Source organism: Sander lucioperca, chromosome 5 (assembly GCF_008315115.2).
Source record: "Sander lucioperca isolate FBNREF2018 chromosome 5, SLUC_FBN_1.2, whole genome shotgun sequence".
NCBI classification, from domain to species: domain Eukaryota; kingdom Metazoa; phylum Chordata; class Actinopteri; order Perciformes; family Percidae; genus Sander; species Sander lucioperca.
Genome location: NC_050177.1, coordinates 17,289,155 through 17,506,155, shown reverse-complemented (window position 1 = coordinate 17,506,155; position 217,001 = coordinate 17,289,155). Strand labels below are relative to the sequence as shown.

At 40.7% G+C, this 217,001-nt stretch overlaps 3 protein-coding genes and 3 long non-coding RNA genes across 12 annotated transcripts; 3 read left to right on the top strand and 3 right to left on the bottom strand.

Annotated features, from left to right (window-relative positions):
• Nucleotides 1-18,866: 18,866 nt before the first annotated feature.
• fasn (fatty acid synthase) lies at nucleotides 18,867-111,395 on the bottom strand. Of its 2 annotated transcripts, XR_004897284.1 has the most exons (43): nucleotides 111,123-111,395; nucleotides 93,090-93,225; nucleotides 87,719-87,871; nucleotides 87,285-87,458; nucleotides 86,079-86,279; nucleotides 85,484-85,606; nucleotides 83,646-83,761; nucleotides 83,334-83,468; nucleotides 82,348-82,810; nucleotides 80,171-80,358; nucleotides 79,592-79,781; nucleotides 76,334-76,428; nucleotides 73,821-73,955; nucleotides 73,091-73,294; nucleotides 70,161-70,276; nucleotides 69,000-69,175; nucleotides 68,659-68,850; nucleotides 68,456-68,536; nucleotides 65,860-66,045; nucleotides 65,559-65,738; nucleotides 63,461-63,664; nucleotides 62,091-62,407; nucleotides 61,553-61,954; nucleotides 61,106-61,270; nucleotides 60,802-60,917; nucleotides 59,449-59,582; nucleotides 58,355-58,558; nucleotides 58,031-58,181; nucleotides 57,469-57,647; nucleotides 57,065-57,184; nucleotides 56,775-56,897; nucleotides 49,194-49,417; nucleotides 48,683-48,884; nucleotides 46,073-46,224; nucleotides 45,335-45,426; nucleotides 44,833-45,227; nucleotides 37,669-37,860; nucleotides 37,280-37,507; nucleotides 36,655-36,866; nucleotides 36,186-36,284; nucleotides 27,056-27,307; nucleotides 20,288-21,855; nucleotides 18,867-20,254 (listed from the first exon to the last, which is right to left on the bottom strand). XR_004897284.1 is itself a non-coding variant. In XM_031323991.2 (42 exons), exons 2-42 carry the CDS (start codon nucleotides 93,214-93,216, stop codon nucleotides 21,718-21,720), a joined length of 7,536 nt encoding a protein of 2,511 aa, XP_031179851.1. In that variant the 5' UTR covers nucleotides 93,217-93,225; nucleotides 111,123-111,395; the 3' UTR covers nucleotides 18,867-21,717. The 2 variants fall into 2 exon arrangements, 1 of the variants encoding a protein (XP_031179851.1); XM_031323991.2 differs by having other exon boundaries at nucleotides 18,867-21,855.
• Nucleotides 111,396-112,904: 1,509 nt separating this feature from the next.
• ccdc57 (coiled-coil domain containing 57) lies at nucleotides 112,905-186,169 on the bottom strand. Of its 5 annotated transcripts, none has more exons than XM_031324005.2 (19): nucleotides 185,910-186,169; nucleotides 182,789-182,908; nucleotides 175,044-175,166; nucleotides 167,006-167,149; nucleotides 166,469-166,577; nucleotides 165,061-165,075; nucleotides 163,983-164,084; nucleotides 163,298-163,455; nucleotides 163,118-163,192; nucleotides 159,866-160,066; nucleotides 159,544-159,706; nucleotides 157,955-158,047; nucleotides 143,582-143,864; nucleotides 142,128-142,222; nucleotides 141,587-141,824; nucleotides 136,484-136,584; nucleotides 130,360-130,497; nucleotides 130,032-130,188; nucleotides 112,905-113,902 (listed from the first exon to the last, which is right to left on the bottom strand). In XM_031324005.2, the coding sequence occupies exons 2-19, from the start codon at nucleotides 182,899-182,901 to the stop codon at nucleotides 113,685-113,687; spliced, it is 2,526 nt and encodes an 841-aa protein (XP_031179865.1). In that variant the 5' UTR covers nucleotides 182,902-182,908; nucleotides 185,910-186,169; the 3' UTR covers nucleotides 112,905-113,684. The 5 variants fall into 5 exon arrangements, with proteins under 5 accessions (XP_031179865.1, XP_031179863.1, XP_031179866.1 ...); XM_031324003.2 differs by lacking the exon at nucleotides 185,910-186,169 and adding an exon at nucleotides 183,207-183,345; XM_031324006.2 differs by lacking the exon at nucleotides 185,910-186,169 and adding an exon at nucleotides 183,207-183,345 and having other exon boundaries at nucleotides 166,469-166,508.
• On the top strand, nucleotides 143,801-155,023 carry LOC116067544. The gene is made up of 3 exons (XR_004897286.1): nucleotides 143,801-143,812; nucleotides 153,771-153,774; nucleotides 154,819-155,023. It is a non-coding gene; the product is annotated as an uncharacterized LOC116067544 (long non-coding RNA).
• On the top strand, nucleotides 170,847-171,859 carry LOC118494997. The gene is made up of 2 exons (XR_004897287.1): nucleotides 170,847-171,111; nucleotides 171,477-171,859. It is a non-coding gene; the product is annotated as an uncharacterized LOC118494997 (long non-coding RNA).
• slc16a3 (solute carrier family 16 member 3) lies at nucleotides 180,810-194,142 on the top strand. Of its 2 annotated transcripts, none has more exons than XM_031324010.2 (6): nucleotides 180,810-180,830; nucleotides 190,431-190,686; nucleotides 190,796-190,939; nucleotides 191,613-192,217; nucleotides 192,666-192,846; nucleotides 193,303-193,625. In XM_031324010.2, exons 2-6 carry the CDS (start codon nucleotides 190,464-190,466, stop codon nucleotides 193,623-193,625), a joined length of 1,476 nt encoding a protein of 491 aa, XP_031179870.1. In that variant the 5' UTR covers nucleotides 180,810-180,830; nucleotides 190,431-190,463. The 2 variants fall into 2 exon arrangements, with proteins under 2 accessions (XP_031179870.1, XP_031179869.1); XM_031324009.2 differs by lacking the exon at nucleotides 180,810-180,830 and adding an exon at nucleotides 186,156-186,267 and having other exon boundaries at nucleotides 193,303-194,142.
• A 6,998-nt stretch (nucleotides 194,143-201,140) lies between these two features.
• On the bottom strand, nucleotides 201,141-205,739 carry LOC116067542. The gene is made up of 3 exons (XR_004109247.2): nucleotides 204,977-205,739; nucleotides 204,114-204,115; nucleotides 201,141-201,150 (listed from the first exon to the last, which is right to left on the bottom strand). It is a non-coding gene; the product is annotated as an uncharacterized LOC116067542 (long non-coding RNA).
• Nucleotides 205,740-217,001: the final 11,262 nt, after the last annotated feature.

Below are 217,001 nucleotides of genomic sequence, written 5' to 3'. Positions count from 1 at the left end.
GAAGTGTGAGCACACGTATTCAATTTTCAATGGCTCATTTTCAAATGGCTAGTAAAATTGGGAAAAGCAACGTGGTTGAAAATATTCCAAATGAGATACTAAATCACTATTTGATATTTTGTGTGAATTGTTTCAAACGTGTTTTGAATACAGCAAAATACCATCTGTGGCTTCAATCAATTACGTAAATCCAATACCAAAATGGCAAAGTAGACACTGAGCACAGTTTATAAACTGTATTCTACTTACTTAATTACTTACTTAATGAGAGGCTCCTGTGGAAGAGCAAAATGTGTTTTGTAAGTCCAGGTTATGGCTTGATTATATTTTTATATCTACAATTATAACTAGAACTGCAAGCAGTTGTGACGGGGTACTAGTCTCCTCGGCGTGGCCGTGATTTAGCTTGATTCAAGGAACGCGTGGATGTAAGGTTTTTAAAGTTGCTATGTGTAATTTGGGAGTTATTGGATATAATGCTTCCACCTAAATTATAGCAAATGTGTAATATTTGGTATGTGAGGTCTATGGCGCATCTACCCTGTAAATTTAAAGTTGCTCACGTTAGTGTAAGAGGTGGATCCAAACGTGGGTCCAATAGGGCATGCCCACTTTGACGAATCAGTACGCCATTGTAGGTGGGGTCTCAGAAGTGGACCTAGATGGTACCCTCCAAATTTCATTAAGATCGGGTGAGCCAATCATGAGATATAAACTTTTCACATTTGTAGCGCTCCCTATTGGTCAAGTTTGTGCCAGAGCCTCAGAGTGTCATGCCAAACAAGGATCTGAAGTTTCACATTAATAGCATTTATTTTGACTTGACATGTTGTCACATTGATTTTATAATTTGGCACCATAAATCATATTTATGTTTAATGTATAAAGAGCAATTACAACATGTTATAAAGCCTTTGTGAACCAGTTATCTGGCCCATCCATATTTCACAACAGCTAGTAAAAGTATTTGACATGATTCCCAGGTTCTCAAATGCTCTGGGAATGGAGTTTTTGGGGTTAGCCCCATACATAAAATACACTAATTCACAATGCTATGCACAACATTTATTATTGATTAACGTGCTTTAATGAGTTATTAGCCTACTCCAACTTAGACAAAAAATACTTCTGATAAAAAACGGCTACTTCACATTAAATTAATGTATATTTGTTTGATGATTTTAGTTTAGTTTATTTCTTCCAGAGCAGGTTGCCATCTTGTTTGGAGGCTAGGCACCCGTGGTGAGGTTCCTTCACTGTTTTTGCATATGAATAATTGCACGATATAGACTGCACAATTTTGCCGTGAGGATTGTTGTGATTTGCTGTGTTGCACTGGTGAGTAGCGGTGGCACACCTGAACACTCCTTATTGTAGTCTGCCTCTCCACAAGTGGCATCTGCTTGGTTTGTTTATAGGTTATTTTGGGCTTAGTTCTTATGTTAAGTATGTTTTTTAAGACTGCTAGATCAGCTGTTATTTTAACATTTTAATAAAGAATAATTTTACCCACCCCACTATTTTAGGAAGTTTGTTTATTAACCCTTTTTCTTTCAGCAGTTAAAACCCCTGTCTATTTTTCAAAGTAATGTTATAAGAAATAAATACTTTGATTAGTAACGGACCTCTTATGCCTTTCTCTCCTATTTCTTCAATTAATCAATGTTCACATATACTTCCTAGGGTGCAATTGCCTAGGTGGTGTTGTCGGTTCTTCCATTCAAATTCTCCCCCTAGATATAGAGATACAGGCGCATCGCCCCATCAGAGTAAGGGCACACATCAGCCAGCTCCTAGAGGCACAGGTTATCAGGGAAAGTAGTAGCCCCTTCCCCCATTGTGCTGGTGAAGAAAAAAGATGGCAGCCTTCGCTTGTGTGGATTTAGACTCCTGAACAGCAAGACCCACAAGGATGCATTTCCCCTGCCACACTGGGTGCAGTGATCTCTCAAGAACAGAATGGTAATGTCAGACCTGTTGCCTTTAGCCCACAGAACGGAACGTGGAAAACTGCAGTTCAATGAAATATGGAGTTCTTGGCCCTCAAGTGGGACATGACTGAAACATTCAGAGACTATCTGCTGGGACAAAAATGTGTTGTGTATACGGACAATAACCCTCTGTCATTTGTCCACAGCCAAGCTGGGAGCAACAGAACGTTGGGCTGCCCACCTATCTGCATTTGATTTTACGTAAAGTAGGCTACAAGCCTGGTCGAACTAATCAGAATGCAGATGCGCTTTCCCAACAGTACCCAGAAGTACAGATGTCACCAGCCATGTAACTCTGGCATTCAAGTCCCAGAATCACTGCAGCAGGTTGTTGATAATCAGGCAACTCCTATTATGGCCACCATCTCAGCTTTCCCTTGTCGCACTCGATCTGAGTGTGGCTTTAAAGTCTTTTTTGTGATACAAACAAGCTTTTCCCATCACAAGAAGATATCTGGGTGCCAATTATTTCCATTATTTCCCTACACAATTCACATATATCTCACATAGAAAAAAGTTTATGACAACTTCTGCTAAGAAGTAGCAGTAAAGCTTTTTTTTTTAACCCCATGGTAAGAACTGGCTTTAAAGTCATTTTAGTGATGAAAACACGCTTTGCCCATCGCAAGAATATATCTGGGGACCAATTTACATCATTCCCACACAGAAAAATGTATGCTGGCAGTGACTCTAAATCTGTTTTAGTGCAGAAAACAAGGTTTCAAAATCACAAAGAGAAGTGTGGAGGCCAATACGCACATTCCCACACAAACGTCATTTTTTAAGTTGTTTTAGTGATGAAGACACGCTTTTCCCATTGCAAGAATATATCTGGGGGCCAATTCACATCATTCCCACACAGAAACACATATGCTGGCAGTGACTCTAAATCTGTTTTAATGCTGGAAACAGGGTTCCAAATCACAGGGAGATGTTTGTTTTACACGCTTTTCCCATAACAAGAATATATCTGGGTGCCAACTGACCTTTCGCTAAGCCCCGCCCTCCTTAGTTACTGTTGCTACGCCTGACAAACTTTCATGCCTGGCACGTCTATTACAGTATGTATGCACGTATGCATGTACTGTATGTCAGACATTCCCAAGGAGATAATTAGTAATTTTCGGCAAACAGGTGAAATATCTGAGAGAGCAAGACAAAAGGGACTGCAGTATGCATTCGAGGGATATATCCACGACATAATATGCAACCGATTAGAGAATAATTTCATCAAAATTGAAGCTAAAGCCTATAGGTCCCAGCGCAAGCAACAGCCGCCTCATACGCTAACCATTCAATTGGTAAACACAGAAATTGAGGAACAGCTATGTTCATGCACAGCAGGGTAAGTGAAATTTAAAAATAATCTAATAATTATAAATCAAACAGCTTACCCATAAGTATTGTGGAATAAACGCAAGACATTAGCCTGACCACTTTGCAATGATAACATTCTCCTGCTTATATTTTTAGCGATTAACAACATGCTGAAATATATTTTAAAGTATGTCAGTGAGCCTCCGTCTTGCCTTTAATCATCTTTTTTTACGTTCTGTTGGGACTGAGGAAAGTAAGAATTGAACTGATCTCAAACAAAGATCTCAAAGGCCAACGTGTGCTCAGATACAAAGAGGTCTGGGCCTACTCGTAAATTCCACAGCCCTCTTCACCAAACTACTAGGAGGAGAAGAGTCACAAAATGGCCGCAGGGAGGGGGCTGTAGATAAGGTTCACACCTTCCTGTAACTTTGATTCTTCCCATTGGTTCAGAGGTTCCTCAAACACAGCATGGGGCCTTAAACTTAAAACCTTCTCACACACAGAAACTCTTGTCTTTGCCCTGTGACTTCGGTCACTACAGATTGACACACAAGCAAACATTTGCTTTGAAATAGCTCCATTTCCCAAGAAAAGTGGATTTATTTTGGTGATTCTGACGAGCATCTTGGACCCTATGGAAACATGTGACCAGTGTTTCAAATCTGCAGAAGAGAGAACCACGCTTTTCTCTATAAGGAAATCGGACAACACATACTGCTTTCCCTTCCGAGTCGACTCTGAACTGCTCCACAAACCCTGCCCGGGTGGAGTTGTTTCGTTAACCCCTGGCCAAGTGGTTAACCCGTTTCTGTTCTACGTGGAAAATCCGCTGGACAAACTTAACGGACTGCACACAGTAAGGAGGCTTAAGTTTCTTGGCAGAGGAATAGTGTGTTTTATTAATGTCAGTAAGGCTAATGCTGTCACTTGTTACATTAGTGTGATTTTAGATTAATACTTGTGCTATTTGCACGCTTGATTTATTAATCTGATCGGACCATCGAGTCCAATCTATTTTCTGTGAATGCACTCTGATCACGGTGCATTGTTGATAGGTTGTGTTGAATATTGCAGCTAGCTTGTTAAAACTGTAATTGCTACCTGCTAACTCCCCTTTCACGGAGTTTTAGTTATTGTACTGAGTGAGATAATCAGGTTTTTCAAAGTGTTTTTCTTTCTCTAAGGGGCTTTCTTTCCTCTTTCACTAACACACATACATGTACGGACATACACACGCCCAAGTGAACAGCTGGCCAACAGCGAGTCAGGTACGTCAAATAGCTACACAGCTAGCACATAGCGAAGTAGCTAGTGTGTCCCTCTTTGTCAGCAACACGTTAGTTTAAGAGCTAACTGACCAGTTTAGTCACGTGGCGTTGCAAAGCAGCCCACTACCGGCCTCTTGAGGCTAAATAGCTTTTGTGCAACTAACACATAGCCTAGCTTCAATGAGCTAACGGCTAATCTGGGTGTGACCGAGCAACCCCCGGGTTGCGTCAACCCCCCTCCTCCTCGCACTCTCTCTCACACACACATACACACACACACATACACACACACACACACACACACACACACACACCCAGATCGCATCATATGCTGGTTTGTTTTTGCTTTGTTTTGTTGTAGTTTAAAAATGGGATATTGGTTGTAATTGATCGAAGAATTATTGATTGGCCATTGATGATTTTGAAGTTAATAAATTCTACTATACTTTAAATAGCAGTTGTCTGTCTGTGATTGTTTTGTGTATTCTGTTGTAATAATTGCTGGTTGAACACAGGTCAGTTGCTTGAATTCACCCTTCCCTTTGTTCCTTAAAGATACATTAATCAAATTAATTCAGATCGGTATTTTAAAGGGAACACCACCTAAATGAGACTGTTTCACAGTTTAATTATTGGTCCCTGATTCCAGGATGGTGCCCAGTTTTGATTGATTGTCGATTTGATAAAGTTATTAATAACCATATTCATAACTTTGTTAATATTGATAAAACATCTTTGCCAATAATTGGATCTGTACACCTACGAATTCCCAAATAATGATGCCCCATGTGAGCCTGTTAGTTAAGGCCAGCATTATTACAATCATTATGCATAATAATTCATAAATGTTAATTTTTAAACTTAATTTTTTTTTGAAAAAGAAATTTTATTTTGGAAAATTGTTTTTTGGCAACAAAATAACGCCCTGTGCGAGCGTTGACTACCAGCTTAATTGCAACATTTATGCATAATTGTCCATAATTTAAATTTTAAATATTTTGAAAAAAAAGATAAATTTTTTTTGGAAAATTTATTTTTCTGCATCCTGCCAAGTATACATTCACACCGGTCACAACCACCTGAGGCCGGGCCCACTCACTGACTGCCACCGTGGACACAGTCAGGCTCAGGTCCACACCCTGAAGCCACTTGATCCTGCAGGCAGTCTGCCAGCCCCAGATGGACAAGTCACCGTCATTCATGAGCAAATGGCCATGATTCTTCCAGAGCCTGATTCTGGCTCTGACTCTTCCTTGCCACCGGCGAGCACAAGGCTACCGCAGTGTGGCAGCCTTGACTCAACCAACACTTACAGGTTTTTCCTTTGCTCGCTGAACACAAGCGATGCACCGCGCCGCACCTGTATGGTTGAAGGTGCACCCTTTGATGGCGCAACACCCACAGACGTGCCCATATCACCTTGGCCAAAGAATCCTGACGTCAGGCCAGACTTGCACCATTACTTGCACCCACCTGATCCGTCTCCAGCTTTTGCACAGCAAAACCACTGCCTTCCTTCATGGTCCCAGCAGACTCTCCTCAAGGTGGCTGGAGCAGGTGCCTTATCTGTATTCCAGGGAAAGGGGGTCATATGCTTATGGCCCCACCTCCAGGTAAACTGGATCGGCCCAGTTACCAGAACTGGGCGAGGTACCCAGTACCTCCTCATCGTCACGGGCAGTCTCACCATGCGGGTTGAATGCCTCTCAGCACCCAACTGCACAGCCGTGACAGCCACGGTTCTGCTCCTGAACTACATGTTCAGCCAGACCACCTCAACATGCGGTACTCACGCCCAGGACAAGGAGCAGCCTTGACACCTGGAAAGGGGGAGGGAGGCTTTCCCCCCAAGAGGATAAAACGCAAACCAGTTGAGTCATAGGGATAGCTGCATGCCTCACCTCACTCCGTTGACATGCATTCCCATCCTAAACTTTTCCAAACAGTAATCAAACTACCTCAAAGCTTCGGTAGTAAAATTCTTTTCAGGATACCATTTCACAAGTTCCATTCTGCTCCTCAAAAACACTGTGCGTGCTTTAGACTGTCAGGTGTCACAGAAACACAACCCAGGTGCGAGTAGCAAAAGATTTAATGTGAAGCATCGGTAGAGAAGGAAGTTCTTCGGTCAACAAGCTCGAGCCTTGAAAGAATGCCAGCTGGCCTGGTTTCCAGGGACCTCGTTGTAGACCCATAACTCTGCTACTAAAATATTGTAAAATCTTCACAGGTACACCTGACATATAGTCTTGGCAGTGCAATTCCAAATTTCTGTAGCTCATAAGAACGAGAGATAGGACTCATTTTTGACCTGCGCATCAGAAGATAGAATGTATGTGAGTGTTACTTCCCATTAGATAGATAGATGGAAGATAGATAATAACAGTTAACTAAAGTGTCTATATTACTATTAGTTAATATAGTAAAAAGCCTGGACAAACTGTTAGTAACAGTTAACTAAGGCGTCTATTTACCATTTGTTAATGCTTTGACTAACTGTTAATAACAGTTAACTAAGGTGTCTATTTTACAATTAGTTAATGCAGTAATAAGCCTTGACTAAATGTTAATAATAGTTAACTAAGGTGTATATTTCACCATTAGTTAATGCAGTAACAAGCCTTAACTATTAATAACAGTTAACTAAGGTGTCTATTTTACCATTACTTAATGCAGTAATAAGCCTTGACTAACTGTTAATAACAGTTAACTAAGGTGTTTATTTTACCATTAGTTAATGCAGTGACAAGCATCACTTAACAGTTAATCATACAATATTAAACATTAGGTAAATGTTAACAAACGTCTCTTGATGACAAGTAAACCCTTAGTTGCTGTTAATTAAGGTATTTCCTAATATTACTAGGTGGTTGATAAAGATGTTTGATAGCATGTATGTCTTAAGGTTCACAGCCAAGCCATCTCATTATGAGAAAATGATTGTTTATTTACGTGTTGTGGTTGTCCACATACCTTTGTCCACTATATTTGTCCATCCTCCAACATATGACTTACTTTTGGTAGAGGGCGATACCAGTGAAAAGACTCCAGAGTCTCCATGCAGAGGTTTGCTTGTTCTTTTGTCTTCATGTAGACATTACCTTAAAGCCCAACCTATATAAATTATTGTGCATGCTATATAATCATTACTTAACCACTTGATTAATGTATAATAATACTGCATAAGCATTACTAAACCATAACTAAACAGTTATTAATGCTCTTTGATAGCCTTATTGTAAAGTTAAGAACATATGCACCTTAACTAACACTTAATTAATGTATAATAATACTGAATAAGCATTACTAAATCATAACTAAACGGTTATTAATGCTCTTTGATAGCCTTATTGTAAAGTTGAGAACATATGCACCTTAACAAACACTTCATTAATGTATAACAATACTGAATAAGCATTACTAAACCATAATTAAACGGTTATTAATGCTCTTTGATAGCCTTATTGTAAAGTTGAGAACATATGCACCTTAACTAACACTTAATTAATGTATAATAATACTGAATATGCATTACTACACCATAACAAAACAGTTGTTAATGCTCTTTGTGAGCCTTATTGTAAAGTTGAGAACATATGCACCTTAACTAACACTTGATAAATGTATAATAATACTGAATAAGCATTACTAAACCATAACAAAACAGTTGTTAATGCTCTTTGTGAACCTTATTGTCAAGTTGAAAACATATACACCTTAACTAACACTTGGTAAATGCATAAGAGTGCTGAATAAGCATTACTAAACAATGATTCATAGTTTATTAATACTCTCTGACTTAAACATTCACACAGCTTTCAAACATTAGTGAAACATTGCCAATGTAAAATCAAACTTCTCTCTTTCCACTGAAGACTCAGAGCTATAACAGTGTGAGTCCTGCATGGAGATTACACTGGACATTTTCCCCCTCTTGTCATCTTCACTGGCATGTCTTCTGGATAGTTTTCCTCTCTTGAAACCTAACAAACCAAGTGGGATTTATCAATTTCTTTTAAATGCATGTAAAAGTACGGATGCAAGGATTGATTGTTCCCTAGATCAACGTCAGATCTTTACACATGTTGAAAGATGGTCTGGCTCTCTTTAAGTAATGGTTCACAAAGACTTCCTTTTTCCTTTGCAGTTTCAAACATGCCTTGAACACACTGCTTCTAACCACTGTAAGAGCTGAGAAAACAGAAAACTAAATACTTTTACTTTAAATGTATCCATAATTTTTTTTATTTTAACCCCTTTTAAACATAGGCTACATTATTGTAAATTTCCCTTTGAGTGCTTAAATTGAGTGTTACTTCCCATTTTTATTCACTTGTTTTACAGAAATCAACCTTAATTATATGAAATATTCAATGAAATATAAAATGATTCTCTTTTGAACCTCCTGTCACATCCAATATGCCGTAGTAATTGCATTTCTATCTGTCAAGTTACACCGTTTCATGTAGCTAAACAGGCTCATTAGCCTGGTAATATTAACTGCAGGCTAATATGTTGGCATGCTAGCTGTACTTGCACAACACTCATCTCCAAGTCCGTAAAACTTTTAAACGGCATATCATAAAGTCAGTCCCTCCAGGATTTCGCGCCCTTTTGTTGAGATTGTTGCGGCCCAAAATGCCTGATTTCGCGGGAGCTTTTGTAAAAAGTTGCGATAAAAGTTGCGATGTCTTTTGTATGTTTGTTGCAATGAAGTTGCGGGAGACAGTGAAAGTTGCAAAAAAGTTGCGATTTTTTTTTGTATAGTTCTTTAAAAATAAAAAGGAAACCTGTTTTAGGGAGAATAAAACTACTCTGGGCTGAGATTTCCTAGAAAACTTACCAAAAAAGCTCAGGATGCTGCAAATGTTGGTATAATATGAAAATGGCTGGTGGATTTAAGACAAAAATTAATAATTTATTGAATTAATCAAATTTGAACATATGTGTCAGTGGCTTGTTGATCTTTACATTGTTAGTTAATTTCCTAACCTGGCCTGTACGTTTTGATGGTAAATGTGAGATGTTCGAGTCACACACACGTCTCGTCTTCACATCACAAAGAAGGAAATGATCAACCCGTTTTCACTCCCGCTTGGTCATTGGCTCTCAGAGTGCACGTGGGACTGCTGTGATTGGTTGAAGTCGCAGGAAACTTCAGGTTATTGGTCAAATTTGTGGAAAAGTTGCGGTGATTGGTAAAAATTGCAAGTCGCACCAAATTCGCGGTGATTGGTTGAATTCGCGTGAATTGGCGCGATTGCGACATCGCTAAATCCTGAAGGGACTGATAAAGTGACTCAAAATACATACAATATTAGAGGAAACAATGACCAACCTTCTGACGTTATCAGCCAAGTGCTAAACGGCATATCATAAAGTCAGTCCCTCCAGGATTTCGCACCCTTTTGTTGAGATTGTTGCGGCCCAAAATGCCTGATTTCGCGGGAGCTTTTGTAAAAAGTTGCAATAAAAGTTGCGATGTCTTTTGTATGTTTGTTGCAATGAAGTTGCGGGAGACAGTGAAAGTTGCAAAGAAGTTGCGATTTTTTTTTTTGTATAGTTCTTTAAAAATAAAAAGGAAACTTGTTTTAGGGAGAATAAAACTACTCTGGGCTGAGATTTCCTAGGAAACTTACCAAAAAAGCTCAGGATGCTGCAAATGTTGGTATAATATGAAAATGGCTGGTGGATTTAAGACAAAAATTCATAATTTATTGAATTAATCAAATTTGAACATATGTGTCAGTGGCTTGTTGATCTTTACATTGTTAGTTAATTTCCTAACCTGGCCTGTACGTTTTGATGGTAAATGTGAGATGTTCGAGTCACACACACGTCTCGTCTTCACATCACAAAGAAGGAAATGATCAACCCGTTTTCACTCCCGCTTGGTCATTGGCTCTCAGAGTGCACGTGGGACTGCTGTGATTGGTTGAAGTCGCAGGAAACTTCAGGTTATTGGTCAAATTTGTGGAAAAGTTGCGGTGATTGGTAAAAATTGCAAGTCGCACCAAATTTGCGGTGATTGGTTGAATTTGCGTGAATTGGCGCGATTGCGACATCGCTAAATCCTGAAGGGACTGATAAAGTGACTCAAAATACATACAATATTAGAGGAAACAATGACCAATCTTATGACGTTATCAGCCAAGTGCTAAACAAGATAAACATAAAACACTGCATGAAAAGTGGGATTTTCGTCCCAGTAAACGCCCAGAAATCCCCCTAATTTTCGGCAGTTAGGGACCGTTCGGTATTTATGGAATGGACCACCGGAGGAAAATAGGGGAGGGTCATGTCTTGTTATTCTTTGTTGAGGGGAAACAGCTAAATTTGAAAGTGCCTTGTTTGGTGCATATTTTTTCATGTAGCTCTTAGTCTCTGCCCTCCTTCGCTACCAGATGGGTCTGACCCATGAGTTTGCTGGGGGGCAGGGGCAGCACTTCCCCCTGGTGGCTGAAACGGGTAATTGCATTGTTTAAAAAATGAGTGGAATAATTATATCTGGCATGACCAGATATTTTATAAATATCTTAAATAACACAAAACAACTAAATTGTGGTAGGTAATACATCAGATTTCATATACAGCTTTAGTAAAAAAAATATTACCTGGCTGATGATGGGAGCAGCAGGACGCAAAAAAACGAAAGTTACTGTTGCACTACTCTGGACATTGCCGTGCCAATGTTGCAATAAAGGTTTCCTAAATGCCATGTATATAAATGTGATGTCAGCTTACTAATTGATTGCGGGTTTTGTGTAGATTGGGATTTTTATATGTTTATTCCACTTTGTTTAAACGGCGAAGTGGAGAGGCCTCGTTCACCTGTTTGGAGCTGGCTGGTGAATGTGACGCGCGTAGGCCTTGCTGGATACACTGTGACCCTTTTTGTGGATGTCGTGATCGCTGTGGATTACTTTTTTTTTCGTGTCATTGGATTACGGCAAAATATGGATCTTTTTTCTCAACGTCTTAACGTTTTATGGTGAGTTTGAAGAGGCATCTCAACAGACTGTAGGTCGAACACTGATTGTTCACCGTTACATTTTAGTTGAATTTAAGCATCTGTCTATTGCGTTCCAAAACTGCCGTGCCGCGATTGGATTTCATAAGGGTGAATTGTTAAATTGTTACAATGTAATTTAAAATCTTCAAATGTGTTTTGGAATATAATGATCAGCTTTGGCACCTTTACCTATGTGCTAAAATATACAATGACGAAGCCTAGTGACAAGTCCATAGCAACCAGTGTTGAATTGTTATTTCCTATTGTCCTTTGCTGAATGGTCTCAATGTTTTATTGTTTTATTTCATGTGAATACTAGTTTACTAGAGGAGTAACTTAGTATTTGAAGTAATGCAGTAATGCATGAAGTGTGCATTTAGTTTCCATGCTTATTGTGTTTCCACAACAAAGTTAGTGAGTAAATCTACTGAAACCACCATAATGTGTGATGTGTAAGATGAGAATGCAGAGGTTAACTCCTGTACATCATGGCTGTAAAAATCAAATGGCATCTGTACTTCTTTGCTAAGTGCAAACTTGCACGCAAGGGGAGGGTCATTCCTCTTTTTCAAATCATTTTGGAGGGTCATAGGAAAATTATTACTGACGAGGGGAGGGTCAAGTCTTTTTAGGTTAGAGGCCACAAAACTCCTCCGGTAAGATTGGTATCTATTAATGTATCTGTCCTTGAATGAAGAATGAATGAAATTCATTTAATGAAAGCATATTCTTTAAATCTTACCCTTGTTCGTAGCGCCTACAATTTGTCTGCTGGTCTGGGTGCGCTGTAAAAAATGTCGCCTATTCATGTTTTTAACACTAGGCTGCCCGCAGATGCGCCTGCCTATTAATCGGCTTGATATACTGAGATATTGGCCGATTATGTAAAAAAATGCCAAAACTCGGCCGATTAATCGGTACAGACCACTCTTTTACCAGTTGGCCTGAAATACTCCCATACTTTGGAAGCTTTTTATTGGACTTGATTCGGAGGACTCATCTGCCTCCGCCATTTTTCAAATCAAAGCAGTGAAGGCGGGGGGAGCAAGCCCCCAGGAAGAGCGCCGAGTCTAAAAGCCACCATGGGCTTAGCGGATAACGGTGGTACTGCACCCCATGGCCCAGAAAGACTTTTCACATAGACTTTGCATGGCGAAAGAAACGTCTATATTTCAGCGGAAGAAATGTCTATATTTCAGCGGAAGAAATGTCTATATTTCAGTGGATAATTTGTTTCTGGGTATATCAATTTACCAGCCCGAACACTGAAAGGGTCCTTGTTTAAAACGTCACGTTTTTAACATTCACTAGAAGCAAATCCAGAATTATTAAATTTGTCATGATGAACGCGCATAGTGGACGCAAGCAGAGCCGCGGGACTGCGCCCGCCCGCTCACATGACTGTTCTCCCGAGCTCATGTAGCTAGCTGTAATAATGGATATAGCTAATGGTTGTAATTCACCATGTGTTCTATTAATACGTCCATGGTATTATCTTATGAAGTTATGATACATCCGAGGGATGTATGTAGCTATGCTGTAAAGCCTGTTAGCTACGTGGATGTAACGTCATTAGCGTTTCCCAAACTGGCGGGCTATCGGCTAGCTAGCTAGTTGCTAACATCAGGGGTAGCTAGCATGGCTGTATTAAGATCTATACATAGCTAGTTATATGCCTACATAACGTTACTATATACATAGTGATTACATCGCCTTGGTTCTCTCTTATGATACATCCGAGGGCTGTATGCTGTAAAGCTTGTAACGTGGATGAGAGCTGAAGCCATGAATGTGCTCTGTTCACGAAACTGCAGGCTAACTGCTAACGCTAGTTATTAGCTAGCTAGTAGCACAACATAATTATTAAATCTCCTTGGTTGTCTAGCTAAATACATCTATCGTTTATTTAGCTAAGCATGTAAACGATCGGGAACAACGAAAACACAATGTTTAACATTAGTGAATATTTTAGACAATGAAAACGGCGAGTTCATGAGTTCGCCACTATGTACGAGACACGAGAGAGGAGCTCATGAACGCGCATGTTGCTACCGGTTGCTACGACAACACAAACAAATTGTTGCTAGTGCGCATGCCCATTGTGAGCCAACCAGCGTTATGGGCCAACAATGAAGAGCCGAGCTCCATGTTTGCTTTATGCGCTTTTGAGCACTCTCATTGGAATGTACGGGGCTTCCCGCCGAACACTGTATCCAGTTCTCTTAATACATCCATGGGGGGGAGGGGGAAGAAAGAGTATTGACCCTTTGCACGTGACATCACGCTCCACCCGCGCGAATTATGAACGCCATGACGGACGGCGGAAGAGCTATGCTGTAGATGGACGGCAAGCTAAATTCGTACGTTTTTGTTTGTGTTTGTGTTCTCACATTCACAAGCATGCAGAGTAATCCTCACCAACACAAGCATGTGTATGTATTGCCTTTCTGTTTCAAATGAGTGATAAATAAAATGATCCTAGAGCTAACAGGTCCAACAAAAAATATCAGTTAAATAAAAGATGACATGGCACGGAAACTAGCTTCAAAAACGAGTTAAATGCGTTTTAACTCGTACCCCGGCTATGCGAGTACTTTCAATAGAAAAACCCCCGACCCGAATCAGTGCAGGTAACACGGAGAAGCTGCAGCTACGTACTACAAACGTCCACTGAGCTAAAACAGCAGTGGTCGGGGCCTTTGTGCCTCTTAACAGACACAAAATGCAATTAATATGTCTGTGCCACATGAACAGGGCCCTTACGTGTCAACAAGATGCGTTTTCAACTCAGACATTGTTTAAATTCACCTACCCTGGTCCCTGTCTCGATCCTGCTGGTAGCTAGCTTGCCCTGCTAGCTGATAGCCGTTAGCTGCTAGCTGCCGTCCGGTGAGTGCCGTCCAGCTACTACCGCACTACTGTTTTTTTTTAGGGGGGAATAAACTTCAAGACGTGGCATGACCTGTCCTCTGGAGGACATAGCCACACCACCGCCGCTCCGCGGATTATTATTGGGATGATTATCACAGAAGCCAGTCTGAATACACTCACAGCTCGGCAGCTAATGGCTATCAGCTAGCAGGGCAAGCTAGCTACCAGCAGGATTGAGACAGGGACCAGGGTAGGTGAATTTAAACAATATCTGAGTTGAAAACGCATCTTGTTGACATGTAAGGGCCCTGTTCATGTGGCACAGACATATTAATTGCATTTTGAGCATAAAGGCACTCTAAAACTTGCCCCGACCACTGCCGTTTTAGCTCAGTGGACGCTTGTAGTACGTAGCTGTAGCTTCTCCGTGTTACCTGCACTGATTCGGGTCGGGGTTTTTTCTATCGAAAGTACTCGCGTAGCTATAGCGATCAAGATTAACGTAAAAATTGCCCGTAATTCTCCTTTAAGTAAGGAATAGATGTTAATACAAAATAAACCCTAGATTGATGTCTTATCTTTGCCATTATGAGGTACCTCCCCCCGCCGTTAGCGTAGCATCACGTACCTCTAACCCAGCCAGCTACAAAGAACTGGTTAGCATCCAGACTTTTAAAAGCTTTGAGATCAGCACCAGTATATGGGGATACCCCGTTTAACACATAGTGGTACAGATCGTGTGGACTGAAGTCGGGCAGACTCTGTGATTTAATGAGGTCCGTGAAAACGGAGGGAGAACGAATTAAGGGTCGGTATCCAACCCTGCTATCTCCAAATTCTCCAAATACTGCTCTCTTTGTGAGCACCTACCAGATGCCCTACCTCGACCGATAACGGCACGACAACTTAAACAATGCAGTTTATTTAGTGTTATGTATTTCAAACTGATTGAAACTATGAAACTTTCCATTCGTCCACTACTGTTTAGCCTGTGCTTCCGCCGTCCGTCATGGCGCCGTCACGTGGTCGTGTGACGTGTTTGCAAAGGGTCAATAGCAGATTAACCAGCAGGGCGCGCACAGTGCACAGACTGGTGTGGAGGTGAATTACAGTGAGCCGTTTGAGACGGGAGACCAAAAATAAATAGAGGGTCAATAGTAAAACGACACGTCGACTACAAAAATTGCCGTCGACTTGGATTACAGACCAGTTTATTCTTTTTGGTGTTTTTCATTTGAGCGTTTTAATGGAATACTGGGAAAGTTTAATAACAACAATAGGACAATTGAAGTCCAGATTGCCAGTATTTTAGGAAGACAAATGGTTGGGACTTTGTCATGCAATGACACAGCTGATATATGCTTTATGTGAAGCACAGTGTTTTGGTGTCAGCAGAAAGACTTCTCTTAGAAAACGGTACAGTGTTGCCTCTGTCTCTATTCCACCGGACAATCTTGGATGAGTCTGACAGACATGCAATGTTGACAATGTATCATCAGGTGTACCCTTGTGTCATTCACATTGACTGTTTTGCCATGACATGCAAATGGGTAACATATCTGAATGTAACTTACTCAATCGATGGATCTAGAGCAGAAAGGTCACATGTAAGTGGTGTGGAAACACTAACAGTTTTCAGGAACCCATCCTTGACCCCTCTAGCAGAACTATGACCAGCCATTATAAAGCAGTTTATAGTTGTTAACAGTGGCGACCCGGGCAGCCGCCCGGGGCGGCATTTTATCATGAGTCATCGGGGGCAAGCACTTGAAAAAAAAAAAATCTTCTGCTCCGCGAAGCAGTTTTCTATCATCTATAATTTCACTGTGTGGGGAATTGGCAGATTGGTGCCCACTGCAGCTGCAGGCGCCCTGCTTGCACCCCCTACTTTCACAATGAAATGGACTAGTCCGTAACGGGGCGGGGCCCGGCGCGAACAGGAGAACTCTGAAGTACACAGTAGGGATGGGCAATACCACCCTTTTAGGATTCGATACGATACCGATACTTTTTCTTGCATTTTCATCGATATCGATACCGATACTGTTAATTTCTTATTGGCAATTTTTGTCAGTAAAAATATTATTACATTTAAGACAAATCACAAGACAAATACAGACCATATAATATAAATATGAATTAAATAAATTAAATATGAACAAAAACATTCCTGTGTCGCTGTCGGCTGTGTCGCACGTTGACGCTCATTCGCTCGTCACGTGACATGGGCCAGCTCAATAAGCTGCCAGGTACAGGGGCGTCCCGGCACATAGTAATTTAAGTAAGTAATCTAAAACAGCTGAAAGTGATGCATACACCCCCAATTATTATTTTTTAGTTTATATCGATATTTTTTTAAGGAAATCAATGCCAAATGAGTAGCGTGAGTATATCAATCTATCGATACCACAGGATCGATACGCCCATCCCTAGTACACAGACAGAGACAGAGCAAGACAAGTCTAAACCTTTCTTTTATTACAATGGTCTAAACGCAAAAATCAAACAAAGTTACCCAAGCGGCTCAAATAAAAGAAAAAAGCGAAAAGACATGTTGTCGGCAGTAGCAGGACCTTCATCAGCTTCCATGGCTGACGTATAAAAGACGTAGGCATGCTTTACTGTATGATTGCATTAGTAGCCTATATAAACGTTGCACATAGAGAGAGAGAGAGAGAGAGAGAGAGAGAGAGAGAGCTTGTTGTACACCGTTTTATTAATTTATTAATCTTGTTAAATTTGTTATTATTGTATATATTGTTTGCACATTTATGTATATAGTGTATATTTATTTTAAGTTCTGATAACCTATACTGTCATATTTTGTGCAGAATTGGGTTCATTGTGGAGACCTTAAAAAGTGTGTTTCCTGTTGTAATTGCAATAGTTAACTGGATTCTGTTAAGTGTGTTTTTCAAATGCTCGAATGAAGGATTTGTGCAGTTGAGAAATACAATTTTCTCTTTCACTTATGTTGTTGGGTGGATGCTATAACAATTTATGTAAAAATACTTAACAGATTTAGCTCAATTACCAATGATATATACATAATTTATGGTTCATATTTACCTTGTGAGATCACATTTATGATCATACGATCATTTTCGTTTTTTGTGAGAAAACAAGGAAATTCAATTATAAAAAAGGTAAAAAAATAGAAATATTGGTGCTTATTTCTTAGAACTTAATCAGAACAGGTGAAAGTGCTTGAAATGTAACAATTTTGTAACTTTGTGTGGGAATAGCAGGTGCAGAAAGACATTCCCATACACAGACACCTACAATCAGACATGCCCACATACAGACGCACAGACACACACAGAGATGTACAGACACATACACACACACACAGCAGGCCCAGTTAGGAGGAGGACACAGTTAAGTTTCATAGCACCTATAATTATTACACTCGGGTCCAGTAGACCCGAACACCTAATATGTAATAGTTATGTGTAGGGGGTTGTACCGTGTGCAGTCATTGAAAATAAGTTATTTGTTATGTTCTTCACAGAAAATGAGCCAAGGCCAATGAGTTTGAGTTAGAAGAAATAATAAATAGCATAATTTTTCTTTTAGCAAACATTGAAAATGGGTCCCACAGACCCGAACACCATACAAGGTTTAAATATATTTATTTGTTGGATATAAATATCCATTTTTATAATTCAAGGATAGACCTAATTGATGGTTACGAAAACTAAATACATATTTAGAGTATGCTCACATGCAGGCTGCGCGCTATGCATCCAGAGTACTTTAGCCATGTGAAATTCGAGTTCCCACGGAGTTCACTAAAACGCAGTCTACAAAACCTTGGGAGCATTACGCACGATCACACGCATGGTCAAAAGGTTGGGGAAAACTGAGCACATTTTTACGCATGGAAATTCTTTAGAAATCCCGACTTTTGCGAGGAATGTTGCGACGGCAAATTTCACCCTGCTTCACGCAACTTTTTCTTCTTCTTGCGTAACAGGTTTTATAAATGAGGCCCCTGGTCAGCCGCTCTCGGTAGCGTACACACTCGTTCATCACGTACTGACGACTACTTCTACTGCTGCCAGTGTCAGCTACTGATGCGCAGTGTATTGTAAAGCCTAGGACTATGTTGAGATTAGCAGGAACAACCTCACCCATTCAAACACATTTACTCAGAATACCCTTTGACCAGACACTGATAAAGATAAGTGATTAAGTAGTTTTATGTTTTGAGTATTTAGCTTCTACTCAGTTAAAAAAAATAAAGGACATACAATATATATATATTCTGCTCTGCCTACTAAGCTGTTTTCACAGTATACATATAGAGCAAGCCCTGTAGATTTCCCAAACAGAAAGCAAGACATTCATACATCATGGGTATTTCTATCTTTCACATGTTGAATTAATGGATAAACACAAAAGTTATAAAGTGACAGGCCTTTATTAGTCATAACAATACATACTGGAAATATTACAATCATAGAAATAACATTATTTCTATTATTACAATATAAGAGATGAGCATGTACTGTAACTTCCTTCTCCATTTTACTGCAATCAATCACATTTGCCTCAAGTCACCAGACCCTTCATAGACCAGATTAGAGGTCTCAGAGATCAGGTTGGCTGTTATATGTTGCTGCTATAGTGGGACTGGACTGCTTGCCTGGGTGGTCATGAAGCTAAGGGAGGGTCATGGGAGTCAGAGACAGCTGTGGGACAATCGAGGCTTTCAGCAAACATCTGTGAAAAGGGGATCCCCCTACTGCTGTTCAGGTCAGTTTTGTCCATATACAATAGATGCCTTAGTAGTCATTCACAACCAAAAGCTGATATGGGAAAGGATGCAACATTTAGTGACATATTTACATATCAAACCTTTTCAGTGCACCACTACTATTAAAATACTGAAACTGTTTTTGCCATCAGAACAACACCTTGTGTTCACACAGAAGTCAATCATTTGTTGCAGAAGTCAATCATTTGTTACAGAGGAACCAATAAACTCAACAATGTTTTGGCATCAAAAAGTTTGTCAGCTGGTAAAATTGGATTGACCCTTTCACCTAATCAGATTGATTTTATTTCAAGAACAGTTTCTTTTGACTGTCTGGTAAATGAAACATCTTTGTTTCTACAAATTGTATTTGAAGTACTGCAGGATAAAACAAAATAACTGTTGGTTACAAACATTCATAATTATGTTTAATTAGTATCAGGACATAAGGGTATTTTATGGGTATGGATAATTCTTGCACTTTGAAATAAAAATAAAAACCTTGTGAATACACTGAATTTGAAAGTATCTGATCTGTCAAAACGGTGTTATAGATTAAGATGGTCTATAGAAGTCGTTCAGTGTGCCCATTCAATTAAATTACTCTTAATTATAAAATATTAGCTGTGCACTACATTAATCACAATAATTTGTTTAGTGCTTTCCATAATTTGAGTGAGTTTTGGTTTTTGGGTGGCTCAATTGACTAGAATAACAGAGTTTCTGCAAAAGGCAAAAGATGATGGAAACAACAACAAAAAACAACACAAAAAGACAAAAAAATAAGAAAAAGATGAAATTATTTTTTTAACAAAATAAACTAATAAAATAGAAGAAAAAAACTCCAAAAAGGTCACATCTAATACTAATAATATCTGGTCAACTTTTGCAACATGTCAGAAGTAATTTTACCATGGCAGTTTAACAGGTTTGTGATACAGTGAGAGAGAAGCTATACATGAGCAGTGCTTCATTCTGGGATTTTACTGGGTAAAGAACATATACATGTAATTTAAAGTAAAAGACACAAGTCCTCATTCACACATGTAAACATGCATTAATGTACAATTATGAACACTAGCCCAGTTTGCCAAAGGCTGAGTAGCATAAACATGACAGAAGCTACAAGGCAGCTGACATCACAAATACTGACCCTAACCCTAAAAATTAAACCTTTTAATATCATCCAGCAATGAACTGCCCAATGAAATGCAAGTGCACATAGATCATTTTGTAGGGTTGGGTATTTGTTCCGTTTACCTGGTAGTTGTTTCGACAGGTTGAGAAAGAATTTCACAACTCCGGAATCCAAATAACTTTCCAGAGTTGTGAAATAGCGACAGTTTTATAACCTGCTGTGCAGTATTTTACCATCTGATAAGCCATGTCTCTATTGTTTAAACTGGACTTTCTTGAGCATATTCTATCTAAACTATACCGGTTTTATTGTATTAGGTTGTACCCACTTGGTGGTGCTCTTTTCGGTTTGAACAGATTGAGTTACGCTTGCCTTTGCGTGCTCACTGCAGCAGTCTCCAGAGCCAAACCGAGTCAACGTTACCTGACAGTCTTAAGGTCTGCTAGCTATCCAGAGGCTCACACTAATGTCAACCTAAAAGCTCCAACAGAGAGCACAGCTGCAGCTACAATGCTAATGTTACTCCTTCTCTGGATGTAAAACCCATGTACCCAAATCAAAGACTTCCTGGGCTGGCAAAGTTGGCTCAACAGTATTCTTACTTCCCTGGGATACTGGTTATACCTGAGCAGATGGTTTAGTAGCTGGAATAGCTGCACAGACTGTGCTCACAACTCACCAGACTACATAGTATGTAGATACAATTGGCTAATTTCCTAAATAAAACCAGTAAGAATTTAGGAGTGTTGTTGACAGATGACAAATGGAGCGGGAGCATGCACAAGCAGCAGTTTTTAATTGATGAGATATTTTGTGTTGTGTAATATAGAGATTTTACTTATATTTATTAATACATTTTCTTAATACCCAATTTTCTTTGATTGTGAAATTGTGAAAATAGCCCATGTAAATACTAAGAATTAATAATGATTAGTCATCGACCACTATATAGCTGACCTTGATTAGCGAAATTGCTTAAAATGGCTATCCCTACTACCTAAAAGGCTGAATGAAACATGGTAACATAGTAAGACATAACTTAGAAAATCTTACTGTATAAACTGAAAGCACTTTTTTTTTTACCAAATAAGAATAAGAAGATACCAGCTAAGAGCTCTGATAGGTTAGGAAGAGTGTCCATTGCTTGAATTGACCAATACTATTTGAAAAGGAGTAGTAAGGTGCATTTAGGATTTTAGGAGCAAAATGGCACAAAACGTAAACATGCTGGGTATTATGCTCACTGGATATAACAAAGTTAAACTTACACATCATGAACTAATTGGAGAAAGAGACCCATTTGGGGAATGTTGTGGAATTAGTGTGAAGGTGGAGGGTGTCGTTTGGGTGGGGCATGTCTAGCCCTCCCTTGCTGTAACTCGTGGCTCAGCCAGTGAGCTATGGATGATGCTGCTGATGGTCTCTACTCCCTCTCCTTCCAGAAAAGTGCGGTGGTCTCCCTCGATGACGTGAACTGACACCTTGCCATCACATACCTGAAGAAAGACACGTCAGTCAGACAGAACTTGAACATGTAAGTAGACAGAGATTCAAAGATTTTATGAGGGTTGCCATAGTAAAGAGGATGTGCTAAAAGGCTAATGTTCAATAACAATAAATAGGAGTAAAATGTAAACAGTGGGGGAAAAAATCAACTATGAAAAATTATAAACGTGTAATATACAGTGGTAACACAACAAATTCATACAAGCATATGGAAACTATGTCCTGGGTTTTAACTTATTGATAATCCAAAGGAAAAATCACAAAAACACTTAAAAGGTCATGAAAATTCATTCAGATTTAGCATTTTGATGATGAATCCACCTTAATTATTAACAAGTATCGGTACTGTATCGGTATCAGCGATACTGGCCTTGTATTTACTTGATATCGGATCGATACCAAATGTTGCAGTATCGCACACCACTAATTTCCAGACTTCTCCAGAGCGACACAGATAAAGCCTCGGCTCTCATGGGACGGACTGGCGCTGGCCTTTTTTCGAGATTGTTGCCCAAAATGCCTGATTTTGCGGGAGCTTTTGTAAAAAATTGCGATAAAAGTTGCTAATGTCTTTTGGTATACTTCTTTAAAAATAAAAGGAAACTTGTTTCAGGGAGAATAAATCGGTTCTTTCTGGAGGCATTTTGCCAGTTCATTACAAAAGAGTAGTTCATCGGGGCCTGCAGCCAGTGGGACATACTGTATGAGAACATTTGCACACATTTGAGAAAACACGTTACAGATAGTTATTTAAAGTTTGAGTAAGTTTGAATTACTTGACACCGATGTGGATAGGCACTTGGGGCCCAGGGCATAATGTGCATTTCACAATTAATGTGCAATCCTTTAATTTCTTGGAGGGAAAAGTAATGGCTATACTTCCACTTAGAGAAGGCTACTTTTGGATTATTTGGGCTCGCCATACCTGTCTCTCGTTCACTGACTCGCTTGTGTTGTTCGTTGTGTGTCCGACTATGCGTGCTTTCAAACACTCGCCCAACTCTACCTCTGTTGGCTTACCGTGAAATTTTACTCAACCTCAGCCAATTGTCAGCATTTATGCGCTTGTCTCGTGCACTGCCCACTAACCAAGGAAAAACAGTAAAACAAGTCTTTGCCTCTCGGCTCAGAGATCTAGTTGGTCTGATGAAAAAAACAGCTTCAATTATAGTAACGCGCCGCATTTTTTGGCAGTAACGGTAACGGCGTTATTAAAATGGGAAGAGTAATCAATTAGATTACTCGTTACTGAAAAAAGTAACGCCGTTAGTAACGCCATTATTTATAACGCCGTTATTCCCATCACTGCTTATTTGTTTGTTTTTTTTTTCCTCGAGACCGCAGAGGGTGGGGGGTGGGAGAGGGTTGTTGTTCTTGTTCAATTGTGTTTGTCTGTTCTGTATGTTTAAAAATATAAAACCAATAAAAAATTGATCTTAAAAAAAAAAAAAAAAAAAAAAAGACCTAACTTAGCTACAGTGCTGCGAGGCCTGTTCAGATGACATGTCGGCTGCATAGACTGTATGTTATGCTCCACTGCTGTGTGCTAAATTAGCTAGATTGCTTGTGAAGGATGAGTCAAACTAACGTAAGTCACACAAGGAGATATGAGTCAAACAAAACAACAGCATTATAGTACACACAAATATTAAGACATTTCTTTGATATAAGTCAATAATACAAAATACTGGCCGAAATTTGTTTTAATCCAGTACCGTTAGTCGAACAGCTCCACTGTAGTCAGTAGTTGCTATACCAGTATTCTGACCAACAGGTGTTGACTGAAAAAGACTGTTCCTCCTAGATTTTGTTTCCTGCTATTTGCAATCTAATTGGAGACAAACAGCCAATCAGAATTGACCTTTAATTCTCCGATTGGTTGGTTTTGTGGCACACTTGTAACGCTGTGAAAATTTGAGCGAGTGTGTCTAGAGTTGAGCACGCACAGAGTGAAGATGTTGAGAGCGAGGGAGACATGACCGGAGCGCAGCAGCGTCTACCTGCGCGCAGAGCGTCTACCTGCGCGCAGAGCGTCTACATGCGCGCAGAGCGTCTACATGCGCGCAGAGTGTCTACATGCGTGCAGAGAAAGAGTTTTTGAGAGGGCACATGAGCAAACAGTGTGAGAGGGGTTATTATTGCACGTTAATATGGATAATAGCAAACATGCAAATACATTTATTGAGCACGGAATAGGTTTTGTTTGCTCAAACAAAATAATTTTTTGCGAGTGATCATTTCTGTTCAAAATGCAATGTAATGTGCTTGCAAAATATAGTTCTCTGTGCTCAAAACATACAATTACTCGCTCAGGAATGAGGCACATATATAACGACATACAATAGCTGCTATTTCCCATGATGCCGAAATGCATTTGATATGGTTGAATGGGGCTATAAGTTCAAAATTTTGAAAATGTATGGGTTTGGCAGCATTTTTATGAAGTGGATTAAGGTGCCGTATGAGCAAGGTTAATTTCTGAATATTTTTCTCTATTTACCTGGGAACAAGTCAGGGCTCATCTCTTTCTCCTTTGTTTTCTTTCTTTCTATCTTCCTTTGTACTTCCCTGGTGTTATGGTAGGAGGTGTAGTGCACAAACTTATGCTTTATGCGGATGATGTATTACCTAGCAAATCAATACCCTGTCTACTCGGAATCATTGACTCTCATTTTACGGTTATAGGGTAAATTGGTCTAATTTAAAGGCATCTGGCCCACTGGTTACTTCCTCCTGAGAAAGCCCCACACTGGTATTGCAATCTGTTCTTGCCCCATTATTGCCCTTACAATGCCTGTCTGTTAAACTGTATGGTGAGGCAAAAACACATCCGATAATCTCCCACTTAAATGTCGTTTGGACCAAAGTGGCCCGACTGCTTGTACTGGATCCATATCTAAATACTAATACAAAGTGTTCATTTGGGGTCCCATTTATTTTAAAATTGACAATAAAGCAGTGGATGCTTTAGAGTGTGGCTACATGCTGACCTGTTAATTGTGGACTGAGGCTTAGCAATGCGTATCCATGGCACTGTGTACATTAAGATAGCCGTGAACTTGTTTTTGGATGTTGTCTGTTTTTGTCTTAAAACTTTGATTTTCTCACTGTGTGTTTTCACTTCATCAAAGTTAATTGGTACATTTTGGTTGCCTTAAAATGTGAGTTTATGGTCTCAATCACTAGTGTTAAGTCTTCTTCAATACCATGTGTGAAAAAAGCTTAAGGCAACAAAAGGTAAACAACTATATTTTCTTATTCATTTGTTCCACTTCCTTGACATTTTATCATCTCCAATATGAATTAAGGTAAGCTTAAAGGAGTGATTGAATGCAAAACCGATTTTACCTTGTCATAGTTGAATAATTACAGTTTAGTGGGTAACTAGGACATACATAGAACCTCAAAATCCCATTGACACCTCTTTCCTCTGCAAATCTCACAATTTGAAACTGCCTCTGAAAACGGGCAAATCTCAACGAGCCGCCTAATTGACGTCAACTCGGCGGCTCCTCCTCATTTGGCTCTAGTCTCTATCTTTGTCACGCCCAAACATTTACATAGGCTACACCACTGATCTGAGGTCAGCTTAGTCTTCTAAATCTAGGTCGCGCAAATCTCAGACACTTTTTACATTGTTCGCCTGCTTGCATTACTAAATTCACTTCTGAGACTTTTTTATGCGAGAAATCAACTATATAGAGGTCAAATATGGGCCGTTTTATGAAAATTGATGGCTAATTGCAAATTTTGTCCGACTGTGTGTTGCAGTTCAGCAGGAGCTCAGCAGGAGCTCAGCAGGCTACGTGACAGCGGCCGGTGCTGCCTCGCCGTCCGGCGTGTCCTACTTCATAGACCCCGGCTTGCTGTGAGCTAGCTGGATCTCCGTCACGAACGGAAGCCCGCGGCACTCCATACTCACGCAAAGTCACCGGTTCTGGGTTACTGGACTACAAAATGCCGAGGCCCTGATGGAGCTCCAGGGCCTGCAGCTAGCCGCGATTCATAGGACTGAAGGGACAGTAGCAGCTAACGAAATCCGTAATGTTCACAAAAATGCATTAAATTGAAATCGGACACCATAGTTAGCTTTATAAGACCTTGGGGTACATGTTCTGTAAGTGGCGTGACGAAATTCAAACTGTAAATATACTTTAATTATGCCGAAAGTGAAGCTAACTAGCCGCGATCTGTAAACATAGGATTTGAGGGACAGTAGCAGCTAACGAAATCCCTAATGTTCACAAAAATGCATTAAATTGAAATCGAACACCATAGTTAGCTTTATAAGACCTTGGGGTACATGTTCTGTAAGTGGCGTGACGAAATTCAAACTGTAAATATACTTTAATTATGCCGAAAGTGAAGCTAACTAGCCGCGATCTGTAAACATAGGATTTGAGGGACAGTAGCAGCTAACGAAATCCCTAATGTTCACAAAAACGCATTAAATTGAAATCGGACACCATAGTTAGCTTTATAAGACCTTGGGGTACATGTTCTGTAAGTGTCGTAACGAAATTCAAACTGTAAATATACGAAAGTTATGCCGAAAGTGTAGCAACGATTATTATTAAATGGGACACATAGCCTAGCTTGCAGCTCCGGAGCTCCGCGGAGCCCCGAGCCCCGGTCGTCCAGTAACCGAGAACCAGTGACTTTCACTGGGTATGGAGCTCCTAAAGTCCGACACGTCTTACTAAATTTGCAATTAGCCATTAATTTTCGTAAAACGGCCCATATTTGAGCTTTATATAGTTGATTTCTCGCTTAAAAAAGTCTCAGAAGTGAATTTAATAACGAAATAGCCCGACAAACAATGTATAACTTTGCAGTGTCTGAAATATGAGACCTGCTGTCTCGTCTCCAATGTGTTTCTATGGGGTTTGCTCAAACCAATCAGTGCGCAGCTCATCTATCTATTCATGAGCATACCATATTTGGAAGAAAAGCTCTTGTTCCAAATAGAGCCATATTCACAGGGTAGTTAAGGGCCTAATAAAATAGCATTTGGGCAATTTTCAGCCCAACCAATGTTACATACCCTATTAGGAGACCTTAAGGAACAGTGTAAAATACCCTATATAATCACTCAATCACCCCTTTAAATAAGTAATCTTAGTAAAGTCCACTTTTAAAAATAATCTTGAAAATGATTTAAATGTGTGTGAGTGTATTTGTGGCTGTTACCTCGCTAAGCTTGTAGTCAGCTCCCAAGTTTTGTTCGTATTCACTGCTGGTTTTGGCACGCAGTAGCATCACATTGCCATGGTATTTTGTCACAGGCACATAGCCATCAGCAGCCTTCAGCTTGTAGTAGAAGGTGGTAGCTGCAAAGTGCAGCAAGTCTCGGCTGATGTTCTTGTGGCTGGAGGTGATTAGGTCCACCGCAATGTTGACACGGGCTCCCAGGTCTGACAGTGGGAGAAGAGTCTCCAGAAGCTGCAGAACAAGAGGGGCAAATTAGAAGAGACTGGGATGGAAACCGCTATAGGAATCAAAGTAGTTGTCAAAGTACTATATATGGCCTTTCCCAATTCCCAGGTTGTGCATAATGTGATAAACATTTTTACTTGAAAAAAAAGTTTTTGGGAAAATATCACCGCTGTGGATAAAGGGACAATGAAAAAGGTATGGATGCACTCTCGACTCTAGACACCAGCTGTGCAGTCTACGTCTGTATTTCTTTATTTTCTTTAACTTTATTACAGTTGTATAACTGCTATAGATCATCTTATGCTTTGTGTGTGGGCTTATTTAATCATGAGAGGCTAAGCTTTCAATTGTTGTGCTGCATGAGCGTATATTTTGAAGACTTAATGCTTTAAAGTTATAAAAACGTTTGAGTGCAGGTAACAGCGACGCCACAGTGAGGAAGTGTGCCGTCCACGGTACAGTGATCCTTGAGAGGTTAAAAGTAGTTGGCAAAATTACAAATGAAAATAAATTATATCATTGTAAGTAAATGACGGTATGTTATCCATATTTAATGACAACCAATTATTAATATCAGACCAAAACACATATGCATACAAGCGTATGAGCATTTTATTAAGCGTATGAACATTTAAAAAAATAAATGGTCAATGGTTTCAGCTTCTCCAATTCTAATTTAAATCTTTTGTGTAGAAAATCACTAACAGGGTATATACTGATGATGTTTTAGATTTTGTTTCTTTGACTTTAGGAACAATAGGCATGATAAATATAGAAAAAGGACTATCTCCTTAGAGGGACCTCTATATTATCCTGTACAGTACCAAGATTTTTTTTTTTTTTAAACTAATTGTTCATGCATATTAATGTAAAAATTTGAATAAAGGAATGGGGATGCATTTTTTTCAAGCCCTTTTCTTGAAACAGTAATGGTATATTTAGTGGTAAAACAGGATAGCATAAACATTAACATAACATATGAAAACCAGGTCTATTCTTTTTTATTCGTCAATCGTTTCATTTGTCACCACGGTAACTTAGTGGAATGCCTGCAGGAGCAAAAAGCAGGGCTCGCTGCCGTTTAACCGAGCACAGAACTCTGCCAACTCTGCTAACATGGCGACGGCTAGCGGGGATTCTGATGCTAACACGGACCTACGCATGGAGCAGGCTATGACCAGGGTCCTGGAAAAGCAACAAAGCGGGCTTCAATCAGCGGTCCGCATCGCAATGAAGGAAGTGTTAGCAGAAATTGACACCTCGCTACAACACATCAGGACAGAGCTTGAGAGGCAGGGAACTACAGTAAAATACCTAATACAGTGACTAGACGAGGCGCAGAAGGACACTTCACGTAAAATAGATGTAATCGTCTACAAAATAAATACTTTACGTAAATAAATAAATACTTTACTTTACGTAAAATAGATGTAATCGTCTACAAAATAAATATTTTAAAGTTGCTGCTTCATCTAGTGACGACACCAAAACCAAGGGCTCCATTGTGTTGCTGTCACGGAAATGCGCACTCACCATAGACAAAAGTAGTAAAGACCTATCAGGCAGGATATCATATATGTACTACAATAAGGAGTAGGAAACACACGGTGAAAACCTGCATTGATGACCAGAGGAAATTTGAGTTGAAGTTGGCTGAACTGGAAGACAGATCGAGAAGAAACAATGTGCGCATCATTGGACTGAAAGAGGGCAGCGAAAAAGATGACCCAGTTGGATTTTTGCAAAACCAGTTGCCAAAATGGATCCCCTCCTTATGGAACAGGGCTACCATTGAAATTGACAGGGCACACAGAATCTACGGCCTGGGTGCAACGACACGCACGCTGATTCTCAGGTGTCTGAGATACCAGGACCGTCAGGCAATTATCCAGGGGGCAAGACAGGCGCAGCAGGAAGGCCCGATTCGTAATTCCAAAGCAATGCTATGCTTTAAGCCTAGACTACAGCGCTTTCACCATCCAACGGCGCCAGGAATTTATAGGAGTGCAGCGCAACCTGCATGCTAAAGGCATCCCAAACTTTCTTATTTATCCCGCAACTCTGAGAGTAAACCACGGAGGGAGAACGCTCACATTCACTACACCTGAGGAAGCGGACAGGTTCTGTCGGGATCTGGATATGGAGGAGGGGAATGTGGCGCCCGCGCGGGGCGCTTTGCAACCGGACTGGGAGTTGTCATCGGGCCCGGAGGGCGGCGTGGGGAACTCTTGTCCAGTGCGGTGAGCCTGAGCGGGCAGACGCGACGACTGTGGATTAGCGTATCTGGAACACTGTGCAAGTTTGACTCGAGGACACTGCATGTAAGTTTGACAACCTGACTTTAAAGGAATGTTTGATGAGGCTGAAAACATGATGGACATGGTCTGCTCACTTTACATAGCCTACTCCAGAAACTTGTAGCTGGTTGGAACGTGGTGGGTGAGTTTGGGAGTCAAGCTGGGGAGAAATATTTGATTAAACTGAATGAACATTATAAACACTTATCTTATAATCTATATTTACTACTCTTGCATGGTTTGTTTCCCACACAGCCTATTTCAGAGCGTAGTAGCGTAGGTCGAAACCATAATGTATGAGCTTGGGAGCCGAGACTGCATTTTATATCTGTGTCTACTACTCCTACATGGCCGATTTGTTTTTCATACATACATTTCAGAACTTAATAGATGGTTGGGACTTAGTTTTAAGGTTGTTTTTTTGTAACATTGTTCATGTTTAACATAGGAAAGCATTAGACCTGTTTCAGTTAACCTGTGACTTTAGACAGGAGGGGCAGTTTTGAGCTGGAGTTTTTGTGTGAGCTGCGTTTGATGCGGACGTATCTGGCAGAGAGGGAAGGGGATCTGCGGTCTCGGAGGGCTAAGGAATTTATTTAATTTTTTATGTTTTCACCACACTGTGCTTAGATCTAACAGCTCACCCCTTGCTACAAATTTATCAGTGAATTCCAGTAGGGTACTCGAGACATGTATACGTGTAAATTTCGAAGATGGCTGAACTTTCAATCCTTTCTGTTAACATCAGGGGGCTAAATGGACCGATCAAACGAGCTACTGTAAATTACTGGACTATTTAAGAAGGAAGAACATAGACGTGGCGCTTATTCAAGAATCACATTTACGTAAAATAGATGTAATCGTCTACAAAATAAATATTTTAAAGTTGCTGCTTCATCTAGTGACGACACCAAAACCAAGGGCTCCATTGTGTTGCTGTCACGGAAATGCGCACTCACCATAGACAAAAGTAGTAAAGACCTATCAGGCAGGATATCATATATGTACTACAACAAGGAGTAGGAAAATAGCCTACGTATACGCACAGGCTACATATGATGAAAGCTTTTTTCCGCGCCTAACCAATGAATTGCTCTCTCTCAATGAATATTCACTAATTATAGGGGGAGACATGAATGCGGTACTAGATTTAAATCAGAATAGATCAGGGGTCAACCACACGAAAGCCCAAAAACACATATCGGACATGTTCAATGCAGTTGTGGAATCCCATCATCTTACAGATATATATGGAGGATGCACAATCCTACTAGCAAGGATTACACCTTTTTTTCCACACGTCACCTCACCTACTCCCGCATTGATTATTTTCTGGGCTGCAGTGAACTTAAGGCAATGTTCCACACGATAGCAATAGAACCAGCAATTCTGTCTGATCACATTGCGCTGATAACCACATTCCATTGTGATATGTTAGGAGAAAGATCTAGAAGGCGGCAATTTAATAATTCCCTTCTCCAAAACACAGATTTTGATACAGAGTTTAGAGCCAAACTGGCGGAGTTTATATCAATCAATACTGACTCAGTTTCAAGCAAGCCACTAAAGGATTTAATAGAGATTTCACATCTTCCTTTGCGGCAAATTTGAAGAAAAAGAGAGAAGCAAGGATTGCGGAGTTGGAAGAACGTTGTAAATCGTTAGAGCAGTCTCTAAAGATGTGCTTTTCTAAATCTACACACTCTTTTAGTCACAAATCGAGCAGAGCTAAATGATTTGCTAAAAAGGAGAGCTGAATTCATAATGCACAGAGTGAGGCAAAATACTATTTTAATGGTTGTAAACCAAGCAAATTGCTAGCTCTGAAATTAAAACAAAGACAGTCCAGAGCTGCTATCAACAGCATCCGCACGGACCAAGGTATCTCAACGAATCCTAAAGATATCACTACCACTTTCCAATCCTTTTATTCAAAGTTGTATGAATCCTCCTGCAATCCGGATCCAACACAGTGCCAAAAGTTCCTGAAACAGCTAAACCTGCCTCTTCTCCACCCAGAGGAGGCAGAATAACTGGGTCAACCTATTACGTTAGAGGAACTCAAATCAGCGTTAAAAACAGCTAAGAAAGGGAAAACACAGGGGTTGGATGGAATTCCATCAGAACTTTTACTACAGTACTTTGACACACTAGGACCTATCATTTTACAAACTTTAACCTAGGCCACAGAGAGGGGCACCTTTCATCAACAAACCAACACTGCACTAATTTCGGTCATACACAAAAAGGGCAAAGATCCTACGGAGTGCTCGAACAACAGGCCCATCAGCCTCATTGGGACTGATATTAAGCTTTATTCCAAAGTCTTGGCACTACGCCTAGAACACTTCATTGAGAAGCTAGTCCACCCCGACCAATCAGGGTTTATACCAAAGCGTCAAGCTGCAGACAATATATGCAGATTACTCCAATGTAATGGAGAGGCTTGGTTTGGAAGCCAAATTCATTGACATGGTACGTACTTTGTATGTGAATCCCACAGCCATAGTCTCAACCAATGGCCTGCATTCACAGCCATTCCCCATCGTGCGGGGATCGAGACAGGGATGCCCGCTATCTCCCATGCTATTTGCAATCAGTCCAGGCCATAAGGCAAAATAAAAATATGTAATGTCCATTAAATCCAATAACAACTCAATATCGTTATTTGCAGATGATATTTTGCTATACATATCTGACCTTGAGGACTCTGTTCCAAAAATTCTTAAGATCTTTAACGAATTAGGCTCAGTCTACGGCTATAAAATCAATTGGAATAAATCTAATCTTCTTCTGACAGAAGAACAGGTGACATCAGCTATTAGTGATACAATACCAACCCAAAGCAAAATTACATATTTGGGCATCACCATTCACGCATCACTACAACGAGTTGTCCAGGACAACTATGAAACTATACTAAGTAGTGTTCAAAGGGATCTGGCCAACTGGTCTGCGCTGCTGGCATTGCTACGGTCCAGGATTGCTGTTGTTAAAATGAACATAGTTCCTTGTGTGAATTTCTTAAGTACAATGATCCCCTTACCCCCACCAATACATTTTTGGAAGAAACTTGATACTGTAATTCGGCAGTATATTTGGAATAATAAACAACCTAGGCTAAAATACTCTACCCTGCAACGTACCACAAACATGGGAGGCCTGGCCCTCCCCAACCTTAAAGTGTACCACAGAGCTTTTCAGCTACGGGCCCTCAGAGTGTGGAAGGACCCCTCATCTACAGTCCCATGGAGAGAAACAGAGCAAAACCTCACTGGAAGTCTAAGACTGCAAGACCTTGCCTTTACAGGTGTGTGTCCAAAAAAGTGTATGCTAGCCTATGGCCCTATTATCACCAACACATTGACCAACTTTAAACAGGTGGAGGAGCAACTACGCTACACCAATAAGTGGCATTCGAACACCCCAATTTGGCACAACATACACTTAATGTCTGGTAACAAACCTTTTGTTTATAACCACTGGAGTGACAGAGGTATTTATACTCTAGACCAGCTATTCGATGATGAAGGTATGTTAAGTTTTGAAGACCTGAGAGCTAGCTTTGAGGTCCCTAGGACATCCTTCTTCCTTTATCTTCGCTTAAGATCAGCCCTAAAATGTTATGGAGTACCATGGGGGAACAGTCTTGAGGCGCACCCAATCATTAAATGGCTTGTTGATTCTCCTGTGAGAGGATTAGTGTCCAGGATTTATGCTAAACTGATGAAGTATCCGTAGGAGAACTCCCAATAGTAAAGAAATGGGAGCGAGAGCTGAGCCCGGAGGCGAACGTAATTAATTGGGAGACAGTTTGGGACAACATTTCCCACTGTTCCAAGAACCCAAATCACCAGCAGATCCACTTCAACATATGCCATAGGACATATTGGACTCCTCAAAGAAGATACGTCTCTAAAGTCAGCCCTACTCCCTATTGAACGTTCTGCCAACCTGAACAAACTGGAACTTTCCTGCACATAGTCTGGGAGTGTGAACAGGTGCATGAGTTTTGGAATAAAACAACATCAATAATATCTGACGTGATAGGATGTCGAATTCCTACTGACCCGATTGTTGTGTTACTTAATGATGACTCTAAATTACAACTACTTGGGAGACAGAAGAAAATTTGGCTAGCCGGATCAACCGCGACCAAGAAAATGATAGCTCAGCGCTGGCTCCCCCCCAACTTGCTTTGTATAAAACAGTGGTTGGCGTATTTTCTAGACATAGTTATGCTTGAGCTCTCTACAGCAAGGGTTAACAAAGCCAAATCATCGACTATAGACCTATGGAAAAATACAGCAGCACAAGTATCAGTCCTAATGACCTCAACATCACAAGAATTAGAGGAGAGCGACTAGGCAAGGTGTGGTGTTTTTTTTTTGTTCAATTGTGTTTGTCTGTTCTGTATGTTTAACAATATAAAACCAATAAAAAATGTATCTTAAAAAAAAAAAAATCTAATCTAGAGCATTGATTCCTCCCTGTGTTGCTACTCTATGTGTTAATATCAACAACATCAAGGGCCCTATTTTAACAATCTGAAACACAAGTATCAAACGCCAAACGCAAGTAGCTTTGTGGGTGGATCTCGCTGTTGCTATTATACCTGAGGGATAAATGACTCTTGCGCCTGACGCCAATCTAAAATGGGTTGGTCAGAAGTAGCTACATTACTCATAGGTGTGGTTTGGGCGTAACGTGCAATAAACCAATCAGAGCGTTATCTCACATTCCCTTTAAAAGCAGGCACACTTGTTCCATGGCGGATTGCTATTATAATGGCGGAGTTGCTAGGCGCACGCTCTTAATACATCCATGGGCACACACCAGGAGCGGTTCACAGCCGAGGAGACCGACGTTTGCTATTGATTTTTTTTTGTTGATAAAATGTAAATAAAGAAATGTCACAAAAACATACTTTCCGATGTTTTGGGCTCACTCTCACTGAATCACGAGGTTATGAATGCATGGTGATACGGGAACTGCTGGGTCCGTGAGATGAGAGAAGCAAAGTGTATGTGCAGTGTGCGCACTCTACATTACGGCCAAGCATGCGCTCTTAAAATAGCATCTGAATAACGCGCCACTGACTTTAGACTAGGTTTTTCCTGGTCTGTGGTGGAACTATTTTCTGAAACTGCAAAATAGCACTAGGGAACGTTTGCGCCGCCGGAACACGCCTCCTCTTTTTGCTGAACTGCCCCCGGGAGCGCAAGTTCATTCACTAATTTACCGACCTGTGGAGGGAGGGAAAAGTCCGCTGTGCATCGGGTGCAAAATAGGAATGATACATGCGTCCGTGTATAAAGTCAATTGCGCTGGGTGCAAGATAGGGCCCCAAGTGTTTTGGAAAAATCTGATGTTAGAGGTTTTAAGTGAGTGAGGGAGTTTTAAACTGGGTAGGAAAAAACAATTTAACCCTTGGTTGCTCCTTGTAAAAAAGAAATATTGCCTTGCGCTTTGTGCTATTCCTTAAACATTGAACATTTAATGATAATAGAGAAAAGACAATACATAACTTGAATGTATTCACTAACTCAACACAGAATTAAAGTAAAGAACCTTCCTGATTTAAGGTATTATCAGCCAACAGGAAACAAGCTAATATATGTGAATCAAAAAAGTCATGTAAGATGCACAATGCCATTCAACTTAAGTCCCCCTTAATAACATGTAGGTCTACGTGAACTGAAACATGTTTTAACAATCTCAGTGAATACCTGTAGCAAATGGTTTTTTTTCAGTTCGTGTAGCATCAACCGACTCTTTGGTCTTGAAGACTGCTTCGGTATTTTCCTTCAATTACCACTCAAAAGATTGCATATGGTCAATTTGGGATTATTATTATTTATTAATATTAATCTTCATCTTTTTCTTTTTTGTAGTTCCATCACGGCCATATCCTCATCACCCATCACACACTTGTTAAAGTGCAGCTTATGAGTGGCCATGCTAGTTTCTAACTCCAGCCATCGTTTGCGCAAGGTAAACAAAAATGAGCTTTAGATGTGATAAAGAAGACTAACTTGATGTATAGGCTTCCTGCACGATGGTAACTAAGTATTCCTATTGTTTGACTAAGTTTTAATGATTTAATTTGATCATAATTTAAATGCTAAATAGAAAATGAGACTTCACATGGGTATTCAAGGGACAAAATCAGAGCTCTCTTCATTTCAGGCGTAAAAAGTAGGTTCACCTTGGCTTTTAAATTATCAATGTTAAGAGCTACACCTGACAAAGGTGTGGTTAGGTGTCATCAGGTGGCACACAAGTCCCCACACAAGGCTGCAACTAGCACATGTGAGCAAGGTTATCCTGACAAATTAGTGATGGTTTACCTTTTTTCATTCTCAAATCATCAATCAAATCATCAGGGTTCATGACTTTAAAACCTTCACAATATTCACAGCCAAATAGTTTGGGAAGTCAGTGTGCTAAAACACAAGTCTGATTGGATGTTCTACATTTTGTGTATTAAATTGCTCAAGCACCCAAGACTCGCTTGAATGTTGTGACTGATGAAAATCTTTGGTGAGTGTCTATGTGTGTGTACACACGTGTTAGAGGCTGTATACCTTGTTGTATGCGATGCCAGTGAACTGCTGGATGAAGGCACACAGGGCTTCAGTTTCAGCCTCAGACTCTTTGCCTGGTGTCAACTTTGCTCTGTAGCTCTGGAAATCAAATACTGAGTTAACTTGACATAACCAACCTACATTTACTGTAAACCTCAAGTTGTCCCCAAACTACATCATTAAATGCACATATTAATCTTTTAATTTCTGCTCTGTATTAAAACATCAAGTCATATTGATCCCACTTTTATGATCCCACTCATGTTAGACAGTCTAAAACTATCTAATGCAATAAAAGTGTGAAATACATGAATGAATAGTTAATATGTTTCCCTGATAATACCAGGCATCTCCACACAAATCAGAAAAATCCCAATCTTTGTAGAATGCACCTTTCAAAAATGTTTGGAACCTTGCACATCATTAAACTTAAAAATTGTTTGTGTGTGTATGAGCTCTTTTCTCTGACCTGCGTGTATGCTGCCACATAGGAGTGTGATCCATCAAACAGAAAGAGGTACTCCACAGGCCAATTCTGGTTCTGAAGCTGAGAGCACATTTCAAATGCCACACAGGCACCAAAGGAGTAGCCAGCGATTCGATAAGGCCCGTCTGGCTGAACCTGTCTGATACAGTTCACATAGTAGGCTGCCAGGGACTGGATGCTGTCCAGAGGAGCAGCTGGGGGAGAGGGGATGTAAACAGTCACAGCTCTAAATCCTCACGCTCGTATATTCATATATAAACATCTAATAATAAACATAACCATTAGGCCAAAAAGGTGGTGGTTGGTTAGAACATCAGTAAACATTCCCAAAGAAATAAGCGGATGATTCTGAGTGGAAAAAAAGAACTGAATAGTTGTTGAGCATTACATAATCTGTAATGACCAGTCAAAGACTTGAGGCAAATCATCTGTTACGCAGTCTCAAATTGTAATATTCTGGACTTATCATTAGCAATTGAAGGACTAAGTTCTGTTCTGACGACAAAGGGTGGCCTAGCCTTATTAGTGCAGTAATATACTGGGTGTTATTTTCTTTTTTCCTAGCCTTGTATGAGCCTAATTGAGTGTGTTTGTTAACAAACAATACCTTTGGTGCACTGCAGGCCATAGCAAGGCATGCTAAGCTTGAAAGCGAGCGTCTTAAAGGCTGCAATGGAGCCCTCAATGGGATGGACCAGAAACAGTGGCCTCTCCTGGCTCTGAACCTTGTTGAGTGGCGTCACAGTGGGGCCGTTGGGGTTGACTAATAGCTGGGTCAGATCAGACTCCAACAAAGAGCGAACGCCATCTCTCTTAGCTGTAGCGTGGTGAGATTCTGGATAGTTGGAAGTAACAAAGACAAGAAAAACTCATTCTTCCTGTTCTGAGTGTATCTGCATGTTTTATGAAGCCACATCTTACAAAGAACTGGATTTAGACTGATCTTTCTCAATAAATCTCTCTTTTTTCTGCTGATTTAAGAGCAGCTCTTAATACCATTTGATCCGCCTGGCTTGCTATTGGCCAGCTCTCGCAGCTTGTTAATGGTGATCTGGCGAATCTCCCTCATGCTCATGACGATGTCGTAGTCGCGCTCCAGAGTTTGGCGAACTTCAACACCCATCAAGGAGTCCAGGCCCAGGTCAGCCAAGGAGGCATTAGAGTTCACGCTGTTCAAATCCCGCACACCTGAGAGTGAAGGGCACAGTGAATGTTCTGTTAGCTTTGCCTGATCAAATTTAGCTCAAGAAATAAAAAGGAAGCAGACAAAAAGAATGCCTCTCTCTATGAGTGATGTAAAATAAATGAATGATCTGGAACCTTTTCTTTTACCATAAGTTATTGTAATTTTCAAAAAACAGTTATAATTTCTACATAAGAACTTTGTAACGTGGTACTAACTATGGAAAAGAGACAGTGTTAAATTGGTACACTGTCAGTGAGTGAGTAGTGAGCAATGTTAGCGTAACTAAAATGGTCTTTTAGTCAGTAAACAGCAGGTCAACTGCAGTTTAAAAATGTAGGATTGGCAGGCAAGCATATAGCTCAACATGCATATGACTACATTTTGCAATACAAATGAGTAGTTAAGAATATTTACTTGCTTTTAAATTGAGCAGTTAATTCCCCTGGAAATCAACAACTGCTTATAACTTGAACTTGACTAACTCAAATAACCGTTTACCCCCTCCCTTTACAATTTAATTAGTACTATATTACAGAGAACTATGGTTCTCTTCCAGAAAATTTTCAATAAAATTAAAATTGAGGTTAACTTGTGGCTTTAGAAAGACATTGTTATAGATACAACTAAGTGGTTTAATATGGATCCCAGAAAGGTAACACTTATATGCGAATAAATAAGTAATTGAAGGATATGAATATCCCTTTACTTTATTTACCCTTGATAACTCAATAGCAAATAAAACAAGGTCTAACACATATTAAAGGTCCTATGACATACTTCTTTTTGGATGCTTTGGGGCCTTAGTGGTCCCCTAATACTGTATCTGAAGTCGCTTTCCTTAAATTCAGCCATGGTTCAGAATTACAGCCACTAGAGCCAGTCCCACAATGAGCTTTCCTTAGGACATGCCATTTCTGTGTCTGTAGCTTTAAATGCTATTGAGGAGTAGAGAGGTGGGGCAAGGTGGAGGGTGGGGGTGTGGTCTTGACCAGCTTGTGGCCACGATTGTAGCTGCATTTCCTCATGGGTGGGCCAAATTCTCTGGGCAGCTGTGGGCAGCGGGCATAGCAGAGAAAGGGGAGGTAACCTTTCCCCTTATGACAACATAAAGGGAAGATTCCAGATTGGCCCATCTGAGCTTTCATTTTCTCAAAGGCGGCGCAGGTTACCCAGGGCTCGGTTTACACCTATCGCCATTTCTAGCCACTGGGGGACCATAGGCGGCTAGGGGAACTCATATTAATGTTAAAAAACCTCAAAGTGAAATTTTCATGCCATGGGACCTTTAAGAGTTCAGCCTTTTGAAGTTGATATGTCATCCTCCGTCCATAGGTGTTGGTAAGCAGGCTAGGTTTTACACCACATAAACGTGTTAAGTATACTGGCAGTATTTGCTGACAGTACTTTAAACACTTGTAATTTGTCAATGGTAATACAAAATATGCTGTGTAACTTGTTGTGTTTTCTACTAAATTACAAGAAAAAAAAACTCTTATAAAGACAAAATTTGCAAGGCAAAACTCAGAAATTCCCTGAAATTTTTTGTCATGGAACCACATTGCTTCACTCTGCAAGGTTTATCTCATCAGACCACAGATGCCTATAATCTATGCAATAGGTTGCAGGTGCTGGGAAGGGTTTTTTTCAACGTGATAATATCACCACTTGTGTTCGTTATTACTATAAGGCCTTTCCTTTACACTAGTGACTCTCTTTACAGTCATCTGAAGGGAGCAGGTATCTGTTCCATCTGCAGTCTCTAACTGGAGAGATGATCACTGTTAACTCAGTGACCGAGCGGTCGCCTATCAATCGGAAGGTTGTTGGTTTGATCCCTGACCCTGCAGTCCCATGTCGAAGTGTCCTTGGGAGAGACACTGAACCCCGAATTGCTGCCGATGCTGTGCCATTGGTATGTCAATGTTTATCTGATGAGCAGGTGGCACCTTTGTATGGCAGCCTCGGCCACAGCGTATGAATGTGTGTGAATGGTAAATGGTTTCTGTACTATGTAAAAGCGCTTTCAGTACTTGTTAAGACTAGAAAAGCGCAAAATAAATACAGTACATTTACAGTCCATTTACTGTCAAGTCACAATTACTCACAGCATCAAGATCCGCAGGTTACAATGTGTGCAACTAGCGTTGGACTGTTTTAAAATAACCACAGAAACCCCTATGATAATGTGCACATCCAACGTGTCATTTTGATTAATAATTCAGCAGTTTCTTCTGCACATCAACAGGCATGTTGGAAACTGACACATTAAAAACTATTTTTTATGTTTAGCAGACAAAGGAATCCTCAGTATTTTACACATTTCAGGTCCCTATAAAAGGCAACAGCACCCATTGTCCTCCGTTTTCTCACCTCCCTGATCCAGGAGGAGTTGCAAATAGCTCTATTTTACCTCTATTTTTTGTCAACATATCTCCAGTCATCAGAGTCTGTGAGTTCCTGGATTTCTGCGATCTGGGTGCTGACAAAGACCTTGTAGTGGCACGACTCAGATTACAACCAGCACCATTGTGGAGTCACTCCAAAGGATGGTCGGGCCAATGACAAAGTAAGTTCAGACCTCAAGGTGGTGGCTAACTGCGCCCCTAATAAGGCAGAACTCAGTTTGAGTCGGGGTATTGACAACTGTCTCTTTGGTGACACTCTGGAGCGGGCCATGATGAAGGCCACATGAATGTGATTTTGGTTGTCATGGACACGCAAGTAAGCCACAGCGCCATAGGCCCGTTCCACGGCATCACAAAAGACACAAAGCTCTCAGTATACACCCAACTGGTCTGCACAATGGGGCACATAACAGCGAGGCAGTCTGATGCTTGGGAGGTCAGACAGTTCATGATCACACTTCAGCCACTGATCAGCCAGTTCGGACGGAGTGATGGGGTCATCCCAGCCTTGTTTGGTTTTCCACAAGTCCTGTACCAGCACTTTGGCCTAGGTGGTTTAAGATAAGATGTACTCTAATGGGTCATATTGACTGGCAAGAGTGCAGTAGATGAGGTGGAGTGTGGGAATCTTGATGGGCGTCACCCGGTGTTTGTATCCCAGGCTATCGGGAAGGCAGCTCCAACGCAAGCCTAAGGTGGATTCTTGGGGATCAACGCCCGCTTGAGACAGCCACCAGTCAGTGCTCACAGATCTAGCCCCAGAGTTTAGGTTTTGCGGTATGCTATCCCACTGCTCAGCGCACCCAACAGTCCAGTTATTCTCCTCAGTCCATACCTTGTTGCCATGGCTCTGGGGAACCGAGCGCAGACTGAAGAAGGACCAAGAGCTAATTGAGATCTACAACCAGGAGATCCAGAAGCTCGTTGGCAAGCAGTAGTGATGGGAATGTTTTTTTTAGTGTACTGAATCACTAGATTAGGTTCACTAAAGATTAATTCAAAAGATTCATCAAATCTAAATCTCGGTTCACCAAATCATTCAGTGCTTGCCCAGAGCTCCTGCTCTCCGAACAGAAACATGTCTGAAAGTTCAGTTCAGCTCACTAGTGAACTCAGACCGGAGAGTTTAGTCCCGTTTGCAAACTGAAATGGTATTCACAATTCTTTTTGACCATATGGCCATTAATATTTCGGAATACTGGCCATACAACTACGTGGCTAGCATCTGATTTAAATTGTCACATCATATTGTAACCATACTTACTGGTATTCATTGTATTGCTGCTGCCCATACTTTGTACAAAAACTTGAAAAATAAAGTATAAAAAAAAAGAATACTGGCCATACAGAACAACTAGGCTACAAGACAACTGTTTTTAATAGCCTTATAATAGCCTACAGTTAAACAGCAATAAAACACAAAGCTATTTACGCTATTTTCAGTAATTAATATACAGAAAAAGCTTATAGATTATGCATTTAAAAGGGCATGAAGAGAAAAAATGAGCACACTGTAAATGAAGTTGCCCTGTGTCTCATAACACACAATGCAGAGATACTTCAAGTGTGGCAAACCGCCACTGCAGAATTATGAGCGCCACATGAATCCTCTTCCCTCGTGTTTCACCGTAAAAGATATAATAAGAAGACTGGCCTATTATTGCGTTTGTAGAGTGGCTTTCTGTGGCGCATAATAGGTCAGTTTGTATGCTTTTTTATATTTTTATGTCACTGTACTCTACCTTGTCAAACTTTAATAATAAAACTTAACATCAGTGTCAGTTACAAACGGGCTTAAAAAAAAGCTACTAATCAGTGTTTTCATCTGTCAAATCTGCCAGCCAAAAAACTGAAAATTGAATTATCGCTTTTATTATTTTTCAAAAATATCCAAAAATGGATTTTAATTACAATGACAACTCAAAAGGGCTAAATGATGCGCTGCAGGACTGTTTTTTGTAAGTCACTACACATACATCCATAAATTCTTAAGCACTCTCTCTTTCTGTCCCTCTCTCTCTCTTGGCCGAGACACACGCGGACTGCAGTGTGCAGTTCACTGTGGTGCTGTTTCGTGCAGACCACTCTCTTTCGCTGTCTATTTTAAAATGAGTCGGGAAGCAGACAGCAAAATCTAACTTTACTTTTAATGATATTAAACAAAGAGAAATGTTCTCCCTTCGTCCTATAATGGTCATGAATCAATGCTAGAGTAGCCTAGTTCCTTGTTTACTGCTGCAATTAATAAAATGCAGAGGAGAAAAGAGCATCTGTCTTCACAAAAATCATCTGTTGAGTGTTTGATGGTAATTTATTTGTGCTTTAGAACGTAATCACTGTGAAACAATTGTAAAATAAGCTTTATTTCTCTCTGTCTACTGTACAATGACAAATTCAAGTACAAAACTGGGCCATGTTCAGCCCCTGAAACGGGGGTGCATTGAACCGCCTGTTTTGGGCGCAAGCGCTCTGCCTTTTTATTACCACGAGTTTACAAACACGTCTCTGCTGATTGGGTATCACCTGTGACACAGCCAATAAACGAGAGATACACCCACCAAACGAGAGAAAACATAACTTTAAAAAGGTACAATATGTAACATTTCTGCATTAAAATGTTAAAGAAAAAATACTGGTAACCGTAATACTGCTTTTTCTGCCACAAGGCATCATTTTGTGATTAATTACATGCCACTTCGCAACAAAGTAATACAGCAGAGATCTTATTTTTTGATACATATCAATATCGATCCAGCTTAACGTTACTACAATGCTTGGTGGATAACATTATAGGGTTACAACATCGTTCAACACGCTCATAAAGTTATTAGTAGTATGATTGTTTTGACCACGGATAAAAGCAGCACTGGGCTAACCCACGAATGAGTTCACCAGTAACGTTAACGCCTATTGAGAGGCAACTAATAGTCACAACAGCGGCCATCCATAATGTTAGCTAGCTATGTCTCCGTTAGCGCTACCGGTGTTCGTGCCGAAAATCTCCTCCCTGCCGAATTTCTCCCCCCTTCGCGTTTAGCTGTCTTTACAGTTAGCTAAATTAACCCGACAAAAGGTGGGTTAAGCACCAAAATGAATAGTTAAGATTACAGCCAAGTGAAGGGGGAGATCCTTCCGGGCAGCTGGGAGATCTTCTGGCCATCGAACATCCTCGCTGTCCCGGAGATTCCCCCAGCAATACCCACCCGCAACCATCTCTCAGCCTCGTTGGGTAGCTAGCTAGCGTTACAACAAAACCCGTCCGCCCCGGTGTTGAAAACATCCAAAAGGTGACATTGACATGTGAAATATATTGTGATAGTGTGGTTTTAGCTGCTGGCTAATATTAGCTTGCTGGCTCACTAGCTAACTGGTCGGCTACCAACACAAATCAAATCAAGAAAAACTTAATTATGTTGGGGAAAATGCAGCTATTTTATTAGAATGACATGAATAAACATTACTAAACGTAACGTGAATAAACTTGAATAGGTACACTCGTCCGTGAACAGATGCATTCTAACTAACTAGCAAAGGTGTTTAACAATAAACTCCCATAAATCCACGCAACTTCCCAACGTCATCAAAAGTCTGTGTTTACAATCCATTGTTTTGGTTGAGAGACCCCTAGCGGCAAAAAGTTACATATTGTACGTTTAAGCCCGTTGCACACCGTTTCACACTGTTCTGAGGTAACATGTCATCTAACCAGAAAACAGTAGCAAAACGGTGCACACCGTTTTGAGATTGAACGTGGCCCTGGTCTCAACTACTGTCAGAAAATGTTGTACGTTGTAACCCTGGTTCTCGGAGTGAAGAGACTATTTTAATTTATTTAAAAAAAAAAATGTTTTAACCTTTATTTATCCAGGTAAGTCGATTGAGAACAGTTTCTCATTTGCAACGACGACCTGTCACATTCACACAGTTCCATATTCATACCTGAAGCTGCCCAGTACAACCACAGTCTGATCTGCAGGCCACTGAGCAGCTCCACTGGAGTGGTTGGGGTTAAGGGCCTTGCTCCATGGCACCTCAGTGGTGGAAATTAATGACTATCTCTCCACCGTACATATGGAATAAGGAACGGTGTAACTGTTAGTTATACAGTCGAGAAGCCAGTCATTTGAGTTTGTGGCAAATCTTTTCAGTGCTCGTTTTTCACTTTGTGACTTTCAATTGAATAAAGGACTATTTTTGCAGTCTTATTTTTTCATTGAAGTCTTTAAAATAGTGTTAAAATCTCGTCTCGATCTTGTGAACCCAATCTTGTGTGTCTCGTGAGCTGGGTGTCTCGTCACACCCCTACCACCTTGTGTAAATTTTGCCAGCAGAATCAAATATTCAGCAGGCTATATTCTGGTGATATTCTCAAACTCAAACATAGCTTAACCATGTCATATGATATGGTACTTCAGTACACTTTAAGAACAAATATTACTGGGACCACTACAGACATTTACAGATTAACATTTAATAATAAGGGATCACATTATAGACCCGACCACTGACCCTACATTTGCCCACAATTTAGGACATAAAACTTTTTTTCTTCTTTATATAGGACCTTACCAAGAATGTGAGCTACAGCGTCCACCAAGTCTCTCTGGCTTCCTGCCTCGCTCTTTACTGCCGTCCTCTCTGCCAGTACAAAGCTAGACATCACTGGCTGCTGCTGGCATAAGAAGAGGTCGAGCACCTCCAGGCAGGATGTGATGCGCTGTGGTAGGGTGCCACCAATCACTGCGTCATTGCCACCCATGGTCTCCAGCACCACGCCCACATCGCCAATGGCACCCCACTGGACTGCCAGTCCAGGTAAGCCATCGTAGCGGCGCTTTTCACACACACGCTCCATGGCTGAGTTGGCATAACCATAGTTACTTTGGCCAGCATTGCCACGGCCGCAGCTGACCGAGGAGAAGGCCACGAAATGCCTGAGGTCTGGACACAACTTTCTTGTCACTCTGGAGAGGGAATGTAAGTGAGTGCATTAAGATCTGGAGAGAAGCGAATAGCAATACTTAATTAAAGTTCCCTGATTTAAACAGATGGATTATTATAGGTGTCTTACTTGTCCAGGTTTATGGTTCCATCATATTTAGGTTTGTTAACATCAAGGAAGAGCTGAGGAGTCAGATTTTCCAACATGCCATCTTTCAACACCTGATGAGATAATGACATACGAAACATGCTTGAAGTTTAGATCAAAGTGGAATTACTGCCAATTTAAATGGAGAAGCAGTTTTGGAGCAATATCATCAGAGAAGTTAGTCTTAACTTTAAGTATGGATTCGACAGTAGAGCATACAATTAATAATAATCACAGTAAAGAACTAAGGTGTCAAAATACTGTACCATATCAGTAGCATAACATACTAATAATTCTGTAAGGTGACATGAATGTGAATAGCAGATATAAAAAAACACATTTACAGAAATATTTTATTTAAACAAAAGTTTATAGCAATGCTAGTGGCTCTGTGAGGCTGTTCATAGGTACAGTGATGGACTCACTACTTTGAGTGAATGAATGTCTGAACCAGTTTTTTTTATTCTAGTTAAGACATTTCACTAAAGGCTTAAAATGGCAATCTCATGTTGGCACTAGAGGTAATACGGTCAGGGGATCACCAAAGTCATTATGTTTCATGAGGTTTCTCTGAAGACCATGAATGAATGCACAAATAATGTCGATCCAATAGTTGAGATATTTCAGTCAGTCACCAAAGTGGTGGGCCAACAGACACTGCCATCAATCCCCAAATTAGGGGGTGAGGGGGACAGATGATGAGGTGGCTTGGTGTGTTACCATGGCCAGGTGGAAGACACCACCCACTGGGCCCAGTGTGCAGGCTTCAGCAAGGAGTCGCTCTGTTCCATTGAGCGTGCTGACATCATTGGTCGACACCAGCACCTCCACATCCTGACTCTGCCATTCACGCACTCGCTTTGCCTGGTAACCTAGCAACAATTACAAAGTAAAACTAGTTAGAGCAGCGCAAACTAAATTACTGTCACATAGTACACAGTTTGTATCATTTATGATCCCAGAGCAAAGCTTCAGATTTGTATTGTGTACAGTACAGCCAATTTTAAGATATTAATGTTTGCATCTGTGGCTGTCCCTATCAAATACAGTATTTTAAGGAAGTTATTACCTATTCTGTGCAGCCCACAGACACAGGACAATTTCATTGGTTAAAAACAGCCAAGTGATCCTTAAACCTTCTGTATGCTATGCCCTCCAGGTTAAGCTCCTTACTGCAGGTGAAAGACACCTTTGTCTCTGTAGTTGGATGGTGGTGTGGTATGCTGGTATGTGCTGGCAGACAAACCAGTAGCAGTATTTGCGAAGCCAATGGTAACAAGACTGAAAAGGTGGAGGTAATTAAAACTAATGAGCTGTGTGAATTGATATCATGAACCACTTTAGGGTTTACCAGAACTCTTCATCGATCAATTACAGTAGCATTAGCACAAACAAATCATACTTTCCTTGTTCTGTCAATCTAAAAAAAGGGAACTTTATCTCCTACACTGTAAAATTAGTGTTTAGTGTGTTTTGGTTGCTTCCATTTTTGTGTGCATACAAAATAACAATTATAACTTTGATTATTGCATCAATCAATTTAATATATGTCCCATGAAATTCTATACAAATACAATTTCAGTAAACTCTGTTATGTCAGTTCATTTACTTTCAATTTAAGCAGAAGCACTGCTTTTTAAGGTCCTCTAAAAATATTCTTACAGGAATTTATCTGATAGGTTAAGTGTGACTTTCCAGATAGCTTAACAACTCTTTTATGTAACTTCTCATTGAATGAATTTGATATTTTCTCATATCGTATCAGTATAATATAGTTACATCAACAATATGGTCAGTTTGTGCATCTTGTCCAGAGCCTTTCCAGAAAATGTGGGCAAGTAGGTTGAATACTCAACACATCAGGATCAACACACCAGTGTTGACCAGCACAAACTGTAGACATAACTATGTTATCAGCTGTTACAGTCAGTAAGGGGGGACTCAGGTCTGATGGGGCTTTTCAGTAACCCTCCAAGATGGCTTCACATCACAACGAAATAAACAAATGTCGCTCCCTGATATTTTGTGATGTAAAACCATTGTGAGCCTCCAGGGACATGTAATTCTTCATTTTGCTCTGCGAGTAGATTCCTGTGTGATATAGCACATCGCTGAATATAGGCTAACGTTAATATCACTAACGTCGCTGCTACAGTCGAAACTTTAACAGTTACGTTACATGGAATTTATTCATTTAACATGCTAAGACATGCTAGTCTTTAATATCATAGCTTTAATGAACGTGGGATAACAATAGACTGTTTGATGACCCTGGTATAACGTTACTGATACTACAGTCAGATTGAATCATCTTTAGCTGTCTCTTACCTAAAGACTCAACCAGTTAACAAAAAAGGTCGGGAAACGACACCTCTGGCCATTCCGTTAGGTCGTTCGTCCAGTTACTTATAATGTACGGACAATCCGACCCAATACTGCTTAGTTTTTTTTATGTATCTTGCTCTGTCAAGCGGCATTGAGTAGGCCATACTGGATTAACGCTATGTTATCCAGTCAGGGGGAAGGAATTGTTTTCCCCCACGGCAACTCCGCCCCAAGCCACGCCCCCAGCTATGACAAGTCATCGACCAAGTGTATAGAGAGGCGAAGTCCCTCTCCTTCTGGTGGACCGCCATGGGAATTTAATTAGGAAAAAATGAACGGTACTGAATGGGGAAAGACAAATTATTCTTTTATCCCGTTTGTATTGAGCCATGATTTACACATAATTTTGCAAGTCAAGAAAGTCTCAGTTTATGTTAAATTGTTGAAGTATAAGGCTGTGAAAATACGTAATTAGAAAGACTACACACTTCAAAGTCGCATGGATGTCGTCTCGCTGAAGCTACGATGTCTGTCTCCATCTTTTAAATTTATCTCCAATATTTACCCGTTTTACCACGTCTCTGGTCATGCAACTGTTAAGAAAGATGTATTTTTATAGGTTGGGAAGAATTAATCTCTCTCTTTTAATCCAGTTTGTTTGGTTGCTGCCATTATCGCTGCAGCCCATTGTTTTTGTGTTTCATGTTTGGCAACTTGGGTGTCAAAATGGGCAGTTGACAGGCCACGCAGGCCAAAATAAAAAAAGACATACTGTCGGAAATGGAAATTACTGGCTTTAGCATCGTTGTCAGAAAAGATAGTATTTCAACTTAGCATGTTTCCTTAATATCTGATGACATATTGTGGTCATTTTTTGATTAAATACAGTAAATATATTACATATTGGACCTTGTCATTATGATAAATAAAAAGTGGTAATCACAAAAAGAATCATTACTTTTAACTGAGTAGCACCTGCTGCAGCTTTGTATCACTGTGGCTTACCGTTCCTAATGCCTGATCTGGAGGTCAGCACCAGTTTGCTGGCACCTCTCTCTGTCAGCCACTGAGCAAGCTCTAGACCAAAGCCCCCCAGTCCACCAGTGATGATGTATGAGTGGGAGGGGAGACAGAAGGTGCGACAGATAGCTGGAAAAGACAAAGGGGAAGCAGTTTGAACTGCCGAACCCCTCTCCTCACAACGGACCTGTATGAAGAGAAGAACCAGTAAGAAGATACATAGTGTAGTGTATTGAAGTATTTTCCAGTTATAGTCACATAATAATTATGTTAACTTAATAAGAAACTGAGGTTGCAGGTATTAACTGAAACATCTTCCAGGATTATTCCGTTTTCATTTTACCATGTTTTAATTCATTTTTTAACAGACACTTGAGTGATTACATCTTTCAGTGTTCTCTTTCTACTACATCATGACAGGTTGGTCTATTATTAACAAGCTATAGTCTCCTTACACTAATAGCAAAGGTTGAGGAAGGTCAGATGTGAAACTGACCTGCAGGAGGACCTTGCCAATGTGCTTGCCCTGAGCCATGTATCTGAATGCTTCTTCCACTTGGTCCCTCTCAAACACTGTGGTCTTTAGAGGCTGAACTACACCTCCCATAATGCCTTCCTTCAGCAGCTTGGACACTTCCTCCCACTCCTGGTTGCCCTCTTCGAAGAGAGCATCCAGCAGAATGCCATGGAATGCCACATTTTTCAGGAACAGAGCCATGCCTGGAGAGATCACAACAACATGATAACATTGTTCAGTGCTGACCATGCTGAAGATGAACCCGACCTGAACGGAAGTTCTCCAGGCCTCTAAGGGGAGCGCTAAGTGGAACAGCTTGATTTTCGACCCCACGGAGAGAGAGAGAGAGAGAGAGAGAGAGAGAGAAAGAGAGCCGGGACACGTTCAATCTCAACGTGTGCACCGTTGTGAAACGGTGTGCAACTGCTTTGAGATCATAGACTGTAAATATTAAGTCTATGTTTGAGATATGTTTTCTCTCGTTTGGTGTGTGTGTGTGTCTCGGCTCAGGTCACAGGTGATACTCATGGTAATAAATCATTTAAAACTGCGTCAGCGTTTAACGTTGACGTTTGTTTAAGCCATATTACATGAGAGGGTTTAATTTCGAGGTCCGAAAGGCGCATCACTGAAGTGTAGGCCTCCTCAAGTGTAATATTATGATTATACAACAACGATTACCAACAAAATAAGTGATCAATTTGTATTCATATTGTGGAGCAATTCGCTCTTGAAATACAAATAAAAAAACAACAGAGAGGATTAGTAAGTTAGTAAGTTTAGTAAGCCAGCCAATTTGAGCTATAGCTTTGTAGAGACTGTGGGATTTATCAAACTGAATAAATCCCGCCCGCACATATAACACAAAACTGCTTTGCTAGCTCCATCTTGTTGTAAGTAAGACATCTGCTGAACAAGTTATTGTATTCATTAGCATGATTGCCGTACTGTTTAGTTCAAAAACATTCAAAACACCAAAGTAGGAAGACATAGTGGACCAGACGCAAGCTTTTATTTTGAAAAGTCGAAGCTCGGGGACCGCACCAGTCGGGAGGGCATGAGACGGGAGCATAGACTGTATATTATTAATATATTATATTATATTTAGGGCTGTCAGCATTAACGCATAATATGTTTTTATCGCATTAATCGCATGCCGCCATTTATTAATTTATTTTACACTTCACTCGGGTTTGCGTCGTGCCTAACAGGCTACTATTTTGACCCTTTGCCACACCTTTACTTATCATCAAGCTGCCATACTTCCTTGTAACGCATCCTGCTGCTGCAGGCTGCAGGCATGATGGAGAAAGACAGCAGCAACACAATTCTGAATGCCGCTTTTTATTTTCCAAAACTCCTGGACAGCTCATTAGACAAGTCGAAAGCCACATGCACATTGTGTAAAGCCGAATTAAAATATCACCGAAGCATGTCAAGCTTGAGCTACCACCTACAAGCTTAACGTGACTCAGGTTGATACTAGCGTGCTCAGGCAAAGCACTATTTTGGAGAGTGCTACTCACCAACCTGTGGATGAAACCAAATCCAAAAAAATTACTACAGCTCTTGCGAAATGGGTGGCAACTAACTGCAGACCTGTCAGCATCGTAGAATGGTTTGAATTGGACTCGGGTCTTAAAGACGGTTGGCGTGTTCCGACCCGTCTTAATACACTGCCGTTGAGGGGGACAGTAGTTTCACGCATACACAGCCTGTATCGACACGGAGAAAGCAGCCCAACTGGAACTGTTGCAAAGTGCAAACTCTGTCTCATTAACCGGTGATCACTGGACGTCAGTGAGTAATCAAAATTATTTAAGTTACTGCACACTATATTGACTCTGGTAAGGATAGGGCTTTTTAGCTTTTTATTAGGTACTTGGAGGAGTTGTGCAATAATGACAGATTCACACATTTTTCTTTTGTTTACAGTAAATAAATAATAAACAAATACAAATCTTAAAGTCAAGTTCATAAATTAACTTTCCTTGCATTCATTTGATTCCCAGTCAAAATACACTGGTAAGAATTGCTTTCCATTGTTAGTATGTACTTAAAAACAGTTCTGAAATGCAAAATAATAGAATTTTAATCATGTGATAAAACATGTGTTATTAGTCATTAGTCGCGATTAGCTATAGAAATTCAGCAATTAAAAAAAATTATTATTATGCCCATTATATTATATAATAATAATAATAATAATAATAATTATTATTATTAAAGCTGCAAGCTGCGATGAATGGGCCCTCGCCTTCTTGCAGTCGGGGGTGCTGGCAGACGCAACATCACATGTAGACCACACATTCTGAGTTTCATGTAAATCAGAATAACTTTTGCCAAGATACAACCGTTCATGTTTTAACAGCCACCTACAGGAAGTTGTTCCTCTATAACTTGCGCATTGTTTTAGCTTTCAAAATTCATTTGATAACTTTTAGTCACGACTGTCCACCGAGTCTATATCCAAGTTTTCGTGCAGGAGGAGTTAGACAAAGTAGGTTTCCCATATATCGCGATGTGAATAATTAATAACCAAAATTCTAACAGTGTCACCTAATGGCCGATTCACTCTAAATTTGGCATGGATGCTCAAGCCCCTATGCTGAACAACTGTGTCATGTTTGGTGTCAATCAGAATAAATCTTGGTAAGATACACAACTTCCTGTTTCGACAGCCCCATACAGGAAGTTGGTCCTCTGTAACTTGCGCATTGTGTTAGCTATCAAAATTCTTTTGATAACTTTTTGTCATGAGGGTCCACCGAGTCTACGTGTACCATTTTTGTGCAGCTGGGACTCACGCTCTAGGAGGAGTTAAAAAAAAAGTAGGTTTCGCTCAAAGCGAATTTGCTAATTAATTAAAAAAATTAAAACAACTCCATCTAAAGGCCGATTGAAGCCATATTTGGCACACAGCCCCATTCGCAAATGAGGAACAAGTGTCTTAAGTTTTGTGTCCATCGGAATAGCCATTTGCAAGATCCAACCGTTCCTGTTTCAACACCCACCTACAGGAAGTTGGTCCTCTGTAACTTGCGCACTGTTTTAGCTATTAAAATTCTTTTGATAACTTTTTGTCACGAGGGTCCTCTGAGTCTATATGTCAGTTTTCGTGCCGATCGGACTCACGCCCCAGAAGTAGTTAGACAGAGTAGGTTTCCCATATATCGATATTTTGCAGATTAATTAAAAAAAAATTAAAACAGCACCATCTAATGGCCCATTGACGCCAAGTTTGGCACAGATGCTAAACCGGCCATGACGAACAACCTTGTCAAGTTTCGGGGCAATCAGAATAATTGTTGCCAAGATAACGCAACTTCCTGTTTAGACAGGAAGTTGCTGTAACTTGCGCATTTTTTCAACTATCAAAATTCTCTGGATAACTTTTCGTCATGAGGGTCAACAGATATTACCTGCAAAGATTCAAGAAGATTGAAATCACGGCCTAGGACGAGTTTGAAAGAATGTAAAACACCTGAAAAATGCATAATTAAAAATGGCCGCCTTCCGGTTGGGCGGAGCTAATGAAGGTAAATGGGAAATATGTCCGCAATGATTAGAGCAATATGGGTATTAAATCTGGTGAAGATTGGAGCAACTATGTCCAAGTTAAGGCCTTCCAGGCATTAGGGGGCGCTATGGAGCCCACTTACAGGTTTGGGCCAAATGGCTGTACAGTCTCGCAAAGCTCCCAGGTGTTTATGTGGGTGCCAATTTTTGTGAGTTTTCGTATATATTGAGGCTGTCAAAAATGTGCCCAAGTGCTAAAACCAATTAAAGCTGCAAGCAGCGATGGACGGGCCCTCGCTCCTCTGCGCGTGTCGGGGTTACCGGCGGTCGTCGCTCCTTGCGACCGTGCATTTGCGCGGCACTCAGACAACGCAAATCGTCACCAATGAAAAGGGAACTCCCTGCTGCGTTCAATGATACCTCACACAAGACTCTACCTTAGATGGGTCAGCATTTATGAAGGGGGGCGTGGCTTAAGCATAGGGGGCGGGCTAAACCATTACCATTAAAGAAGAAAGTCTCTGCTGAGTTCAATGACACCTCACACAAAACTCTACCTTACATGGGTCACCAGTTATGAAAGGGGGCGTGGCAAATCATGACCACTGAAAAAGAAAGTCTCTGCTGAGTTCAACGATACCTCACACAAGGGTCTACCTTAAACGGTTCAAATGTTATGAAAGGGGGCGTGGCTTAAGCATAAGGGGCGGGCCAAACCATCAAAAATGAAGAAGGAACTCTGCTGAGTTCAATGACACCTCACACAAGACTCTACCTTAAATGGGTCACCAGATATGAAAGGGGGCTGGGCTAAAGCTTAGGGGGCAGGCCAAACCATGACCAATGAAGAAGGAACTCTCTGTTGAAGTCAATGATACCTCACACAAGACACTATCTTAAACGGTTCAAATGTTATGAAAGGAGGCGTGGCTTATGCATAGGGGGCGGGCCAAACCATCACCATTAATTAAGGAACTCTGCTGAGTTCAATGACACCTCACACAAGACACAACCTTAAACGGTTCAAATGTTATGAAAGGGGGCGTGGCCTGAGTAAGTGGGCGTGGTTATATTATAGGGTGCGGCTCAGTATCACATGTAGACCACACATTCTAAATTTCATGTAAATCGGATGTTGTTTGCCATATAAGGTAGATTTCCTGTTGCCAGCTATGACCAAAAGTAAATATTGTCCTGTATATGTCCTCCTACGTGGACCCTTGTCAATCCTGAGAAATTTCGGGCAGATACGACAACGTACACTCAAGTTACAACAACTTCTTTGTTCATCGCTAAACACTCAAAATGGCCGCCACGCCAAAGTCTTTCTTTTAATAACTTTTCATCTTTAAAGTGTTGGGATGGTACAGACCAAGTTTGAAGTCCGCTGGATGAAATCTCTAGGAGGAGTTCGTTAAAGTATAGCACCTTGACTTTTAGGCCTACTTCCTGTTGCCACTAGGGGGCGCTATGACTTTAAGTAAATATCGGCCTTTATTTGTCCTCAGGGTTGGACTCTTATAAATCCTGAAAAGTTTCGAGCCAATTGGACGATGTACACTCAAGTTACACCCACTTCCTGTTTTGATGGCGAAACGCACAAAATGGCCGCCACGGCCACACCCTATGACGAAAAGTTTTTCTTTTAACAACTTTTCATCTTTAATGTCTTAAGATGGCACAGACAAAATTTGAAGTTGATCGGATAAAATCTCTAGGAGGAGTTCGTTAAAGTACGACATGTGGAAATGGCCAAAATCGCACTAATTTCGAACTTTGAAATCAAAATGGCGGACTTCCTGTTGGGTTTAGGGTATGGCTCTAATGACGTTTTCTGTACATCTTGACATGATACATATGTGTATCAAGTTTCGTGAGTCTACGTTAAACGCACTGCAGGGGCTCAATTTTTTTAACTTTCTAGGGGGGCTAGCGGGCCGTTTTTGTGCGCCTATTCCCGAAGCCCTTAAAATACGTAAATTTTCACCAGACTTGATGGGACTGCCAAATTTGGTGAGTTTTTGAATATGTTAAGCCCCTCAAAAAGCCAATTTACTTGCAGAAAATAATAATAATTCCTTCAGTTTCAATAGGGCCTTCGCCGCTGTCGGCGCTCGGGCCCTAATTAGGGGGCGCTATAGAGCAACCATACCACTCCCAAGCCTAAATGTGAATTCAGATGAAAGAGTTTACTATTGTGCACATGGCTGCAAAATCTTGAGAGTTTTCGTGCATCCTAAAGTCCTCAAACAAGTGTTTGTAAAATGAAGATTTTTACACGAAAACCAATATTTCGGAAATTATAAAATTTTGTAATTTTTTCTAAAAATATCACCATGGACTTGAAGATGAGACCTATGTTCCCTCAAAAAAAATTAAAGTGCCCATATTATGAAAAAAACACTTTTTCTGGGATTTGGGGTGTTATGTTGTGTCTCTGGTGCTTCCACACACATACACACTTTGAAAAAAATCCATCCATGCTGTTTAGAGTGAGATACAGTTTCTGAATGTGTCCTGCCTTCAGTCTCTGGGTGAGCTGTTCAAAATCGGCACGGCTTGTGACGTCACAAGCCGAAACGAGCAGGCTAACCGCAACCATTAGCTTGTAGCATTAGCGTTAGCATGCTAACGCTAATGCTAACGCTAGCATGCTAACGTTAGCATGCTACCTCGTTCTCAATAGCAAAGCACTGCTACAACACACACAAGTTCACCATAATCTACAAAAGAACTACTTACATGTGCACCCTCATTTAGAAGTCTCCCAGCTAATCCTGCCTTGTAACTAACCAAAGCTGTAGAAACAGCCTCTTTTACTCTCTATGATCTAGCTGACATGATCTACATCTGAGCTACTGCGCATGTGCGAGTGCAATCAAAGATAGTACAGAAGAAGAAGAAAAGAGGTCTCACTCTGTAGCTAAAACAGAGACCAGGTGAAAAGAGGATCTGCAGCAGTGAGAGAGAGCGGTGCAGTACAACAAAAATATGGTGTTTTTTGAAAATTAAACCATGTAAACCTATTCTGGTACAATTATGAACCTGAAAATGAGCATAATATGGCTGCTTTAACTTATTACTTTTGTCCAATTTAAGGCGCACGTTAGGGGGCGCTATGGAGCCCCCTGGCAACGCCCGAGCCCAATCACTACAGAACTTTGCAATTTTCACCAGTTGTGACATGTGTGCAAATTTTTGTGAGTGTTCGTGCATGCTAACCCCCTCAAAAACGCGACGAGGAATTGGTAAAAATAATAATAATCTTATGAAAAACATAGGTTCCTTCGCACTTTCAGTGCAAGGCACCGTTGGGCCTTGCACTTTCGTGCTCGGGGCCTAATAATTTAATATACAGTCTATGGACAGGAGGTCTCCAGGCTGCAGACATACCCGACTAATAAAAAGGCAGAGCGCTCTCTCCCCGTGGGGTCGAAAATCAAGCTGTCCCACTTAATGTTCCCTCTAGGCCTGGAGAACTTCCGTTGTGTAATCTGGATGCAGCGTTTTTTTTGTTGCATTTGTTTTCGGGGTGTGTGCTTTTCTTTTTGGATCGTTTCTATATTTGCAGCGCGTTTATGTATTTGGTTGTGTTGTGTGTATTTGCAGCGCGTTTGCTGAATGCTGCGCATGTGTTGTCAAATTATAAAATAACTAATAACTAATAACACTATAGAAGGGACCAGAATGAATTGATAGAATATGAAAGTGGCTGTACATTTAATGTACTAACTAAAACAAGTCTGTTAAGTTAATTATGTTAAGTTACTCTTTAATATCACCCATTTAAATAACTGTCAATGATCAATGATCATATGAGAAATTGAAATAACAGCAATATTTCATCCAGAAACTTTTCTGCTATTCCTTTTATTAAAAGGAGGTACATGTAGGATTTTTCTTCTGATATTTGGAGGAAGATGTATTTACTTATATTTGTAAGGGTACTTTTATATATTTGTAAGGTTATTTCTAAAATTAAAGGAGTAAGTGACACTTGCACTGTTACTATAAGCCTGAGTGTGTGTGTGACCTACTGACCCAGTGGAGAGTTGTTGGACAGGTCATATTTGCCAATCTCCAGGAATCGTCCATGTCTGGCTAGGCAGCGAATACTAGCCTGCAGTTTTTCCTCAGCCAGAGAATTCAGCACCACATCCACACCTGAAAAAAGACAAAACAACACACACACTTGTTTTTTTACTAAGCTTAAAAACACTGTAAAGCTGTTGTTTGTCAGGGGTGGCTTTCATTTTAGAAATCCTACAGAGACAATTTGTTGACATTGGTATGTCGACTACAATTCCTTAATACAGAAAGAGGTGTCTGACCTTTGCCCTGTGTGTGGAGCAGGATGTGCTGTTCAAAAGAGGTGTCTCTGGAGTTAGCAAAGGACTCTGCTGAGAGCTGAGGGAACCTCTCCTGCAGGTAGGCCCGCTTCTCCGTTGAGCCTAGTGATACCACACACAAAAAGGTTACGGTAAAAAAGAACTAACTCATAATGCACTAATTATCACAATAATTTCTACATGATCATAATATGAGAAGGAAAAAAAACCTTTTCTAATATGAGAAAAAAAAAAAAAAAAAAACTTCCACTGGTGGTGGATTTTGGTGCAATTTTTTCAACTTGCAGAAATGGGCTTTTATATAACAATAACATACAACAGTCAATAAGAAATTATATCAGAGCTCATTTTCTTCACAATGTGTTATGCAAGTGTTAAATACTTACCGACTGTAGTGAAGACTTTACATTTCTTACTGAGCGCTATGGCGATGGCAGCCTGGCCGACACCCCCTGACCCTGAGTGGATGAGAACAGTCTCTCCGGGACGGAGCCTGCCACGCACCACCAGAGAGTAGTAGGCTGTGGCGTAGACCACTGGCACTGATGCTGCTTGCTCCAGTGTCCTGTACACACACAGGTGCAACAGGATAATTATTTGTTATTATATAGTATGATGTAACTATAATTTATGCTGTTGTCAGAGCACCCATGCAGAAACTTAATTTTATAATAAGAGCACATAATGCTCACCATAATGATCATAAATACACTTCAGCTTTCAACAATTATCTAATAGGATTTCAGATGTTAAAGTCCCATATATCTTCTCCTCAGACAGGGTGCTTCTACAGAGCAGCTACTGTAGACAGGTACTGGACAACAATTCCAAATCAGATCTCAGGCTCATACTGCTACTTGCAGTCTGTAGTGTGACTATACTGACTGTACATTTACACTGCTCACTGTTTCATGTTTGTAACACAAACAATTTAAATGTGACACAGACCAGCTGGAGGGAACATCCCAGAGGAACCGTTTGTCAGCATCGACACTTGTTGCCAGGCCTCTGGCAGGCAGCAGCCCCATCACACGCTGACCCCTGGTGTCACGACCAGAAAATTCCATACCCAACATGCACTGCTGAAGAGCTAGGTCACCTACAAGATGTATGATCAACAGGAGAAGTAAGTTGTCTAATTGTGGGTGCTTGATGTACAATTGGTCCGCTGTTGATATTTTATTTAGTTTAACAATAGTAACCTACAAGATGCTTGGGTTACTATTGTTATAAAAACAAAAATTGATATCTTGCGTCTTCTACACACTGTACCTGGAATAGCATCTGGTGGCAATTTTCCAGTGGCCAGCATTATATCTCTGAAGTTGAGTGAACTGTAGTAGACGCGACACAGTTGCACGTTGAGGTTGCTGGTCACAAAGTGGCGGAGTGGGGAGGCAATCCAGCGCAGAGAAGAGAGGTCACCTCGAGTCAACACATTAACGTAGGCCTGCTCTGTCAATTCTTCATTTAGATCTGACAACCACACAACACAGACAAATGTTTCAATGGAACCATAAGCCATGGGCACTTCAAACATTCTGAATGGGAGTTATACGCATTAAACTGATCTGGATGAATTCCATCTGTCAAATCAAACCGTTTTGTTTTGACTAATTATGGTTTAAGTGGCATTGTTAGTACCAACACTTCCTAACATCTCCACCAAATGTCAGGGAGAAACCAGTTAGAGTTTTTGAATTACAGTTAAAATACTGTTATTTTAACATGTGTTTAAGGGATGTCAAAGATCACAACGTCTAACAGAATAAAATCCATCCATGAATCTTTGTCTATAATCAATGAAATGCATTTCTAAACATTTAGATTGTCCATGGCCTGACAACTGCCACTGTTTATTTTACAATGCATTAGGCTACACAGTGGTATATGTGCAGCCAAAGCTGACCAGTACTGCTGCAACAATTACTGTATGTCCCATGTAGCTTGACAATTGTATGTACAACTAGTGTTGAACAGACAAGGACATGACAGGATTGTGACAACCTAAAATGTTAATATGAAGAACCAAATTCCAAAATAAAAACACAGCTGCTATCCCGACACAAACACTCCTACAATAGTAATTGGTTGTCACCAAACACAAAAAAACAGGACATTTTTGTTTTCTGTTGTAGTTTGACAGGTGAACTATGCTGCTTCCCCTCTAAAGTTGAATTATTTTAAAACTTTTTTTCATGTCTTGCTTCATAAAAAATAAAGAGATTTGCCACCACTGTTGTACTGTTACGACAATACATCTGTAACCAAAATAACTCAAATATAATGGTTGTGGTGGACAACAATGCCAGAACCATATCAATCTAACTAGAACCAGAATAAGTGACAATTTAATATTTTGGTACCCTTAGTGATGAGCTGGTGCCTGAAGACACCCCAGTGGCCGTCTCTGAAGACGTTCATAACCAGATCCCCTTCCAGCAACGGCTGGAGGCTCGGTGTTGCTGAAGACTCGTTTAGATTGGACACAAAAGCACAGCTGGTAACATAAAAAGGGAACACAGTAAAAACCATCACAATGACCCAATGCAACATGGAAAAATAGGGTAGACAATACCTACATACAATACAAGAAGCTTACAAAATGAATGGTGGTAAGAATTATGGGATGTCTGTGATGTTTAATACATAAGTATACACTAGCATTTACTTTCTAAACGGTATTCCCAATAATTATCACATGCAAAGTTGGAGCTAAAGTTTTACCAGTTTAACCTTCTCTCTGCCTATTCCTCTGCCTCATAGTTCTAATACAAAGTTAAACGAGATATGAGAAAGAAGAAATACATAAACAAAAAATGTGTTTTTTTAAATAACTTCATATTTTACTAAATTAAATAACAAAAATAGACATGTTTTCTTTGCTCAACAGTACAAATGAAATAAATGGAACAATAAATAAAAATTATGTTTCTTCTATAAAATAATACATTTTGTATGCCCTTATAAACAATGACATTTAAGATGGGTGTAATATAATAACTAAAGATTAAGTTACAAAATATAATTCGTACAATCTCTCCTTAAAGTCTGCATGCTCTGAAACCCTACAATTTGGATACTCAAGTGACCATACACGACACACGCTACTGCCTAAACAGACTGAATGGTCATATCTTTTAGGGACATTGTTACGAGGGTAGCGTTTAATACATCCGTCGGGTAGCGTAATTCAGAGGACAGATTCAACACAGAACCATAAATCAGGCATTAGTGAAAGCGAGAATGGCAGGTGCGTAAGTGAGTTACGTTAGTGTCTAAGCAATCGTGTAGAGCAACCGGTGAATGGTGTCAGACTTAGCATAGCAGCTGTGTGAGGCAAAAGCGAGAGGAAAAAGAGATAGCAAAGACTATGTTAAGTGAGTTAACAACGAACAATAAAAACACCAAGCTTCTTAAGTGTTGGTGGCTTCATCTGTTGTTAATACTATCGGTAAAGTGAAGGGTGTTACAACGTGGAGACTACAGTACACACAGAGACTAAAGTGTCATGCACACATCACACCTTTTTGTTAACTTATATCGCACAATTTGTTTGACATCGCGATTGCGAGGTGATTAGATCAATTGTGCAGCTCTAGTTTTGTGACTGCATGTGTATACAGATTTGATTATACACTTACAGTTTATTGTGTTAAGGGTAAAATTCTGGTACTGTGACAAAACTTGCAGTTTGTATGGTTGACAATAAGTCCTACCGTATTCGGTTGCCACCTGGCTCCTGCCGCAGACAGTTGACCATTCCCACAATGCCACAGTGGGCATGAGACGCAGTTAACCACACTGGAGAGTCTGATGACTCTAACATCATTGCCTGAGCATAGAACACACAGTTATGACTAATGTCACATTTATAAATGATGACCAAAGAGGTCATGGTTTCCATGTATTCATTATGATAAAAATTATTTCCCTTTTAAGTCATTCTGACTTAGTGAATGCAAAATGGTATTTCGGGACACTGTTTGCCAAATGCCAGACACAGACGAATATAGAACCTACCTTGAGTGTTTCCACCCACTTGTAGTTGGTGCTGTCCACAGGTAGAAAAATGGGCTGTTTGCCTGGAGGCCGACAGCGGCACAGAAAAAGGGCTGAGCCATAAAAAGACTTCCTTACAGCCACCAAGCTGAGGGATGCCTCAGAGAACACCCTCTCCCACTCAGCCTAGTAAAAAGAGGGAGATAATATTAGCAAAACATCACCTTCCGCTCAGATATTCAATGTGATTTTAGAATCTCAGCATGGGACTGATTAGCTAAATAAGAAATTATTTCTTTGATCTTCCAGCTTTGGGGGTTTTAAAATCATACAGATTGACAGAATAAATGATTCTATCAAACTGATATTTTTATTGTGGGAGGCCCCATCATTGTGATGTCTATAAGATACACAAAAAGGAAGTGTTTGGCAGGATAAAATCAAGTAGTGGGCACTGTCTCCACTAACCTGTGTGAGCAGTCCTTGCTGGCAGCTGCTCTGAGTAGTGCTAGAGAGGAAGGCAACTGTTTCCCCCAGAGTCTCTCCCTTCAGCAGTGTGTGGAGGAGAACAAACCCCCCTTGTTTGGCTCCAGAAGCCAGATTTGCCAAAAGAAGTCCAGGGTCTGTCGTTAGAGGGCCCCAGGCATGGTTACACACCACAAGGTCTGCCCCTCCTACTACACCTCCAGGAACCGGGCACATCAAGGGGTCCCACTGAGCTGAGGCAACTGCCAGCTCCTCCAGGGTGGCCTGGTGGGGGGTCAGAAGGTCTAGGTTGGTCGCTGTGGCAGTGTAGTCCACACGCAGCATGGGCTGGATGTTAAGGAGCGCTACCACACGAGAAAAGAGCTGACCATCGTTGGAGAGAGCCTGGTAGGGGTAAGAGAGGTGAAGAGGGTTAACAAATGTATATATTCTGAGACAATAGCATAATTTAGCCATTCTGCATTTGAATGAAATTAGCCCAATTTCTTCTATTGGATTTGTACATAGTTTTCAGTCTTACCTCCAGGACTTTGATCTTGCCAGGCATGATGTTTTCTATGGTGATGTCCAGGCAGTGTCTCAGGGCATGGTTGTCTAGCAGGCCCTGCAGCAGGCCATCCTGCAGCAGACATGCCCTCTCCTTCTCCACAGTCTGTTCTAGCTCAGATCGAAGGTTCCCATTAAGCTCCAGGCCGCAGAGCAGGGACAGCAGCCGCACTAGGGAGGGCTCAGAGGGCTCGGGGCTGGGAAGAGGGCCGTCTGACTCCCCTTGTAAGCCGGGGATGGAGAGCTTGACACCATGGAGGGCCAACTTTTGCTGCAGTCTACAGATTAAACCTAGATGGAGAGAGTGGGACAAATACTTTTGAATTGAGTTGAATAATAGTAACAATTTTGTAGATTGTAGGATTTCAATGAATCAGAAATAACTGTAAAAGAAGTTTTTATGTACAAAAAGCTTGCCTTTTAGTGATTTGCTTTACAGGACAACTCAAAAGGTATAGAAAAGTCTAAATATCAAAACGGTAGTCTTTTTTCCACCTATCCATTAATGATAAAAAAGCAGTGTCATTTCAATAGAATGGACACAGGAAATTATGTAATACCGTGCACAAGAACAGAAACAAGTGCTCCAAGTTGTTGGTGCACTGATTTACAGAGATAAAAAGAAAGAAAAAAAAGAAAAGAAGTGTTATGGGGGTGTTGTCGTTGCAATGTGTTCATAAAATTTCCTCTAGGTGCAACAACAATTTTGGTCTGTGTTACAAATGCAACACATACAGTTAAGTCCCTATTGTTACAGTCCACTCCTCTCCCAGGTTTCCGGTCAACCCATGTCTTGCACTTCCATTGGCTGTAGCTCACAGACAGGTCCAGATATTTAGCATGCTAGATATCTGGAATGCATCGGCGGACCTCTCTGCTCACGTCTTTGAACAGTTCACACGAAGCACTCAAGCTGCAATATTTTTCATTTGTATGCAATTCTTGTAATTGAAGTTCAGGTCCCTAGCCTTTATTACTACTTCACACTCTCTTTATCAAGTAGAACATTACAACAAGTAGGAGAAACTGTTGCCTTGTAACACCTAACACCAGAACTATGAGCACTAACGTAGAATGCTAAAAAGGATGCTACACCTAAGCGGAGTTGGAATCTGGAAATAATACAAACTCTCCAGCCAATCAGAATCAAGTCTCCTCAACAGAGTATATACATGTATGTTCATTGTAATACACTCACAGATATGTCTGTGTACTTTTTTTAGTCAGTCAAAGGTGTGCATTAAATATTTATTTTGAACAGCTTTAAAAATGATCCAAAATTATAGCTGTCAACTGAAGTTATGAAAAGTGATACAGCCACAAAGATAGGTTTATCTATTGTACCTTTACAGAGCCTCAGCTGTTGAGCAAGTTTCCCATTGGATGCCAGGCACTCTGTGTCCACATAGGGAACAAACACAAACTCCTCTAGGGTGGGGGGACTCTGCTGCTGCTGTCGACGGGGGGCCACAGTGGCATGCAGACCGCAGATCTGGACTCCACCAGCAACAATGTTGTCTAGGCAGTGATTTACGTGGACATCCATGGCTACGGAAATGAAAGAGAAAAGTTCAATTTGGAGTTCAAGACTTACAGAAGGTTATCAGATCCAACATAAACAATCTGTACACACAAGGATTAAACCGGTGTTTTAAAAATGTTTTGGGGGCTCATGAACCTTTCTGTGTATACAGTACCAATCTGTGTGCTGCTAGAATCTGTCTACATAGAAAAATTCTTTACATAGATATAGTTAACCTGCTTTTACTGTAAAACGCTAGTCATTTTTTTTTTCATCCTTAGACATGTTTCTGTTTATCATCATTTCTAAAACAGCTGATTTAGTGTCAGCATTTATTTTTAAGTGGCCTGTGCTTTAAGGCTGGGTGATTTATATATGGGTGAGGCTATTTGCACCCCTGGTACAATTAGCAGTGTATGCTACTCATACCCTGGTGCAATTAGAAGTGAATGCTATTCGTACCCCGGTAAACACAGCAATGTGTTCTATTAATACCCCGTCTGGTACAAATATCAATGTATGCTATTTGCACCCCTGTGCATTTACCCTGGCATACTGATCACACAATGTAATAAAAAAAAATAAAAAAAACTACTGGGAAAATGTGGAAATCTCTCAACATATTTCCTTATGACATCATAATACTGCGCTAATGTTTTAATCACATATTTGTGACCGTACTCCCAGGGGCCCAGCAGCAGCTGAACACATACTTGTGACCGTACTCCTCAACAGGTTAAAGAAGCATTGTAAAACACACAGAATTTTAAATCTCACACTTGTCCTGTTCTGATGCTTATCAAAGTGCATGGGTTTATTTACCAGCTGTAGAGTAATTTAGTTTTTAACAGTTTAACAGCTGTATCGCCATGTATGGGCTACTATTAGGCTAATGCATGGTCATGTGGTAGCTTGATCAAAGACAGGCTAGTTCCAAGGGTTTTCCAAGGGTTATTGTTGACATTACCTTTTCATGAACTCATAAGTGTTTTTATATGTATGTCACTTTGGATAAAAGCGTCTGTCCGCCAATTTTCTGGGCATGCACAGTTTGTTGTTACATGGTATGATTATCAATGTATGCTATTCGTACCAGTGTATAAATTAAACATGGATAATATTCGTGCCCTGGTGTAGGCTACCCTATATTTACACACAATTATCCATACTACTCATGTATTACACCTTTTTGGAATATTGCTCTGTGGCCTAAATAAAATCGTTGCAGTGTCCAATATTTTACACACTTCAGAGAGACGTCGATACATACACTTGCGTGGTTCTCGACCTGGGGGGCGGGCCCTGACTTGTGCAATGGCATGCAAATTATCCAATCCAAAATGAAAGAAACAAAATCTCTTCACTGGGGAATCAAATTCCAGACTCCTGGGCCATAGCTCACTGTGCTAACCACTCATCTAGCAGTTCTTATGGAATGTAGTACAACCGTTGACCACTTGGTGTCTTTAAGCCTCGGTTGCTAGGTAACCATACTGTATACAAAAAATAGGTACTAACTAACAAACTAACGGTTGTATGCTTTCACTGAAGACAGAAAGCACGTATCCATTTTCTGCTAGATATTCAATTGTTATAAACTTTGTGTTTTTGTTACGTCACAGGGTGTGAATAGCTCAACTGCGTGGCCTAGGCTATTCGTACCGGGGGTGCAAATAGACACTCTGTTTATATATATATGTTTATATATATATATATATATATGATGAAACAGGAACACGTGTCAGGGTAGATTCATGTGCAGATACACATGATGAAAACACACACACACCTTTTACTGGAATTACTGGAATTGTTGGGTCTTTGTAAATTATAGAGTGTGATCTAGACCTACTCTATCTGTAAAGTGTCTTAAGATAACTCTTGTTATGATTTGATACTATAAATAAAATTGAATTGAACCTTGCTTTCCATCAGTGTAGTTGCAGACCTTCTCCAGATGGACAGCTGGATCAACACACACTGAGCGGATCCTAGTGGGCAAACGCAGACTACGACCCAAAAGCCCAGACACAATCATCTGCAGCATGGTGTCCAGAAAGGTCACCCAGTTTCCTGTCCACTCAAGTTTCCCACTGTTTCCTGAAAACAGCCAATAACATGACAGCAGCCAATCAGCAAAAAAAAAAATATTACACCAGAGCATTACTTTTTTATTATTATAGATATTAATACAGTACAGTGATCACACACACACACACACCTGCATTGTTGGACTCCAAGATGCCTTGGAAGGTCTTTCCATAGTCATAGCCACGCAGTCGGAGCTCTTTGTAGATATCATGTGCTGTGAGCTTCATTTTGGGGTCACCATCGTCGTTGGCAGCTTGCTGACTTATCTGACTACGGAATGAATCAAGGGCTGCATCCTCCAGAATGCTCACCTTACCTGAAAATCACATATGGAACAAGAGCAGATGGCAAAGATTTGTGGGAAGACTGGATTTTCACATGTACCAAAGAGCAATTTTCTAGAATGTTTTATTTTCTCTGGTCTATCTAACTGCCTCACACGTTACCATTGTGGAAACTTGAACCTATTTACGTCGGGCTAATGAGTTTAGAACTACAGTTTCCCCCTACTGCCCTTTAAAATGCACTTTGCATTCTGCAGGGCAGACAATTACACCACTTATATAGATCAGAGTAATTGAGGGACAAGTAGGGGCAGATCTACAGGGGGGCAAGGGAGGGTAGCTCACACACACACACACTGACCCCCTAACTTGCTGTTCTTAAAATTGTACTTGTAAAAGCAAACCGCCATTGTGTCCACTAGCTTCTTAAAGCATAATCTTAGGCCCCTGGCCCTCAAATACTTAGCTACGTCGCTGCATCAAATGTGCAGAACGGCGTTCATAGTCTGGTTCACACACAGTGAGTCTGCTGCGGTGGCCCGTCATCCCGACAAAGACTGGAGCGACTGAGCTGCCCCCTAGCCTCTGAAGGTGAAGTCAGTTTCCAAAGGTGAAGTTCAAACACACCAATTCATTAAAAGGTAACTTTAAGTTTAAGTTACATTTGTAGGCTAAAGGCAATTCAGCATCAGCAATAAAAGACAAAAACAAATTATATGATGATAAAACTGTAAAACGGCATTAGATGAGGTGTCACGTGACCTAATGGCGAACTAGTTGGGTGAAGGACGAGCTCCGGATAGTGGACTGCTGTATTTATCCTTTTCAAGATTCTGACAAGAGATATTTGTGCTCCACCGGAACAAGAAACAATCCGGATGCCGAAAATGTCAAAATCTAAAAAGTTAGCGGCCGGTGAAGATATTAAGCAGCATATGCTCCGTGGTGGAGGTGTGGCTGGAAAGGGTCAAAATTGCACCAGTGCTGTGACTGTGGCAGAAAAGGAACAGGCTAACGACATGTTGCCGGCGGATATTGGCAAAATATCCGCAGCACTAGAGAAAATCTCCGCTGAGCAAAAAGGTCTGAAGGAAATTCGAAGCTACATTTTTTTGATGGTAATCGATTCTCTCCGGCCTGGTCACCAGGATGAATCAGGTTGAGAGACACGTGGAGAGTATAGATGCGGCCGAGAGGGAGAGACGGGATGATCCTGCCGCTTGCAAGAGAGAAGTGGATATGCTTTGGGAAAATATTTAAGATTATTAAAAATCGATTTCGATGCAACAATGTCCGTTTTGTGGGCATCCCTGAGGGTAAGAAAGGAGGACAAACAGTGAAGTTTTTGGGGGAGCTGATTCGGGAGTTGCTGGAGACATAGGGAGAAATTGAGATTGAGCGTGCACACAAAACCGCTGTCCAGCAGCCCCAGGCAGGAGGCAGACCCAGGACCTTTCTGATGAGATTCCTAAGATCATCGGACCGGGACCTGGTGTTGCAGGAGGCAAGGGCAAGTTATCCTGGCAGAATAACAACATAATGCTATTTTCAGACTTCTCCAGAGCGACACAGAAGCTTCATGAGTGAGAGTTGAGATTCCCGAATCCTGTATCCTGCCAAACTTAAAATAGAAGCCAAGGCTGGAGTTGAATGCCCACGAAAGGCGATGGCATTCATAGAAAAGAGTGATTTGTCGGCGAGGGATTTATAATGATGTGCAGCCTCTGCTGATGGCTTTGTTGCCTTTTTTTTTCTTTTTTCTCAGCTCTCTCATGGAACGGACTGGTGCCAGTGTGAGACATCGGCTGGGATCCTACTTGGACATATTTCCTTTTGTATTACTCTGGTTGGTTGTTTTTTTTCCGGTAGCAGTGCACGGGGGACGGACCGTGTGAAGTGAGAACGGATTACGGACTCTTAATGGAGTTGAACTGTGCATTGTTCAGGTTCAGGTGCACATTCTGTGAGCATTTGGGATTCAGTTGTGTTAAGTTGGTGAGTTATTATCGTGGTTGGAATACAAGGGCAAGAACTAATTCTGGCTAACATATATGCACCGAATGTAGAAGATCAGGCATTTTTATAGATTTGGAAAATAAATTACAAGCTGCAGGAAACCACAATATTATTCAGTTTGATCCAGAATGGATCCAGTTCTGGACTACAGTGGGGTTGCAGCATGCTCAGCCCCCAGAGCCTCTCTCACATTACAGAGGATGTGTAAGAATTTAGGCTTGAATGATATTTGGAGAATTTTGAATAACTATACATTTTTTTCATCAGTGCACAACACATATTGTAGGAGACTTTTTATGTCCAAATAATAAAAACATCAGTCCTCCCAGGGTTGCCTGTGAATTTCTGGAACTGGGACCACCATGTCCAGAAACTGCCCTGTTTATTTGCGCCGTCAAAAACACTGTATGTACAAAAACTACCTACCACTGACAGCCAGGTTTCCATTCTCTGAAACCTCAAACTTGTTGGTGGCAGGCATGAGATGTACCTTTAACTGGACAGAGCCTGAGTGGAACAGAAAGGGAAGAGAGAAGTCAGACAGAGAGGCAATCAGAGGCTCATCAGTCTATAACAATAAAAGAATTACTCCACATGCTCAAAACCCTGCTGCTCTACTCTGCTCTTACCAGTTTTTGGCAGGATGGTGGCCCTGTGGATTGTGACGTCCTCAAAGATTACAGGTGTGCTTTCCATTACAACCCCCAGACTTCTCACCAAGGTACGCCAGGCCAGCACCAAGTAACCCGTCGCTGGGTATAGGACACGCCCATCAATGCAGTGTCCAATTAGGTAGTAGTCTGTAGACTCTGGGTTTATGTCTGTTGTTGGACAAAGAAGAGTTGGACACAGAGCACACCAAGTGATCAAATACAATAAGAATGCACGGTTTAACTTTTTTTGTTGTTGTAAATATTACACAAAAAGGCAGATGAAGAACTGCCTTTTATTCTGGATGTCCATTTCTTACCAATATTATAGACAAACGCAGAATTGGATCCTCCTGAGCCATAGGAAAAATCTTCTACCTTGGGGACATCCCAGGTCTGGGCATGGTCCCACTGTACCAAGGGGGAGATGAGAGGGGTACCAACAGGCACAGGATACTTCACCACTGGGCAGAGGCTGTTACCATCCACGTTGATGCTAAAGAGGTGCATAAAAAATAATTCTAAAGCCTTGTTTTCACCAAGCAGTCAGGTAATTTCATAACACATAAATTAGTAGGGCTGTATATTGGCAAGAATCTGGCGATACGATACGTATCACGATACATGGGTCACGATTCAATATATTGCAATATATTTCGATACTGTGCGTAAGGCGATATATTGGGATTTTTTTAAAGTATAATTTTAGAAAAACTAATATTTAAAAAAAGACATGATGTTCATAAAAGTCTAAGAAGTTTACTTTAGGTAAACAATTCAGTACACAGAAAATCAAACTGCCAGTTTGGGATTGTGGTTCACAGGTTCTTAGTGAGCTAATTTTGATATGCTAAAGTAGGCCAAAGTTCAGCCATAGCTACATTGTTAGCTTCTAGCAAAAAGTCAGGCACGGCTAGGCACTGTTAGGCAAGGACACTAGTGGTGCGTCTCAGCATAGCCATCTAGCGGTAGGGGATTTAAACACAACATAAACGTAAACCACTGTCTTACATGAATATTTTTTTACGTAAAAAAAAAAAAAAAAAAATAGATATTGCCTTTTTGAAAATCGATACAGTATTGCAAAAATAAAATATTGCGAAACTCAAGTGTATCGATTTTTTCTTACACCCCTATAAATTAGGTTATTCTTGTGTTTCAACTGTCAAAAGTTAGGGATGGTACCAAAAGATCTGTTCCATTCCATCCTGTTTTTTCTTTACACCATTGTTGAGGTACCTAGCTCACTGATCTGATACTAAAAAGTGGAGCTAGAAACACTGCAGTACGCGATTGGTGCAGACATAACACCGGCTACATTTAAGAGTACCTGAAAGTATTTGAAGCTGCTTCCAAGAGTGCTCAGAGGAGAAGCAGGCAGCAGGGTTCACTGCAAAGCCCATTTAGAGCAACAGGTCCCTCCCAACTACACCAATGCACCAAAAGTTACTAAATGCAGAGAGAGTGAGGCATTTACTGACCCGCTCATGTAGATTTTGCCAATGTTTGAGAGGAAGAACTCAAGGTTGTTGGTGTGGCCTCTCTTCATCAAGGGGAGGATGGAACACGTGGACTTCAAACTGCGCTTCAGGATGGCCTGTGCAGAAAACATGTTTGGAAAATGTTTATTTTTCTTTCCCTCCCAGGCAATACAGGATCAGTTTTAATAGCTGTCATTGAGGTTCAGGAGTTTAGAGCGGCAGAGCATTTTTTATCCTACTTTTCGGCCTAGAAATAAAAGTATTTTATCTGCTTTTGTAATAACTCCTATCTCTGGTGATAATTTTGGCTGAAGTCTGCACTATCTTTATTCATTTAATACCTCTCAGCGTGAAGCTATGGGAAAATGCATTTACACAAATAGTGGGTTTATTATTTAATTAATTCATATGTGCATATTGTTACAGTGCATTTTATAACACTGTGTGGCATTACATAAATAAATTATTTTTCCCACCTGTAAGCACACAGAGCTTAACAGGAGGTATAGCTGAAACATGAGTTAAGCAGCGGAAAAGAAGATAAATGCCAGGTTATTCATGGAGAAGTAACTGCCTCTGCAAAATGTTCAATACAAGATGCAGGCAGTGTAAAACAATGTGATTGGACAAGACTGACTAGGCTCAGTCACACAGCTGAATCAAATGATGTACCTTGTTTAAATTATATACCTGTATTGTGTATTTACTGTCACATTTATTGTTTAAGTGACTTACCAGAGTTTGCTTACAGCCTACTGTGATAGGCTTATTGGTAAATATATTCATGATATTTAAGCTACTTAACAATTTTGACATGTTTTTGTAAAACCTAGTATATTTCTTTTGCCTTTACACATGAAGTCTTCACATAAAATAGTGGTGCAATTTGCTGCATTTCAAATGTTACCAATGTTTTAATATTTCAAGCAACGTCACTCTTTTTGGGGTCGTCCTACTTCTAGCTGAGAGTCATTATAGGACGCTTCATGATAACTATCAAGTCCTACTCTGAGGTCTGCGGCACCATTTAACAAACTTAATTTACAGTCAGTAAGATCGTTATATTCTAGTAAATACATAAAATCGGCAAATATTAACTTAGATTTTAGTTTTAAACATTTAAAGTTTTAGTGTGTAACTTTTTAATATTAATGAACGCCCGTTACATTCAAGCCACTGCCAAATGAGTTGCTACAAAGCAAATCAAGACTATCAGCTCCACACAACTCTCTCTGTATTTCTCAGTATGGCTGTGTTCAGAAGATTGTGTCGTCCGGTGACTTGAGTGAAGATAATTACCTCTTCTTCTCTTCATGTTTTTTTTAATCCTCCGTGTCCTCCGTGGCTACCATGGTGGCTACTAGCAACTGCGTGGGGGAGGGGTGGGGGCGTGTGCGCGATCACATAAGGCTTGTATCATGTGGACGCGCCAACAGTGTTGTTGTCATTACTTAGAATTCCTCATGGGGGATACAGAAACTACGCACTATAGCTTTAATGCAAATTTAATGAGTACAATTTTGTTACAGTATGAAATTAAATGAAAAATAATCAACTACCTTTTACTTTACTTTTATTTGCCGAAATGCAACCCAGCCATGCAATACACACAGTTGACCCTCCTCCTTATTCTACCGCCAGCTACCAATTTAAGTAAATTAGTATAAACAGGACAGTTTTCTGCTTCATTAAACTAATATAACAACATGATTAATAAATGACTTCTTGAGCAGCCAGTCAAGGGTTCAAACAATGTTGTTTGCTTCATTGATGATACAGTGTGTATGGGCCTGTTTTGACCTGGCTTAAATTGGGATTGAGGAATTGAGACCACATTCGAAGGTGGTCTGTGCCACATGTGGCAACATTCAGTTGTGTATGGGTATGTCATAGTCCACATTTAAGACCGCCTACTGAAGCGGTAGCAGAACCATGTAATCATTAAAAGTATTTCCTATGTCACAGAAACCACAGAGAGTGAATTGTGTGTTTTGGATGCTATCATACTGTCGCTGATGTGGCGCTATTTTTATTCCCGTGCTGCCTGTTCTCATATCCCCGGCTTTCTGGAGCTCTGTTTTCTGTGGTTTCCTGGATAAGGGTGCCGCTAGTATACAATATCCTTATTTATAGTTTTATTAAACGTCCCTGATTTCACTAATATGCAGGATATTACTACAGACATTCCTGCTCTTACGTAGCAACTTCTCATTTTGTTATTTATTAGTCTTGCATTGCCAGACCTATCTCCACAGAGTAAGCCAGCGAGCCTGAGTGGTCTTTTGAAAAGGCTTCATTTCCTTTAAATTCTCCACAATAAAAGTCCTATTAATTTATTTAACTTTATTACAAAGCAGCAAAATCAGGAAATGTTGGGTCTTCATCAGCAGTAACTTGACAGTATCATGACTCCTATAGGCTAACCGCTAATCAGAGCTAATTGTTGCCAACCGAGCCTTCAGTTCTGCGTGCCTGTATCCATTAACTGTATGTATGGACTTGAGCCTGAATAAAACCCTTAAATTTTATTAAAATGGCTGTAAAAGTTTTAAACTACAACTCAGAGTTGTTTGAATGACAGAAATCAACTCAAGTTACGGCGTAGCGTTAGCATGCCAAGTTAATGCTTGTTCTGCAGAGTGCAGACTGATTTGCTCTCGCGAGTCATGTGACCTTTGCGATTAGGAAATCGCGTTTTAACATATCGCGATATTATTGCTAATGCGATTAATCATTCAGCCCTGGTTAAAACTCTGGCCACTTGTGATCGGATCACCCAGGACAGATGATAAAACCAGGTCAAAACAGGCCCTTTGTGTGTTAAAAGTATTGACACACCATCCATGTTGTGTCAATTGAAGCCTGTAGTTCACATCTGACAGATAGAAGCTGTCAAAATGTGTGGTCTATGAAGAACTTGCTGTGCGTACCTGCAGCAGAGCATGAGGCGCTATCTCCACCACCACAGCGTTTTCAGGCACCAGACTGAGGCCCTCGTGGAACAGCACAGGGCTCACCAGGTTGTTGACATGGTAGTCAGCCGAGCTGTACAGAGCCAGAGGAGAGTCCCACTCAGATTGAGGGATGCTGGTGCTTACCCAGCGGGGGGAACGCTGCCGTGGCTCCTTTATCACCTATAAACAAGGTGACACTTTATATTATTTATTAGTATTCAAATACCCCATTCCTATTCAAGTGAATGAGAAATCATGCAAACTTTTGACATTTTATATTATTTATTTGTATTCAAATACACCATTCCCATTCAAGTGAATGACAAATCATGCAAACTTATGACTTGTACTGTTCTAACATTTACTTAACATGTTCAAGGTGGAGCTTTCCACCCCCCTTATATGAATTATAATGCATCATATTTTAATTGTGACATTTTGTGAGTAAAATCTGAATCTGCAACATAACCAGTAACATTTCCCTATAAGGTAAATGCAGTAGCACAATGTTGTCCTAGTGAAGTAGAAGTATACAGTAAGTCAGTAGTTTACAGTTGGGTTGCATATTAATTTCCCTGAGGGCCTTTTGTAAGTTATTTTGGGGTACAATAGTTCTGGAAAAAGCTGCAACATCGGCCCATTCTGAACAGGCATGTTTTGAACGGGTACTGCACTAGTACTGTTGAAACATAGCAGAGCTACGTACCTTCTTTAGGGCAGCCAGCAGGGTTGGAGCAATGGAGGCCATGTAGTAAGAGTGGAAAGCGACACCAGCGCTGCGCACCTCCTTTGCAAACACTCCCTGCTCTTTTAGCTCGGATACAAATGTACTGATTGCTTCCTGATGAAACACACACACCACACCTGTCAAGACAACACCCTGCACCTGGAAAAACCTAGATTGGCAAAAGTCAATGTCTCAATACTTACATTAGATAATAGAGTTGCTATTATGCTTGTACAACCTGACACTGTTTTTACTTAAAACATCATGGCATCCTTTGTGTTGGTACTGCTATGATAATTAACAACTAGCTGTTGGCCAACTACTATAATCGTCATTCTTCTCTTCCTGTTGTCCTCTCATAGAAAAAAGTTACAGATTGAATCTTCAAGTGAAGGTCTTGTAAGTTTTCTGAACTATTTGCTTATCTATGTGCACAATTTTCCACAAAAGTGTTTCAAACCTGCAGTATTTAGCAAAAGCAATGGTAACATTTAAATCCTGTTCATGAAAAGTTTCATTAAAAACAAAGTGTCTCTAACTTTGCAATTTCTAGGGTACAGGTAAAATTCCTGAAAAATAAGCATACAAAATCATGTAAGTAAACTTTATTTGGTAACGCTTTATTTGAAGGTTTGCTCATAAGACTGACATGATACCGTCATTATTATGAAATGACACCTGTCATGAACATGAAGGAGTCATTTTGATTATTCATGACTGTTGTCATTAAAAGTTCATTCGGTAAATTATGACACTTTTAATGCAAAGTTAGCATTGTCCGAGATGTCTTTGTCATGACAACTTGTCATGACAGGCCCAATTATCAAACCTTAATAAACTATTTAGCTTTATGTGTTAACATTACATTCAACTGTCATTAAGAGGTTGTTTTTTACATTGGCTGTCGTGAGAGCATTATAATTGTGTCATGAATATTTTTCCTTGACCTCAAGTAAAGTGAAACAATTTGGACCTGTCATGAAGCTTGATTTCATCATCAAATGCTTATATGACGGTATCATGAATAACATCCTTGACCTCAAGTGAAGTGGAACCATTTGGACTTGTCATTAAGATGTTTTAAAAGTTATAAGACCAGTTTGACGACAGTGAATGCAGTACCAAGGTGATTTATTGAGTTTTGGACTTGTTGCTAACTATAGTCAGCTGCCGTTAGCTTGGTTAGCTGTAACGTTACAGCTGTCCAATTAACTAGCTGACTCAGCCCTGGGCTGCAAAGACCTAAACCCGGAAAGAAAACCATCTCTGTAACATTAGTGCATTCCCTGTCGTAAACTGGCCTCCTCCATAAATCTCAGAGGCTGTTTTTAGTCCCGGTCTGGCGACACCGACTCAGCTAGCTAAAGCGCTAGCATGGTGGAATGAATTGAATCTGACTGAATCGCTCTGAGACTGTCTGGTGGAAACCCAGCTTAACGCTATTGGCTACTGTAAATGCTAATCAATATCTGCAACACGACAAGTCCTTCCCTACTTGTTGCCTTCGTTGGTTTGATTGGTTAGGTTTAGGAGTGTGATTGGTTAGGGTAAGAATACCAGGGTTGGCCAATCAGAGGCAGAGTAGGGCGGGACATGTCTTCACCATCAAATTTGCTCTGCATTAGCCGTTAACAGAGCTTTTGGTGTCGTTGACCATGGCTAGATGGATGGGACCAAACAAAGTGGAGACCAGTTTTTCAACCGAGAATACACTACACAAGAGGTTTTTTTCCCCTGATAAGCCTAAAGCTAACGTTACCTGTTAAAAATTCATTAAATCACCTCGGTACTGCATTCACTGTTGTCAAACTGGTCTTATAACTTTTAAGAAATCTCAATGACAAGTGCAAATGGTTCCACTTTACTTGAAGTTATGGATATTATTCATGACACCGTCATATAAGCATTCGATAATGAAATCAAACTTCATGACAGGTCCAAATTGTTTCACTTTACTTGAGGTCAAGGAAAAATATTCATGACACAATTATAATGCTCTCATGACAACCAATGTAAAAGACATCCTCTTAATGACAATTTAATGTAATGTTAACACATAAAGCTAAATAGTTTATTAAAGTTTGATAATTGGGCCTATCATGACATATTTATATATGGTTATGTTGTCTAGGTTAATGTCAAGTTGTCATTACACAGAGATTGTTGTCTTCATTAATGTCAAGTTGTCATAACAAAGACATCTCGGACAATGCTAACTTTGCATTCAAAGTGTCATGATTTATCGAATGACACTTAATGACAACAGTCATGAACACTCAAAATGACTCCATGTTCATGACAGATGTCATGTCATAACAATGACAGTGTCATGTCAGTCTTAAACACCCCTTCAAATAAAGGGTTACCCTTTATTTATATACAAAAATGTGAGCAAATGGAAATTAAAACTTTCCAGGCATAAAGCAAGTTAAGTGGTATCAGACTTTGGTTCATGTTCTCTACAAACGACAAAGTCTAATAGAATGTTTGACCTGAGGACCAGAGATGGTAACGGTGTCCTCAGCATTGTGGCAGGCTGGGACCACTCCCTTAGGACATTGAGCCATACACTCCTCCCAGGTTAACCCTGAAACACAGACAGCAAGCACAAAAGTAAAATATATGCAAAATAAATAAATCCATAAAAACAAACAAACAAACCAAAAAACATCTGTTATTATTTTGCACATCTGTAATTTAGGTTTACTTGACCTGTTTAAGGAAAATACACAGAACTGAATGAGAACTTCCATGCCCTGCTCTTTATTGTAGAAGTGATTCTTTTATACTTTTTTTTAAAGCATAAAAATACACCAAAGCATAGAAGAACAAACAGTTGATCACCTATGCATTCATACAAATGGTAAACTGATGGAAATACATGCCAGTTCATACAGTAAGAGATCAGTAATTACTCAAAGTCTCAAACACAATCCATTTTTCCCAGTATTGCAAAAATGTATATAGCCTTAGACTTTTTTTACAACAGACATTTGGACCAACTTACCAATTGCCAAATTGTCCATTTGGCAATTGGTGCAGTGCAGTGTTGTTAGTTTGATACATCAAAATGCTGCTGTGAAAGAGGTATGTTAGACTTTAGTTTTAGTCTCATCAGACCAAAAGTCACTTTTTGTTCACTGCTCCCTATATAAAAGACACTCAGTAGTTTAGTCTACAGTATGCAGTAAATTAAGATTTTGCACATAATTGAAGTGTAAAGTCACATCTATCAAATGCAACACATTAAATTGTGATAGTGTAGTATTAGCAAAACATGGTGCCCTATTGTGCAATTTAAAGTATGCTCATTTTGGCTTATTACTAGTTTCAAGAATGCACGAAGCCACACAAAACTGAGTCCAGTGAGCCTCCTAAATAAATGATGTGTAAAATGTTTTTTTTAAAAGTGACAATATTTGGCCCATTTTGGTTTCTACATACATTCACAGAAAAACACCTTAATATAAAATAAGTACATACAGTATACTAAAACTGATTTTAGGTTTCAATCTAGAGATTGTTTCAAGTGGCAAGACGACATGTGTCATTGCAGTTTATAGTAAGGAAAGTGGAGAAAAAAAGGGGCTGCTGATTATAAAAAGATAAAAAAGCCTTACCGATAACATCAGCCTGGCATATATAACCTTCTTTTTTAGTGATTAAATGTCAGTGTATCACAGTATATCCTAGACACGTTCTTTCTTTTGCTTAACCCTCATGTTGTTCTCGGGTCAAATGTGACCCGTTTTCAAAAGTTTCTATATCAAAAATATGGGTTTCTTTCAACCAAATTGCTAAAAAATAAATTGGATGGTTCCATACATGAATGGAATTATCTGTGATTATCCATCGACATACGTTCCTCGGATCTTAACTATTAGTTAAAATAATTTATCATTTCTGGGGTTTATAACCTTTAGGTCAGCTGTATTACCGGCGATACAAACATGTTTTTCATGTCTTTAATATCTCCAGATCAATACAGTGTAGAGAGTTACTTTTTTTTTTAGTTTAGTAGCAGAAAAGCCTGTCGTTTCAATGAGGTCCTCTGACAATTGTAGCCCATCCACAAGCTTTTTTAATCCATCATGGAATTACTGCGTCTGTAACAAATAAATCCTAATTATGAATCCAAAAATCAAATCACAAATCTCAGCTTTGCTCCACGACCTTTTAACCCAGGCTCACTTCTTGTTTTTAGCTGTGTAGCAGTTGGCTCAAGTTTTACAGCAATATGTTTGGTGTCTTTGTAGCCCTTCCAGAAGCTTAGTAATCTGGCCTGGAAGACAGTAACTTTTCGCAGACGTAAGTATGTGTTTAGCCGAAAATGGTTGACTTTGAGCGGGCTACGGACCTCTGTCACAGCTCTGTCGTATCAGGGGCAGTGTTGGGCAAGTTACTGAAAATTAGTAATTAGTTACAGTTACTAGTTACTTCTTTTAAAAGTAATTGAATTACTTTACCAATTACTGTATATCAAAAGTAATTAGTTACTAGGGAAAGTAACTTTTAAGTTACTTTTATGTCTGCTTTTTAAATGTAAATACGAACATTAGTGAACAGTCACACACAAACATAATTTTTAGACCTATTTATTGTAATCAACAGGGCAACAGGCCTTCAAATCAAGCAGTAGTACAAAAGTCCCTTTTAATACTTGAAACGAAATAACAACTGTCTCAGTCATTCAACAGTGTTTGTTTACCACATTAGGTCCAATGAAATAATAAGTGATTGGCCTACAGTATACCTAGCAATCAATTTATTCAGCTCTGCCTGGCTTATCGGCTGCACTGCAGTCTGTGTAAAATCTAGCTTTGGTTGTTTACATGGAGTGGCGCCTTCAGCATCCGTAGGGCTGGGGTCTTTCGCTACTAGCTTTGTCGAAGCGTGTTGCTTCAACAGGTGCTTCATAAGATTTTTATTTCTACTCTTAGATGTGGATAGGTTCTTTACACCTGCACATAAACAACTCACCACTACATTTTTGTCTTTAATTTCGACGAGCGAAAAGTAATGTCTGTCATATACGGTAGTTAGAATGCGCCTGCGCATATACTGTGATATATACAGTAGCTAAAACGTACCTGTGAATATACTGTGACATATACAGTAACACCCAAAAAGTGTGTGTCACTGCTCACTTGTTACTTGCATCAGGAGTTCAGAGTAAAGACTAAATGATAAACTGTCTCCTTCGTTATCATTTTACAATGTCCATACTTGAAGAGAAAGCTCATTCTATCCGTACTATTGGCCATACAGTGGTTTAATGTTCATTGTTTGATTGGTGTATCATTGCGCCACCATAAGGTCCTGCGAGGTTAGCTCAGAAGCAGCTAAAGTAGGCCTGTCTTCTTGTCTCCAAGCGTTCAGTTATCACAAAAGAGAGTAACGCGAGTAACAAACTCATTTAAATTTCAGTAAATTTAATTGTAAACAGGTAAAAATAAAGTCAACATCATAGAAATGTAAAACTATTGAACCCTTGTTCCCAGGCCATTAAGAACTTCACTATTTTTTTCTTTTATTTCTGAAGATGTATTCAAGCTTAAATATATAATTTTTAAATCCTGACTGGTTCCTCCAAATGGATTGTAGAACTTAAAAAATAAATATAACATACTTACAGACAAACAGTGGACATACAGTACTTAGACTTAGAAGAGGTTTTCAAACCAAACTAGACAGTGTGCATATTTCATGAAACCAGCTGTTGAAATTTGGTACAGAATCACTGCACTTACCGACTGCAGCCATGCCTCCTGGAGGAAGGTTGGCCTCCTTGATGCAGCGGCCTCTCCAGTAAGCAGCCAAGATGGCCTCACTATGGCTGAGGGAGCCGTCAGCGTAGCCACAGGCCAGCTCTCCCACTGAGTGTCCAACAATGCCATCAGGATGCAGACCCAGCTTAGTGAGAAGGTCGATCTCAGCTATCTGTAAGGAGCCACAGAACACACATACATTTTAGCTGGATACAATAAAACTAAAAATGTTGGTTGTTGATGGTGGTGCTCTTGCGGTTGCCGACATTTTAGGGTATTTTCAAATTTGCATGTCTAAAGTTATTCATTAACATCATCAACAACCCCTTGATATATCATCTTTGAGATGTAGCAGGGTATCAGTAAGCTCAGAGGTACCTGTGGTGGTTTTTAGATTCCAAATCTGTAACTTTGGTAAACTACATAAAATAACATATCTAAATACAAATACACATATACAAATATTTATATTAGCACTTTGTGTGAGGAGCTCTACCTGTAGTTCATATCAAAATGACACCAATTTGCCAGGGTTCCCACATCTAACCCTCTCCACACTACCTGTATGGCTGCGAGGCCAACGAAAGCATGAACAGTGTCTTCAAAAGTGGCATCATCTGCGTCCATGAGTAGCCGAGACACAACCAGGCCGGTGTCCTTCAGTGCTGCATCTGATCGCAGGATGGACTCTCTGAAGTCTGGCAGCTGCATGAGACTGCGGCCCATACCTGCCCACTGTGTTCCCATACCTATTAATACAATATACAGTCACACACCAAATCCATTTACTGAAATTAATGTGTCTGAGGAGATTTGAATATATCAACAGTCCCATTGTCCCAGTTATTGTTTGAGCAGGAAATAGTAATAAGATAGTAAATAAAAATTCATATCAATGTTAAATATCTATAACATTGAATATGCCAAACATTCCAGTAGACTAAAAAGGCACATACAATTAATTCTACTCAGTTCTACAGAAATGTTTAATGCTTTCCCCACATACAATGAACGTGAATGGAATTTAATTCGTGTTACACAGTATTGAAAAATTACACAAGAGTAACAACTCTTTCCAAAAAACTGTGTCCGGACAGTAATGATAATCCACAAACTGAACTGTTAACTTTTTTCATTGCGAGTTCTTTCTACTAAAAAGTCATCTTGCTCTATAGATAATAAAAAACAAACTTAAAAAGGTACAATATGTAACATTTCTGCATTAAAATGACTTAAAAACGACCAGACCTATGTTATATATTTTTTTGAGTTGTGTACTTACGCTATCCCAAATGTTTCCACCAAATGTCAAACCCAGAGAAATCTGTTATTTTATTTCTGACACGGGACGTTCCCTTTAGTCGCCTGTCAGTGGCGTCATATAACCTTTCACCCTCTAGTTACTCGGAACTAGACACTGGCACCCAGATGACACGTTCGAGAGTAATTGTAAATCATACAATGTGACAGAAAAACATACTGGTAACCATAATACTGCTTTTTCTGCCAAGGCATCATTTTGTGATTAATTACATGCCACTTTGCAACACAGTAATACAGCAGAGATCTTATTTTTTGATACATATCAATATCGATCCAGCTTAATGTTACTACAATGTGCTGGTTGACAAGTAGCTAACATTAATGCTAATGCTTGATGGATAACATTTATAGGGTTACAACATCGTTCAACACACTCAAAGATATTAGTAGTATGATTGTTTTGACCACGGATAAAAGCAGTACTGGGCTAACCCACGAATGAGTTCACCAGTAACATTAACGTTAGCCTATAGAGAGGCAACTAATCTAATGCTAATTTAGCCAGCTAGCACACCCTGATCTGTCTGCCTCACTCCCCCGGCGCAAAGAGACTTAATTCGGGATGAGAGCTGACAACAGCCCCGGTACATGTAGCAATAGCTAGTTACCGTTAGCCCCCAGCCAGCTAGCAGCCAGCCATTACTATTACAGCAATCTGTACCCGGCCAGGACAACTCCAGTGCCGGGTGCCAACGACGCTAACGGCAGTTTAATGAAGCGTCGGGAAACAGTCACAACAGCGGCCATCCATAGCTACGTGCCGAAAATCTCCTCCCTCCCGAATTTCTCCCCCCTTCGCGTTTAGCTGTCTTAACAGTTAGCTAAATCAACCCGACAAAAAGTGGGTTAAGCACCAAAATGAATAGTTAAGATTACAGAAAAGTGAAGGGGGAGATCATTCCGGGCAGCTTGGAGATGTTCTGCTGCTGCACAACGGCCATCGAACGTCCTGGCCGTCCCAGAGATTCCCCCGGCAATCCCCACCCGTACCTGTCTCTCAGCCTCGTTGAGTAGCTAGCTAACGTTACAACAAACCCCGTCCGCCCGGTGTTGAAACCATCTAAAAGGTGAAATTGACATGTGAAATATATTGTGATAGTGTGGCTCACTAGCTAACTGGTCAGCTACCAATACAGATCAAATCAAGAAAAACGTAATTATGTTGGGGAAAATGCAGCTATTTTATTAGAATGACATGAATAAACGTTACTAAATGCAACGTGAATAAACTTGAATGCATTCTAACCAGCCATGGTGTTTAACAATAAAAACCACAACTCCCATAATTCCACCCAACGTCATCAAAAGTCTGCGTTTACAATCCATTGTTTTGGTTGAGAGAACCCTAGCGGCAGAAAGTTACACATTGTACGTTTAAATCTGTATTTCATCCAACTTCTCTTTTGGTGACTCACCTGAACAGATGTACCAGAGTGGCCTAGCAGCGGCCTGCACCTGCTGCACCTCCATGATGTCACTCTGAGAGCCAATCAAAGCAAAGCCTCGGTAGGGCATGCTGGCAGTAGGAACACCTGACACCTCATTCAGCAAAGACAGGAAGCTGTCATCTGCAGTGTGTTCCTTCCCCTTTTGGAGCATGGCCTTCACAGCGGCCTCTGTACGACCACAGGCTTGAAGCACCCTTGGAACTGTCCTGGGCAGTGCATTCACGTATGCTGGTTTCTCAGCTGGACGAAGGATCACATGAACATTTGAACCTCCAAATCCAAAGGAATTGATGCCTACAATGCCGCCTCGTATGGGAATAGGCCGGTCAACAACTTGAAGCCGACCATCGGTAAGGGCTGGAATGTCAGGGTTAGGAGAGTTGAAGTGCAGGTTGGGAGCCCAAAATCCTCGCTCCAAAGAAAGCAACACCTACGTGTAGGATGGAAAAACAACCAATAAAGTAAAAACAGACAAGATACAGAGTTTTAAGGCTGAAATAACTAAAATAGCTCGTTATCAATCTTTAGTTGATTTGGTGCCAAAGATGCCCAGCTTCCTTTCTTTAGAAAATAAATCAGCTTAATAAACTGAATGTAACATTGCGAATGAGCCAATTTTACATTGTAAAAATTGGTAGATTCCTCTCTTGCTGATCAGTCTAAAACAATATTTCATCAACATTGTCCAACCAGAAAAATAATCAGACCAGCTGTTTCAGTCCTTATATTTTCAACTTTCACTCATTTGGTATGAGTGAAAGTGCATGGATAATTAATTGAACAAAACACTTTTACATAAAGCAGGTGTGCAAATGGGAATTAAATTAGACAACACTTTGATCCAGACGTGGTCTGAACATATCAATAAAAAATTGCAATTGAAATAAAACTAAAATGTAAAAAAGATTTTGAATCTTTTGAGCAGCCAATAACAGGAGTGCTGACACTCTCACCTTAGCCAGGGCAGCCAGACCAGAAGCTGGTTCGGGATGGCCCATGTTGGACTTGGTGGAGCCAATGAGCAGAGGCTCTCGTTTTGACTGACAGAACACGCTGACAATGCCATTTACTTCCTGTGGGTCGCCAACCTGCACATAGAGAGCAGAGATGCTACAAAGGTAAACCCTTCTTGTAAGTAACATTAGAAGTGTGTGTGAGAAGGTAACTTTTTCATTTTCTAATCAATTATCTGTGTTTTTATGCAAAGACCGACACTGAAAACAGGCTAAAAGTGTGATTAAGAAACTAGACTAGACTGCACTGACCTTTGTTCCCGTGCCGTGGGCTTCAATGTATTCCACCTGCTCAGGAGTTATATTTGCCTCCTGGTAAAGAGAACGAACCAGCCTTTGCTGCATCTCACCTGAAGGAAACGTTACACCTGAGGGACCAAGAGGAATGTGTCAGGACAAGTATGCTACACCATACTGTAACTGCTGGGTAACTGCTACTGTTCTCACACATTCACATCACAGACCTTCACAAGTTTGCATTTAATTTTTTGATTGCCGTTTCTGAGCTGTAACCCAATAAACCCCTTACCGTGATGTTAAAAAAATGCGTGCAATTCAAGGTGCTATTGAAATTTTCTTTCAACTGTTGTTGTTCTCTATGCAACAATATTGATTTAAGGAAAACTAGGGTTTATTACAACATTAATTTTATTTTTAAATGTCTGGCCCAGTAAATGCAGTGACATCACTAAAATTAGTTCCAACAAGTCAAGAAACATGAGCAGTCAGGTGAGCCAAAGCTTATCCAATTGATCTAAATCACTTTTGAGGTAGTCTCGCACTGCCAGACAGCACTTATCCATTCTGGGATAAGGGATGGGGTGTTGCTCTGGCTTGTTTGTATTGAAAAAATAAAAAATAAAAATCAGAAAGATAAAAATCATAACCGTACTGTGGCTTAGCCCTGGATGCAGCGACTTCCCTTGCAAAATAGAAAGTGGATATAGCGGAAGGGGGTGGACATCCAGCAAGCGAGAGACCACTGAATATCAGGGTTTATCCCAGCAATGTACATCCATTGAGGCAGACTAATATGGAGGTAAAACCCATAGTGAGTGCACCTGAAATGTTGGTAATAATCCCTTACTGCAAACAGTAGGTCAAAGCAGCTGAGCCACCCCATGGGAATGATTGCACCTGAGGAAACCAAAGAAAACCATAACCATAATAGTTACAGTATGTATTGGTAGATCTCCCATTTTTTGGAGGGATTGGTTGGAAAAGGGAATTGTCACACTGGTGAATCTGTATCTTGGTGGCATATTAAAATACTTTGAGGATGTGGTACAGTAATTTGGAATCCCCATTTGTTGGTGGGAATGGATCCAATCCTTCAGCCCCGAAGGCACCAGAATGTTTAGATAAGGTGTTGAAATGGTGTCAAAAGGTCATGAGGGTTATGGGTATTATTCTATGCTTATGCAGAACCTAGGGGATGGAGCCTGGTCAGCTCTGAAGACGACATGGGAAAGGGATCTGAATTTTACACTGGATGATGAGGAGTGGGACAGAATACACTATGTCACGCGATGGGAGGGTGCGCCTCATTCAGTTCAAGATTATGCATCGCTTCTATTGGACTCCCTCCAGATTGTTTAGAATTGGTCTAAAAGACACCTAATTGTTGGAAATGTAAGACAGAGGAAGGCCAATTACTTCATGTCCTACGGTCCTGTGATAAGCTCCAGGAATTTTTTTGTTGTATGTTGTTTAAAAAATGAATAAAAATTGTTCATCCTGAAAGCTACTAGGTAGCATAATGGTACTTTGCAACATTTATGGGAGCAAACGAATGCACCATTAGTGTAACAATGTGTACCTTAGGCACCATGAAGTCCCGTCAGTGCCCAAAGGCTTTACCTTAGTTGTTTGTTTACATATCTCATAACTCACAGGGCAAAATGTTTTGATAGTCGAAATCAAAAGCTCATTTTGATTAATTTTCGATTTAAAATCAAAATCCTGACACCCCTATCATCTGCCATCTTACTTGATTATCATTAGAGGTTCAGTGAAAAACGTATACTGGATACAGTGATCATGTGTCACTGCATGCGTTTGGAGTTAACAGGCTGTGTGTGCCTCCTCACCCTGCTCTTTGTATCCATCTGTGTTGTTGCCAGCATTGACCACTGTGGCATAGACCCTTTTAGCCACAGACCGCTTGGTCAGCAGCACTGCCACTGCTGCCTCAGAACGGCAGTATCCATTTCCTAGCCAAGAAAATAATAGAAATAAAAACGTTATATTGGTATACACATACACAGAGTGCATCAACAAATGTAAATAATACAGTTAAAATCAATATGAATAAGCTTCTAAGCAAATAGTGATGAAAGAGAAACAAGCTTTAAGATAAATGATGAAATTTAGATAGAAATTTGCTTAAGAGTGTTGTACAATATTTCAAAGGGGACCTAAAGCAGAATTCTTTCTTATAGTGCCAAAAAGCAGAAAATTATATTTATTTTTGTCAGTTCTATACACAAATAATGTATGTTTAATAATACTTTTATTAATTTTAATGATAATGACAAACAATAATGAGCCAGCTAGTCGAGGTCCAGTACTGCAAATACTGTGAGGACTCCTGCCTGAAGGTATTTAATGTCTGTAAGAGATGGTGGAGAGATGACAGTAAACAAGGGAAAATAAGAGAACTGTCCCCAGCCAACTTTCTGTTACCTGATGAGTCAAAGGACTTGCAGGTCCCCTCAGGACTAAGCATGCCCAGTTTCATAAACTGCACCGAGGTATTTGGCTTGAGCAGCAGGTTGACCCCTCCCACCAAAGCTGCATCACAGTGGCCCTGGCGAATGCTTTGGAAGGCGTTTTCTAAAGCCAGCAAGCTAGAAGAGCAGGCTGTGTCGATGGCAGTGCTGGGGCCTAGAGAAGAGGAGGGTGGATTAGAGCTAGAAACCACATATGCAGAAAAGGATATTGAAGAGTACATGAGGGCATTCAAAATTTGAAAAGGCTCAAGTTGACTTAATTACAATGACTTCAATTTAGTAAGTACCAGCACTGAACAGGGTACAGTATGTCTCTGCAAAAGCTGAACAATAGTCTAAATCAATTTTGATAACAGCAAAGGTTCTACTTCCATGTCTGATTGAAAATACACTTAGTGATAGACAATCATGTTAATGTTAGCAATAAAGCAAAAAATTGAGTGGAATTTTTGCAGCTATGCATACGATTATTTGTACAAAATTGTACAAAAGTGAGACGAACCAATGACCAGTAAATTATGTTCTTCCAAACTGATTAAGTTCCTGTAGTTCCACAAAAAGGCTAAATACCATCAAATGCAGGATCTGTAACTGAACAACACCATGTGTTATGACAGTTTGTTGGGAAATATGGCATGTGAAAAAAAACTAATGTGTTATGTACTAAATCCGATGATGACTGGAAAGGGAGGCTGACAGATCAGCTTAAACCTAGGATGAATAAAAATTTTCTAGTGGCTTGCATTACAGGAGCTCTAAGCTGAAAAATATCTGGCCACATGGTAGCAGCATTGGATCCAGATGTGCACTAATGCAGAGCAACCACTGCTATACTGACAGACAAATTATTGCCATGGTTAAGATCAGTTCTAGGCCCGCAAATTAAGAACAACTGACACAAGGAGAATACCAGATATAAAGTAGTCCAACAGTTAAGAGACACCTTAAAGCATTTTTTCATGTGTATGATGTAATGTTAAGTCTGTCAAGTCTGGGATGAGAAGAAAAATATTAATGCACAACATGGAAGCAAACCAGGAAGAGATAGGACTTATTTGACATGTGCTGGATGAGCATCATCCACTCAAATTAACAGGACTCCATCTCAGAGTTTGGCTAAAGAATGAAACTGATGTTAAAGCTGGCTGTGTGTGCATACCGTTGAAGTCAAAGAAGTAGGAGAGTCTGTTGGCCAACATGGCACGCTGGCAGCCAGTCATGCTGTAGCCCAGGAGCTCCTCTGGATCTTTGCTAAACGCTTCACCAGCCTCCGAGCCACTAACTCCGATGTAGACGGCAGTCTTACTGCCGCGCAGTGTGGCTGGGTTCAGTCCTGCATCATAACATTTTATTGTTTTTTTAAACCATTCAGTCAGTATTTCATCAGGTATCCTCACTCAGATAATGAGCTTTTTTTTAAACTCACAGACTTGAAAAAAGTTAACAGAGAAAACACAAAAGGCAAGTCAGTCACACTTCAGTCCTACAACTGTTACTGTATTGCTTTCCCAACTTTCCTACCCACTTTCACTTATATAACTGTCCATTGATATTCAGTACTGAAGCTTTTTTGAAGCTTGCCATTTTCCTCACCTGCATCTACGATAGACTCGTAGGCAATCTCCAGCATGAGACGGAGCTGGGGGTCCATGGTGTTGGCCTGTTTGGGGTGGACTCCGAAGAAGGCCGCATCAAAGTGGCTGATGTCCTTCAATTTACCATTCCTCTTTGGAAGACCGTACAGACCTAGAAAAGAGCAAAAGAAGAAAAAAGTAAATTTTTCCAAAGAATTCCTCTGACAGAAGTTGTTGTGTGCACACTGCAAGTACAGAGAGTGCAGAGTTTGTGTAACACATGAGGATGCAACGTACATTTGTTAAGCCAGAACAAATTGTTGCACATTGTCTCGCATTGACAGATCTCCACAACGCTGTGGAGAAAGGTCTGGCTCCTCCACACATAAATTCCAGGTTAGGAGAGACCAATACTCTCTGGGTTGTTTGCATTTCTTTAATCCAATCACAATAGTCTTGGGCGCACTAAGCTCTGGTTGCACCCCGCAAAAGAAAACGCCACATACAATATTAAATAAATTGAAATGAACTAAACAAATGTACGAATTCAGTAACATAAGTAATTTATATCAGATAGATACATGATTAAACGTAATTTGCTCTTATCAGTGTATCGCCGTGTGTATTTTGTCCATAGCAAAATCGGTCCCAAAACATCCCAGTTAGATAGTAAATGCTGTAAACAAATTCTTTGTTAATCTTTACAATCATTTCCCAAATGAACCCAGCAGGTCTGCCTTGTTGCATGATCCAAATTTTAAAAACTGATGAATGATTTGAAATGATTTTGAATCAGGAGAAAGAATAGGAAAAATGACTCACTAGATACATGAAACAGAAGGAATCAGCTTCCACTATTTCTGCAGTTAGATCCAATTCTGGAGATGTTTTTACAGCAACTGTAGATATTAACAAGATTTTTACACTGACTATAGGTCATTATCTACCTTTACTGATAAAGAAATCTGTTCCTTCATAGAGCCACTAGGGCTTCCCAAACTGACAGAAGAGCAAAGAGAAATCCTTGATGCAGATTTGACTATAGAGAAAATTAAAGATATAATGGGGACCCTGCCTGTGGGTAAGGCCCCAGGGCCCGATGGTAGGGGCACAGTAGGGCTGGGCGATAATGAGAAAATCAAATATCACAATATTTTTGACCAAATACCTCGATATTGATACCACAACGATATTGTAGTGTTGACTATTGGTGCTTTCACAAAATATTATTTACACAATTAGATTTTTGATAAATAATCATCAGTAATGTGGATATAATGACTAAGTGGGTAAAGGCAAATAATGATAATGTAATGTAATATCGATATATTGCCCAGCTCTACTTCACAGCAGAATTTTTTAAAGAGTTTTGCAACTAAACTGGCTCCACTTCTGTTAGAGGTATATAGAGAGGCACTGGAGAAGGGCACACTGCCACCGACATTTAGGCAGGCTTTGATAACTTTGGTTCCTAAGAAAGGTAAAGACCCAAGAGACTGTAAGAATTACAGCCCAATTTCCCTAATGCAGTTAGATGTTAAGATTATTTCAAAAAATGTAGCAAATAGATAAGGTTATTACTTCTCTAGTTCATCCTGATCAGAACCTGATTATTTAGGGCGTAGCTTGTCAGATAATATCAGGCGTTTCATTAATATTGCATGGTCTGTAGCTGATAGACAATCCCCAATAGCTGCTATTTCCCTCGAAGCCGAAAAGGCGTTTGCAATGGATGAATGGGACTATATTTTAAAAGTGGATTAAGGTGCTGTATAAGCACCTAGAGGCTGTGGTGCAAACTAACGGGTTCATTTCTGCTCTTATTTGGCACACCTCTTTCTCCTTTGTTGTTTTGTTTAGCCATAGAACCTTTGACAGCAGCCATAAGGGGGGAGACTAACTTCCCAGGTGTTATGGTAGGAGGTGTAGTGCACAAACTTATGCTTTATGTGGATGATATATCACTTTCTGTGTCCGAACCTAGCAGATCAATACCCTGTCTACTCGGGATCATTGACTCTCTCGAAATTTTCGAGGTTAAATTGGTCCAAGTCAGAAGCGTTACCTTTAACAACTCAGTGCCCTGTTCCCGCCTTCTGATCAAGTGCATTTCAGTGGCCAAAGCAAGGTATTGTATATCTTATTCCCTCCCCAGTTAAAAGACCTAGTTAAAGTTAATTTGATCCATTATTTAATAAAATATCTTGTGATGTAAACAGATGGGCGACTCTCAATAGCAGGGAAGGTCAATGTTGTCAAATGTTCTATTCCTCTGGGGGTTCCCCTGTCATATTTTAAATGGTTTGACAGGATAACAAGGACATGTATATGGAATGGTAAAAAAAAAAACGTGGCTACATTTTAATAAATTACAAAGACCATTTGATAGAGGAGGTTTGGTTCTACCAAAGAGGTTGTATTATTACTATGCCTTTAACTTAAGGCATCTGACCTACTGGTCACTTGCTACTGAGAAAGCCCCACCCTGGTATTGTATTGAGCAATCTGTTCTTGCCCCATTATCGTACAAAGCCTGTCGGTTAAACTGTATGGTGAGGCAAAAACACATCCAATAATCTCTCACTTAAATGTCGTTTGGCCCAAAGTGGCCCATCTGTTTGAACTGGATCTATATCTAAATTTCTCATCAAGTGTTTGGCGAAATCCAAAGTTATGTGTTGGTAGATACCCCCTTTTTTGGAGGGATTGGTTGGAAAACGGAATTTTCAAACTGGGGGATCTGTATCTCGGTGGCTTATTGAACTCCCTTGAGGATGTGGTACAGCAATTTGGAATCCCTACGTCTCAATTTTTAGATATTTGCAACTTCGCTATCTGTTGGTGGGGATTTTTGGATCCAGTTCTTCTGCCCCGAAGGCATCAGAAAACACACACACACACACACACACACACACACACACACACACACACACACACACACACACACACACACACACACACACACACACACACACACACACACCTCTGTTCTCTGTCACTATGCAAGGACTCCCTCGAGCAATGAACCTCTGGTTACTTTCTCCATTTCCCTTTCTATTGTCCCTACTCTCCCATGATGCCTAGTCCAACTCTTTCAGCACATGAATGTGTGCTCAGGATGGTTGCCAGGCACTGAGGGATGGGTCTTTTATTCAAAGAGAGGAAAAAACTGCAAACCAGAGAGGGAGGATTGGAAAGAGTAGCACAGCAGAGACAAGGGAAAAAAAAAGACAAGTCATTAAAAATGGGCAAAGATGTACAATATAAAAGTAAATTAAGGGTGGTGTGGATTGATGTAGAACAACAACTTTTGGGAAGTGAAGCTGCTTAATGTTGATCAGCGTTTTATTTGTGCCTTTTTACAAAATGTGTTAGTTAGGATGGGTGACCAACTAGCACTCATTGAAAGCAAACACAGCCCCCTCATTCATTTTAATGAGGCCAGTCAAGCGAGAAAGCAGAGGTGCCATGACAAAGGGCTTCAGGAAAAAAAATGCAGGATAGGCGAGGAAAAAAGTAGAACTTAATTCAACATTTGCTGCCACACAAAGTGGCAGCTGTTTTTGCACAGAGCGTCTGTAAGAGATTTTTAAGTCAATAGTTAAACATCACAATGTGAGTGTCATTTTTTTATGCAGAGCCTGGTTAAACGATTGTAACTTCAGCAGTCCGCTGTACTGATTAATGTGTATGTAGCTGTAGAACACAGGCAAACAGTTTAAGGTCAAATCATGAACTACATCACAGACAGCATACATGTTTACAACTCCACCTGCTAAAATAACCATCTAGGTGACACAGTGAAAGAAACTCATCATACTGAGTACATCCTGCAGTGAGTAGGTACACACCCATAAACACCTGCGTAACTGTGCATCTTACATAGCAGCTTAATGCTGAGGAAACCATGCTAAAAATGTCCTTGTTATCACAGATCATTTTATTGGATAAACATATTGTTGTAACCCTGATCGCTGAAGCTACTGTGCCACTCCCTGACACAGGAGGATACCTGGGATCCAGTGCACAGCCCACAGCTGGAGCATGATTAGTGACTGTCTTACAAAGTTCTTAATGCTTCGGTTAACATGTAGGGATCCTCACTATGCTACCGTTGAAGTTTGGTGATATTTTGAGCCTTTTTAGTGGTATAAATAGCAATTTGTTTTTACTTTCCCTGTGCCCCGAATACTAGCGTTGTAAGCTAACCAGCGGTCCGCGCTAGCTTCGTTCAAGCTCCAAACACAATCAATTAGCATGAAAACATGTCCCAGAGAACGACAGAGTGGGTACACATCCGTTATTAACCCCTAGGTTCGTTTTGCGCCGGAATTGTCCTTTAATGTGTCGGGCCAGCCTCGGACACAACGTGCACGGACTCAGGTAGGGTCGGGCTTGATTTTTTGGGCCCAATCTAAGCTTTAATCCAGGAGTGGGCTTGTGAGATGGCTAGGGTGGTGGCGTTTGAAAAAAATGTCATATAAACGGTTTGCCAGACTGGATGTACGTATATACTAGAAAATGGGGAAAGTACCTGAACTTTCTGGAGGGCTCCTAAGAAGTATGATGACTTATGGTGTTTATTTGGTTTATGGTTTATTGTCTATTTTTAGGGCCTGAGCGCCGACAGCGGCGAAGGCCCTATTGAAACCGGTAAATGAATCGCCTTTTTGAGGGGCTTAACATACTCAAAAACTCACCAAAATTGGCAGTCGCATCAAGCCTGGTGAAAATGTACGTATGCTAGCGCCCCCTAAAAAGCAGCCCCTGCAAATCTAGTAAACATATGTATCATGCCAATACGTACAAAAAAGCTAATTTGAGTAATACCATAAACCCAACAAGAAATCCGCCATTTTGAATTGAAAGACGTGGCAATTTCCACATGTTGTACTTTAACGAACTGCTCCTAGAGATTTTATCCGATCGACTTCAAATTAGGTCTGTGCCATCTTAAGACCTTAAAGATGAAAAGTTATTAAAATAATTGTAATAGCGCAAAAAATTTGCAAGTTATAGAGGACCAACTTCCTGTAGGGGGCCATCGAAACAGGAAGTGGGTGTAACTTGAGTGTACATTGACCAATTGGCTCAAACTTTTCAGGATAAGAGTCCAACCCTGACGGCATTTTAGTCAGTTTAAAAAAAGAGTAAAGCTGTACTCTCTTGGGCACATGTATTTCTGGTGTATCTCCGGTTGTGTAACTGTATGTGAAAAACTCATATAATTCGGGAAATTAAGACCGGTATACCAGTTGAGACAGTATACCACCCAGCACTACCGAGTATCGTGTACTTTTGTGTTATCGGTACCGATTACTAGATTTTTGATATCGTGACACAAGTCATGTCACTGAAAATCTATAGCCTAGCTTTATGAGGGGTCTCACCTGGTGTCCACCGCCGGTTGTCCTCCGTCACCATGTCCAAACCATTGATGAGGTTTTCCCAGAATTCCTCCAGGTTGTTGGACTCAGGCAAACGGCCCGATATCCCTGCTATGACTATCTCATCCATGCTGAATTACTGTGGAGAGAGAGAGAGAGAGAGAGAGAGACAAAAATAAGAGTGGTACAAAATGTATACACACTGTGATGAATGTGATCTATTAGCTGATCCAGTCAGCTGGAAATCAAGTCCTCAATTCAACTAGGCATGATTTATTATACTAGAGATCAACACTGCCTTGGTTTAACCTTTGCAGGCCCTCTTTTCTAGCCATTTATTTGGAATACATTCTGCCATCCGTGTACATCCTTGAAACAATAATCAAACCAAATATTCTACTCTCCAGCATGCTACAAATAAAGAACCTTCAGATAATTTCCTCTCCTTTACTAATTAAAATAAACACAATACTTTCAAACCATGCATGGGCATTGAGAGCCCTGTAGGACACACACATTTATTTGCAATTTGTTACCCAGATTAATTTGTGAAACATGACCAGTTTTAGTCTATGAGCATGACGCTGCCATTATTTGACACAGTTTTGCACGGCTCGCAAATCACTGTTGTAAAACAGGCCCCAGATGTTTACTGAATAATCTTGAGCTTAACATTACCAACACAAACTAGAACTGCAAGCAGTTATCACGGGGTCCAAGCCTCATCGCGCCAGTTGCCCCGACGCGAGTCTACCCCAGCAACCTGGGGAGTGCGCAAAAGCGGGACCTGAAGCATAACGGTGGGGAGGCAAACGTCAGGAAATATCGAGAGGTGTGAGCCGCAAGGTCTGCGGTACATTGCCGTTGCAAATATCCCAGAGCCCTAAAGGATTTTTGACAACCTCTGGTCCGTCTGGTTTTATTTTCAATAAAAGCTTGTAAAACATCAATACTGTTTTCAGGAAAAACTGGGCTATTAGAATATTTGTGCTGCAGTGAGGTCACTTGAAGGTTGTAGGACCATAAAGACAAATAAATAAATAAAACGGAACATGAATCTCAGATATATATTGATATCACACACACAGCAATGCCACACAAACATTTGTGTTGTCTAAAACAGTTCTATATTTTTGCACTGGAAGACTCCAAATATAAACATATTGAACATTATAACTCATATAAATGACAAACTATTCACATTTCTTACATACAGTGTATCAATTTTAGATGTAACAGTATGGATTAATTGCACAAAGACCCCTAAAAACTCTGGGCTTCTAGGCTGGATACAAAACCTTCTGTATGGGCTAGGAAGACAACAAAGACATCAGCAGAACGGGGCGACTGTTAGCTTTTAGCTCCAAAAGAACGTATATTTCTACTAGTTATAATTATAAAGTTATGAAGTTATGAATCAGAAGTGCCGTTTGGCATCGTATACGACACGCTCGACCTCAAGGAGTAAAAGGGGAAAAACTGGTCTACGTTGACTATAGCGCCCCCCTAATGACCGATCTTCGCCAAATTTGGTACAGAGCCTCAAAGCTGCATGCCAAACAAGCATTACAAGTTTCATGTTGATAGCAATTACTATGGCAGAGAAATTGCAATCGCAAATGTCCCATTTAAATGCATTGAGTTATCGGCCGAAACACATCTACGTTGATCGATCTTCGCCATATTTGGTACAGTGCCTCAGAATGGCATGTCGAACAATAATTTTTGCTGATAGCATTTAATTTGGCCGAGATATGCTAAAGTTCGTGTTTCGTAGCTAGCTACGAAATTTAGTTTGGTCGTAAATTAGGCATACTTAAATGTAGCAAAATTCTTTTAATAACTTTTGGTCAGGTCCATCTGGAGATGCTACCTACCAGGTTTCGTGCAGATCGGTTGCACGGCCTAGGACGAGTTCGAAAAAGTTAGTTTTGCACATTGCGCGATATTGCGAATAAACTTCTTTGCGGAAATGGGCGGGCCTATATCCTGCTATTCAGCTTGAGTCAAGGATCACGGGGATGTAAGGATTTCTAATGTGCAATGAGTATTGTGGGAGTTACAGGCAAAAACATGTTTGACGTCATTATAGTGCCATCTAGTGGTTTTGCGCATTGCGAAAAAACTTTTAACCAGAAATGGGCGTGGCCTATATCATGTGATTCAGCTTGATTCAAGGAACATGTGAATGTAAGGTTTTCTAATGTGTAATGTGGGCGTTAAGGCAAAAAAACATTATAGCGCCACCTAGTGGTCCACATGTCATTTTTGGTAGGTGAGGTCCATGACCCATTCAGTCCCTCCAGGATTTCGCGGCCTTTTTTTGAGATTGTTGCGGCCCAAAATGCCTGATTTCGCGGGAGCTTTTGTAAAAAATTGTGATAAACGTTGCAATGTCTTTTGTATGTTTGTTGCAATGAAGTTGCGGGAGACTTTTAAAAATAAAAAGGAAACTTGTTTTGGGGAGAATAAAACTACTCTGGGCTGAGATTTCCTAGTAACCTTACCAAAAAGGCTCAGGATGCTGTAAATGTTGGTATAATATGAAAATGGCTGGTGGATTTAAGACAAAAAATAATAATTTATTGAATCAATCAAATTTGAACATATCTGTCAGTGGCTTGTTGATCTTTACATTGTTAGTTATTTTCCTATGCTTGCCTGGGCTGGGACACACATTCATACGGTTTGATAAAGTACTGACTTTAACTTATCATTGCACTTACAATAACGAGCGTAGCTGTCCTCAATTTAGGTCATCGTGTGGTCTCAACTCCTTTTTCTCCTGCATCCACCGTGTGTGTGCTGTTTGTGTGGGTGTCTGTGTGTGTGTTTGTGTGTGTGCAAGCGTCAGTCGCGGGGGGTACGGAGCAGTAGCCCCACCCGCTGCAGAGAGCCAACAGCCAGAATGGAAACGGCAGCAACTTCAGCGACTTTTAAATCGTTAAAGTCTACATTGATGTTAAAATGTATCGGACGGTCTGAAATGTTTTGCACGGTCTTTCGCTGTACGTTTTGTTGGTAAATGAGTCACACACACATCTCATCTTCATATCAAAAACAAGGAAATGATCAACCCGTTCTCACTCCCGATTGGTCATTGGCTCTCAGAGTGCACGTGGGACTGCTGTGATTGGTTGAAGTCGCGGGAAACTTCAGGTTATTGGTCAAATGTGCGGAAAAGTTGCGGTGATTGGTCAAAATTGCGAGTCGCACCAAATTCGCAGTGATTGGTTGAATTCGCGTGAATTGGCGCGATCGCGACATCGCGAAATCCTGGAGGGACTGCCCTGTAAATTTGAAGCTGCTCACATTAGTGCAAGTGGTGAATCCAAACGTGGGTCCCATAGGCCACGCCCACTTTGACCAATCAGTGCCCCCCTGTAGAGGTGGCCTCAGGAGTGGCCTAAGATGGTACCCTCCAAATTTCGTAAAAATCGGATGAGCCGTTCATGAGATATAAACTTTTTATACTTGTAGTTCTGTCTGTCCGAGGTGGGAACCTGTGGAATAGTCTTCCTCTAACATTGAGAGAATGCCCTACATATAGCTCTTTTAAAGCAGCCATATTATGCTAATTTTCAGGTTCATAATTGTATTTTAATGTTGTACCAGAATAGGTTTACATGGTTTAATTTTCAAAAAACACCATATTTTTGTTGTACTGCACCGCTCTCTCACTGCTGCAGATCCTCTTTTCACCTGGTCTCTGTTTTAGCTACAGAGTGAGACCTCTTTTCTTCTTCTGTACTATCTTTGATTGCACTTGCACATGCCCAGTGACTCAGATGTAGATCATGTCAGCTAGCTAGCTCCATAGACAGTAAAAGAAAGGCTGTTTCTACAACTTCGGTCAGTTACAAAGCAGGATTAGCTGGGAGACTTCTAAATGAGGGCGCACATGTAAGTAGTTCTTTTGTAGATTATGGTGAACTTGTGTTCAGTGCTTTTGAGAATGAGGTAGCATGCTAGCATTAGCATGCTAGCGTTAGCTATAGCAGCTACGAGCTAATGGTTGCGGTTAGCCTGCTCGTTTCGGCTTGTGATGTCACAAGCCGTGCCTATTTTGAACAGCTCACCCAGAGACTGAAGGCAGGACACATTCAGAAACTGTATCTCACTCTGAACAGCATGGATGGATTTTTTTCAAAGTTTGTATGTGTGTGGAAGCACCTCAGATACAACATAACACCCCAAATCCCAGAAAAAGTGTTTTTTTCATAATATGGGCACTTTAAAGTTCAGTTGAAAAAATGGCTATGGGCAAACCAAAGTTGCACACATTAGTGGGTATGCTGTATCTTTTTCCGAATTTCTTTATTTTGTAATGTGTATATGGATTTTTGAAGTTGAATGAATTTTTAAGTCATATGTGAATATTGTATATAGGGCTTTTGTTAATTTATTGATAAACGATGTACTTACTGTAGATGTAAATTTTATTATGCAATGTTCTGTGACCTGTGTGATCTTAGCCCGTGGGACTACGGATAGAAATTAGCCCTTGGCTACAATCCGGCATGTTTACATGCATGTATTCCATGTTTGTTCATTAGCATGCACTGTCCCAATCAAATAAATAAATAATTAAATAAAAATAAGTAGTGGCCAATTTTCGTAAAGTGTGTGGGGGACCTCCAGAGGGTCATGGCAAACAAGAATCTGAAGTTTCGCGTTGATAGCATTTATTTTGGTCGAGATATGGCAAAGTTAGTGTTTTCATAGTTAGCTACACAAATTTGTTCATGCGTAATATGCGCAATTTTTATCCTGTAAAAATTCTTTTGAGAACTTTTTGTCAGGTCGGTCTGGAGATGCTACATGCCGAGTTTCGTGCAGAACGGTGACACGGTCTAGGAGGAGTTCGGCAAAGTAGGTTTTCGATAAATTGCGATTTTTCACGCATAGGCGGAAATGGGCGTGGTCTATATCAGGAGAATCAGCTGGATCCAAGGAACATGAGTTATAGGGCCAAATGCGTTTTTTCTGCTATAGCTCCACCTAGTGGCAGAAGTGTGTCTATTTTTGTCTCCACTGAGTGTGCAGAGTTTTGGACAGGTCCTGAAAATGGCAGCCCCCCACCATGTACGGTTTAGAACCACGTAGCTCTCCCACCCCTCGGTCTTGGACCAATAGCTTAAGCTTTTTTTCTGTGCTCCTCTCTGGAATACCATACTTTGTAGGATGGAAGTGTGTATTGGAAAAAAACATTTTTTTTAATAATAGGGTTTTTAAAAATCTACTTTCTGATTTGCATTGAAAAATTCTCTGTTGGAATTTTAAGAAATCCTTAGAAATTAAAAATTGAATTTCTAAATGCATGTGGTTGGCTTTCCAGTCAGCTGATATTGTGGATAGCTGGTTCAGTAAATGCATGCACAACTGGCAGTCCCGTGTCATCAGTGCAACACTCACTGATATACTGTACAAATAATACGGTCAGCCGTAGCTGTCTAAGAAAAGAAACATTTTTTAATCACAAAAAACATGAAATATGAAATTTCAAAAAGGTCCATGTGGCAGTAATTCAATAGTATGAATTCACATTACACATGTTTCTGTATTGAAGCATATGTAATTATGTTGGCGTTGACTGGCAGGTTTGGGAATGAGTTCCTCTAAGCATGCATGAAAGAGCAATTTACAGCAGACAATGTAGTCTGCTGATGGGCTATTCCGTGTACATGAGTGAGCACATCCATATTGTAATTTGTGTGTGTGTGTGTGTGTGTGTGTGTGTCTTTGTTCCTTGTTTCTAGGCCAGGCTATGAACCAATGGGCTAGCAGCTTGAGACATAGCCTCTAAATTAAAAGCATGTCACTACCTCATTGGAGAGCAGCTGTCCTGCCACCATCCTCAGACCCCTTCCTTCATATTGTACACGATGTTCACTACCTAGCCCACATGGTCTGGATCCCCATGAATGTTTTTGCAAATGTACGCGTGTATGCACTGACAGCACAGTCAGCTCTGCAGTATATCAGGGACTTTCGTAAGGTGTTGAGAGGACACACACAGAAGGCTTTTCTTATTTTTCATCGTCATCTCATCTGATCAATCCAATACACAATAGGGCTGTCAAAATTGGCCAAAAATGACGGTCCTGTGTTCTGGACTAGTGCATATTTATTTCATCTCCATGGTCAAACCAGCTTATTTATAGGGCTGTAATCTCCCAGTCGACTAGTCGATTTATTGGTCAATACGTTCTGGCTCAACCAAGATTCTGATTTTTTGCCGTGTTAATTTCTTTTTTTTTTTTTTAAGAATATATTTTTATTATTATTATTTGCCGTGTTAATTTCATCAGGTGGAAAGCACTAATTGCTAACGGGGGTGTTTTCAGAGCACCCCTGTTTCACAGGTAACAGTTTGTCTTCAGAACACCCCCCTTGTTTTCACTTTTTGGATCAGCCCAACCCACTGGAGACAGAATGAAGAAAGTACTAGAAGGCCTTGGTCTGGTGGTTTGCTGAATATTTATTTAATCGTGAGCGTTTAATTTATAGTCAGTCCTCCTCTATCATGTCAAAGACATCGGCAGTGTGGCAGCATTTTACAAAACTAGATAATGGAAAAAAAGTCCAATGCAAAGTTTGCAAGCAACAGTTTGCATATCACAGCTCAACTACAAACATGGCATATCACCTAAAAACGGTAAGCTAACTTGTCTGCGTTAGGTTGCCCCGTCTGTTTTGAGTAGGCTATATGAACATATCAGAATTGGCATATTTCAATGTTTTAGTCTAATAATCGTTTTATAACTGCAGGCACACCCGCCCGCAACTACGGTAGCATCCCCCAGGGTTAGCCGCAAAGCTGAGCTCCTATGTTCAGCCTCGCTCTGTGCAAGGACATGCACAGAGCTACTGAAATGATAGTGTCTGTCAGTTATTATAACATAATGACAAAAACAATTGTCTTATTGTATATTATTGTATAGTATTATGTTGCATATTCCTCAACACTTCTTGTGCTGATATCACTAGTTTACATAGTACTATTTTCGGAAATCATAGGCTATGATATTGCGCAGGTGCACGTGATGCAACGCTGTCGAAGCTGACAGACAGACTCGAGTGTGTCATTTCAGTGCAAAATAATTAGGTTAAAAAACGATTTAATATACTGCAAATAGCCTACTAGTTTTTTATGTTTATTTATAATTCATTTAGGCGGACAAGGCTACCAAGTACTGCGCAGCTAATTAATCTAACGCTTTTTTTTTTTTCGCCTCCCACCACCGCAGTCGATTTTTAGTCGAAATTTCAGGACTTCAGTCGACCAAGATTTTCTTTGGTTGATTACAGCCCTACTTATTTATTTAAAATAATCAGACATTGTTTCGCCAGCGAACTTCCTACATCTGCTCTGGTCACCGAGACTCCGCTCCGACATTTAGTTCAGACTTGCAGAGTACACATAGTTGGTGCGGTTGGAGGTCAGATTACATTCTCACCACAAACAAACCGTTCCAGAGTTGGATTGAAAGCGTACCGAGACCACCTCATCAAGCAGGGGCCTGTTGCACAAAACCAGGATAAAGGATTAAGCCGGGATAGTCCAGTTATCCTGGATGAATTTAGCCTTGACTTGGTTGCACAAAAGCAGAGGCACCTAAGTTACCACGGAGATTTATTCTGTGCAGCTAGCCTGCTCCTGACCAGGCTAACAGCAAGGATTTATTAATCCTGGAGCCTTTTCTGTTCACTCAGCAGTGCTTTTACATTATTATTATTATTATTATTATTATTAACCTGCATTAAAATACAACATGTTCATATTGCTGTTCAGTAAAGCACTGTTATATAAAGTTGTGACCATTTTTTTTATAATTCTTCATGTGACAGTCATTGTTATGGTTATATTGCTGTATGAAAACCGCTATTCATATTGTTGTTAGAAGTTTAATGAATATATTATGGCAGTTGTTGAGATAATTAGAAAAGGCTGATACAGTTGCAAATGTGTTTTAAATGAAGTCAGTGATGAAGGATAATATATTAAGTGCTATACACGTGTTAGTGGTTCCAACAATGGCAGACTGGTCAGGGACAAATACACCTTTAACTATTTTAGCTGATTTATTTCTTTCAGTATTCTTTAACAAAGAACCATGTATGTTCCTCTTCCATGTGCACTGTATTTGGCATTCTTAGCACAAAAGTTGTGTTCTCTCCAGTGAACTGGGACTATAATTTGGGAGGATTGAAAAATTATTATAGGTTTTTATAATTGTACAATCCTCCCTAATTATAGTCTTAGTTCACTGGACCAGTAACTATATAGTTGAGGCTACTGTACATTCATGAAACAACAGGGAGAGGACACCTCAATGGTTTTTGACCTTATATATTGCTGAGGGGAAATAACTGATGAATACACTGTGTTACAGTCATGTTTAAAATGTATCACTTAATTATCTTTAAAGTTTCTAGATGTTAGAGTCCAATTTCTTCAGAGTCTTTCTTTTCTATGTCCATATAGGCCTACTAGGAAGCAAAGCATACAACAAATAAAGAAGGAAACTGCCTCTGTAAAAAACAAAAACATGGCAGAAGCGGACCGACTGAATGATATATCTAAAAATATACATTTAGGAACTACTGCTCTTAAATGAAACCATTCAAGGAGTTAGGCTAATTATTTCCACAAAAAAAAACTGTTGCTCACTTTGCCTGAAAAGCGAGCAGTGGGTGTAAATATATTCCTTAGGTAATTTATATTTTAGCCCATACAAGAGAGAGACAGAGTGAGAGAGAGAGAGATATGTACGCTTCATAGCATTGTAGATTAGTGGTTGTAATTGATCTTCATGGTACATTTCCTGCATAACATTAGTCTTCTGCTCACTTTTAAGGCAAAGAGTGCAACTGCTCATTTGTGCAAATAATTAGTTAAACTTGATTTGACCATTAAAATCTTGAATGGTATGGCAGTTTCAATTCAGAGCCAGTAAATGTATATTTTTAGGCTACTTACGCATTCAGTCGGTCCGTGATCGTCTGCCTCGCTTTCTCTCGCAGTTTTATTATAGCGGCCGTGTTTCTTTTTTACAAATGTGTTTTACGTTGTCATAATTCCATATGAAGCTGCTGCTCACTCTGTGTAAAGAATACACAATGCATATTCTCCATTTTAGCATCAGTAAATCTGTAATCGATACCGTGGTCTACTTAAGAAGCCGTGAACGTGCACTTATCCCAACTATGTACACCTGGCTTGACATGGCTTCACCTTCTCATCCTGGCTCGGCAAACGTGCAACCGATTAAGCCACAATGAGCGGATCACACTAAGTGATCCGTTCATTGCAAACTGCGCTTTTTCAGTTATCCTGGATTTCTTTATTCTACTTTTGTGCAACAAGTCCCAGGTCTCGGTATGCTTGTTTTGGTTTGCTTTTGGTGCGCAACGGAGTGCAATTGCTGCATTCACACCTGCCCAAACGAACCGTACCAAGGGGGAAAACCAAGTCTTGTGCGATTCAACCAAACTAAATAAGGCAGGTGTAAAAACCCCCTCCGTCTATTCTGGCACCAAACCAAAATAAATAAATAAAAATAAGCAGATTCTTTTGTCACTTATACAGTTAAAATTAGAAAGCGATGCTTTCAAAATGAGGTCTGGATTAGGGGCGAAATCGGATTACTGACTTCCTGCATGTGCAGATTTACAGTAACCAGGTTAGTGTACAGGTACCTAGTTTTACTTGGAACCTGTTTTCTGTGAGTAACATGGTTTCTCAAGTGAATATATGGATTGAAACACCAGTAAGGTGAACAGTCTGTGTCCCAATGACATGATATGTAACAAGAAATAAGAGGTTACTTTCTTCATTGCTTAATCATTTGCAGGGCTCTAACTTAAAGGTCCAATATGTAATTATTTACTGTAATAAATCCAAAAATGACCCCAATGCGTTATCAGATATTAAGGAAACATGCTAAGAAATACTACTACGCTTGAAATACTATCTTTTCACAACAATGCTAATGCCAGTATTTTCTCCTTTTGAAATTTCCATTCCGTGACAGAATTTCTGTTGTGTTGTGTTTTGGCCGGTGTGTTGTTATCAACTGCCCAGTTTGACAGCCAGGCCGGGTTGCCAGATATACCTGTAAACAAACGGGATCGACGGAGAGAAATTCTACCCAACCTAAAAAAAAACGGCATGTTTCTAACAGTTGCGTGACCAGAGACATTACAAACCCCGGGTAAATATTGGAGATGTATTGGAAAGATGGAGACAGCTTGGAGCCCAAAAGGACGCCAAGTTGGCTAATTTCCTCCTAAACAGGTAAGCATTAGCTTCAGGCTAATTTATCACAGCTATCTGTCATTTCAACATTCGTGTATGACATTGAATTATATAGCTAGAGTACCCAAGTTGGTTACTCGCAAAGACAAATTGAGACACAGCCAGTAGAGGGATCCCGACTGGTCCTGGCTAACGCCGCCATGCTAACCCTGCTAATGTTACCGGAGGTCCAGGCGAGCGGGCCACGGCTGTTTACAACGTGTAGCCTGTTCAGCGGCCGTAGCCGACAACTGAGTTATTTCAAGCCAAGAGAGGGGGGCTGTAAATTGGGAAGAGAGGACCGTGAGTTTGCAGTGTGTTTAGCGATTGTTGCCGTAATTCTAAGCCAATAAAGTATGTTCAGTCGGGTGGAGAGGACGGCAAGGTAGTGTTATTTTTAGCGGTTCCTACCTTAATTCTAAGCAGGAAGTGTGTCCGTCTGTCGGGTGGAGAGGACGGCGAGGTTGTTGTGTTTTTAGCGGTACCTACAGTAATTCTAAGCCGAAAAAGTGTGTTTGTCAGTTGGGTACAGAGCTCCGCATAAGCACGGGCTTCTCTGACTGTCAATATAGTCAGCATCTAACGTTAGCTACTCCGCTGTGCTGTGAAGTAATGTCTGGCTATGTGAGACAAGCGTCTGCAATATTGTTGTGGATGCTCCTTCAGCGAGACTATGGATGCTGCGGTCTCAGCATGGCAACCTCCATGAACTTCAAGTCTGGGGAGGAGGGGGCGGGGGAGACGACTCTCTCCAGTATTTTGAATTTGTACTGCAGTAACTATTTTAAACACTAGCTGTCAGTATTACATATTGCACCTTTAAGGGTGTCCTGCCGTCCTGGGAAAAAATTACATTTTGAGATGGAAGGTAGATCTAGCATGGAAACAAAACTGTGACAACTGTGATTAAGCCATAACATGAATAACATGAATCTCTGACAAAGTTCTCAATGTATTGTGAGAGAGTACACAATTCAGTGTGCAAGCACTCTGTCATACAAACTGACATGCATACACACAGCGGGAAAATTAACAGCCATGTGACATCTCTCTACCCCAATATCTTGCTCTCCCCTCTGTGAAAAGGCTGCCATTCTCCCTTTTCACTAGTTTCCAAAAATAATGATGTTTTGTGTCTGCTTAATCCTTAATTTCAGTCTAATGTTTTAGTTTATTTGATACTTTATCATTTGACAGAGGACTGTTTAGTGGGTTTATGGGTTCATGGTATTTTTGCTAGGGTTCTGCCTGTGATGTGGGTGGTCACCCGCTTAATCAAGGAGAGTACAAACAGGTTTGCCTGATTAGGTCCTGCAGGGAGGGGCTGGGCACTCCTAAGGTGTACAAATAGGAGAATTGGTAAGATAGTTCTGCAGTGAATGACATTTTTATAATATTTAGGGTGCCTATTGTTGTGGGTGCACATGTATGTATAAATAGTAATGTCAGCAATTACTGATCTTTCTAAATGTAATGGTATATTCTGATATAGAGTGTTAAGGTTGCTCTTTCAGTTTAGGTCAGTGAATAATCACCTGTGCAGGTGGTAGGGTCCAATTAGGTGAGGCTAAGAGGTTAAAAGGGCCTTCAGAAGAAGGGGAACATAGTTCTTGCTGTGAGGTTGCCGTTTTAAACAATAACTCACACTCAGTCAACAGTTTGCTAAACCTATAGCTGTAATGTTTCCACAGATTTTTGGTATAGAGAAGCCTCACCTACTTACATGCATGCATACACACATGCACACTGCATGATAATGTTGTAGTATGAGGGATATAATGGTTTTATTATTTCCTTTCTTCTATGTAAATGTAACAAATTCTGGCCATGAAAATCAGACTGTAAGCCCAAGTAGAAGCAGGATGGTCACAGTATACGTTCCACTTCCAGGATTGCTCCGCTGCTGCCAGAAATTCCGCCAGATGTCCCTCTTTTCGGCCAATTGGCGATCAGATCGTATATCGACGATTGAAGGAATAATCGCGATTGGTTTTTCCTACGCATATATCAGGGTTCGAATTACGTGGGAGCAAGTGGGAGCTGAGCTCCCATAGAGAGAGGATGAGCTCCCATGAAAGCAGTAAAATCATACACCTGTGGGGGTCTCTAAAAATCATCAGCACCATTATTTAAATCACAAATAAAGCACTTTTCCCAAACACACGGAGCTCTGAAACAGACCTGTGCGTCGCTTAGTGTCCATTCTTGCTGTAAAAATAGAGATGAGCAGCGTGCCTACCATCCGTAGTCTGTGCAGCTTCAGGTTTATAAAGGACGCGCTCTGCTGTCGACATGCTGCGGCAGTGTTTGTGCTCCGTGTAATTCTGCCGTAGTTTTGGTTTTCCACCTTCGATGTAGAGCAGCGTACAGCCACTTCCCTAAACTTTGTCTCATTCAGAGACCAGAGTCTCAAACGGGGCTCTGAGTCTGTCAGAAGGTCTGAGATCTATTGCATCAGCAGAGCAATCACGTAATGCACAGCAGGCTATGGTGCAGGTAGATTATTTTCTGAAATATAGTGACTTTATTCTTGTAATAGCCTATTATCACTTTATTTTTCTCAAAATATCACGACTCCTCCAAATCACAGAGAGCACAGATGGGATATATTTTGAATGTGCACAAAGTTTTGAACATGAGCAGTAACACATCTGAAATATTACAGTGCAGGGCTTTATTAATCCATTAAAATGAATTCATGTATCATTGAGGTGAATAATTGTCATATGCACATTTAAGGAGGTTACTTCCTCAACAAAAGATGCAAAAGAGGAAGGAAGAGTAAATTATAGGCTGTGTGCTGACTCAGATATAATTAGAAAAGACGATCTACAGGAGAATAAATAGCAATACAGAATGCCTGAGAGCCATATTGTAATATATTCCATTATGTTTTTATATTTGGATTGTAATCTATGTTTCCCTTTACATAAAGATATTTCCAGCATACACTGATTCAAAAAAAGGTAAATAGGTGCATAAGAATTTACCAGAATGCAGGAAATGAAATGTTTAAAGCTCAAAATTTGCTGCTCATAGACTACTTTTTTTTCTTCTTTTTTTTTTAAATAGACCCCCACAAAGATGAAATCATAATTCGAACCCTGGCATATATTAAGGCGATTTTAACTAACTTACTATCAGCAACAAGCAATTTGTTGTATTTTAGCAGAATACTGAAAGCAGCAGAAATGCAGAACTGAGTACACTTTAATATATGTTTATTAATCACAAGTAATATTGTTATTGCCATATTCAACGTCATCGCATATTTTCCTCATTGTGCAGCCGTATTATAGAAAAAGAATAACACCTTTCACTTTGACTGTATTAGTTTATGTAACAAGAATGAATAAGAAATTGCTTCAATCTTTGTTTTCTATCTATATGTATCTCTATCTGTGCATATAGTAATTTAATTGTGAAAAATAAAAAGTTGAAACAAAACAATTACTGAAATCCAGAGCTGCAATAATAAACAAGAAAAACAACATGTAGGCTATAGTATAATCACTCATACTGTACAGTACTGTGAGGATTCTAGCCCTTCTCACCTCTTCTGCATTTGTCAGTTCTCATCAACATCACATCTTATGTCTTCTCTTTCAGCAGAAATCTGCTGTTTGGAATGATTATCACTTAATTTTATAAGTATTCTGCTAAGATTGACTAAATATTTCAAAATGTTTACTACTGAAATGAACAAAATTTCATTCTGTTTTGAATGTTATTTAACAAAAAGGTATAGTAAGCGATGTTAATCTAATATTTTTTTGTCAAATTCAGCGAATATCTCCTCATGGTTACCTAGCGCTCTATTTTCTGTGTGTGCTTAAAAGCAATCCGGTAATCCTACACAGCCCTGAGGTCTGTTTCAGAAAGCAGGTTTAGTGAAAACTCTGAGTTTGTTAACCCTGAGATGAGGGAAACTCTGGGTTTTTCATTTCAGAAAGGGAGGTAAATCAAACCTGAGAGAGAGGGGTAACTCCAGCCCATTTCAGAAAGAGAGGTAACTTAACCTCAGAGTCGGTTACTATGGTAACTGAGTCTGTGAACCTAACCTGGTCGGGAGCAGGTTTTCTTCAAGAAACCTTGAGTTTCTCTCAGTCTCCTCTCTCTGACACAGCGCTCTTTAATTTCTTCATTCATTCTGTATCAGGCTCATTTTAGGGCAGTTTTGTCATCTGCATGTTTTTTCCTCGAACATGGCATGTCCTTTTTCTTGACGATCCCGTTGATAAAGAAGCTCTATTAATTCGCAGGGAGTTAAACATACGTCGGGAGATGATATTGACGCCCCGACTAGATGTATTTTTATTTCCAGATAACTACCCATTTGAGCTGTATTGTTTTCATCAATTATGTACATAACCTTATCCGTCCTCATATCACTAACGTCACCCATCGTGGACATGCTCTTACATCCGAGCAAATTCTTTGTGTCCCATTACGTTTTTTTTTGCATACGGCAGTTTTCAACAATGGTGATGGGGAACATATTAGTAAAGCCACATGCAGAGCCGTCAGAAAAGTGTGCCTTGCTCTGAAACGTTTTTGTAGTGTTCCTTGGACACAAACCAGTGAGAGCCATTAAAAAGGAGTTCCGCAGGATTGTAGGTGAATGATGTAAAACCCTTTGAAATAAATTATAATTCTGTTAATAACATGGTGCTGCAACCTCAGAATGGGATTGGTAGGCTACTTTTTCGCCCGCAGGATTGCACCTAAATAAAATAGATTATAGGTTCAATACACCAGTAATATTATAGGCCTACTTGTGATTAAATGAAATGAATACACTATATTGGAATTTACGCATTGACTGGAGCAGCAGTTTTCTCCCAAGCCAATTCCTGATCTTTTGCAACAACAGCTGTGTTGCTTTTTTACAAAATATATGTTCAAACTCGCTGCATGTGTGCATGAGTATTTACAGTTCCAGAGGGGTAAAGTACGCCGACCGATTTGTTTGTGGTTGTTGCCATGGTGAATCATAGTATCATGGCTCCATTCATGCTGCCTTTAGTAGTGTTGCAGGCGCTATACTCCGAGTTGATTAAACTGACACAAATCAGCTGTTCTGGAACCGAAAACTAGAGTTTCCCATCTCAGGGTAAATCGACTCAGAGATCAAGGTTAGACTCAGAGTTTGATTTCATGAAACCCAAGGACACTTTACACAACTACAGATGGACAAGGGAAAAGAAAATAGTAGGCCAACACAAACACGGAGTAGACGAAATAAAACGTCTGCGCTAAATGGAAGGGGGACGTAATTTAATGATGGCTATTGACATACAACCACATCGCTCATTGTAAAGTTATTTAATGAATGAAATAGACATATTACATACCTGAGGGCCATTTCGGGGTCGATTTTGAATTATTACAATCCCGTAATTGTCTCCATCTGTTGACAGCCTGACTGAGACTGACTCGGGTTTTCAGCCGTTGTCTGTCACTTTCCCTTTTAGCTTTTAGTTGTTCTTCGTTTAATTTCCTTCTTTCTGTGATGGCCCTGCCCCAGTATTAGCCATAACTACAGCAGATAACTTCTAAAATAAAATTAAAATACAATTAGGCCTATATAAAGAAATCTACTGCTACCTTTTACCTGGCTGGATATGCTAACACAGGCTTTTCCGGTGTTACAAAGAAATCTGTGACCCGTCAGAATGTGTGGCTGTAGCGCCGTCTATCTGCCGTAAATCATTTTGTGACTTTGCGGGGAAAAATCGGACCCCAGCAAAGGCATTATTAAAAACTAAGTCTTCTTTTCACTGTTATTCTCATTTGCTGTTATAGGTCATTTATGATCATCAGATAGAAAATATACAGTTTCAGAAACATAAAAAAATTTACATATACACAATTATTTAATAAATGATAAACTTTCAACATAATACTCAGTAAAAGATAGTCAGATAGTGTTGTGGACGGGACATTAAGTCAGACTCAGTGGTGAGTGAAACCAAAGCAGAGGGACAGACAGAGCTGTAGCCAAGCCAAAGTAGTGCACTTTTTAATTAGTTAACTTTATCAGTTATCAGGCAAATAAAACGCCGATACAGATCATCTGCAAACTGCCAAAAAACGGCCCGATAATCGGCCATGGCTGATAATCGGTCTATCACTACTCTATCACCTTACTCTACAGTGCTGTGGAGATAGGTCTGGCAATGCGAGACTAGCAACAGTATGACGTGCTGTCCTAACCCTTTCTTTGGCTCTGTACCTTAAGGGATTTGGATTCCAGGATACACTGGCCTGGGATTAGACCTAATGTAGCACCTTCAGTTCAATATCTAGCCTTACCTGACCCACATCACACACTAACACCCTGCACATGACTAAAGACGTTCCGCTAGCTGCAAGCTAGGCTGTATTCATACTTACTCAGCACTCTATGAACGGCGTCTGCCCCACTGCAGCCTCATGCTGTCCTGAACATCATTCCAAATGATATTGTACAAAGATTAGTGTCTAAATTGTCTTCTACAGTTATTCCTTATTGCATTTCTTTCAGCCCTAAGATTCTGAATAATAAACTGCTTGGCTCGTCCAGCAGCAACCCACAACAAGACCTGACTTGTCACACAGCCTGATTGAAAGAGCCTGAAGGTAGATACACAATTGAGAATAATCCAAAACTCTATCATTACTCTGCAGGCAAGTATCCTCTTCCTCTAAGTATAGAGGACAAACTTGTTCCTTGATTACATAGAAGCAAAGACAACAATGCAAACACATCATTCAAATCATCGCTCTACCTGACATCAGAAGAATGTCTCATCTACATACACACACACACACACACACACACACACACACACAGCAAATTCCTCAACCACATGTAAAAGAAGCAAACTACACTGAATTTAATCTGGTCGTTATGTCATCATTCATTTTTTTTTTTTTAACTCAACCATGTTGTAGCAAGAGACACTCTTATACGAGAGGACATTTCTGATACTTTCTAATCTCAATACAATGGCCTTCATTTGGTTTGTTCTCATCCAGCAGCCATGACCTAGAGTGACACACGTAAAGCCACCTTTACCTTTAAAAGGAAGGACAGGGTGAGTTCACAATTTGGAATGAATCTGTCATTCATTTTTCAGTTACCCTGGCACTTCAGTTTGTACAGTACTGGGCTGAACAAAGGCCTTCCTGTAGGGTATGAATGCCAGAAGCAATTGCAAGCAAGCAACGTCATCAGTATTTCAATAAAAATACAATAATAGGATGCCAGTGTTAAGAAACATGCACCAATCTTTGTTGTTTTGGCCATTTAAAGTGGCCTTTAACATCAGCAATGATCTCGATCACATAATATGCATACTATTTTGAGAATAAGTTACTGTCAGAACTGCTGTAGATTCACTTTTAATTTGGGTTTGAATATGATCCACCAATATTAATTATCTCCATCAAGAGGACAAAGACGAACCATTTTAGAATTATAATTAATTGAAATAAAAGCTGCATGGTGATAGTGTCGAATATAAGCGTAACGTTAATTTAGAATAATAGAAGACAACATGTCAAATCATACCGTTACTATGTTCTCACAAAGCTGTGTTAAAAAAGCAATGACAAAGTAAACAGGCGTATTTTTTAGTTTAGCCTGCTATTGTTCTGTCTCGATACAACAAAAAGTCAAGTCACGCATACTGGCAGTGACGCCGATAGCAGCCGTATACTGCAGCTAATTATCGTTAGCAAAATTAGCTTACCTGTGTTGCCCAGATGGTGTTCCTCTTACTGTAACTGTAGGGAGGAACGGCTGTCTCTGTCGTTTCACTGTCTATACGGTTAACTAAGCCTCTGCTTCTTCGAATCTTTTTTTCTGATGGATTTAAATGTCTCACATTCTGCCTGGCCACGCCACATGGGCTGACAGCTTGGCTTGGCTGCACAGTCCAATGAGAAAAGAGGCAGGGCTCTTAGATCCAGCCAGTGATGGAGCAATTCGTTGAACGCCTCCGTAGTCACAGAGAGAGAGAGAGGAACATAATGAGTCGGGGTTACTGAAGTTCACATTGATTCTCTTCTCTGACTACCCCAAGCTCCGCCGAAACACCAGACTGCAGGCGGCAGCTGCATCAGACTACAAAATGACACGAGAATTGTTAATTCGCCTTAAAGATGAAATAGGAAAGTGTGGCCATACGCAATACTGGTCGCCACATTTGACAACAGCTAAATTGTTTACACTAATGACATATATCAAGGCATTAAACTGAGCAGCGTTACAGGCTATTACTATTTACCTTTTATTTACTAACATTTTAACCGTATAATGTTTGTGGAACTTGCGTACTAAAGGGGCTATATTTGGAAAACATCTGATTTGAAGACAGGCACCTCGAGTCACAAATGGTGTAGAGCAACATGACTGTCTGTCCCAAATGTCATGCAATCCATCTAATAGTTGTCGAGATTTAATTTAATTTAATTCTATGTTGTGCTAGAAGAAAAGTCGATCACCAAAAGCATTAGAATAAAGCCAAAGTTTAACTACACAGCATAGAATGGATATCACACCATTTTATTTTATAATATTTAATATAGTATTTGGGTTGTGACCTGTTTAGTTATGAATATTTTCTTACTTTAATAAATTAAACTATGTTTGAAGCATCCAGTGTAACTAATTATGTAAACACACAGTAATGGTGTGCTTTATTGACATACATCAGCAATTATATTTTGACCACTTTAGGCCTAGAAAATAGATACACTCTTAAACATTCCTCTGCCTTTTCCTCTTACCCTCAAAGCATGCTAGGTTGTGAACCTTTATCAAGTTCAAGTTTAATTTAACATTTCATAACTTAACATTGAACGTGATAAAGACCGGCGTCGGCACAAGTTAGTACACACATCTAAGTATTCTGGATGACTTGTGAATAGGCCAATCACGGAGGAGGGGTGTGAAGCTTCATCCAATCACAACAGAGTGGAGCGTGCTGTTTGGAGATAGGGTGATTAAAAGGCGGGACCCAAGTGATGACGTAGCCAGGAAAGCTCGTCTGACTTCTTGGGGTTACTAGAGTTCATCATTTCGGGTAGCATGAGGTTCAAAAGAAAGATTTTTTTTCCTACTGACCTACTGTGGCAGCATTGATAAGCTTTAAGGCAGTAACCCTATGATCAATAGTGAAAGACATAGATTGGTTCTTTGGCTGAAATTAAGTAGTCTAACTTAAAACCTGATAGTTCATGTGCAAAATCCCAGTGGACTGTGCAAGCAGCACTACATCTGCATGAGAAGAGTCACCCTAAGGAATCTGGTTTCTTGAGACATGACAAAGCTTTAACATGAATGGAGATGGCCTTTTACTTGGAACAGCATAAATGAATGCATTTTATTATGACAATATATTACATTTCTGTTTATATTAATAATACCTACAGTGATGATTTGCGACAACTTAAATGACTTGGTGGTTTCAATTATTTTTTCGGGTGTTATGTCTATTGCATAGTTGACAGCAGAGAGATGACAGAAAATGTGTAGGGGAGTCAAGTCAATTTTATTTATATAGCCCATTATCACAATATCACCCTCCTTTTTAACCCTCGCTTTGGATAAAGAGAGATTGGGGATGACATACAACAAAGGTCCCCAGTGGGACATTGCAGTTCTTCGGGTGCTTTAACTATAAACCACGGGGTGCCCTAACTTTCGTCAAGACCCCATCAGCAACTTTATTTGACTTTGGGGAAGACATTAGCTCCTTTTCCCTGGTGGGTCACTGTCCCATTTTAGAATGTATAGCAATTGAGTTTAATCAATTAACAGATTATTTGACTAACACATGTTGGAACTGTTTTATTTTGGGAAAACAAAAAAAGGACATACACAAGGGCTTTTAACAATACATTAAAATATTGAGGATCAGACACTTGAAGCCTATAGGTCTATTTTAATTGTGGTCCCTTAACTGCTCAGACACATGAACTCTGATTTTGGAAGAAGCAGTAAAATATTAAAAATATGCTCTTACCATAAGTTTTATTCTGAAATGTATTTAAGAACATTATGTTTTGGTATTTGAGGCAATTCTTGATTTAGAGTGCATTTGTCTAGTAGTTTGTGCTTTAGAGATAATGCTGATGACCACTATGAAATAATCATGGTTATTTTCTCAGACTTGACAATGCTCCTCCAGACCCATAGGAAATGTTATTCTGTTTTTATAAATATTTATATTTATAAAAAGTATACAATACTAAGTAGGACTCCCCCGGACCAACAAACTGACTAACTGTACTGTATATACTATAATGTGTTAGTCTTTAACATTGTAGTTTCTGATCTTGCAGATCCTGCCAGTGGATCCAGGTCTGCTGGTCTTGATAGTGTTTGATGGTGTTTTAGAGGGGTTCCTTCTCTGCTGGACCTCAGTTGTGGGCTGGCTATGGAAGGTAACACCGATTCCATGCAACATCATCTGGACTCCATCCCCACCAGACTCAGTCACCTCCCTCCTGCTCAGCTCACCCTCACCTTTAGGGGAAGACAAGAGAGATGCAATTTGAATGGCTGTTACAGATGACACAATTTCATTTGCTGCCGGTATCTTTAACCAAGTTAAGGTTACAATTTGTAGGTGTCTGAGTGAGGAATTTGGGGGAACTATGTCTTGAAAAAATAATGTGAATGTGGAATAGTTACATTTGCTTTAATAATGGCACCACAAAGAGGAAAATAAAGGTGAAGAGGTGCCAGGAGGTGCAAGCTACCATCATTTTCCTTGTTAGCAGATTTCAATGAAAGTTGGGGAGAAATCAGGTCACGGGCCAAGGAACAAGTCATTAGTTTTACGTGCAGATGTGGATGTAAATACTTTAACATCACTAGATATTTTATCATTAACTGCTATGCGTACCTTAATAAACAAATCTAGCGCATAAACCCTGTTGTCTGTCCCTATGTGTATTTTTTTTATTTTTTGGTGTTTGACAATTTTTATTTTTAAAATACAAAACAAAACAAAAAAATCAAGAAAAGATGAGACAGTAACTACAATATTCCAGACCATATAACAAAATAGTAACAAAATAGACAATAAACCAAATAAACATAAATGACAACCCCATAAGCCCATCATACACGTCTCTCCTCAGCACAAAGCTGCTTTATACGACATTTTTTCAACGGCACCCCTTCATTTCTCCATCCTAACTAGTTTGGGCCCAGCTTCTTATGTGCTTATCTATCCCGTTTAGAACTGACCCATCTCCCAAAACAAATAATCTTGGGCTGAATGGAACCTCGAGGGCTGTCCAGGCTCCATCCCCCAGGTTCGACATAAACATAGAATAATACCCAGAAGCCTCATGACCTTTTCCATATTTCAACAACACCTTATCTAAGCATTCGTGTGCCTTCTGGGCTTAAGGACTGGATACAAAATCCCCACTAACAGATGGCAAAGTTGCAAATAGAGACCTAGGGATTCTGAATTGCTACATCACATCCTCAAAGAATTTCAGTTTGTCAACAAGATAAAGATCCCCCAGTGTGACAATTCCCTTTTCCAAGTAATCCCTCCAAAAAAGGGGAGATCTTGTTGTGGTTGTGGATATTTCTGTTGTCTGTTTGTATGTTTCTGTTTCCTGTATTATCCATTGATTGTTTATGCTTAGGTTTCTGTGAGGATTGTAGGTTTCTGTTTTCCTGTTTTGATTGTGTATTCTGTGGATTGTGTATAGTTTCCAGTTTTATTTTGATAGTCTGTTTTCTGTCTTGTCTTGTCTAGTTTTGCTTCCTATGTTTTCCCACCTTGTCTGATTGTCCTGCCCCGCCCTGATGTGTTTCACCTGCTGTATCACCTGTCCCTTATTTGCTCGTTACCTCATGTATTTAGCCTCTGTGTTCCCTTGTCTCCTGTCAGATCATTTTGTGTGTGTTTGTTCCTGTCGTGTTTCCCCGTGTCAGCTCTAGTCAGTTCTGTGCTTCCTGTAGTTTCCTGTTTTTGTGCTTCCTTTGTTTTTTTTGATTCCCTTTTACTACATTCTGGTATTGGTTTTTGCCTGCTGCAGCTCTCAGGACTCCCTTGGTTTATTTTTGTGTTTTGTTCAAATAAATCCTCAACTTCAACTCTCGCCTGCCTGCTCTCTGCGATTGGGTCCTCTAATCCTCGTCATCGTACCAGATCTATCAATACATAACTTTGGATCTCGCAAAATACTTGATGAAGTATTTAGATATAGATCCAGTAAAAACAGCCGGGCCACTTTGGTCCAAACGACTTAAGTGAGAGATTATCTGATGTGTTTTTGAAGTCTTTGTAAGGGCAATAATGGGACAATAAAATATTGCTCAATTTTGTGCTTCCTTAAATTAATTCATAAGTGCATTAATCATTTAGCACCTAAGCCACTAAGTTCATTTGTTGAGAGACTGAGCAGCACCAGAGTCACTAGAAGTTCCACAAATCATGACTGCAAAATACCATACTGCAGGATCAGCTTAGGTCAGACGACCTTCTCTGTGAAGAGCGCTAAACTTTGGAACTCATTACCATCTGACATCAAGACTATAACTGACTTTAGAGTGTTTACCTTCAGGCTCAAAAACTGGTTAAAAACAAACCAAAAGTGTACTCATTTTTAATTATTGTAAGTAGGTCAGATTTGTATTTGATATGCATGTTTTTATACTATGTTTATTATTCTATTTATTAGGACTGGAGTTGTTTATATAGCATGTTTTGATTTTTTGAATTGAAATAGTTATGTACATTTTATTTTGTATAAAAGCCCAACCAGGGACTGGAGTTGAAAATTAGCATTTGCTATAAACCTTTTATGCAGCACTTCAGTGACAAGCTTTGTTTTTGTCACTATGTCTGTTTTCATTGTTCCTGTCAAATAAATAAATGAAATGAAAATGAAATGAAATACAATACCAGAGTGGGGCTCTCTCAGGAGGAAGTGACCAGTGGGCCAGATGCTTAAGTTAAAGGCATAGTAATAATACAACATCTTTGGTAGACCCAAACCTCCTCTATCAATCGGTCTTTGTAATTTATTAAAATGCAGCCTCTTTCTATTCCATATAAATATTGTTGTTATCCTGTCAAACCATTTAAAATATGACAGGGCAACCTCCAGAGGAAGAGACTGGATAAGGTAATTCAGCTTGGGAACACAAACCATTGAGAGATTAAGAGTCGCCTATCTATTAACATCACAAGAGATTTTATGAAATTATAGATCCATATTAACTTCAACTAGGTCTTTAACTGTGTAGGGAATAAGATACTCAGATATACGATACCTTGCTTGGGCCACTAAAATGCACCTGATTGGAAGGCTGTAATAGGGCACTGAGCTGTTAAAGGTAACACTTCTGACTTGGACCAATTTACCCTATAATCTAAAAAGTTTGAGAAAGAGTCAATGATCCCGAATAGACACGGTATTGATCTGCTAGGTTCGGACACAAAAAGTAATATATCATCTGCATAGAGCATAAGATTGTGCACTACACCTCCTACCATAAAACCTGGGAAGTCTCCCCCCTTTGGCTCTATGGCTAAACAAAATAACAAGAAGACAGAGGTGAGCTCTGTCTTGTTCCCCATTCAAGAGCAAAATATTCTAAGTTCAACACTTAGGATTTGGATACAATTTAGGCATACTCAGTCCTGTCTGTAATAATCATCTTTTTCCTGCTGCTAAAATGGACGATACTTTTAAACGGTGGGACAGTATGGGCCTTTCTACGTGTAAAGAGTTTTTTATAAATAACGTCTTTCTCAGTTTTACTGACTTGGTCAGTAAATTTAACATTAATAAGTCCAGTTTTTTCAGATATCTTCAGGTTCGTCATTTCATTCAAACTCACATCTCATCATTTCCTCAATTACCTGAGCACTCTGACCTAGAGGATATACTGCAGACCCTTCTAACCTCAGGAGGCCAAATTTCTAACCTATACAATTCTATTATGTCACTCTACAATATATCCATGGATCCTATCAGAACAAAATGGGAAGATGCGTTAGGGACAAATATATCAGATGCTGTATGGGACAGAGCTCTAAGCTGGGTGAATGGGACCTCTTCTTGTGCACGTTTGAATTTGATTCAGTTTAAAGTTCTTCACCGTATGCACTACAGTAAGGTTAAGCTGGCCAAAATATACTCTGACACGGATGTCATCTGTGGTAGATGCAGAATGGACAGGGCAGATTTACTTCACATGTTCTGGTCATGTTCCATGCTGAGAGAGTTCTGGGCATCAATATTTAAAGTCTTAAACGAAGCCTTTGATTTAGCTCTACACCCTAGTCCTACAATGGCCGTGTTTGGGGTACATGGGGGTGATTTTGTAATGTCCAGTAGTATGGAGGGTGTTGTTGCTTTTGCAACCTTATTGGCACGGCGGAGAATACTTAAGGACTGGAAATCACCTATACCGCCAAAAGCTGCTACTTGGCTTTCTGATGTTATGATGTTTTTAAAAATAGAAAAAATCAAGTACTTTCTTAAAGGATCAACCAATACATTTTACAAGAATTGGGGCCCTTTACTGGCTTACTTTGAAGGACTTACTGCACTTCCCTCTTAGTAACTGCTAAGAATTGTAAAGCATAATGATTACACTATTTGTTACCATGAGTGATAGTGTTTATTTTTATTTTGTTTTATTTATTTATTTATTTATTTTTTTTTATTATGTTAATATTGATGTTATTACTATTATTATTATTATTATTACTTTCATATTCATGCTTTTATTTTCCTTTTGTTTTTATTTGTTTTTCCTTATCCTCTTTTCCTCGGCATAAGGGCTTTGTTGTGGGTGGGATGTGGTTATCAGAAAGATGTCTTGTTATAATTGACATTGTAATATTGCATTGAATTTTGTGCATTCTATCTTTTCTAAAACAATAAAAATACTTGTTAAAAAAAAAAAAAGAGCAAAATATTCAGAATTTAACGCAGCCTCTGGGTGCTTATCCAGCACCTTAATCCACTTCATAAAAATGCTGCCAAACCCATATATTTCCAAAATTTTTAACATATGGCCCCATATCAAACATATTTTCGGCATCAAGGGAAATGGCATCTATTGGGGATTGTCTATCAGCTACAGACCATGCAATATTAATGAGACGCCTGATATCTGACGAGCTACGTCTGTGAATAAACCCCACCTGATCAGGATGAATTAAAGAAAGTAACGACCTATTTTATCTATTGGCCAAACTGTTTGAAATAATCTTAACGTCTAACTGCATTAGGGAGATTATATCTGTAATAAACTCTTTGACCCAGTCAGTGCACTTACCATAAGTGTACTTAAACCTTGTGCCAGGATTGTCTAGTTTCACAATTATTAGATGGTATGATGTTGATCACTGTGTCTGAGCCTGATCTGGCAGCTGCTATGGTTGAGAAACTGTTCCCTGGCGAGCTGACAGAGTAGGACACAAATTGGGCAACAACCCTCCCTCCATCTGTCTATCACTGATCCAACCTCTGCAACGATGTTCATACTGAATGGAGTGGTTGGGTATTTTGACAAAGTGATATTCTGTGGAAGTACTTACCCTAACACAAACGACTATGCCCACTTATTTGATGAATTACTGAATGCTGACACACTTATTAAATCCCTTTTTTACACAATATTACAATTACGTAAGGATTTAATGTATTTCAGGATAGGTAAAGATTCTTTGTGATTCTGTATAGCCAACGATAATACATGAGAAATATGCAGCTTTTTAGCTCCATTGTCTGTGGGGTCCCCAAACATGCAGGAAAAGAAAAAGGCTGAATCCACATGTACACCCACCCATGTTGACACATCAGACTTGAAGAATAAGCCCTCGCAGATTCTGGTCATGCGTACCGTTACACGCTATCATCATCATCATCATCATCACATCAAGCCTGTCAGGTTGCATGGCCACAAGGGAATAAAATGCACTATGAGACAGGGTCTTAATAATTTACATAGATATAATTTAGGTTCTTAACCTTTGACCCATCTTGTAACCCAAGTATTTTTCTGAAGGGCTCTTGATACTGGTAATTTATTGTAATTTATGTAAGATGTGTGCAGGTTGATGCTTCACCAAAATAGACAATGGTTGACATACACAGTAGAACTTCCTTTTACATGAGCATTAACATTGGTTATATTATAATATACGTCATACCCTTTTTCTTAGTTGAATGAATACCAACCATTGCCTCTTTAAGTCTGCTAACCTTAGTCTGATTGCCCTTTAAGCATCAAATTCTGGTTAAGGCCCAAAAAAGGTTGGACTGCTCCTAAATTATATTCTGGTTTCTTCCATTACATAACATAACAGCAATACACTTGCCTATCTACTATTAGAGATCTCATCCTGGATGTTAATGGGTGCGCCATCTGCCAATCGTCTGAGGTCCGCAACCTTGGTGTAATCCTAGACTCCACCCTCTCTTTCCATACTCACATCAAATCTATCACCAAATCCGCCTTTTTTCCATCTTCTCCAGACTCTGGCCATCACTCTCTTTTGTTGGCAATTTTGTTCATAAAAATGTACTAACTTGACATATTTAATGTTGTAATAAAAAAATATTTAATGTATATTCATGCTTGTGAGGGTTTATAGGTTTGATGGTTAAACCTGCAGGATTTATCAATACCACCACTGTTGCCTTGAGCAAGGCACCTTCGGATATTTTACCGAATAGATGAAGCCAGCATGATTGAAACTAAATTAAAAAAGATAGGTTCAGTGTTTCCACTAGAATTTTTAGCAATCGTTTCTCAAAAGCATCATATTTCTTACACTAACAGTCCAGGATATAATGTTAGTGTCCCTTCTCTGTCCTTTCTCACAGAAAGAGTTTTTGGATCAGAATAAAATCTGTTTTAGCCTAATGTTACTACTGTGAGTCCATTCTGCTTTACAGATATTACACACAGCTAATGAACAATTCCAGATACATAACACATTTTGCAATGTGCATCTCACATCATATTTTTGAGGGTATGCACCCCTACTAAAACAGTAACGTTACTAAAGTGTGTCGGGGGACTACAATGTCTCCTGCAGCGGGGAGGCAGAGGGATCACAGCGGTCACTAACGTTAGTTTCTTGTCTCACCTGGGGTCCGATAAACAGTAAATTCATGAAATTCAGTGCCAATAACGCTATTGTCCGATATACAGTAGCTGTCATAATTTAACAATTTTATGTCGAGGCTTCCGCCGCTGTTGTATAAATAAAGACAGAAAAAAAAATAAACTGCTAACTTAGGTGTTATAACTTAAAGTCCAGTGTGTAATGTGTTTAGTTGTTCATTATCAAAATCTGCGTTGCCCATTCACAAACTTGTCCTTTCTCATGAATATTTACCACCATCATCAATTCCAAGTATTCGTTTTGGCTTGAAATTTTACATTTGCATTCGCATGAACTGGGGTAGACGCTCCATATTCATGCGCCATCTTGAAATATGTTAGCCGGTAAGGGACATACAGGATATACTGCTCCGCCTTTCGTGTTTTCGCTGTCACATGATAAACTCATAGGTGCTGCTAATGCTGATAATGGGTATCGTAGCTTCCCGGCCCCGGCAAGTTTGAAGAAGGAAACATGTATTCAAAATCTAAATTTCAGGAACAGGAGTCTTCTTCTTCGCCCAGAAAAAGAAAAAGGATGTTGAAAAGATTTTATCTTACAGGCTACCGTAGCTGTAATACGTACTTTGAACTGCGTGGTGCGAGAGAGTTGATTGCGATATATGATCTCAACGCTAGATGGGAGAAATTCCTACACATTGGACCTTTAAGCACACACTATTGGCCTTAATCATCCCTGAAACACACCTTAAAATGCATGTGAGCATTTGATCTCACTTTGCTGATAAATATGACGTTATATGTGTCTCATTCCTGAGCGAGTAATTGTATGTTTTGAGCACAGAGAACTATATTTTGCAAGCACATTACATTGCATTTTGAACAGAAATTAACACTCACACAATAATTTTGAGTTTAAGTAAACAAAAACCTATTCCGTGCTCAATAAATGCATTTGCATGTATTTCTCTGCTCACAGGTAGACGCTGCTGCGCTCCGGTCATGTCTCCCTCGCTCAACCTATTCACTCTGTGTGCGCTCAACTCTAGACACACTCGCTCAAATTTTCAAATTTTACAAGTGTGCTACAAAACCAACCAATCGAAGAATTAAAGGTCAATTCTGATTGGTTGTTCATCTCCAATTAGATTGCAAGTAGCAGGAAACAAAAATCTAGGTGGAACAGTCTTTTTCAGTCAACACCTGTTGGTCAGAATACTGGTACAGCAAATACTGACTACAGTCGAGATGTTTGATGCTAATGTTACTGGATTAAAACACATTTCGGTCAGTATTTTGTATTATTGACTTATATCACAGAAATGTGTTAATATTTGTGTGTACTATAATGCTGTTGTTTTGTTTGACTCATATCTCCTTGTGTGACTAACGTTAGTTTGACTCATCCTTCACAAGCAATCTAGCTAGCTCACACACAGCAGCCGACATGTCATCTGAACAGGCCTCGCAGCACTGTAGCTAAGTTAGGTCTCGCAATGCGAGACTGAACAGCAGTAGGCCTGTCACACTATAGCCACATGTAAGTAGTTTTTAATACTTTGGTTACATTACCGTGTTTTATTAACCTGAATTCTGTTGATATATTAGCTTACGAAGGAGCTATCCGTTGCTAACGCTAATTTAGCTCAAAAAGCAGAAACGTTAGCTAACTACTGCCAAGATACGACGCTGAAGTTGGCATCCGATTCACAGCTTCCGATTCGGCAATTAAGGGGAAATTTAAGGGAAACTTAAAGCTTCTGATTCACAGCGTGTAGAAGACATTAGACCAGGTGCAGATCCAAAACCACTACACCTAGACTTGTCAAATCTGGACTAACTTATTCTAGAGAGGCTAAAGGTTCTTAAAAACCCAGTTTCAGATTTGTGAAAGTTTTATTGTATTTGTGAAATTCAATAAAGGGAGATTTTACTGTCTAGGTGTACTGGTTTTGGATCTGGACCTGGTCCCAAAACCAGATTTGAATTTGCTGTGAATCAGAAGCTTTAAGTTTCCCTTAAATTATTAAAAAATATTCTTACATTTTCATGCAATTAAACTGTAAACATTTAGGTTTGTTTGGTCAGAAATTCTACTAGCTAGGCCTACTACTTGAAGTGTGGTTAATGTTTCAACAGTCATCCATTACTTTTAGCTAATCATTTGAACTCTTAGCGAAGTCAGTAGGCCTACTATTAGCTATTTATTTCTACCATTGATTACTTTGCTATATGTTTAAACATCTGTGTTGAGCTGTTTTAGCTGATATAGTGTTTTAAATAAATCATAATGTCAATTATTATTTTGATTAGCTGCTCCACAATCTTTCCAAGTACCCACCGGCAACAGCAGAAATACCCCTTGCTGGGGAATCACTGCAGGTGTTGTATCAAAGACTAGGCTCGTTCGAGATAAACTGCGCTTCGCCTATAAAGTAGACGAGAGCAGGCGGCAGCAGCAGGGGGCAGTGACAAAAATCCACTGTCAAATCGGACAGTTTCCAGCCAATTCCAGCAGCCTTCAGGCTGAACAGGAAGTCACAGAAACACTGTGGTCCAATTCCGATTTAATAAAATGTTATCAGACTCATATATCAGCTTGTACACAGTCTCAGTTGTTTTAATTATGACAGAGTAGCTCTCAAAATGCTCTACATGCGATCTGTTGCTGATTTTAATTAACAACACACAGCAGATGATCCGTAATCTCAACAGATTTAGTCTCTCTGATTTCTATACGTCACTATCAGCCACACAACATGTGGTTTGTACAGAATGAGCCTTTAAATCAGACAAATAGCAGTTAAACCCCTCCAATTCAAAATCAATAAAAAGTTTATATAAAACTTAAGGTTACGACCGTAACCCCGGTTCTCTGATAGCATGAGTGAGGTATCTCACATATGGGTATGCCTCCTCGCGTATCCCTCAGAAGCACTTTCTCACTACGCCAGCCATGATTGGCTGGCCACATCTGACGTGAGACGCACACAGTGCGGTCCTCTATATAATCCACAGCCCGTGCGTCTTACCGTCATTCAAGGTAGCAACCTCTTCTCGCTCCACGCAAGAAGGGTGGTCCAGTGAGATACCTCACTCATGCTATCAGAGAACCGGGGTTACGGTCGTAACCTTAAGTTCTCTTTCAAGCATTCGTTCGGTATCTCACATATGGGATATGTTTACTCCCGTATTGTCGGACAAGCCAACCTCGGTGATACATGACCTTTCCAATCATACTAACGCATTCTGCGTCCCCGATGACTTCACACTCAAAACAGTGTGATCCAGGCGAGGCGCAGTAACGTCGAGTCTGTAAAACCTCATGAACGTTGTTGGGGACGACCAGCAGGCGACTGCACACACCTCCTGTATCGACACCCCTTTAAATAAGGCCCACGACGTGGCAATTCCCCTTGTTGAATGTGCACGTAGACCAACAGGAGATTCGAGCCCCTTAGACGAATAAGCTAAGGTGATTGCCTCCACAATCCAGTGTGATAAACGCTGCTTTGTGATAGGCTTACCCTTGTGAGGTCCAGACCACGAAACAAGCAGCTGATCCGCTTTCCTGAATGGTAGTGTCATAGCCAAGTACGCCCTCAGAGCGCGCACAGGACATAACGTATGCAGCCGCTCCTGTTCCTCCGATGCGAACAGTGGCGGAGAGAAAGCACTAAGCTCCAAGGGAAGGCACGAATAGGATGAGTCCATGACCTTAGGAATGTATGCCGGGTTCGGGCGTAATGAGACTTTAGAATCCCCCGGGCCGAACTGTATACATGATGGATGCACTGATAAGGCGTGTAAATCACCAACCCGCTTGGCTGAAGTTAGTGCCAAAAGCAGTGCTGTCTTAAGTGAAAGCATTTTCGCACTCACCCCCAATAAGGGCTCGAATGGTGGTCCCGATAAAGCTTCCAACGCCAGTGGCAAATCCCATCCGGAAGACAGCGATTTCGACACCGGGCGTAAACGCCGCGCTCCGCGCATGAAACAGCAGACCAGGGGATGCTGTCCCGCCGTCTTACCGTTGACATGACATGCAGATATAGCGGCCAGATACACTTTAATCGTGGAGAACACCTTTCCCTTATCCAGGAGAGTTTGCAGGAACGTCAACACAATCCCCACTGAAAGGACACTTACCCCCTAGACATGCACCAGTCTTCAAACACACGCCACTTAGCTTCATACAAAGTACGAGTGGATGGAGCTCTTGCACTTTGAATAGTCATTACAACACTTTCAGGCAGACACCAAGACGTCAAGTTCAGCCCCTCAAGGGCCAAGCCCAGAGGGCCAGGCGCTCTGGGTGGGGGTGAAAGATTTCCCCTTGTGCTTGAGACAGTAGGTCCCTGCGCAACGGTAGCGGCCACGGCTGTGCGTACAGCATTTGCGTTATCTCCGCTAACTAGTGTTTTTGAGGCCAATTCGGGGCCACCAGAATGAAACTCTCGTCCCTCACCCTGGCTAGGATGGGGGGTATCAGAGCCAACGGGGGGAATGCGTAAAGAAGGACGCACGGCCACGCGTGGGCCAGCGCATCCACTCCCAGCGGGGCTTCCGCATCGTTCAGAGAGAAATATAGGGGACATTGTGCGTTTTCTCTGGAGGCAAACAGGTCTACTAACGGGCGCCCGTAGCGCGACCAGATCTGTTTCACTATCTCCGGGTGGAGTTTCCATTCCCCGTAGCGAGGGTGACCTCGAGATAGCAAATCCGCCCCCTGATTCATCACTCCGGGCACATGCGTTGCCCTGAGAGAAAGAAGGTTGGTATCGCTCCAAATTATCAGTTTGTGTGCTAGCCTGTGTAGTTGTGGGGAGCGTAAGCCCCCTTGCTTGTTGATGTAAGCCACCACAGTTGTGTTGTCCGTTCTGACCAGGACATGAGCATTCACCACATATGGCAGAAAATGTCTCAGGGCCAGAAAAACTGCCATAAGCTCGAGGACATTGACATGCGCTGAGCGTAGGTTTACATTCCATTGGCCATTCACAGATCTCCCTTCGTGGGTGGCACCCCATCCCCACAGAGACGCGTCTGTGGTAATCACCTTCCTGGCGCATATCGTGCCCAGTGGCACCCCCTGTGTCAGGAATCGTGGCCGTTTCCATGGACACAGCGTCATCGCGCAGTCCGCTGATATAAAGATATGGCGACGTGAGTGAACTTGAGGGTCTAAACCGAGGTTCCTCACCCAGCGTTGAAACCCCCTCATATATAGCCTGCCTAGAGGAAGGGCGACCAGTGCTGATGCCATCAGACCTAGAAGTCTGTGGCAATCCCGTAATGCCACATATTTCCCCCTGCGAAACAGAGCGAGACATGCGCGCATCGCCTCTGTTCTGTCTGGAGATATGCGAGCCCTCATTGTGACCGAGTCTAGGGACAGCCCGATAAAATGTATTGATTGTGTAGGAGTCAATACACTTTTCTTTAAGTTGAACTTGAACCCCAGCAATGACAGATGTGTCATTAGGTGTTCGGTATGTGCGGCTGCCACCTGCTGCGAGCCTGCCGCCAAGAGGCAGTCGTCCAAGTACGTTGCCAGACGGATTCCGTTCATCCTGAGAGGCCCCATCGCTGCCTCAGTGCATTTGATAAAAACACGAGGGCTGAGTGACAGGCCGAAGGGTAGAACTAAGTATTCGTACACCACCCCTCTGTAGGCAAATCTGAGATATTTCCTGTGAGGGGCGTAAATCCGCAGATGGAAATACGCATCGGCTAGGTCCAGGCTGGTGAACCAATCTCCTGGGCGCACAAACCTCAGCAGTGCCGCGTGTGTCAGCATTCGAAACCTGTATCGTCTTAGATGTCTGTTCAACGCTCTTAGATCCAATATAGGCCTCATACCCCCCCCCCTTTTTTGGGGATGATGAAGTACCTCGAGTAGAAGCCGCTTTGGCTCTGGGCTGGAGGTACTACCTGAATTGCTCCTTTCTCTAGTAGAGAACTGATCTCTGCGTCGAGAAAGCGAGCCGCTTCCCCCACCGCCTGTGAATGTATTATTTCCGAGAAACGGGGGGGAGAATGTGCGAACTGGAGTCTGTACCCTTTTTCGATAGTTTTGAGCACCCAGTTTGATTCCACGCACGCCCGCCAGTGGTGCACCCGCTCTGCGAGTGAGCCCACCGAGGGATTCGGCGCCATAGGTGCGCGAGCAGTATTGCCGCACCCCGGCCGCCGCGAGTACATGTACAGCTCGCCCCGCTACGGGGCTCATGAGGCTGTTTATGTTTTTCATGTTTTGCAACACATAATCTTTTGCATGCAGTGCCCTCGGCACTTGGCCTGGATGCACTGATGGGCACAATTTTATTGTTTTTGAACAATACAATGTGTTTGTGCTTTTGACCGTGGAGGGGGGCGTTAGAAACAGAACATTGTCCTGTGACTCTGGGTTCAGAGCCGCAACGGCAGGCTCCCGGGATCGGCCCCAATGCTGTGGGAGAGGTACGTGCGTCTGGCGGACATGCTTTCCCTCCCCTGGCAGCGAGCTAGGTCGCCTGCTTGGCCCTCTTGCCCGGTCGTGAGCGGGGTGGCCCTGGCCGGCTTCCCTGCTGTTCCACTGGTGCAGCTGGCTTGTTGGCCCACGCGCCGCCGCCTTCAGTTTTAGGATGAACCGGAGGTCTGGGTTGCGCAGTGGAGCGTTTTGGAATCCTGAAGCCGGGCGGGGGGCGAGCTACCGCCTGTGCGAAGGATGGTCGGGGGGTTGGAGCGGGAGGCGGCTGCGTTTTCCTGGGCAAACAGGTCTGCAGGGCTTCACCCTCCCTCTTTTTTTCCTCACAGCGGCGTTGCATGGTAGCCATCGCGGGGCCGAACAGACCCTTCGAATCCACAGCAACGTCGAGGAGCTGGACTTTTTCGCGGTGTGAGAGGCTGGATAGATTGAGCCAACGCGCTCTCTCCTGCGTCACCATGGTGCTCATCGCTCTTCCCGAGGCTTGCACTGCAGGCGGAGGCATAGGTCAGTCACAACGCACACCTCGTCCCATAGCGCACGGTCCATGGTGCCGGCCATCTCATCCTGGAGCTCAGCCTGGTACGCCATCAACATGGATGATGCATTAAGGGCTCGTACTCCGAGGGCCACAGATTTGTATGCCTTGTCGGTCATGGATGACTGAAACCCATCTGTCTTCGATGGGAAGCTAGGAGCAGACGGTGCCATGAGAGCTTTCTGGCTGGGGTGGAGGTGGTGAGCAACCAGCGGTTCCACAGGTGGCAGCTTGGATAGTCCCGACTCATCCATGGCTACACAGTCCAGCGTAGCTCCCCCCTGAACCGGGCTCTTTGACGAAAAGGGCTTCGGCCAGGTGCGGGTAGCTTCCTCTAGGCACTCGGGGAAAAGGGGGAGCAGTTGCCTCTCCACACTCTTCACCTTGGGCAGGCGCTTGCCTTCTCCGGCGGAGCGCTGGGCCATGCAATCCCCAGCTTTTCGGCAGCACGTTTGCACACCTCGTGAAGACTCGTGCCAATAGCCGGGGAACCCCCATCGCCGCCTCTCGCATCATCGGTGCTTAGGCTATATGGGGTCTCGGACATCGCTGCCCTGGAGGTTGGCAGGAACGGATCATCGTCGTCATCGTACGAGAGGATGTTGTCCGACCCGTTGAGGGAATCCAGCTCGGCGTCGAGAGTGTCCTCGCAGCTCCCGTGCGCACAGCTGTACTCGAGCAGCGGAGCCACCTCATCCATCTGCTCAGCCCAGTCTGCACTCATGGTAGCTGGGGCTTCTTGATTTTGACCGTCTGGTGTGGTGAGCTCTGCCAGCATGGGGTCCTGGTCAGTCAAACTAGCAAGGCGAGCAAGCCGACGACGGAGACTTTTCATGGGCAGCCGAGCGCAGTGAGCACAAGAGCCTGACGGGGCCAGCGCTTCTTGGGCATGTTTCAGCCCCAGACAGTCGTTGCAGCAGAGTTGAGTGTCCCTCGCGGAGATATTATTCCCACACGAGCACACCCGCGCTAGCATGGCTTCCTTCGTGGTGGGAGAGGAAGCCATTTATTCTAATTTAACACCAAATGCAGTTTGGAAACTGACCAATATCGTGTTGCTCTAGTATAGCTTTTCAGCTAGGTATGTTAGCTTTGCAGCTAGGGATGTGCTATGGCTAATGTTTGGCAAACTAGCCGATAGCGTAGAAGCTAGTTCAGCGGGCTCTAGTTTGGGGACTAGCGAGCTCGGCTGAGGGTAACCACTGTTTGGGGACAGGCCGGTTATGACAGTTGTTTGGAGACAAGCCTATCTGTCGAATACCGCCGAATAGGGACCAGCGCCCGGCGAACGAGTTGTGAGCTCGGCTCTATGGACAGTTAGCATAGACCCCGGCAGTATCAACGATGTTTGCTTCTGAGCGAGAAGAGGTAATTGAATGACGGTAAGACGCATGGGCTGTGGATTATATAGAGGACCGCACTGTGTGCGTCTCACGTCAGATGTGGCCAGCCAATCATGGCTGGCGTAGTGAGAAAGTGCTTCTGAGGGATACGCGGGGAGGCGTACCCATATGTGAGATACCGAACGAATGCTTGAAAGAGAACGTTATCATGTTGAGTCGATTCTGAACCAATCAGCTGTTAGATCAGCTGAGAGGCCGGCGTTTCCCATCATGCCCTGGGTCGCCTGGGTCTTGCAGTCGGTGAAAAGCAACTGCGCTGCCTGCGTCTCAGAACGGCGGCCGCCTTGATCTCGTGAGGCTATCGTTGCATGACGCAAGTCAGGATCAAGTCGGACACAAATCTAACCGGCATGCATTGGGCGGCGATCGCCGGTGATTGATTCTGCGCAGACCTGGCTCATCTCAAACGAGCCTACTGTTTCCCTGTAGATATGTTTTTCCTGCTACTTGCAATCTAATTGGAGACGAACAGCCAATCAGAATTGACCTTTGATTCTCCGATTGGTTGGTTTTGTGGCACACTTAACGCTGTGAAAATTTGAGAGAGTGTGTCTAGAGCTGAGTGAAGAGGTTGAGAGGGAGGGAGACATGACCGGAGCGCGGCAGCGTCTACCTGCGAGCAGAGAAAGACATGCAAATACATTTATTGTTGTTGTGCACGGAATAGGTTTTTATTTACTTATTACTTTACTTTACTTATTTATTTATTTGAGTGTTAATTTCTGTTCAAAATGCAATGTAATGTGCTTGCAAAATATAGTTCTCTGTGCTCAAAACATACAATTACTTGCTCAGGAATGAGGCACATATATAACGCCATAGATAAACGTCCAGAAACTTTACCTGACGGTCAAGGATGAATTTAACTTTTCAGTTAGAGCAAATGTTTTAGTAAAATACATTTTTGAAGAATTATTATAAACCTTTAGCTGAGAGACCCTGGGAGGATATCCCCATCTGATCTGATAGGGGATACCAGGAAACTCTAACTCTGTGATTTTTAGACATACGAGAAGTAAAACCTATTTAATATTGATCAAATATTTTAGCAATATAAAAAGAAAATGTATCAGTCTGCAGAAAAATCTAGTAGTAGGCAAGTCCCAGTTATTCTGGTGTGGTTACCTTCTGAGAAAATAGATGGACTGAATCCATGGTCCAGTATCTCCCACAGTGACTCCTCTGATGACAACCGAGACCTAGACAGACCTGAGTGGGGCTGTAGCCCCACGTCCATCAAGCTCTGTGACTGGCTGATTGTGTTTTCTTTGTTCTTGGAACTCTGGAGAAGAAGAGAGCAGGAGAGTAAGTTTATTTTAAGATGTTTTACTTTCAGATTGTGTGAAGTCTGGAATCATAGAGATACCTAAATGTGAGTTGTATTGTATTAAGTAAACTAGGCAGCTGGATTGCTATTGCTTATCAATTAATGCAATATTTACTCTGCTGTTACCTCAGGCCTGTCTGTGGCTTTGTGCCCCTGGGACCAAGGGTTGGCAGCTCCTTCTGTGGCAGGACATCTGTTGGTGGTTCCAATTAGGAGTTGTTCAGCCAAAGTGCAAGCCCTCTGCCTCAATGCGTACTGCAGTTCCTGAAGGCACAAATACATTAGTTGAGCCACAGTGCTCTCTGGAGGTAGCAGAGAGAAGTACTCAACACCAGGATCAGTATTACTCTGAGGCACTTCTCTTAGTGGCTGTCTGTGGTTTTGGAGCATAAAGACAGGAAGCAGGGGGAAGCAGCTAGCCTGGCTCCGTCAGAAATACACCTCCCAACACCAACACTAAAGCTTACAATCAATCATGTTGTATTCCATTTGTTCAACTAGTACATAAACTGAAACATAAAAATTACACATTGTTATGTTGGGGGGAGTCATGTACCATAACTGTGTTTTGATGAACAGCAGTTTATAAGATCAGCACTTCTGTGCAGCATCCCCGCTGGTCGCCTCACATTGATGACAGTGCCTAGCTGTTCACCAAGCAATAGCTCTAGCATGTCAGAAACAAAAACAAATTGCCATTTTTACATTAGTTTGTGTACAGATTAGGCAAATTAGACATTATTATTATTATTATTATTATTATTATTGAGCTTTATAGCTGTTGCTAATCTGATTCTGGAACTTTGGACAGAGCTAGGCTATGTATGAAAATGATCCAATTTTAAAATTCCTAAATATAAATACAAAATATTTTTAGCTTCAATTTAGAAAAAAATATTGCTCAGAAATTGAAAGTGAATGGATGTGTTGAGGGGTTAAACTTTTTGGATGTGCACCGAACAAAAAAAAAGACTCCGAGCACTGAGTCAGGCTACCATCAGTACAGGTGCTGCAGTATTTGCATCCTGGACTCAAATTATGACATCAAAATGGGAAACAACAGGGGCAAACAAGATTCTCATCTTGCTATTACCACTCGGGCACTTAGTGAATCTGATGAGGTACAATGTGAGGGTGACACATGTCAATCAATCAATCAATCAATCAATCAAATTTGATTTATAGAGCACTTTTCATACATGTAAAATGTAGCACAAAGTGCTTTACAGTTAAAAGCAATTGCCCCCCCACCCATCACATAAATGCATCCCCAGACACCCACAGACACAAACCCACGACCAACATCCACACACACCCTCTCTCATACACACAATCAAACTAACATGTGGCTGAGCACGGAAAAGCTAAGTTAAAAAGGTGGGTCTTGAGCCTGCTCTTAAAAATCCGAACATTCTCTGCAGCCCTGAGGTCCTCCGACAGGCTGTTCCACAGACAGGGGCGGTAGTACTGGAACGATGCCTCTCCGTGAGTGTGTGTCCGGACTTTGGGAATAATCAAAAGGCCAGTACCGGAGGACCCCAGGGTCCGCGAAGGCTCATAGGGTAAAAGCAGTTCCGAAAGATAAGAAGGCCCAAGACCATTAAGAGATTTAAAAACCAGTAAAATAACCTTAAAATCGATCCTGAAACACATGGGGAGCCAGTGTACACGAGCGGCTGAGTTCTGTAACAGTTGGAGAGGGGAGGGGATACTCTTTTTGGGAAGACCAGAAAGCAGGGCATTACAGTAGTCATTGCAACTGGTGATAAAAGCATGCATCGTCTCCGTGATGGTCCGAGAGAAAATGGGCGGACTCTGGGTATATTTTTGAGGTGATAAAAACCGACTGTAGTTGTGTATTTAATATGTGGGATAAACCCAAGCTCAGAGTCAAAAATGACGCCCAGGTTTTTCACTTGTGATCAGAGATGGGAAGTAAAGAAGTACAAATACTTTGTTACTGTACTCAAGTAGATTTTTCAGATATTTTTACTTTACTTTACTATATTTTTTTGTGGCGACTTTTTACTTTTACTCCTTACATTTTAACATGAATATCGGTACTTTCTACTCCTTACATTTTACAAAATTGGCTCGTTACTTTAGTTTTGTGCAAGAGGTCGTCATGTCGGAGAATAGCACAGACACGCGCCTCACACCGCGAGCGGGCGCGCGCGCCACACGGAGCAAAAATAAAAAGAGACTAGCTGTCCGGAGGATAATCAGTTGCAGGCATTTTCCTGGTGGGCCGACGCATTTTTGGGCCGCGCCGGCCCTTAAAGAACTCCTAGCGGGCCGCAAATTTACGAATCCCACTAGGGCCACGCCTCCCGGCCCTGAGACACGAGCTGTGATAGTTATGCTGGAAGTTTAGCATCCACGTTAAAATGGACGAACGACCACCAAAGCGCAAGGGAGATGCCGAGAAATTACGGGAGAATAAGAATCTACAGGCGGATTCCTCACGTTATGTGCGCCTCATGTCATAACGACAACAAGCAGTTTGGCTGTAACATTAAAGTTAGTGGCTGTCAGGTAACCTGTTTAAGCTTACATTGAAAATGCTAGCGGTTGGCCTGTTGGGTAGCTGAAAAGTCTGTGTGATCTACAAAATCAGTGTTGATACAAGCATCAGTGTTCCTTGAATTGCTTAATTAGCTTCTCTTGTATTGGTGCTCTTTTCCAGGGCATATAGTACTCTCAGCTTTATTGTAGCTTTTGGGAAGGGTTATGGTTATGGTTATTGTATTCAGCAGACACTTTTGTCCAAAGCGACAAAATATGAATCTTACAATAGTTAAAATTAACAGAAAACAGTTTTTAAAGTTGCTAAGCCAATATTAAGCAAAATAGTAATAATAACAATAATGGCAATACCATATCAAATATCAATAATACAAAAATAAACAAATACCATAAATATACAAATCATAACTCTAAGAATTAATAAATTATTTAAGTGTAAGACCAACAGATAAGTCTTGAGACCCCTCTTGAAGGATCCAAAACTATCACATGAACGCAGAACACTAGGCAACTCATATCATAGAATGCACGCATATTTTAAGAGGACTGTCTGCAGGGAATCTGTCTGACCAATCACGGGGGGTGTGGGCCGCCTGGGCCAAAAATGCCAGGGCCGATTTTTTGTCCCAGTCCAGCCCTGATCAGTTGAGATCGTGTGTGTGCGTCCTTAAGAACTGTAAGTTGTATAACTTAAGTTGTCAGTTCATTTAAGCCTGTTGTTGTATTGGTCTATAGTTCTTGCAAATTTAGAGTAAGTTAGCTAGTGATTTTGTTGTTTGTGTTCTTCACCTGTTACCTAGGTTGCATGTTGCTTGATCTTAATAAAGCATCAAAAGAGAGAAGTTGTCTCCGTCCGTGTTTTAACAGACACACCTGGGGCGAAGTTGGAAACCAGAATCAGCTTTAAATACAGTCCAAATTTAGTCCTCACTAACAAGTTTCAAATAATTTCACTGGAGTTACCGTTATTTTCGCGTCATCAATACCACATTCAATCTAATTGGTTGGGAATATGCTGTACGTTGCACTTGACACACCACTACAAGACGACTCGACAGATTCGGCGGCATTCTGCATTCATTCACGGAAAATCATTGCGTCTTGATGGTGGTAACGTTAGCACATAGTAGTATGGATGATTCACATGATTGAAAATGAAGAAATCGGCAGACAGGCAGCAAGACATCCATGGCCTTATCTGAGAGAGATGTTTGAGATAGTAGGCATCAAGAATGACTCCTGGCCAATGTGCTGCGCAGCTATGGGGAACTTCTTAATTAATGTATGTTTAGTAATTCATATTTTAGCCTTTATTTTCTTTCCAGAAGCCATATTTCAGCACACACACACATACATGTAGATTCCTTTAAATGTTAAGGGGAAGATTAAAAAAGAGAAACTGGATCTGTGAATTCTCACAGAATCACAACTGAATTAATGTCTTGCTACTCAGTCAGAATCTTATTAACCTGAAGTCCCAGTCTCTGTCACAATAATCATATATGTGATGTTTTAGGCATATTGGCAGACACAAGTGTTGGCAGACATCCATTTAAAATGTAGGCATTGGCATATAAAGAGCCTTTTTTCCATGTCCACTGAAGTTTCTCAGCTTGCACTCTAGTAACATTTGTGTGGTCCAGGTATCTGCATAAAAAAATGGTTGTCATTCGCAAAGCTACTTTTACTTTTATACTTTAAGTAAATTTCCAAGCCTGTACTTTGTTACTTTTACTTGAGTAAATAAGTTAAATCAGTACTTCTACTTTTACCAGAGTATTTTTTAACACAAGTATCTGTACTTCTACTTGAGTACGGGAAGTGAGTACTTTTGCCATCTCTGCTTGTGATGATGGATTTAAGGAAAAATCCTGCAGTTTGGTTTGGGGTTTCTCTTTCTGAGCCTCAGGACCGATGATTAAAACTTCAGTTTTGTCCTGGTTAAGCTGTAAAAAGTGTTCTGCCATCCAGGATTGTATATCTGAAATACAGTTAAAAAGAGCATCCATTGGTCTTGTGTCATCAGGAGACATGGAGATGTACAGCTGCGTATCATCAGCATAACTGTGAAATTTGATTCCATGCCTCCTGATGACACTGGCAAGAGGTAGCATATACAGATTAAAAAGAACAGGGCCTAAAACTGACCCTTGGGGCACACCACATGTCATTTCATGGATTTTTGAGGAGCATGTATCCATAGTTACCGTAAATGTTCTGTCTGTGAGATAGAAGGTGAACCTGTTGTGCCCAATACCAGGATACAAGACCAGGTGTTTGAGTCTGTTTAAAAGAATAGTGTGGTCTACTGTATAAAGGCTGCACTTAGATCCAGTAGCACCAACACTGAGAGTTTTTGTGAATCAAAGTTAGACCTGAGGTCATTTAAAATCTTCAGCAAAACTGTCTCTGTACTGTGATTTACCCTGAGATGCTTCTCAAGGATATTACAATTATTTAAAAAAATCATTGAGTTGAATAAAAACAAGTTTTTCTAAAGATTTTACTTAGAAATGGTAAGTTGGATACTGGTCTGTAGTTATTAAAAACATTACAATCTAAATTGCTCTTCTGCAGAAGGGGCTTCACCACCGCCGTTTTAAAGGCGGCAGGGAAGACACCCATCTGAAGAGAGCAATTCATCATGTTTAAAAGCTCCTCTTTAAAAAATCCATAAAATGTTTTAAAAAATGAAGTTGGGATTGGATCTAAAACACGTGGTGGGTTGTGGAGAAAACTTCTTGCATCTCAGCATTAACCAGAACAAAGCTGTCCAGTGTTTTCTCAGGTGAAAGCACACATTCAGATGTATTTAAAACTATATTTTGAGAAGATATCTGAAAGTATGAATTTTGCCTCTGAAGTGGTCTGCAAACTCTTCACAAAGAGAGTCTGTTGGAGTTCTCTGTGAGAGATTAAAATCAGGGTTAAATAAATGATCAATAGTGGAAAATAGGACTTTGGGATTGTTCTTATTGTTATTGATTATATTAGCAAAGTACGTGTTTCTTATTGTAAATTTTCAGTTGCTTACATAATATTTGATAGTTTATTGTTATTTTCTTTTTCCTCCATCTCCTTTCTGCATCAGACATCGAAATTGTCAACGAAGCCCACGCTGTGGGAGATACAGGCTGAGGAGAGCCAAGTGTTCAAGCTCAGCAGTCTGCTGAACCGGCCTATTCTTCTCCCATAGGTGGGGGTGGGGCCAGAAATAAAAACATCCACCTGTGACTGACGGAGTGCACTAAAAAGGTGGAGGAAATCCCGTTTCAACAGCTCGGATTGCTGTTTCTGTGTGTCATTGGTGCCTACATGAATTATGACTCTGTTGAGATGGGATCTCAGGACGTCGGGATTTTTACCGTTATGTCATTAACAGTGGCACCCGGGAACGACAGCGTGAGTGCTGCCCTCATCCGTACGTTATATGTAAGATATAAGTGCCAGGGGGCGACCTCTAGCTCCCCCAGCAGAGTGTGCGCCCCAGGTAGGCTGAGTCCTTGGCAGCAGCCAGGGTTCAAATCCGACCCGCAGCCCTTTGCTGTGTGTCGTCTCCTCCTCTCTCCCCTTGTTAATTAAAGGCCATAAAAAGCCCAAAAAATAAAAGATATAAGTGCCAATCTGTGTGATATAGAAAAACCTTTGAAGTAATAGGGAGAAAGGAGTAGTTTATTGATGAGAGATTTAAAGAGACTCTTGAATACTGAGTCGGAGCAAATACCTGTGTGGTGAGCTGATACTGCAGCTGTTCCAAAGCAAACAGCCGATCATGTTGGTCTTCTTGTTTCTCGGTGGAGGTGTCCCTCTCTGGCTCCACTGGTTCTGTAAGACACACAGGTATCTGGAGGACTGTGGTTGCTTTCCATTCTGCTAACTATGCTCCCTACTGTCCTAGCTCCTCCATCCTACAGCTGCTGACACCATTTTTCCTGGATGGTAACACCCATTTGATTGGAATCTGATTTGGTCAGCCTTCACTATAATAAAATTGAAATTCTAAATACAGCTAAAGTCCTGTACAGCTGCAACGTTTTATATATTAATTTTGTAATAAAAACCCTGAACGCAATATGTAATAACTTTCTCAGCATTTTGTAATAAATTATTACAAAATGTAAGTTCTCCCTTTGCATCACCACAACTCATTGTAGGCCTTGTTAAAAGACTCTACAACCATATTATATTAATATATATATACAGCTGCCGGCATAACTAGAGTATATTTACAGCTTGAATTTCGTCACGCCACTTAAATTACAGCTACCCCACGGTCTTATAAAGCTAACAATTGTGTCCGATTTCAATTTAATGCATTTTTGTGAACATGAGGGGTTTCGTTAGCTGCTAGCTAGTCCCTTCAATCCTATGTGTACAGATCGCGGCTAGTTAGCTACACTTTTGGCATAACTAGAGTATATTTACAGTTTGAATTTCGTCACGCCACTTATATTACAGCTACCTAGGGTTGGGTACCGAAACGCGGTGCCAATAGGGCACCGGTTCTGACCTAAACGGTAGTAACGAGACCGAATAAGAACGAAACTTTCGGTGCCTGACTTTACACTACACTCAACAGCAGGTAACGTTAGCCTACCTTTAGCTAGCAGCTGGATTAAACACGGTTAAAATGCTGACAGCTAACGTTAAACAGTGTAAAGTGTGACTGTATTTCAACACCGGGACGCAACAGTCTGCTCTGCAGCACAGCAGATGCCGACGTCGGAAAAACACAGACGGTGCTATGGAGTTCACTGAAACTGGTAACCTTCACTGAAACTGGTAACCTACAGCCTCGCGGTGCATTCAAAGTCATTGTAAAATACCCTTTTCCCATCTGGTGGTTGTTTTTGTCATTCAACAGCAATTTACTGGTAAAATAAGTTATTGTTTATTATAAGTTATAGTTATTACATTACTATTAAATCATTTAATTTGACAGAGATGGCAAAAGTACTCACTTCCCGTACTCAAGTAGAAGTACAGATACTTGTGTTAAAAAATACTCAGAAAAAGTAGAAGTACTGATTTAACTTATTTACTCAAGTAAAAGTAACAAAGTACAGGCTTGGAAATTTACTTTTTACTAAAGTAAAAGTAGCTTTGCGAATGACAACCATTTTTTTATGCAAAGATACCTGGACCACACAAATGTTACTAGAGTGCAAGCTGAGAAACTTCAGTGGACATGGAAAAAAGGCTCTTTATATGCCAATGCCTACATTTTAAATGGATGTCTGCCAACACTTGTGTCTGCCAATATGCCTAAAACATCACATATATGATTATTGTGACAGAGACTGGGACTTCAGGTTAATAAGATTCTGACTGAGTAGCAAGATATTAATTCAGTTGTGATTCTGTGAGAATTCACAGATCCAGTTTCTCTTTTTTAATCTTCCCCTTAACATTTAAAGGAATCTACATGTATGTGTGTGTGTGTGCTCAAATATGGCTTCTGGAAAGAAAATAAAGGCTAAAATATGAATTACTAAACATACATTAATTAAGAAGTTCCCCATAGCTGCGCAGCACATTGGCCAGGAGTCATTCTTGATGCCTATTATCTCAAACATCTCTCTCAGATAAGGCCATGGATGTCTTGCTGCTTGTCTGCCGATTTCTTCATTTTCAATCATGTCGCCATCCATACTACTATGTGCTAACGTTACCACCATCAAGACGCAATGATTTTCCGTGAATGAATGCAGAATGCCGCCGAATCTGTCGAGTCGTCTTGTAGTGGTGTGTCAAGTGCAACGTACAGCATATTCCCAACCAATTAGATTGAATGTGGTATTGATGACGCGAAAATAACGGTAACTCCAGTGAAATTATTTGAAACTTGTTAGTGAGGACTAAATTTGGACTGTATTTAAAGCTGATTCTGGTTTCCAACTTCGCCCCAGGTGTGTCTGTTAAAACACGGACGGAGACAACTTCTCTCTTTTGATGCTTTATTAAGATCAAGCAACATGCAACCTAGGTAACAGGTGAAGAACACAAACAACAAAATCACTAGCTAACTTACTTTAAATTTGCAAGAACTATAGACCAATACAACAACAGGCTTAAATGAACTGACAACTTAAGTTATACAACTTACAGTTCTTAAGGACGCACACACACGATCTCAACTGATCAGGGCTGGACTGGGACAAAAAATCGGCCCTGGCATTTTTGGCCCAGGCGGCCCACACCCCCTGTGATTGGTCAGACAGATTCCCTGCAGACAGTCCTCTTAAAATATGCGTGCATTCTATGATATGAGTTGCCTAGTGTTCTGCGTTCATGTGATAGTTTTGGATCCTTCAAGAGGGGTCTCAAGACTTATCTGTTGGTCTTACACTTAAATAATTTATTAATTCTTAGAGTTATGATTTGTATATTTATGGTATTTGTTTATTTTTGTATTATTGATATTTGATATGGTATTGCCATTATTGTTATTATTACTATTTTGCTTATGTTCTTTTTAACTATTGTAAGATTCATATTTTGTCACTTTGGACAAAAGTGTCTGCTGAATACAATAACCATAACCATAACCCTTCCCAAAAGCTACAATAAAGCTGAGAGTAGTATATGCCCTGGAAAAGAGCACCAATACAAGAGAAGCTAATTAAGCAATTCAAGGAACACTGATGCTTGTATCAACACTGATTTTGTAGATCACACAGACTTTTCAGCTACCCAACAGGCCAACCGCTAGCATTTTCAGTGTAAGCTTAAACAGGTTACCTGACAGCCACTAACTTTAATGTTACAGCCAAACTGCTTGTTGTCGTTATGACATGAGGCGCACATAACGTGAGGAATCCGCCTGTAGATTCTTATTCTTTTTCTCCCGTAATTTCTCGGCACCTCCCTTGCGCTTTGGTGGTCGTTCGTCCATTTTAACGTGGATGCTAAACTTCCAGCATAACTATCACAGCTCGTGTCTCAGGGCCGGGAGGCGTGGCCCTAGTGGGATTCATAAATTTGCGGCCCGCTAGGAGTTCTTTATGGGCCGGCGCGGCCCAAAAATGCGTCGGCCCACCAGGAAAATGCCCGGTATGCCAGATGGCCAGTCCAGCCCTCAACTGATTATCCTCCGGACAGCTAGTCTCTTTTTATTTTTGCTCCGTGAGGTGCGCGCGCCCGCTCGCGGTGTGAGGCGCGTGTCTGCGCTATTCTCCGACATGACGACCTCTTGCACAAAACTAAAGTAACGAGCCAATTTTGTAAAATGTAAGGAGTAGAAAGTACCGATATTCATGTTAAAATGTAAGGAGTAAAAGTAAAAAGTCGCCACAAAAAAATATAGTAAAGTAAAAATATCTGAAAAATCTACTTGAGTACAGTAACAAAGTATTTGTACTTTGTTACTTCCCATCTCTGAATGTGTGTAATTATAATGTGTTGAGTTATTTAAACAAACGATCGGGGAAATAAACGCCTCTTGTCCGCGAGTCTCATTGATAGAGCCTGTGGCTGGATGGAGCTCTATCAATGAGAGCTAGCTAGCCTCCTCTTAGAATTCCTCTGAAATTCACAAACATGCATTAAATTGAAATCGGACACAATTGTTAGCTTTATAAGACCTTGGGGTAGATGTTATATATAAGTGGCGTGACAAAATTCAAACTGTAAATATATTCGAATTACGCCAAAAATGAAGCTAACTAACCGCGATCTGTACACATAGGATTGAAGGGACAGTCGCAGCTAACGAAACCCCTAATGTTCACAAAAATTCATTAAATTGAAATCGGATACCATTGTTAGCTTTATGAGACCTTGGGGTAGATGTTATATAAGTGGCGTGACGAAATTCAAACTGTAAATATACTCGAATTACGCCGAAAATTAAGCTAACTAGCCGCGATCTGTACACATAGGATTGAAGGGACAGTCGCAGCTAACGAAACCCCTAATGTTCACAAAAATGCATTAAATTGAAATCGGACACCATTGTTAGCTTTATAAGACCTTGGGGTAGATGTTATATAAGTGGCGTGAAGTGAATTTAATAACAAAATAGCCCGACAAACAATGTATAACTTTGCAGTATACTGAACTGAACTGAAATATGAGACCTGCTGTCTCGTCTCCAATGTGTTTCTATGTGGTTCGCTCAAACCAATCAGCGTGCAGCTCATCTAAATATTCATAAGCATACCATATTTGGAAGAAAAGCTCTTGTTCCAAATAGAGCTATATTCACAGGGTAGTTAAGGGCCTAATAAAATAGCATTCAGGCAATTTTCATTACATACCCTATTAGGAGACCTTAAGGAACAGTGTAAAATACCCTATATAATCATTCAATCACCCCTTTAATATTTTGAGTAATTCAATTCCACAGCCCATGTCAATCTATGATATATTACTGTATTTGAAATAATATGTATTTTGCATCTTGCTCTGGCCTAAAGGCTCAGTATGTCAGTAATGATGGGTTGCTGCTGGGTTTCAGTCTGGCTAGAATAATTGGAGCACAAGGCATTCCTGCCAAGTCTGGAAGTCTAAGGTTTCAAAGTTATTCAGCTCAAGCTAATTTAAACCGGATTTGTAAACATCAATTGTTTAAATAAAAGCTTGGTTTATTGGTAACTCTACCTTTCTGTGAGTTTTTAAGACCACAGATCTTAGTTGGCCAATTAACTAAGTCATTGTTACTGATCAACAGCCCCATAAACCCAAAAGATCAGTTATGGTCTGTGACTGTACCTATTTATATTGTCCTTTTAATTACACATGGTGTGCATAGCACTGCCTGCTCTTTAATGATGTGTGTGTGTGTGTGTGTGTGTGTGTATGTGTATGTGTGTGTGTGTTATTGTACCCTGTAGTCCAGCAGTGGTGATCTGGGCACGAAGACGGTTGCCCATTTCTATCAGCTGCTGTTTCTCTCTGCTCAGACGGGCGATACAGGATGCTGCCTGCTTTAGCCTGGTATGCAGGAGAGGAGGATTGCTTTTAGCACCCCACACATTTTTAAACAAACCACCAGATATCAAACCTGAGCCCTGTTGCCGCCGCAAATACAGGTTCTCCTCTTGCAGCTGTCGCACCAGTGCACTCTGGAAGGAAAATAACATGAAACTTGAAGGAACTAGGTTGCTGCAGCAGCTTATGCAATATCTTTTTATCATCTTACATAACTGACTAGTGAATTGACCCTTTAATAAGCTACCATTTTTGCTGGGGCAATGTTATACTGAGTTACAAAGAAATGGAATTGTCTTGTCTACTTTTCACATTTGCGTGTTTGTTTAAAATTGTTCCATAGTCATGGTTCAGCACTAAAGGGGTCAGTAGCTTTAACTCCAGATCACTGGTCCAGGCAGTTGCCTGGACAACACTGACAGGTTCAAATTCCGCACCTGTTCCTTTAGGTTGGCGAGAGCACACTCTGCCCCCCTGAACTCCTGTTTCGCCAAAACAGAGGTTATGGCATGTTTCCCCAGGCACAGACCACCTGAGGACCCATATCACATATAGGAGTTAAAAGACGAATGAAGGCACAGTTAAACCACAATTTTTTTTTTTTAAATAAATCTAACTAATACAAAACATTCCAACTGAGATAAAGATGTTAGCCATTAGCTCTGTCTTTTAGACAGTCAATAGCTGCAAGAGTAGTCTTCTTTTCCCAGCAGAGCACAGATATGATCACAGTTAAAGTCTCCAATAAAAGATACATTGAAATTGCATATATATATATATATATATTAGGGCGGTCAATTGATTAAAAAAATTCATCTAATTAATTACATACTCTGTAATTAATTAATCGAAATTAATTGCATACATAATTAACGGTGCCTGAACCGATACTTTTTAAGAAAGTAAAAAAAGAAAAGAAAAAAAAAGGGTACTAAACAACAGTTGGTGACATTAAAGAACGGCTTGTTTAATGCTAAGGCCATATGGTCAAAGTTAAATGATTTAATAATAATGTATAACAATAACTTATTTCACTAGTAAATTGCTGTTGAACGACAAAAACAACCACCAGGTGGGAAAAGGACATTTACAATAACATTTTCAAATGCACCACGAGGCTGTAGTTTACCAGTTTCATTGAACGCACCATCTGTGTATTTTTTCCGACGGCTAAAACACAGTCAAACTTTACACCGTTTAGCGTTAGCTGTCAGCATTTTAACCGTTTTTAATCCAGCTACTAGCTAGCGGTAGGCTAACGTTAGCAGCTGTCGAGTATAGTGTTAACTAGCGTCACGTGCAGCGGTGTTTGTGTTGCCGTCTGTTTCAGAGCATCAGAGAGAAGAGAGCAGACATATCAGTGGCACCAGATTTCAGTAGCCAGGGTTGGCAGGAAGAAGATTTTTACAAGTAAATGTTCCAGTTAATGATCCAGGCAGCATATTCTCGTCTCCCTCCTTCATTTTACAGTCCAATGGTGGCTAGAACGGCTGGAATGAATGAATCTGCGTTATTTTTTTTAACGCGTTATTTTTTCTCAGATTAATTAATCGAAATTAACGCGTTATTTTGACAGCCCTAATATATATATATATATATATATATATATATAACAATAATATATATAGTAATATATATATATATATATATATATATATATATATATATATACACACACACATATATATTTTAGAAATATATATTGAGTTTACATTAAAAAGACCCAAATCATCTTCCCTAAGTTATTTAGTTGGTGCCACCACTTTGTAAAACTGGCCCCTGGATCTAAACAATAAAAAGGTCAGTGTAGATTGCCACTGCATACGCCGTAATGAATGTTTTTTTTTTTCAATAAAATTTGCTGAATGATGGAAAAGAGTGCTGTCCACACCTGCTGGGCTGATGTTGATAGAGATGTCACTGGATTGGGTGGCTGGTCCAGTGGCCATCTGAGTGTTAGCTGTAGGAGTGATGGAGGTGGTGGCAGGCGCTCCTGGATGCTGAACTGGCTGAGGAGAAGAGGCATGTAGCTGGGCCTGGGAATGGGGTAGGAAATGAATGAGACCCTCCATCTCATTCCTCATCTGGGTAACCACGGCCCGCAGGATGCTGTTCTGCTGCTGTAGACAATGGATCTCTTCTGATGCTAAAGAATCTACCTTTGGTGTGAGACCCTGTGGGTAGATAAATAGTTTAATGTGAAATGGAAATGTATCCTAACAATGAGAAGCTCAGCAGACATGACTCATCACATGCCAATGTGAGGTCACCATACAGTCCATGTGAAGTTGTAGATAAAGTTTCTACATTTCAGTTTCTGAAGTAAAGCTATGGAACAGTCTACAGCTGGAAAAAACCAATGTCCAAACATAAAGCAGTTTACAATTGGGTATAAGGACATGGTTTTCACAGGTCACAGGGAGAAAGAAGGGGGTTGATTTTTATTATGTGTTTTCTGGGGTTCATTTTAGTTTCAGTTTCATTATTATTAGGGCTGGCAAACGATAAAATTTTCTTAATCGCGATTAATCGTTGAATTTCTATAGTTAATCGCGATTAATCGCATGTTTTATCACATGATTAAAATTCTATTATTTTGCATTTCAGAACTGTTTTTAAGTACATATTAACAATGGAAAGCAATTCTTACCAGTGTATCTTGATTGGGAATCAAATGAATGCAAAGAAAATGACTTTATGAACTTGATTTTAAGATTTGTATTTGTTTATTTTATATTTAATCTAGTCACACATTTGAATCTAGAGTCAATATTAGGGTTGGGTATTGTTTGGTTTGGATACCGGTGCTAAAGCGGTACTTTTAAAACGGTACCAGTGCCTTAACGGTGCCTGAACCGATACTTTTTAAGAAAGTTAAAAAAAAAGAAGGGTACTAAACAGTTGGCGACATTAAAGAATGGCTTGTTTATTGCTAAGGCCATATCGTCAAAATTAAATGTTTAATAATAATGTAATCACTATAACAATAACTTATTTCACTAGTAAACAGCAACAGCAGCTGCAGATTGTTACATCCTGGTGTCGGAATCCTCTACAGTGAAATACACACACTTTACAATGTTTAGCGTTAGCTGTCAGCATTGTAACCGTGTTTAATCCAGCTACTAGCTAGTGGTAGGCTAACGTTAGCTGCTGTCGAGTATAGTGTTAACTAGCGTCACGTGCAGCAATGTTTCTGTTGCCTGTAATGTCTGTTTCAGAGCATCAGAGAGAAGTGCAGGCATATCAGTGGCACCAGAATGAGGCACTGAAATCCGCGTTGCTATTCCTGCAGCAGCAGGATGTGTTACGAGGAAGTACGGCAAAATAGTAGCCTGTTAGGCACGACGCAAAGCCAAGTGAAGTGAAAATAAATTAATAAATGGCGCCATGTGATTAATACGATTAAAAAACATTAACGCATTATGCTCGGCCCTTAATCGCATCGCAATTAACGCGTTAATGCTGACAGCCCTAATTATTATTATTATCATTATAAGTGCGTAGATTTTAGGGTGGGATTAAATAAATGTATACTTCTCCTTTTCAGATTTGTAAACAGATTGTCAAGTATTCACAAGTTATTATTAATTTATTGTCTTCTTATTTGTTTATATTGATTTGTTTTGTTTTCTTGTCTGCTGTACATATTCGAAATCAAATCAAATAAAATAAAAAAAACACTCATCTGGATAGAGTGGTGTACACTATACACGTACATATACATGAGACAATTATGGGAATGATTTGTCAGATTTGTCAGCCTGTTTAATTTACTGGATTAGACAAAACAGAAATTCCTCTCGGATTGTTTTATCCATAACAGTTTTTCAATTGATTTTTTTTCTCCAGAAAAATTAACATATCCAAATGAAGCTTCATAAATCATTGACTCAACTATGTGGTACTCATGGTTAGAAAAAAGCTAAAAGAATGGCAATTTATTGTGCTTTTTAACCCTATGTTGAGCAGAGAGTGCCATCTATTGGGCTCATCAAATAAAGAACATTCACAAAGCTTTATTTGAACATCACAATATACACAATACACAATATACATCGATATCACAATATAAAATTACATATTTAGTAAAACAGGATTTTATCCATCATAAACTACAACACTAACAAAAATTCAGAGTAGTCAGAAACAGTCGGAAGAAGATCAAAAATTAATTAAGGTAGATGTGTCTTTTTATTTTTTTATTATTTATTTTGCCTACCCTCTCTTATGAAATTGTTTAATATATAGTGGATATAGAGGAACAGTAGTATTCGCTGTCACTGATAAATGGAAGAATGTTTTTTTGGTATTTAATTTGGAGGCGACTAGTTATACGTCTATACAACCACAGGACAATGGTTGAGGAAGCCCAAACTTTCGGAGCCAACATTTTTTTTTTTTATATATATTTTATATATTTTAGTTTGTACTTATTACTTATTACCATTTTACACCCCCCCCCCTCCTCTCGACCCAGCATCTTTTCTAGCCCCCTTCGTACCTGCCCCCACAGATTTTCTACCTGCTTAAAAACATGTCCATGGATTTATCAATTGCTTCATGAGTGATTCAAAAATAATATCATTAAATGTTAATGGACTAAATAATGTAGCAAAGAGAAAGGAGATCTTGCATCAGATGGAGATAGATAAAGGAAAGTAGTGTTTCTACAGGAAACGCTTTTGAGAAGACAGGAACATGAGAAACTTAGTTTGTTTTGGTAGTCGGAACAATAGAGTGCACAGATATCTCATTCTTAAATGTATATTATCCACAAGACACAAAACCAGAACTCATGTCACAGCTAATAGAGTTAATTACAACAAAAAGTAAGGGGGTTGTAATATTAGGGGGAGACTTAAATTTGATATTGAATCTAAAGCTAGACTCCTCTAATGCTAAGATTCACAGAGCTGAAAAACATGAAAGTATTTTGAGGAGAACATTGACAGAGATTGGCCTGGTAGACATTATGGAGAATGCTTCACCTGCGTAATAAGGAATATACATGTTGCTCAGGGAGACATTCAGTCTATAACAGACTAGACTATTTTTTTATGTTAAAAAACGATGTAACATTGGTCAAAAGCTGTACTATTGGCTCAATAAATATGTCCGATCATGCAGCAGTCTCACGAAAACCAGTACACGTAAAACAGTTTGGAGATTAAACAATGCACTTCTACAGGATAAGAAATTTGTAAATTAAAGATTAAGCGTCTAGAATTAGATAAAATATGCACATCGGATAGATAGATTAATGAGATTTACACAACAGGAATGTTACGATGGGCGACCAAAAGCTCTAAAAATGTTGGCCTTTAAACTTAAAAGACAAATGAAGAAAGCCTATAATACCAAACTTAAACCAGATCAGACACAATAACTGATAAAGAAGAGATTGCAGAGGAATTCGCACAATACTATGAAACATTATACAGAAGTGAAGTAAATGAGGATAGAAATCAAATGAAAACATATTTGAACAATCTTAAACTACCAAGAGTAGTACAGGAAAAAACTACTAAATTGATAAAATCAATTACTGCAGAGGAAATTAAACAACAAATACAGGGATTGAAAGCAGTCAATCCCTGCCATCCAATATTTAGAGTGAAAATGAACGGTACACTATCAAGACGATTTACAGTACAAAGAGGAACTAGGCAGGGAGATCCCCTATCCCCTCTCTTATTCGCTATATATTGAAGTGTTAGACAAAATGTAGGGATAAAAGGTATACAGTTAGGAAAAGAAATGCACAAATTAGCACTTTACGCGGACAATGTAATAATGTCTTACATAGTCAGAGGAATCGGTGCATAAATTGATGAATTGAAGAATATGGAAAAGTCTCAGGATAAAAATTAAATAACAGCAAATGTGAAGCCTTAACAATAGGAAAACAGGTTTTGAAAGATGACTACAAGCTTAAATGGGATACAGATAAAATAAAATATCTGGGTATCAATATTAGTAAGAATCTAGATGAATTATATGAGAATAACTACCGTGTTTTGGAAAGTAAAATAAGACAGGATCTGAACAGATGGGGAATAATACCAGACATAATATTAAGCAGGATATAAACAATAAAAATTATAGCTGCTCCGCAGCAATGGTCGGGGCCGAGCATTTTAAACTCACAGGGAAGGTGTCCAAAGCACAATGACTGATTTTGTATAAGATGTGACATTGTGACCATTAAGCTTTGAACTCACATTCTTCAGGTCCAAAGGCAAACGTTGATCTCAGTGAGCTATTATCCAGGTGATGTCTCCTCTAGCTATTTGGGATATCTATCTATCTATCTATCTATCTATCTATCTATCTATCTATCTATATATATATATATATATATATATATATATATATATATATACACACACACACACACACACACACACACACTCACCTAAATGATTATTAGGAACACCATACTAATACTGTGTTTGACCCTATCCTATCAATATGGACCAACATTTCTAAAGAATGCTTCCAGCACCTTGTTGAATCAATGACACAAAGAATTAAGGCAGTTCTGAAGGTGAAAGGGATCCCCCACACCATTACACCACCAGCAGCCTGCCCAGTGGTAACAAGGCATGACGGATCCATGTTCTCATTCTGTTTACGCCAAATTCTGACTCTACCATCTGAATGTCTCAACAGAAATCAAGACTCATCAGACCAGGCAACATTTTTCCAGTCTGTCTGTCCAATTTTGGTGAGCTTGTGCAAATTGTAGCCTCATTTTCCTCTTTTCAGTGGAGATGAGTGGTACCCGGTGGGGTCTTCTGCTGGTGTAGCCCATCCGCCTCAAGGTTGTGTGTGTTGTGGCTTCACAAATGCTTTGCTGCATACCTCGGTTGTAATGAGTGGTTATTTGAGTCAAAGTTGATCTTCTATCAGCTTGAATCACTCGGCCCATTCTCCTCTGACCTCTAGCATCAACAAGGCATTTTCGCACCCCCGGGACTGCCGCATACTGGATGTTTTTCCTTTTTCAGACCATTCTTTGTAAACCCTAGAAATTATTGTGCGTGAAAATCCCAGTAACTGAGCAGATTGTGAAATACTCAGACCAGCCCGTCTGGCACCACCAACCATGCCACACTCAAAGTTGCTTAGATCACCTTTCTTTCCCATTCTGACATTAAGTTTGGAGTTCAGGAGATTGTCTTCACCAGGACCACACCCCTAAATGCATTGAAGCAGCTGCCATGTGATTGGTTGATTAGATAATTGCATTAGTGAGAAATTTAACAGGTATTCCTAATACTCCTTTAGGTGAGTGTATATATGTATAACATATTATATATGTTATTGAGTCAGCCTGGGTTGACTCATTAACATGACTTTCCTTAAACATACAATATGTAACTTTCTGCCGCTAGGGGTCTCTCAACCAAAACAATGGATGGTAAACCAGGACTTTTGATGACGTTGGGAAGTTGCGTGGAATTATGGGAGTTGTAGTTTTTATTGTTAAACACCATTGCTGATTAGAATGCATCTGTTCATAGACGAGTTTACCCATTCAAATTTATTCACGTTACATTTAGTAACGTTCATTCATGTGATTCTAATAAAATAGCTGCAGTTTCCCCAACATAATTAAGTTTGTCTTGATTTGATTTTTATTGGTAGCTGACCAGTTAGCTAGTGAGCCAGCAAGCTAACATTAGCCAGCAGCTAAAACCACACTATCACAAAATATTTCACATGTCAATGTCACCTTTTGGATGGTTTCAACACCGGGCGGACGGGGTTTGTTGTAACGCTAGCTAGCTACTCAACGAGGCTGAGAGACGGGTGTGGGTGGGGATTGCCAGGGGAATCTCCGGGACGGCGAGGACGTTCGATGGCCATTGTACAGCAGCAGAGCTCTCTCAGCTGCCCGGAATGATCTCCCCCTTCACTTTTCTGTAATCTTAACTATTTGTTTTGGTGCTTAACCCACCTGGTCTGGTTAATTGAGCTAGCTAACTGTAAAGACAGCTACATGCGAAGAGGGGAGAAATTCAGCAGGGAGGAGATTTTTGGCACGAACACCAGTAGCGCTAACAGAGACGTAGCTAACGTTATGGATGGCCAATGTTGTGACTTGGGTGCCTGGGTCTGATATGGTCCGTTTCCCAACGCTTCATTAAACTGCTGTTGGCACCCGGCACCGGAGTTAAGTGCTGGCCGGGTACGGATTGCTGTAATGATAGTGGCTGGCTGGGGGCTAACGGTAACTAGCTAGCTAGATGTCCCGGAGCTGTTGTCAACTCTCATCACAAATTAAGTCTCTTTGTGCTGGGGGAGTGAGGCAGACAGACCGGGGTGTGCTAGCTGGCTAAATTAGCATTAGACTAGTCGTCTATCTATAGGCTAACGTTAACGTTACTGGTGAACTCATTCGTGGGGTAGCCCAGTGCTGCTTTTATCCGTGGTCAAAACAATCATACTAAAAATAACTTTCTGAGAGTGTTAAACGATGTTGTAACCCTATAATGTTAACCACCAAGCATTAGCATTAATGTTAGCTACTTATCAACCAGCACACTGTAGTAACGTTAAGCTGGATCGATAGTGATATGTATCAATAAATAAGGTATCTCCTGTATTACTGTGTTGCAAAGTGGCATGTCATTAATCACAAAATGATGCCTTTTGGCAGAAAAAGCAGTATTAGGTTACAAGTATTTTTTTCTGTGATGTATGATTTACAATTACTCTCGAACGTATCATCTGGGTGCATGTGTTTTGATGGATGTTACGAGTAACTAGAGGGTGAAAGGTTATATGACGCCACTGACAGGCGACTAAAGGAAATGCCCTGTGTCAGAAATAAAATAACAGATTTCTCTGGGTTTGACATTTGGTGGAAACATTTGGGATAGTGTAAAAAAGATATAACATAGGTATGGTCGTTTTTAGACATTTTAATGCAGAAATGTTACAAATTGTACCTTTAACTGGAACTGGACTGATTGTTAATCAGAGTCAGGTGCGTTAATGCAGACGCACATAAAAAATAACCTTTGTTGCTGTGTTTTCGCCGAAGCTATCTATTTTTCCAGCTGTTTAGGAACAATTAACGGTGAAGGCGGCATCTGTGCCCCCTCTCCGGTGTTAAGTTGTTTTTTCTTTGCTGTTTCTAACCTTCGTTACTGTGTTTTTGCCGAAGCTATCTAATTTTCCAGCGACTTAGCAACCATTAACGCTGAAGGCAGCATCTGCTGCCGATATTTTTTGGTTTGACTTCATTTTTTACTTAAGTTGGTTGTCACTACTTGTTTTCACAGCATCCCATTTGTGCATCCCCTTAGTTAGCAGCGGGCTGACTAGCTAATCTTGTCTTGCCAACGCTACCCTTTGCTGTTGTAGGCGGCGTCCCCGCCCCCTTCCCTCGGCTTACGGTTCTATAGATCCGGTATAGTTGGCGATTGTATTCATTGGTAAATAAGCCATATTGACGTCTGGCCACTCACACCTTTGCTGTGTAGGCGGTCGTTTGCACCCCCTCCCTTCAGCTTACGGTCATACTGTATCATAATGGGCGATCCATACTTGTGCGGGCTGTGGGGTTCCTTTTTAGGCAGACGATGGCATGACCTCCACCCAATGTGCCTCGGGCCCGATCATCTGAGGGATGGGCTTTCTGACAGCCCGTGTATGAACTGCAGCTACATGCTGTAGGCTTTGAGGGCTGCTAGACTGGCGCAGGTCGGGTCCTCGGTGGGTGACCCTTCATTAGACCGGTTGCCGCCAGCCTGACCTAGGCATTCTAAACGTCGGGCTTCTGCTTCTGCTTCAGCTCCCCCCTCCAGGAAGAAGGTGAAATCTGGTAATAAACTCTCTTCAGAAGTGGGCCGATTATATGCAGAGCTGGCCGAAATGAGGTCACTTCTCCAAGTTCGCCACTCTGATGCTCCTTCGGAAGTGGAAGAGATGCTTACTCCACCCATGCCCACGCTGGTCTCAGAGGACGATGTTCTCTCTCTGGTAGCTTCGGCCTCTCTCTTCTATAATGGTGATGATGGGGATCGAGCCTCTCACGCCTCGGCCGAGCCTTGGCAGCCATGCACGATGCGTTGAGCCTACCATTGCATCCCTCATCGTGTCTCCTGATGAGGTGATGCGACAGGCTGTCAGATGCCCTCGACCCCAATGTCAGGTCACGGACGACCTTCTCATAAGGCCTTACAAGGCGGGAGGTGGTGCGTGTCATCTGGGACCTCTTTGGCTGAGCAGAAGTAGATCTCTTTGCCTCAGAGGCATCGACTCACTGCCCCCTTTGGTTCTCCCTGAAGGATATGACAAGCCCTCTGTGTCAAGAAACGCTGGCTCATCCCTGGCCCGGGGGTCTGCTGTATGCCTTTCCACTGCTTGCTCTAATTTGGCCAACACTACAGAGAGTTCTTCGGGAGGGTCACAGGGTGTTGCTGGTGGCCCCCTACTGGTCAGACAGGACGTGGTTCTCTCTGCTGCACAGACCTTGTCGCGGCACACCGTGGCGCCTCCCAGAAGGAAGAGACCTACTGTCTCAGCTGGGAGGTCAAATCTGGCACCCCAATCCTCGGCGCCTTCAATGGTGGGTTTGGACACTGGAGGGCCCGAACAGCTGCTGAGCAGCTGCATAGACCCCGTTAGGCAGACTATTATGAATGCCAGAGCGCCGTCCACCCGCCTGCAGTACGACAACAGGTGGAAGCCGTTCTGTAATTGGTGTACAGGCACGAGTGTGGATCCAGTACATTGCCCCATGCCTACCATTCTGGAGTTCCTGCAGTCCCTCTACCCTGAAGGTGTATGTGGCGGCTATATATACTGTATCATGTCGACATGCTAGGGTTGCCGGTGGCACTGTGGGGAGTCACACTGTGTTGTCCCTTTTCCTGAGGGGGGCTCGGAGGTCGCATCCCCCTAGAACCCCAAGATCCCCAACATGGGACCTGCCCCTGGTGCTTGAAGCTCTGTGCCAGCCTCCCTTTGAGCCCTTGGCACAGGCGGGGCTGAAATGGGTGTCAGTTAAGACTGCATTCCTGCTGGCCATTACCTTGGCAAAACGTGTCAGTGAGCTACACGCTCCGTCTGTGAGTGCCTCATGTCTGAGGTGGAACCCAGACGGCTCAGGGGTCATGTTGTAGCCGAACAGTGCATTCCTGCCAAAACTGCGGTCCCATTTGCATTTCAACCAACCTCTAAGGCTCGCCCGGTTCAGCCCCCTGCCTGGCGATGGAGGGGTCGAGCCGGAAATGTGCCCAGTCCGGGCCCTGAGAGCCTATGTTGCCACTACCGTGGGCATTCGGCGGTCAGAACAGTTGTTCCTCTGCTATGGTGGCCCGAATAAAGCTTGCGCTATCTCCAAACAATGCCTCTCCCACTGGATTGTGGATGTTATTAGCTATGCGTATGGGGCGAGTAGCCACCCCCTGCCATCTGGCGTGAGGTGCCACTCTACTAGGAGTGAGAGGACTGAGAGGTGTACCCCTGGAGGACATATGTGCCACTACATTGTGGGCATTGCCGGACACATTCTCCAGGTTTTACAGGGTCAATGTTGCCATTCCTCATCCACTGGGGGTGGTCCTCCATCCAGGGTCCCTTGATTCTCCTCAATGAGGTGGGTATTCAGGATTCCTCGTGACTATATAAGTGTATAAGTCATTCAGTGCTTGAAGCACCGCCTCTGGCGGTCAGCAGGGATGAAATACGGTTCTATGAATCCCGAATCCCCTGATGACACCGGAAGATATAGTCTCTCCTGGGTCATCCAGGGGTCACAAGTAACATTGTTGGTATACATACTCGAACTGCACATACACAAAGGGAATATTCAGTGCTTTAAGCACCGCCTCTGGTGGTCATTCGGGATTCATAGAACCGTAGTTACATTCGTAACTTTCGGTTTAGGGCAAGAACTTGATATGTTTTTCCTTTTGGTACCAGTGGAGCCCACAGAGGCTGGTATTTTTGGAGGCACTGAGCCAGACTGAAAGGCCATCATATCTCTCAGGATGCTTGAGGAAAAGGCCAACGGCCAAAATAGAATAACTGCCTTGCAGTTGTATGCCTCAACTAACCAGTCAAGTTGACATCCATGTCTTTCCAGACTTGTATAATGTATGTAGTGAAGACTCTGAAGCAATTTAATAAAAGGTATTAAGTGTATTTTTGGCAAAAAAAGGATGCATCACACATATCTTTAACCCAGCAGCACAGAAGAGCTATACAATCACCACAGTTTTAAGGTGGGCACCCAGGAGTAGTGTCACCAATTCAAAATCTGACCAAATGTGATTATGGTCACAATCTCCCTTTCTGTTCCTAAGTTATGCAGTAGAATAGTGGTCAGAGAAGTGTTTTGCAGAAAATGATGATGTTAACGTGAAGTTGACTCTTGACCTTTTGAATATAAAAAGTAATCACAATATATCAAATATACGGCAAAGGGAGAAGAGCAGGGCGGACTTTGGGAAATCAAGGTACCCTGTGGTCTTCTATCACAGGGTTGGAGATAGACCTGGGGAGAGAGCTAAATCTAAAGTATGACCTTTAACATGGGTTGGGCCATTTACTGATTGTTGGAGACCAAAGGATTCAAGTAAATCTATAAAATTATGGGTCATGGCTTCGGGGGGGACAGCAAATGTGGATGTCTAAATCTCAGATAATGAAAATATTCAGTGTTTCCCACACATAGACTAATTTGTGGCAGTGCGCCACACAATCAACACCGGCCACCACATACTGCGTTTCGTTATTAATTTTCTTTTTTTTTAACGCTATTTAAAACACGTATCGTATTCGTTCAGCTGCATTTCCTTTTCCTGCTCTCTTCCATCTCTCGGCCACTCACACGTCTCTCTCACATAGGCTACAGGCTACAGCCTACAGGCTACACACACACACACACACACACACACACACACACACACACACACACACACACACACAGCCCCTCCATGCACACAGCATCTGTCTCCATGAAAACGGGAGAAGACGGCTAGTGAAATTCACAAGTTCACGAAAGGTTGGTATCTTGTGAACACCTTTACACAATCACACATTAAAAAGTGCTATAAAAATATTTTATATTCTAAATACAATGTTGTCAGTGTGTTAATGTTGGAGTCCATGAGTATGATGAGTAGTGAAAAGTATTTTCCGCGACTGAAAAAGGCACGTGTTGAGGATGAGAACCAGCCTGAAACGGAGGTGTCAGTCTGAAACAGAGCTGAACAGTCCGACCAGTGTAATTAGTTATGTTATTAATTTGTTTACAATATTTTCAGGCTTCAACGAGTGCTGCTCAAGCAGAAAGACAGGGTCAGGGAGAGAAAGAGATAGAGATAGATTCGTTAGGCATTGAAGAAAGAGTAGGAGAGGACAGCATCCAACAGCGTGTCCTCCTCAGTTTCTGATACTTGATTGTTACGAAAATAAGTATTTTACTTACTTTCCAGCACCTTGGAGTAGACTTTACCGGGGAGGCTGAGAAGTGTGATACCCCTGTAATTGGCACACACCATCTGGTCCCCCCTTTTTGAACAGGGGAACCACCACCCCGGTCTACCCGTCCCAGACTTCCACGCAATGTCGAAGAGGCGTGTCAACCAAGACAACCCCTCCACACCCAGAGCTTTAAGCATTTCTGGACGGATCTCATCAATCCCTGGGGCTTTGCCACTGTGGAGTTGTTTAACTACCTCAGCGACTACTTTCAGACGACAATCCCCCATCATCCTCCAGCTCTGCCTCTACCATAAAGGGCATATTAGCTGGATTTAGGAGTTCCTCAAACTGCCGACCGAAAGTCCTTCTCCATGTCTTCTCCAAACTTTTCCCACACCCACTGCTTTGCCTCTTTCACGGCAGAGGCTGCAGCTCTTCGGGCCCTTCAGTACCTTGCAACTGCCTCCGGAGTCCTCTGGGATAACATATCCCGGAAAGACTCCTTCTTCAGTCGGACAGCTTCCCTGACCACCGGTATCCACCACGGTGTTCGAGGGTTACCGCCCCTTAAGGCACCTAAGACCACAGCTCCCCGCCGCACCTTCAGCAATGGAAACTTTGAACATTGTCCACTCAGGTTCAATGCCCCTAGCCTCCACACAGATGCACGAAAAGCTCCACCGGAGGTGTGAGTTGAAAGTCTGTCGGACAGGGGCCTCTTCCAGACGTTCCCAATTTACCCGCACTACCCGTTTGGGCTTACCAGGTCTGTCCAGAGTCTTCCCCCACCCACCACCAGATGGTGATCGGTTGACAGCTCCGCCCCTCTCTTCACCCTAGTGTCCAAAACATACGGCCTCAGATCTGATGAAACGATTATAAAATCGATCATTGACCTTTGGCCTAGGGTGCTCTGGTACCAAGTACACTTATGAGCATCCCTATGTTCGAACATGGTGTTTGTTATAGACAATCTATGACTAGCACAGAAGTCCAACAACAGACAACCAATCTGGTTTAGATCAGGGAGGCCGTTCCTCCCAATCACGCCTCTCCATGTATCTCCATCATTGCCCACGTGCGCGTTGAAGTCCCCCAGCAGAACTATGGAGTCCTCCACTGGAGCCCCATACAGGACTCCATTTAAAGTCTCCAAGAATAGAATAAATCGCATGCTGCCATTTATTAATTTATTTTACACTTCACTCTGCTTAGCGTCATGCCTAACAATGCCCCTTAGCTGTTCCAAAATCACTAGAATCTAGCTAGGCTTCTATTTTGACCTTTTGCCGCACCTTTACTTATCATCAAGCTGCCATACTTCCTCGTAACACATCCTGCTGCTGCAGGCTGCAGGCATGATGGAGAAAGACAGCAGCAACACAGTTCTGAATGTCGCTTTTTATTTTCCAAAACTCCCGGACAGCTCAGTAGACAAGTCGAAAACCATATGCACATTGTGTAAAGCCAAATTAAAATATCACCGAAGCACGTCAAGCTTGAGCTACCACCTACGAGCTAAGCATAGCAGTACAGTTAATGTGACTCAGGTTGATTCTAGCAGGCTCAGGCAAAGCACTATTTTGGAGAGTGCTACTTGCCGACCTGTGGATGAAACCAAATCCAAAAAAATGACTACAGCTCTTGCAAAATGGGTGGCAACTAACTGCAGACCTGTCAGCATCGTAGAAGTCTCAGGTCTTAAAGACGTACTACGGTTGGCATATTCTGAATTGTGCAATAATGACAGATTCACACTTTTTTTTTTGTTTACAGTAAATAAATAATAAACAAATACAAATCTTAAAGTCAAGTTCATAAAGCAACTTTCTTTGCATTCATTTGATTCCCAATCAAGATACACTAAAAATAAGAATTGCTTTCCATTGTTATTATGTATTTAAAAACAGTTCTGAAATGCAAAATAATAGAATTTTAATCATGTGATAAAACATGCGATTAATCGTGATTAACTATAGAAATTCAGCGATTAAGAAAAAATGAATCGTTTGACAGCCCTAAGGAAAACACAACAACCTCGTGCATGTGACATGGGTTGATGAAAGTAAGAGCAGCCTGAAAGAGTGGCTTCATTGAGAGGTCATTAGCAGAAAGCCATGACTGAGGAATAAAGAACCAATTTATAGTAATAATCTTGATAGATAAATGATTTTTTTGACAGGGATCTCACATTTGGAAGACCAAATTTAGAGGGAGGGGGAGGCGAGGATGGACTACAGTGGGTGTAGGCCTAATGATAATAATATCACAAAATTATTATAGCAGAGTAAAAAACAATATCTAATCTACCTAAAAAGATCTAAACTAAAAGAACATATCTGGTTTCTATCATATTTTTTGCTGTTTTCTTATCTTAAAACAGATCGCCTATGTTTTCAGTAATGCTGTCCCCGTTTCTCTCACTATTTAGAGATTGATCATTGTTCGTTTGATTGTGTCTAATCTAAGGTTGTCTTTTTATACATCTCAGGGGGATTTATCCTAGCATTATACAATTTCTCTAAGTCCTGCTCATTCTGTGACTGGAATCGGCGCAATACATGGTCAGAGATTCTGTGTGTTCTGTGTATGAAAACAAGAACATGCCTGTCTGTTAGTTCACCACAAAATCTATCTATGTAAAGACCCACTAAATATTGAGGATTAATGATCAGTATAGCGGATTCCATTTTCATCAGGCCAGCACCCTTGTCTGCTAGGTGAAACGTTATTTGATTTATTTTATTTGGTTAACATGTTAGCACCTTTTAATGGATCTATTAGTCTGCAGAGTGTAAGGTGGATGTATTCTTACCTGTACTGCCTGGTCTCTCTCTGTTTTAACAGAACGTAGTAAGACAGTCAAGTCCTGCAGACCTTGTTCTTTCTCCTTTAGCTCGGCTTTAGCCTGATAAAGACCAACATTAAACTTTAGTATTCATATCATTATAGAGTACAGTATCAAACAAGCATAGCGACAAAGGTGGTTCCATTTCTGCCTCGGGACCCTGACCCAGCTCACATTAATCATATTTTATTTATTAATGTTAAAGATGGACCAGGTCAGCACTTTACATGAAGAAGTAATGTTTACTTAACAATGATTACAACACATTCTTCAGAATATATGTACACTGCTGTAACTGGTCAGTTTTTTGAAGAATCAGAAATCATGATGATTGAAATACCTTAATTGATGCATGAATTAATGTATTGTTCCTGCATTAAGTCATGCATGAGATACTATTAATCCTTGTACATTACTGATAGTTCATGAAGTACTCCATGAATGAATTAATGCTGTTTCATGCGCAAAAATGAAATCTTCATTTTACTGATTAAAACAGGTCCACATTGTAATGAGGAACTGTTCTTTTGTATTTTCTTAAAACTCCTATTCACGTTGCTTGCTAAACTAGGATTAATCCACAGCTTTTGTGGCTTTTTTAACATTTCCTTCAACTGTTGTCCTGGCGGCAGCTCTCCCAGGATGTGTCACATTTGTGCCTGTTTTGCTACAGTATGTTTCCTGAAAAACAGTTGCAAAAGTCTTAGTGAATCTGAATGCAACACTGACTCATGTTTTGGCTCTGTCCCTACTTAGAGGGGTATTGGAAGGAAATTGATCCAGACCCGCTTCTGTCACTGTTTTGATGTATTGCAGAAGGGATGCAGTTACTTGCAGGGGGTCATACAGTTGTTGCCTTTACTACCCTTCTGGCACAGCGCCTGATAATTTTAAGGTGGAAGGGGGCTGCACGGCCCTCAGTCTCCCCACTGGATAAGGGATATGTTGTCTAACCTGAAGCCTGAAAAAAATCAGATGTACGCTTCAGGGTTCTCAAACGAAATATGTCAAAGTGTGGAGACCTTTTTTTAACTTTTTTTGATAAACCCTCCACACTAGTCTGGAAATAAATGTTGCAATTTGCAAGTTTGACCCTTAGTACACACCTGGGTATGATCCTTGACATTCCATGCATGGAGGTGCTGCTTCTCCTTAACCTCTCATTATGCCTTAATGACTTTCAATTTAAACTTCACTTTGCGATACTACGTGCCTTGTGTTATGTTTTTTTATTGTGTACATTTTGATATATGTGTAGGCTATACCATGTTGTACATTCCTCTATCAACTAGAACTATCTTAATATGTGAGTGACAGTAGGGGGAGAGGGTATTTAGTGAATGTATGTACATTGTAAAATTAAATAAAAGGAACTGTGAAAGATGAAAGGTCTTAGTAAATCTGGCCCTTTATACCGATACTGAAGCAACCTCAGTATCAAAAATATACAGAGACAATATGCATCCACAAAAACCCACATTAGGTGAATTTTACTATGCATCAGTAAATCCACACACTGTGGGGGGGGGGGGGGGGGGTAATGTATGGGGGCATACCTGGTCTCTGGCCTGGGTCAGGTCTTGGATTAGCTGCTCATTAGCAAAGTAGTGTTGGGCCTTCATGTCCTCACATCTTCTCTGGCACTCCAGCTCAACCTGGACTTGCATCTGTTCTAAGGCCCGTTCTCTCTTTAAACCAGCACTCAGTTGTTCCTTGTACCTGGTAGATAACACACACAAACACACAAACACAAATCTCCGGTCAACTGTTTATATAGCTGTTCACAGCTGCTGGTGTATGGACACACTGAATGAGCAGCCACATGCACTACACACATATTTATATTAACCAGTCTCTTTTCATCAGTGTTTGTCTCACCTCTGGATTGTCTCATCTTTCTTTTTCAATGCCTCCTGATGATTTTTCTGTATGCAGCATACCTGTGCAGCCAGAACTTTCACATTCCCCTGTAGTTTGACAATGTGTTTCTCAGCCTTCTGCAGCTGCTCTATGTGGGTCTGACACTGAGCCTCCAGCTGCGCATCACACTCCTTTAGAGCCCGGGCCACACCTTCATATCTGGCCAGAAACAGCCATACAGTTAGACACTAGAAAACATTTAGAGGACCTATGATACAGATAGGCACAGCGGAAAGCTTTCATACACAAGGTGACAGGAGTAGTTATTACCACTGTAGCTGAATAAAAGAATGAGGCACAGCCGCCAGCTTTGCTAGGCTGCTGAGGAGCTTAAAGTTGCCTACAAATGATCAGAGGTAAAACCACGAGGCAGGCGCAGATCATAGTGCCGGCACTTTGGCAAAGCGCAATGCAGGTATACGTCATCATTGCTTTTAGCTAGCTCCTTTCATGGTTGTGCCTTGAAAGGTCAGCGGCAACAAGAGAACAGCGCACGGCTGCAATTTTGAGTGGTGCCCTAGACCAAGTGTAGCACTTTGACTGAGTTGTCGTTTAACCAGGGAAAAGAGTTAACAGCATGGACAGTCTGAGTTTTCAGGGAAGCAACTTAGTTTAAAAATACATAACAGTGGATATTACAAGAGCGAACTTAGCAGTCAATCTTATAATTAGAGATTAAACTGACGTTTTTCTACTTTCGAGCAGAGTCATTTAGGTAGATCAGTTGGAGAATGAAATGGGTTTCCTTCAGGCAGCTGTGCCAAAAAGTGCACCATTAAATATTGAACAGAAGTTAATAAAAGTTAGTAAATTGATAAAGTCACTGCTCACTGACTTACAGGATTGAGAGAGAGAGACAGCTGTGTGCGGCTTGCACTGTTGTGGTACCGGTAAACTCAGATTTTGCATGGAAATGATTAAGCACAAGGTGAAATATGATGCACTCTGGAGAAATAGCATTCAATCATTAATAATTCATCAGTAGAGGTAGATAATGACCTATAGAAATCAGTGTAAAATTCTTTAAACATTTGGTAAATCTATAGTGTGTAGTTTATGTTGCCCCCATGAAGAATTCTAAGTAATGACAACACTGTCGGTGTCCCCACAGGTTATAGTGTGAATTGCCATGCTCACCTCACTGACTTTACCAACCAATGCAAAATTCTAATGATGTAATGACCCTTCCATCTTTCAAAGTTCCTTGGGCTGGTGTGGAAGGTGTACTTTCAGGGTTCTCAGCCTGTTTGTCCTCCCCAATATTTAGGGGCCGAGCACCGACAGCGGCTAAGGCCCTATTGAAACTGAAGGAATTATTATTCTTCCGGCAAATTAATTGCCTTTTTGAGGGGCTTACCATACTCAAAAACTCACCAAAATTGGCGGCCGCATCAAGCCTGGTAAAAATGTACGTATTTTAAGAGTTTCGGGAATAGGCGCAAAAAAAATGGCCCGTTCGCTATACAACTTTAAAAATTGAGCCCCTGCAGTACGTTTAACGTAGACTAACGAAACATGGTACACATATGTAGCATGTCAAGATGTACAAAAAACCTCATTGGAGCCATATCCTAAACTCAACAGGAAGTCCGCCATTTTGAATTGAAAGTTCGAAATTAGTGCGATTTTGGCCATTTCCACATGTCGTACTTTAACAAACTCCTCCTAGAGATTTCATCTGATCAACTTCAAATTTGGTCTGTGCCATCTTAAGACGCTAAAGATGAAAAGTTATTAAAAGAAAAACTTTTCCTCAAAGGGCATGGCCGTGGCGAGGCGGCCATTTTGTGCGTTTCGCCATTGAAACAGGAAGTGGGTGTAACTTGAGTGTACATTGTCCAATTGGCTCGAAACATTTCAGGATTCATAAGAGTCCAACCCTAACAACATCTACAGACCGATATTGGCTCAAAGTCATAGCGCCCCCTAGTGGCAACAGGAAGTAGACCTAAAAGTCAAGGTGCTATACTTTAACGAACTCCTCCTAGAGATTTCATCCGATGGACTTCAAATTTGGTCTGTACCATCTCAACTCAAAGTTATTAAAAGAAAAACTTTTCGTCCAACGGTGTGGGTGTGGCGTGGCGAGCATTTTAAGCATTTATCGATGAATGAAGAAGTTGTTGTAACTTTAGTGTACATTGTCATATCTGCCCGAAATTTCTGAGGACATCTACAGGTCAAAATTGACTTTTGGTCATAACGCCCCCTGCTGGCAACAGGAAATCCGCCTTATATGACAAACATCATCCGATTTACATGAAACTTATAATGTGTGATCTAAATGTGATACAGAGCCACTCCCTATACTTTAACCACAGCCCATGTACTTAGGCTACGCCCCCCTCTTATGGCTTTTGAGCCGTTTAAGGTAGAGTCTTTTGTGAAGTATCATTGAACTCAGCAGAGACTTCCTTCTTCATTGGTGATGGTTTGGCCCGCCCCCTATGCTTAAGCCACGCCCCTTTCATAATTGGAGTCTTGTGTGAGGTATCATTGAACTCAGCAGGGAGTTCCCTTTTCATTGGTGACGATTTGTAGTGTCTGAGTGCCGCGCTAATGCATGGTCGCGAGGAGCGGCGTCCGCCAGTAACCCCAACGCACGCAGAGGAGCGAGGGCCCATCCAACGCTGCTTGCAGCTTTAATTTTTCTTTTGCCTTCGCAGAGACGTGCTCCCTCCCATTGTTATTTTTGTTGCCATGGTAGGCATCTACAGGTTCTCTGCCTGATCAACACCCAAAAAGCTGGAAAACTGGTGAGTTGAGTCAAATCCTATGTTCAGAAGTGTGTTGTGGTCATATTTAATTCTCACACAGTCTTGCTAATAGCAACAAGTATTTCACTGTAAAGAACACATTCTAGATTAGGCAAGGTGTGATTTCTGCTTGGATGTTTGTTTTGTTGTCCTAGAGACCGCAGAGGGTGGGGGGTGGGAGAGGGTTTTTGTTCTTGTTCAATTTGTGTTTATCTGTTCTGTGCACCATCTGCTATTACCGGGCACACGTGTGTTTTTTGTCTGAAGGTGCCAATAAAAAAAATTGATCACAAAACAAAAAGAACACATTCTACAAACAGATGTAAATTACACTATTGGTCCAGTCATAGGCCTCTTAACTGTTTCTTTTTTTCTTGCAAATTTGGAGATGTCTTTTCTCTCTCTCTCTCTCTCTCTCTCTCTCTCTCTCTCTCTCTCTCTCTCTCTCTCTCACTTCTTAATGTGGTCATCCTCTTCTTTCTTCAATTTGGTCTTGATACATTTCAGCTCGTCCTCAAGCTCCTTTAACCTGAGACAGAAGATAGTCACAAAATCTTAAAACACACACACACACACACACACACACACACACACACACACACACACACACACACACACACACAAGCGAGCATACTTGTAGTCCTTGACAGCAGTGAGGTCTTTAATCTCCAGTTCTTTGTGTTGTAGCTGGGTTTGTATCCGCTGACAGAACTCATTAGAAGCTTTGAGAGCCTCTGTGTTCTGATGCTGAGCTTGGCTGTGAACTTCAATCTCTTTAGACAGCAGCACCGCCTAGACAAGGACACACACAGCAAAAAATTATGACGACAACTTTACATGTGAAGGACTAACCATGGGAAGATTAGAAAAGAAAACATGTAAATCGGCTGCAATAATATTTAGATTACTTGAATTGAGAATACTATTATACTATGTTGCTTTTAAGAAAAAATAACACATTTTTGGTTGTTTAGGCTTGTCACCTTCTCTGCTCCTCTTCGACGCTTTCTTCCACTAGTTACTATGAGGGAGCTTGCTACAGTTATGCTACATTCACGAGACCATGGAATGTTAATGTACATTACTCAGCAACACGTGAAAATAGGGGCAAGGTTGCACGAATAAAGTTTAAATGAATTTAACTTTTAAGGCAAATAACAGAACAAATTTGCATACAATATATTTTGTCTATATATGTGTCTTGTTTTTTGTCCACCTTACGTAACAAACCTAGTATTTATAGAAAACATAAATGGACAAATTACTTTAGTAAAGCACATCCTGTTTACAAATAAACACCATTCTTTTACTCTTCTCACCTTGATATCATGAGACAGCACCACAGCGTGCACCTCATCCAATTTCAAATTGAACTCATGTTCCCGCTGTCTGAGCTCACTGTCAAATGCTGCTGTCATCTCCTGTTAACCAGAGTGAAGAGATCTTGTGTATAACATTTTACCACTATTGCATTTATTATGGGATATAGGCGTAGTTACTATAACTCAACATAACATCACTAAGCAGCTTTCATTCCTACGAGCCTCCACTTTGTATTGTGTGGTTTCTATTCAAACTCTGCTTGGTTACTACTGTGTACAGTGCAAACATGAATTACTTTACAGCACAAATCAAGAGGAGATCACTGCTCTCTAGAATTAACCAACATCTTCCAACATTTTCCAAGCAATGACAGATAGTGGCGGACGGAGTGATGGTTGATACTGCACAGTGTTGCCATATGGCAATGTTAGGGACCAAGCAGTGAGGCAATGAGGAGAACAGAAGTTTTTGTTGAAAAAAAATGTTTTTTATCTACCCAAAAATACAAAACAATATAAACCAAGAACTTAATATCTAGTCCTATAAAATAGGTCAACAAAATATAAATATACCCAAAATAGCAACAGCAGACAGGATGTGAACTGACCAAACTAAGCTAACTGAATGAAACAAAAGGGGACATATATACTTTGGCTTGGGCAAACCAAATGACACACAAACCTAAATCCCCCCTCTAACTTGGCACATAGACAAACAATATAATGATTAATAGTACTGAAAAATGAATATTTAACCTTACAATGTAAACATGTGTGCACTCCATCTGAACAGGGTAAGCTTAAAGCAATAATCATGTAGATTACACATTAAATAGCTGTGTAATGTGTACTTTTGTGTGCATTAATTGTTTGGGGTGTGGCTGACTGCAAAAGAAATTAACCGGTAATGCAGATGCAGATAGCCTATGCCAACACTGCCTCCACACTAACTACTTTCTGTATCTAGCGCGCCAATCCCTCCCTGAATCGCCTTTATTCAGACATGGCTGGGAGCTTGTGGGTGGTCGCTGTCGCCCTGTCCATCACAAGGGACCTGCTCCTCCGATGCATCTACCTGCATCAGGGCCAGCTGAAGAGAGCAAGGAAGAGAAGAGTGAGTAGGATGAGGAGGATGAAGAGGAGGAGGGAGATGGTAATGTACAGAGGTGAGGGGATTTATCGTAATCTGGTACAGAATCCAGTGAGGCAGAACATTTTTTATTGTCATTAGACAACTGTTAAAATTTAGCCCATTTTATTTTTGCTACAACATGATGTTAAAATGAACTCATTAGAACCAACTAATAAATACAGTACAAAAGAAAATATAGACAATGAGTCTTTTATTTTTTTTGTCCCTAACCGTATTCCTGTGCACCTATCTTATTTTGGATACAGTAAGGGGAGGGTGATAATTAATCTTTTACGTTGTGATTAGTGATGAGCATTAGATAAACAGCACATTCCCTTCCTAGAGCCAAACTAGCCTACGAGATCCATTCTATTTGTCACCTGCTCATCTTACCTGACAGACATATATGTAGAAACACAAACATACACAAGCCTGCCAATTTAGTGTTACAGACACCAGTCAGAGATTCAGAGCTCATTTGTCTGGGTTCATCCTAAAGGTCTGCTGCTGATCCCCTCTGAATGTCTGGCTGTTCTACCAGTTATTTTAGTCTTGTGGACTGGATGTCTCGCCACTGTACAGGGCCAACTATGTTGGCTTGTAACACAAGACGTAGAGTATATTACTGTTTAGAGTAAAGCTGGGTCGATTTCCAGTTTCATCGGCAAAACCAGTTTGATTTTATGCTAACCGGTTAAACTGGCTATGACCTTTGCTGTTTAATTAATTAAATAGCTTTTGTGGCAGTGTCAACACAAGCTACATTTCCCTGAGCATTTCTAAAGCTAAAGCACAGCGGAGCTTTCTGTTGCGTTCTGAAATAAAACTGCTGAGGATCACAGGCGTGTCTGTCATGAACATGGAGGAGATCATATTTCTGTAGTGGTTGGAGAGGGAACGGTGTGTTTGTTTACTAGAAGGTTCATGAGTTTTTTGGGGTGACGAGATGATACGTGGCAGAGCTACTCTCAAAGAAAACTAAAACTACCCCATATGGAAACATTTGGGATTTTCAAGCAATGAAAAAGACAAGCAAAGTGTAAACACCTAAACCAAATAGGTTTTTATAACCTCACTGCAGATAAAAAAAAAGTCATTACTTAGAGGTGCATTACCACCAGCATGTGGACTGGAGTCGCAACATTCTCATTATGGGCTCGCTCATCATTCTCACTCTGGAGACACGTGAAAGTAGTGGTAAAATCGGTATACATTTTTTACACCGGCCCAAGCCTAGGGTAGCGATTTATTCACAACAGTGAACTACATTATGGTCCATATTACTGTGTATAAAGACATTGGCCAAAAAGAGTTTTTAGACCTTTAGAGAGATGAAAGTGTGTGTGTTTACCTGTCTTTGTAGGGTAAGCTCTCCTTCCAACTCTTGTATCCTGCAATGCAAATCCCATTTCATCCTCTCATACTCCTCCTTTTGCTTTTGAATTTCACCAGCCATAGAGCTACCATCCAGCCACAAAAAGACATGCACAGACACACAATGAGTTACAGTACCATGTCATTAATTAAGTAAGGTAAAAGTTCAGTCTTAAGATATCCATTACCATACGACACAAATCTGAAGCTATACTGAAGAGCTAATAAGAGTGATTCCTCTCACCGACAGTGATTTCCGCTTTGAGGTAATGTTTTAAAGGGAGGCCCTCAGCAACATAACAGCAGTGAGCAAACCGCATGCTCTCATTGAAAACAGCCTGGGGCTGCTAAATCGTGCTCTGTCTCATCAGGCCCTTACTCTTACACTTCTTACACCACCAAAGACTCCCTTTATCGTACATGTTATGATGGTAGTAAGTGCAACACTAATCAAAGCTGTAATAGTTTTTTTTGTTTTGTGTTTCTTACTCTCAGTTTCCTTCCCCTGACTCACCGCTTGAGCTCATCCAGCTGCTGCCTGTGGTGAGCAGCATTGTGTTGATTTTTACTGAGCTCCTCCTGCCTCTTCTCAGTCTCTCTGGCTCTCTGCTTCTCCAGCTTGTCAACCTGCATATGCAGCTGGTTCAGCTCCCCCTGCCTGCAAATTATTAGAATGATGACTCAGTAGTAGCCGATTGAGACAGTCACTGTGCCCTATCTTGCACCCGGCGCAGCGCGGCGCTAAGCCCGACGCAAGTTTCTTTGCTATTTTAAGACCGTCCAGCGCCCACGTCGCTTAAATAGTGAATGCACCTGCGCCCATCTTTGCGCCCTGGGGCGTGCTGGTCTTACAGGGAGGTGTGTTCAGGTGAATTCTTGGCATATTGCTATCTTGAGGCAGCGGGAAATGAGCGCGCCATTGACCAACAAAAACCTGGTCTAAAGTCAATCACGCAGCATTTCATTGTTATTTTAACAGCTCTTTAGTAAAATGCACCTAGGCTTATGCACAGTGTGAGGACACTATGCTTGTTACACACACACAGGGAAGCGCAGCAGCACACAAACATGCAAAAGATTACGAATAAAATTAAAGCTGTGGTCTTAAGATGGCAAAGACCAAATTTGAAGTTGATCGGATGAAATCTCTAGGAGGAGTTCGTTAAAGTACGACATGTGGAAATTTGTTACATTTTTCATTGTTTTTGTCAATGAAATTGGATCCTGACAACTTTAAGATAAATGAAAATGGCGGAGGAAGGAAGTCGCTCGACAGGTGCTGCTGCACCTTTCCTAAAACAAACTGGGAGACCGCCAAATGATTTTTTTGCAAATGGAATTCCTGCATCTTGGAACTCATGCATCAAACACACTAAAATAGAGAACTCATTACATCTCTGGGTAACTCTGTACGTGTTGTTTCTCCTACTGATACAACTCTGGGGATCTTGTGACCACGAACGCCATACTTTGTTGCAGGCCACGGCGTTTGCAGACATAGTCGTGCCAATGCCACTTGCTTCATGGTGCCAATACACCATATACTCAAACGTTTTAAATGACGGGCGAGCATGCACTCGTAGTGCGCTGCGTGAGCGGCGCTGCTCCAGAAGGACAGTACCAGCAAGTCGGACTCGAGAATATTCTGTCTTTCTCTGCATGGTTCTGCTTCTATGTGGGGATATTCATCTAAACCCCGGGCCTTTAGATTATCAAGATCGTGTGGACGCTCTACAATAAGCTGTTCCCATTCATGGGGTGGAAACGTCGCTAACCCATATCCAAGGCTCCAGCGTGGGAAAACGAGGTAACCCCCTGACAAACTCTGCTCCTAAGTTCATTCCTGAGAAAATATTAACATCACTGATCTACGCTAAGCCAGCAGCTACTGCAAATACTGCCGCCTTACTTAAACAGCAGCAAATGAAACTGTTTCAGACCGTGAATCATGCGAGCGTGCTTTGGAACCCGAAAATAAAGCCGAAGGGGATTTTCGGAGGACATTTAAACATCCGCAGCATTGCGTCAAAGACAGAGCAGATTGAACATTTGTTAACAGACTCAAATCTTGATTATCTTTGTTTAACGGAAACTTGGTTAACTCCTACTACTCCCTCTTCTATAGTGAAAGTGTCGGGATACACCCTGTATAGACGCGACAGAAATAAGGGTAAAGGCGGCGGTGTGCTGATTTATGTAAAAGATCACATCCAAAGTAAACAACTGGACATCAGTGATTGCAATTTGGAGTGTGTGGGGACTACTATTACTTTATCTCCTCAAATGACTTTCTGTGTATTAGCAATTTATCGACCTCCTAAAGCTACTAATGATTTCTTTATTTCTCTTGGTAACTTGCTTAAACAATGTGATGGAAAAGAAGTCATTCTTTTAGGTGACTTTAATTTAAATTGGTTTGAGAAATCATGTAGAAACAAACTTAAAGAAATAACAAAATCTTTTCAAATGACACAACTATTAAGTAAACCAACTCGTATAACAAGATCTTCTCAAACCTTAATAGATTTAATATTGACAAATAAACCCGAGAGAATAATTAAAACTTATAATCTAATTACAGGCAAGTCTGATCACAATTTAACTCTAGTAGCTAGAAAATTGATAAAAACAAGGTGCAAGAATGAAATGACAATGAACAGTAAAATGTATATCACATTTATTCCAAAGAAAGATTTACAACTGGTTGAAAAAGATTTAAAACAAACAAAGTGGGAAGACATTTTGGAGAAAAAATCTTGTGAACAAGGCTGTCATGATCTTATGTTGGCTGTAAATGACATCTTAAAAGGAGAATTCCGGTCGATTCCAACCCGTAGCTCTGTTGTTTGTAAATTAGGAGTACTGTCAGTAGCGAGAAAAACGAAACCAATCGGTGCTGCCTACACCGAGTTATCCTCCTGCTAGCGTTAGCACCCAACAGGCTTAAACAGGGCAAGTTTTAAACGTGTTTTTAGCCTCTAAACATGCTCGAAATGCCATTACAAGTGCTTAGCCATGTGCAGTTATTCCTTCCAAGGGAACACAGCGAATTTGACTGCAGTAGATGTGACAGAAAGCCATAAAAGTTGTGTTAATCCATACCTCTGTTTATTTCCTGGTTTATGGTGAAGCCCACACTAGTCGAATGCCGATCTCATACAATCCAATATTCCAAAATGCATTTTTTCCACAAAAAAAAACGATTTGCCGAGGTTCTTTCCATAGTAATGCGTATGTATCAACAAGCTGTAACCTGACACCACAGTGGAGCGAGCAGAGCTGCAGCAAAGCCCGTCTACGGAAAGCCGTTCCACTCCCTATTAAGCCCCATTGTACCTACTTTGGTTGCAGTTCCACCAGAGTTCCACTGGGGGTGATCACGGTCCAGTGCAAAATGAATGGGACCCTATGGAGCTAGACGGCTAAATTTGTCTCTTTCGCCTGGTTGTCGATGAGAAATCTCAGATTTGATTGTAGTTTTTGCAAGTTCAACATGGATTATAGGTCGAAAGTTGAATGAACGAGTACTTATGCCCTTTCGATTTGTTACAGGTTGAGTCGTTGTTGCCCATAACACGCTAGCATTCTGCTAATGAATGCTGATTGGTCAGTGAAGGACAGATTACGATCGGAGATCCCGCTTGACGGCATCCGAAGCAGAACCAGAATGCCAGAGTGAATATTTCGGCGTGGTCTTTAAAACATTAGCAAACCTCTTTCTAGCACGTGTATTGACAGGGAGAGCCTTACCTGTTAGCTGTGTTGTCGATGCCTCGAGAGAAAAAAGGAAGCGACTCAAAGCTTGCCGTAAAGCAGAATCTCTGGCCGTATATGTGTATGACGTCATTGACATTTTAAAAGGCTTTTTAGAACAAAAAAGCAACTTTAAAAAAATCTAACACCCAGCAGTGTGTATTTTCTTAGCCTCCCCTTTCAAATGCAACATTCAAATTACTAGACAAAAAATTATATCCTGAGAAAAGTGGATTTTGAGGGGTATAGCTCCATAGAGTCCCATTCATTCTGCACTGGCCTGTAAGCGCCCCCTATATGGAACTCTGGTGGAACTGCAACCAGTTCAGAAGCCGGAAGTAACGAGAGAGTGGAACTTCTTCCCTTATTAGAAATTCTTTGGCTGCAGTTCAAGAGTTCAACAGCTAGGTAACCTAGCAACGGCAGCAGGGGGAGGAGCTCACAGAGCTGACAGACGGAGCTTGGAGTTAGATCAGGACTAATATGAGAAAATGGTTCCAGTTTGTGCCTTTCCAAATTGCGGCAACCAAATGAAGAGATATTTGAGCTTGAGCTTTCACCGTCTACCCCTCCGCAACCGGGAGATTTCACAGTTGTGGCTGGTTGCACGTGATGCGGGTACATGATGCTCGTGTGGATACTGTATCGCAATGACCACCGAGGAAGAAAGCCTGTGCTGTGAGGAATGGGATCTCATCCAGCCTGGTCTGGATGGGTCCCCAGATAACGGACATGGTTTCGCCCATACACAGAGGTTTCCCCATCTGATCTATAAGGATGTTCTGGAAGCGTTTTTTTTTTTGTCCTGAAAGTAAATTGGAAGAAGCAGCCTAAACCGGACGGACCTGATGGCCAGCTGTCTAATGAGTGAGTACAACAGGCTGTCATGACTCTGTCCTAGCTTAGGTACATGTACATTTGTTGTAAATACACATTCAAAACACTAATCAAAACACACCTCTTCAGATTAGCTTTCCACATACAATAATCTTACATTTCTCACCTGATAGTTACTGTTTTTATTGTTTTTAATTGCTTCTAAATATGCTTGTTGTATGTGTTGGTTTTATTGCTTATCTGTTTTTAATGTGCTATATGTGCTGGTTTTTACTGTAAAGTGTCTTTGAGTACGATGAAAAGCCCTCTATAAATGAAATGTATTATTATTTATTATAAGTAAATGCATCACTTCTTTAGTGAAATAACCAAAGCTCACTCTTCCTCCCCCCCAGCCAATGCAGACTCGTGGCCTACCGGGTGATTCTGGAGTGGGTTCTGAGAGGAGAGCGCCTTGGCCGTGGCACCAGAAGAACTTTGCCTACCTGTGTTATAGCAGTGATCAGACACGAGTACCCCTCCCCCACTGGAAGTTACACGGGATTCAAAGAGGCAGAGGACATTTTCTGAGTCTAATAATATGATTTCTAGTAATACTTGGTATTGCCATTACTAGGAATAAACAAAGCAATTGCACAGTTCTATTAGGAAAAAGTGTTGTACAAGTAAAGTAAATTGTAAGAATAAATACATTGTAAGAATAAGTACATTGTACAGTTCTATAATACATTGCTGCACCTGTCTGTTATCAGTGGTTTTATAATATAACAGTACACATCACATTTGTGCTTTTGTGTCTTTACTTCAACAACAAAAAGGAAATTACAATATCACAATCTAGACACAATCAATGTAAAGTATGTACAGTGCAGTGTGTGGTTTTATACATAATCATGCTACACACAACTGTGAAATCTCCCGGTTGCGGAGGGGTAGACGGTGAAAGCTCAAGCTCAAATATCTCTTCATTTGGTTGCCGCAATTTGGAAAGGCACAAACTCGAACCATTTTCTCTTGTTAGTCCTGATCTAACTCCAAGCTCCGTCTGTCAGCTCTGTGAGCTCCTCCCCCTGCTGCCGTTGCTAGGTTACCTAGCTGTTGAACTCTTGAACTGCAGCTCTGCTCGCTCCACTGTGGTGTCAGGTTACAGCTTGTTGATACATACGCGGAAAGAACTCGGAAAGAACCTTGGCAAATCGTTTTTTTTGTGGAAAAAATGCATTTTGGAATATTGGATTGTATGAGATCGGCATTCGACTAGTGTGGGCTTCACTATAAACCAGGAAATAAACAGAGGTATGGATTAACACAATGGCATTTCGAGCATGTCTAGAGGCTAAAAACACGTTTAAAACTTGCCCTGTTTAAGCCCTGTTTAAGCCTGTTGGGTGCTAACGCTAGCAGGAGGATAACTCGGTGTAGGCAGCACCGATTGGTTTCGTTTTTCTCGCTACTGAGAGTACTCCTAATTTACAAACAACAGAGCTACGGGTTGGAATCGACTGGCATTCTCCTTTAACCAAATATACAAAAAAACAAGCAAAGAAAGCGACATGCAAAACGAAATTTGCCATGGTTCAACAAAATTATTTGGGATATGATGAAAAAGCGAGATGTGGCGATAAAAAAAATTCTAAAATCAGGACTAACAACGGATCGACTTGTTTTTACAAGTCAAAGAAATAAAGTTACAGCTGAGCTTAGAAAGGCCAAAGCCAGTTTTTTTCTTGAAATCATTAGAAATGCACAAGGTAATAGTAGAATAATATGGAAAACTATTGATAAATTGATTGGAAAAGAAAAGTCAAAATGTGAGAATATTTGTCTCAATATTAATGGAAAAATTATTGATGACTCTTTTGCAATAGCAACAAATTTTAATTAATATTTTTTAAACATTGTCCAAAAACTGGCTCAGAACTTTCCAATTGCTAATCCCCCTCTCATAATCAGTGACAAATCGGATTTCAATCTTAGCTTACTAACTAAAACTAAAGTTGAAAAAATAATTACTGTGCTAAATAGCAGAAAAGCAAAAGATATTTATGGACTTGATACTTTTTTTCTGAAACAATATAAGGACATTTTCTCTGATCCGTTGACAACAATGATCAATCAATCGATTAGTGAGGATATTTTTCCAGCAGCCTTAAAACCTGCGATTGTCACTCCTATATTTAAGTCTGGAAACAAACAAGACATGAACAATTATCGTCCAATAAGCATCCTCCCAGCTGCGTCAAAAGTGCTCGAGAAGACGGTGGCGGAGCAACTTACCACCCACTTTGACTCACAATCTCTCTTAAATCCAATGCAATTTGGTTTCAGACGTAAATATTCAACAGACTCTGCCTGTTGTTACTTTCTGGAAACTATCAGGGCATATGTGGATCAGGGAAGGGTGGTGGGAGCGGTATTCCTTGATCTGCGTAAAGCTTTTGATACTGTCAATCACCAGATACTCTACAGCAAATTAAATCAATATAGTCTCTCTGAGCACACTCAAAACTGGATAAGATCTTACTTGAGCGACCGACATCAGTGTGTACAAGTGAATAACATTCAATCTGCGTTTAGAGCCACCTCGATGGGAGTGCCGCAAGGGTCTATTTTGGGACCCTTGCTTTTTAGCATCTATATAAATGACCTCCCTAGAGTGTGTTCGGACGTTGATGTAATCATGTACGCTGATGATACGGTGATCTTCACTTTTGGGGAAAACGAGCTGGAGGCTACTGAAAAATTATCAAAAGAGATGCAAAAAGTTGCAGAATGGTTGCAGACGTCCTGTCTGACCTTAAACTTGGATAAAATGGTCTCAATATTGTTTTCAAATAAACGTAAATTACAACTAACTCAAGAAATTCAAGTAAATGGACAAAAAATTAAAAATGTGAATGAAACAAAATATTTAGGTCTAGTACTTGATTCGAACCTTGGTTTTAAAAGTCATATAACAAAAATTGGTAATAAATTGAAATTCAATTTGATGAACTATAAATATATTAGAAATTCACTAACTACAGAAGCCTCACATATATACCTCAATACTATGATTGTTCCACATCTTCTGTATTGCATGTCCAGTTGGTCTCAGGCGTGTAAAACATCGTTAAAATCACTTGAATCATTATATAAAAGGGCCATAAAAATTCATGATAAAAAGCCTCGTCAGTACCATCACTGTAAAGTACAAAGTAAATATAACATTTTGAGTTTTGAAAACCTCATTAAATATAATCAAATTTCTGCTTTATTTAAAATTATCCATAATATCGCTGCTCCCCCTTTAAGAAAATTTGTCACACTAAATTCAGAGAGAATTCCTAGAGCCACACGGTCAACAGTCAGAGGAGAGTGCAGCGTTCCAAGACGTAGAACCACATATGGTCAACAATCGTTCTCTTATAAAGCAGCGAGCCTTTGGAACATTCTTCCAAACGAAATTATTTCATGCACACACTATAGTACATTTACACGCCTGACCAAACAGTGGTTATTATCAAAGCAAACCTGCACGCACTGAATGACTGTGATGTGAACAATGTAAATTGTGAGTGAGTGAACGATAGATTCCTGAAGTGGAGAGTGTTTTTATGATGTGAGTGAAGTAATGTTTTCATGTATTATTCTGTATATATTTTATGAACTGTTGTAAGTATAACATCAACCTGTCCAGGGACTGCGGGTGGAAATTAGCATTTTTTTTGCTATAACCTGGCACATGACATCTCTTCTTTTTTTAGACTAATGTTTTTTGTGCATTGTCCCTGATCAAATAAAGAAATAAACCATAAACCAAAAACTATTTTTCATTCATTTTTTGTTGTTTTTTGTTTTGCTATTTTACATACAAATATTTCATTATTTTATAATTTCAATGTAATCTTAATGTATTATATTTTATATATATATACATTATATATATTATAAATGATTGAAGAGGGTCAGATGAACTATACCTGTTATGCTCCACAGTCAGAGCTCTCGCAGTTATGACATCATATCTCTCCAACTCTCTGTCTCGTTCATCCAGGACGGCCAGGTTGAACTGGAAATCTTCCCTCAGTTGCTGGTAACGTTCTCTGACAAATGAAAAAAAAAAAATATTAGTCAGTTATTAATATGAGATTTACCAAAGTGGAGGGACCACTGGCAAATTGCTGCCGCGCCTTCACCATGATTTCTTTTTTAAATATAAACATCACAGTTTATGCAGCAATCAACAGGCACATAGACCCAAAATCCCTCCTACCCTCCAACCATTCCCACCCACAGGATGGCAGGCAGTTCCAAGAGATGCAAATTGCAAAGGGTTACACAAAAAGAAAAATATATATATTTATAAATAAAAATAATAAATAGAAAAATAAAGAGTAAAATGCAGCAAGAATGCAAAGGAGGATATAGAAAAGTAAACTAAAGGCAGATTGTATGTTGATCCCTTTCAGTTAGCAACTGAGCTTCTAACCCATCTACAAAGTCTAAGAAGGGCCTCTACGTCTAGTAAATTTTGATGTAGATCCTCTCATGGTGTATCAGATCGTTTCTACTCTCATTGGCCCTCATTTATGAAACGTGTGTACGACCTAAAACAGGCGTAGGACGGGCGTACGGCGATTCCTACGCAAAGCAAGGCATTTATCAATTTGAATGTGAGCGTAGGCTGCGATAAAATCTCACGTCTGGTCTGAACTCGTGTACACAAGTTTTCGAGTCAGTGTGGACTTGCGGTGCAGCATATAATCAGTTTAATAGGAGAAGTCATCAGTTGATCACTTATCAGCAATGGCAGATCTGGCTCTTTTAGAGGACCTCTATGCACCGGTAACAGTGCACACGTACGTGCATGGGCCACGGTGGAGCGCTCCATCGGATTGATTAAGGGCAGATGGCTCTGTCTTGCATCAGCGGGGGGGACCCTAAGTCTACAACATAGTTTTAGCCTGTGGGGTTCTGCACAACATCGAGCAAAAACAGGGTGCCATAAATGTAGTGATGGAGCCAGATGACCCGATACCCAGAGAGCAGTGTCCAGCACAGCCCCAACTGGGACTATATGAATGAGACAGGATATTATTCCTCGCTTTTAAAAGGTGTTATGTTTGATGACCAATGACATTCAATACAGGAAACATGACGATGCACAACATTTTTATTTATTCTTCAGGTGTTCGTTTCTCTTTTAAGTGTTGATGGCCACAACGATTTATTTCTGCCATTGACATATTTCGGCTGTCAGGAGACAGAGTCAAGGTGGTGGTCCTGCACGGGGGGCCGAGGACACGTGCTCTCCCTCACAGCTGTTGCCTGGCTCTTACTCATGAAAAAAACACGAGTAAAATAAAAGACTTACTGCATAAACTCCGCTACTGTGTGTTTATTTAAATATAGGTACACCATGTAGGCCTAAGATATTGCAATATAAGCCTGTATATTACTATTAGGACTATAGCATACATATGTCAAGGATGTATAAATTAAATAAACTTCAGCTGGAGTCCGATTTACTACGGCAACACTGTTGACTGCATCAGTGATCTCTTTCCATTCCACATTCTTTCTACAGCCTTCTACAGTGCTCCCCCTGCGGGCACTGCCCCCCCTGGCGGCTGAAGCGGGTAATTGCATTGTTTCATGGCATGACCAGATATTTTATAAATATTTTAAATAACACGAAACAACTAAATGGTGGTAGGTAATACATCTGATTTCATATAGGCCTACTGCTTTAGTAAAAAAATATTTTTTCAGGGCTCTGGCTCTCACCTGAGACCATTGTCGACGCATATGCAGGACGCAAAAAACAAAACTTACTGTTGCACTAGTCTGGACATTTTACCGTGCCAACGTTGTAATAAAGGTTTCCTAAATGCCATGTATATAAATTTGCTGTCAACTTACTAATTGATTGCACGTTTTGTGTAGATTTGGACTTTTACACGTTTTATTCCACATTGTTTAAACGGCGAAGTGGATCTGTGGATTACTTTTTTGCGTGTCATTGGATTACGGCAAAATACGGATCTTTTTTCTCAACGTGTCTTAATGTTTTATGGTGAGTTTGGAGAGGCATCTCAACAGACTGTAGGTCTAACACTGATTGTTCACGGTTACATTTTAGTTGAATTTAAGTGTCGGGGCAGTTTGCCACCGTCTGTCTATTGTGTTCCAAGACAGCCGTGCCGCGATTAGATTTCATAAGGGCGAGTTGTTAAATTGTTACAATGTAATTTAAAAATAAACATATATGTTTATTTAGCATGTTTGTTTTGTCCATATGTGCTGGTGCTGCGTTCCCCAAGTGGTAGGCCAGGTCTCACCTGCTACAATGAGTTTTGTTTTTTGTTTTTTGCCCCCCCTGGCTCGAATGTCAAACTCCGCCTATGTCAGCAGTGTCCTCTTTGCATTTGTCACATTTTGGATCCAGCTCTTGAAAGACACAAAAGTATTGTCAATAAATCAGTCCCTCCACAAAAACGTGATTATGCGATCGCATAATTCAATGCATAATCAGCCAAAGTCCGCATATTTATGCGGGGGCCGCATTTTTTCAAATACGCCGCACTTTCGCCGCATAAATGGCCGATTTCTGCGCAAAATACGCGGGGCTTGCATGATTTCATAATACCCGCATTTTCGTTGCAAAAAAGTCACATATATCTTAGCAGAAAGTTGAAAAATGTTGCGTTTACTTCACACAAGAGCAGCCATTTTCCCCTGTTGCCATGGGAACCTTATGAAGTGACGTAATTACGCGACGTGAACATCATTGAAAAGCTGCAAACCCCGCAATGAAGCCATGATGAAACCGCAGTTTTTGCAAGTTCCCGCAATTTTTGCAAGTTCCCGCTATTTCATCGCATAAAATTGCATAAATATCCCGCATATTCCATCGCATTTTTTAAGAAAACGTGCCGCATAATCAAGGATTTTTGCCCGCAACAATCACAAAAAACTCAAACTCAAACATTTTTCTGGAAGGACTGATAAATAAGTCTTCCAAACTAACTATCCCCTTAAAGCTAGGTTTATGGTGGGCGCGGTGTTCCCGGCGCGAGTGGCGTGCGCCATAAAAAGACATCACCACGGCTGTCGTTTCCAGTGCAAAGGCCCCGCAAGCTGTCACAGCGCGTGGTCATGCACTTCTGAATTTTTGTAACTAAGCGCCGACTGCGCGGGCTGTCGGCTGGGAAGAACAGGTTTGTCTGTACAAACATCTGTGTTATTCTCCATGTACAGACCACAGAGAGTCAAACAGCCTTAAATATGTCTTTAGAGAGAGACACCACAATGGGAAAATAAGAAAAAAAATTCTGGAAAGTGTGAAGAACATGAGAGATCGTTTTATCAAAGCTGAAAAACGGCTTCATGTAAAGGGTGTTCTTAACTTGGCAGTGGCGATTTGTGTGGTAGTTTCCTTAGCCGGGCTAGCAGGCCCGACCGGTGTCCTTGTTTCTCCTTCCTCCCTGCCTTCCTCGCCTGCCGCGGCCGACAACAATACAACGAGCGCCCGGTGGTCTGGTGGCTGTCCTCCAGAGGCCAGGTCATGCCTTTGCGGCGAATAAATTTAGTTTATTTCCCTAAAATAGGTAATTGAGCACTGTAGTGGTTATGACCATATCAGTGACTTTGTAACTACATGGAAACGCACAGGGGCAACAGGCAGATGAAGCAGCTGCTCCAAGCGCGAGCTACAGTTAGCCTACTAGCCTTCAGTAACGCTATTGTGCAAGCCACAGACATCATTTATCGCGTTTCCATGCAGTTACATAGTCACTGATATGGTCATAACCACTACAGTGCTCAATTACCTATTTTTTAGGGGGAAATAAACTAAAACCTTTCGCTGCGAAGGCATGACCTGTCCTCTGGAGGACAGCCACCAGACCACCGGGCGCTCTTGGTATTGTTGTCGGCCGCGGCAGACAAGGAAGGCGTGGAGGAAGGAGAAGCAAGGACGCCAGTCGGGCCTGCTAGCCCGGCTAAGGAAACCATACAAATCGCCACTGCCAAGACTCCTACTCACCAACGCCAGATCAATGTCACACACAATAGATGAGCTACAAATACACACGGAACTGATGTGTGATTATTACCACAGAAGCCTGGCTGAACACACTTCCTGACGGCAGCTAGTAGCTGGCAGCTAGCAGGACGAGCTAGCGGCAGGATGTCTGAGTTGAAAACAAATCTTGTTGTCACGTAAGAGCCCTGTTCATGTTACACAGACATTATAATTGCATTTTGTGTCTGTTAAGCGGCACAAAGGCACTCTTTAGAATATGCCCCCAAAACTGCCGTTTTAGCTAACTGGGAGCTATGGGCATTAGCTGCAGCAACTCCAGTTTGCTAGGACCAATTCTGTTCGTTTTTTTTTTGCTATCGACAGTGCTCATAAATTTATAGCAATCAAGATTAACGTAAAAATTGCATGGAGTTCTCCTTTAAGTCTCCAAATTTCAAAAGTTCCATCAGTAAAGGAGGGGGTGGGATTTATCGCAACAGGAGTCCCAATTGCGAGATCTTTACACTTGAGCACCTTTCTAAATTGTTTCTAAATGTAAATTCCTTGTATGTGTAAACCAATAGAGCTGATTCGAATTCTAGTGGATTAACTCAAAATGGTCTGTTAACTCAAATTTAAAGAAACATATAGGGCCCTATTTTAAAGATCTGAAACGGTAGTATCAAACGCCAAACGCAAGTAGCTTTGTGGGCGGATCTCGGGCGCTGTTGCTATTATACCGGTGGGATAAATAACTCTTGCGCCTGACGCAAATCTAAAATGGGTTGGTCTGAAGTAGCTACATTATTCATAGGTGTGGTTTGGGCGTAACGTGCAATAAACCAATCAGAGTGTTATCTCACATTCCCTTTAAAAGCAGGCGCGCTTGTTCCATGGCGGATTGCTATTATAATGGCGGATTTGCTAGGCGCACGCTCTTAATACATCCATGGGCACACGCCAGGAGCAGTTCACAGCCGAGGAGACCGACATTTGCTATTGATTTTTCTTTTTGTCAAAATGTAAATAAAGAAATGTCACAAAAACATACTTTCCGATGTTTTGGGCTCACTCTCACTGAATCACGAGGTTATGAATGCATGGTGATATTTTTGCAATGTAGTCTAACATTAGACCGAGATTACCTCACTATAGACGATGCAGCTCTTCTGTCTCTCCTCTCCCTTGCTGCTGCTGGGGCATTTGGGTTAAGTGGCATCAGCATATGCAGTTCAACATCACATCTCCTTAAGTCCTCTAATATTTCCTCATTTATGTCATCAACACATCTATGATTCATGGAGATGTTGTGTAAAACAAGGTCATATTTTTCCTTGTATTAATGTATGGTTTGCAAGAATGTGAACTGCTGGGTCCGTGAGATGAGAGAAGCAAAGTGTACGCGCGGTGTGCACACTCTACGTTACGGCCAAGCATGCGCCCTTAAAATAGCATCTGAATAACACACCACTGACTTTAGACTAGGTTTTTCCTGGTCTGTGGCGGAACTGTTTTCTGAAACTGCAAAATAGCACTAGGGAACGTTTGCGCCGGAACACACCTCCTCTTTTTGCTGAACCGCCCCCGGGAGAGCAAGTTCATTCCCTAATTTACCGACATGAGTCTGTTGAGGGAAAAGTCTGCTGTGCGTCGGGTGCAAAATAGGAATGGTACATGCGTCGGTGTACAAAGTCAATTGAGCTGGGTGCAAGATAGGGCCCTTTGACATATTTTATATGTGGTAGGTATCTTTCTATTCAGATATTAAGTTTGTATTTGTTCTGACTGTGAAATAACTCTCTTAGATTTCTGCCTCCACCCCAATACAATGAAGGTGGATAGAATTTAGTGTTTGGGTCTGACAGCATTCAAATAATGACGTTTAAACATTTCAGTACCATAAAATAGCAGCGTGTCTTTCCAGATACAATGTCCTGGTTACTCTTGATAATCCACAGACCTCCATTGTGTTGGGTTGGAAGCAGATATCTTTGACACATATTGCAAAACCGGGGCAAATAAACCAAAGCTATCTGCATGCATTACAGGTAGGTGAGGAAATGTTATTTTGTTCCTTGGCTTAACCCCTTTAAGAGTTCAAATGTTAGTGAATAACCAAATAGTTCTTAATTGTTTGAAAATATGGCAGCATATTAAGAAGTGCTGCAAGTTGCCTAGAACCTCTATCTATGCTCCAGTGTGTCATAACCATGCATTTTCCCCTTCACTATCAGATGCAACTTTTTTATAGTTGGAGGCTAAAAGACATAGTAGTTTTAAAAGATCTGTACATTGACAAACATTTTGCCTCATTTACTCAGCTAAAAGACACGTTTCCCTCCCATCAACACACTTCTTTAGATAGTTACAAGTTAGGAACTATGTCTGCCAAAACCTGCCTAACTTTGAATCCCTCCCTGAGGAAAGCAGGGTTTATAGTCTTTTGCTTGGCCCACCGGATTCAAAACACTTGATCTCAGATTTTGTCAAGGTATTTTCTGAACAGGTGAACTATGCCACCCACTCTTTGAAGAAAGTTTAGGAAGAGGAACTGGGTCTCCAGATTGATGATATTGTTTGGGAGAAGAGTCTCAGTAGAATCAAATATTGTTCTATTAATGTCAGACATCACTTAATCCAGTTTAAGGTCATGCATAGACTTCATTATTCAAAAACTAAACTACATAGAATATATCCTACTGTTTCCCCTTTGTGTGATCGATGTAAGTCAGCTGATGGTTCCTTAACTCACCTCTTCTGGACATCTTCTGGTGTGGAGTATTCCGATGGTTTTCTCAAATGTGCAACTGTGGCACTGTTTGGCTACTCCCTGTCTCTATTGACTCATAGTCCCTCTGTACAGCACACCATTATGTATGGAATGTTAATTGCAAAGAGACTGATAGAGACTTTAAGGCTTTGGAAGTCAGAAGCAGTGCCACTCTTCAAGACTCGGCTAACAGAACTTACCTCTGTATTACATATGGAGAAAATCCGATATGGCATGACGGACAATCTTTAAAAAATCTACAAGATTTGGCAGCCATTTTTATACCATTTTGCTCAATTTAAAGGAGACCTTGAACAGTTGTGAGATTCACAATATTATATAATAGAGTACCAGTGATGCAACAGTACTTTTCATTGTCTTGAGTAATACGCCAGAGGTTGTTTTCTTTTTCTTCCTCTTTTTCTTTCCTCTTTTCTTTTCATATTGACATATTTGTTTACTTCTAACCTTTGTCCCTTTGTATTATACTACTTGGAAAACACTTAATAAACATATTGAACAAAAAAAGAAAAAAAAGAGTTCAAACGTTCTAACTATGATTCTGACTCTGACTATGATGTCATCATAATTCAACAGTTTACATATCCAAATATTTATATCCAAACTGAATTTGAATTTGATGTTCCCTGAGGCTCTGGAAAATTGTGATAGACACCATTTTTTGATATTTCACAATTTACAAAAACTGAAATAATCAACAATCAACGAATAAGTGAAAGTAAAAATAATTGCAATTGCAACCTGACAACAAACCAAACAGCTACATGTATTTCTTTGTGTCTTGTGAAAGTCAGAGACTGGGGTCCATTGGCAAATCCTACATTTCTAAAGGAATATTTCCAGCTAAAAGCTGAGGTGCAAAGTGGAATTTCACATTTACTGATGTGAGGTGGACGTAGACAAAGTACCTGAGGGAGGAGTACTCCTCCTGAGCCTTTTTAAGGGAACTCTCCAGTTTATGAACTCTTGTAGCCAGCTGGGTCTCAAGGTCTCCAAGTCCTCTGTCCCTGTCTGACTGCATGGTAGAACTGGAATACACATAGCAGCAACAATATAGGCCATCATGCATTGCAACACATAGTACTCATTCTAATTAAGGATGCACCAGTACCACTTTTTTAAGATCAAGTACAAGTGTTTTAAGCCCCCAACGTCTCCTTCCAGGCAGCGCTGCGACCGTTGACTTCAAGGCACCTAACCCTAACCTTAAGCCTAACCCTAACCTTAACCCTAACCATAACTATAACCATTGCCTAATCCTAGTGCAGCGCTGCCTGGAAGGAGACGTTGGGGGCTTAAAACACCGATAAACGTACAAGTACTTACATTTGGATACTTGCCATGGAAACATGTCAACACATCTGACAGCACAACCCAACGTGTAACAGCCAATTTATGCTTCTGCGTTAAATCGTCACCGCTGGTATGTATGTAGGCACATAGAGACACGGAATCTCCGCAGTAGCCTGATGTGCACCTCTCAAAAAATGTAACTACACGTCACAACGATGCACGTCTACCTTTCATTAGTGGTTTCAACATGTCCTTGTTCACTTCCCCTCTGCACATGCCCTCGGGGGAATCCCCGCCGCCATCAAAAGTGTTGTTCCATTTGTCTGAAAAACTGAAGTGAACTCGGTGAGATCGACCCTCGGAGGGCTGAGGGAGCAATGTGAACAACGATGGTCACCTTAGAGGTGGATATCACCCTAAATGCATTGCAGTTATGCATTTGGTTCAGTTAATATTAACTTTATACCAGATATTGTATGTGTGATTTCTGTATTTCCGACATTATCTGTAAATGCATGGAAGAAATTCTGTTTTTGCGAGCTATAGCCTAAGCATCAATATGACAAATCATGATGCAGTCCAAAAACTCTCTAAATCAGAAACTCATGCAGCTTATTACCAAGCCTTATTGAAATGAGTCTGCGGTGTGTATGAAAGCAGTAATAATACTTTTTATAAATAATATTTGTATAGCGCCTTTCATACAAGAAATAGGCCTATTAATAAGGAAATTGCATGACATAGAATATAAATAATATATATATAATATAAACATAGAATGCCATAATTAGTGGAAATAAGATGGAAAATAAAACACACAGCAGTAGCGCTGAGCCTACAACTGGCGGTCGATCCTTATAGTTTTGGCTGAAAGTGAACAAGGAGTGCGTTCCATTTCAATCCCTCACTTCTGCCTCGCCCACTTCCCCTCTGCTCTCCAAGTGGCCTACGTGCGACGTGTGCTGTTAAGTCATACCAAAGGCTGAGAGGAAGTGAAGGAGGGCATGTTGAAACACTAATGAAACACAGCTTTTGTTTCTCTCACTATGCCTCTAAAGTCAGTACTCGCTCCGAAGATAATCACCGTCACTCTCTCGCTCTACCACACACTCCCCAGGCACACACACATTCCGACCCTGCTATTCTCTTAAAGAGATCGACGTGTGCACACACCAACACATAAGTATAAACTTACGTAGGCTACGGCGAAAGCTCTTCTTGGAGCCTCTGCAGAACCATAAATCAGACTTAAAAGATAGGCTCACGGAGTTCTGCAGGAACCTGCAGTGATAAAATCAGTGGGATTGAAGAGACTAGTGTTGTTCAGATGAATAACGAACATGATAGAATCAAACCAAGATTGTGTGGGTATATCACGTTTGGGAAGAGGCACCTGGTTACACAGAGGCATAATTTTAGAATTATAGCAATACTATACTTTCCAGCTTGAGTTGAGCTTTACAAACATCTTGCTATTAGTTATATAAGACATATATATATAATATATATATACATACATATATATATATATACATACACATACATATATAAGACAAATCAAGGATAAGACAAATCAAGGATCTCAGTTAAGAAAGTGCCTTATCGTAATTTAAGTTATAATGATGAAGATCTTGGTTATCTTTAGATTTCCATGTACGATTCGAAAACATGCTAACTCTGGGCCACACTCTCTGACAGACTAATGACTTGATGTAAATTGATAGGTTAACCTGTGGAAGAAAATGGTAATGCTGCTGGAGGGTTTTCGGTTGTCTCGACCTCGGGGCTTGCAGCTTCGCAATATATAGTCAGCTCTGGGATTTTTGCTATAGATGTGACTCCCACTGCTCTTTGATTTTTGCGTTTTTTTTAACTCCACTTTCACATTTTTTTCCAGATAGCAAACATGGCTTTTTGAGTAAATTTCCACTCAAAAGACGAAACTGCCACCGTAGATCAGCAACTCATTCATTGGAAAATAAAGACAGGGCTCCCCACACCCACACAACAGTCGGGAGTATCACAAAGTCAAGCATGATTTTTTTGTTCTGCCTCTTTTTCCCGAGCCTCATGGGCCCTTTCACGTCGGGCATTAAAAAGGCGATTTATAATCTATATCTGTGATCAAGCGGTCCCTCATTCCAGATCAGACATTTAAACATCATGCCATTTAAACAATTTGACATAAAAATGGATATTAAATGTGCAGTTAGTTAGCAGGTAGTGAATGAAAAAAGATCACGCAAAACACGTCTGTGGTCCAATCTCATAATAATAACTTGCAAATAACGGGAGGATGTGACCCTGCCATTCTGAGTAAATTAATATGGATTGTCTGAGGTCTCGGTCAATTAAGTTGTGACCATGTTAGCAAGTTAGCTGGCAAAGACCGAAGCATCCGAGTTCTAGGTAAAATGTTTGGTTTCCACAAAATAACCGGTGCAAAATTGCGCAGGCACGCACGCACACGCGCACGCGCACACACACACACACACATATATATATATATATATATATATATATATATATATATATAGCTACACTTAGTATGTTTAACTTACCACAATACAGTAGCTTTAACGTTAGCTTTTGTAGCACTCAGACCGAAGCATCCGAGTTCTAGCTAGGTAAAATGTTTGGTTTCCACAAAATAACCGGTGCAAATTGCGCACGCGCATACACACACACACACACACACACACACACACACAGCTACACTCAGTATGTTTAACTTACCACAATACAGTAGCTTTAACGTTAGCTTTTGTAGCACTCAGCGGGTATCTACAAAATGATACCGTTTGGGCTCATGGGTCTTCATAGGCCTACTTCATAGTCAACACTTTGTAGCATTCAAAGACAAGACTATTTAACGTTAGCTAATACTATAATTTAACGAGACAAATTAGTCAACTAAAACTTCTCCTTTGTGAAGGAAATGGTTTCCTTGGCAACGGTACGTCTGTCAAATTGTTCCCCAGCTACAAGTATAGACAATAGTTTCCGCGCGCCGCCGTATGATAAAGCCAGCAACGGAAGCGCGCTCACGCGTTAATGTAGAAGCGCTTCTGAAGGTGGGAGACAGCATCAGCAGGTATCGTGTGATAAGTTTTTTTGTTTTTTAATCAATGGTTTATGTTTATGTTTGTCTGTGTTGTATATATTCCCTGTGTTATGCGATAACCTGTGACGATACGCCAGAGTAACAGATATAGACATAAAGGCTGAATGTCAGGCGAGTAATAACGATTAGTATTTGCATTATATTATAATTGTGTTAGAGATGCTTAGCCTCTGGACTGTGTAAGTTGTTATAACATGTTCTTATTGTTCATGTCGCCTGATAGTCATTCAAACTAAAACTTTTCAGATCAGGCATCTGTCCCGGGGATGCACATTGAAGACATATATAGATGGAAGCGTATACGCTTCCATCCTCACGTAGGCTACCGGGGTTTCCCGTAGCCTACGCACCGTGATCCACATCTGTCTGTCGCATATTACACAATGGAATGAGCAGCATAACAGCCTCATCCACTACAAGTAGGCAACTTTATCTAAAACGGACACAACACCACAAAAGGAAGCTGACTAAGTCTAAATCTATGACTTGTAGGTTACTCACCCAGAGTACTGTTGCTTAATAAAATTGACATATATTTTAGGCTATACGCTCAGTGTGCACGTTTCAGAAACTGCTCTGTGAGAGATAGGCAGGTAGGCTAGGCTATAAAAGCAAAAGAATACCGACACAGTATTCTGAAATATAGTCTTTTGTCATCCATTTAACCAAGTAACAAGACGACAAACTGCGACCAGAAAGTAAAAAAAAAAAAGGTTAGCGTAGTAGATCCGGAAATTATTTCCTAAAGAGAGCGTTTAACTGGTCGTTTCCTGGTAAGTCATAATGTGATGCAGAAGTACATGGACTGCCTACGTGCGCTCGGCTGCATACCTGAGGCTGACATCGCTTCTTACTAAATCTTGAGTAAAACGGATGAGTCCGCTCATCAAGTCATTTTTGGATGGACCTTTTAATTAAAGAAGTTAATAGTAGACCTATGCCTAGGCTACTGTTTGCCTTGACGGTTTCTAACTGGTACAGACGTCTCGGTGAAACAGAAATGTCTATCATGCTATGGAAGGCGACTATAGCGCATCTGGTAGCAAACTGATTACGACACTTTTTACTAGGGCTGTCAAACGATTAATTTTTTCTTAATCGCAATTAATCGCTGAATTTCTATAGTTAATCACGATTAATCGCATGTTTTATCACATGATTAAAATTCTATTATTTTGCATTTCAGAACTGTTTTTAAGTACATATTAACAATGGAAAGCAATTCTTCCCAGTGTATCTTGATTGGGAATCAAATGAATGCAAAGAAAGTTTCTTTATGAACTTGACTTTAAGATTTGTATTTGTTTATTATTTCACCCATTTCACAAGAGCTGTAGTCATTTTTTGGGATTTGGTTTCATCCACAGGTCTGCAACTAGCACTCTCCAAAATAGTGCTTAATTGCCTGAGCCCGCTAGCATCAACCTGAGTCACGTTAACTGTACTACTATGCTTAGCTCGTAGGTGGTAGCTCAAGCTTGACGTGCTTCGGTGATATTTTAATTCGGCTTTACACAATGTATGGCTTTCGACTTGTCTACTGAGCCGCCCGGGAGTTTTGTAAAATAAAAAGTGCCATTCAGAATTGTGTTGCTGCTGTCTTTCTCCATCATGCCTGCAGCAGTAGGATATGTGTTACGAGGAAGTATGGCAGCTTGATGATAAGTAAAGGTGAAGTGTAGTGTAAAATAAATTAATAAATGGCGGCATGCGATTAAAAAAATGAATGCTGACAGCCCTACTTTTTACATATATTTCTAAAACATTTCCAATGCCGAGATAGCTAATTATTTACCAGCGACAGTTTGTATGTTGTCTTGACCACAAGCTTTTTACACACGTTTAACTCACACGTCTCACGCTACAGATATACGCTCTTGTTTCAATGATGCTGTCTCACTGGTGTAAATGCGACCTGAAGCCCCTATACGTTTCAAGTCTTTGTTTCAACAATACGCCCGTAAACGCGAGATTGGTGCCCAATAAAAAAGTGTGACAATTAAAAATAGTATCCTATATATCATGTTGATGATCTATCCGCAACTTCTAGGCAAGATCCACCCTTCAATAGCATTCACACACTACTATTGGCCAGGCGTCCATGCTTAGGCAAGGTAACGTAACCCGATTTGTTCAGGTCCTATCCCCCAACCAATCGGCTATCCTAACCTTAACCACTCAAGGTCAATGCCTAACCCCGACCTATCGAGCTGCTTCGTAGGACGGGACTTGGCTAGAATTTATTTAGGTTCTATAATAACGCATCATGTAGCCTATAATTAATTGCAAAGAGAGAGAGAGAGATAGAGAGATCGACTGTTAGATTGAATTTTACCCTTACTAAAAGATATAGGCCTAGTAGCCTACTTAATTTGTAAAGAAAATACTAAGTCCTACTAGTTTGTTGTTGTAGGCTACTTTGTGCTTCTCCTTGTGGGTAGCCTTTACTTAAGTGGTGTCCCAATTTAACAATACTCACCCTTGAACTGTAAATATTATGCTAAATTAACTTTAAGTGTAGCCTACTGAAATACACCAGTAAAAATCATGATTTATGAGCATTTAAAACACACTTGATGTACAATATTATATCGCCAGTGTGTTGAATATATACTTTAAAAAAGCATTATAGTTCATTTGATATTAGTGTTGAAGTGTATTTGGGACACACTTTTATCATACTCATTACTGTTATTCTAGCATGCCTCTATTATATTTCAAATTAATTTCAAATGCACGTCCTGTCTGTATTTTTCATACTTTTAAACTGTGCTATTATACTGGTATTAATAAAAATTAAGTTCTATCTCAATTTAAGCATCAAAAAGGCATGTACTTAAAGTAGGCCTATAATGTTATTATACTATAATGTAGAGTAGAAGTGTATTTGAAGTGTGTTTTTCTGATACTACAGTACCTGTGTTTTAAGTACACTACTGTTATACTCTACGTACTGTGCTGTGCTTTAAAATTAACTATGCTTTGTGTATCTAAAAAAAAGCGAGTCAATTCTTATAGACCTCAATGTTAAAATGCCCAACTTTACAGCAGCAAAAACATGTTTGGTCTCTGGCATCTCCATACCCGATCTAATGATCCACTAAATCACAAATCTGCACTCTGCTGAGTGCACTTTTCTAGTTCTACAAATATTTATTATAGCTACTTTTTAAAGCAGCTAAAATTGCTATTTGACAATGACAATGTAAACAGCTCTGTACTTCTTGCTGTTTAGGAGAAATTTGGATCTTTACAAAATAATATATTCTCAATTGGGTTCATGATAGTGGTATCTCTGGCTTTGTTGTTTGTTTCAGTAAACACAATTTGCTGTGTTTGTATTGGTAAAGTTTTCAAAGGTTCTTTGTTGTGTCCTTGTTGCTTCAGTTGCAATACCTACTGGTCACTTTGGCATCTCTGGCATCACTTTTGACACTCTTCTATTTTTACTGACCATGTCTCTATCACACACACATACACAATGCTGGGTAACATCCAAGTTCCTTTCATCTGCATATCAGGGCTGTGTGTGTGTGTGTGTGCGTGTGTAAGCAGGCGGAATTCAATTCTATTTTAGTATGGGTGGTGATACTTTTGACAGAGTGCTGCATGGGTCACGCTGGGGTCATGGAAGGTCTGGATGATGATGTTTGGTCTATGGGAGGGGGGTTCAAAGAAGGTGCCATACTGATCTCTGTGTCTCTATATGAGCATGTGCTTTATGTTTGCATAGCGGTACCTCTCACCCTTGTCTAAACAATGAAGGGTGATCTATTGGGAGTAGTGTGAATCTCCCATATGATGCACCCTCTCAACAAATGTATGGACTGTTTTTTCTTCATCGTTTTGAGACAGGATGTTTTATGTTTGTTTTATGTGGGCGTTAAAGGATATATCCTGATCAGAGATAACTCTGAGATTCTTTACGTCCTAAAAAACCTTGCATCTCTCACATTTGGTTGTGATAATGTTATAGGCAATGTCCCTGATAAATAAACAATAAATACATCAAAATAAAAAATAACTTAAGTTTTTGTAACGTTTCAGGACATTTGACAGCCATATGATATGATATGAAATTATATGAGCACAAGTAAAATGATAAATGTGTGTTTTTACCACTGTGTTAACAGCCACCAATCTCAACATAGCAGTCAGAGAGCATCATGGGAGGAGCAGTGGTGGACGATGGACCTCCTGGGGTGAAGGCCCCAGATGGCGGCTGGGGTTGGGCAGTGTTGGCCGGCTGCTTTGTCATTACTGGCTTCTCATACGCCTTCCCTAAGGCTGTCAGCGTCTTCTTCAAGGAGCTGATCCGAGAGTTTGATGTTGGCTACAGTGACACTGCCTGGATCTCATCAATACTGCTTGCAATGCTGTATGGCACAGGTAGACAAGGATAATACACATCTGATAGTGATGAACTGTTATAACTGTTAAATACCGTACTTCACATGTATACTGTGTACTTATGTATTTATTCTTTTTTTTTTTTCAGGCCCTCTGTGCAGTGTGTTGGTGAACAGGTTTGGCTGCCGACCAGTAATGATGGTTGGAGGGCTCTTTGCCTCACTGGGAATGATTCTGGCCTCCTTTGCCACCAGTATCATACACATCTACATCTGCATCGGAGTTATTACAGGTAGAGTCACAACATACGTGCACACATAGATTAGCTGCTTCTTTTTTATTGCTCATTTTCTTTATAATACACAGCAACAATATTGATGAGTCCTCACAAAAGATGTCAATAAACAAGGTACCTAAATTTCAACCGGTTCCTATTACTAAATGTAGTAATAGTAGTCCTAGTAGTTTGCAACATGTGTGTTTCCCCCCCTGTAACTATTTTGTCAGTCACAATCAAAGACTGTGGTCCACAGCAGAATATCTTGACAAGTGGCCATTCAAATTTGCTGTGGATATTCTTGCTCCACAGAGGCGAATCTGGGTTTTTTTTTTAATCCTGGGCTCTCCTTTGTGCAATCATCTGGGCAAAATCATTGGTACACAAGAAATATCCAAACTGATGGCCATATTGCCATGTGACCTCACTGAGCACATTCATGCTCTTCAGGAGAAGAACCTGAGCACTCTGAGAGACACCAAATACCGACGCATAAGGCACTCACATGCAGTTGTGGCCGGACTGGCTTAAAAACAAAGAATAGAGAAGATCAGATTACAACACACACATAGGGAGTCTGATTTCATTCTCTGCTCAGGATGCCATGCTCCACTTTATCTGTACATAGCAAATTGTGTTTTGCAAAAATGTATTATTTCTGTAACATTGCCTGTATGTCTCTCCTCAGGTCTGGGTCTGGCGTTGAACTTCCAGCCATCTCTGATAATGCTGAATCGCTACTTTAATGAGAAACGTCCTTTAGCCAATGGCTTAGCAGCAGCGGGCAGCCCTGTGGCACTGTGCTGTCTCTCCCCACTGGGACAGATTCTCCAGTACCAGTATGGCTGGAGGGGAGGGTTCCTCATACTAGGAGGCATTCTGCTCAACTGTTGTGCTTGTGGTGCCCTCATGAGGCCCCTGTTGCCCCCTAAGAAGCAGTATCTGGAGGAAAGCACTCCCGCAGCTGCAGAAGAGAAAAAGCCCCAACCAAAAAAGAAACTGTTGGATTTCAGTGTGTTCAAGGACAGAGGCTTTGTCATCTATACCCTTGCAGCATCTATTATGGTGCTGGGCTTGTTTGTGCCCCCTGTGTTTGTGGTCAGCTATGCGAAAGGCCTCGGCTATGAAGACACAAAGTCTTCATTGCTGCTCACCATCTTGGGATTTGTTGATATGTTTGCTCGGCCTGCATCAGGACTCATAGCAGGCATGAAGTGGGTACGGCCTAGAACTGTCTACCTGTTCAGCTTTGCTATGATCTTCAACGGCTGCACTGACCTTATAGGATCACAGGTAACAATGCGGCATTGGGTTCTATATGACAAGGAGAATTGAGAGGAACGTTTCTGTATAGATGATATGCAGTTACTTCACAAATTAGCTAGAAACCACATCTGTTGCCATCATACAGGTCAAAGAACTTGACCTATCTAGCTCTTACTGGGGAAAATACTGGAATGGAGAAACAACATGGAATTAAAAATGAAGAGATTCTGTCATCTTATGTACAGTATATAACAATCAGGCTAGTAAAAAAGTAAATGATTGTTGTTCCATAGATGTAAGTCAGTTCATTAACATAAAAAAAGGAATACTGTAGATTAGACTGATTGTATAGTTAGGCTAGGTTACTGTATGTTGGTACCTTTAGTCTCTCCTGTTCAACAAGGCTTGTTTTATCACCTGTATTTTCTCCATAAAAGTTGTCATATTCAGAAATCTCTGGTTTCTCTCCTTGCAGGCAAATAACTATGGAGGTCTGGTGGTCTTCTGTATCTTCTTTGGTATCTCGTATGGCATGGTGGGAGCGCTACAGTTCGAGGTCCTCATGTCTATTGTAGGGACAGAGAAGTTCTCCAGTGCCATAGGCCTGGTGTTGCTGATGGAAGCCTTTGCTGTACTAGTGGGACCTCCTGGAGCAGGTCAGAGCATGGAAGGAATGCATGTGAATGTTTGAGACCGTGTTATGCTTGCAGTAAGGCTTATCATTTTCAGTTTTTGGCAATTTTGAACAAAAGGAACTTTAAACTCATTTTCACCTATACTTAATGTGCCAGAGCATCCACACCTTGTTGCATTTTGCCAGAAGATTTTGAATTTTTTTGTCCATTTAATGACTATATAGTGATAATTGAGATATGACAGGAAACAATGGACATATAGATGCAACAAAGTTCCCCAGCTAAAGTTAAACTGGGGATGCAGTGGTTATAGTAGAAAGGTTCTAGTCCAGAAAACAATGTAGTTTTGAAACTACTGACGTTGCTTCTCAGTCTTTTCAATATTCTCCTTGTCTGGTCAAGTGGAGGTGTTTCACTTCATGAGTTCTTGATGAGAACCAGTAACAGTCATGCTAATATTCTTGTATTCTCCACCAGGTCGCCTCTTGGATGCCACCCATCAGTACATGTACGTCTTCCTGTTGGCAGGCTGTGAGGTCACACTGTCAGCCTTTGTCATCGCCATAGGTAACTTCTTTTGCATTAGCAGGAAAAAGGAAGATCCAGAGGCTAAGCTAGAAATGGCTGTGACTGATGCAGAGAAGGAGGGGCTGAACTTTGGGGTGGAAAGCGAGGAAGATCAGGAAGGTGAAGAGGAGCCAAAGGAAAAAGTGAATGGAAATGACAATGCCTTGAAAGCAGTGGAAGAGGTGATGATGGTTAAGGAGATGGGGGAGAATGGTGGAGAAGACACATTATGATGAAGAAAAAGACTAGTGATGAGAAAAGAGAAACTGTGCACCAAAAGGATATAAAAGGACTGAGGATGATGTGTGACAAAGAGAAATAGGAGCCACACACAAAGTGAAAGGGACTGTTATTGCCCTTATAATGAAAATCACAGTTTGATGTAATGGATACAAGGCAGAGACTGTTCACGAGCAAGAACTGGGTTCTGTTCTAATGCAACATTTTGATCAGAGGCTGTACATTACGTTTGATCAGTTAAATAGTTACCGTCTAGTTTAAAATACAGCTATCCCTTCGGGCGTGAAAATGTCTCACTTTACTGGCAACAATTACCAGCTTTTCTGGGTAAAATAAGGTGCTCTTTACTGCTGTCAACTCAGACCAACATTGTATTTTAGATCAAAGAAATTGAATTCCAGTTTTGGTTACCTTTACTCAGCACCATTTTTTACAATCATATCCAGTTTTCACCATTCAGGACTCAAGCTATTCCACTTTCCATTTCCTAATGATTACAAATACGTTGATAAAAAAAAAAAAAAAACACCATTTAAGGTCCACTTACTGGCTTTTTCTTTTTCTTGCTACTAGCTATTCACTTATTGCTGCAATTTAAAAGTCTGTTTTGTTTTTTATGACTGCTGTGAGCTACTTTTTGAGACTTCAGCCAGTTGTTGTCAGACACAGAATACTTGAACAAACTTGAATTGTCAGGATCAGTCCAATGCATCGTCGTTGTAAACTCAGCTGATGAGACATGTCCTATGTTGACATCACTACTCTGTAATGGTCTGCCTAATGCTGTAACACTGGGATCTGCTGTGTTATGTGTCTGTATGATTCCAGATGCTGTTATCCATGTACTCTATGCCCTCTGTGTATCTGTTCAATCTAATGCTCAAAACTGAGAGCAAGCACAACTTGCAACAGAAAGACATGGCAGAGTTATTCATCAAAGCCATTAGTGTCAGACAAGTTGTGTTATTTAAAAAAATTAAAGAAACCAAAACACAGCTGATGTGTGTGAGAAGTGTGTTAAAGGACGAAGTTCAGCTTCCCCTCCACAAAGAATCATTTCAATAATTGTTTGAGAGGATCGACAAGAATGCATTTTCAGTACCCATGGCAATATTGCAGTTTGACACATTGGTGCCGGTTCATTAAGGGCAATAACTGTGACAGCAAAGCATGTCATGCAAAATGGCTTTCACATTCAGTGCAACATCTCTGCCCACTGCACTGCTTCATCAATATTACAAGTAATTCACAGCTTCAAAATTATACAAATAAGAAAAATTAAAACATTTATACGTACACAGTGAATGGACATCTAGTAAAATATGTCAGATGATGCCCTAGCCCCCTACATACTGTAAAGTGCACTTCTGTTGTTCAGAACATTTGTAAGGGAACAGGGCTCACTGGACAGTACACCATAGCCTGGAGGTGAAAAGACAGAACACCTTGCCAACTAACAGGGTAATACCTAACTTCCTGCACCCAAGATACCAAAGCATATTTTTTAAATATTCATGGGTTCAAGCTCAAGCCTTCAAAGTTATCGCAGAAGGATCACCTTTAAAACATGCAAAGTACTTTTTTAGTTAATACAAATGACTATATACTTACTGAAGAGAGAATAATTTAAACAGAAAAAGTTATTGGTGGGAGGAGGAATTTAAAACAAATAGCAGTGAAAAGCATTATACCCCAACAACTAGACAGACACACATGTATATATATTAGGGTTGTCAAACGATTAAATTTTCTTAATTGGGATTAATCGTTGAAATTAGTTAATCACAATTAATCGCATGTTTTATCACGTGATTAAAATTCTATTATTTTGCATTTCAGAACTGTTTTTAAGTACATATTAACAATTGAAAGCAATTATTACCAGTGTATCTTGATTTGGAATCAAATGAATGCAAAGAAAATGACTTTATGAACTTGATTTTATGATTTGTATTTGTTTATTATATATTTAATCTAGTCACACATTTGAATTTAGAGTCAATATTAGGGTTGGGTATTGTTTGGTTTGGATACCGGTGCTAAAGTGGCACTTTTAAAACGGTACCGGTGCCTTAACGGTGCCCGAACCGATACTTTTTAAGAAAGTTAAAAAAAAGAAGGGTACTAAACAGTTGGCGACATTAAAGAATGGCTTGTTTATTGCTAAGGCCATATCGTCAAAATTAAATGTTTAATAATAATGTAATCACTATAACAATAACTTATTTCACTAGTAAATAGCTGTTGTTGAATGACAAAAACAACCACCAGATGGGAAAAGGGCATTTAACAACAACTTTGAATGCACCACGAGGCTGTAAATTACCAGTTTCATTGAACGCACCATCTGTGTTTTTCCGACAACAGCAGCTGCAGATTGTTACTGTCGGTACACGATCCGTTCTGCCTGCACGATCCGTTCTGCACATGCGCAAGATAATACTGTTTTACGTATCCATACGACCTGCACGATCTGTTCCACGCTAGCCTATGGCTAGCCTCCACCGGGAAGCTAACGTTAGTTTAGCTAACAGCTAATTCGGCTAACCGCTAGCTGACAGCTAGATTCAGTCTAAAATAACGTTAACTCAAACGTAATGGGAAAAGCAGGCTACAGCTAAATTAAGACTTCACAGTAATAACAATAAAGACAAGTATTGAGTGATTGTATTTTAAATGAGCACAAGTAAAGTAGAACTGACGTAACAGCTGTTATATATGTCAACGTTTATTTTCAAGTTTTATTTTGAGGGTCTTTTAAAGTTATTACATGCTGTCTCAGCTAGCAGTTAGCCGAATTAGCTGTTAGCTAAACTAACGTTAGCTTGGCTGTCGACCGGAAGCGTGGAACAGATCGTGCAGTGTCGTAAATCCTCGTACAACCGCGCATGCGCGAACATTTTGCGCATGTGCAGAACGGATCGTGCAGGCAGAACGGATCGTGTACCGACAGTTACATCCCGGTTGGAATCCTCTACAGTGAAATACAGTCACACTTTACACCGTTTAGCGTTAGCTGTTAGCATTGTAACCGTGTTTAATCCAGCTACTAGCTAGCGGTAGGCTAACGTCAGCTGCTGTCGAGTGTAGTGTTAACTAGCGTCACGTGCAGCAATGTTTCTGTTGCCTGTAACGTCTGTTTCAGAGCATCAGAGAGAAGTGCAGGCATATGAGTGGCACCAGAATGAGGCACCGAAATCCGCGTTGCTATTCCTGCAGCAGCAGGATGTGTTACGAGGAAGTACGGCAAAATAGTAGCCTGTTAGGCACGACGCAAAGCCAAGTGAAGTGAAAATAAATTAATAAATGGCGGCATGTGATTAATACGATTAAAAAAAAATTAACGCATTATGCTCGGCCCTTAATCGGATCGCTATTAACACGTTTATGCTGGCAGCCCTAATATATATATATATATATATATATATATATATATATATATAAATAAATAAATAAAATGAAGTGCTGCTGGTTCAGCTTCAAACACTTTGTTGCAAATAAGAGAGAAAAGCGGTTTTATTGATCAGGTATGAACTAGCAGACAGTGAAAGTGCAATTGTAGGGTCATCAATGACAAATGTTTCTGCAGAGGAAGGAGCCTTAACTGTTGTTGCATCAGTCAGTCAGTACCCTAGAAACATGGTGCCCTTGCTGCCATGTTTACCCTGGATAAAGCACTGCCAGTTTTTTTGGGCAAATGTCTCCTGAGAAAGTAGACAGGACAGCACTGAGGTCTGGCACTGTAACATGTTTTGGGAGGTCAGACCTGTGTTCCGCCACTATTTAATGTTTTTGGAGGTCATACCAACTCACAGAAACAGGAAAACATAGAGAAAGCGTGTTCGAAGGCTGAAGGAGGCAACAGTAGTGAGAGTGGCAGTCAGAAAGCAGTTTGTGCCAAGTCAGAAACTGGCTTTCAGTTGTGGCTGTAGTAGTAATAGTGGTGGTAGTAGTAGCAGTACTAGTAGTAATTAACAGTGGTATTAGTATGTCAGATGCTTCTGCTTCTTGTTAAGCTTAGCTTAGCTCGCCAGTGTGCATTGTGGGGGCTCATCGAGGAGCTAGAACAGTGTTTTTCAAATGGGGGTACGCGTACCCCTAGGGGTATTTTGGAGTACTGCAGGGGGTACGTGAGATTTTTGCAAAATGCTAATTTAAAAATATGTCATGCATTATTCTGAAAATAATTATACTATAATAATGAATGATCCTAGTGATGGATTCTAAACATTTGAAACATAGCATTTAAATGTTTTTCAGTTACACGGTTGTTGTTTAGTGAATCTATCACTGCCAGCGCTGTATTGTACCTGTATTGTTTTGCGCTGGTCAGGGGGTACTTGGCTTAAAAAACAATTCAAAGGGGGTACATTATTGAAAAACTTTGAGAACCACTGAGCTAGAAGATGGAGACCAGCAGTCGGTATACCAGACAACATCTAGAGAAAACACAGTACAGGAAGCAGAAGGGTCAAAACAAAAAACAACCCTACATCGGTTCTAAATCACTGGATGCATTAAGCTTTCATTGCATGCTTTCCTGTACTGTCACTGCTTCTGGATAAACATGTATGTAGATCCTTTATAACTAATCAACAGTCTAAATGCATTTTCAAGCCACAAAATCATCTATGGCTATATTCACACTTGGCGTCTTTTTTGACAAGAAAAAGTTGACTAGAGCGCTATTGTAGAAAAAAAAAAATCTGGCAGCGTTTAAAGCAGCCGAGAGCGTGGAGTGGTGCCAATGTTAGATAAAACAAAGCGGCTGAGCGAGCTAGAGAAAGAACAGAGATAGAGATAGAGAGAGAGAGAGAGAGAGAGAGAGAGAGAGAGAGAGAGAGCAGTATAAGGTATAACTCGCTGTGCTCCGACTCCAGTTGTTCTTGTAGTTATGAAAACGACGGGTCTGGCTACTCCGCTTGTCATTGGTCAGCTGTCAAAAAAGCACTTGACGTAGGGTGTATTTTTTTCAGAAAAGTTTAACTTTTTTCAACTTCAAAAAGACACTCAGAGCTGCAGAAAAAAAGTCGGCGGTGGCGTTTAAAAAAGCGCTCACAACTTTTTTGAAAACACGGTTTACGCCATAGGATTATGTATAGGTTATGTTATGTTATGTTATGTAGACGTAGCAACTTAAAAAAAGATGCCAAGTGTGAACAAAGCTAACTAAAGCGTATAATACTAATGTTCACCCAATAATCTACATTGTCAAACAACTACACAATTAGGGGTGGCTGATTTGTGCTTATAATAATATCCCAATATTTTCTGGCTTTGGACAATATTTTTCTACTTCTGTTAAGTGATGTCCTAATTTGGCAGTGAAGGGATACATTCATAGAAAAACATGCTTTAATACTGCTGTGATGAAGGGAACAAGCTTTCAGAGGGCTTACAGCATCAGGCAGCAAATTTGCAAACATGTATGAAGTTAGAAAGCTGAGTAAAGGTCAAGGAGTATACTGATTAGGGGCAGAGCTATGAAGTAGCTGCAGGCAGATGATATACATAAGGTGGTATGTTATGCCTAGTTCACACTACACTACTTTAGCTCCCAGAAGCCCCAGATTGGAAGCTAATTGGCGTTGGCTCGGCGCTTGCAAATCCCTGCTAGAGCGCTATGTGTGAATTGTTCAAATAGGCTCGGTGGTGCCTTGCGTTTCAGATATCTAGACCTGTCAGGCAGTCTGTTGGGGAGCTATAGCCAATGAGAGCGTAAGACACAGGTTGAAGGGAAACTTGGACGAGGGGTTGCTTGTTACAATAGGAACTTTACTGTATGTGTTGCATTTGCAAAACTGACCACAGTTGTTGCATCTAGATAAAACAGGCTATAAATCGAAACAGGCAATTTTATGAACATGCGTCAACACCCCCTAACCCTTTTTTTCTTTTTCTTTGTTTTAAATAGCTGCATATCAGCTGTTTCTGGCAGACATCAATTTTTTGAATAAAATTCTGTTGTCTTGCACATGATATTATGTCATGTCACGTCCCTTACTAGCATTTATATTGCAATACATTAGAAAATATATTTCAATATATGAGAAACTTCCTCATATATTTGAAAATATATAGCAATATATGGGTGGACAACCTATTGCTATATATTGATTAATATATTTTAAAATACATTGATATACAAACAAAACTGTATTACATTATTGCATGTATGTTTATTGAACAAAAGTATTTTTTTTACAAGTTAAGCAATTAAGCTCATGCATAGGTTTACAGAGCTAGATCAACAATAGTCCAAATCACATTTTTGCATGACATTCATTACATTTTACATTATATAGCTATATGGATGGACCATATATGGCTGTGTATTGATTCATACATTTTTTTTAAATCTTTGAGTCCACTTTTTATACCCCCACATGTTTCATCATCAACATTTTATTCCTCCACATGACATTTCAGTCCTCCACACTGGAACGTGGAGGTATACATGCATAAAGGTTGGCATAATGTGGCAGATCAACTAACATACATTTCCTTTTGAAATCCATCACATCAAAAACCTGTTTCCTGCCCTGTAACACTCTTTTCAAGCAGACTACATTTTCTAAATTTAGCACTGAACTGTGTGTTTTGTCATACTGTCTTCCAACAGCAAAACATTTTCTTTCATCAAGTCTCTCTATCACAATGTAATAATACACAGTGATTATGTGTCCATTATCCAACAAAACAGTGAAGCTGTTCCTTTTCATTACTCTAGTGAACTGCTCTGAGTAATACAGTTCTCCTTTGACGAAAGTTCTACTGAATATTTTCACAACTTTATCCGTGGTGACTGAAAGTTTCTCTCTCATAGCCAGTATCTCTTCGTTAGTAAGTTTTCGTACATAGTGTATACCAAGGGTCACAACTTGATCTGCTACTCCTTTCAGCTTTTTTTCACCAGTCAAGTTGTTATACAGCTGTATACATCTAGGCACAGCATTTCTCAGTGCATTGTTTTTCAAAAGAGGTAACACTTGTCTAAATGTGAATTGTTTCATTGTTTGTAAGGGAACACACTGGGTGCCATGAAACATCTTCAGTATCTCCCCATTAAAAGACTCAAAAATATATCCTGAATGTGCCCACAAAGGTCCCCAATTTCTCACAGAGTCCGGCAAATGAAGACATAAATGTACATTAAATGACACATTTTCCTTTCCATACAGTGTTTCAAACTGTTTGACAAACTCAACAACTAGTTTCTCACATCTTTTTAACCCCTCTGATGTGACAGTGTCCTTACAAAGTAAGAACATGAAGGTGACAAGGATTAACCAGTGCTGGTAAAATGCATGGGGTAGTATTCCCTTTAGCACAAAGATGCTATAAAAAAGTAACCAGTTCTGCCATTCACTAGCTTTCCAAAACTTCCTTTGTTGAAAAGAGCGGGGCACTCTTGTGATATTGCAAGGTGGTTTAATTCTCAAGAGTTGTTGGTCGAGCTCAGGAACACGATTACCAATATAGTATGGCTCCTCATGGTTTTCACTATCCAGCCACATGCTTGTCATTTTCCGAACAACTCCAAGATGTACATTATGCATATGATCAGGAGGCATTCCAGATATCATGTCAAAGTGTGGGATGTTGACAAGACATGTGGGCCCCTTAATGCTCCTCACAGATTGTGTGGTACGCACAGCCTCCCTTGCATCATTTAGGGTTGAAGCATGATCCCTTTTTGGAACATCTCTGTATGGATAAACCCTAACAGTTCCATTTCCCTTTGGAACTTGTTCACCAGGATGTAGGCAGAGGCTGCACCCATACTGACCATTAAATTGGGTCATGTTTTGCAGAATGGGCCTGGCAACTGAATCACACATCATAACAGCTGCTATCACTCTACAATGATTCACAATGTTGTTTCTGTGTAACTTGAAGCCAACAGTTGACAATGACTGACACTCTTTTGTGAATGGTTTTAAAAATGTATTAACATTTGGCTTTTCAGTACCAAACCATAGGCCAAAAAGTAAAACATTCTCTTTACGGACATGATAAGGAAGCTCGTTTACCATCCCTTGTAATGGCCAAATTCCATACTGGGATGATTTGAATACCAGAACTCCATCACAATTTAATGTTAAGGAGAATGCATGAGGACTATCTAGTGGGCCACCATCTTTGTTCAGATTATGATACATTTTACCACAACATATGTCATCATAATCTTCTGAATTGCATGTGCCATTTCCTGACTTAAGACAAGATGCAATATCTTCTCTTTGAAGAAGATGTTCCAGTTGTGTTTGGATGGGTAAGTATAGGAAGAAATTTCCATTCTTCAGTGAACTGTTTCTATCCCATGTAGAGTTACATACAGAACACTGCCCTTCAGTGACTTGGTCACCGATGTAATATTCACAGTTGGGACAGTATATGTGACATTCTAGGTGACCTTGTATTGGTTTAAGCTCTTTAAAGAACATATGCTTTGAAGGTAGAACATTTTCTGGACAGTGGATATTAATCAAATCTAAAAGATCAGACAGGGCCACACCAGTAAGGGAGTGTCTCAAAGCATAGGAAAGTATAAGTAAAAAACTCTGAGCTTTGGTTAGTTGTGAGCCTGTGTAAAGTGGCTCATCATTTACTGGAGGGAACCTTTCATTAACGCCTCCCAAATGTGATTCTTCATTTACTGACTTGTCAGTGCTGTCTTCCATGGGAAATTCTTCTCCACTGCCAATGGATTCAGAGTCAGTAAAAGACTGCCATAGTGGTTCAAACACACCAAAATCAACACTGTCGTCAAAACTGAAGATTGATGACTCTGTTGTATGGCTCAAATTTGGTGGTAGTTCATTGGATTCAGGGTTTGCATGCAGGCTCTGTAATGGGGAAAATACAGTAAGTCCAAGGAATAGTTGACAAGCATAAGCACTAGGAAATTTGCACAAAATTAAGACTTGACAAAAATATTAAAGATGTGGCATTGTTGTATACAGGGTAAAAGTAAGGCTTAGGTTAATTTTTAAAAAAGATAGGAAAGCAAAATAGTTAAAGTTTGAAGACACAAAAATCAGATGTGAGATAATTGCTCTGTTAAAATGACTTACTGTAATGTCATCACCATCATGTGCATTTTCAGATCTGGTGTCATCGGAATCCTGATCCAGGTTCTGCTGTGTAAGAATAGAGAAGTCTTAGAGGAAGTGCTGTCAGACATAGTAAAACACAGAAACCAGTAGATTAGTAGTAGTAGTAGTAGTAGTAGTAGTTATTAGTAGATTACTTACAGTAATCCCACCACCATCATGTGCGTCTTCTTTGCCACTGTCAGAGTCGGGGTCAGAGGAATCCTGGTTCTGTTGTGAATAGAGAACAGTTTTAGACAAAGCATGGTAAACATGGCTATAGAGCTCTTTTCCAAACGCTATAAAAGTCATTTAAATGCAATTTTCATAAATCTTTTTTTAAATTTGATTTTCAGGTAAGATCGGGACAGTTGCAGTTGGGTTAATGTTATCTGATTTGTCCTTACCCAATTCAAACAACAAAACTGTGATTTTACTGATATTTACTGAGAAGCACAATAAAAACACATATAGCGTTTTGGATAAGAGGTCTTCATACATATACACACACACACACACACACACACACACACACACACATATACATATATATATATATATATTAGGGCTGTCAATCGATTAAAAAAATTAATCTAATTAATTACAGACTCTGTGATTAATTAATCGAAATGAATCGCATACATAATTAATGATGCCTGAACCGATACTTTTTAAGAAAGTAAAAAAAGAAAAGAAAACAAAGGTGGTGACATTAAAGAACGGCTTGTTTATTGCTAAGGCCATATGGTCAAAATTAAATGATTTAATAATAATGTATAACAATAACTTATTTCACTAGTAAATTGCTGTTGAACGACAAAAACAACCACCAAGGACATTTACAATAACTTCAGATGCACCACGAAGCTGTAGTTTACCAGTTTCATTGAACGTACCGTCTGTGTTGTTTTTCCGACGGCAGCTCGGCAGCTGCAGATTGTTACATCCCGCTGTTGAGTCACAGTCCTCTACAGTAAAACACAGTCAAACTTTACACCGTTCAGCGTTAGCTGTCAGCATTGTAACCGTGTTTAATCCAGCTACTAGCTAGCGGTAGGCTAACGTTAGCTGCTGTCGAGTATAGTGTTAACTAGCTAGCGGTAGGCTAACGTTAGCTGCTGTCGAGTATAGTGTTAACTAGCTAGCGGTAGGCTAACGTTAGCTGCTGTCGAGTATAGTGTTAACTAGCGTCATGTTCAGCGGTGTTTGTGTTGCCTGTATCGTCTTCAGAGCACCAGAGAGAAGTGCAGACATATCAGTGGCACCAGATTTCGGTAGCCAGGGTTGGCAGGAAGAAGATTTTTACAAGTAAATGTTCCAGTTAATGATCCAGGCAGCACATTCTCGTCTCCCTCCTTCATTTTACAGTCCAATGGTGGCTAGAACGGCTCCGGGTCAAACGTCAATATGGAATGGATTCATCTGCGTTATTTTTTTTAAGGCGTTATTTTTAATATAAATCAATATATTTCAGACATATATGTTCCCATATGAATCTGATTATATTATCTTGTACATTGCAGTATATTATATCATATAATTTTATATATATACAATGCCTCTTCCAATATATAATCTCATATAATGTGGAACATATTTCAATATACATACCAATATATTAAATAATATAAATCAATATATTTAAGACATATATGTTCCCATATAAATCTGATTATATTATCTTGTACATTGAAGTATATTATATCATATAACTTTACATATATATTTACATATATACAATGCCTCTTCCAATATATAATCTCATATAATGTGGGACATATTTCAATATACATAATATATTAAATAATATAAATCAATATATTTCAGACATATATGATCCCATATAAATCTGATTATATTATCTTGTACATTGAAGTATATTATATCATATAACTTTACATATATATTTACATATATACAATGCCTCTTCCAGTATATATCATTATATATAATGTGGGACATATTTCAATATACATAACAATATATTAAATAATATAACACTATGTATTTATTCAATATATGAAAACGGCAATAATTGCAGTATTTTCCCATATATTGAGATATATAACTTACATATATATAATATATTATTATATAATATATCATATAATATATTACTATGTAAATTTCACAATATATGAAGACACATGAAATATATTGTCACGTCATATATTGAGAAATATATTTTTGTTGCGTAAGGGGTGTCACTTCTCGCATGTGTGTGATAAAATGTAGTTTGGATATCAGACATGCACATTAGGTATTCCTTCTGGTGAAAGACCTTGTAATGCTTGACACCGTCGCCAAGCTGTGTAATAATATCTTTTAATACTGTGCATATATCACCAAGGACGATTTCAGTTTTCATATAGTTTGTGTTCAAAATCTGCAGTGAACTCGACTGCTGTCATGCGTACAGAGCGCATGGAGACACTGCAGTGGCTGCAACACACACTTGTTTGTCCATTCAGGTTTCCAGCAGCTTGAGTGTAACCCATTAGCCGCAGCAGCAACATGTTGCCACTCGCAATATATTTTGTTTGTGACCCCACTGCTATGGCAACCTAACAATATGGTTTCATGTCAGAAACAACCCTCGTCTTCATCTTTCACTGGGTTGTTGCCATGATACACTGTAAAGAACCACTGATCAGCAGGCTCATTTTATGCATCAACATTCATGAGGTGCTTTGCATTGGCCATCAATGGTTGAATGTGGGAGTGTAGAGGGCGAGATATGAGGATGGTCCATGTGTGCATATTTCTAGGTTGTATGTGATTTATAAAAGGAAACATTGCCTGCAGGTGTGTGTATGCACAATTTTTTTGTATGGATCCTACGCACCATTTTAATAAATGAGACACCAGGGAGGCAGAAATCTGTATGGGCTGCACCAAGCAAGGCTGGAGGGTAGGGTTGGGTACCGAACTCGGTACATTTTTGGGAACCGACCGAATTATGTCGGTACTACCATGGACCAATTCACTCTAAATCAAACTGTGCCAAATTTTGGTACCTGAGCTTATCTGTCCTCTCTGCATGTTGACAGAGTCGAACTCTGACACACACACACACACACACACACACACTAATAAAAAAATAAATATGCCTTTGAAATACATCATGAAATAAATAAATAAATAAATACATAAATACATAAATAATTAAATAAATGTAAATATTCATATATAAATGAATCAATTGGTTAAATAAATATATTAAAAGGTTTTACTTTTACTTATTTCATGGTACTTTTATTTCATAAGTCCACGTTTATTTCAAGAGACTTTTATTTCATAAATCCACATTTATTTATTTCCGTGGACTTTTATTCCCTAATTCCACATTTATTGATTTCCCTCTCTATTTATTTCCAGTTCTTATATGCAAATCAGGGTGCGTGGCTATCTCTCACATTCAGAACAGAGCCATGGGCAAAAAAAGGCTGGCGAAGTGAGAGTGCGGACATAATGATAGACATCGGTGGGCTCCGAGATAGCATGCTATCATTAGCAGATCAAATTGATCAACATGGTTTATCAGCAGATACTATTTTGGCACATATTGAAGATTTTTTGGAAATACTAGGGCAGATAAGTGCTCTTCAAGAAATATATATATACGACGAAGTTTTAAATTGTTTAAGACTGATTGAGCACCGTGTTCGTGTGGAAGATGTCCAAGTCCAAGAATTCAACATTACCGCTGGTACTACAAGCAAAAGGTGCTGGACGCCCGCCTCTGGATATTCCAGGTGACATGCAGGCTTACTAGTCTAGTAAGTCTAGTCTAGCCTAGTCCCACTTTGTAAAAAAAAATTAATTATAACTATCTCGTGGCCTCAAGATAGTATCACGTGGCCTCAAGATAGTAACTCGTGGCCTCAAGATAGTATCTCGTGGCCTCAAGATAGTAACTCGTGGCCTGAAGATACTATCTCGTGGCCTCAAGATAGTATCTCGTGGCCTCAAGATAGTAACTCGTGGCCTCAAGATAGTAACTCGTGGCCTCAAGATACTATCTCGTGGCCTCAAGATAGTAACTTGTGGCCTCAAGATAAGTATATAAAAGGAGAATGCACAATGGAGCAGCTTTTCTCCCCAAAGCAGAGGGTGCATCAAGACATTTAAAGGAATATAAATAATAATAGAAGTTGGTAAATAAACAAATATATACATGTAAAAAGTATAAATATAGGCTATAAAATATGAAGAAGAATTATAAAGGACTATGGATATGCAGTCTCACGGCAGTTCGTGTAAATGTCACGTTATTTTCTCGGGGAAAGGACGCCGGGAGACGGCTGGGAAACGGCCGAAAATGATGCTCTGTAAGCTGGGAGGCAGCCGCAAGGCTGATTGGGGACGCGCCACAATAACGGGATGGCGGAGGTTGGGTTTAGGAGAAACATAACAGGGAAAGGGCGCCTTATGCACCGGGAGACGGCCGCGGGGGACGCGTCACAATAACGGGATGGCGGAGGTTGGGATTAGGAGAAACCTAACGGGGAAAGGGCGCCTTACGTGCCGGGAGACGGCCGCGGGGGACGCGCCACAATAACGGGATGGCGGAGGTTGGGTTTAGGAGAAACATAACGGGGAAAGGGCGCCTTATGCACCGGGAGACGGCCGCGGGGGACGCGTCACAATAACGGGATGGCGGAGGTTGGGATTAGGAGAAACCTAACGGGGAAAGGGCGCCTTACGTGCCGGGAGACGGCCGCGGGGGACGCGCCACAATAACGGGATGGCGGAGGTTGGGTTTAGGAGAAACATAATGGGGAAAGGGCGCCTTACGCGCCGGGAGACGGCCGCGGGGGACGCGCCACAATAACGGGATGGCAGAGGTTGGGTTTTAGGAGAAACTCTCTGCACTCTCTGCTTTGGGGAGAAAAGCTGCTCCATTGTGCATTCTCCTTTTATATACACTTATCTTGAGGCCACGAGATACGTATCTCGAGTCCGAGTCATTTGATTTTGAGTATCTACCGATACCGAGTCCCGATCCGATACTTCTATAAAATATAAAAAAAGAATAAAGAATTATTTTTTATTTAACTCATCTTATTTCAACATTCAACAACTCTGTTAACAAACAGAGCACTCCTGTTACATATCTCACAGTTTGCTATGGCAATGTTGTTGTCATCAACTTTATAATACCTCCAGACCGCAGAGCAGGAGACCCTGGGTATCCTGCTCTGCCTTTGAGAAAATGAAAGCTCAGATGGGGCGATCTGGAATATTGCTCCTTATGAGCTCATAGGGAGCAAAGTTACCTCCCCTTTCTCTGCTTTGCCCGCCCAGAGAATTTGGCCCACCCATGAGAGAGAGACATCATGGCTTTCAAACGAGCAAAGTGGCAGTTGGTCAAGGCCACACCCCCACCCTCCACTTGCCCCCCCCCCCTGCTCTCCTCCTCAATAGCTACAGACACAGAAATAGCACATACCAAAGCCGGTCTACGGAAAGCCGTTCCACTCCCTATTAAGCCCCATTGTACTGAATTTGGTTGCAGTTCCACCAGAGTTCCACTGGGGGTGATCGCGGTCCAGTGCAAAATGAATGGGACTCTATGGAGCTAGACGGCTAAATTTGTCTCTTTCGCCTGATCGTCGTTGAGAAATCTCAGATTTGATTGTAGTTTTTGCAAGTTCAACATGGATTATAGGTCGAAAGTTGAATGAACGAGTACTTATGTCCTTTCAATTTCTTACAGGGTGAGTCGTTGTTGCCCATAACATGTTAGCATTCTGCTAATGAATGCTGATTGGTCAGTGAAAGACTGATTACAATCGGAGATCCCGCTTGATGGCATCTGAAGCACAACCAGAATGTCAGAGTGAATATTTCGGTGTGGTCTTTAAAACATTCGCAAACCTCTTTCTAGCATGTGTATTAACAGGGAGAGCCTTACCTGTTAGCTGTGTTGTCAATGACATGGATCGCGTCACCACCCGTGACATCAGGGCCACCCGGTGACCAGATGGCATCTGCATCAAAGGTGGTCATGACCCAGACCCCCTCCAGCTGCCAGACTGCTGGATCACCTGGACAGGTAACGCCACGTTAAAATATTTAAAAGAATATCAGCAGATACAGCAGTCTATCTCTGATCTCAAATGGTGTTAATGATGCAGTAAAATGTTGAAATGAAAAAGATTATTTGCTCGTTTAGCAGGATTTGTGACTCCAACACTATCCATGGATAGATACCACTGATACCACTTCATCTGAGCTGATCCTGGGTCAGACCCAGATAGGCTCCACAGCTGGAGCTGCAAACAGTTTGGGCTGTAAATGTTTGAATTTTCTGTTTCAGGATGAAGGAGATGCCGGAGGACAACAACAACTCAGCTTGTCAGTTGACTGTTCACATGTTCATACCACAACTGTAGCTATATCAAAGATTTTCTGTGAACTAAATATTCACATTTAACAAGCAGACATCACACAAGTTTACCTTTTTTTTTATTCAAACGGATTAATGGATTTTCAAATAGTTGAGATGAATGTTTGCAGCTTTCTTCCTAAAGTAGAAACCCCTGATGTTGTCATTGAACTGGTGCATTCTCCATGTGCTCTGGTTAATAATGCAGCTGCGTCGTTTGGCCACATGAGGACGCTGTTGTCCAGAGTTAGCTTAGTTACAGCAGCAGAAGGTCTAAGGTTCGATCCCTGGCTGCAGCAAAGATGGATGTCAGAAAAAGGTAATTAAACAGAGACATGATAACTGGAGAACAGTAGGAGGTTTAGTAAACCATGTACAAATATATAGCTGTAATGTATCATGTTTGTCTTCTGACACTGAGGGAACCACAGTGTCGTGGTAAACTGGGGACCTGAAGATTAATCTGAGATCAGCTACACAGTCTGGTTCCTCTGACTTTTCTTTCTTTCTTTCTTTTTTACTGTTGCACGAATCGAATGTTTTATGGTCATGATTCAACTGTAGCTGGTTGGATTCTGGCAGAGTGACACTGCCCAGACGAATCGTGGCAAAACGTGTATTTCAACTGAAACAGCAGTTGTTGAACACTGTTGCCCTTTTACTCCCGAGGGTTTACATTCAGGTCGCTGCTGATTGGCTAACATCTCTGACACAGCCACCAAACGACAGAAATCAAAGCTCGTTCCACAGCGTTCAGAGGAAACCCGTTGGAGTAAACCCGTGCACAGTGTTTAGAGATTGACGTCACTGCCAATCAACCCAGCTGACAGTCTTTTCCAATCATCCAAACTGCTGAGAGACTCCGCTGCTTTCCTGGTACCGCCACATATTCCTATCAAAGTATGAACAGAGAATCCAAGTCTGTCTGCAAAATCTGGAATAAAGTTCTGCTGATGCGGGCTTCTCCGTTAGCAGTGCGTGGATTTGCGAACCCGTGCTGAAATATGTCTCCCTTTGACACTATCAACAACATTAAAGGGGTGATAGAATGATTATATAGGGTATTTCACACTGTTCCTTAAAGTCTCCGAATAGGGTATGTAACACTGGTTGGGCTGAAAATGGCCCGGGTGCTGTTCTATGCGCCCACATGCAACCCTGTGAAATAGCCCTAGAATGAAACGAGAGGTTTTCTCCCGTATATGGTATTCTCATGAATATTTAGATGAGCTGTGTGCTGATTGGTTGGTTTACAATGAAGCTGCAGAGCAAAGACACATGAACAACACAGAGCACAGCAACACAATAACTTTTTCTCCTTTTGAGTCTGACATTCTCAGCACCACCTTTCCCTTTTCCTTTTTGGCTTTCAAACTTCATTTCTGCTCCGACACATAAACTCATCAACTAATGTTACTGTACAAAGCACCAGAGACACAGTTTAGTTACAGTTTAGTCATCTTCCAGTGTGTCGCGCACACACACACACACACACACACACACACACACACACTAATGCAAAGTTTCGACACATTGATTACAACTAGTGTTGTTGTAACATTACCCTTAGGACATAAAAAACCTCCACTTCCAGACAAGGAATCACAACTTGCGCTGTAGCTAGTTCAGTGTCTCAGCGCGGGGACATTTAGCGGAGAGGGAAGCCCACAGGCACACAGACAGAGAGCAGCACAACAGCAGCAGCAGCTCCAGCAGCACTACCGCTTACCTGGAGCACCACGACTGGCAGCCCGCGATGAAACGTGAAAAGTGTCAGCATTCCCTGTACAGCCTGGAACACTGCATTTACGACCGTGGTTCATTTTCAATATCCTTGAAAAACTTCCAAACTTTCTTCTTTGTAATTCCCCTGGAAGTGCAAAGCTCGCAGCTAAACTAGTGTCTGAGATCTGCGTGACCTACATTCAGAACACCAGCTGGTCTCAGACCAGTGGTCTGTATGTAAATTTTGGGGAGTGACTGAGCCAATTAAGGTACAGCCACTGAGTTGACGTCAACTATTAGCTTCATTGGGATTCACCCGTTTTCAGCTGCAGTTTCAAATTGTGAGATTTGCATAGGAAAGAGGTGTCAATGAGACTTTGAGGTTCTCTGTATGCCCATTTCACCCACCGAACTGTCGTCATTCAACTATGATGAGGTAAACTCGGTTTTGCATTCTATCACCCCTTTAAGGATCAGCTGGGCTTGTAGTTAGACGGCTTCGTACATAATCACAGAACTGGAGTTACATCCAGTTAACTATTTCCATTTCGTATGTGCCGTTTGATTCTTTTTATTTCTTTAGATTACCTGGCATGTTTCCCATAAGTAAGTAATGTGCAGTAAGCGATGCTGCACAAAGAATATTGATATTTAAACTCAACTGCCAAACAAATACAACCCTCCCCCCAGGGCGGCGGAGACGTGAGACAGCGGGCCTGGAGAAAGACGCCGCTGAGCTGAGCTGGCCCTGCGCAGACACTGTCATGAACGTGTCATAAACATTATAAACAAGTCATGATCGTTTATGACATAACGCTTCTTTTAGTAAGTGTCATTCAGTTTTTGTAATGACAAGTTATGGTTAGGGTTATGGTTATGGTTATGGTTATGGTTAGGGTTCATGTGTTCATGACAGTGTCATGTCACTCTTATGTAGATACCTTCAAGTAAAGTGTTACCAACCCACCAATCGGTCCCAAAACATCCCAGTTAGAGAGTATATGCCGTAAACATATTCTTTGTAAATCTTAACAATCATTCCCAGAAAGAATCAAGCAGACCTGTTGCATCGTCCAAAGTTTCTTCAAAACTTGACATCTTCAGTGTGCAACGTTTGCTTGCTAGCTCGGAGGTGGTTGTTGTTGTTGTGAAGGGATGTCAGTATTATCCTGGCAATGTACTGCCTACAATCTGGACTATGCAGCGCCATCATCAGGTCCATTTGCTAATTTGCAAATATTAGCATTCTAACCTGCTAAATTGACCATGTAAACATTTAACCTGTTAACGTTAGCATGTTATGTCAATGTACTGTTAGCATGCAGATGTCAGCATTTACCTCAAAGCACTGCTGTTCCACTAAAGCCTCACCGAGCTGCTAGCATTGCTTTGGACTTTTTTCTCTTTTCTCCCTTTTCTCTTTCATATTCTTTCCTATTTAATGATAACAGATTGTTTTTGTAAGCATGCGCACACAGTGTACAGTTTACTGAGCCACATAGCAGGATGTCTTTTTTCTTCTCGTTAGTTTGTTGAAATTATCTGTAACTTGTAATCAGTCATGAAATGATAAAACCATACCCTTCAGTCAGTGATCAGGCACTCCAAAACATCCCGGCATGTTGCTAACTGCCCTCAGTAATATGAGAGCAAATGGAATCATTTACTGTACTTTAGCTTGGAGCAACAATCATCTAAAGACAAGAACCAGCACACACACACACACACACACACACACACACACACACACACACACACACACACACACTGCTCCCTGAACAACACAATCTCCAATATGAAGTTAAAACTTGTTCTCTTTGGCATCAATATTTGGATGAACCTCTTTTTCTGTAAGTTAATACAATAAGTGAGTCACCTTGTTGCTAAGGTGCTGTGTTTTTTTTTTAAACACTCTATATTGGGAGAGAATATGAAGTCTGTCACTCAGTTTGACTCAGCTCCAAACTCAAAGACGCTTTATTCATGTTATGTTACATGATTGATCAACAACAAAATAATGTTGCTAAAGCCTATATATATATATATATATATATATATATATATATATATATAAGGAAATTACCCATAAAATATATAATTTTGATATACAGTACATGGAATGAAACAACAAGGTTACTGATGACAACATACGCAGCATTGTGTCTTTTAGCCATTACAGAACATTTTTGTAATGGACTCCTTTCTGAATTACAGCTATACGAAGCCATCAATGTTACATACAGTATTGCATTTCTGAAAAGAGCTTATAACTGCCCTGCCATTTCTTATACATGGCCAATAACAGAGCTTTGAAATGTTTAATAAGATGAACAGTTATTTCCAATAATTTTAACATTTTAGCCCATCTTAAAGGAAATGGACTTTGATCTCTAATTCTTCTGTATATCTCTCTCTAGCCGATGTGCTCTTCGACAAGCCACTTCAGTAGCCAACTGCTCATTAAAGCTGGATAAATAGTTCTGCCTTAGCTGTAGCTAAGACCACAAGCTGGGATAGGTCAGCATAGGTCAACATAGGTCAGCATAGCTTGTGTTTTTCTCCTACAAGTTTGTGGATGGAGATTGTTGAGAGTGAAGATGACATTAGGCATGTCAAGGAATTCCTTTTCAGTATCACACATCCAGCAAAGCCATTACACTGCAAACATTAAGCTTCCTGTAATCTTATCTATCACAGTCAATAAAACCACTGAACAGCAGTCTCTTGTTCTGTGATAAAACAAGGCAAAATAGGTTACCTGGATGTAAGTCTAGTTCTACGAGTTCATCATTACCCAGGCCAGGCTTTATCACAAAGAAAAGGAAACAATGTAAACACAGTGGGAAAATAATGACGTATGATACATCCATCTAGATTGTGTTGTTTGTAAAAATCAAAGCCTACACCACAGGTATCTGCCATCTATCTTCCATCTTAAATATGTTCAAATGAGTCAGTTTTTCATTTGGAATAAATATTTGGCTATTTGAAATTGTTATTTTCTAGTAACATTCCAGTTTTGTACTGACTGTATTTGTTGTTTATAATGTGTTTCTTCAGCAGTACCAGCTCCAAGCTAGAAGCAAAAGAAACACTGGACTGCAGAGAAAGAGCAAGGAGCTGAAGGTCACACACTTTCATCTGTGTACACAACTCAATAGTGTTCTTAATTATACCCTCCCTGCCACCTTCAGGGCTCCTCCAGAACCAGAGAAGACATTGTTCAACTGTTTGCACTGGCTGTCCTCATGAGGAGTGAATTGAACTTCATGGGTAAAGTTGGTGGTGTTGCCGTCCACCCACTGCAGTGACCACACAGATTATAAACAAGTGATTTTTGGTTTGTGCAGTGCAAAAATCACCAAAGATGTTGCCATTTAAAACGCCATGTTCAGGATTACACTTTTGAAATAAGCACGGGCGCCTGGGTAGCTTACCTGGTGGAGCACGTGCCCATATACAGAGGCTCGCTCCTCGACGCAGCGGCCGCGGGTTCGGTTCCAACCTGCGACCCTTTGCTGCATGTCATTCCCCCTCTCTCTCTCCTTTCAAGTCTAAGCTGTCCTATCAATAATAAAGGCCTAAAAATGTAAAAAAAAAAAATATATATATATATTTAAAGAAAGAAATAAGCACATAATGCAATTAAATTACGACAGCATTATTTCTTTGGATTATATTGGTTTCAGCCCACTATTTATGCGCACAGAGACTTGAAAAGACAGTGAATTTAGTCCTGAGGCTTTTCCTGTGAATCTTATTGTGTCTTCCAGATAGAATCTAGCCAGTATAAAAGGCAGTGAGTGACAGTGAGCGAGAAACATAGTGATGTCACAATTCAGGGGCTGCTTCTTCGCCCTGCCGATGTCTCTGGGAGCCTGATGTACAGTATCCTCCAGAGGTTTGTAAGAGGACAGATAAAGGGACCCTTTGTCTATAATTGAAGGGTTGAAAGGCGAGCCGGGTGTCTTTGAGGGTAGGCATTTTTTCCCATTTACTGTTGCTTTGGCATTCTCCCTACCTCACAACGAGGCCATTATATGTGCCTCTCTGTGTGCCTGGATGTTTTGCACTTTTCTGCAGGTGGACAGGCAGCACAGCTGACTGCTTGTGGCGTAAAAGGTCACATGAATATGTCCACAAACCTGAGTGATCAAAGAGATAGCTTTGTCTATCTTCAATGAAGAAGCCACAAGCTCTAGTGTCCTGTAATCTAAAGCAGTTGGCTTGAAGTAGGTGTAATGGGGCTTGCAGATTTCTTAAAACAGCCCCGTGCTGCTACTCACAGCAATATATTCAACAGCTCCATTTGTATCCAATCCACGGTGTCAATACGTTTTAATTGTTTGTAATTTGGATGACCTGATTTGTCAAATCTACATTCATTACTTTTTTAATATTTGGGATTAGCACAAGCTGTAAACACAACACAAAACTGACATTAACATGTATTGCAGTACACAAAATCTGTTCTTCTTTTGTACACAAGATGACAATTTATTCAGTGAACAGCAGAGATGGGAAGTAACGAAGTACAAATACTTTGTTACTGTACTCAAGTAGATTTTTCAGATATTTTTACTTTACTTTACTATATTTTTTTGTGGCGACTTTTTACTTTTACTCCTTACATTTTAACATGAATATCGGTACTTTCTACTCCTTACATTTTACAAAATTGGCTCGTTACTTTAGTTTTGTGCAAGAGGTCGTCATGTCGGAGAATAGCACAGACACGCGCCTCACACCGCGAGCGGGCGCGCGCGCCACACGGAGCAAAAATAAAAAGAGACTAGCTGTCCGGAGGATAATCAGTTGCAGGACTGGACTGGCCATCTGGCATACCGGGCATTTTCCACATCTCCCATTTTTGGGCCGCGCCGGCCCATAAAAAACTCCTAGCGGGCCGCAAATTTACGAATCCCACTAGGGCCACGCCTCCTGGCCCTGAGACACGAGCTGTGATAGTTATGCTGGAAGTTTAGCATCCACGTTAAAATGGACGAACGACCACCAAAGCGCAAGGGAGGTGCCGAGAAATTACGGGAGAAAAAGAATAAGAATCTACAGGCGGATTCCTCACGTTATGTGCGCCTCATGTCATAACGACAACAAGCAGTTTGGCTGTAACATTAAAGTTAGTGGCTGTCAGGTAACCTGTTTAAGCTTACATTGAAAATGCTAGCGGTTGGCCTGTTGGGTAGCTGAAAAGTCTGTGTGATCTACAAAATCAGTGTTGATACAAGCATCAGTGTTCCTTGAATTGCTTAATTAGCTTCTCTTGTATTGGTGCTCTTTTCCAGGGCATATACTACTCTCAGCTTTATTGTAGCTTTTGGGAAGGGTTATGGTTATGGTTATTGTATTCAGCAGACACTTTTGTCCAAAGCGACAAAATATGAATCTTACAATAGTTAAAATTAACAGAAAACAGTTTTTAAAGTTGCTAAGCCAGTATTAAGCAAAATAGTAATAATAACAATAATGGCAATACCATATCAAATATCAATAATACAAAAATAAACAAATACCATAAATATACAAATCATAACTCTAAGAATTAATAAATTATTTAAGTGTAAGACCAACAGATAAGTCTTGAGACCCCTCTTGAAGGATCCAAAACTATCACATGAACGCAGAACACTAGGCAACTCATATCATAGAATGCACGCATATTTTAAGAGGACTGTCTGCAGGGAATCTGTCTGACCAATCACAGGGGGTGTGGGCCGCCTGGGCCAAAAATGCCAGGGCCGATTTTTTTGTCCCAGTCCAGCCCTGATCAGTTGAGATCGTGTGTGTGCGTCCTTAAGAACTGTAAGTTGTATAACTTAAGTTGTCAGTTCATTTAAGCCTGTTGTTGTATTGGTCTATAGTTCTTGCAAATTTAAAGTAAGTTAGCTAGTGATTTTGTTGTTTGTGTTCTTCACCTGTTACCTAGGTTGCATGTTGCTTGATCTTAATAAAGCATCAAAAGAGAGAAGTTGTCTCCGTCCGTGTTTTAACAGACACACCTGGGGCGAAGTTGGAAACCAGAATCAGCTTTAAATACAGTCCAAATTTGGTCCTCACTAACAAGTTTCAAATAATTTCACTGGAGTTACCGTTATTTTCGCGTCATCAATACCACATTCAATCTAATTGGTTGGGAATAT

Coding starts and splice junctions, on each gene's coding strand:
- fasn (XM_031323991.2), bottom strand. CDS start 93,216: ATGGATGAGATAGTCATAGCAGGGATATCGGGCCGTTTGCCTGAGTCC. Junction 83,469..83,645: donor CCCACGGCACGGGAACAAAG/GTCAGTGCAGTC, acceptor CTCTATGTGCAG/GTTGGCGACCCACAGGAAGT. Junction 60,918..61,105: donor AGTGGGTGGAAACACTCAAG/GTAGGTTCTATA, acceptor TTCTATGCTCAG/GCAATGATGTTAGAGTCATC.
- ccdc57 (XM_031324003.2), bottom strand. Junction 130,498..136,483: donor AGTATCAGCTCACCACACAG/GTATTTGCTCCG, acceptor TTGTGCCTTCAG/GAACTGCAGTACGCATTGAG. Junction 113,903..130,031: donor TCCATCTATTTTCTCAGAAG/GTAACCACACCA, acceptor CTTCCCCTAAAG/GTGAGGGTGAGCTGAGCAGG.
- slc16a3 (XM_031324009.2), top strand. CDS start 190,464: ATGGGAGGAGCAGTGGTGGACGATGGACCTCCTGGGGTGAAGGCCCCA. Junction 190,940..191,612: donor CTGCATCGGAGTTATTACAG/GTAGAGTCACAA, acceptor GTCTCTCCTCAG/GTCTGGGTCTGGCGTTGAAC. Junction 192,847..193,302: donor AGTGGGACCTCCTGGAGCAG/GTCAGAGCATGG, acceptor ATTCTCCACCAG/GTCGCCTCTTGGATGCCACC.